General features: G+C 44.8%; 2 protein-coding genes across 2 annotated transcripts; one reads left to right on the top strand and one right to left on the bottom strand.

The window, feature by feature from the left end:
- Positions 1-108,198: 108,198 nt before the first annotated feature.
- Positions 108,199-109,998, top strand: LOC309378459 (ferritin heavy chain A-like; the record flags this gene model as incomplete). Its single annotated transcript, XM_081926567.1, has 4 exons — positions 108,199-108,326; positions 108,928-109,074; positions 109,200-109,325; positions 109,843-109,998. Exons 1-4 carry the CDS (start codon positions 108,225-108,227, stop codon positions 109,996-109,998), a joined length of 531 nt encoding a protein of 176 aa, XP_081782693.1. The 5' UTR covers positions 108,199-108,224.
- A 14,994-nt stretch (positions 109,999-124,992) lies between these two features.
- ADAMTS3 (ADAM metallopeptidase with thrombospondin type 1 motif 3) lies at positions 124,993-264,263 on the bottom strand. Its single transcript, XM_081924812.1, has 23 exons — positions 264,243-264,263; positions 263,311-263,393; positions 257,100-257,127; positions 248,697-249,103; positions 220,372-220,528; positions 187,384-187,583; positions 184,105-184,188; positions 180,359-180,515; positions 179,461-179,566; positions 178,272-178,415; positions 177,274-177,406; positions 173,261-173,374; positions 172,130-172,275; positions 171,073-171,248; positions 169,895-170,028; positions 167,949-168,072; positions 166,093-166,173; positions 158,232-158,395; positions 156,088-156,253; positions 154,849-154,981; positions 153,192-153,399; positions 146,225-146,342; positions 124,993-127,355 (listed from the first exon to the last, which is right to left on the bottom strand). Exons 2-23 carry the CDS (start codon positions 263,377-263,379, stop codon positions 126,781-126,783), a joined length of 3,624 nt encoding a protein of 1,207 aa, XP_081780938.1. The 5' UTR covers positions 263,380-263,393; positions 264,243-264,263; the 3' UTR covers positions 124,993-126,780.
- Positions 264,264-288,358: the final 24,095 nt, after the last annotated feature.

Genomic DNA, 288,358 nt, shown 5'->3' with positions numbered 1-288,358 from the left:
AGTGTTCTCGAAGCTACCAGCATGAGTTTGACCAAACTGCGGGAAGCAATGGAGGACAGGAATGCCTGGCATGCTCTGGTCCATGGAGTCACGAAGAGTCAGACATGACTAAACAACAACAACATTGTTTCTGTAAGCAAAACCCTAGTTCTGGTCTTATTTCCAGGGTGTGTCAATCCTCTATGCTTTTCCTTTTTAAATACATAAACTGGCTCTCTGGGTGACTGAAGAGCTGGTATTTCTGAGCCCTGGACTCTTTTTACAAAGAGAGCCACAGCTTGGTGCAATGGACAGCAAAGCTGTGAAGCCCCAAACTCTTCATAGTTCTCCTCTTCCACAAAGTTTGCACATACTTGATTGCATGCTACAAACACCCCTTTCTTGGCAAAGATTTGCCGCTTGATTTATCTCTCCTGTTCTTCTGTTTGCTCAGAAAGTAATAAGTTAACACTTGGTGGAGAGATTAAGCCATCTGGGTGAATTTGTGAAAAGAACGACTCTGCCATATGGTGAAGGAAAGGTACTGTGTCTTCATTCTTTACTCCCTCCCTTGGTTCAATATGCACAGCTTTGGGGAAGTAAATATCTCCAGTTTGGAAATGTCATCAGAGCTTAGTTTGAGATGATGATTGTTGAGGGTACCCGAGCTGACTAAAGATATGGCAAAGAAGAATGGAGACTGCACCAGTTCATGAGTGTATGGATCAAACCAGCAGATCGTTGACCCTCCAAGTGCCCCTGTTCTCCAGGGTGTGGTGGATGACCCTTGCTCTGAAAAGCATGGTCAAAATTAAAGGGTTCAGGAACTCAGACCAGACCAAATTTCATAAAATCATACACAGGGTTTACTCAAAAAACAAAACTCTACAAGAGAGAAAAACTCCAAATAATTACACAGATTAAAATAGCTCAGAAGGTAAGAAAACAACAAACGCTAACTGATCCAGCTAATCAACATAAATGCTTACACTTCAATCTCAGTTGGCTGAGCAAAGGAACTACTGTAGATGCTGTCAAAAGCCCAAGTAAACACTGACCTAACCTTGGCTGGCTGGAGCTCCCAGCAATCCAGGTTTTATGGGAACTTAGATCATCGGCATTCACCTCTTCCACCCAATTACCTTGCGACACCGGCCTTGAATCCTTAACGGGAGACAGCTGTATGCAAGCTCATTATTTCTGAGGTTCTAACCAAATCCCATAAACCAGTTTTAAAGGGGTGATATCACCACACAGGGATAGTCCTGGATTTACAAAAGCCACCCTCAGTTTCTGATTTGATCCCAGAATGTCCCGCTTTTCCTTAGGACATCCCTATTTTCATCGGAGACACATTGGAAGGTATGGAGTGTTGTGACCCCTGAGCCAAAGAGATAAATAACTATACAACCTTTAGAAGACAGGTAGCCCTGTAGGCAGTTTTTAATGTTGAACATTTTATTATGTTTTTATATATGTGGGAAGCCACCCGAAGTGGCTGGGGCAACCCAGTCAGATAGGTGGGGTATTATTATTATTATTATTATTATTATTATTATTGAATAGGACATCCCTATTTTCATTGGAGAAATGTTGGACGGCATGAGATTGCAAAGGTGCAAAAGTTCAGAATATACACAAAACTGGACAGCAGCAATAAAATTATTTGTTCTGTTCTTCTCCCTGCTCAGCAGGTTATCAGGGGTCAAACATATTGCCCGCGCTGGTGGTCTGAACTGATCACTTTCTTCCACTGTACCTTCCATTTTGGCTCCCTCCAATTCTCATATCCTCCTTCTCTCTATCTGGGCTACCCTCAGCTGCATGGTTAGGCAAAGGGCCCCATGTGACATTTTTCTTGTCCTAGGCCTGTGATGATGTTGCAATGTGTAACCGTGATGGATCACCAGACACCTAAGAGCTCCTGGTTCCATCCCAGCTATCCCTCAATGATACTGCCTTCTGACACTAAGTTACCTGGATATAAAAATTTGACATGACTCTGTTGAACAAAGAAGACGATCTCCCATGATGTAACTCTGTTTCTCCTGAAAATATTGAACCCAAGGAGGAGTCCAACCACTGAATTTGGGCCAACTTGCTCAGGGGCGATACCATTTTAGTTTTGGTCCATGTATCTATATATATATTGGGTTGGATCCAAAGATTCCCTTGTTCCAATGGAATGAATCTTCTTGTGATAGAGCAAGATAACCTTTTGGATTCAGCTCATTGTCTTTCCCAGATCATTTTTTTGCTCAGTTACATAATTCCTGATGTGTCAGTTTTGATGCTTCAGAACCGAGACCAAGCTATTTGGAGCTTCAGAAACCCTGGGAAACACTCAGATAGGGAGAAAGCATACTTATTTTTATTCTAAAAGCCCATTTATGTGCACAGCCATAAATTCATCTGGCATGGAAGCTATTGTCAGTATGTAGCCTCTCACCCTGTAGATTGCGCAAGTTTTATTGTCCATCTTACAAAAAATTCCTTTTCACTGTTCTCTTCAAGGACTCTCTAAAGTGCTCAAAAATGTATCTGCTTCTTGTGAGTTCTAAATTGCTAGTATAAAAAGGAAACTGAATGTATCCTATAATGCCTGAATGTATCCTATAAATTACCGGAATAATAACTATGTAAATGAAAAGAAAGCACCTGTCAATATATCTGTTTTCCTGGTATCTAAGGTAACTGCTCAAAAAATAAGTCAGCTTCGCCAACAAAATAGTGTTCAAAACTATAATAACAACAAACATTATGTACTATCTCTTAACAGGTAGCAAAAGGAAAATTATATTAAATAGAAAACTTATAAAGAAAATAAAAATAAAAACTAAAGAAGTAACAAAGATAAGAAACAAAGAAATAATAAAAAATACAATTTTTTAATCAATAAAGAATATTATCAAAATTATAATAACAACAATAATAACTTTATTCTTTGTACCCCTTCCAAGTTACTTATCGTGAGATGGTTCAATTATATTTTTCATTTTTAATTTCCAGAAATGGATTCTGGAGGGGGGGACCCCTACAGAGAATACTAGAATGCAATGGATTAGCACTACAAGTTTAGAAGTTTAGAAGCTGGTACGTCCTGTTTCACGCCACTGCCACCTGAGCTGCCCATCCTGCTGCCGGGCACAGATTTTGGGCAAGATTTCACTGATTTCTGGCAAGATTTCACCTGTGGCCTTACGCCGGCTAATGGCTTGGCTGGCTGTGTCAGCTGCTTCTTCTCTTTTCTCTTTTCTTCCATTTTTCATTTTCTTTTTAATGTTAACATTGGGAACATAAAAATTATAGCACTCCTGCTTCCAGGTCTATTGGTTTGCATTTAATGTCTTGGTCTCAATGCCTTGATCTTCATGCCACACAAGCTGAGTTCAATTACCTCTTTCCTCATCTCCACAGGAGATTTGTGGAGGGAAAGTAGCTAATGTCACAATGCTTTCGGCTGCACCACCCTACATTCCTCCTATGTTTCATTATGGTTCACACAATTGCAGCAGCAACGGAATGATTTAAATGAAATCAGCTGTGTCCTGTCACAGGCAATCAGATGCAGCAGAAGTAGAAACAACAGAAAGACAGTGCAAAGACTTAAGGTATCACCTTACTAATGGGAATAGAAGTGGAAAACCAAAATACTGGAGTGGGTAAGGATGCAGTAGATCTCAAGAAAATATCCTTATCCTAGGATACCCTAGAGTGGTGCATGCTCTGGTTATCTCCCTCTTGGACTACTGAAATTCACTCTACATGGGGCTACCTTTGAAGATGACTCGGGAACTACAACTATTCCAGAATGCAGCTTCTAGGCTGGTGACTGGGAACAGCCACCGGGACCATATAACACGGGTCTTAAAGAATCTACATTGGCTACCAGTATGTTTCTGAGCACAATTCAAAATGTTGGTGCTCACCTTTAAAGCCCTAAATGGCCTTGGCCCTGTATACCTGAAGGAGTGTCTCCACCACCATCATTCAGCCCAGATACTGAGATCAAGCACAGAGAGCCTTCTGGCAGTTCCCTCACTGCGAGAAGTGAAGTTACAAGGAACCAGGCGGACGGCTTTTTCAGCAGTGGCGCCCACCTTGTGGAATGCCCTCCCATCAGATGTCAAGGAAATAGACAACTATCTGTTTAGAAGACATCTGAAGGCAGCCCTGTTTAGGGAAGTTTTTAATGTTTGATGTTCTGTTGTGTTTTTAATATTCTGTTGGGAGCTGCCCAGAGTGGCTGGGGCAACCCAGTCAGATGGGCCACATACAAATAAAACAACAACAATGACCGCTCCCCGCTTAAAACGGGGGGCACCCTTTGCGTGGACGCGTGCAGCCCCTAGACCTGGAGCGGCTCCAACAGCATAGGCTAGGCTATGCCATCCCTCAGGTGGGATACCTGGAGGTCTCCGCCTACCTCAGTCAGTTGTCCAATCCCACCTGGGGGAAAGAGTTGCCAAGGAGACCAGGCCAGGTAGGGGAGGGATTACCTGCCCACACAAAGGAGGGAGGATTTTACCTGGGAATTCTCACTTGGCTCCAGAGCTTCTCCCACCCTACCCACCCTCAGTCAATGTCTTATGTTGCAGGTTAATTTTCCTCACATGTTTTGCAAGTTAATTTTCTTCACAGGTATGCGGGCGCTGCTACGTTAAGGTCGCTGTTAAAGGGCCGGAAAGGAATTTCCCTGCATTGGCAGGTTTCGCCTTTCCCGTAGCAAAACGTCACAACTTTGGCAGTATCAGGCCTTGGGCGGAATCCTTTTGTCCATCTTCCTCTTTGCGGCGGCGATACCAGGGTTCCCCGTTAAAGGGGTTTCTGAAGGGAGGCTTTGACCGTACGCCGGAAGGTCGTCATTGCTCTCCCCTGCGGCGGCGGCGTTACGGGGGCGGCTATCTCTGCTTGAACATATGTTCTCCAGAGCCGGCCCATCCCCCCCACACACACTGGATAACCCTGATGCTCCCTAGGTCCCCGGCTGGGGACTGGGGAGGGAGAACGCCCAATGCCTGAGCCAAGGTCTACCCACATTTGAAATTTAATAAAGTTGTGGCCAATTTAATCCCATAGCACGTTGTCTTGAGTCGTTATTCCACATGACGGGGGGACCGCGCAGGATCTGGGGACTCCGCCTGTCCACGCAACAACAACTGCTGGATCAGACAAATGGTCTAGCATCCTGAACCTCAATTTTGCAAGATTCCAGCTTCAGTAATTGGCATTTCCCCAGCAGGGCTGTCAACAAGTAATGTCCTGTTGGACCAATACTGAGCTAGTTGAACCAATAGTCTGACTAAGACAGCTGCCTCTATTTCCCCAGTGCTCAGCCAGATACACCTGGGAGCTCCACAAACAGATCATGAAGGCAATAGTCCTTCCACATGTTAGCGAGATAATGATTCACTTTCTGCCAAGTGTTTTGCCAGCTCCCGTTTATATACTTCTACTGCTGCTTTTACCTTTATTAATTATTTCGATTTCTTGCTGTCAGCTGCCCCGAGAATTCACCTTACTAAAAGAAAAAGAAAAAGAAAGACTAACAGGAGGCTACCTGGAAGGGCAGCTGGATCTTTGGGAGACAAGGGAGTCAAATATTTGGGAAAGGAGGGAATTGAGACTCTAGCTGTATTTTCATGCAGCCAACAAAATGAGGTGGAAAACAGAGAAGGGGTAGGTAATGTGGTGGCTCAGAGGAAGAGAGAACTATGCAATCTTGCAGTGCTTCCAACGCCACCCACTTTCGGTTCTGCCACCACCTGCTGTTGGCTACAGCCCCCAATTGACTTTTTCAAGGGTCTCCAGAGGAATAATATTCTTTACAGCTGCTCTACGTGCACAATGTTCTGCAGAACATTTTTTTGCAGGGAGGGCAGAACAGTGGAGACTTCATGATTCATGTCCCAGTTATGAATTAATTGCATACAGGGAATAAGTGTGGGAGAGGGAGAAGCAGTTAGATGTTTCTGTTTTGTAGACTCAGTGACCTTGTTCACATGCACAGACACACCAGCTGTTGTCTCAGTGGCTGACCATGAAAAAAGCAAGCTGGATACTTGATTAGGGTGCTTCGGTTATTGACTCATCCAGGGATTTAATTATGGCACTTGAGAGTCCACTTTACTTTGACAGGTTACATTTCAGAAGACGGCTTTCTTAGTTCCTTCACCTGCGGCTGGGTAAGTGATTGACTTGCTGAGCAGCAATTCATACGGCTGATGATGGTGGCCATTTTGTGTGTGTGTTGAGATTATCAGATCAATGAACTGCAGCTGCCATGGCAATGGAAGTCTGGCATGCAGGCATGCCCTTGGAAGGACTTGATTGTTGTCACTTCACATCACGATGCACTTTAAAACAAATGGATGTTGTACAAAATGGAGACGACTGTAGATTTTAAAGCATTGCTTTTGCAATTGTTACACTTAGACCTGGTATCATCAACTGCCGTTTCCCAAGCAAGTCTGCCCATGTCTTTTAAATGGTGTGGGAATCCCTTGCAGACAACAGCAGTGTTGGAGAGAATCAATCAGGTTGGGTATCCACAGCAGTGATCGCTGCAGATGGTGACAGCAGCCACAAAATTAAAAGACGCCTGCTTCTTGGGAGAAAAGCAATGACAAACCTAGACAGCATCTTAAAAAGAAGAGACATCACCTTGCCAACAAAGCTCTGTATAGTAAAAGCTATGGTTTTCCCAGTAGTGATGTATGGAAGTGAAAGCTGGACCATAAAGAAGGCTGATGGCCAAAGAATTGATGCTTTTGAATTATGGTGCTGAAAGAGACTCTTGAGAGTCCCATGGACCGCAAGAAGATCAAACCTATCCATTCTGAAGGAAATCAGCCCTGAGTGCTCACTGGAAGGATAGATCCTGAAGCTGAGACTCCTATACTTTGGCCACCTCATGAGAAGAGAAGACTCCCTGGAAAAGACCCTGATGTTGGGAAAGATGAAGGGCAGAAGGAGAAGGGGACGACAGAGGATGAGATGGTGGGACAGTGTTCTCGAAGCTACCAGCATGAGTTTGACCAAACTGCGGGAGGCAGTGGAAGACAGGAGTGCCTGGAGTGCTCTGGTCCATGGGGTCACGAAGAGTCGGACACGATTAAACAACTAAACAACAACAACAACAACATCCACAGCAGTGATCAGAGGAAGAATGACCATTGAGAGGAGTGTAGAGAGAATAAACGCCATGGTGCATCTGCAGCAGCACAACCAGACACCTTCATCTGCCCTAGCTTCAACAAAACACATCAAAACCCATACCAGTCTCTACAGCCACAGCAGTTGCTGTAACTCTCCAATGGTTTGACTTTACCCCCAAAGTCACACTCCTCCATTGTCCCCCAAGACAGATGGATTCCAACCGGCCAACCAATTGTTTGCTGCTCTGGGATCCTTGGGGAGGAAGTCTGGGACGTAAATTCAATAAATATTATTATTAATAATAGTGTGTTTCATATGTGGTGGACTTGGAAAATGGTTAAAGAGTATTGGGAAATGATCCATAATGAATTTTTAAAAATATTTAAAAGCACTTTCCCCCCAAAACAGAGTCCTTTCTGTTGGGGATAATTCAGACTGAAATTCCCAGGTGTCAGAAAAGGTTATTTATGTATGCCACTACTGTGGCCCTTGTTTTGTTAGCCCAAAAATGGAAAATGAGAGAGGTCCCAACCAAAGAAGAGCGGCAACTTAAGTTGACATAATATGTGCAGCTTGGAGACTTAACATATAAAATAAGAAAACAAGAAGAACATACGTTTAGAGGAGATTGGAAAACGTTTATTGACTATTTGGGAAACAACTGTGTACAGCTGAAAATGCTGGCAGCGATAAGATAAATTCTACTTTGTAAATAAGTTTTGATGGATGTAACCAGTACTTTTTTCTGGGGGTGTGCAGGGGTACGCATATGCCTAAACATTTTGTGGATCTTTGTACTTTTGTCCATTTACTGTATTTAATATTCCTGATTTGAACTATAAAATAGTGATCTTCTTGAGTCAAAATGAGAGTACCCCTAAACATACATATATATGTATACATATGTATACATATTACACCCAGTGCTATATATATATATATAGCACTGGGTGTAATAATGGAATACCGAATGGTATAGTTTCTGTAAAATATGCAGGGATTTATGATGTGTAAAATGAACCATGGAAAGAGAAGAAGGGGAGTCATTGATATCTTAAGGATGTAGAAATGAGTACTTTAAATAGTAAAACAGAAAATTTATACATATATATAGTGTGGACAGGGACGCGGGTGGCACTGTGGGTTAAACCACAGAGCCTAGGACTTGCCGATCAGAAGGTCAGCTGTTCGAATCCCCGCGATGGGGTGAGCTCCCGTTGCTCAGTCCCTGCTCCTGTCAACATAGCAGTTCGAAAGCATGTCAAAGTGCAAGTAGATAAATAGGTACCGCTCTGGTGGGAATGTAAACGGCATTTCCGTGTGCTGCTCTGGTTCACCAGAAGTGGCTTAGTCATGCTGGCCACATGACCTGGAAGCTGTACGCTGGCTCCCTCGGCCAATAAAGCGAGATTAGCGCCGCTACCCCAGAGTCAGTCACGACTGGACCTAATGGTCAGGGGTCCCTTAACCTTTATACTGTGGACACATATAGGGGTTCCCATGTAAACATGTAATTAAGACACGATGGCTATGTTCCATCTCCACAATGCCTCTGAATGCCAACTGCTGGAATGGCAAGCTGGGAGAGCGCTTTTGCATTCAGATGCTGCTTGCAGACTTCCCACTGGGACATTGGTTGGCCACTGTGAGAACAGGATTCTGGACTAAATGGGCCCCTGGCCTGATCCAGGAGACTCTTCTTATGAGGAAACAATGGGCTCTGCATGCTGCTCCACTGTTCAGCTACCATAAGGAATGGACAAATTAATCCAACTTTGGTTCTTGTCACTTTTGCATGTATTCATTAGGAAGTCTGTTCCATCTCATTACCACATTGATGTGCATTAAATAATAATAATAAGACTAAGAATAACCCACACAGAAATATTATGTAGGGCAAGCAACTTAAGACTGATCCCTGAGGGGCTGCCTTTAAAAACATTTCCTTGTCTGTTTTATGGGGAATGGCCATTTTGAGCAGAGGGGAAGCTGAATTGCTGCAACAGAAATTCAAAATGAGGTCTCAGATGCTCCCAGCAGAGACAGGGACCTTCTCTACATCCACAGCAGGAGCTGCAACCGCCCAACAGCTCGACAGCGCCCCCAAAGGTGCACTCCTTCATTGTCTCCTGCGATAGGCAGATGTCAACCAGTGTACAGTGGTACTTCAGGTTACATACGCTTCAGGTTACATACGCTTCAGGTTACAGACTCAACTAACCCAGAAATAGTGCTTCAGGTTAAGTAAGAACTTTGCTTCAGGATGAGAACAGAAATTGTGCTCTGGTGGTGCGGCAGCAGCAAGAGGCCCCATTAGCTAAAGTGGTGCTTCAGGTTAAGAACAGTTTCAGGTTAAGTACGGACCTCCGGAACGAATTAAGTCCTTAACCTGAGGTACCACTGTATATGGTTTTCCACTCTCCACCTACCATTTATCAACCCAGATCCCTTGATAAGCAGGTATGGCTCAGGCAAGTAAACTTCATGGCTGAGCTGGCATTTGAAGCCAGGTCTCAATGTATAGTTCAACAGAGAATTTGCTGCCACTGGATGTGTTGGTAATTCCATTCCGCCCTTGCTGTAGATATGTGGGATTGTTACATGTCACATGTCTGTTTACATTCCAGCACAGATTGCTGGAGTCCCGTGAGCGGAACATCCGCTCTGTAATGCTTTTGTTCTCTCTCCGAAAAAAATGACAAGGAGAGGCCATGTTTTTCTTTGTCCTGATTTATGTATAATAAATGCGTAGTTTAGTATAGTATCCATGCCTCAAGCCTGATCTGTTGTTGTGTGTTTACTCTGCTGGGTAATGTGTGCTCTTGCATGCACAGCAGCATGAGTCGCGGAAGCACATTACAGGAGGATGACTGATGGATCTCCGAAGCGGCAAGGCTGAGAAGGGAGATGCTCCCAACTGGCTTTCCATCTGACGGTTCTGACAGGATGTAGGGTGGCCAACAACTTGACAAGTCCACGGAGGACTGGCTATGCATATTATCTCTAGGATCAGAGGTAACATGCCCCAGAATACTAGGCACAGGGTATCACAAGGAGGAGAGTGCCGTTGCACCCATGTCCTGCTTGTGGGCTTTCCATAGGCATTTGGTGGGCCACGGTGAGAACAGAGCACTGGTCTGATCCAGAAGGACTCTTCTTATTTGCCGCACCATATTGGGCTCTCAACAAACACTATGGCTCTCAGTTTTCTGTGGGTGGTGATATTGTCAGCACTGCTGATATATTTAATATTTTGACAGTTATGGCTCTATCTTTGTAAACATAGCTTGACTGGATTTTGTACTTTTGTGGTTATAGAGCTTTTATAATTACAGGTTTTATATATACATATTTGTCACTTCTCTTTTGGTTTCAGCGCTTCTCTGTGGTTATCTCACAATACTGTATTGTGACTGTTCCCAGCTCCTAATATGTTGTGAGTGGAATGTTCTTCAAGGACAGCAGCCCGTAAATCACTTAAAATATTATGTTATGTGAAAAGGTCTCTGGGGGGTAATGGAACACTTTATGAAAGCAAGAGAGGATGAGGCTTCTTTATAGATATAAATGGGAAATTGACACTGGAGTAAATATATCGGTGGAAAAATGGATGTGGAAAGAACATTAAAAATCTGTTTAATGTTGGTCTGCAAGAAAATATCAGTGAAATACAGTTTTGTTGGTCTTTGACCCGTCCTATCCCAATTAGGTTTTTAAAAAATCCATACAGCTTTCACTATAATTGTTGTCGGTGATCAAATATGTTAACTGTATGCAGAGCCTGTCTACAAGTAACAGTACATTATGTCTACATGTAACAATATGCATCAGACTGAAATCAGTGATAGAAAAGCAGTATTTTGTACATTGTGTCCTCCACGTATGGATTCCTACAAAGGTATCGAAGAGTGCAGGACCCAAACCAATGATTCAAAGTACAAGAAAGGAATAACTTTTCAATAGCAAGAGCTGTTCAACAGTGGAACACATCAAGTGACTTATCTTCTTCCAGTTCTCAAAGTTCTTCATCTAGCTCAAGGTTGGACACTGAGATCCAGCGCCGAGGGCCTTCTGGCGGTTCCCTCATTGCGAGAAGTGAGGCTACAGGGAACCAGACAGAGGGCCTTCTCGGTAGTGGCGCCCGTCCTGTGGAACGCCCTCCCATCAGATGTCAAAGAGATAAAGAATTACCTGACATTCAGAAAACATCTTAAGGCAGCCCTGTTCAGGGAAGTTTTTAATATGTAATGCTGTACTGTTTTTAACACTGATTGGGAGCCGCCAAGAGTGGCTGGGGAAACTCAGCCAGATGGGCGGGGTATAAATAATAAATTATTATAATATTATTATTATTGTCATCTGAACTAGCCAGCTGTATATCTGAGAATCAATCACAGTCTGCCCATCATTTGTAAAATAATAATAATAATAATAATAATAATAATAATAATAATACCCCACCCATCTGGCTGGGTTTCCCCAGCCACTCTGGGCGGCTGCCAGCTGAATATTAAAAACACAATACAGCACTAAACATTAAAAACTTCCCTAAAGAGGGCTGCCTTCAGATGTCTTTTAAAAGTAAGATAGTTGCTTATTGCCTTGACATCTGAAGGGAGGGTGTTCCACAAGGCAGGCGCCACTACCAAGAAGGCCCTAAGATTTGCCCCCAAATGGCAACTAGACATTCCATTTTGGCAACTGTAACCTTGGTTTTAAGGAGCCATTTGGTGCCTAGCCTAAGATCTGAGTTTCTAACACTGCTACAGCTGGCATACAGGCTAGATGACATACAGCTGGATCCTCCGCAGGAGGCTGACAGCAGCAAAAGGCAAATGTTACAGAGGGCAATGAAGTACAAAACACTGGTGATTTGAAAAACACCGAGACAAAACTACATGCCAAATAAACATGCATGTACATTGAGACTGGAGGCAAGTCTCCCTTCAGTAGAAGTACAGCCTTAGCAAAGAACTCTTAACCTCTGGCTGTGCCTAAACTCAAATCACCCCGGTTTACTATCCCTAGTATTTCAAGACTCCTGTAAAAGTGCCTGGCTTAAAACTGTCTATCAAAAACTTCACTCTTGTGGCCTATCCCCACAACACCTACTCATAATGGGCCCTACTAAAGCAAACAGTCTAATTGGTCAACGACTAAAAGATATCGAGCATCAGAACAAGCTGGCCACTATAAGGAAATTCTGCCCTTGGTATGTTCATTTTCCACCTCTCCATTTTGATTCTCTGGCCCCATATCTGCACAAACCTATTATCCCAAAATACAGACGTGCTTTTACACCTGCAAGACTGGATGTTTTGCCATCTGCGGTACTTGAGGGTTGATTCCAAAAGATCCTGCCTGAGAAACGTCTTTGCCCCTGTGGAGACGGTAGCACCAAAACAGCGGCACACGTCCTCCTGTCCTGTACTCTCTACAAAGACCTGAGGAACAAGATCATCACCCCACTCGTACTAACCATCCCAGGGCGCTCAACCACTGACACAATGTCCTTTCTTCTACCAGAACAAAATGAGCAGATAACAGCAAATGTTGCTAGGTTCATGGCAGGGGCAATCAGAATAAGGGCCACTAACTGACTGCTGATTCAGGACTTTAAATTGTGCTCTTATATCAAATTTCCTTTTCTGTGTATACTGTAATGTTTTACTGTTGCTATGGCCATTGGCTAATGCGAATAAAGTTTTATCTTCTTCTTCAAGACATGCATTTAGATGTATGCGTTAGCCAATCTTCTGCAATAATTAAAAACAGTTTATAACCATTTGAAGTGTCTGGCTAAATTGTTATAATTATTGCACCCCCTGACGGCAAAGAATTGGATGCAAACCTTTGGGAACAACTGGAGGTTGCTGTGGGATCTTTCCTGTACAGTCCTGCCAGTTTCCATTCTGCCTCTCTCTTTTTTCTTCCTTTTGAAACAGCCAGGCAAAATTACGCTAAGATTCAGCACAATGTACACTCATTACTTGGAATGCCTCATCTGTTTTTCCTACCTCGTATGACCTCAAGGCAAGGCTAATGAGAGAAACCAAAGCAGCCGCCGCCTGTGGTGTCTGGAAGCAGCAGGTTACAATAGCGCTCAAGGGGGAGAGGAAGGCTGTTGGAACCACATTTCGGCAGCAGAGCTTAGAGATGTGCATCACATCCCTCTATAGCTTTCTGAACACAACTCGAGCTGATCATTAGTGATGGGTGAATTTGTACTGGCTCAGTTTTGAATGGTTCACTATTTACAAACATTGTTGGTAAGTATTTGGGAATGGGGTCGTTCATCTATGAGCATCCACAGTGCTTGTTCCTGGGTTTGAATTTGATATCCCGCTTTATCACTACCCTAAGGAGTCTCAAAGCAGCTAGCAATCTCCTTTTCCCTTCCTCCGCCACAACAAACACGCTGTGAGGTGAGTGGGGCTGAGAGACTTCAAAGAAGTGTGACTAGCCCAAGGTCACCCAGCAGCTGCATGTGGAGGAGCAGGGAATCGAACCCGGTTCACCAGATTACGAGTTCACCGCTCTTAACCACTACACCACACTGGCTGGTTAAAGGGGTCCTCAGTAGAGATGGGTGACTCAATCACTTTTGGTTCCTCTGTTTCTCATTTTTCCAATCTTCACTTCAGTTCTCCACAGTTCTTCTGCATTTCAGTGGAAATTTGCATTTCATTGTGCTTTCCCCCTAATCCATTCCATGTTGGATGGATTTAGATGAGTAGGAGGGGATATTTTATTTAGTAATTATCCTTCCTCTTTCTCACTTGTGTGAGGATGCAAATATCGATTTCATCTGAGTTAAAAATTATCATCTGTGCACAGCTTATCTTTAGAAGCTATTACGACAAGTTTGCATAACCTTCTTGAATAACTGTGATATCCAAGGATGCTTTATGCAGACTTAGATTAGCTTCTCCCTTTTTATGTTTCCCTCTTAAGAAATAAATCACTCTCAGATCTCAAGTAAACAAGAAAAATGCAAGGTATACTCACTTATCAAAATCCTTGCCAGGATTCAACAGTTACAGTGAAGAAAATCAGACAGGTAATAATCCTTAAATGAGCAAAAACCCGTGGTCCAGTTCAAAATGGAGGAGAGCAAAGAAATGTCTTCCCCCATCGCAGGTAGGAAAAAGGGTGTGTAGTGACAGGAAGAAGTGAGATGAAGTTTCTATTGTTCATGTTTCCACCACAACGGTTTAGAGGATATGACATCATACAGTCCCCTGTCTGTGACTATCTAGCAATCATACTTTTGTGGTTTTGGCTGCAGATCCTCCAACAATTTACGCATGCATTTTTGTGTGCAATTTTGCCTGCTCAACACATTTTTCAAAGCCATCCCCCCCAATATAATGCATTTTTGTATTCTCTTTTCACAAATAGATGCATTCTTGTGTACACTTTACTCTTGCTCCCAGTTGTTGACTGGAGAACTGCACTGCAAGATTCGTAGAATCACTGTGCTTAGGTTCACGTATTGTTTCAGAAAGTGTGAATTAGATAAGTCAGTCATAGAATCTTAGAGCTGGAAGGAACCCAAGAGTCATCTAGTCCTACCCCCCGCAATGCAGGAATCTCGTCTAAAGCATCCATGACAGATGGCCATCCAACCTCTGCTGAAGAGGGCAATCCCTCTTCACAGAGTCAATTCCTCTTCACAGAGAACTCTGGGAATTTTAGCTCTGGGAACTGTATTAACAAACTACAGCTCTCCGAATGCCTTGGGGAAGCCATGACTGTTTAAAGTAGCATCATAGTGCTTTCAATGGTTGGTATGAATATGGGCCTGGTCTAAGACAGCTTCTGGGGAGCTTCTAATAAGTTGCATAAAGACCGATGAAGGGCACATCACAATGATCTTTAAGCAGCCATGCTTTGTTTTTTGCCTATACACATTTATGGAAACAATTGTCGTCCCCTCTTAAGGGCCATCAGCAATGAAGCACACACAGTCAAGATAGTCTCAGCTCAAGGCTATGTCTTGCAACAGTGATTTTATCTTTTACATCTTAACATTAATGGTTTTCTGTAGTGGATGCGACACTATTTATTTCCTGCTATTTATATAACCCTCTGGGCATATTTTAGATCTTTTGTTTTGCTACAGCCCTGTGTATTTATGAGGACAGTTTTTTTCCTCCTCATCTGCTTAAAATAAAAGAGAAGCGAAGGTTGCTTTTTCAGCCTTTTTCGTCTGCGGTACAAAAGTGAAGCTCATCAGGTGTTTTGGAGAAGATCTGTGACATCAAATCTGTAATAATAAATAATAATAATAAATGTTATTTATACCCCGCCCTCCCTGGCCAGAGCTGGGCTCAGGGTGGCTAACACCAATAAAACTTCAGTAAAAACAAAATAAGAAAAACAAAAACAAAAACAAATTAATTTGTCATCCTCTCTGCCCAAAGTTCACTGGCCACCCTGTTGCCAGGGCACATGTGTGCTTATGAATGAATGGGACAGCCATATTTTATGGGGTCAGATTGTAGGCCCAGTTTATTTTATTTAGATATTTAAGAGCATGAAACCCCTTCATGGATCACTGCCTTACCATGGCAAAGGGGCTTGAATAACTCAGAGAAGCTATGAACTATGATGAGCAGGGCCACCCAAGATGGACAGGTCATAGTGGAGAGTTTTGACCAAATGTGATCCACCTGGAGGAGGAACCGGCAAGCGACTCCAGTATCCCTGCCAAGAAAACTCCATGGACAAAGACAACAGGCATACAAAAGTTATGACGCTGGAAGACGAGCCCCTCAGGTCAGAAGGCGTCCAACATGCTACTGAGGAAGAGAGGAGGACAAGTACAGGTAGTTCAGAGCTGATGAAGCAGCTGGGCTAAAGCCGAAAGGTCGCTCAGTTGTGGATATGCCTGGAAGCAAAAGGAAAGTCCAATGCTGTAAAGAAAAATATTGCATAGGGGCAAATAGAAGGGGAAGAAATGGAGGCAGTGAGAGATTTTACTTTCTTGGGCTCCTTGATCACTGCAGATGGTGACAGCAGTCACGAAATTAAAAGATACCTGCTTCTTGGGAGAAAAGCAATGACAAACCTAGACAGCATCTTAAAGAGCAGAGACATCACCTTGCCAACAAAGGCCCGTATAGTAAAAGCTATGGTTTTCCCAGTAGTGAGGTATGGAAGTGAGAGCTGGACCATAAAGGAGGCTGATCGCCAAAGAATTGATGCTTTTGAATTATGGTGCTGGAGTTTGGCCACCTCATGAGAAGAGAAGACTCCCTGGAAAAGACCCTGATGTTGGGAAAGATGGAGGGCACAAGGAGAAGGAGACCACAGAGGAAGAGATGGTTGGATAGTGTTCTCGAAGCTACCAGCATGAATTTGACTAAACTGCGGGAGGCAGTGGAAGACAGAAGTGCCTGGCGTGCTCTGGTCCATGGGGACATGACTAAACGACTAAACAACAACAACAAAGAGCATGAAAAGATCTGGGTGGATCAGGCCAATGGCTCATTTAGTGCAGCATCCTGTTCTCATAGGGACCAACCAGATGCCCATGGAAAGCAAGCAAGCAGGATCTGAACACAAGATCCCTCTCCCCTCCAGTGGTTTCCAGCAACTGGTATTAAGAAGCTTTGCTGCCTCCAGCCATGAAGGCAGAACATAGCCAGTGTAGCTAGTAGCTGTCGATACCTAGATATTTCTTCCCCATCTTTTCCCCATGGTGACGATAATTCAGGAACAGAACAGAATTATAGAAGGTAACACAGCGGAAGAGAGACAGATGGGGATAACCAGATAATGATGGGGGGAATTTCATTATCAGTATTCCTCTTTGTCTGGAAGAGGAACCAGGCTCTCATCCACAGTTTTCCTGGCGGTCTGGCACTCGCTTCCCCATGGGGAGGGCAGATAAAGACACGGGGTGTACAGAGCATACTGGCTGCCGTGACCCCCTAATTCCCTTCCTGGAAGAACAGGTTATACTGTTAATTGGACTTTAATTGGAGTAAACTACAGGCATGTGCCAGAGACGATGAAATAAGAAACTGCAACAACAACTCAGCTACAAGGATGTGAAAGGTTTGGATTGAGAGAAGATTTCATTCAGGAGCCCACAGTTTGCTTACTTAAGGTTTTCCTCTATATTTATGATACGGCAACACACACACCTGGAATGCAAGTTTTATTAAATAATATCTGCACAAGTAAGGATGGAGGAAATTGGAATATAATATGGAATTTAACAAAATTGGAACTGCGTATGTGAGAGAAAGGAACTGAGAGGGAAGGGTGGGGGAGAAATGCTATGTTTTGAAAATATAGAGCAAAATTCTCCCTAACCTCCATTATCCACAAAGGAATGTGTTTGAGATAAGGATAAATGACCTTAAATCAGTGGCAGGGAGGAAAGGAGTCTACCAGCTGTGAGAATAGAAGTTTTTGGATTAGTTATCTGCAGTCTGGATTCAGACCATTCTTCTTAGGCTGGAAAAATGGTGAAGACGGCTTGTTTACTGGAAGCCGATTCACGGGACGAAGCTATGCAGTGACTTTTGGAAACTGTGAGATAACAGCTTCTCCCGAGACATAACAAGAACCATCAACAGTTGCAGGAAGATAGGATACAACGCTATATATGGACGGGAAAACATCATGGGGGAAATTGTCACACAAAGAGTAAAGATTACAGCTAAAGTTCCTCACTTGAAACTTTATAAATTACCTAATATAGCAACATGAATTGAAATCACAGGATTGCAGCTGTTATATAAGGGATTAAAATATTTGAATGGAATAGAATGGAAATTATTAAAATTTTGGAATGTAGAAGAATGTAGAAGAAGAAGTAAAATGTAGAAGAATGAACTTTTCAGTTCTAGCATGCAAGGGGGCCAGTTTAATTAAACTGTATAATTTGACATTTGAAGAACTGGCATTAATAATCATACTAACTGGATAAAATTGGTATTTTTATAATGAGGCTGTTATTGGAATGATATTGGAAAATCAATAAAAAAGAATTATAAAAGGTACACACGGATAAAGCTGTTTAATTTTTTAAAACTCACAGCAGAATATGATTCAAACAATGCCATTTGCTTGTGTGAAGAAACATAGGCAGCTGCCTTTTACTGAATCAAAACAATGGTTCATCTACCTCTATATTGTCAACACTGATTGGAAGCATCTTTCCCAGCTTAATAACACAGTAAGCGTAGGTAATTAAAAGGGGGATTTATTGCAAAAACAAACAGATAGCTTCGGACGGCTCTGGCAAACCCTCTGGCATCATTACTCAAGATTACCCTTCTGATTTATTAAAAATAAATTTAAGGAACCACAGAAAGAGGGGGAAGGAAGTCAAGTTTTGAAATGTTAAAATAATTGTAAAAATAGTGAAATGTATAAAATTAGTGAAATGTATAAAATTAGTGAAATGTATAAACTTGAAAAGTATAAATAAAATTTGAAAAACTGAAAGAAAAGATAAAAGACTAGATCAGGTTAGAACTGCAGCCATAGATGGCTTTGTGATGGGCCATTGACCACTTCATTCACTGTTTTTTGAAGGTGCCACGAGAACCTTTTTTGCTTCTGCAGCAAAAGACAACAGAGTCGGCCCTCTAGAAACTCGTTAACTTTGGAAAAGAACATACGGGGAAGGCAATGGCTTTGTCAATATCAGTTGATGTGTGTATCTACTATTATATAAATTTAAAAACACATCTAAGACTTCTCTTCTTCTCTCTTTGGTGATCACTCATAGCTGAGTAAGATTGTCTTCCATAAACACAGTTTTAACAATGAGTCCATAAGTGACTGTGGAGGCCAATTTTGGATCCACACGTCCTTCCACAGTGGGGACATAGGTTTCTGGGCAGGAGTTGATCATGGTGAGGGTTTGCCTTCCTCTTAGCACGTTTCTCCCTTGCGTCCTGAGTTCAAGTCCTTGACACCTTTGGTAAAGGTTGTTCTCCAACTGGAGTGCTCGCAGGCCAGTGTTTCCCAATTGTTGGTGCTTATACTACATTTTTAAAAATTTGCCTTGAAACAGCCTTTAAACCTCTTTTGTTTTCCACCAGCGTTACACTTTCCATTTTTAAGTTCAGAATAGAGTAGATGCTTTGGAAGATGATAATCAGGCATCCGCACATGACCAGTCCAATGAAGTTGATGTTGAAGAATCATTGCTTCGACAATGATGATCTTTGCTTCTTCCAGTACACTGGTATTAGTGAAACCATTATTAGTGTACCAGTATAAGACTTGTACAATGCCACAGACATCTGTGGGATTCAGGGGTGGGGTGGGCAGAAAATGGACCTAGAAGGACCTAGTCATACAATTTTTAAAAATTGTGATACTATCCTCCCCCGCCCCCCGCCAAACCTCAAATAGTTTCAGCATGAAAGCCATGGAGATGAAAGAAAATCAACCACATCTGTCTGATTTGTTTCATGTAAATGATAACAGAAAAAGGCACTAAAAGCAAGAGGGAAGTGATATTAGAGCAAGAAAATATTATTCCATTATTGAAGCCCTAGAAGGCAACTTGGCTCAGAAAGAGATGCAAATATACGACTGTTAACATTTAGAAAATGATCAACTCCGTTAAAAAGGCATCTATTGTACTTTCAAATAACTATGTTTCTGTACAGGAGATGAGGGAATGAGGTTGCCTTATTCCTCCACATTGGTAATTTAGATTCCCCCATTAGTAAGCTCGATATACTAGAGAAGTAATTGGCTCTTACCTGCAATTTCAAAATGATCTTTTGGAAGCAACCGAAGCTTTTTGTATTTCAGCTAAAATCTGACTGATAGGATATTGAATATGAAACTACGCTGAGGAGTACAGTAGTTACTTTACCCTAGGTCCAGAAACCCTTAAGGCATGAGAATGGAAACTTTCTCAGTGCAAGGGCCACATTCTCTTCTGTGTGACCTTCTGGGGGCCACATGCCAGAGGTGGGTGGAGCCAGAGGCAAAAGTGGGTGGAGGAAAGTTTTTGAATGTTACTGTATTCAAGCTACGGAAAAGTCAGCGGTTTCTTCACATACCCCATATTCCACAACTTGTCATCTGAGTGGACAAGATACATTATCCGCAGTTCCAGGGAACATTCCAGCCCATACCCTCCAACATTTATCTGATGAAAATGGGGACATCTTAAGGAAAAGTGGGGCATTCTGGGATTAAATCAGAAACTGGAACAGCTTCCATAAGTAGGGACAGTTGGTGGGTCTGCCAGCCTGGAGACAAAACATTCAAGGAGAGTGAGGAGCAGGGATAGGGAGATATGGCCTTGGGGAGAGAGTGTGGCTGAGGGTGAGTCTCGAGGGCTGAATAAAACAGCGTGGAGGGCCACATTTGGCCCTCATTTCTGAGATTCTTCAACCTCGTTGTGCATTGTTTTGGGCACCTTTCTCAGCAGAAAAGCAATACTAATGCTAACACTAATACTTCTAATTTACTGCTCTGTCCTAGGTCAGAATAATGTGTGCCACACACTAAGGTCTCTGAAGCAAAATGGTGAACTGGAGCTGGAAGTCAGCAAAGACTCAGATTGACCCTTATGTTTCCCTCCCCTTATGGTTTTTTTTTGGTTTTTGGTGCCAAAACCCGGGAATTTCTATTTTATTTTTTGACTCCCCTTACAGTTTTCATCTATAGGCTACTTTTAAAATGAGGCTGCATTTTAAATTGCATTTTAACCTGTATTTAAAATTGTTTTTTTCCCTATTATGTTTTTATTGTAATTTTACTGGTGTTAGCTGCCCTGAGCCTGGCTCAGGCCGGGGAAGGCGGGGTATAAATAAAATTTATTATTATTATTAATAACACTGAAATGCTGGTATAGTGCCCTCGTTGGCCAGATTCCTCGTGTTTATAGAAGGCCTGGCCGATTCAGAGGGGTTATGATGTTCACAAATCACAGGGGCTAAAGCTGCACACCCTCTGTTCCTTTCAAAGAAAGTCCTGAGGCCTGGGCAAGGACAGCCAGAGAAAGAGAGCAAGTGAGAGAGTGCTTCGCTCTATAGATGGGGCTGACCCAAGGGTGGTTTTTCCCCTGTCCAAAGTGAAGGACACACCCAATTCCAAGTCCAGAAGCTGATCGGATGGGCTGTTGAATCTTACTTCAACCCTGGCCATGGGACAGCATCCCCTAGCAAACCTGAGGCTAGCAGCCTAGCTTAAGGGATGCAGGGCAGTCTGTAGGGTGCCCAAACTCCAACCCCTCACTGCTGTTCCCTGGCTCCCATTCTTTGCTGCCAGAGGTGGCAACCTCACTCTTCCTAATAGTAGGGCTGGTCCTGACTGTACATATATAAAGCCTGTGTCTTTTGTTAGAGAGGACCAGTGGGTCAAACCTGTGCCCATGCCTGATGCTTAGGTGTCAAGGGTCAGGGAATTGTACGTCATCAGGGATGGGATCAGTGGTGCAGCCACTTTCCCTTGAATTGTGTGGACACTCATTTATGCATGCAATACAGGAAAGTTGTCTTATTCTTATTCTAAACCATAGGGTGAGAATTGTTTTGCTACAGGGAAATGGGCCAGTTTCCATAGAATGAAGAATGGCTGCAAACAGCTCTGCATATTAAGTGAGCCAGGCACAGAAATCCAACCGTCTTGAGAGGCTCAACCGTTACAGATGGTTTGTGTGTTTAACATTGCCATGGCGATTGACAAATATCTTGTTGGATCAGCAGGGTATGAAAGCAACAGCCTCTCTCCAGCACTGCTCAGAAATCAACTCTCAGGTCACAGTATATGGAAGGTTTTGCTGACGCTCTTCAGAGGCAAGAATTCTTGCATGACCCTCAATGCCACCGATGATGCTCAATGGCTGAGATTCCACATGCTTAGTATTGCGTTTTTCATTCCTCACACAGGAAGGCAGACAACTGAAAAGCAAAGCTGGACAGGGCTACCTAGCCTTGATTCAGATTGTACACATGGTTCTGTCTTTCAGTTGGCGGGGACCTGAAGCAACTTGGTGCACCCCAGATGTTTTGTGCTACAGCTCTCATCAACCCCAGCATGCATGGTCAAAAGCCTATCACAAAAACACCAGCTGCCAAAAGGGCTCTGAACAAACATATTTTCTGATATCACTGATGATATCTATGCTGCCAGGTGCACAAATCTATGCTGCCAGGTGCCATAAGAAAGCGGCAGAGATAGCACATGATAGTACGCACCCCGGAAATGATCTCTTTCAGCTTCTGCCTTCTGGAAGAAGGTATAGGGTAATAAAGGCCAGGACTAGCCGCCTGAAAAATAGTTTCTACGTTAATGCAATTCTGGTTCTAAACTCAGCATAAGGGGTCTCTGTAGTATAGTGTATTTTAAAATGGGGTTTTAGAGTTTTTAGGGGTTTTTGAATGTTTTATGTAGTTTTTATGTAGTTTTATCTAGTTTTTATGTAGTTTTATCTAGTTTTTATGTAGTTTTATCTAGTTTTTATGTAGTTTTATGTAGTTTTTCAATTTCATTGTTCGGCAAGGGACAATGACAATAAAGATATTGTATCGTATCGATAGTACTGAAACGTGAATAACAAGGAACTGATTTCTCATCTTTTGACAGCAGTGTGGGAATGTTGACGATAGTAGGAAAGGATATATTGGATACGATGCGATACAATACGATACGATACGATATCTTTATTGTCATTGTCCCATACAGAACAATGAAATTGAAAAACTACATAAAACATTGAAAAACCCCTAAAAACTCTGAAACCCCATTTTAAAATACAATATACTATAGAGACTGCTTATGCTGCGTTTAGAACCATAATTGCATTTGCGTAGAAACTGTTTCTCAGGAGGCTAGTCCTGGCTTTTATAACCAGAAGGCAGAAGCTGAAAGAGATCATTTCCGGGGTGCGTACTATCCTGCACTATCTTTGCAGCTTTCTTATGGCACCTGACAGTATAGATTTGATCCACGGTGGGAAGAGTGCACCCAATTATTCTTTCTGCAGTCTTTACAACCCTGGACAGTATTGTTTTTTTCCTGACCGTGCAGCTCCCAAACCACACACACAGACCATAAGTTAATACACTCTTCACAGTGCAATGGTAAAATGCCATCAGCAGGTCCTTTGAGAGATTGTTTTTCCGGAGGATTCTCAGAAAATATAACCTCTGCTGTGCTCTCTTCACCAGGTCTTTGCTGTTTTCTCCCCATGTTAGTGTTATCCTTCCTTCACTCTTGCTAGTAAGTAATGTAGCAGAGCAGATTCCCCTCAATATAGCTGGAAGCTACTTTGCAGATCCCTTTGAATCTCTTACTTAAGATTATTTCCTGATGTCCCCTTTGATCCCTCTTAAAAGAATAAAGACACCAGAATCTTTCTGAGTAAAGTAACAACACGTTTACTCACATTTCAGTTCACGATTTGATCCCTGAAAGGCAGATTTTACTTGGTAGCTGCACAATAAACTGTGAGTTCATCTCAAATGGAGACTGAACTCACGTGCTGCTGGCAGAGAGCCAGCAGACAGCAAAAATTACTTTAAGAAAACAGAATGGCTGCAGGAGAGCAGCATGGCAGCAAGAGAGAGAACAAGACAAGACAAGACTGCAAGTAAACTGCAAGTAATAATAATAATAATTTGTTATTTATACCCCGCCCATCTGGCTGGGTTCCCCCAGCTACTCTGGGCAGCTTCCAACAAAACATTAAAACACAGTAACCTATTAATCATTAAAAGCTTCCCTAAACAAGGCAGCCTTCAGATGTCTTCTAAAAGTTTGGTAGTTATTTTTCTCTTTGACATCTGGTGGGAGGGCGTTCCACAGGGCGGGTGCCACTACCGAGAAGGCCCTCTGCCTGGTTCCCTGTAACTTGGCTTCTCACAGTGAGGGAACCGCCAGAAGGCCCTTGGCGCTGGACCTCAGTGTCCGGGCAGAACGATGGAGATGGAGACACTCCTTCAGGTACATTGGACCGAGGCTGTTTAGGACTTTAAAGGTCAGCACCAACACTTTGAATTGTGCTCGGAAACGTACTGGGAGCCAGTGTAGGCCACTCCCAGTCACCAGTCTAGCTGCCACATTCTGGATTAATTGTAGTTTCTGGGTCACCTTCACAGGTAGCCCCACATAGCATGCATTGCAGTAGTCCAAGCGAGAGATAACCAGAGCATGCACCACTCTGGTGAGACAGTCCGCGGGCAGGTAGGGTCTCAGCCTGCGTACCAGATGGAGCTGATAAACAGCTGCCCTGGACACAGAATTGACCTGTGCCTCCATGGACAGCTGTGAGTCCAGAATGACTCCCAGGCTGCATACCTGTCCTTCAGGGGCACAGTTACCCCATTCAGGAGCAGGGAGTCTTCCACACCTGCCTGCCTCCTGTCCCCCCAAAACAGTACTTCTGTCTTGTCAGGATTCAACCTCAATCTGTTAGCCACCATCCATCCTCCAACCGCCTCCAGACACTCACACAGGACCTTCACCGCCTTCACTGGTTCCGATTTGAAAGAGAGTTAGAGCTGGGTATCATCCGCCTACTGATGAACACTCAGCCAAAACCCCCTGATGATCTCTCCCAGCGGCTGCATGTAGGTGTTGAAAAGCATGGGGGAGAGGACAGAACCCTGAGGTACCCCCACAAGTGAGAGCCCAGGGGTCTGAACACTCACCCCCCACCACCACTTTCTGGTCACGGCCCAGGAGGAAGGAGCGGAACCGCTGTATAACAGTGCCCCCAGCTCACATGCAGGGTGAGGAAGCTCCAGACCAGTGGAACAGGAAGTTACACTGACTGGATGTCCCCCTGCATGTGCCAACTCTAGGAAAATAAGGAATGTTGCACTTGACTGTACCAATGGATTTCATCCCACAAGCAGCCTGAGCCACAAGTACCAGATTTTGGGAGATTTTTTGAGCTCAGTAATCTGGACTTGGCAATTTGTCCTTGAAAAAAAATCTCACATTAGGTATAAAAATCTACTTTTACGAAGAAAGAACTACTCAGAAGGTTCTTTCATCTTTCCTGTATTCTAGTTCATTTGAGAACAAAGGCAATTTTATTATTATCTGTTGTATTCCTCCCTCTTCTTTTCCTCACAAGCATTTAAACACATTCTTCATTTACAACTGAGAGAAATTCAGCTCTGTTTGCATTTTGATGAGAAGCAATCTGATTTGCACTTCTCAAAGGAACACGCAAACTGCAACACAGTCATCCTCCAAAATTTGCAATGCAGTTCTCCAACCTAACGAATACAAAGACCACATAAATATGGAGAATGTAAGCATACACTGGTGAAGATAACGCCTACGAATCCATTTTATTTTAGGGATCATTGCTTGGAAAACTATGCATATTAATCAAAACTGCATACAAGGATGTGTTTATTATGAGAAATTCACACTAAAATTGTGACAGGTTTCATGAAGATATAGATATAGTTATGTACAGGGCACAGGTGGCGCTGTGGTCTAAACCACTGAGTCTCTTGGGCTTGCTGATCGGATGGTCGGCGGTTCGAATCCACGCAATGGTGGTGAGCTCCTGTTGCTCTGTCCCAGCTCCTGCCAACCTAGTACAGTGGTACCTCGGGTTAAGTACTTAATTCGTTCCGGAGGCCTGTACTTAACCTGAAACTGTTCTTAACCTGAAGCACCGCTTTAGTTAATGGGGCCTCCTGCTGCCACCGCGCCACCGCTGCACGATTTCTGTTCTTATCCTGAAGCAAAGTTCTTAACCTGAAGCACTATTTCTGGGTTAGCAGAGTCTGTAACCTGAAGCGTATGTAACCCGAGGTACCACTGTAGTTTGAAAACACACCGGTGCAAGTAGATAAATAGGTACCGCTGTGGCGGGAAGGGAAACAACATTTTTGTGCGCTCTGGTTTCCGTCATGGTGTTCCATTGTGCCAGAAGTGGTTTAATCCTGCTGGCCACATGACCCGGAAGGCTGTCGATGGACAAATGCTGGCTCCCTCGGCCTTAAAAGCAAGATGAGTGCTGCACCCCATAGTTGCCTTTGACTGGACTTAATCGTCCAGGGGTCCTTTACCTTTACCTTCCCTAGATATAGTTACAGTTATAGGTTTGTTGTTGATATAGTTATTGTTATAGGTTTGGCGGGGGTACTGCCCTAGAACCCTAGAAATTAAGAGTGGCAGACTAAATTAATGGACTATGTGAAATGGGAAAACTTACAGGAGTAATAAGAAAGCAAGAGGGAAAAGACTTTATTAAAGAATGGGGAAAATTTGTGGAATATTTGAGAAGTTCTTTTACACATATAAGTTCCTTAGCAGGATTAACTTAAAACCAAGCAGTTAACATTAATATTAAAGGAAAGCTAGGGAGTAATTAACAACTGGAATAATGAGGGAAATGCAGTGTTAGGGATTAAAATATTACAAGAAACCACAAAAAGGGGTGGGGAAAGTCAAAATATGTGTGTTTATTGGGGAAATATCAGATTTGTATGTTTCTAGTTTTTTAAAAAGCTGAGAAATAAAATTTATTTTAAAAAATAGAACCCTAGAAATGAATAAATGGGAGGATTTTGACTATTTGGAGTCCTGAAGATTGCAGGCCAGTGGAAAAATAGAGGCTACGCTTCCTTCCAAGCCAGGGTCCTCACCTTGGATAGAGGCCTTAACATGACCAAAAAAAAAAAAAAAAGGTGCCCATCTAAGAGGAATATTGAGCCTGGGTAGACAGAGGTTGCCAAGGTGACAGGTGTGTAAGAGAGGTGAAAGGAAAAGAGGTGAAGGACAGGTATGATGTAGTGTGGTGTAGTGGTTAAGAGCGGTAGTCGTCTAATCTGGGGAACCGGGTTCGCGTCTCCACTCCTCCACATGCAGCTGCTGGGTGACCTTGGGCCAGTCACACTTCTGTGAAGTCTCTCAGCCCCACTCACCTCACAGAGTGTTTGTTGTGGGGGAGGAAGGGAAAGGAGAATGTTAGCCGCTTTGAGACTCCTGAAGGGGAGTGAAAGGCGGGATATCAAATCCAAACTCTTCTTCTTCTGAAATAAATAAATAAGCAGAAGCCACACTGAGTTCCAAAGTTCCAAACAGGAAGCCTTCTCAGCTTTCCTAGCTGGAGATGTCAGGGATTGACCCCAGCCAAGATGGGCAGGGTCTAAATCATAGCATTATTAAAATTATTATTATTAACCTGGTAGCTTCTGCAGGCAGATCAGGCCCGCTACCACTGACCTATGCCCCCTTGCTTGACTCCTTCTTGAGGTTTAGAGCCTGCAAAAGGGTTTGGGAGACATCTCGGAACACTGATCCAAGTTGGAAGACTAGCCTTCACTAGGGGCCTGAGATACAAATGCAAAACCCTGGGGTTGCCACAATATGCAATGCAATAAATTCCACGTGGCAGTGAGAAAGCGGCAGTTCATTAAATCAGGGTGACATTTCCATCGTTTACATTTTCTAAGTGTGTTAACAAAGCCATCTGGCCCTGCAGGAGGTTTACATGTATCAACATAGGCACACAGGGGGAAGGATCGAAGAAGGAGCTGAGAGAGGAAGGGAAAAGCAAAGCAAGACGGTGACGATGGAGAGGCATGCATTCAAAAACCTGGTGCCTGTACAGGATTTATGCAAAACAAATGGCTGGAACATTTCAACAAGGATGCAGGATGTTCTAGAGAAAATAAACACATACTCATATCAATGGTGCTTCCAGATTCTTGCTATTTTTGGTGGTATTCAATCACATACTGCCCAATTCAGGTTGCGTGGCAAGTTTCCTCCCCCAGATGAAATGAAGACACGGACACATTGTTTTAAGGTTAATGGGCGTGAAAGGCCACAACTTTATTGATTACGGAATTGAAGGTATTGGCCTTAGGCATTGGCTTCTAACGACTACCAGGCATGGTGACCGGGAAGGGTTGAACACAAACCGCGGGAGTCCTGTTGAAGTACGCCAACTAGGATCCCACGGGTGTCACTGCTCGTGGGTGTGCCGGAGGCCCTACCTCTCCAGGCTTCGGACAAGGCCACGCCCCCCCTGGGAGTCCTCTACCGGACTACCCCTTCTCATTGGGGGAAGGTGATGGCGCTCCCTTCCCCCCTCCTTTTTCCTATAATTTTCCCCATGCCAATGCCTAACCGCCAATACCGTGAAAGTTGTGACAATTGCTACGAGGTAGGCGAAAAAACCAAAAGGCAGGAAGTGCGCCAATTTGGAAAAATTCCTACCAGGCCCCTTGCGGCGACCAACCGAAGTCCATAGCAAGGCCAATTCTAGCTAAACCTAAGGGTGGGTGGGATGGGAAAACCGCTCAGCTGCTGGGCGAGGGGAAAAGAGGGCGGTCCCTGGGCGTGCCTGGCCTTAAGTAGCCCCAGGCCGCGCCTCCCCTCGCCCGCCGATTGGCGGGCTGGGTTGCAGGCACGCCCAGGGATTCCCCCAGTTCTCGCGGGGGCGAGGGAAGCCCCCGCGAGTGTGGGAGGGTCCTGCCCGCAACACCCTCTCCTCTGCAGGCTCGGAAAGGGCTTTGCACAATTAAAGGAGATTTGGGTCTCTTGCACAACACAATTGCTTCCCACCTCCACAATTATTCTTGTGATAAGGGAAAGAGATTATTGTGGACTTTAGGAAATGTAAATTCAGCCACTTATTATTGAGGGGAAGTGTGTGGAACAGGTCTCGGTGTTTTGATTTCTGGGAATGGAATTGAGAGATGACCTAACCTGGGGAGAAAACAGCAAAGACCTGACGAAGATAACACAGCAGAGGTTTCTGAGAATCCGCCGGAAAAATAATCTCTCAAAGGACCTGTTGATGGCATTTTACCATTGTACTGTTGAGAGTATATTAACTTATGGTCTTTGTGTGTGGTTTGGGAGCTGCACGGTCAGGAAAAAAACAATACTGTCCAGGGTTGTAAAGACTGTGGAGAGAATAATTGGGTGCACTCTTCCCACCTTGGATCAAATCTATGCTTCCAGGTGCCATAAGAAAGCTGCAGAGATAGTGCAAGACAAAGCGCACCCCGGAAATGATCTCCTTCAGCTTCTGTCATTGTGTTGCCTAGAAAAGATACCTGACTGGTTTCCAGGTATTGTCACCCACAGCTCCAGGATAGTCCGGACATATTCTATCTTAGAAGGCCTCAACTGACTTTTCATAGAATCATAGTTAGACAGTCCCCCCAAGAGTCATCTCGTTCAATTTTTGCAATGCAGGAATCTCAGCTAAAGCATCCATGACAAATGGCCATCCAAGCTCTGAAGACCTTCAAGGAAGGAGAGTCCACCACCCCTCGTGGGAGTTCGTTCCACTGTCAAACAGCTCTTTCTGCCAGAAAGTTATTTTTGATGTTTAGTCAGAATCTAAAGCCATTGGTTTGAGTCCTATCCCCCAGCGCAGGAGAAGGAAAACTTACTCCATTTTCTATGTGACAGCCCTATCTGAAGATAGCTATAATATCTCCTCTCACTTTCCTCTTTTGTATGATAACCATGCCCAGTTCCTTCAACTGTTCATCATAGGGCTTGGTTTGCAGACCCTTGATCATCTTGGTTGGCCTCATCTGCACACGTTGCAGCTTATCAATATCCTTCTTAAATTGTCGCGCCCAGAACTGGACACCGTGTTCCAGGTGTGGTCTGACCAAAGCAGAATAGAGTGGGCCTATTACAGTACTTCCATTGATCAGAACATTATACTTCTGTTGATGCAGCCTAGAATAGCATTATCTTCCTCCTCCTCCTCCTCCTCCTCCTCCTCTTCTTCTTCTTCTTCTTCTTCTTCTTCCTCTTCTTCTTCTTCTTCTTCCTTTGCTGCTGCACCACACTCATGTTAAGCTTGTGGTCCACCAAGACCCCTAGATCCTTTTCACATGTACTGCTAGTAAGCCAGGTGTCCCCCATCTTATATTTGTGCACCTGGTTCTTCGTGCCTAAGTACAGAACCTTACATTTGTCCCTATCAAAATTTATTTTCATAGCTTGGGCCCAGTTCTCCAACCTGTTAAGGCTTTTGATCTGATCTCATTTTCAAGAAGCTCCACGGTGATTATGATATAATGACTCAGGCTCTGAGGCAGAATTAGGCCCTCTTTGTGGCTCGCAAAGTGGTTTAGTAAATTTACATTCAGAAACTCTCAGGATGGGATGGAGAAGAAATCTGAATACATAAAAACATAAAAACCATCATACTGGTTTGTGCCTTGGGGCTCCCTTGCAATAATGCTGGACTTGGCAATATGTTGCCAGCTGAGGCAATTGGATTATTTTTAAGAAGGAGGCATGATGGTTGCCTGAGTAGTTCCAAAAGAGCAAATCAGATCATTGTGCAGTTTTTAAAACCACCACAACTCACAGGGACATATGCAGGGGGAACGATTGAGGAAAATTATAATGCCTCATTTACAGGACATTTTATAAAACTGTCAAAATGCTAACATAAACATAAATGATTAGGGAGAGAGGAGTTGTACACTTGCTTAGAACTGAATTATTTATATATACTTTTAAAAAAATTGTGGGGTTTTTGCTGCACTTGAAGCAACTGGGAAAGTGGAAGCCAGCTTGCGAAATGAAGCAAAACAAACATCGTAATGCAAAGAGCAGAGCAACAGTGGAAGAGAACTGACATGGTGAATATTAAATGGTGCTTGGGAGCCCAAGGATCACTGTTGGGTGAAAACAGTAGATTATCAAGTCGTGCAATGTATATCAAATCAGGTTTTGCTAATGATGCTCTTTTTATTCCAAGCTGCTAGAACATGCAGGGCTATCAACAATGCATATTTTATGCTGTTGTTTTTCTTAACAACCCCAGGATTTTAATCTAAATTAAAGCCTTTAACACGGAGGATGTGTTGCTTTGGAGATGATTTATTTATTTGAAACATTTCTCACCCACGCTTCACTGCAAATTCAGGAGCATTTGTAGGTTTCGATTTAGGAAATTTCTGTTGCAGAACCAAGCAATTCCTGGGGAAGGAGATGGTTTTCTCTGAGGCCATAAGTTACATGGTCATTTATACACTGTCATCGACAGTCGATGAGTGTTTGTCAATGTAAGTTGAGTTGTCTATGTTTTTATGTATTACATGTTTCGTTTTTCTTTTTTTTCTTTTTTCCTTTTTTCTTGGCTGTGTAAGTATGTTTGTGATATGTATGATATGTATGTTAAAAAGCAATAAAAATATTAAAATATATATATATACACTGTCAATAAAGAGGAATTACATCAGCAGAAAAAGATGATGCAGCATTGCATAAAATTAGCATATGCTAAGTTGTGTGTGCCTGTTGTCTTTGTCCATGAAGTTTTCTTGGCAGGGATACTGGAGTGGCTTGCCGGTTCCTGCTCCAGGTGGATCACGTTTGGTCAAAACTCTCCACTAACCTGTCCATCTTGGGTGGCCCTATATGGCATAGTTCATAGCTTCTCTGAGTTATTCAGGCCCCTTCGCCACGGCAATGCAGTGATCCATGAAGGGGATCACTGGACCATAAAGAAGGCTGATTGCCAAAGAATTGATGCTTTTGAATTATGGTGCTGGAGGAGACTCTTGAGAGTTCCATGGACTGCAAGAAGATGAAACCTCTCCATTCTGAAGGAAATCAGCCCTAAGTGCTCACTGGAAGGACAGATCCTGAAGCTCAGGCTCCAATACTTTGGCCACCTCATGAAAAGAGAAGACTCCCTGGGAAAGACCCTGGTGTTGGGAAAGATGGAGGGTACAAAGAGAAGGGAACGACAGAGGACAAGATGGTTGGACAGTAGTCTTGAAGCTACCAGCATGAGTTTGACCAAACTACAGCATGAGTTTGACCAAACTTCCAGGCAGTGGAAGACAGGAGTGCCTGGTGTGCTCTGGTCCATGGGGTCACGAAGAGTCAGAAATGATTAAACGACTAAACAACAACAACAACAACAACAACAAGTTGTGTGTGTGGATGCAAACTGAGAAATAACAACTAGCATTTGAATAGAAGTGTAATATATATCACCATAGTGCCAAATACAGGGACGCGGGTTGCCCTGTGATCTAAACCACTGAGCCTACTGGGCTTGCCGATTGGAAGGTTGGTGGTTCAAATCCCTGCGACGTGGTGAGCTCCCGTTGCTCTGGCTCAGATCCTGCCAACCCAGCAGTTCGAAAGCACGCCAGTGCAAGTAGATAAATAGGTACTGCTGTGGCTGGAAGGTAAACAGTGTTCCCGTCTGCTCAGGCCTATGTCATGGTGTCCATTGCGCCAGAAGCGGTTTAGGGATGCTGGCCACATGACCCGTAAAGCTGTTTGTGGACAAGCACCAGCTCCCTTGGCATGAAAACGAGATGAGCACCACAACCCCATAGTCGCCTTTGACTGGACTTAACCGTCCAGAGGTCCTTTACCTTTACCTTTTACCTCCCTTCTTATGGGTCTTAATCTTCAAAGCAGCCTTGGGCCTTGGGCTGGACAGCCTTTCGAATTGAGGATGGCTTTAAATAGTGATCTGTCCTATTGCAATCCTTCAAATTTATTATTATTATTATTATTATTATTATTATTATTATTATTATTATTACCGTAATTCAATTTATATACAGTCCTTTATCAAAAGATCTTAATGCACAAAGTAACTTAATGCACAAAGAAGGAGCACACAATTGGCACCTATTTATATTTCTTGAATATGCTGGTAGATACTTAAAATGGGCCCTCTGACGCTGGTCTGCTTGGTGCCTTATTATCCTGAGATGGAACAGGAAGAGGCTGGATAGACAGATGAAAGGAGTGGATGGCTGGTGATGTGTGAACAAGAGACCAATTTGCTTTTATGCTTGTTTCAGTTTAACTGCGAAGACAGGCTGCTAGCACATGTGGTAAAAATGAGCTTTGATCCTACTTATGAAATCACATCTGAGTAATCATAGTGAAGGCAGCACTCAATTATTGATTTTGCTGTCTCACAAGCACTCCACCCTCACATAGACAAACAACAACATATCTCAATGGCTACATTCTGTTGAGCGCTGTAAATGCAATTCTTAGTTCAGTGGCAATTGGTTTCATGGTTCTTCAGCAGGCGATGCCTCATTGTCTTCGGAGAGAATGCTGGCACATTTTCATATGAAGAAGATGAATCCTCCATCTGTTTGCCTTCCCTTTTTTTAATTACTGTCAATAAGGCAGGCTTAGCCTCTTGCAATATTGAAGTCTTGGGTTTAGCAACCCATATTTCTGGCTGGATCCATGAGAAGGGCATCAGCTGTGCAGAGAACTTCCAATCCCTGTGTGGGTGGATAGATGCCACTTGTCTCCACGCACTCAGAGATTTTCACTTCTGTGCCCATGGATCGAGCCAGATGTGACTCGCCTGCATGTACACACCTACAAATGCACACTTCATGTCTGAACACAAAGGAATCATTACAAAGGAATATAGCCATCCTCCCATATAATAGCAAAGTTTGGGAGTATGTGCTAATGATTATTTTGCCACTATTTTCAGCACCCATGAAGGAGATGAAATGTCTTCATTCCCAGGGGGTTGCCAGAGAGGAGAAGGAGAAGGGGAGAAGGAGAAGGAGGAGGAGGAGGAGGAGGAGGAGAAGAAGAAGAAGAAGAAGAAGAAGAAACAACTCCAACAACAATAACAACAACAACAGCATCACCACTGCAAAGACAGACAATTTCAGTGACTTTGGCAGTTCTGATCCCAACAGTGAATATGCAAAGTGAGGATTTTTTGGGGGGCAGGGGGAGGGGGCTCTGTACACAAAACATCGCCTCGCTCCAGCACGACAGCATGCATTGCCATTTTCAATCCAAGAAAGAATAATGCATCAGATGTGCTAAATTTGGCTGTTGCACATTGCAGTTCTCTTTAATTGGCTCAGACACCAAACTGGCAAGTCCCGGAAGAAGATAAGCCTTAAAATGAGCATAGTGACTCCACCTGGGATGGAATCACATCTTGCAGTCAGCTAAGATTACGGAATTGAACACCCTGCCAATTATATTTATCATCTGAGTCTGGGACTCCTAAATGAACATGGCATGTCCTTGTCAATGCTGGGTCCAACAGGCCTGGTTTGGCGGAGAAGAGAGTTAAAACATTGTTATGCTACCTCTCGATCTCTTGAAAAAAATATGTTTCAGGAGAGCTCGCTGTCAGTTCTTATCAGGTTTTCAGTCATGCTAGTTCCCATCCTGGCTTACACCTGGGGCTCAGAACAGAACACAATAAAGCTCACTTTATTAAAATATACAACATTGTTTTAAAAATAGACGATAAGTCACCCACAGTGCTACTCTAAGCAAGGATGTTTTAAGGCAATGCCAGAAATTTACATGTACTTTGATGAATAGGAATATCAGAAGGGCACTGGTGAATCAGACCAAACGCCTAAGGAGTCCAGAAATCTGTTCCTCCACAGTGATCAATCAGATGTCTCTGGGAAGTCCACAAGTGTGAGGGCAACAGACCTGTCAAATTGCCATTCTCCAGTTCAAGGTATTCAGGGACAAGCCATAATCCAGGCGACTCCCAACCCCAGAAGCACTTTGGGGATTTGAGAAACTGTCATGGGTACCATTACATTCCCATTTCACAGAAGAAAAATAGGCCCAGCTCAGACACCTCCCCCAAGAAAACTGAGACACAAAATTTCCCTTCAAAAAAGCACACACACACCCCAACAAAAAGCTCTTTTCTTAATGATAGGTAGTTAGCAGATGGGGTCTTAGCAGATGCCATGGGTGTGTGTGTGCATACCTATAGGTACCATGTTGGGGTCTCCAGCCTTTGAGGTTTTATAGGCCATTGCCAAGACCTTGAATTGGGCAAAGTAACTCATTGGCAGCAAGTACGTTCAGCACCAGGGTCTCATGGTCCAATCAGCTGCCCTACTTACCAAACTAGGACCAGCTGTAGCCTCTGGGCAGTCTTCAAGGGCAGCCCCCCACATGTTTAATCAGTATATAAATCCTGTTGAAAAAAACCAACAACCCCAAGTACAGTTGAGCTGAAGCAACCTTTGCTCTTGTCTCCCCATTTCCATTCCAGTTGCTTCTCCACCCATTATTTTGAATGTATTTTGTAGCATGAAAAGAGGATGCAAAAGAATTGTGCTGCATGAGATCTGCCTTGAGTTCTCTCATCTCCTCCTTCAGGTCTTTTAAAACAACATTTCCCCATCTGATAGCTAGCTGTCGTCTTTAAGCTATTTCTCAAAACCACCTCCACAACTCTTTACTCTGAAACAAACAACGTTCCTCCCCCTTCCCTGTCCCCCCCACCTTGTTTGCTTCATGTTCCCAAGGACTGATGGAAACAATTGTCAAAAACATAGGTTCCCCTTGAGGTACTGCTGGAATTCTCATCCACTCCACGGAGTGTGAGGGTTTGTTGCTTACATTTCATGTACTACATCTCAGGGGTGCTCAACACATTTGAAATGTTAATCTAGGAAGTGTGCCCCAAAGGAAGAAGTAGAAAACATGTCTATGTAGATTAAGAACAATAGTCCTTATCCAAGGAAGATTCACTCATTAAGAGTGACCCAATTTCCCCTGTTCCATCTCTTGACTGTTTCTTTCTTATCTTTTCTTTTATACATTTTTATTAATTTTTAACATATCATTTCCAACAGTCATTTAACATACAGTCTTATCTTATACAATATTTTAGACTTCCGTCAACTATCTCTGAAGATTTTCTGTTCTTTATCACTTAATCTGCATTTCTTAATTACTTTTAATTGTCCTTAACTAATAATTCTCTTCATAATCTTCCTTGCAATATTTCACCTAATCCTCTTTACAAAACTTCTTGCAGTCCTACTAGCATAATCTGTGTATTACAATTGCTTTTCAAATAGTTCAAATATTTACTCCAGTCTTCTAAGAATCTCTGGTCCCGCAGGTTTCGAATCCTTCCTGTCAGTTTGTCTAATTCTGCATTGTCCATTAATTTCATTTGCCACTCTTCTTTCATCGGTAATTCTTCTTGTTTCCATTTTTGTGCCAATAATATTCTTGCTGCTATTGTTGCATATAAAAACAATTTACAATCCTGTCTATTAATATCCTCCCCATCTCTTGATTGTTTCATGGGTTTTGTCCATCTTGCATTCCACTCCTTTTGAGCTCCTGCTAAACCAGGATGTTTCTAATATTAATTATGAACTTAGGTAGAGGAGCCCAGCTAGATTTTGCCAAAGCTCCATTTGATCCAGGATCTGAGTGCAACGGCCCTCTCTCCTCACTTGCAATTCCCCTGCATGAATCAACTAAGGAGGGGGTCTATGTACCGTCATGCATCATGTGTGCGAGTGTGTAAGAGAGCGGAATATCCACACCTACCATTGGCATGTGGTCTCCAGATGGCTGGCCAAGGGTGAATATGGTCTCTGCACCCACAATGTTAGCCACTCCTGGGCTGTAAGCACAATCGCATTGAGGCTGTATTTCCATTTTCTCAATATACCTCGCTGTGCATTTACATTGGTAAAGCACCACACACAAAACAAACCTTGATGCATTCATGTGTACAACAAGGAAGGAAAGAAGAGCCTTAATCTAGTTCGTGTCCCTTTTGTGTCCATCCACTGCTTCAAATCCATTTTGTTCTGTTTCTGTGAGGAAATTCTGTGAGGAATTCTGTGAGGAATTCTGAGAGGAATGTGAGTAGATGGCTCCAGTTCTACAATTCTAAGATTCTAAGGGCCCATTTATTTATTTTAAAAAATCATTTTTATTGATTTTCCAATAAAAACAGCCAATCAACATATCCACATCATAAACCAATTAAAAACAATAAACTAAAATAAAAAACCGACCAAATTACAGTCCAAATTGTTAATTATCAATTTTTCCGGGCTCCCCATAGTCTGGACCTCTGAAGAATATCTCCAATATCTTCTTCCTGCCTCTTGTCATTGTTTTCACTATTTATTTATGTTTTGCAGCTACCAGACTGAGGCCACTTTAAATTGCTACCAGCAATTTGTGCAGCAGCACATTATGCATTTCAGGCAATATTTCCATACTGCCTGAAGCACCTTTCTTTTTACATGTTTGCATTGGCCTTGTAAAAACCACCCTGGCTGCCCAATGAGCTTCCACATGCAAACGGCTCATTATGTTGAAGCAGATGCTGTGCTGAATAACACATTGGAATGAGAGCTGGTTCTAAGCTGCAACAATTAAAACATTTTAAACATTCAGCAAATGAATAATTTCTCTCTGGTTCTCTTCTCTTCCCAGGAGTCTCTTTTCCACCACAACCATTAATGTAACTTCTGTCACTCCTTCCCATCTCATGCATCTTCCTCCTCCATAGCAGTGCTGCTGCATCCTCCTACTTCTGGTCTCCCTCAACTTTTTCTCACCAGCAAGCTGCTCGTGATCATTACCCTACAAAAACTTCCCAGTCGGCATTTCAAGACCCACCACCTTGAAAGCTGCAAAGCCTGGAACCATGAGAGATCAGCATCTTTTTCTCCCTTCCCCCCTTGGGGGTAGGAGGCAAGATGTTCAGAGGCTGTTCTCTTATACTCAGCAGTCACATCTGACTTTGTCAAAGGCCAAGACCACCCACCTGAGTGACAATAGCCTTTCCCTGGTCAAGTAGCCATCCTTGTACCTACAGACCACCTCTCCTGGTATGTCCCACAGAGGACCTTACAGTCTTCAAATAAAAACATCTTGGAGATCCCGGGCCACAGGGAGGATAGACTGGCCTCAACCAGAGCCAGGGCTTTTTCAACCATGGCCCCGATCTGTTGGAATGCTCTGTCACAAGAGACTAGGGCCCTGCGGGACTTGACATCTTTCCGCAGGGCCTGCAAGACGCAGCTGTTCCACCAGGCCTTTGGCCAAGGCACAGTCTGACACCCTCTCTCCTTCTGTAATCTTCACAGAACTCTAACCCAATGGTTGCCATTAATTTGATTCTGAATTGATTCTAGAATGTATGTTAATTACAGTGGTACCTCTGGTTAAGAACTTAATTCATTCCGGAGGTATGTTCTTAACCTGAAACTGTTCTTAACCCGAGGTACCACTTTAGCTAATGGGGCCTCCCGCCGCCGCCACACGATTTCTGTACTCATTCTGAAGTAAAGTTCTTAACCTGAGGTATTACTTCCGGGTTAGCAGAGTCTGTAACCTGAAGCGCCTGTAACCCGAGGTACCACTGTAATTGACTGTGCGATTTTTATGTACACTGTGCTATTTTTCCCCATTGTTAGCCGCTTTGGCTGGGGAGGGCGGGATACAATTAAAAAAATTATTATTATTATTATTATTATTATTATTATTATTATTATTATTATTAGCAAAGGCAACATAAACTAATCTGCTATTTGAAGGACAAGATGACCCCACCCCAAGTCCAGGAAGTGAACAGCCTGAGTGCTAAACCTTATTTCAGCACTCGCCGTGGAACTCTGCCAAACCTGAGGACAGCAGCCGAGCTTAGCAGACACGGGGCAGGCTGTGTGATACACAAAGCACCACAATGGAATCATAGAACTGTAGAGCTGGAAGGGATCTATTCCAACCCCCTTGCAATGCAGGAATCTCAGCTAAAGCATCCATGGCAGATGCTTAAAAACCTTCAAAGAAGGAGAGTCCATAACCACCCGAGGGAGACCGTTCCTCTGTTGAGCAGCTCTTACTGTCTTCTCACTGCTGATCCCTGTTGCCCATTCTTGGCTGCCTGGGGCATCTGTCTGTCTAACGATAGGGGCCTGTAGATGTATAAAACATGTGCCTTTTGCTAGAGAGGGCAATGGGGTGAACCTTTGTTGTTGTTGTTGTTCAGTCGTTTAGTCGTGTCCGACTCTTCATGACCCCATGGACCAGAGCACGCCAGGCACTCCTGTCTTCCACTGCCTCCCGCAGTTTGGTCAAGCTCATGCTGGTAGCTTCGAGAACACTGTCCAACCATCTCGTCCTCTGTCGTCCCCTTCTCCTTGTGCCCTCAATCTTTCCTGGTCTTTTCCAGGGAGTCTTCTCTTCTCATGAGGTGGCCAAAGTATTGAAGTCTCAGCTTCAGGATCTGTCCTTCCAGTGAGCACTCAGGGCTGATTTCCTTACGAATGGGGTGAACCTTTATCCATGCCTAATTCCATGCCTAATCAAGGGTACAGCTGACGAGGGGGGGGGGAATTGTGCTTCATCAGAAATGGGGCCAGTGGTGCAGTCCTGCTGTCACTTAAATTGTGTGTTTCCTACTTCATGCATGTAACACAGGAAGCAGGCATTATCCTTATTCTAAGCCATAGTGTAGCTATGGAATTGCTATCTCCCATTATTTGTGCTACCTCACATGGGTACCTGACCAAACCATGGCTTGATTCCAGCTGACTGCTGGTTTTGCACTCAAGAGACTGTGCCTAACATTTCCTAGACACTGCTTTGTTTTTGTTTGCTTTTAATCTCCCTGATATACCTCATATATAATAATTCAGATTTTTCTCCACCCCTCCACCTCTGTTCATATGTTCAGCAATTATGTGCTGCATTTGCCCTTTTGTTCTCTTTGTGTGCACATCAGATTCATCAACCGTTTATCTATTTATTGTCAGAGGAATGGACTGAACGCATGTGGGTGGCTTGTTCTTTTAAAAGGGCAATGTTTATTGGTGTTGAAAAACAGGATGGTCATCTTTGTTATCTGCCAAGGAGGTTTTTGACTCCAGGAAAGTTCTGCAATTTCATGACACATTGCAATGACTAAATCACTCTGGTGACATTCACTGAAATTTAGAATCCATCACAGTTTATGTTCATGCATGGATGAGGCGAAGTTCTGCAGGAAAACTCTAATACCACTTCTTTTTGGAGTTTGGAGACCCTTTCCTGGCTCCCACTGGATGAAGGATTCCAACTTCGGTTTCCGGTACAAACTTTATTATTCAAATCAGTACAGTACATTAGCAAGGCAAGGATCACGACTGCAACCATTCCACAGAAGAACTAAGCAGGCTAAGGTGTTGATCCAACAGTTGATATGCGCCTTAGGGTCCAGGAAAGAAAGGCAGGCACTGCTTCAGCAAGCAAATGGGAAGTACTTCAGATGGGCAGGACATGAGCTTTCTGTTCACACCAGCTCTGGTGTCTCTAGGTGTGTCTAGGGGAGGCAAGAGTGCTGACTTGAAGCCAGGCTGAGAATGAGACACCTCCTTGATGAGTAAAGGTGAAGGCTTTAGTGGCCCAGGAGGCAGCAGAGATGGTGTGTACAGAAGGGTCAGAATCAAGACTGTGGATATGGCAGCCAGCTGGGACCCTCTGCATGCCTGGACTCCTCATCCACAGTTTCATTGCCTGAGTGCTTTTCACGATTCTCAGACCACTGGTGCAGCACACCCCAACATGCTGGGTCCCTCTCTGGAATCACCAGCTGAAAACTTATTGAGCTCCTCTCACTCTCACCCTGTCAGGAGTCCAGTCCACGGCTTGATAACACAGTGAGTGTAGTTAATTAAAAAGGATGCTTTATTGTCAAAACAAACAGATAGCTCCGGATGGCTTAACACAGCCTCCACCATCATCAGTCAAGATGACCCTTCTGAAGACTGCTTCCGGCGTGACCAGAAGCAACTGAACTTTCGCTTCATGCGTCTTTTGTTTTGCTTCCTATCTTGCAGCCCTCTCATTCACCGAGACCTCAGACTGAGTGGGTCAGCTCCTGCCTCTTCCCCATTCTCTGAGAGGCTGTCTCTTAACTCTTTCCCCCCTGTTTGTGCTTCCGGTGAGCTTTGACTGTGTTCTAGCCTAGTCTCAGTCGTTCCCTTATCAACTGACATTCCAAGGGGCGAGGGAGGTGGCACTAGCCAATGCTCATCCTGCATGACAGTTAACCCTCTCTGTTCCTGGCTGCTTTCTGCAGTTGGCTGCAATCCTTCCCTGGGAGCTGGCTCATTCCTGACACTCCCCTTGTCCTGATCTGACTAGCCCCTCCATGGGGTCTCCTTAGGACAGAGGTATCCATCTTGTCTGTGGCGTTTGACTGCTGGACCACCGGCATGAACCTAAAAGAGGGGGGAATGGCTAAAAACTTGAAATCTCAAGCAAGAAAATGCATCAATTTGGGAAGGCGAATAACATAATTGGCAGTGAAAATGCTATTCTCTGGTGATATAAAAGCTTTGTTGTTGTTGTTTTTAAGAAAAGAGAGTTCTGGTTTTGTATAACTGTCCTAAAAGGAAACTCAGCAGCAGTAGGCAAGAGGTGACACTCCCCCCCCCCAGCTTTTGCCATCCTCTTTCAAACTGCTGTGAAAACATATTTATTTATTTATTTATTGTTTCGGCAAGAGTATGGAAAATCAGATAACAGGGCAGTGAATTCTTGCGTTGAAAGGTACTAGGGGAAGAAGATCTAGAGCATTGACAAGAACATCACTGCAGGAACCACTTTCGGAGCTGAATCAAAGCAATTATAGTGAAAGAAGACAAAGTGTACTTTCTTCGATTATGACCTCCCATAACTTCCTCAACGGAAGCTAGCATGTGGCTTTCTGGGATTGATTTTCTGCTGACGGAGGGGAAAGAACAAAAAGTTCCCCTCAGAAGCACTGTGAAAGATGTATGGCTGAGAACAGGAGTGAAGAACCTGAGCCCCAGGGGCTAAAAATGTCCTTCTGTCCTGGCTTCCAGCTTCAGAAACAGTACTTGAATAACATTAAAAGAGAATTGGACCAATTCATAAAGAACAAGGCTTTATGAGAGCCAGTGTGGTGTACTGGTTAAGAGCAGTAGTCTCGTAATCTGGGGAACCGGGTTCGCGTCTCTACTCCTCCACATGCAGCTGCTGGGTGACCTTGGGCCAGTCACACTTCTCTGAAGTTTCTCAGCCCCACTCACCTCACAGAGTGTTTGTTGTGGGGGAGGAAGGGAAAGGAGAATGTTAGCCGCTTTGAGACTCCTTTGGGTAGTCATAAAGCGGGATATCAAATCCAAACTACTACTACTACTACTATTCTTCTTCTTCTTCTTCTTCTTCTTCTTCTTCTTCTTCTTCTTCTTCTTCTTCTTCTTCTTCTTCATGGATACTGTGCTGGGCCCAGGGTTAACCCGAGCCGCGCGGTCCAGGTCTGGTCCCGAATCCAAGGATTCCACGAGGAGTCAGTCCAACAGGGCCAAGGCAGGAAACCGGGCTAGGTCAGGCACAAGGTTTCAGCAGGTTCCAGCAAGCAGCAATGTTACTCCCACAACCTGGGGCGTGATCCGGCAGCCTTTTATCTCTGATGGGGTAATGACCAGTCCTGATCCTCCGGTGACTCACCCCCCTGTCTCGCCTGAAGGCGAGCACTCCTCCTGTGAGTACTCAGGTCTCTCCTCTCAGACCTCAGTCTCTGCAGCTCGGGAGATGTCAGTGGGTTACTAGACCCAGAGGCCGCCTCAGCCTCTCCTGACTCGACTGGTAGTGGAGCAGCTGTAAGTGATTGCCTAGCTGGAGGCAACGAGGTAATCCCCACATCTGGAGCCAGGGCAGGCTCAGGCCCCTGACTCAGCCCAGCTGGTGCTTGTTGCAGGGGAACCTGTGCAGACTGGGGCTCTACAGAATCAGGCTCCAGACTCTATTCACATGCTGCCTGAGGCAGAGGATCTGGTGTGGACTGAGACTCCTCCGGCTCCGAGTCCGAGCCCGAGTCCCAGGCCATCACAGCTACAAGCCACGATGGTTCTGTACTGCTTCCATGGTGGAAACAGCAATGCTTCTGAATACTGTATTTTTTGCTCTATAGGACACACCCAACCATAGGATGCACCTTGTTTTAGAGGGGGAGAACAAGAAAAAAAAAATCTCCCCCTCTCTGCACAGCGTCTTGCTCTCCCGGCTTCAGCAAAAGGAACCCGAAGCCTGCAAAGCGCAGCGCAAGTTCCCACTGCACTCCAAAGTCTTCAGGCGCACCGACCCCTCTCGCTCTCCAGGCTTCAGCGAAAGCAACACGGAGCCAAGGGAGTGAGGAGGGAGCGCTCCCTCTGCGCTTTGGAGGCTTCGCATTGATAGCGCTGAAGCCAAGGAGCCTGCATTTGCTCCATAGGACGCACACACATTTCCCCTTAATTTTTGGAGGGGGGAAAATGCATCCTATAGAGAGAAAAATACAGTACCTGTTGCTGGAAACTACAGGAGGGAAGAATACTCCTGTGTTTGAATCATGCTTGCAGATTTTCCACTGGAATCTGAGCAGTCCCTGTGAGGAAAGGATGCTAGATACACCATTGGCCTTATTCAGCAGGCTGTTCTTATGACTCTTTTCTTTCTTTATTTCATAAGAATTATACAAGACTGAATTGTGAAGAACCTCGAAGTGGTTTTTTAAAAAGTTAAAACAGTAAAATCAAGGGAGGGGTATCACAACTGTACCTTTAAACATGCAAAAGTTAAAATACTAAAACAGATTAGAAGTACCTCCATTTCCTCTTGTCTTGATTGTTGTCATAGGCTTTATTCCACAAGTCATCATGTGGTTTAAACACAAAGCAAATTACAGGCCACACGGTTCAAAATTTCAAAGCAGAGCTCTGAGTTACATGTCTTGCTCATGTTTAGAACCTCAGCAGCCTCTCCTGATTCAGATGGAACTTAGAGATAGGGCTCGATGTCATCCACATATTGGTGACACTTCAGTCCAAAACTCCTGATTACAGCTTGCAGTGGCTTCATATAGATGTTAAACAGCAGGTCACCACAGGAAAGATCTTATGGTGCCTAACCATAACTATCTCCCATAACTATCTTCTGGGAACGGATATATAGTGCTCTCAACCTCCTTGAACCACTTCAGAAAGATACCATGGTCAATGGTATCAAAAGCCACTGAAATGTCAAAATGTCAAAATGTCAAAAAAGCCAGCAGGGCCTCCCTTCCCTGATCTCCCCGCCAACAAATCTCTCTCTCTCTCTCTCTCTCTCTCTCTCTCTCTCTCTCTCTCTCTCTCTCTCTCTCTCTCTCACACACACACACACACACACACACACAAACACAAAATCAATCAATCGATCTAACACACACAAATTAGCATCTTAGTGTGCATTTATACAAATGGAAACATTTTTGTATGCAGTTTTGCATAACATTCACATTTTTGCAGGCAATTTCCCTAATATAATGCATTTCTGCATTCCTTCCACAAATATATGTTGTTTCATGCTACAGTATGTACATTTGCATACGCATAATTTATTTGGACACCCACTTCAAAAAATTGACAAAAGTACAAATTTCAAAGCACAGCTGTGTTTCAGCTCACACATCCACCCCCCCCCCAGGAAGTGCTAATTAGGTTCACATTAAAATGCAAACTGAACAGCCTTTCTGCCTTCTCTCTAGTTGGAGGACAGAAGTGTTAAAAGGCAAATCACTAGCTGATTAGACTGTCGATTGTGTACATCTTTTTTGTATGAATCACCCTCATTACTGCAGGAAAGGAAATGAGACCTTCCCTTTGCTGAGAAAAAAGAGCTGAGAGACAAAAGCTCAACAGCTCAGACATTTCCAGTTAATAGAAGTAGTCCTTAAGTGCTCTGGCAATTGTTGCAGTCCTTTGTTCACCCGTAGTGGTTTAGTCATGTTATGTCAGGAGCTGGACTGAGGAGGAATGGAGGGAGCCACTCCTTGCTCTTTCTGCACCTTCCAGAGAAGAGGAGGACAGTATAGATTTAGAACAGTGGTTTGCAGACGGGCATAGTTCAAAGGCTGCAGAGCGGGAAAGCTGGGAAATAGTGGGGGAGCAGCAGGAAGAAGAACCTGGGGAGAGTAAGATGGCAGACTCAGTGTCTTTGGAGAGCATTCCTGAGCCCCCCCTCTCCCAGATGTAGATGGGCACTGAGAGTGATAGAACAGAAAACTCAGAGGCAGAAAGCTCAGTTCAGCTGGCGTAGGGATGACGCAGAATGAGGGAGACAGAGGGGTTTGGGATTTACTTGGAGCAACGCCATTATTTAATAACAGCATTGCTTTCTCTCTATGTGTGAAAACTGAATAAATTATGTGGTCAGAACTCTTTTTGGTTATCTGCTTTTTGACTGCCACCAGGGGAGGAATTGCAATTCCCTGAAGTCTTGACATGCTGGCCACATGACCTGGAAAACTGTCTGTGGACAAATGCCAGTTCCCTTGGCCAGAAAAGCGAGATGAGCGCCACACCCCATAGTCACCTTTGACTGGACTTAACCGTCCAGGTGATTAAGTGCATAGGGCGGTATCTTCGTCAATAATGACTGGTGTTCAAGGACATCCTTTTCTCTAACTTTCTGAGTGAAGAGATTGGGAACTAGGAAGTGTGGAGACAGCTGCCAGCTAAAGGCAAACTTTAAATTATCTCAGGTCAATCCTACCAGGGAGTCTCATTATACAGTTTTCTGAGGGCTATCTGGAAGAGGTAGTCCATTATTATTACAACAAATGTCTATTATTACAATAAATGGTTAGCTTCATTTGGGAAAAGGGGAACCAGGAAATAACTAGAAGTGTGCATTGTGTTCCTTTGTATTTTCACACAGCATGGGCTAAAGCAGTTGATAAGCAGTGTTTCTCAAGAAATTCTATGAAGCTAACTCCTATTACTGTCCCTAGCCTGAAATAACTTTAAAGAGAGTGAACACTGGTGTAAGGTGTTAAGAGCAGTGGGGACAGTTTGACAGCATTCTTACTGCTATGTTCAGTAAAATTGTGCTTTCTTCCATCCTCTGGTAAATGCTGACATACCAGCTCTGAGAGTGTATTTCTATGGTTCAGTATGAAATGGGGATCAAGCCATTCCTACTGTTAGATAGAATGGCTTTGGATATTATGGAAAAGCAGCAAATTGCTTAATTCAGAACTGCATTTTTACTGCCAGGGAGCAAGAGAGATACTTAGGGGGTTTTCTGCTCCAGGTGCCAAATAATAATAATAATTGGGATTCCTCAGACACTATGCTCCTTGACCTGGATGAGGGTGTGTTGTTATGACTCAAGACAGAAAAATGCCTTGAACCAACCTTTCCAGGGGGCAAACTCACATTTTAAGCGGTTCAACACAAAGTCCCTGGACCTATTTAGCAGGATTTATCCAATCCTGCAGCAGGGACTTCCCTACCTGTCAATTTCATCTACTTCTGTGAAAAAGATTTTTTATATATATAAACACACACAACTCAAAGAGAGGAATGATAGGAAAAAACGTGGACCCAAAGATAATTGAAACAATCCAACAACAATCGCAGATAGAGATAGTCAAAAAAGTCAAATACCTCGGCATCTGGTTAACACCCAAAAACATAGACTTATTCAAAAATAATTATGAGCCGATGTGGAAGGAAATAAAGAAAGATTTAGAGAAATGGGGAGGGCTAAAATTGACACTCTGGGGAAGGATTAATGTAATTAAGATGAATGTCTTATCAAGGTTGATGTTTCTATTCCAGACCATCCCTATAATCAAAGGGAGTCGAATCTTTAAGGAATGGCAAAGGATAGTCTCAAGATTCATATGGCAGGGTAAAAAACCCAGAATTCAGTTCAAATTACTGACAGACGTAAAGGAAAGAGGGGGCTTTGCCCTGCCGGATCTGAAACTGTACTATGAGGCATCATGCCTATGTTGGATAAAAGAATGGGTAAAATTGGTGAATACGGAGCTGCTCGACTTAGAGGGCTTCGATAATAGATTCGGCTGGCACGCGTATTTATGGAAGAACAAAAGGAAAGTACACAAGGGGTTTGCAAATCACATTTTTAGAGGGCCGCTTATCGAAGTTTGGGAAAGATATCAAAATTTGTTAGAGCCGAAAACACCACATTGGCTTTCACCTCTCGAAGTAATGAGTATAAAAACCATTAATATGAGAAGCAATTGGGCAACTTATGATCAGCTACTAACTAAGGTTGAAGGGAAATGGAAGCTAAAACCGTATGAGCAAACAAAGGAATATGTTTACGATTGGCTACATCACCATCAGGTGAATCAGATGTTTAGTAAAGATATCAAAGAAAGAGGTTATGCAGATAAAGACTCAAAATTCCAGACAGAAATAATAAATAATAAAGTGAAAATTATATCTAAGATATATAGGATGTTGTTGGACTGGAATTTAGGCGATGAGGAAGTCAAATCGGTGATGATCCATTGGTCAAGGGATATAGGTCATAGTATACAGTTTGAGGATTGGGAGAAACTTTGGAAGGAGGGGTTAAACTTTACGGCGTGTACTTCGATAAGGGAAAACGTCATGAAGATGTTTTATAGGTGGTACTTGACACCCATGAAATTATCAAAAATGTATAAGGTGGATAATAAGTGCTGGAGATGCAAAGACATAGAGGGCTCCTTCTACCATATGTGGTGGGAGTGCAGAAGGGTGAAACAATTTTGGGAGAAAGTACACACTGAATTGAAGAAGATATTAAAGTACACGTTCATAAAGAAACCAGAAATCTTTCTTCTAGGGATATTAGGACAAGAGATAAAAAAGGAAGATCGCAGATTGGTATACTATGCGGTTACGGCAGCAAGGGTAGTATTAGCCCAGAAGTGGAAACTACGGGAAACCCCAACGGTGGAGGAGTGGAGATCTAAGTTGTCGGATTACGCAGAGTTGGATAGATTAACAGGAAAAGTTAGATACATAAGAGACCAAGTGTTCACCAAAGATTGGGAAAAGTATGTAGATTATCTGGAATGTATTAGCGAAGGGCAAATAACGCTAAAGGGATTTAGAGACGCACTGTGAAAGACTAAGAGTTATTGTGCAAAGCAAATAGGAATTAGGAATCGGTATAATGACAATATAAGTAATGAAACGTGTAATTTTATTTATTGCTTCGAATGATTTATGGACAGGCTGAAGGAAGTCCCGTAAGAGACGACTATGTTATATGGATGATATGGAAATGATAATTGCTGTTTATTATTTTTATTTTTTTTCTTCTGTGTATTTTTTTTTTTTTTTGTATTTGTGTGTTACCTTGTGTTCTTTTTGGAAATAACTAATAAAAAAGAATGAGGAAAAAAAAAACTCAAAGAGAGGAATTGCCCAGATCCTCAAAACTATAATGTACAGGGAAACCACTGTGCCTATCCATCTCAAATTTGCAGAGGCTCAGTACCTTAGGAGGGATAACTGCGCCTGCAAATTTCATCCGAATCTGGCAGAGATAAACATATTAGGGATGCTGCTTTAAAAATAAATTATTGTTTAAGTTGTTTAGCATAGACGTTACACCCACTATCTGCTTTTAATCTGGCAGACTTTATTCACTCTGGGTGGGCTACCATGATTGCCAGTTTCATTCACTGCACCTCTGTCAAAGGAATAATAAAAAAAAGTTATAATTATAATTGTTTCTCAATAGTGAATAGCGGAGAGGGGAAATGAAGAAAACGTGGATGGATGAGTTGAATCTAGCAAACTATGAAGATGATCTGTGTTTCCTTCACTACCACCCTGCCTCTCTATGGTTCCTATTGCAATTTACGGAGTCTGTGATAATATAATATTTCCATTGTATTGTACCCACCTCACAGTGAAAAAGTCTGCCCTTGAAGAAGAACCACTCTAGCTATCATTTTCAAATTTAGCAGACTTCATCCTCACAGAAGGAGTGAGCATACCTGCAAATTCAATCCAGTTTGAGTCGAAAATGAAACAGTTATAGTCTTTTCCATTATTCATTTTTAAATTGAAGTTTAAAGGGGCCCTGCATGAAACTTTCTGGATGTATATGCCTAGACTTTGGGAGGCTTAAGGCACTCTGGTGGAGCTGCTATTCCAGCCCCAGACCAAATCTACAATGTCCAAAATTTAGGAAAGTTACTTTTAGTCAGCATCCCTGTAATCATTTTGTTGGTGTGTGATTTGTGCCCATACTGTACTGTGATGGCCATTGGCTATAAACAATAACATTTGTTGTTCTATCCATTTTAAAATTCCCTAGTGTAGTGAATGGTGAGGAAACAGAGCTTATTTTTTAATTCATCTAATTCAGTCCTGAATAATATGTCAAATTTCAAAAAAGCAATTGTCTTGTTAACTTCATCAGAAGCAATGCAGAGACAAATCTTCTCACAAACAGGAAACAATCCATCTGGGTGGGGTTATTTTCAATGTAGAAATGTCATATGAGAGAATACCCTGATTTCTGGAAGGTTGCATTTTAAAAACGCAAAAGCCATGATCTAGCAAATATCAAAAGCACAGGGTTTGTCTTGCCAAGCAAGGAAATGTAAAAAGATCCCCCACAGCCTTATGTGAGCTAAACCACCCATTGAAAGAAGCCCGAAGGGATTTGGGTTGAAACCCATTGTATGTAGAAGAGGTGTGGTGATTGGGTGTAACATTTCAAAACCTTGGCTACGTAAGTCCCACCATGATCCAGCTCAACCAGATAGAGAAATAGTGATGGCTTCAGTCACCAAAATTGCAAAGTCCTAAGCAACATGGCTCAGTTTGGATACCTAAGATATTGCCTTGCCGCTTATTTACTCAACCATCAACATCAACTTCATTGGACTGTTCCTGTTCTTCGATGCCTGATTATTGTCTTCCAAAGCAACTACTCTTTTCTGAACTTAAAAATGGAAAGAGTAATGCTGGTGGTCAACAAAAGAGGTTTAAATACTCTCTCAAGGCAAATCTATACAAAATGTAGTATAAACACCAAATACTGGGAAACACTGGCCTGCAAGCACTCCAATTAGAGAATAGCCTTTACTAAAGGTGTCATGGACTTTGAAGACGCTTGAACTCAGGATGAAAGGGAGAAATGTGCTAAGAGGAAGGCACATTTGGCAAACCCTCACCGTGATCAACTCCCACCCGGAAACCTATGTCCCCTCTGTGGAAGGACGTGTGGATCCAGAATTGGCCTCCATAGTCACTTACGGACTCCCTGTTAAGACTGTGTTCGTGGAAGATAATCTTACTTGGCTATGAGTGATCACCAAAGATACCCAACCAGTTTTTGTACCCTTCAGGAGAGGACATCCTGCAGATGTCATCTTATCAGGAGGTCCATTCTGTACAATGCAGGAATTGATCCTTTAGTATGGCAACCCATTGATAAGGCATCACTCACTCATCCCTTCTGTGCAGTTCTTTTGATGGTTGCACTGATGCATCAGAATCCCTTTAGACACAATAAAAGGAAACATCCAGACACAGCTTTAACATGCTGTAAACAATTCTCTTCAATAAAAGTCAAATGCTTGTAGGTATCAATAGAATGATGCATTTCAGCTCTGAAACACATATAATTTTGTTTTATGAAATAACAGCTCCCCCCAGGGACATCCTGTCTAGATGAATTCCTTTGGAACTCAACACATACCTTCAAACACATTAGCAAAAGAAAACATGTCAATATGCTCCAGGACACAAACTTTCTCTCTTCTGTTCCTGCATTGATTGATTGATTATATGCAAGCAGTCTGAGAAGTGCACAAGCTCAAAATTCTTCTTGGTGTAGTCACCCAAATTTCCAACTCCCCCTCCCATCCAAAAAAATGTCTTAAAAGGACAGGAATACGGGCTACATGCACTAGGCTTTGCATTCACCTGCACCCTATAGAGTTCTACTTTTAGTTCAGACCAGCAGGGTTCGGAACCTGGGCAGCAGCCCTAGGTGAACCAGGAGCCAGAGATAGGGAATTGAAGAACAAGCCCATAGGGTTTGTGAAGGGTCTTCACTGTGTGAGGAAACCATGAAACAAAGGTTCATATAGTTAAAGCTATGGTTTTCATAGTAGTGATGTATGGAAGTGAGAGCTGGACCATAAAGAAGGCTGATCGCCAAAGAATTGATGCTTTTGAATTATGGTGCTGGAGGAGACTCTTGAGAGTCACATGGACTGCAAGAAGATCAAACCTATCCATTCTGAAGGAAATCAGCCCTGAGTGCTCACTGGAAGGACAGATCGTGAAGCTGAGGCTCCAATACTTTGGCCACCTCATGAGAAGAGAAGACTCCCTGGAAAAGACCCTGATGCTGGGAAAGATGGAGGGCACAAGGAGAAGGGGACAATAGAGGACGAGAAGGTTGGACAGTGTTGTTGAAGCTACCAGCATGAGTTTGACCAAACTGCAGGAGGCAGTAGAAGACAGGAGTGCCTGGCATGCTCTGGTCGATGGGGTCACCAAGAGTCAGACACGACTAAACGACTAAACAACAACAACAACAAAGACCAGGAAGGAGGAGTCAGGAGAACATCAAGTTTTCTTTGTTTATGAACAGCAGCTAGGACTTGATACTTTAGCAAGACTAGTTACAACAGGCTCCCACTCAGCCATGGGCCGAACCACACCCAGAGGGTGGAAAGGAGTTTCTATTGCACAAACACCTCAAGGACCAAAGGACACACCAGGAAGCAAGGTTGAGGGGCAAGTCAGAAGTCAGCAGCAAAGCCTAACCAAGGATGCATAAACTCAACAGATTTAGGAAAGACCTAGGCTAAACTGAAGCAGGAAGCCCTTTATAATCCTTCCTGCCCAGGAGGATTCAACTGTTGAGTGTCCATGGAAGTTCAGTCAAGTTGTTAAGCTCACCACAGGAAATACCTGTGTAGCAGAGATGGCAAATACAAACACATGTACACACACACTATTAACAGTTGCTACAAAAAGTCTTCAATCTCTGAACCCAGAGAGGGTTCTTTGCTTACAGAGTCCTTGCTGAGACAGAGCCCACACAGCACATGCAACATCCAGTTGCTAATGAAGTCCTGCAACTGCCAGAGCTCTCTGAGTCCAGAAGTCTTGCAAATTGTCCAACTTCCGTCAGATGAATGCTTCACAAAGTCTCCTACATTTTCACAGGATCATTCCAACAGTCTCCAACAGATTCGTCTGTACTCCCCAACACTGAATGTTGTAACTTGAGCCTTTATCTACTCAGTGCTACATGCTAAACTTGCCAGGGACTCAGATAAGTCAATCACAAGATGCCTGCAGCTATACTGGAATGGAATAATTTATGCCAACTCATGGTCAATTAACCCTTTTTTCACATTCCTTGACACCAACTAGTCTAGATGGGAAGATTCAGTTTCTTCATTGAGAACTGGTTCACCGCATGAGGCAGTCACACATAGATTCCAAACAAGCTGTGCTGATCTTTTCAACCCTTTCTCTCACCACATCAACCATATATGGAGGGGAAGGGCAAAAATATTTCCTGAGGGGGAAAGTCTACAGTGATTTCTCCCCCATTGTATGTGTGAGATCTGTCTTGCTCTCATGTTGCTGGTGTTCGACTTCTCAAATTTCATTTATTTTAGAAATCTTATACAAAGATTTACAACTCACCGCACATAACTGAAATTCAAAGAAAGAAGTCTGGTTTCTTAAAACGGTAAAGTGAACACAAAGCCTAAAAAGCAGGGGTGAGTGTGTCAGGGACTGGGCAGAGGAGGGGGGGAATGGTGGAGACTGTAAGGAGCTCGTCCTACACTCGAGTAGGACTTTGGCAGAGACACATGCCCAACTGGCATGTTCTCTCCCTCCTGGTTGATCATTCAGGAGTTTCATTAGCTTTCTTCTAAACATCACAGCAACCAATGCCAACAGACATTGGCACGCTTAGGGATCTGCAGTCTTCACAGCTTACGTAACCGAACTCAGTAACTCAGCATTTGCCTAATCTACTTTATTTACATATAAATATGTAAATAAAGTACATATACTTTATTTACATATAAACACCCATGGAGCACTGCAACATGGCTCCCTCTCTCTCTAGCATCAGACAGCAAAGAGAAAAACAAAGGTAAATAGTCCCACTTCATGGAACACAGTAACACAAACATCCTGTCTCCATCACTTCCCACTCTGTGGAGTCAAAACATACATCGTCATGTGATAGACAAAAATCCCATGACTGCAATCATGGAGCAGGAAATCTTACAGAGACTGCCTCCCTATCCTGACCCTTCCAGGGAGGAGGAAGAGGAAGACAGCATAGATTTACAACAGGGGGTTGCAGAAGGTTACAGATCAGAGGTACATGAGGGGAATAGATGGGAAATCATGGGAGAGCCAGAGCAACAGCTGGTTGACACATCATTAGAAAGCATTCCAGACCCACCATCTCTCAGAACCTGGTGAGCCTGAAAGGTAGGAGAGCAAAGACCTACAAGACAGGGGGCACTTAGCAGAACCCGTAGAGGAGGTGATGATGATGGTGATGAATGAGGAAGTGGGAGAGATGGGGGGTGTCACTCAGGACAATGCCATTATCCAAGAGGCTGGGTTCTATAGCCTCTCTCTGTAAAGTCTGAAATAAAAAAGGACTATAATAATCTTTTCCTCATCATTATACTTTCCTGGGCAACCAGCCAGGAGCTGCTGACAGCATCCTGACAGGGGATAATAATAAATCTATAATGAATAAAATACTTTTCAACTGTCACTGAATTTAGTTATTTGATATGAAAATATGTGTGGTCTTCGCCAGTAAGCAAACTTAACATTGTGGAGTTTTAAAGTGTTATCTATTAACAACCATGTCTAAATTCCAGGTAGGTAATTATATTTTGTTTACAACCTCCATAATCAGTAGAGGACAGTGAGAGAAAACCTTAGTGGCCAGATTGCCTGACATTTCTCTATGAGCATCAGTCAAAGCAGTCAGGGGTGTGTGTGTGTGTGTGTGTGTGTGTGTGTGTGTGTGTGTCAGTTTTCTTTTTTCTTTCCCAGGAACAGAGTTTGGTAAATTACAAGGTGGCAAATTAAACATGTCTCGCCTCCCTTTGAAGAAAACCATCAGAAAGAGAGTTTTTAACTGTCGGTTATAGTAGATGATGCTAACCAATGTGGGTGTTACAAAGAACTACTGACATTTCTACCGGTAGCAGCACAAATGGAAATAGCTAAATGTTGGGAATTATGTGAGGATCTGACACTTGACTCATGGTATATACATAAATGGGCTCTTAGCTTAATAGAAAAATGGACACGTAAATTGAATTGGGGGGACGTGGGTGGCACTGTGGGTTAATCACAGAGCCTAGGACTTGCCAATCAGAAGGTTGGCAGTTCGAATCCCTACGATGGGGTGAGCTCCCATTGCTCAGTCCCTGCTCCTGCCAACCTGACAGTTCAAAAGCACGTCAAAGTGCGAGTAGATAAATAGGTATTGCTCCGGCAGGAAGGTAAACGGTGTTTCCATGTGCTGCTCTGGTTCGCCAGAAGCAGCTTAGTCATGCTGGCCACATGGCTGTACACCGTCTCCCTTGGCCAATAAAGTGAGATGAGTGCCGCAGCCCCAGAGTCGGCCACGACTGGACCTAATGGTCAGGGGTCCCTTTACCTTTACCTTTTGAACTGCATTATTGTTCAATGCAGCATTTCATTTCATAAATACGGTACATAGGAATGACCAAACTCAAAGACCACTACAATCACATGGAGATCTTTGGAGAGAATAATAATAATAATAATAATAATAATAATAATAATAATAATAATAATATATTTCTACCCAGCCCATCTGACTGGGTTTCCCCAGCCACTCTGGGTGGCTTCCAGCAGAATATTAAAATACAATGATTCATCAAATGTTAAAAGCTTCCCTAAACAGGGCTGCCTTCAGATGTCTTCTAAATGTCATATAGTTGTTTATTTCTTTGACATCTGATGGGAGGGTGGGTGCCACTACCGAGAAGGCCCTCTGCCTGGTTCCCTATAACTATGCTTTTTGCAGTGAGGGAACCTCCAGAAGGCCCTCAGTGCTAGACCTCAGTGTCCAGGTTGAACGATGGGGGTGGAGATGCTCCTTCAGGTGTGATATAGTTGTTATGTTATGCTATATATCTCAAGGCTCCTTTGGATCTCACTGGGACTGTTTTCTATAGAGATGGAACAACTATCAAGTTGTATTTTGTTAAACTTGTTTGTTGGTTTCTTAAAGGTTTAACAAGAAAATGTATTTATAAATAAAATAAGAACTGCACCCAAATTAACAAAAATAATTTCAATAGGGACAGATGTCAGGTTCTACACTTATGTAGGAAGAACCAGCTGCACAAATTAAGATGGGGGACACTTGGCTTGCCGGTAGTACATGTGAAAAGGATCTAGGGATCTTAGTAGACCACAAACTTAACATGATTCCATAGTGTGATGCAGCAGCAAAAAAAGAAAAGCTGATGCTATTCTAAGTTTCATCAACAGATTAAGGGAAGTCATATTCTGCCTTGATCAGACCACACCTGGAATCCTGTGTCCAGTTCTGGGCACCACAGTTTAAGAATGATCTTGATAAGCTGGAATGTGTGCACGGGAGGGCAACCAAGATGGGTCTTATGAGGAACTGTTGGTGGAGTTGGGTATGTTTAGCCTGGGATAGAGGAGACTGAGAAGAGATACAATCACCATCTTCAAATATCTGGAGGGGTGTCACATGGAATATGGAGCAAGCTGGTCTTCTGCTCTGGAAGAACTTTCTGGCAGTAAAAGCTGTTTTTAAGCACAGGTTAGATGGTCATCTGAGAAGGATGCTTTAGTTGAGATTCCTGCACTGCAGGAGGTTAAACTAGATGACCCTCAAGTTTCCTTCCAACTCTACAATTCTACGATTCTATAAATCAATAAATAAAACCTTTTAGGGTTTTTTTTTAAAAAACCCATCCTCCTCTTCAGCATCCAGCAGCTCCTCAGCCAGCCTCAGTTCCTAAAGTGCCAGTGGGAAGACACCGTAAAGAGCAACCTTGCAACAGTGTTTTCAATATAAGAGCAAGATAAATAAACTTGTGAAAAACTCCAGTAAATTCTTCCTGCCACTGTAGAAGTAGGAGGAAAAACAGAGCCTGCATTCATGAAACTATGTAAAATGGGGGCAGGGTTGCTAATTCCAACAGCTCATGGCTGATGTTTGATGATCATGGACTCTGCTGTTGTTGACTATGGATGCTTGACTATGATTAATTCTGCCTTCTTTTTCTCAGATGACCATACTCTGCTGGAAATTATCTGCACTGGCTAATACATCATTCATGTTTTGCCCTCCCTGGTTACAATGTTAGAGGTGTGAGGTACCACAGCTCTTGTTTTTTCTGTGACCTTTTCTTCTCTTTGGAATAAAAATGTTACCTCTGCTTCTTGTTGCAAAGGCTCTGCGAACTGGGGAACTTTCTGTTCTTTTCGTAACGGTTACTGAGGTTTACAAAAGCTATGCATACATATTGTATTATTAGCTGAGCTACAGAAGGCTAATTTGTTGAAACATATAAGGGCTTCCTAGACTGGATGTGTCCTTCCAAGAAACCCAAAAGTAGAAGATGCACCAAGTGAAAATATAGGCTTTTATTGAAATGCAAATGTGCACATCAATAGCCTCCAAACTAAGGAAGAGGCTGCAAAGAACCACTTCCAAACCAATGTCTCCAGATTACACATGTGATTTCATTTCACCAAAGGATCACAACATTCTTAACAGTTGCAACCCAATGTCACCATCTTGAACCAATCAAAATCATTTAGCTCTTCAGACCAGCTCCTCACCATAATATTGTGTGATCTTTCTTTCTTAAGACTTTGACTAATTTTCTTATTCACCAAAGGTCTCCCAATATCTTCTTTCATCTAACTACAAAACAACTCAGGGTTAATCACAATTGCCATGCCTACCCAATTTTCTCTTCAAGCAAAAAATGGCCACCATAGATTTTAACAGTCTATTCTTTTCAGTGTTCCGGAATGAACATTTGCTATATAGCCTCAAAACGGCTAGTTCTGTACTGTAGAAGGTAGACACTGGCCTTTTCAGTTCAGCTGGGTGATAGACTCAAAAGAAAATGTAATTGTCAAAATGATACAGTTCTGTGAAATTATTTTCTCCATCAGATTCTTCCATGTGCTTTGATTTAAACTCCCTTGACAATTGCATTTCACTTTGGAGTAGTTTCAAATGCATAATGAGAATTGGCTCTTTTTATGCCCTTATGAAAGGATTGGACAAATTCCTGGGGCATAAGGCTATCAATGGCTACTAGCTAGTAATAGCTATGTTCTACCTCTATGATGGGAGGCAGTAATGCTTCTGAATACCAGCTGCTGGAAGTCACAGGAGGGGAGAGGGCTCTTGTGCTTGGGTCCTGCTTGCTGGTTCCCCACATGCATCTGGTTGGCCACTGCGAGAACAAGATTCCAGACTAGCCTATTGGCCTGGTCCAGCAATAACCTTGTATGTTCTTACTATGGCTACCATAATGCCATTGTTAGCATGCCCCAGGTGCTAGCATGACCAAAGAGTTGCATTAGGGATAACTACCTCCCAGTGATTTCTGTTCTCTGACCTTCTACCTTTATTGCAGGCCCCATTTTTAACCCTCAGAGAACCTTTTTGGAGAACTTGAAGTGCATCTTAATCTATTGCAGAAGTTAAGAGCCTGTGGTCCTTTAGATGTTGTTGGGCTCCAGTTCTGAGCATTCTTGACCATTGAGTACTCTGCCTGGGGCTGATGAGAGTCCAACTACATCTGGAGGGTCTCAGGTTCCCCATCCTTGTCCTATCATGCAGAACCAGGACATGGTGGGGCATCTTTACAGTTCCCAGGCACTCCAGCTTTACTATCTTGATTTGGATCTGACAGACCAAGGAAATGTCTGGGCTCATAATTATGCTCATAATTTCTAAGCAAGCACAATCCATGACCTTTTCACAGCATACAATTTCCCTGCTTTGTGGAGGGCGAGCCAACAAGAGTTATCTTAACTTTGATCTTAAGCTGGCAGGTTTTGATGACTGAACACCAGAAGATCCTGGTGAATCAGACCAATGGCCCATCTCGTCCAGCATCTTGTTCTCCCACTGGCTGCCCAGTTGTCTATGGGAAAACCTCAAGCAGGACCAAAGTGGAAGAGCATTCTCCTATGGTTCCTTGAAAGTCATATTCAGAAGCATTACTGCCTTCAACCGTGGAAGCAGAGCAGAGCCATCTTAACTAGTAGCCATCAAATTTCCCTGGTTTGTGAAAAGAAAATGTATTCTAATATTAGGATCTGTTAAACATGAAATGAGTTGTTTTGCAGCTGTTAATTGTTGGATATAATTGGTAGTTATATGTACAGTTACATTCTGCACTCCTACAGAGCACTCCACCCTGCTGTGAAGGATCTGGCAGTCTGAAATGCCATTCATGGCATTAAAGCATGAAGCTGAACAAGGTTTGGTCTAGAAGCTAATAATAATGTCTATTTTAAACTGCTAACTACATGGCATCTTACTTATGAAAGGCAGGGGAATGAAACAAAGACTTTATATCCCATTATGTTTGGTAGGCTAGCATAGGCCAATCTGGTCCAGATTGGAAGGCAGCCCCCAAAACTAAGGAGTCAGGGCCAATAATTGATGGGGGTGTGCCTGACCTCAGGATCACCTCCACCCTAAATTGGTTTAAAAATCCACCCTTCACCCCTGCAATATTCACCCATTTTATCATACTGCTAATTAGAAGTCAGGAACATAACAAATGCTAGGTATGGCGAGGAACTGATACAGTAGCTCCACCATGGTTCGAGTTTATGGAATGACCCTGAAAAAAAATAAGCCCACATAAAAATAATTCTCTGTTTAAATGTGTGTGGATGAATAGATACAGCTTTCTGTGTTCTGAAAAGCTTACTTCTGAGTGAGCCTGCCCAGGATTGCATTATACCATACATTATCCTTTTACCTCTCTACTCTTTTTTGATCAGTGATCTCTCCCTGCCTGGCAGGCTGACTCCTTTAGGTTTCAAACGTCACCTCCCTTTTCTACTTCGATTGTCAGTTTGCTCCTAACCTTCCTGAAATGAGAAGGGCAGTGAGCACACTTGACTTCTGTGATAAGCAGATACCATTGACTTGAAGGAACTGGGCCACTTTATATATATAGGCTGATCGCTGAAGAATTGATGCTTTTGAATTATGGTCCTGGAGGAGACTCTTGAGAGTCCCATGGACTGCAAGAAGATCAAACCTATCCATTCTGAAGGAAATCAGCCCTGAGTGCTCACTGGAAGGACAGATCGTGAAGCTGAGGTTCCAATACTTTGGCAGCTACCAGCATGAGTTTGACCAAACTACGGGAGGCAGTGGAAGACAGGAGTGCCTGGTGTGCTCTGGTCCATGGGGTCATGAAGAGTCAGACATGACTAAACGACTAAACAACAACGTGTGTGTGTGTGTGTGTGTGTGTACATAGCATCTAGATCAAGGGAAGTAATAGTGCCACTGTATTCTGCTCTGGTCAGACCTCACCTGGAGTACTGTGTCCAGTTCTGGGCACCACAGTTCAAGAAGGACACTGACAAACTGGAACATGTCCAGAGGAGGGCAACCAAAATGGTCAAAGGCCTGGAAACGATGCCTTATGAGGAACGGCTAAGGGAGCTGGGCATGTTTAGCCTGGAGAAGAGGAGGTTAAGGGGTGATATGATAGCCATGTTCAAATATATAAAAGGATGTCACATAGAGGAGGGAGAAAGGTTGTTTTCTGCTGCTCCAGAGAAGCAGACACAGAGCAATGGATCCAAACTACAAGAAAGAAGATTCCACCTAAACATTAGGAAGAACTTCCTGACAGTAAGAGCTGTTCGACAGTGGAATTTGCTGCCAAGGAGTGTGGTGGAGTCTCCTTCTTTGGAGGTCTTTAAGCAGAGGCTTGACAGCCATATGTCAGGAGTGCTCTGATGGTGTTTCCTGCTTGGCAGGGGGTTGGACTCGATGGCCCTTGTGGTCTCTTCCAACTTTATGATTCTATGATTCCATGAACATAGTTGGGAATTTCAGAAACTGTTATACCCAACGGAACCCCTCCAATCCAGGTTTAATTAACTCTTTGTCAACACACTTAGCATCATAGAATCATAGAACTGTAGAGTTGGCAGGGATCCAAAGGTCATCTATTCCAATCCCCTGCAATGCAGGAATCTCAACTAAAGCATCCATGACAGATGGCCACCCAAACTCTGCTTAAAAATCTCCAGGGAAGGAGATTGATTCCACTGCCAAAGAACTCTTACCAACAGAAAGTCCCACTTCCACTCTGTCTGCAAACTAACACAAATACCACTAGGATAATAATGCATATACCTCACCTGTCCCCAGACCATGACACATAAACACACACATAAGGAATGGGAAGCAATTCTGTTGAGTTTGTTTCTAAAGGTGAGACTCCATAATTCACACTTTCTGAACAGAAATACAAACCATTCTTCAAAATTTGCTGTGTTGTTCTCCAGCCAAGGAATGTGTACAAAAATGCATCTACTAAGGTAAAGGTTACATATGAGTGCATATATCAGTGAATACCACAAAAAAATGCATCACGTCAAGGAACACTGCGTGCAGAAATGTGTATGTTGGGCAAAACTGCACGCAAAATATTTGTATTATGAGAAATCTGCAGTAAAACATTGATGGATTTTGATGAGGACTTTTCTGGGTTTTTAAAGCAAATTCAAAGGGAAATATGGAGACCACTTAGAAAACTACTGTGGAAAAACCCCAATGTTAGCAATACACATTCAACCAATTTCCATTTTGAACCCTCATTAATATGCAAACATTTTCATTTCCCTGTGGATTATGCTGGTTACACTTAACAGTATCTCCACCAGCATGCCAGAATCTCCATCAGAAGCAACAACAATGACATTCAAAAAGGTCCAAAATTAGACATCACCAAAGTAGACTTGCTCAGCAACTGAGTGCTAAATTATTTGTAGCAATCTCTCTCTACTCCCCTCCTTCTCCACCTCTCATTGTCTTCCCATCTTCATAATTGTTCAGTTGCGCTTTAGTGATATACACGTTCAAAATTGTCAAGCTGAAAGGTTTCCCTTTTGCTGCCAACCCCCTGCTTTGTACTATACTAAATATTTCATTCTGGCCTGGTTCTGTAACTTTCCTGATATCACCATGGCTGATGGGTTTTTTGCAACGATTTGCATTGCAGTTGACAAATTGGGTTTACTGCTCCATTTAGGCAAATTGACAGAGAATGGAGGAGGAAGGGGCGTTCTGCATTGGCAATCAAGGCACAGCCATCATTTGTGCTTCGCAGAAGCATTTTATGATAATGCCCATGTCAACACGTTGGCAATGACAACGACAGAGATTTGAGGGCTCATGTTGGGTTAATGCTTCCTTTAGATAACTGCTGGAGAGAAGCAGTATTTTGCAATGGCAATCCCATAGCAATGGGAACATGGAATCATAGATGAGGAAGTAGTCCTCAGAGGAATCTTCTAGAACTTGGTGGGTGTAGCAAACACAATTCTCTATTTCAGCAGATGTGCCTGGCTTCCCTTGAGACAGGTTCAGATGTTTGCAGGCATCCAAACTGCAGAGGGAAAAAGAAAGGAAGAGAAAGAACAAAGAGGGGGCAGAGAGGCAAGGAAAGCCACCCCATCCTTGCAGAGAGAATATGCAGGTACACCCTGACTTACAAGTGCTGGATCACTGGCTTTTCCATTGACAGATAGAGCCTGCTGTAGAATATAGTAGCCTTTGTCGAAGGCCGACATTGATGCCGAAATCCAGCACCGCCTGAGCTCTGCGATTGCGGCTTTCTCCCGATTGAAGTGCAGAGTGTTTGAGGACCAGGACATTCTCAGGGAAACAAAAATGCTTGCTTACAAAGCTATTGTATTACCAACCTTACTGTATGCTTGTGAAACATGGACCACTTATAAACGCCATTTCCAGCTCCTTGAAAGATTCTATCAATGGTGTCTCCAAAGAATTTTACACATGGGACTTGGGAAGACAGATGAACTAATGCCAGTGTACTGGAAGAAGCAAAGATCACCAGTGTTGAAGCAATGATTCTACAACATCAACCGGGTTGGACTGGTCATGTTGAGTGGATGCCTGATGGTCATCTTCCAAAGAAACTACTGTATTCTGAACTTAAAAATGGAAAGTGTAATGCTGCTGGTCAACAAAAGAGGTTTAAAGACTCTTAAGGCAAATCTAAAAAAATGTTGTATAAACACCGACATTGGGAAACACTGGCCTGCGGGTGCTCCAAATGTAGAACAGCCTTTACCAAAGTTGTCATGGGCTTTGAAGACACTCAAACTCAGGATGAAAGGGAGAAATGCACTAAGAGGAAGGTACACTTGACAAACCCTCAACGGGATCAACTCCTGCCTGGGAACCTATGTCCCCACTGTGAAAGGACGTGTGGATCCAGAATTGGCCTCCACAGTCACTTACAGACTCACTGTTCAAACCGTGTTTATGAAAGACAATCTAACTTGGCTACGAGTGATCGCCAAAGAAGAAAGAAGTATTAGATCCTCATTTCTAGCTCACAATCTTGATGCTTCCTCTTGTTTTGCAGAACATTTTCCACATCATTTTGGTAACTTGGTAACAAATGACCTTTCCTGTTGCTCCGCTTTGATTATTCTCCAGCATCTTGTTCCAAATGCTTGCAAAGTCATCCCAGTTGGACCTTGCTGGTGTTTCTGTTTAGCCTCCCATGGATGTGTTGTCTGGTAATGCGGTTAACTGCCACCCTGACCAGTTGTGAAAGAACACTACTCCTTATTCTAATGTGTCGTTCCCTCACCTTGTTTGTGTTGAATGCTGTAAAGGATGCCACTGAATGACTTTGGTACTTTACTGTTTGTAGAGTATACAGAAGGGATGCCCTAGGATGCCCTTAAGAGATGTAGGAGCTAAGAGGATAGAGGGGGAAAGAGAGAGACTTCCATTATACTATTTGCCACTGTAGATGAAAGAGAAAAGTGTGAGCATGTCTCTGACCATCTGCAGAGACCACACAGACATTAACCTTCTTGAGATGACCTGAAACATCTTTTTGGAAATGACCTCTTTTTCCTTTTTGGAGAAAATGCTTTTCATTCCATGAAGAATGGACCAGGGGCTTCGGGGTGGTGGTGGGAGCTTGTATCTTCTCTTACTTGTACAGGATGTGGAGAAGGAAGGAAACAATGGGAGACTGGTCTCTCCTACTGCTCAGAAGAGAGTCTTATCTGCTTGAAAAATACTGTGGGTACGGGAGAGAGAGAAGAGGGAGGGAGGAAGAGAGAAAGGGGGAAGTGGTAGTAGAGATAGAGGAAAGTGGGTACCAGAAAGAGAGAGAGAGAAGTGGGTCCACTTCTGCAAACCTATCCACTCTGCCCACCAATGATGTTAGGATTCCCGCTCCATATTTGCAGTCATGAGAATGTTGTCTATCACATGACAGTGTATTTTTTCATTCCAGAGAGTGGGAAGTGATGGAGACAGGATGTTTTGGTATTACTGTGTTCCGTAAAGTGGGACTATTGTCCTTTGTCCTTTCTCTCTTTTTGCTGTCTGATGAGAAAGAGGAAGGAGCTAAGTCAGAATGCTCTGAGTGTATTATATGTAAATGAAAGTAGATTAGCCAAAATGCTGCACTATTGAGTTCTGTTACGCAAACTGCAAATACTCTGCGCATCCCTGAATGTGCTGATGCTTTTTGGCACCAGTCGCTGAGATGTTGGGGTTGAAGAAAGCTTTTGAAGCTCCTGCATAGGCGCCGACTCCATGGGGCCTGAGGGGGCCCGAGCCCCCTCAAAAATTCGTTTGGGGGGGCTCCGCCCCCCCAATAATTTAAGAAAATTATTGAGCGAATGTGTGGTCCCTGGAGCCGGAGCACAGCGGCAAAAATCAGGGAAAAATAAGATCGGGCGGTTGGTCGGTCGGGCGAGGGAAGGCAGAAGCATTCTGCCTCAGGGTCTTACTGCCCACCCGCTTCTCTTGCTGCGTTTGCTCAAACTCAACAAAGAGCAGGGAATCCCCTGCCCTCCTGGCAAGCAGAGGGTTAAGGAAAGCATCGACTCCTAATTCTTTCCTAGTCACACTGCGTGCAGGCTCCAGCCCACCACCACCTCAAACATGCAGGTGGGAGAGAGAGAGAGAGAGCTGGCTGGGGGGGGGGGACTTTTGCCTTCCTTTCCTCCCCCCCACCCCGTTATACCCCTCCCCTGCATTCTTAGCCAGCTGCTTCTCTGCACACCCCTCTTGTGCTTCTTGTCCCTTCTGTGTTTTTCCTTCCCTCCCCATTTAAAACGTGGTGACAAAGCACGGATCCACATGGATCCTCAGGATTTTTGCATTGGGTCACCCCAAATTCACCATCAGATCACATTACATGTCCATGGCTACAGTCTGTACCAAAAAAAACACGCACCCACTGTTGCCTGGGGCTGTAATGGTGCAAAAACATGGTTACAAAGCATGGATCCACAGGATCTTTGCACTGGGTCACCCCAAATTCACCATCAGATAACATAGCATGTCCATGGCTACAGCCTGCACCAAAAAAATCACGCACCCACTGTGGCCTGGGGCCACAATGGTGCAAACACGTGGTTACAAAGCACGGATCCACATGGATCCTCAGGATTTTTGCATTGGGTCACCCCAAATTCACCATCAGATCACATAGCATGTCCATGGCTACATCTTTCTTATTATTTCATATTCATCCGGTGCTATACCAGCTGCACTGGCTCCCGGTGGAGTACAGGATAAGGTTTAAGGTGCTGGTTTTAACCTTCAAAGCACTATACGGCCTAGGACCCTCGTACCTACGGGACCGCCTCTCCTGGTATGCCCCACAGAGGAACTTACGGTCTTCAAACAAAAACACCTTGAAGGTCCCAGGCCACAGAGAGGTTAGGCTGGCCTCAACTAGAGCCAGGGCCTTTTCGGCTGCGGCTCCAACCTGGTGGAACGCTCTGTCACAAGAGATAAGGGCCCTGCAGGACTTGACATCTTTCCGTAGGGCCTGCAAGACAGAGCTGTTCCGCCAGGCCTTTGGTTAGGGCGCAGCCTGACTCCCTCCTTTGGCAACCTTTACAAAACTTTATGGCTGCCATCAATCTTGATTTTAATTAATTTTTATAATGTTTTTATAATGTCGCACTATTTTGGTGTTGTTAGCCGCCCTGAGCCCGGCTTCGGCTGGGGAGGGCGGGATATAAATAAAATTTATTATTATTATTATTATTATTATTATTATTATTATTATTATTATTATTATTATCTTGCACCAAAAAAATCACGCACCCACTGTGGCCTGGGGCCACAATGGTGCAAAAACGTGGTTACAAAGCACGGATCCACATGGATCCTCAGGATTTTTGCATTGGGTCACCCCAAATTCACCATCAGATCACATAGCATGTCCATGGCTACATCTTGCACCAAAAAAATCACGCACCCACTGTTGCCTAGGGTCACAATGGTGCAAAAACGTGGTTACAAAGCACGGATCCACATGGATCCTCAGGATTTTTGCATTGGGTCACCCCAAATTCACCATCAGATCACATAGCATGTCCATGGCTACATCTTGCACCAAAAAAATCACGCACCCACTGTTGCCTAGGGTCACAGTGGTGCAAAAACGTGGTTACAAAGCACGGATCCACATGGATCCTCAGGATTTTTGCATTGGGTCACCCCAAATTCACCATCAGATCACATAGCATGTCCATGGCTACATCTTGCACCAAAAAAATCACGCACCCACTGTTGCCTAGGGTCACAGTGGTGCAAAAACGTGGTTACAAAGCACGGATCCACATGGATCCTCAGGATTTTTGCATTGGGCTACTCCAAACTGTCAGATATTAAAAATCTTTATAAAATAGAGAATTAAATACATACAGAATGTTAAATTTTCAGTTTCAAAATATTAGTACTAGTTTAGTACTGTATTTCTATATTACTATAGTACTGTATTAGTTATTTTCAAATACTTAAAATTTTTTAGGGTGTAAGACCCAATTAAAGCCTGTTATTTACATACAGTATTACAGTATTTACATACAGTATTAGGCATACTGTATTAACTTTATTAACTGTATTAAAGCATTAACTTTGAGATATTATTTTTATTTAATGAACCCTCAGCCTTATTCAAAGTAAGCTTAAATTAGCTATTTCACTTATTAATCAAAGCGCTATTACTGTGCGACAGCAATATTTTATGTTTTATTCTTTTAATGATAGTTTAGGATTTATTTAAATATCATTTCAGTCTTTTCAGAGCTATAAATTCACTGCTCTGTAATAGTCTATAAGCATAATTGTTACTGTAAATTAAATTAGCTTTTTACGAAAATACCGTGCGTGTTTATGTTTTGTTTCTTTTTTCAAAGCCAAAAAGTGTTTCAGGCTTGTCGAGTTTCCCGGAGTGTGGAGTTATAGAGAGTCGAGTTTTCGGGGTTCTAATGTTGATCATATGACTCTAAAATACTTTTTAAAAACTTTAAAACTCACTAATTTTCATCTAAAATTTAGAAAACTTCCCGGGGCAGGACCCAGGTATGGGCCCCCCCAATATTTTTTATAAGTCGGCGCCCCTGAGCTCCTGAACGATAGACCAGGAATGGGAGAACATGCCAGCCAGGCATGTGTCTCTTCCAGGGTCCTACACAAGAGTAGGACGCTCCTAACAATCTGACCCCTAACAGATTACCACAGACAAGGGTGGGCATGTGGCCTACCTTATAGAGGACAGTCCTCTATTTATTTATTTAAATATGTTTATAGCCCACCTTTCCTCCCTGAAGATGGTGTACATGATTCTCCCTCTTCACATTTTATCCTTGCAACAACCCTGTGAGGCAGGTCAGGCTGAAAGACAGTAACTGGCCTAAGGCCATGCCCAACATGCTTCATGGTCAAGTAGGGGTGTGTGTGCTGGTCCCGGGGGGAAGGTTACTGCTACCGTAGTCAAGGTTCAGTCCTGAGTCACTAGCCTGGAAATAGTCCACAAGATGAGAGGCGAGGTCTGAAACAGGGAGCCGGGCGGAGACAGGAACACTCGAAGATCAGAAGCAGGAAGCTGGGTGGGGAACAGGAATGTTGGAAGGTCGGAAGCAGGAAGCCGGGCAGGGAACAGGAACACTGGAGGAACAGGACTGGATGCTGGCCGATACAGCTCTTCAATGATGACGTTGCTCCCGCAACCTGGGACCGGGCTGACTGGCCTTTATCTTCTCTGAGGCCAGGGGTGGTCCCGGCCCCCAGGAGCCCTGCCTCCCTTGGCCTTAAGGCGAGCACTCCTCCTGGGAGAAACCAGTTCCCTTCGCCTCTCTGCCCTAAGCCTCTGCAGTTCAGGAGAGGCTGAAGGGTTACTGGGCCCAGGGGGAGACTCACCTGCAGGCACTGAGTCCTCAACCACCTCTGGGGCCAGAATGGATTCACCTGGTGCCTGCTCCTGAGGATCTGACACAGGTGCAGGCTCCTCAGAATCTAGGCCTTGCCCCAGTTCAGCCGGCCCTGGAGGCGGGGACTCCTGTGCCGGCTGGGATTCCTCCGGTTCACTCTCAGAATCGGAATCCCAGGCCATCACAGTGTGTTACCCCAGTCTCCCAGGTTCCAGTCCAACTCTCTAATGATGGCACCACATTTTGAGGGTTCTCCAGTCCAAGTCTGGGTTAGATATAAGGAAGCACAAAAATGGAGACTAAGAGGGAACTTGAAGTTGTGCACCAACAGTGATCAGCACCTGGTCAATGGACTTAGCAAGCACATGGGGCACACAGGACACCTGGTGTCATCTCCACTACTGAACCATGGGACTCTGAGGGTCATCTAGTCCAACCCCCTGCAATGCAGGAACATGCAGCTGTCCCATGCAGGGATCGAACCTTCCACCTTGGCATTATGAGCAACACACTCTAACCAATTTAACTATCTTGAATATATGGCATGGTGTATTGAATTTCTATTTAAATTCCAGAATTTATTTCTAAATTTGCATCTATAAATATAAAATACCTTATGCAGTTTTTATGCAAATTGATTTCTTTTTTACGAACAAAAACAGGAGACCAGACAGTACCATTCCCCTGAGAGGCTGTGGGGGCAAGAAAGGGCGAAGTCTCTGTTATGTCTGGTGCTCATGGAAACTGCCAAGGATTTTCCACTTAAGATCAGAACAGCTGGTCTCAAAAGATGGCCGTTGAAAAGCTTCTAGCTGAAAGCTTCCCTAAAGTGTGCAAGAACCAAATCTTCGCATCTCTCTAATTAAAACAAAAACAAAAACTAAAGCACAACATATCCTTTCCTTCTAAATAATGCACAGCCTTTTAGGTGATGGAAGTTTTCATTTTCAAGCTTCTGCTGTATCAACAATTTCCTTTACTGATTTAAATTTAAAGCGCTGAGCTTAGACTTAGCAAGTGCTGGGTATGACCTGCTGATGATTATACTCTTGTAGTCAAAGCAGCTGAAACATAGCAGAGAGGAATGAAAAGCATCAGCAGAAAATGGGCTAGGTATAAGTCCAGCTTCCTTGACTGTCACTTAAGCTGTATTCATTCCATCTTCCTTAACCCTTTATTTTCATGTCTTATCTTTCACATGGTGTATATTCCACTTGTGGAAACCTAGCAGAATCTAGTGGACGTTTAGTGCTCATTTCCCTGTTAACCATATCGGGGGGGGGGGCACACCTGTTTTCCTCATATAATGAAATTTTGGAAGGTATTTTGGCATACAGAGCAGTGAATCATGGGGGGGACAGAAACACGTACACCCAGCAAGGGTGGGAGAGTCACAAAGTGTACAATGCCAGTTTCCATTGTGTCACACTATGCTTGCTGGTCCAGTAGTGATGTATGGGAGTGATCTATGGGAGTGATGTATGGAAGTGAGAGCTGGACCATAAAGAAGGCTGATCGTCGAATAATTGATGCTTTTGAATTATGGTGCTGAGGAGACTCTTGAGAGTCCCATGGACTGCAAGAAAATCAAACATCTCCATTCTGAGGGAAATCAGCCCTGAGTGCTCACTGGAAGGACAAATCCTAAAGCTGAGGCTCCAATACTTTGGCCACCTCATGAGAAGAGAAGACTCCCTGGAAAAGACCCTGATGTTGGGAAAGATGGAGGGCACAAGGAGAAGGGGACGACAGAGGACGAGATGGTTGGATAGTGTTCTCGAAGCTACCAGCATGAGTCTGACCAAACTATGGGAGGCAGTGGAAGACAGGAGTGCCTGGCGTGCTCTGGTCCATGGGGTCACGAAGAGTAGCACATGACTAAATGACTAAACAACAACATGCTTGCTGGTGTGATTTACTTTTAGCACGACACAGTGGTATATTATTCAAAATGCCACAGTTTTATATTGCCAGGGGCATAGCTAGCTGCTCCGGCACCCAGAGCGGGGAGATCTGTGCATGGGGGGGGGAGTGGTGATCTGCCCAGAGGTGGTGGCGTGGTGAGCTGCCCACAGAGTCTGCCTGGCAGACACAAGCCCCACACTAACGTTTCAGGCAGCACGGATCCCAGAGCCACCGCATCACTGCGAGAAGAGATGTGTGGCTCGGGCACGCTAGCTGCGCCCCACGGTAAGTGACATCCCTTCGGTGTGCCATTTTGTCACCCCCCTCAGGGATGACACACGGGGCAGACCACACCCACCGCACCCCCTTCCTACGCCCCTGTATATTACAGCAGGTACTGCAGGGTAAAAGTACAGTCTCCGCTTGAAAGAACCAAACTTGATCATTTCCCCATCGCAGTCTCATTTACTGTCACATTATTTCAAAACATTCTGATTTGAACCCAGAGTAACCATGGAACTTGTGCTTCGACCAATTTATTATTCAGTGTGTCCCCCACAATCACCTTAGAATCACAAAACCGACAGAAAATGACATTTGTTAAAAAAAATCAGAAGCATTTTTGTTAAGGATTGTAGGACAAGACCTGCCAAGGAAAATAAAGAATTCATTTATGTATGCAACAACAGCAGCAAGAGACTTGATAGCACAAGAATGGAAGATTGAGGAACTCCTGACAAAAGAACAGTGGGAAGGGAAATTGATGAGTTACGCAGAGCTGACTAAATTGACATACAAACTGCGAGATAAGGACAACTGTGACTTTAAAGAAGAATGGGAACTTTTTACAAATTATTTAAAAAGACAACAAAATGAACTGGACTCCTTGGCAGGTTTTGAATAAAGACACAGAAATTTATTGATTGATAACATGGTAGACAGATAATGTAAGGATTTGTATAATTTTATAACATGCAGAGAATAATAAGTGTTGAGAAATCAGAAAGAGGAGCTGAGGGAAGTCTCTGGTGGGGGGGGAAGGTGGGTTTGAGGGGGGGAGGGGAAAATAATGAAAATGATATGTTTTGATAAGCTGTTGTGTGGAAATTGTTAATAAAAATATTTTAAAAATAAATAAATCACAAAACCAACAGAATCCTTGGCATAGCATCCTTCTGTATTGATTATAAACAGTTGGGTGGGAAACCGGTGCACGTCCACGAAGTCTTCTTTTAAAAAAAACAAAGATCACAAAGCAGATGTTGAAATGTGAAGACCTGGAAACATGCACCCGGGAAGAATGGCAGATGAAGTTGATGGACTATATGGAACTGGCGGAAATGACTGGCAGAATCCGAGACCAGGGAGAAGAGTCGGTGGAAGAAGACTGGAAAAAGTTTAAAGACTATTTACAGAAATACTGTAAAATTAATGAATGTTAGAAAAATGTTGGAATGAAGTTATATGGCTTTAGCAGAAATGTTATAAGGAACTAAGTACAAATAGATTATTAATGTATTAAAGGGGAAAAAATAAGGTTAGAATATGTTAAGATAAATTGCAGGACAGAAAACAGAGGAAGATGGAAAGGAATTGCTGAAACAGTTAACTGAAGTGGAATACAAAAAGGGAGGTGTGAGGAGGTCGGTGAAACAAGTGAATGAAAGATAAGATATTGAAATTATTGGATGTGTCTTAAATTGTTTTTGTTTTTGTTAGTTTAATGTCTTAGTGTTCGTGTTATGTAGTGTCTTTGTTTTTGTATTGTACTGTATTGTTTTGTTTAATTCTTTTTCTTTTGTAGTGTTTAAACTGTTAATAAATATTTTTTTTTTTAAAAGAAGAAGACTGGAAACATGAGAAAGCCAGATTGTCTAATTCACCCATTCCTAGGTCAAATCCAGGCATAGGCAGTATAACAGAGCAACTGCCCACCAGGACTGGTAATGGGTAGGGCACTTTTTCTCCTTCCTTTCACTCCTAAGCAACATTCCCAGCCAGATGCAAGTTGTGCACAGGGTCAGCCCCAGGCCAAAGGTGGGTTGATGTGACTCTTACCTTTGCTCCAGAGGCTAGAGCTTCAAGAGGTGGATTGAAGTCTACAGAGGTGTTGCGAGTGGTCTACTTCTTTCTTTGTTTACTTTATTAAATTTATATCTTTCCCTTCCTCCCAAAGGAACCCAGGGAAGCAGCCCTACATAATAAAAACAATATAAAAATCTCTAAAGTATCTTAAGAACAATTCCAATGCAGATGCAAACTGGGAACGCTCTTGATTTCTTGAAGAAGTATGGTCTTCAGTAGGCAACAGTAGAGAAAAGGCAGCGGAAACGACAACCGACAGTCTTATATTCAAGGGAGGGGGGATTCCAAAGGGAAAATGCCACAGTGCTAAAGGTCTGGTTCCTATATTGATCAGGAATGGAGCTCCTGGTGAGATGTCATTTGCAGGAGGTCCTCACCTGCAGAGTCCAGTGATCGATGGGGTATATAAGGGCTGAGATCAACTTTCAGGTATCCTGGTCTCAAGCTGTATGGGGCTTAGTACACCAAAGCCAGCATCTTGAGCTTAGCCCGGCAGCTAATGCAACATGACTTGAATGTAATGAATGACTCAACATGACTTGGATGTTATGCTCCACAGTAGCCAGGAAGCGAGCCGTAGCCTGCTGTGAGGGTTGATCACGCACCATGTCACCTCCAGCACAATCTCATCCATGCTTAATGCTGGTGTCCTGATGTTTATGAAAACAGTGGCAGGAGAGAATAAGGAAATGATTTGCTGCCGGGAAACGTTCCAGAGTTTGGTTTTCTTGCTGTACCTGCCCCTCACCCAAAGGTCACAGGGTGGTCTACAACATATAAACACAACATGTAAAGCAGTTTAAGCAGTGGTTCTCAACCTGTGGGTCCCCAGATGTTGTTGGACTACAACTCCCACCATCCCTGAGCTCTGGCCTTGCTAGCTAGGGGTGATGGGAGTTGTAGTTCAACAACATCTGGGGACCCACAGGTTGAGAAAAGCTGGTTTAAAGCAACTTAAAATCACCAAAAATGCATTATTATGATTTTGCTTAATCTACCTTTCTGATAGCTCTTGGGGTTTAAAGCAGTTTATATATCTGCAAATAAATAAAAATAAATTGAATAAACAGTGACTGGAAGTGGCTTTCCAGGGCTGTAGGCAAGAGACATTCTGAGCCCTACCTGGAAATACCAAGAATCAAAACGGAGTCCTTCTATATAGCCTACCACTGTGCTTTGATCCTTCCTGAAACATTTTCAGCTCCCTGAAACCAGACATGCCCCCACCATTCTCCAATGTACACAAATTGAGCCCTTGTTCAGACATTTCCCCATTGATTTGCATTTATCTCCCTGCTTGACAAAACGGGTGCTCTGCTTGTGTTTTCCTTCACAGAGAGTATATGGATTATCCTTGACGCTGCAAACTCATTTTCAGAGCAAAATGGGGTTTATCTGAAAAAGACAGGAGGTTCCATGTGCAAAGACCAATTTTTCATTTGTAAAAGGCAACAATTGTAGCTGGATTTTTTATTTTGTACCGTGGCCATTTAAACCCTCCCTCCCCCCAAACTTCCTCGAAGCTTTTAATTTTCATTCTGTTGTGTCCTTGGTTTGCTCAAGTAGGCAGAACACTAGCATGAAAGATTCCAATCGCGTTAATGCGTGCCCTTGTGGGTCCCTGCATATTTCTTTCCTTGTTCCCCTGATACGACTGAAGATGTGAAGCAGCTGCTACATTGTGATAAACCTTGCAACTAGATTCACACTACGATCTTATAGCTACTTAGCTGGGAGGGAACAGTTGGAGCACACCGGTCAGATGTCTCGTTTGGAAACTTCATTTGGTACTGGAGTCCTGGTAGGTGGAAAATGTGACCTTTAAAAATGACAACTGATAGTTGACAAATAAAGATAAAGGAACACCTATAGCTGAATTGACTGAGCTATCATTGTTCACAAAACAACCGCAGCCAGCTAGTCAAGAAAGCAGAAACTGTATTTTGGCGAATTAAGCCATTAGCAGCTCAAAAGAATGCACCAAGGTGATTTGGTCTGATTGACTTAATTCAATTGGATGTTTAAAACATAAAAACAAATGTATATAAAATGAGAGGTTGGGTATGCAATGCCTCTCATAGCAACCTGAAAGGTTTGCCAGTGTATACAGTGGTACCTCGGGTTACATACTTTTCAGGTTACAGATGCTTCAGGTTACAGACTCCACTATCCCAGAAATAGTACCTCAGGTTAAGAACTTTGCTTCAGGATGAGAACAGAAATTGTGCTCCGGCGGCGTGGCAGCGGCAGGAGGCCCCATTAGCTAAGGTGGTGCTTCAGGTTAAGAACAGTTTCAGGTTAAGAACGGACCTCCGGAATGAATTAAGTATTTAACCCGAGGTACCACTGTATGTGTTTGTGTGTACACATGCAAGTCAGTGCTTCTAGTAGACATGCTCCAAGACCTCTCCTTCCACAGCCCCACACTGTGCATCAGCCAGAGACAGAAAGTCGATCTCAAAGCCTAGGAGCCACTACCCAGAAAGGCTGTTTCAGTGATGGCAACTGGTTGAACAGATAGCAGGATTAGCAAAAGTTACAAATAAAACAAAACATACAATCAAGGGAATGTTAACTAAAGAAAGTAGAGCTCACATAGCAGCTCCTTGTGGGATTGTGAAATAAATGTGACTATACTTGCCTAGTGTGCATATATTTTTGCTGCCTCTGCCTAGGGGCGCTGTCACAGATATTTTCAAGAGATTGATCTGCAATTTAAGCTGATGTGTTCAATGGACTGACTCAAAGAAGAGAGTGGGAATGTGAGAGTAGAGTAGACAATCCATCGCATGGTTTCTGAAGCACGAACAATCAAAAACTCTGATGGTGCGCATAATCCCTATAATGCTATAGCAAAGCTCTCTCTGAGCTGAACCACTTCAGACTGCAGGTGGGGAATCACATGAAACAATGCTACCCCAAGCCAAAAATGTAAATTTAAATTCCTCGCATATAGAGGTCAAACTTGTCAGGGACAAGGCAAGGTTGGGAAAATGTCTCCCCAAAAGGCTAGTTTTCTATGTGCAACATTGTTGTTGCTTTGTATGGAGGGACATTCAGTTATGTCAGTCTCCACCCACAGAATAAAAGAACGAAACAGCATGCAAAGCATCAACTAGAGCACTGCTGGGTGGTTTAACTTAAATGAGATTCAAAAGGGGCATGTATAAGAAATGGAAGAAGGGAAAAATCGTGAAGGGAGTATGTAACCAACATTTAGAAGGAAAAGGTCAGGCAGGCTAAAGATCATAACAAGATCAGGCTTGTAAGAGAGATTAAAAAAATAACAAAAATGTTGGGTCTTTGTTGTTGTTGCTTTACTATGTTAAAAGCAAGAGGAAGAACAAGAAAACAGTAGTTTCTTTGTACAAAGAAGGAGAAATGCTATTGGGTGAAGAGAGAAGACGGAACTGCTCAACACCTCCTTTGCCTCTGTCTTTATCCAAAAGGAAAACAGTGCCCAACCTGGTGATAATAGAATAAATGATGTCGAGAGGGAATTGTAGCCCAAGAGAGGGAAGGAGGTGGTATGGGAACATCTAGTCACTTTAAATGAATTCAGATATCCAGGGCCACCTGAGGGTACTAAAGGAGCTTGCAGATGTGATCTCAGAACCTCTGTCTATAAACTTTGAGAATTCTTGGAAAAGAGGTGAGGTCCCTGCAGACGTCAGGCAGGCAAATGACCTCATCTACAAAAAGGAAGAAAGACAGGACAGTTTGACATTTATTCCAGGAAAGGTCCTAGAACAGATAATTAAATAATTGGCCTGTGAGCACTTAGAAAAGGATGCTGTGATTACTAAGAGCTGGCATGAGTTTCTCAGAAGCCAGTTATGCGGGACTAATATTATTTCTCTCTCTCTCTTTTTTTAGTAGAGTTGGTGGATCAGGGGAATGCTGTGGATGTAGTGTATCTTAATTTCAGTAAGGTGTATGACAAAGCCCCTCGTGAAACTGGTAAATGATTTTACTGTAGATGGTTGACTGACCAAACCCAAAGAGTGTTCCCCAATGGTTCCTCGTCTTCCTGGAAAAAACCTGACAAGTAGGGTGCTGCAGGATTCTGTCCTGGGTCCAGTGTTGCTCAACATCTTTATAAATGACTTGGATGAAGGAACAGTGGGAATGTTCATCAAATTCGCAAATGACACCAAACTAATACCTTAGTAGGCAGAATCTAGATGAGGTTGGTGACCATGTGATTTCTACATTGCAGGGGATTTGATTAGATGACCCTTTGGGTCCCTTCCAACTCTGCAACTATGATTCTATTAATTAATGCAACACAGACATTGTGTGCTTCTCCTGAGGAAGGTTGGGGGGCAGGGAATAAACATGCTTCCCTCACCTGACTTTTATTGTCATCATCGCTAATGACTTGTTTGCTCAGTGTACTACTCGCCACACTAAAGAGCTCATTAAGGTATATGTTGCCACCATGCATGCTTAGGCTGTGTTTGTACTTTGATGCTTAGATTTATTCTGAATTTTGCAGAGCGCTGCCCCTCCCCCCCAAAAAAAGAACAAGGGGAAACAATGACCTTAGTTCCTTATTTCACTCATGAGCAGGAGGACAATTTGATGATTCCATTGAATATGCAGAGGAGAATGCAGCAATAACAATGAATGATTCTCAATAAATGGTGCCAGGCCATTATGTAAATTAGCCCCTTATTGTTCTTAAATTATCAATCATATTAGTCTTAAGCAGGGAGACTCCCACAGCCACTTGAGAACTTTTCAAGAGGGACAGGGAAAGCAGCTATTCCTTGGGTTCAAAGCTAGCCAGATCGTGATAATCAATGGCCATTGAGACTGGAGAGGACATAGCCTCTTTCCTCATTTACCTTGGCAGGCTCATAATCTCAGCATAAGAACACATATGTGGAGGACACATAACAACTAAATAGACACCTGGATTATAGACTGAAGAGAGCCTCCAATTCTCCGTACCAAAAGGCATTCAATTTAAAGATGCTTCAGTGGTCACCAATTTAGAAAGCTACGCTCTCAATGGTGACATGTTTGAGCTCTGCAAGGACAGAATAGCATATAAGATGTATGTGTGTTCTCTTTATCTCAGGTCAGTGGCTCCCAGGCATTGCTACTGCACTTGGGTCTGAGGGAATAGAGGCACATTATATGGTGACAACAAATACAGGCAAACACTGCCGCCTAAAATGCAATTTTCAGCATCCACTTTATTGTATTTTTATATTTTGCTGTAAGCCGCTCAGAGTGGCTGGGGCAACCCAGTCAGATGGGACACATATAAATAATAAAAATCATTATCTCTGGAGTGGGGAAATCTCTAATGGATTTCTGACAACATGAAAATCATATGGGATCATCAGCATAGAAATGGGAAAATATACTGAAGTCCGGAGCTGAGGGCTTTCTGGCGGTTCCCTCACTGTGAGAAGTGAGGTTACAGGGAACCAGGCAGAGGGCCTTTGCAGTAGTCCTTCTATAGTGGCACCCGCCCTGTGGAACGCCCTCCCATCAGATGTCAAGGAAATAAACAACTATCTGACTTTTAGAAGACACCTGAAGGCAGCCCTGTTTAGGGAAGTTTTTAATGTTTGAAGTTTTATTCTGTTTTGAATGTTCTGTTGAAAGCTGCCCAGAGTGGGCGGGGTAGAATTAATAAAATAATAATAATAATAATAATAATAATAATAATAATAATAATAATATTTGTGGGGCCTGCCTGGTGTTTTTGCATGAGTAGAATGTGTGCTTTTATTTAAAATGCATCTCTGGGTTATTTGTGGGGCATAGGAATTTGTTCCTTCCCTCCCCAAAAAAATATAGTACGGCCCCCCCACAAGTTCTGAGGCACAGTGGACCAGCCCCCTGCTGAAAATGTTTGCTGTCCCCTGCTTTATTATTATTATTATTATTATTATTATTATTATTATTCTGTTGGGAGCCGCTCAGAGTGGCTGGGGAAACCCAATCAGATGGGTGAGGTATGAATGAATGGATCAATAAACACTGATGAGTGCTGCTTGCATGGTAACGAATTAAACCCGAGCTACAGAGGAAGCTGCAGACATGGTCCAGTGTTCAGTAATAGCCTCCCCATTAAGCCAACATGTTCTGCTATGCTTTAGTGTGCTGTCCATTAGGTACCAGATTTGCTAATGATGGTTGTTTGCTAAAAGCCCCACTAGCTAGAGCTCAGTTTTGGGGGGGTTTTTTGTTTGTTTGTTTGCTTGCTTGCTTGCTTGCTTTTGAGGTTGAGGGAGAGCAACTGTGGTGCTCATTATGAACAATTTGCTTGTAATGTGAGCACCTGCTATAGCTGCTGGATGTGCCTGCTCCTCTGAGGTTCTTACAAGCTAGAGATCTTTAATGAAGGATGGCAGTGAATTTGGGTGGTGGGAAAAGCTGCCAAATGTCAGCAGCAATATGCTTCTTAATGCTAGTTGCTGGACTCATAAGCAGGGAGAGAGACCTCACATTCAGCTTCTGCTTGCATGGACTATGTATGATGGGCCTGATCCAGCTGGATTATTATTTTTTAAGCTCCTAATATTTTAATAATAATTTTCTTATTTATACCCTGCCCATCTGACTGAGTTGTTCCAGCAGCTCTGGGTGGCTTCCAACACATAGAAACACAATAAAACACCAAACATTAAAGAACTTCCTGATACAGGGCTGCCTTCAGATGTCTTATAAAAGTTGTACAGTTAGTTATGTCATTGACATCTAATGGGAGGGTGTTCCACAGGGTGGGTGCCACCACTGAGAAGGCCCTCTGCCTGGTTTCCTGTAACTTTACTTCTTGCAGTGAGAGAACCACCAGAAGGCCCTCAGAGGCGGATCTCAGTGTCTGGGCTGAATGATGGGGATGAAGACACGTCTTCAGAAATAAGGGGCTGAGGCCATTTAATACCAACACTTTGAATTGTACTCGGAAATGTATGGGGAACCAGTGAAGATATTTTAGGACCAGTGTTATATGGTCCCGGTGGCTGCTCCCAGTCAGCAGTCTAGCTGCCGCATCCTGTATTAGTTGTTGTTTCCGAGTCACCTTCAAAGGTAGCCCCACATAGAGCGCATTGCAGTAGTTCAAGTGGGAAATAACCAGAGCATGTACCACTTGTGAGACAGGGAGCAGGCAAGTAGGGTCTCAGCCGGTGTACCAGGTGGAGCTGGTAAACAGCTGTGCTAGACACAGAAATGACCTTGATTCTGTATCATTCCTTTCATTCCTTTTTCTATTGAAATGAAAGTTGGACACACATCATGTCCTCTCTAGGGGTTATTGAAGAACGATACGAGAGCCATGCTACCAGCCACACAGCCCCCCGAAAAGGAATGCAATGCTAAAGGGGTGCCAGAATGCACCCAAGAGGTGCCGGAACTCAGTTCTGGTGAGTTCCAGCTGAAAAAAAGCTCTATCACTGCCATCCTAACCATGTCTACTCAGAAGTAAATCCCCTTGCATTTAATGGTGCTTACTTCCAGGTAATTGGGATGTGGGTGGCATTGTGGGTTAAACCACAGAGCCTAGGACTTGCCGATCAGAAGGTCGACGGTTTGAATCCCCGCGACGGGGTGAGCTCCTGTTACTCGGTCCCTCCTCCTGCCAACCTAGCAGTTCGAAAGCACGCCAAAGTGCAAATAGATAAATAGGTACTGCTCTGGCGGGAAGGTAAGCGGCATTTCCGTGCACTGCTCTGGTTCGCCAGAAGCGGCTTAGTCATGTTGGCCACATGACCCGGAAGCTGTACGCCGGCTCCCTCAGCCAATAAAGCGAGATGAGCGCTGCAACCCCAGAGTCGGCCATGACTGGACCTAATGGTCAGGGGTCCCTTTACCTTTACCTTTACTCCCAGGTAAGTGGGGTTAGGTTTGCAGCCTAAATTCTGATCCATACAATAATTTAGATCAGTTCTTCCTGAAATGTGCAAATCTCACATTTCTAAAGCATTCCTCTCAGGTGCCTTTACATATAAGGATGGCTTTCTGTCGCAGCTTGTGAATGGAAAGTAAACAGAGTATGACCTGAATATATGCGGCATTATTTGTGGCTCACTGCTAAGTAAGACTGGTAATAACAGGCAAGCTGAAACTAGTCTGCCATTACTGATCTCCACACTGAGAAGCCCTTGCTCAGCCCCCAGGTAACCCTGGCATATTCTGGGAAAGCACATTTGGAAAACCTGGGTGATTAATTATCACAGTTTGAAATAGTGGTGGCTGTAATTACGATAACAGCAAAATACCCTCATTGCAACAGGCCAGAAAGCAGGGACTGTGTGAAGAGGGAATGGAGATGAAAGAGGGCATCGTTTTCTTTTTTGCCCTGTATTCACCATATGCAACGCTGTTTCTGTTCTGCTGCAGTTCTTCTTCTGCCAGACACTACATGACTGTTCTCACTGTTTGCTGTGGTGAAATTATGTAACGTACCAAAATACTAACCAGTTGCCTAGCATTTATGGACTGAAAGCAGCAAAACCTGATCATATTCAGTGGACTGATTGCCCTTCTCGGGATCTTCCATTCAAAGAGCAGGCTCCTTGCTTCATAAGAGCTATAGCTCAGTGGTAAAGCATCTGCAGAAGATCTTGGGTTCAATCCTGGTTTCCCAAAGCAGGGATGGAAGAAACCCCTGTCTGTAACCCTGGAGAGTCACTGCCAGTCTGTGTAGGCAATACTAAGCTAGATTGAGCAATGGTCTGTGTTCATATAAGGGAACTTCGTATCTTCCAAAGTTATCCCCCAATACAGTCAGTGGCATGGTTGGGATGAGTCACATGGCTTTCAGAGCAGCTCTCAACAGATAACCCCACAGCCTCACATGCCCTTTGACACCCCAAAAAGACTTGCAGTGAACTAGGTCTGGAGTTTGTGTTTGGAGGGGCAGGCAGAAGAGATTGCTTGGAGTATAGAATGTCAAGGTTAAGTGGGAATTGAAGGGAGCATAGAAAGACAGTTGGGCTGGTGGTGAGGATTTGGTCTAGGGCAGTGGTTCCCAGTATACCTGAAGGAGCATCTCCACCCCCATCATTCAGCCCAGACACTGAGGTCCAGCTCCAAGGGCCTTCCGGTAGTTCCCTCACTGCGAGAAGTGAGGTTACAGGGAACCAGGCAGAGGGCCTTCTCGGTAGTGGCACCTGCCCTGTAGAACACCCTCCCACCAGATGTCAAGGAAATAAACAACTATCTGACTTTTAGAAGACATCTGAAAGCAGCCCTGTTCAGGGAAGTTTTAAATGCTTGAATGTTTAAATGTTTTAAATGAATGTTTAAATGTTTTAAATGTACATGCACATGAAAGCTCATACCAATAACAAACTTAGTTGGTCTCTAAGGTGCTACTGGAAGGAATTTTTTAATTTTGTTTTGACGACGGCAGACCAACACGGCTACCTACCTGTAACTGTGACAAGAGTAGTTCTCTTCCTCAAGCCCACAACTCTCCCACCCCTGAATTTCTTCTATTTCTGTACACTGAGAGAGCCATGCCCTCCAGCCAGACCTTGATTGCTGAGGAAACTTCCAGCATGTATTCACAACAGCCTGAGATGATGACAGGCCCTGTCTCAATATATTCTTAACTGGTTGCAGGGTGGTGACAACACTCCAGCTTTAGCCTCCTCCTTTTTTCTTTCAGTTTCAGAAGAAACTAAAAGCCACATCACCTCAGGAAGTGTTGTCAGCAGGCCCTTCAGAGGTACAGAGAGGCCCTGATCACTTCCAGAATTTGAGGCCCCTTAGGCAAAACATCTCTAGCTGTTTTTGGACTACAACTCCCATCATCCCTAGCTAGCAGGACCAATGGTCAGGGATGATGGGAACTGTAGTCGAAAACAGCTGGAGACCCAAGTTCTGGAAACCCTGGTTTATTTCATTAGCTGATCTGCAAGGAGCTGCTCATCACAGTCTATTATTTTGCCCCCAGAACCAATATATTTTTTATTAATATTTGTGGGCATTTGTAACTTTTTAACATGACAAAATCTATATCTGTCAATCAGAGATGTAGTGGTCCCTGGTTGCAGGAGTTTAAAGACCCATGACTCTCTTTCTGCGTGGTCCCAGTTTCTAGAGTCCTAGAGCTGCTCAGTCACCATGAAAGGGGAGATTTTCAGCCACTGAGAAGACATCATTTCACCCTCTGTGTGGATCTGATCTGAGTCAATCTGAGTGAAAGGAAGTGAGTGTCAGCCATGGAGGTTGGGTCCGAGGGTTAGAAGGCACTCAGGAAGCATAGCCGTCAATGTTTTCCTTTTTTTAAGGGAAATTCCCTTATTCCAAATAAGATTCCTCGCAAGAAAAGGGAAAAGTTGACAGCTATGCAGGAAGAACACTCAGGAGCTGTTCTGTATGCTCCAAAGCTAAGCATTTAGGAAGAATGAAAACACAAGGTGCTTTAGTTTCAAGAGAATGATGTGCAAGTTCTGTTGCATTCAGTGGAACTTCATGAAAAAGCCACCCCCTTAAAAAAAGATACTGGAGCACTTCAAATCATTTGCACATTTATGTGTGCAGAAAATCAAAGATGTAGTCAAAAGGCAACACATGGAGATCTGGGTTGATCATTGCAATGCATCCCTAATTGTCATTATTATGCAAATATAGGATTATTGTATAATCTTAGAAGGGGTGTGGCTGTGACTATGATGAAAAGACCTTGCATTTCTGAATTTGCCACTACACTATCACAGTTAATAAAAAGACTATGTCTTTTACCAAATCACATCTCTTGCTTGCTAAAATTTGCCACTCTAAGCTGAGGGACCTTAGAAAGCATTGCTAATAACAAGGCCAGTGGAAGTGATGATATTCCAGCTGAACTATTTAAAATTTTAAAAGATGATGCTGTTAAGGTGCTTCATTCAATATGCCAGCAAATTTGGAAAACTCAGCAGTGGCCAGAGGATTGGAGAAGATCAGTCTACATCCCAATCCCAAAGAAGGGAAGTGCCAAAGAATGCTCCAACTACCGCACAATTGCACTCATTTCACACGCTAGCAAGGTTATGCTTAAAATTCTACAAGGAAGGCTCAAGCAGTATGTGGACCGAGAACTCCCAGAAGTGCAAGCTGGATTTAGAAGAGGCAGAGGAACCAGAGACCAAATTGCAAACATGCGCTGGATTATGGAGAAAGCTAGAGAGTTCCAGAAAGACATCTACTTCTGCTTCATTGACTATGCAAAAGCCTTTGACTGTGTCGACCACAGCAAACTATGGCAAGTTCTTAAAGAAATGGGAGTGCCTGCTCACCTCATCTGTCTCCTGAGAAATCTCTATGTGGAACAAGAAGCTACAGTTAGAACTGGATATGGAACAACTGATTAGTTCAAAATTGGGAAAGGAATACGGCAAGGCTGTATATTGTCCCCCTGCTTATTTAACTTATATGCAGAATTCATCATGCGAAAGGCTGGGCTGGATGATTCCCAAGCCAGAATTAAGATCACCGGAAGAAACATCAACAACCTCAGATATGCAGATGACACAACCTTGATGGCAGAAAGTGAGGAGGAATTAAAGAACCTTTTAATGAGGGTGAAAGAGGAGAGCGCAAAATATGGTCTGAAGCGCAACATCAAAAAAATGAAGATCATGGCCACTGGTGCCATCACCTCCTGGCAAATAGAAGGGGAAGAAATGGAGGCAGTGAAAGATTTTACTTTCTTGGGCTCCATGATCACTGCAGATGGTGACATGAAATTAAAAGCAGTGGCATAGCGTGGGGGGTGCAGGGGGGGCCGGCCGCACCGGGCGCAACATCTGGGGGTTAGGGAAATCCACGGGTTAGGGGGTGCAAATCCATGGGTTAGGGGGCGCAAATCCATGGGTTAGGGGGCGCAAATTACTTGCCTTGCCCCGGGTGCTGATAACCCACACTACGCCACTGATTAAAAGACACCTGCTCCTTGGGAGAAAGGCGATGGCAAACCTAGACAGCATCTTAAAAAGCAGAGACATCACCTTACCAACAAAGGTCCGCATAGTTAAAGCCATGGTTTTCCCAGTAGTGATGTATGGAAGTGAGAGCTGGACCATAAAGAAGGCTGATCGCCGAAGAATTGATGCTTTTGAATTATGGTGCTGGAGGAGACTCTTGAGAGTCCCATGGACTGCAAGAAGATCAAACGTATCCATTCTTAAGGAAATCAGCCCTGAGTACTCACTGGAAGGACAGATCGTGAAGCTGAGGCTCCAATACTTTGGCCACCTCATGAGAAGAGAAGACTCCCTGGAAAAGATCCTGATGTTGGGAAAGATGGAGGGGACGAGGAGAAGGGGACAACAGAGGATGAGATGGTTGGTCAGTGTTCTCGAAGCTACAAACATGAGTTTGACCAAACTGCGGGAGGCAGTGGAAGACAGGAGTGCCTGGCGTGCTCTGGTCCATGGGGTCACGAAGAGTCGGACACGACTAAACGACTAAACAACAACAAAGCTGAGGGATGCACATAAAAACAAGTTGTGAAATGAATTAAATGCCAAAACAATTTGAGGTCCCAGTCCTCCCCACAACCACCACCAATTGTCCCTGGTCATAGGGAAGCACAGCAGCTATGCTCCTCAGAGATTTCACCTTCTGAGTTCTGGCACCACTCCAGGCACATTTGTGAAGTGTTTTGCAATTTAAGCAGGCTTGCACTCCTGCTGGGAATGTATACTGAACTAAAATGTATTTGATACGCTGAATTCTCTGGGAACAAAAGAAACACACTGTGCTTGCAGCCCATAAACACATGAAAATATAGTACAGCGACAGAGAACTGTTGAGCTCTTTCAAATTCAGGAAAGTAGCAATTGCCATCCAAGAGGCAATAATCAATGCCAGATAATATCCACCCTGGGTACTCCTACCACATACAGTAATCTCTTTGTTATGTAGCTGAGTCAGTTGCCATTTGTGATATGTCAGTTTGGAAGGTAATAATGTTAAAGTCTTTTGTCTTTTAGCTCAGATCCCTTCATTTTAAAATAACATTTTCCTCCTTATTCCAGTTATTGCCATATTTAATCTCCCGAAAGGTTTTAATTCACTGGAGTTTTGGGTGTACTAAATGCTTTTTGGTATTGTCCCTTCCACTCCTTTTTTTCTGGGCGTATTCAAAAGTATGCAGTGCCAGCACCACCTTCTCCCCACAGATGTTAAAAGTGTGGCACTTGTTGTATTTGCAGACTCCTGTACACAGCGGAAGGATGAGCAGTACATGCCACATACTTAACTTTACTTTATTTACACTTCAATGCTGAGAGATTACAAACAAGCATCTTGCCTCTGCGAGAGCAGAGAAGCAACTCCTCTCTCCTCGGAAACAATAGAACTCCGAGAGCTCAGTGAAAAACAGGAAACCAGTGTACGTCACATCCAGTCTCCCATTCCCGTGGGAAACCCAACAGTACTCTGACTGTGGAATGCAAAACATTGTCCCGTGACAAGCACTTCGCTGCACAGTGAAGGAAGCAGAAACCAACAGCACTTACTGTAACAACTTCATGGTGCATATTGGCACCCTTTTTACTAAAAAGAAAAGGAAAGGAAAAAAGCACTGGTCCATTCTGTGCCCTGAAATATTAAGCTTCACTTCTGCACACAGTTACCGTGGAGTAAGCTCAACTGAGCATAGGTGGACTTACTTCTGAGTAAGCATGAGGATGTTCAAGAAACTCATCTACAACAACTACAGGCTGTCTTTATATGTACATGTACAAGTGCTTTTGTGAAAGTGCACGTGCTTGTTTTGTACAGTTCAGGCTCTACACTCGTTGCATGTTACCTTTAAATATCTGTACAGTGGTACCTCGGGTTACATACGCTTCAGGTTACATACGCTTCAGGTTACACACTCCACTAAGTCAGAAATAGTGCTTCAGGTTAAGAACTTTGCTTCAGGATAAGAACAGAAATCGGGCTCCGGCGGTGCGGCGACAGCAGGAGGCCCCATTAACTAAAGTGGTGCTTCAGGTTAAGAACAATTTCAGGTTAAGTACGGACCTCCGGAACGAATTAAGTATTTTACCTGAGGTACCACTGTACATTTGTACAGCTCAGATATTGAATTCATAGTCACAGCAACTGCCCCTTTATTCAGTGGCATAGTGTGGGTTGCTGGTGCCCGGGGCAAGGTAAGTGTTGAACGTCCCTGGTGGACTGGGCAGCTGGGGTAGGGGGGGCATGCCAGTGGGGTGTGTGGAGCCCTCATGGAGGGTGAACAGAGTCTCCTTGCAACAGGCTCCTCTCTCACTGCTTCCATCCACCTGCCCATTAGACCAACCCACCTGCCACCACACCTCAGCTGCCAGCCGATTCATGCCTGTCGTGGGGGCACCTGATTGCGCCCACTCAAAAATGTGTGCCGAGGGCCATGGCTCCCTGCCCCCCATGCTATGCCTCTGCATTTATTGAAAGCACCCTGTGAATCCTTACTAAATGTGTGCTTACTAGATGTGCTATTTGTAGCTGTAATGAAGAGAATGTAAATAGGTTTTCACTCCCCACTCTACAGTACTGGTATTGTAGGGTCTTTCCAGATTACTGCTATACTAGCTGGAAAGACCATCCTTTTTAATATTATAAAAAGTGTATCTTGCTGAAAATAAGATATAGAATTCTGCCTCTTCAGAGTGGATCCAGGTGTCATTATAACTATGTCAAAATCTTAGGAAGCTAATATTATTGCCCCTACCCTCCAATAAAGTCTGTATTAGACAGTCTAATAAGCAATGCCATTAAGGGAATGAAAAGGCCAATCAATCAAGTTGATCGGGGAATTAGAAAGTACATTCCAATTTCATTTATAAATCTAAATGTCACAGCAAGAAGTAATTACTAGTTTCTGCCTAGGATGAGATCTGCCAAGCAGCGGAAATGAACACAAGGAACATTGCAAGGCTGGTTGAAAACAGATCATAGTTCTGTTATTACACACACACACACACACACACACACACACTCCTCCTTCCATTCTGGATATATACAAAATGGCAGGTGTTTTCCATTACCCACATTTTATTATTGGCAGTTATGTGGAAGAGAGTTTGTGGCACTGCCCAATTCTATAAACAGCTCCGGCCCCTTGGAAGTTGGTCCGTGTCTGGACAAACAATTCCCACATTTTGTCTCTCTTTTCTTGCCTAAGGTACATTCAGTTGAATGCCCTTTGTGAAAAACGGTCTGTGCACACAGATGCATAACATACTGTCTTCAGGTTATTGCTCCCTCACTCAAATCTTTGGAAGCTGAACATCTGTGTAAGAGACTGGAGACATGTTGCATTTAGATCACATTCAGGTAAATGCAATGGGTTGTATTGACCTAAATTCTACTCAGAGTAGACCCATTGAAATCAATGAACCTACATTTGGGTCAGGCTCTAATCCCAAAAAACAATGTCAGCAACTTGTTGCAAATTAACAGGCTGAAAGGAAAACCCACGCATGTTGAGGAGAAGAAAAGGGTTTGTTGTCTTTATTGGCCAGTAAAGTTGACTCAGAGGAATCAGTTCCAAATTCTGAGCGAGGCTTACAGAGCGGGTGCTCTCTGATACACAGTTCTTAAGGCATGAATATGCATAGGTTTCTGTCCAACCCTAGAATTACACATTCTGCTAACGAGATCCTTATATGGGCAACTCTAATTGCATATGCATTAGAGGCAGAACAAAGACTCTTTCTAAGTATCTAAGTAAGGGACGCGGGTGGCGCTGTGGGGTCTAAACCACAGAGCCTAGGGCTTGCCGATCAGAAGGTCGGCGGTTTGAATCCCTGCGACGGAGTGAGCTCCCGTTGCTCAGTCCCTGCTCCTGCCAACCTAGCAGTTCTAGAGCACGTCAAAGTGCAAGTAGATAAATAGGTACCGCTCCGGCAGGAAGGTAAACGGCGTTTCTGTGTGCTGCTCTGGTTTGCCAGAAGTGGCTTAGTCATGCTGGCCACATGACCCGAAAGGTGTCTGCGGACAAACGCTGGCTCCCTCAGCCTATAGAGTGAGATGAGTGCGCAACCCCAGAGTCGTCCATGACTGGACTTAATGGTCAGGGGTACCTTTACCTTTACCTAAGTATCACCTTGCAGCACGTGAAGAAGAGTGGGGCTCTTATTATTATGCATACACTCTGGCATGTGGTAAACAATATAAGGAGTAAGGTTGTTCCTGGTACCTTAAGGACAGAATCTTTCCTAATATAATGGGGCAACTCTTTGGTGCAACGGAGATTAGCTAGAGGTCTTTGCTTCAGTTTGACAGTGCAATGGTCTCCCTTGGGAGGTGGTGGACTCTCCTTCCTTGGAGGTTTTTAAGCAAACGTTGGATGGCCATCTGTCATGGATGCTTTAGTTGAGATTACTGCCTTGCAGAGGGTTGGACTAGATGACCCTCAGGGTCCCTTCCAACTGTACAATTCTATGATTCCTGTACAAACTGCTGAGTAACTCTGTGGATTAAGGTCCCCTTTTGCCAATATTCATCCTTTTTGCTCATATTTATGCACCCCAAGTCATGACAACTGGGCAGATTGGCTGCCTCCATTTTGCCTGCTGTGGGTCACAGGATTTGGGCAGGATTTTGGCACGAAGAAGGTGGGTGAAGCAAAGCAAACAGCGTTGTTAGTGCCAGCAAAGGAGAGCCTTATAGATTCTACGTCAGGCATTTGTAGTTTCAGAGGCTTGCTCTGCCTTCTTTCCAGTTTTCCCTGTTCACTGGTGATGGAGGGAGTCCAGAGGGGCACATGATATTTGGAACAGTTTCTTGCCAACTCTACTGGAATCAAGGCTTACTGTATTTTTCTGTGCATAAGACGACCCCATATATAAGATGATTCATAATTTTTTTTTTTAACCCAAAATTAAGAAATTGAGTTGTTTCACTTTTTTGTGGTGTGTGGGAGGTCACTTCCGCCAATCGCTCACCCGCCTGCCCGCCATTGCAGATCACTTGCCACAGCCTCTGCCGATTGCACAACTCACTGCAGCTGCCAATTGTCTGCCCACTCGCTGCCACCAACAGCCCACCCGCCCACTTGCTGCAGCCGCCAATCACCTGCCGGCCTTGCCACAGCCACCAATCGCCTTCCCAATTGCTGCAGCCACAGGCAATCACCTGCCTGCCTTGCCACCAATCACCTGTCCAATCACTGCTGCCAATCTCCTGCTTGCTGCTGCCACTAATTGCACCCCCCTGCATTCACTATCTGTGTATAAGAAAACACCCAATTTTTGCCTTTTTTTAAATAGCAAAAAGCATTGTCTTATACACAGAAAAATATGGTACCTATTGTGTAGCTGAGTGTGTGCAGCCTTGTCATAGTGATCCTACCAAATATCCTGGAAGTGTTGCAGGATCTTGCCTTGATCTTGGGCCCAAACAAATGTGGTGGAACAAAGGATGGGTCTTTTAACTTTCTCAACAAACTTTATCGCAGCTGCTGTGAGGTGGCTGCTAATTTGACTAGAGCAGATTGGCTGGGGGAAGGGGTTTAACCCTTCTCTTTTCTTCTTAGCAAACTCAGCCAGCAAACACGTAAATCTGTCAGAAGTATTCACTGTAGATAAATTTCTAAAAAAATATAAAATACCATTAAACACCCCCTACCTTTTACAGCAGGCAATATAAAATGAAATATGCAGCATCTATCGCAGAGTTCAGGGGTCCACTGGAAAGAAAACACATCACCAGGGGGGGGGACTATAAAAATGATTCATCTCAACCACATACATTTAAAAGCTTTTGGTGGAGAAGTGGCAAGCTCCTGGATGTTAACATCAATCATAAAATCATACCAAATTAAACTTACCACTTTTACACGGGCCTCTAAGTGTCCTCAGTTTGTGTGCCATTTCTTCTTATAATGCAAAACTAATGTAACAAATAATTCTCCTTTGCATACCAACCATCTGTATCTGCTCCCACCTTGTCTCTCCAGACTCCTGCAGTGGCTACTTAGTGAGTAAGTGACTGATCAGTTCCCTGCTATAGAGAACAGACTCTTGATCTGCGAAAAGGTTTAGAAGGGCTAATTGCAGGGATGGCATCACTGTGCTTTTCAAAACAGCATTTCAAAACAACTTGATACATGGGCAACCCTCTCCAATGTATCGTTTATCTTGCTGGTAGCCTAGCAAGGAAGTAAAACAGGAAACTAGTATTTTGTACAGTGGTACCGCGGGTTACAGACGCTTCAGGTTACAGACTCCGCTAACCCAGAAATAGTACCTTGGGTTAAGAACTTTGCTTCAGGATTGGGAACAGAAATCATGCTCTGGTGGCACGGCAGCAGCGGGAGGCCCCATAAGCTACAGTGGTACCTCAGGTTAAGAACAGTTTCAGGTTAAGAACGGACCTCCGGAACAAATTAAGTTCTTAACCCGAGGTACCACTGTACATCCATTTAGGAAGGAGTATAACATAATTGGCAGTGAAAATGCTATTCTCTGGTGATATAAAAGCTTTGTTGTCGTTTTTAAGAAGAGAAAGAAAGAACAGTGGCAAGAAAACTGATGAGCTATGCGGAGTTGGGTAAATTGACATATAAACTGTGTGAAAAGGACAGTCGTGACTTCAAGGAAGAATGGGAACTTATCTAAAAAGACAACAAAATGACTTGGACTCCTTGGCAGGTTTTGAATAAAGATCCACAAATTTATTAGCCAAACACATAACAGATAAGGCAAGGATATGTACAATTTTATAACATGCAGAGAACAACATGTGCAAAGAAATCAGAGAGGGGAGCTGAGGGAAGTCCTTGGAGGTATGTTGAAAGTGTTTAATAAGAATTATTTTTTTTAAAAAAAGAACAGTTTCAGGTTAAGAACGGACCTCCGGAATGAATTAAGTTCTTAACCAGAGTTACCACTGTATTATGACAATGGTGATTTTCTGTTCTGTCCTTCCTTCCAAAGGAGCCCAGGGCAGCAAAGTAACAAAACCATACAATTAAAAACAAAGTTTTAAAAAAGCATATTGAAGACTCTATTAACTCCCACCTGGACTACCATAATGTGCTCTACATTGGGTTGCCTTTGAAGATGGTCTGGGGGCTATACCTAATGCAGGGCTGGCCCTATAATGAGGCAGAGTGAGACAGGCGGCAGACGTAGGGAGGGGACAGAGGGCCCTCACTGTACCCCCTATGCTAGCCTGCTGCCCTCAAGTGCAGTGGAAGACAGTGTGCCATCAGCAGTATTGGAGTAAGATTCAACTACTGATCCAGTTGGCTTCTGTTAGGCGCCATCTTGTCCTTTGCCTCAGGCAGCAACATGTACTGAGATGGCTGTCATACCCTCCAACATTTCTCTGATGGAAATAGAGATTTCCCAGTCTATAATGAGAATTTTAGTATTTATACCCCACAAATCTTACTGGGTTGCCCCAGACACTCTGGGCAGCTTCCAACATATATAAAAACATAATAAAACATTTTTAAAAACCTTCCCTATCCAAGATTGTCTTCAGACAGCTCAGGGGATCACATAACTCCATACCCTCCAACATTTCTCTGATGAAAATAGGGACATTCTAAGGAAAAGCGGGACGTTCCTGGATCAAATCAGAAACCGGGATGGCTTCTGTAAAAATAGGGGATGGTTCCCTGGAAAATAGGGACACTTGGAATGTCTGTAGTAATAACCCCCATTTTACATTGAGTGTTTGGGGGGGGGGAGTGTGCCTGGCTTAAGCATCCATCTCGGAGCTGAACAAAGTGGGGTGCAGTAGCTCTCAGCTTCTAGATTCCTACATAGTACTGAAATCTATAAAGGCAACTTGCCCAAGGTAAGAGTAAGGCCGCCGTCGCAGAATCCACTTTTACAGTGGAGGAGTACATCAATGTACCCAGGTGGCTGCTTGCCAGCAGAACAAAACGGCGGTATAATGAATGATGCTCTTGACACCTGAGGACTTCAAGGACTAGCAATGTTTTGAAAATTGATGTTTAGCCACCAACAAATCCTGTACATGACAAATTAATGCTAACAGCAATTGGAGAGGTATTAGTTTTATGGCAGTGTTGACTGCTCACTGACTGATTCACTTGGACCAAAAATAATATTGTGGAGAGTATGTATTGGGAAAGGAAACCAGGGGTTTCAGCTCCACTTATGCATTATTATTATTATTATTATTATTATTATTATTATTATTATTATTATTGTTTGGTGTTGTTGTTGTTGTTTTACCTTTTCTGCTAATGATTTCTAGAGAGCTATGAAAAAAACATGTCTTGGCAAGCACAGACAGTATAGAAACTCAGGAGAGAAAAGCTTTTCTCCCTCTCCTAATACTAGAACCTGTGAATGTCCAAGGAAAATGAATATTTGGAGACTGAGGTCAGGCAAAAGGAAGCAAATGTAAATAGTTAGGGGACCCCTCCGAGCCAAGGAGGCAAATAACTATATAACCAAGGGCATAGACAAGGGGGTTAAGGGGGCAGCTGCCTCCCCAAAATCAAGTAAATAAATAAATAAAAATACTTAACTAACTATCCAATTGTGTCACAGATAACTCAATTCTGCCCCCCCATGCCTGCCCACCCCCTAAAATAAATCCTGGCTACTCCCGTGTATACAACCTTAAGAAGACATCTGGACACCATGAGTACAGGTTGGTGGGAAAGGTGGGGAGATGCAGCAGGGGCCTTCTTAAATCCATATAACCCAGCTGCACTATACATTTAAAGCAGTATAACTATAAACAGTTCCCCTTAAAGAAACCTGAAAGCTGTAGTCTATTAAGGTTGCTGAAAGTTATTAGGAAACCTCTATCCCCCTCACAGAGGTGTTAAACCACTCTGAATCTTGTATCTCTCCAAGGCGAATATGATACTCCTGCTACTTGGGCTTCCGAAACAGCAGTCAAGCTACAGACCAGTTACACTAGCAGACTCTTACAATGTTGGAGGGTATCATAGGATGTCCCTATTTTCACACCAGAGAAATGGTGGAGGGTATGGAGTTATGTGATCCCTGAGCCAAGGAGATAAATAAATATACAACCTTTAGAAGACATCTGAAGGCAGCCCTGTATAGGGAAGGTTTTTTTTTTTAAAAAAAAGTTTAATCTTTTATTACATTTTTATATATGTTGGAAGTCACCCAGAGTGGCTGGGGTAAGCCAGTCAGATGGGTGGGGTATTTTTTTTATTATTATTATTATTATTATTATTATTATTATTATTATTATTATTATATTTTATTATTTGTACCCCGCCCATCTGGCGGGGCTTCCCCAGCCACTCTGGGCGGCTTCCAACAAAAATTCAAAAATACATTAAAATGTCACACATTAAAAACTTCCCTAAACAAGGCTGCCTACAGATGTCTTCTAAAAGTCTGGTACTTGTTTTTCTCTTTGACATCTGGTGGGAGGGCATTCCACAGGGCAGGTGCCACTACCAAGAAGGCCCTCTGCCTGGTTCCCTGTAACTTGGCTTCTCACAATGAGGGAACTGCCAGAAGGCCCTCAGTTATTATTATTATTGACTAGTAAAAGGTAAAGGTACCCCTGCCCATATGGGCCAGTCATGTCCAACTCTAGGGTTGCACGCTCATCTCACTCAAGAGGCCGGGAGCCGGCGCCGTCCGAAGACACTTCCAGGTCACGTGGCAGCGTGACAAAGCTGCAGCTGGCGAGCCAGCACCAGTGCCGCACACGGAAACGCTGTTTACCTTCCCACTATAAAGCAGTACCAATTTATCTACTTGTACTTGGGGGTGCTTTCAAACTGCTAGGTGGGCAGGAGCTGGGACCGAACGATCAGCAGGTCCAAGGCATTGAGGTTTTACCCACAGCGCCAAAGGATGACTAGAACATCCTTATTTTCATCGGAGAAATGTTGAGGGGCATGTTACTATGCATGTGCATGGAAGAGGGTCTCAAATTAGGGCTCCTTGCACATTGGTATCTCAGCTCCTGTGCCAGCAGTACTGTAGTACCTCTTCAGGCTGGAGGAATCTTCTCCCTGTAGCTTCCAGAAAGTCAATCTCAGATTACAGCAGGGCTTTGAGGAAGATAACAGTTCAGAGACGGACAAACAGCAGAGTTATGAGGTGTTAGGAGGGGAGGAGGGGAGGCAGAGCAGCTAGCTGATATGTCGCTGGACAGCATAACCAACCCTCCTTCTCCCAAAACGCAGCGTTCATTACAAGAACAAAGGACACAGAGGCAGTAAATTGTAAGTAAGAACTTTCTTGTTTCCTCCCTGCTTCGTGGTGCCATTGGGAGAGGGAGAGTATTCCACACACCTGACATACGCTCAGTGCCACACTTTTGGAACACCTGGCGAATACCCTAACAAGGGGGGGGGGAGTTATTGGCCTCTAGAAGCCAGAGGCGGAGCTAGCTGATCCAGCACCTGGAGGCGGGGCTAGCTGCCCACAGGGATGGGGCTAGCCACCCGCAGTGAGTGGCAAGTGGCCCAGGGGGATGCCGCCCGTGGCGAGAGTCCCAGGGGGGCAGTGCACCAATGTCACCCCCGAGGGATGACACCCGGGGCATATGCCCCCACCTCACCCCCTTCCTCCGCCACTGCTAGAACAATGCTGCTTCTACAGTGGCCTCTCAACAAATAGGAAGTGCTGCTGGTCTCCTCCCATCCCCAGGGAGGAAATGGTGGGGGCTGACCTCTGGGGTCTGCTGTGCTCTGTACCCATTTGGCACTGTTCCCCTCTCCCCATCCATGACGCCCTTTGAGTGCAACGCAACTTTAACTGCCACGTAATGTTGATTTGATTTCTCTCCCCCCCCATTCCTGATGTAGATAATAAATAATAATAAAAAAAATTTATTTATATCCCGCCCTCCCCAGCCAAAGCCAGGCTCAGAGCGGCTAACAACAGTAAAATGATACAACATTCTAAAACCATTTCATTATAAAATCAGTTCAAATCAGATTAATGGCAACCATTGGGCTGGAGTTCTGTGAGGATTGCCAAAGGAGGGGGTCAGGCTGTGCCTTGGCCAAAGGCCTGGTGGAACAGCTCTGTCTTGCAGGCCCTGTGGAAAGATGTCAAGTCCCGCAGGGCCCTAGTCTCTTGTGATCTTTCCTCACCCATTTTTTCCCTCCCCATGGGCGGGGGTAGACATTTTGTTGTTTGCCTCAGGCGGCAAAATGTCTTGGGCTGGCCCTACCATTAGGCTTACTGGCTGGGGCAGATGGGAGCTGCTCCGACAATTCATTTTGCATTCAGGAGCTTTGTAGAAACTGATTGTGTTTTGTTGAACACAAATCCCCTGAGTGATATTCATGGGCATATGATTGCTTCATGCAACGATTACAAAAATAAAAAATCTCTATAATTGAGGGAATTGAAAACAGACCTAGCGGTTTTCAGAAAATTATAACTGCCTCATTTTGAATCAGATCTATCATGGAAAACGCCAAAACAAAAAATAAAGAAGAATGGATTATAAATTGCCTTTATTGCTTTACAGCTTAATAGGGCTGCTTTGTTCCTTGCAAAGCACTGCCACTTACATTGTAGAGCAGGCATGATGCAGCATTAAAGAATGCTTAGTTCATCAATCATCCAGCTTTTAAGCAATTAACTGAGGGATTAGGCGATTGTATTCAAATCAATGCACATATAACCAAAGCCTTAATATAGATGTTGAGTGTGCCCTTAACAGATCGCCTCATTCTTTAAAATTTGCACTTCCCATGTAATCAACCCAAATTTTAGATGAGGGGTTGCCAAATGGCACCCTCCAGATATATGGTATTCATCATTCCTAACCATTGGCCTTTATGTCTAAGCCTGATGGAGATCCTATTTCAAGGTATCTGGAGGGTACCATGTTCTTTCAGATGATAAACCTACCGATTAAAACTTGAAGTCTCAGTTAAATTTAATCATTCTTTTTAAAAAAATAGTTTTCTTGTCCTCAAAAGGTGAGCACAGGTAGCCATGAATATCTGTCTGTCTGTCTGTCTGTCTGTCTGTCTGTCTGTCTATGTCAAATATGGAATACATTAGGTAAAGGTAAAGGGACCCCTGACCATTAGGTCCAGTCATGACCGACTCTGGGGTTGCAGCGCTCATCTCGCTTTATTGGCCGAGGAGCCGGCGTACAACTTCTGGGTCATGTGGCCAGCATGACTAAGCCGCTTCTGGCAAACTAGAGTGGCACACGGAAACGCCGTTTATCTTCCCACCGGAACGGTAACTATTTATCTACTTGCACTTTGACGTGCTTTCGAACTGCTACATTGGCAGGAGCAGGGACCGAGCAACGGGAGCTCACCCCGTCGCAGGGATTTGAACCACTGACCTTCTGATCAGCAAGTCCTAGGCTCTGTGGTTTAACCCGCAGTGCCACCTGCGTCCATTTTCTGTCAAAAGCCCATCTGCCTACTCAATTTTGGCTGGTTCCCTATGCTTTCAGTGTTCACTGTACTTACTTCACTGTAAGACTCCTGTACATGAGTTTCAAACAAAGTTGCACAGCATTGTGGATTTCATAGAACCGAAGTATCATATTTTGCCAGTTTTCTTTCCTCTTGTTGGAAGTACAATAGCAGGGATCGTTAAGTGTGCGACATAATAGTGTTGTAGGCTTGCAGTGGCTACAACGTAATTAAGACTCGAGTGTCAGAATGTGATCAAGACCTGTGTGCATTAAGATGTGTGCTTTTTAATCCTCTGGAATTAGCATGTGTGAAAGGCCAATTAAGCTAGGCAAACTTTCTACGCTGTGTATTAGATTCCCTCAGAACCAGCATTGTTGGAAACTAATTAGACTAGTTTCCTTGGTGGGGCTAATGAGCTATTAGCAAAGCAATGAATCATAGGAAACTCTGTGTGAGGCAACAGTGGGGTGGGGCCCCCTTCACTCCACAGATAAAAGAATGTGGGATAGATGCTGGGAGGAGTATGTTATGTGACAAGTGGAGAGCAGGAGGCAGAGAAAAATGACAGGTGTCTGTTTGTGTTTATGGGGGAAGCCTCTTGGGGTACAAATGTTGTGTACTCCTTCATTGTAGGCTCAGATGATAGATAATAGATAGATGGATAGATAGATAGATGATAGATAGATGATAGATAGATGATAGATAGATAGATAGATAGATAGATAGATAGATAGATAGATGATAGATAGATAGATAGATAGATAGATAGATAGATAGATAGATAGACGCAAAGTTGTTGAAGTTTTTACCTTTTTTTCTTTTTAGGAAAATCACAAAAATATATAAATCAGCACTTCTGATATGGACTGCCTGGGTTTCCCCGGACATTTTAGCTGCTTTGTGAAAATTGCGCCCAGATGCCATTTTCGACGGACGAATCCCATCTATGTCCAGGAAATTCCGGACGTATGGCAACCATATATCATAAAGACACCGCAGTCTCTGCTGTGCCTCATTTTCCAAAAAGGAAACATGGACCCTGGGTCAAGTGTGCCTGAAACTCCCTGGAATCTCGAGGAAGATGGTTGTGTTTTGACAGCTGAGGGAGTTGGGTGGAAAAGTAGTTCTGAATGAATTTTCCTCATTTGTAGGCCTGAGAGACAAAAAACAGACAAGCCTCTCTGTTTTTATTCTCCTCAAGTTAAACCTTACTGTTGTTCAGCTTTTACCTCAGTAAAGCATTGCAACTTTCTGTTCTCTCTGGATTCCATTTGCTTCATTCTAGTCACTTGGCTCATGTGTTTCCCTTGCAATAATGAGGCATTTTGACCAGCTGGGATTACAATATTAAAGAAGTCTTGCAAATGCATAGATAAAGTATGGGGCTTGCTCCCACAGGATGGCCACCAACCTAGATGGTGTTAAAAGACGGTTAGATATATTAACGGAGCGGGCTATCGATGGCTGCTAGCCAGGATGGGATGTGGGTGACTCTGTGGTCTAAACCACTGAGCCCCTTGGGGTTGCCTCTCAGAAGGTCGGTGGTTCGAATCCCCATGATGGAGTGAACTCCCGTTGCTCTTTTCCAGCTTCTGCCAATCTAGCAGTTTGAAATCACACCAGTGGAAGTAGATAAATAGGTACCACTGTGATGGGAAGGTAAACGGCATTTCCGTGCGCACTGGCTTCTGTCACGGTGTCCCTGTTAGCATTTCACTCCTCCATTGCTGGATGTGTGATTGTTACATCACATGTCTGTGTTTACTTTCTAGGCTTGGAAAGCCTGAGAACGGAAGTTAACCTTATCTTTTCTGCTTGTTGTGTTTTTGTACTTTTCACTTTCTGTTCTCTCTTGGAGCTGAAGGGAGAGTACGTCATGATTACTTTGTCCTGTATATAAAGGTAAAGTTAAAGGGACCCCTGACCATTAGGTCCAGTTGTGGCCGACTCTGGGGTTACGGTGCTCATGTGGCTTTATTGGCCAAAGGAGCTGATGTACAGCTTCTGGGTCATGTGGCCAGCGTTACCAAGCCGCTTCTGGTGAACCAGAGCAGCGCACGGAAACACTGTTTACCTTCCCGCCGGAGCAGTACCTATTTATCCACTTGCACTTTGGGGCGTGCTTTCGAACTGCTAGGTTGGCAGGAGCTGGGACCGAGCAACGGGAGCTTACCCCGTCACAGGGATTCGAACCACCGACCTTCTGATCGGCAAGTCCTAGACTCTGTGGTTTAACCCACAGCACCACCCGTGTCCCATGGCGGGTGTCCTGTATATAATACTTAATAAAAGCTTAGAATGAGCACACCAATCTCCGCTTTGTTTCTGCTGATCTCTGCTGAGTGTGCGTTCACATAGGCATCTGCTATGTGTTGCTGGAGCATGCCGGGACTGATTTATGGATGTCCTGGAGCTGCGCAACACCAGGAAGATGCCCAGAGAGGTTTGTCTCATCCTGGGGGCTGCGTGGACCCCCCAGTGTATTCAGACAGTCCCGTTGTGCCAGAAGCGGTTTAGTGATGCTGGCCACATGACCCGGGAAGCTGTTTGTGGACAAACGTCAGCTTCCTCGGCTTGAAAATGAGAGGAGCACCGCAACCCCATAGTCCCCCATTTGACTGGACTTAACCATCCAGGGATCCTTTACCTTTACCTTTTTTACCTGCTCTGCTTCCACAGTGAGAGGAAGCAATGTTTCTGAATACCAGCTGCTGGAAACCAGAGGAGAAGACAGTGCTCTGAGAACAGGATGTGGTACTCAAAGGGCCATTGGCCTGATCCTGCAGGTTCTTTTTATGCACTTATGTGTAAGTGTGTGGTTTGCGAGGGTGAATCTTTCCCAGTGCGGAAGGGTTAATATATAGTTAGAGTGCAGGGGCTGTAATAATATGCTCGAGTGATTTGCAAGCACATCCATCAAACACAATGATTCTGAAAGGGCTGTCAGAAGTTTGGATCAGTAGAGCTCATTAAGAGCATGCTGATTTGGATTGGAAGGAGTGGGGCCTGTAAGTGACTAGCTGTGAAGCTTGGGAAAACTGGGCCGACCTTGTGAATCCATCACAAGCATCAAGCTTGCCTCTGCATTCCTGCAAACTCATTCCTGTTTCTATGTCAGGAAATGAACAGCCTGCTATGGAGACACCAAATCTTCAGGATTCTCTCCCCCCCCCCCAAATTTTTCATATTCATTTTATAACACAAATAAAGAACACAAACAAACAGTACAAACAAATTCTTGTCATATCCTTATTTTTCGAAACATTGTTAAGCGGGCTTCCCCAGGTCCTACCTATCTGATTTTCATTTTACTTCATCTTTAGCAATTTACTTATATCATAGTTTCTAACCATCTTTTTTTATCACACTTAAAATAACTTCACATTTTATCACTTACAAATAATACTATTTTTAAAATACATCTTCTACTTCTAACCCTACAGCCTATATCCACTTCCAAAGCTATTCAAAGATTTAAACAGTATCATAGTTTTTCAAATATTCCTTAAACTTCTTCCAGTCTATATCTTCAGGATTCTCAAAGAGAATGGACCTTGTACGAACGAAAGATTAGTACTCCTCTCATCAGGAAAGGAGGACCGTGACATGAAGAGCTGTAGGAGTGCAACCAAGTGTAGTACCTTACCCCTGTGATTGAGGGGGCTGGCATGACGTAAGCATACATGTGTCAGCTGACGTCACCCACACATGCTCTGGGATGTGCTGACGTGTCGTGCGCACATCCTGCGGCTTGGGCACATATTAGCATGCCCTGCATGCATGGTCGACATGGAATTTTGAGGGGGCCGGCCCCTCTCCTTGAAAATGCTTGGGGGTCCTAGGCCCCCTGTCCCCCCCGATGTTGCCCCTAAGTGAAACCATCTCTGGGTTAATGCATCTTATTAATTTCCTTTCAAGAAGCTAACATCAAAGTAACATTTACAGCAAATTTTTTTTAAGTCAATAAATAAATAAATTAACAGAGGGCCCTCTCGGTCGTGGCACCCGCCCTGTGGAACACCCTCCCATCAGACGTCAAGGAAATAAACAAGTATCTGACTTTTAGAAGACTTCTGAAGGCAACCCTGTTTAGGGAAGTTTTTAATGTTTGATGTTTCATTGTTCTTTTAATATTCTGTTGGGAGCCACCCAGAGTGGCTGGGGAAACCCAGCCAAATCTGCAGGGTATAAATAAATTATTATTATTATTATTATTATTATTATTATTATTATTATTAGTTAATAAAATAACCAGTTAATACTACTAGGGCAGGCATAGGCAAACTCGGCCCTCCAGATGTTTTGGGACTACAACTCCCATCATCCCTATCTAACAGGACCAGTGGTCAGGGAAGATGGGAGATGTAGTCCCAAAACATCTGGAGGACCGAATTTGCCTATGCTTGTACTAGGGGCTGCCGCCACTGCTCATCTTCCATCATCTCATGTAAAGAGGAATATTGCCTCTGACAGAGGAAGTAGAACATAGCCATTTCGGCTAGTAGCCATTGATCCTACCCTCCATTCATTTGTGCAATTATTTTAAAAGCCATCCAGGTTTGTGACCAGAAGGTTAATTCACAGGATCTCTACTTCCCCTCCTCACAGCTGGGAGAATGCCTCCTTAATGACCATTCATACAGAGACATGTGTATTTTGATTTTGGAGCTGCCTCGCATCAAGCAGTAACAAGCAACCTGCCTCTCACTTCCAGCTGAGCCTTTTTGCACATTAGCTTTGCTCGGCACACTCCCCCCTTGGGTAGCAGGCGATTAGTGCTGCAACAATTTTTTTCCTCCACGCCTGCCTCTCAGTTTGCAGGGGCTCCAAGCAGTCAAATTGGTTTGAGCCATTGCAGGTGCAAATGCAAACACTGATTGCCTCCCTCTAAGGGGAAAGGAGCCAGAGTGTGTCCCAAATTAAGCGGCAGGAACCAGTGCAGCCAGGGACTGGTAGGACCAGAAGAGAAGCAGGTGCATCACAGGGCATGTTAACAATAAAAATCAGTGGCAAAATGCCCTTTTTGAATGCATGTTTCTTTTTATTTAAAGCACTACACTGAGTTTGTGAGCTGATTGCTCCCACTCACTCCTATTTGCTGATTGCCTTCATGCTTTTATATCTCTTTTTCAGATGTATTCCAGGGCACACGAGTCAATAGTAGGAAGGGCAATCTGTAAAGGTATTGAACTCATGCCCAGGGGCTGAATCATAGCTGTCAACTTTTCCCTTTTTCTTGCGAGGAATCATATTTGGAATAAGGGAAATTCCCTTTAAAAAAGGAAAACATTGATAGCTTTGGGCTGAATGTGGCCCTCCAGGCTTTTCTGTCTGGCCCCCAAGGCTCTCCCTGAACCCCACCCTTCACTAGACCTGCTTCAGTCCCTCCTTGTTTTTTTTGTTTTTTTAATTCTATTTTATTAAGTCTCAATGTTTTTAACATAAACAGTCAAGACACAAATATTATAAAGGTAATGCTTATGCCTTTGCACTGTCCTCAGCCCTTCCCACAAGCCCTGCTGTGGCCTAAGGAGGAGGGAATTGTGCTGATATAATATCAGATGCATTAAGGTACCCCTGCCTGTACAGGCCAGTCGTGTCCGACTCTAGGGTTGTGCGCCCATCTCACTTAAGAGGCCGGGGCCAGCGCTGTCCGGAGACACTTCCGGATCACATGGCCAGCGTGACAAAGCTGCTCTGGTGAGCCGGCACCAGCGCAGCACACGGAAACGCCCTTTACCTTCCCGCTATAAAGCGGTACCTATTTATCTGCTTGCACTTAAGGGTGCTTTCGAACTGCTTGGTGGGCAGGAGCTGGGACCGAAAGACGGGAGCTCACCCCACCGCGGGGATTCGAACCGCCGGCCATGCGATCAGCAAGCCCTAGGCACTGAGGTTTTACCCACAGCGCCACCCGTGTCCCTTATCAGATGCATTGCAGTAGGCAAAATTGCACACAAAAATGTGCAATTATAGACACAGAAAAATAGACACAAAAATGTGTCTATTACTATAAAAGCAGGAAAAAAATGAGAATTAATTTTCATGAGGACTACCCTCCTCTGGTGGTTCCCTCACTGCAAGAAGTGAGGTTACAGGGCACCAGGCAGAGGGTCTTCTTGGTAGTGGCGCCCTCGCTGTGGAACACCCTCCCACCAGATGCCAAGGACATAAAGAATTACACAACTTTTAGAAGACATCTGAAGGCAGCACTCTATGGGAAGGTTTTTTATGTTTGACATTTTACTGTTTCTGCATGTGCTGTAAGTCGCCCAGAGTGGCTGGAGAAACCCAGCCAGATGCGGGGGATAGAAATAATAAAATGATTATGATTAAACAAAATGTTAACTGAAGTGGCAACCTGGCGAGCTGATACCAAGAGGAACTAAAATGGATGGATTTGACCATTCCTACTTGTACCTGCCTGAGAAGCAAATGGATGTGCTATTTATTCTGCCAGAACATCATGAGAACATTAATATCTATTCTACAATCCATTTTCTTCTCCCCCACTTAGCCGATCCCTTCAATTAGGGACACTGCTGGAAATTTAATTAAAATCTCTTTGAGGTGAGAGGGGGTGTCTTTTTCATTTTCCTACCAAGATGCACTAATGAGCACGTCAAGATGTTGCCTCCTAGAGATTAGTTCTACTGCCCCTCTTCCTTTTGCTTTACTAAGAAGGGGAAATAGATATTGATACAGAAGTGTTTAGCCACAGACTGCTTAATGAGCAAAGGAGCCATGGTTAATTGTTGTGCAGATGTCTGTGGTGTCAAGTGTGCCATGAATCCCCACAGCAATGATAAAGGTAATGAAATGTGGATTGGAACGAAATGCAAGCGGTCTTTCTTTGAAAAAACAACAACCACAAAACACCTCATAGGGTGAAATTCAATATACCATAACTTTAAGTGTGAGTGAGTGAAATGAGGCCTTCTTGTGCAACAGGGTTTTGCTCTTCGCCTGCATGCCACACAGTTTCCCCCTTGAACAAGAGGAGGTCATTCCCCCCAGAGCATGGCCAGAATCATAAAATGATGGGCACCAGCAGAGTTGTGTATTTATATCCCAGCTTGCTGGCTTCCTGGGCGCATCACTTGGGCCATTTTGGGAGCTTATAATGTAGCAGGGGAACGACAGTGAGCAATAAAAGCACACTGTGAAACAGTTGGCTGAGCCAGCGGAGTGAAATACGTCGACAGAGGCAGAGAGCATACTGTATTTGTCTTCGGTCAAAACGTTTCCGTTAATCCGATTAGCAATATTTCACAGGATTATCTCTCTTCTCCGCCCCACCACTCTCCCCACACAGCCCCACTGTGCCCTGACCTTTACATTAAGCCAGAGCAATCGGATATCGGAAGCATCTGCAAGATCTCTTGCTGCAGCGACAGTGACTAGGACTGGTCGCGTGGGAGACAGACAAATAACATCTGACAAAGTGATAATTCAATCCGTTGCAGGTAAAAGGAGAGCAGCAAAGGAAATCAACTTCCTTTTCCCTCTGAGGCAAAGAGATGTAAAGCAGGGCCCCTTGGGTAAAATGAAAGAAGAAAGGGAAGCCGTGGGTGGAATGTTATAGACGCAAATGCTTTTTCTGACAATATGCTCCCCATATTATTATGATTTGTAGAAGTCAATTGGCCCATAACCTGCTAGACATGGGCCCAACATCGGGTTGTTGTTATTTTTTTTTTTAAAAAACTATCCCTTTTTGAGGTGCTCTCCAGGGAAAAAGGATGAGCTTAAAGCAGTATTCCTTCAGCTGCTGTACATTTGCCTGATCAACAAGTTGGAACCTCCTAACAGAGGGTCCATGTTGTGCTCGGCCCTAGAACTCTTCCCCAACCGGCTTGTGGGCAGGGCTTGACCCGCTCCAAGCCGGTGGTGCCACAGTTATGCCACTGGCCTTTAGGCAATCAGCAGCGTGGCAAGGTTGGGGGTTGGGGGTATTTATTTGGCAGCGTGACGTAGGGACCTCCTTTTGCTTCACGCTGCTGAGCACCCACCCACCTGTTATACTGTATTGTTTTAATTATACTTTATTGTTTTAATTAGTGTTTTTATAGTTGTTTTGATTTTGAGTGGAGTGCCCTACCTGGGTGGATGGAGCAGCCAAGTAATTTCGTTGTCCCCGAGAGGGGGCAATGACAATAAAGATATTATTATTATTAATTAGGTTGTGTTTGGCCTTGCTTTGGACTTGAGTTGGTCACCTGTTTTGGAATGGGGGCCGGGTAGGATTTTTTTCCAATATGGCAGATTGGCTGTGGCCACTTGGTTTCTGCCTACCTCTTAGCAAGCATCACAACTTTGTAAGGTTTGGTGGTTAGGCATTGGTTTAGGGGAATGTGGGGAGGGTAGGTGCGGCCATCACCAGCCCCTCCAATTAATAGGGTATTCTGTTAAAGGAATCCGGGGGTCTGGATCTCATCTGAAGGGGCTAGGGCCATGCCAGGACCCCTGGGAACCCCAGGGGTGAACACCAGTCAATATACACTGATGGAGCTCCCCCTGCTGGTTGTTTACCCTTCCAGGCTTCCTGCAGGGTGGGGCAGGAGCCAGTTATAGTTTTGATACCTGTTTGGAAGTGGGGTTCTGGGCATCATGCACCTCCCCCAGTCAGATGGGTATTTGGGGTATTCCCAGCAATTCTTTACATTTGCAAACGTGTCCCTGGACCCAAAAACGTTGGATAGCCCCGAACTGTGCGATGATGTCTTTCTCCACCTTCACATCATTATGTAAAGCACTTTGAAGCCTTTGGCACATGGGTAGGCAAACTAAAGCCCTGGGGCCGGATCCGGCCCAATGGCCTTCTCAATCCGGCCCGCAGACGATCCAGGAATCAGCATGTTTTTACATGAGTAGAATGTGTCCTTTTATTTAAAATGCATCTCTGGGTTATTTGTGGGGCATAGGAATTTGTTCATTTTTTCCCCTTCACAATGTCTGAGGGACAGTGGACTGGCCCCCTGCTGAAAAAGTTTGCTGACCCCTGCTTTGGCACATCTAGAAGTCTGAAAGTTGCAGTTGTGCTTAAGTAGCTGACAGCAATTTCTACAAGCAACAGAAACGCATTAAAAGTGCATCTGAGCATAGGGAGACTATCTCCTCCTCTCCCTCCCCGCACCCACCCCCTTCCAGCATTTTTAATTTATGAGGTTCCCCAACAATAAATTCCAATTTCAGTTTGAAAGGCTGCATGTAATGTAAAGATACCGAACAATATTGCTTTGGGATGGTGCAACACAATTACTCTTCCTTCCTTTTCGTTATTCTTTTTCTAAACTATTGATTTTACTGTACTTTCTTTGACTGTGTTGGTTTGTAATCATTATATTTTTAAAAATTCAATAATTTAACTGTCTACCAACAACAAAGTTCTTTGACCACTTTGTTTTCTAGCTGGGCTCCTATGTCTTTAAGAAAACAGCTGGTGCAAGTTCCCCCATCAACACACCCACATAGCTGGAAAGATTTCCACTTGCATAATTTCTGCTAATGCAACATCTGATGAAGTCACAGGTGAAAATTTCTGGAAGGCGATTCTGGCCATTACAGGAGTGCCAACTTGGCCCCCTGACCGTGGGTGCCTGGGGCTGTTGGTGCCATACAGCATGCAAGACCCTGGCACTGAAATTTGGGGGTACTCAGCCTCATAATGGGGAATTTTGTGGGTGCTTGGGCACACAGGGCCCCAGGGAGTTGGCACCTACGCTGGCCAATGTGAAGTTCAGTGAACATTGTGGAATTGCTATGCCCTATTGACAATCGTATGCTCAATCTCTTTCAGTACAATCTATATCTATATATCTGCTCAGAAGTAAATTCCAGTTTTTCAGTGGGTTTACTCTCAGGTATAGCAGTGCTCTGACACTAATGCAGGCATCCCCAAACTCGGCCCTCCAGATGTTTTGGGACTACAGCTCCCATCATCACTAGGTAACAGGACAAGTGGTCTGGGATGATGGGAATTGTAATCCCAAAACATCTGAAGGGCCGAGTTTGGGGATTCCTGAACTAACAATTTTGAATCCCAGTTGCTCCAGTTCACAGGAGGGAGAGTGCTCTTGCACTTGAATCCTGCTTGTGAGTTTCCCACAGGCATTTGACTGGTCACTGGCCTGATCCATCACACTCTTTGCATGTTCTCATGCTCTTACAGTTTTATTAATGATACTTCTATCTCACTGTTCCTCTACAGAGGTATATACATTCAGATTTCCACACTTTATACTCACATTAACCCCGTGAGGTAGGTTCACCTGAGACATTTTCTCCTAAATGCACCCATTGATCAGAATAGCATAGTGTGGAAGGAGAAGCCAGACGGGACCAACATAGGAGTAACCCATCCCTGGCATCAGATTTTGGGTACCAATAAAGGGCATCATTATTTTTACCACAATGCAGGCTTTCTGGAAAGGCCAGTGATGTGCAGGATGTCATAAGCTAGTGCTGTGTCATAAGAACGTAACAAGAGTCCTGTTGGATCAGGCCCATGACCCATCTAGTCCTGTTCTCACAGTGGGCAGCCAGATGCCTTTTGGAAACCCATAAGCAAGACCCCATCACAAAACCATCACCCCAAGCAACTGGTATACGGAAGCATTACTGCTTCCATCCATAGAGGCACAGCATAGCCATGGTGGCTAGTAGCCGTTGATGGCTTTGTCCTCCATGTCTTTCTTTATTCCTCTTTTAAAGCCTTCCAAGTTGGTAGTCATCATTGCCTTCCATAGTTTAACTGCATGAAGAAAGACTTCGTTTTATCTGTCCTGGATCTTCCAACATTCCTTTTCATTGGATGTTCATAAGTTCTAGAGTTATCTCTGGTGCTTCAGTGAGAGATACAGAAATCTTGCTTGAACTTTCCGAGCACAATTCAAAGTGTTGGTGTTGACTTTTAAAGCCCTAAACAGCCTCGGCCCTGTATACCTGAAGGAGTAATTTCCACCTCCACCGTCCAGCCTGAACACTGAGGTCCAGCTCCAAGGGCCATCTGGCATGTCCCTCATTGTGAGATGTGAAGCTACAGGGACCCAGGCAGAGGGCCTTCTCGGTAGTGGCGCCCACCCTGTGGAATGCCCTCCTGTTAGATGTGAAACAGATAAAAAACTATATGACTTTTAGAGGACATCTGAAGGGAGTCCAGTTAGGGAAGTTTTTAATGTTGACGTTTTACTGTGTTTTTAATATTTTGTGGGGAGCTGCCCAGAGTTCCTGGGGCGACCCAGTCAGATGGAGGGCATATAAATAATAAAATTGCTTTTGTTGTTGTTGTTGTTGCTGCTGCTGCTCTTCAAGTGCATGTTGAAACATTAAGAGGAAAACACAAGCCTGTCTATGTGTGCCTGTCTATCTGTCGCCTGACAATCCACTACCTCTGTGTGGGGGTGGGGGGGGGGAAATGCAAAACCCTAAAAGGGAGCTGCACCAATCCTTGCATGGTGGTGTCACTTGTAGAGAATGGCTCTTTCATGGCTCATGTTCAATGGTAATCCACATAGGTGATGAGTTGGTTTCCCCCTATCCTGTTCCTTTATTGATCTCTGGTTTTGGCAAGGATGCATAGCTGTCAACTTTTCCCTTTTCTTGCGAGGAATCTTATTTGGAATAAGGGAATTTCCCTTAAAAAAAGGGAAATGTTGACAGCTATGCAAGGATGGGGAACCTTTGACCCTCCAGATGTTGTTGAACTCCAGCCTCCATCCGCCTAAGCTAGTGTGGCCAATAGACAGGGGAGGTGGGAGCAGAAGTCCCACAACATCAGAAGGGTGACAGATTCCTCATCCCTGCTTAAGGGGAAATGTAATAATGCATGGGCTGCATGAATAAATTCCTATGTCCAAACCCCAGCATCTCCTGAATGGGCTAAGAAAAACTCCTGTTGTCCTCCAGATGTTGTTGGACTCCAGGGAACACCTGGTGGGTGCCATGATAGCTACCCATGCTTTTGTCCCACTACACCACACTGGCCCTCAAGACAGTACATTACTTTACTTTATGTATCTCTTATTGAATCTGAGGCTATGATGAATAATTGTAAAATTTGCACACCCCCACAGTTCGATTTTCTATATGCTCATCTTTCACTTGTGCAGGGGAATGAAGAAGGTGACAGATTTGCTTTTCTGCATGAATTCACTCCCACCTTTGCACATCTCTTCAAAGTTCATAGTGTAGTCCTATGCATGCCTACTCAGAAGCAAGTCCCATTGAGTTCAATGGAATTGTTCCTGTGTAGGCATGCCCTAGGATTGTGCTGTGAGTCTTTGCTCTTCCCTACACATTCGTGCTTCTTCCTTAAACTCCTGCAGCTGTGATGGAAACAACCCACAAAGTAGTGCAAAAAAACTAATTAAGTACCCCCCCTCTCTCTCTTAAAAAAAAAAGGGCAGAAAATGGTCAAATAAAACTTGATTACTAGGTGGAGACCAAATTGTCATCAGCTGCTAGCTTTGTCCCATTCTCCTGAGTCATTCTCCCACCCCCAGAGCCAACTGGCATTTCTATTGGATGATTCTGCTGCTAATCACAAACAAGTTACCTGCCCCAAATGGTATAAAAACCACTAGGGCTGCACGTTTTTCTACACCAACAGCAGTGTAGGGCTTGTAGTGTTGTTTGGTCTCAGTTGATTTTGCTAGGATACAGAGATGTCTTCTCAGGTGTGCCAGAACTTCCATGCTGACTGTGAAGCTACCTTGAACCAGCTGGTGAATCTGGAGTTGAATGCTAGCTATGTTTATCTGTCTATGGTAAGTGACTTTTGGCTATCTAATGGGAAGAACCTGGTTGCAACTTGTTTGTGTAATTTTAGATTTAGGTATGTTTGTTAAGCTTCAAGTCTCATGTAGCTTATTGGGTTGTTTTTCTAAGTAAGTGTGCAATAGGTGGGAGAATGTGCCTCTGATAAACTGTAATAGTTACAGGGTTTGGAAGACCCTTGATGCCTTACCATGTCTTTCAACTACAGACCTGTTAGAACCCTTAGTGAAATAACCATGCTGAATTGTTATTAGCATTCTGCACTGTAAGAATGTGGTTATTATGGTAACTAGGAAGCTTTTCCAGTACACTGGAGGGGGTTTTAGTTTGCTTTTACTACCTCTGCGTGGAGGGTGCTTGTGGAGAAGCTCAGGTCTGGGGGCTGAAGGTGGTCAACCAACTCTCCATCTGTACTACTGCCACAGTAGGTCATCTATTCAAGTAGTATCTTTTCAGATGTTGTGTCAATGCAAAGTGGAGAACAGTGAGTCCAAACTACATGGACACATCTGGGGTGGGATGGGATATGCTTGCATATTGGCGACATGTCCTCATTTGACTATGACCTTTATTTTTTTCTTCCCCTTCCAGTCCTACCACTTTGACCGGGATGATGTTGCCTTGTGTCACATGGCCAAGTTCCTGAAGAAGCAGTCTGAAGAAAAGTGGGAGCATGCAAACAAGTTCCTGAAATACCAGAACAAGAGAGGGGGGTGCATCTTGCTGAAGGACCTCAAGGTAAGTGAACATGGAAGATCTTTAGCTGGGCTTCATTTGGGAGGAGTTGTGATTTGATGGTGCTGTTTGCATGTAGCAAGACACAGGCTGGTGTTCTGAGTCTCTGTATCTGATTTTTGGCATAGAAACCAGAGAAGGATGAGTGGGGCAACAGCCTGGATGCCCTACAGTCTGCCCTGCAGCTGGAGAAAAGGATGAACCAGGCCTTGCTGGACCTGCACAAGCTGGCAACAGAGAAGGGAGACCCTCATGTAAGTTCTCAATAATGCTACATTCTCCAGCAGCCTTCCTCGTGCTTCATAGGATTAGGAGGGTTAGTTAGCTCTGAGCTACCTTTAAAAATGTCCATCCCACATGCAAGGTTTGTTTCCTTCCAAAAAACCAGTACCAATGCCTAGTATATCTTTAACTTCTCTGTGGCATTCAAAAACTGGAAGGGTGTAGCCTTGTTGTAGCCCTTTTATGATTTGACACAATTGGTGGCTGTTGCTTTTGGTTTAGCTTATCTAGAGAAGGTTAAATCTACATGCCTTATTCTCCTCGTGACCCAGTTCTTAAACAAGATGCATACAAAAGTTTTAAACCATGGGTAGGAAATCTGTGACCCTCCAGATGTGGTTGGATTGCAGCTATCACAAACTCTAATCACGGTTCAGGCAGGCTGGTTTGATCTGAAATCCAACATCTGGAGGGTGGCAGATTATCTTTGTCCATAGCTTGCGGTGAATAATATGTGCAGTTGACCAGTGCTTGTCTTTCACCTTTCAGCTGTGTGACTTCCTGGAGTCTGAATTCCTGGAGGAAGAGGTGAAGGTCATCAAGCAGCTGGGAGACCACCTCACAAACCTGAGGCGCCTGGGACTGCCCCAGAATGGCACAGGGGAGTACCTGTTTGACAAGCTCACTTTGAAGAGCAGCAGCTGAATCCTCTCATCACTTTAGAAAAAAAGAAAATTTTGTAGTCAACTTGTGTAGTGTAATGTTCAAGAATAAAATAAATTATTGGCATGAATCTGTAGTCGTGTGGTTTTCTGGTTAGGGATAAGAACTTTTGTTGGAGGCTCTTTGGCAAAATGGAGTGGGACAACCCAAATGCACTCAGGCCAGGGTGTGGTCTGAAGGTACACAAGTCCACTACTACTTTGAAGTAAAGCGGGTCTGGGTCTGGTACTTGGATAGGCAGCTACTTCAGAACAGCATATGATGCCTTGGTTTCTAGGATGGAAAAGAGGTTGGATATAAATGTGACGAAATTACACTTACTGCCCTGTAGCCTTCTTGAAGATTTTATGGGTGGCCTAAAATGCATATGAACCATAGACATTTGGTTGGTCAGAGAACTGGGGGCTGGACTAGATGGGCCCTTGGGTCTGGTTCAGCAGGTCTCTCAAGTTCTTAAGCCACCTTGAGATTGGAAACTTTGATAGTGGTTGCATAAGATACTGAGAAATTTCATGTTGCAGCCAGCACACTTCAGTTCTCTTGTTTGCCTGAAGCAGTCTCCCCAATCAATCAGTGTTGCATTGTTTTAGAAAACTAATGAATTTGCAGAATAAACCCAGTTGGTACTTATGGAATGCTTTCTCCTCTACCCAAGAGTACTTGCTCTCCACAAGAATATTCCCTTCGGAAGGCTAAATATTTAAATGCAGAAATACAAAAAGAAAATGGCACACATTCCCCATGCATCCTTTTACTGACAAGCTCATCCCTTCAAGTTAAAAACAACTTGGCCCATGAGCAAAATGTTCTAGAAGGAGTTCAAAGCTCCCTTTGAAGCTTTGCTGTGGCATTCAAAGTTTTCTTTTTAACTCGGCCCTCCAATTATTGTTGCCAGTTGGTCACTTCTGTCCTTCCTGGGTGCCTATGAATGGTAGTTTCCACCTGACTTTGAGAGCGAGAAAATAAAGTTGGACAGAATGATGTTTCTCCAGTTAACAATTTCCCACTGCAATATGGAGCAATTGATTGCTTGTGGGAAATGCTGATAGGCCATCACGTTCCACACTGCATTAGCAAGAACATCTGTAAATAGGAACTAGGTGGATTGATTTCCATGCCAGCAGGGCTAATCACCTCCAAAGTGCAGTTCCTTTTCCTGATGTGGAAGGAAACTATATAATAGGAAGGGGCCTTACACCAAGTCAGATCATTGCTCTACCAAGCTCAGTGTTGTATACACCAACCGGCAGCGTCTCTCCAGGGTTTCAGGCACGAGGTGTCTCCCAGCCCTGCCAGGAGATGTTGCCGGCTGAACCTAGGACCTTCTGCATGCAAAACAGGATCTCTACCACTGAGCTTGTTTCCAGTTCTTTCGCCCAGTTGCTGCAGAAGGTGCTTGGGATCCATGGAAGAACATACGCTTGACATGGAGAAGACTGGTGGTGGAGGTGGGGCAATGGAGACTGGTCCATGAGGACAATTGGAGCGCTGCTTCATCAATCTCAGTCGGCTCACAGCCAGCTCCCACCCACCTGCCTCCGCCCTCATGTATTCCAACAGCTTGTTTGAAGGATTCCTTTAGTGTAGCCTGATGGCAGGCAACTCCCCACTTATACAGGGGTTATGTTTCAGGCACTGGGCGTTTAGCATTGTGGACCTCATACAGTGGTCCTTCCCTGTTGAAATTCAGGTGGTTGACGATCATTCAATTTTGCCAGGCACTATTAGGAAGTTTTCTCTTCTGCAATAAATTTCATCCATGATATGCTTCTTTTGCCATCCTGACATACACCATGGAAAACCTGGGTGATATAGAAAGCTGAAATAAATAATTGTTCAGTCTCTGACATGTCCACACACTCCATCATTTCTCCAATGAAAATAGGGATACCCTATTCAATTTATTATTATTATTTAATTATATTATTATTTAATTATATTTATTAAGTATAATTATATTTATTATTGTACTAATAATTATTAATTAAATTAATTAATAATACCCCGCCCATCTGTCTGGGTTGGCCCAGCCACTCTAGGCGGCTTGCAACATATAAAAAAACCAGAATACAACATAAAGAATAATTTAAAAATCCCTATATAGAGCTGCCTTCGGATGTCTTCTAAAGGCTGTATATTTACTTATCTCCTTGGCTTGGATGCCGCATATCTCCATACCCTCCAACATTTCTCCAATGAAAATAGGGATGTCCTAAGGAAAGATGGGCCATTCCGAGATCAAATCAGCAACTGGGATGTCTTCTGTAAATCCAGGACCATCTCAAGAAAATGGGGGTACATGGGGGGGTCTGCATGTCCAGGAAGGGCTAGGAGATAACCTTGTCTGAAGCCCTGGAGAACTGCTGCCTGTCAGTGTAGACAATACTGAGTTGGAAGGACCAGAGGTCCGACACAGAATTCCGATATCTCTGTGGCAACAAAATGCACATCCGTTAAGTGAAACTGCCTTATTTTGGGCCAGATCATTTGCACTCCATCTGCTTTGTATGCAGAAAACCTCAGGTTTTGTCCCTAGCATCTCCTGGTGGGTCTGGGAATGTCTCCTCCTAGAACCCTGGAGAACCCTGGACAATTGCTCTCTTGAACTAAGTGCCTTAGAAAATGGAGCTGTGAGGGTGCAGGTTGATGGTGCTTGAGGAAAAGACTCCAGGAGAGACCACCAGATACCCACAGGCATGCTAGTCTTAGGGATGCAGGTGGTGCTGTGGTTTCAACCATTGAGCCTCTTGGGCTTGCCTATCAGAAGGTCGGCAGTTCTAATCCCCACGACGGGGTGAGCTCCCGTTGCTCTGTCCCAGCTCCTGCCAACCTAGCAGTTCAAAAGCACACCAGTGCAAGTAGACAAATAGGTACCACTGTGGCAGGAAGGTAAATGGCATTTCCATACGCTCTGGCTTCTGTCATGGTGTTCCATTGTGCCATAAGTGGTTTAGTCCTGCTGGCTTGTCCTGTCTGTGGTTTGTCCTGTCTGTGGACAAACGCCGGCTCCCTTGGCCAGAAAGTGAGTGCCACAACCCCATAGTCGCCTTTGACTGGACAGCTGAGGCTCCAATACTTTGGCCACATCATGAGAAGAGAAGACTCCCTGGAAAAGACCCTGATGCTGGGAAAGATGCAGGGCACAAGGAGAAGGGGACGACAGAGGACGAGGTGATGGGACAGTGCTCTCGAAGCTATCATCATGAGTTTGACGAAACTGTGGGAGGCAGTGGAAGACAGGAGTGCCTGGCGTGTTCTGGTCCTTGGGGTCACGAAGAGTCGGACACGACTAAATGACTAAACAACAACAACAAACCGTCCAGGGGTCCTTTACCTTTTACCATTACCTAGTCTTCGTAAGGTCCTTGTAGCAGTGGACCTTTGATTCATCTCTTGATTAGCTTAAGGATAGGCTGAGATATCAAATAGCTGGACCAGCCAACAAAATGCTCCTTTAAAATTTATGAGCCCAACACAAAAGCCCCCCCCCCCCCAAACCTAGTCCCCTGAAAGATGTAGGGAAGCTCTGCATGCCTGATTTGAGTCAGATCTATATAACTTGCCTCAGGACATCTGGAATCAATTCCATCTCCAGCTTTCAGCAAATATTGGAGAAAGTCTCTTTGCCTAGATACTCGGTGCTCCTGATTTTTGCCTACAGCAGATACGTTTTCTAAGTTTAATTCTGCTTATTACCAAAGACATTTAGATGGAGACTTGGCGCAGTTTTAGAGAGACATCTAGACCTTGCCCTTCCTTCTTCTATCCATTCCTTGGAGTATTCCCCACTTTCACTCTTATATAAGAAAATGTTTTAGAATTAAAACAACCATGCTGGAGAAGAATTTTTTAAAAATAATATTAACTTTTTAATAGGACAACCGTTTTGAGTACAGTGGTACCTCTGGTTATGGACTTAATTCGTTCCGGAGGTCTGTTCTTAAGCTGAAACTGTTCTTATCCTGAGGCGCTCTTTCACTGATGGCGCTTTCAGCTGTGTGCGCCTCTGCGCAGAAATTCTGCTTGCAACCTGGGGCAAAGTTCACAACCAGGAGCAACTACTTCCAAGTTAGCGGAGCTCGTAACCCAAAGCGTGCGTAACTAGAAGCGTCCATAACCAGAGGTACCACTGTACAGGGAATTTAAAAAAATGATTTCAGATAAGTTCAATCCAAGAGTAGGGCTGTCAAAGAATTCAGACATAAAACAGGAACAGCAGCAGAAGTTGCTGTCATTCACTTATTCACTTATAAATTATTATTATTATTATTATTATTACTACTACTACTATTATTATTGGAAGTTTTTAATGTTTGATGTTTTATTGTGTTTTAAATATTCTGTTGGGAGCCACCCAGAGTGTCTGGGGAAACCCAGTCTGATGGGCGGGGTATAAATAGTTGTTGTTGTTGTTTGTCTGGACATCAGTCCAGAAAATTTGATCGGTATTTGCTGTTGATGCTTTTAGCCCACAAATTATATCTAATTGATTGTGGTAAATTGATTATGGTTTTCTTCTTCCCCATTTGCATTGTGTTTCTTTTGCATTGTCGTGAAGGGGGGGGAATAACAACAGTGTACTTAATGTGCATAATCAATTTCACAAGTTATATCATTTTGCCAGTGGGGACAGCAGGGGTTGGACTAGATGACCGCTGGGGTCCCTTGCAACGAGTCTATGAATAATGTAGCTTTTGCTAGAAGAGGAAGTGCAGTTGAATGAAAGCAGTGCCACATGTGACAAATACAGGGCAGAACAGCCCTTTCTCACAGTGTGTGAGCATACCAGCCAGTCAACACACCTGGCTCTGACTGTTGGGCCAGGCTGGGAAATCATATCCAATGGGGATGTCATTTAGGGTGTGCCATTTTAAGGAGCGAAACTTGATATTTGCAAATTTCTTCAGTGAGCAGTCTTAAATAATATATTTTTGAGTGTGAGGAATTCTAATCTGCCATTTTTGTGTGTGTGATTGGATAACATTTAGCTGGGCAAGTCTGCATTTGATGAAGAAGCAAATAAACTGCTTTCAGGAAACCAAAGACTTTTAATTTTCTCTTCTGAAAATGTCAGATAATGCTAAACAACAACAACACCAACAACAACTAATATTAAGATATAATATAATTGCAAGTACGTTTTTTAACAATTTAATGATTTCTTAACGATTTCTGTGCAATTTTGCAGACCTTTTACTTACCGAGCAAAACCAAATTATATTCATTTAACAAAAATATATTTTGAATTCCCAAGTCATGTTACACCTTTTTAGCACTCCTCATTTTTGGAACTGGAAAGTTGAAAACATGCCCTAATAACACAGCACCTTGGGAACGGCCATGCCTCAGTTGCAAAGCATTTCCTTTGAATGCAGAAGGATCAATCCCTGCTATGTCTAGGTAGCACGGAAACCGACCCCTGTCTGATACCCTGGAGAGCTACTGCCACTCAGTGTAGACCAAGGTTTCCCAAACTTGGGTCTCCAGCTGTTTTTTGGACTACAGTTCCCATCATCCCTGACCACTGGTCCTGCTAGCTAGAGACGATGGGAGTTATAGTCTGTACAGTCATCACACTGCTGCCTCATGCTCAGTGTGTGATCAATCACAATCCCAAGTTCTTCTGTGCTGTGCCAGGGCACAAATGTGTTCAATTTGTCTTTCTTCAGCTGAATTGTGGGTGTACAGGCAGAGAGAAAACAAGGCAATTATTTCCTTTAGAATTATTTCTGGTCCAAAACCAGCAGCTATGCCTAATTAGAAACTGGCTTGTATTTCAGACTGCAGGTGAGCCCAGTTGTCTTCCATCTCCAGGTTCTTGGCTCCGAAAACTATATATTTAAATAAGTGCTTTGTCAAATATCTCTTTTCTATCTCTCCTGCCCCCTCCACAAATCATTCTCCACCATTTAGTGAGAAGCAAATTTGGAGCCCAAAATGGGCCATATGGAGAGGGCAGAAATATATGAGATTCTCTAAGGCGAGAATCAACCCTCAATTTACATTACTTTCAAGATGGTTGAGAGGTTTTAGCTAGTACCTTTTTGTATGACCATAAAGGAGACCAATAGATTCTAAATATTATTTCCTGTTGTATTTGTCTTAATTTAAGATCCATTGATACCTCCGGTATCAAGGCTAAAATACTTTCCCACTGTCTGGGTAGCATTGGAGAGGCCTCTCTGAAACATATGCTTGTACAGTGTTCTGTGCTTAACTAAATTCTGGGAGAAAGTGCTGGTCTGCATAACTATGACTGCAGAAAAAGTTAAATCTTTCAGCAGAGAATATTCTTTTTAACTATATACCTATTGTATAGAAACTAACAATGGGGTGACATAAATGGATTCTATGTTCCACTGCCAAACAGCTCTTCCTGTCGGAAAGTTCTTCCTGATGTTTGGTCAGAATTTCCTTTCTTGTCAGTTGAAGCCATTGGTTTGGCTCCTAGCTTCTGGAGCGGGAGAAAACGATCAGATCAGAGCATTCCAATAACTGTTTTACGATTCCTGGGCAGATCAGAACCCATAATTTCCTGTATTATACCCAACATTTTTGACCAAAATTGCCTGCAGCTCCAGGTCCTTTTATACCTCAAGCAGTACAGAGCTTTGACTATAATTTATGTGGCATTAGATACTATTGAAATATAACTTTGAAATAGTTTTCTTTTAGATCTGCCTTTAGTAATACCACTAAAATGTTTTTGAACATCTAGCCCCAGTCTTCTTCTATGATTGATTTAAGTTCAGAAGGTCTCATTCCCATTTTGTCCTGAATAGGAGAGAATTGTGTGTGTGTGTATATATATGTGTGTGTGTGTGTGTGTGTGTGCGCGCGCAATTACTTTTCCTTTATCTGATTTTTCATAAAAACTTCTCAAAAGACTTAGTAAGATGTGGAGTTCCATGTTAAACAGCAATTGTTCAACTTAAAGAAAAAGATGTTTAATTTCCATTGTTCAATTGAAAAAAATAAATAAATGATGTGCTTGATTTTTTACTTCTTTGGCACCTTCATAGGATATATTGTGACTTTCCTCATACTATCTTCCCCAACTGAGTCCTTTCCAGATATCCTTGTTGATAGTCTGTCGTCTTTGCATTGTTATACTGCCATTTATTTTTTATTATTTATTTTAAGGTTTAAGCTAAAGGGGATAAAGTTGAAGTTAGCTTTGGAGAACAATTACTCCGAATCTTTAGTATTGATTTAGTGGAGGAAAGTAGATAATTTACAAGCTTCTTTGGTTTGAACCAAAGTCATTCCCATAATTGAGACTTGTACAATTCTGTTTCTCAGTTGAGTATATGACATGCAACCATTACATAAAATGAAAGCATAAAAATAAAACAACAATAAACACTCAGATAAAGGTTTCTGAACCTATTAACAAAATTGTGTCAAATTGTATATACCACAATTATTACAGATATGAAATGACGCACATAGTCTAATGTGTATTGCTTAGATTGGTGACAATGAGCAAAATGTATTTTGTAACAATAGCAGTTAGAATTTATAGACATTTATAAGAAGGGGAGAGGAACAGGATGATGGGGAAACAATTAAAATACATTTCATGCATGCCAGACGATGTTGTAAATTGTGGATACTGTTCTGCCATATGCCTCGTTATTTGTGTGATCAGTAAAGTCACACCGACTACATTAAAATTGTTGTCTTCTTTTTGGCCTGTGGCTGCTTTTAAAGACTTGTACAATACTTTTTTTCTGCTGATAGCACTTGATTATGGTTCTTTCCAAATGATTCTAACGTCGCTGCTATTTTTGAGGCCTTATAAGATCTCTTTATGTTAGGAACTCCCACTCCATAAAGCATATTTTCTGATATAGATTTTTGTTAGCTGTTCTGCTCTGACCATTTTTCTTCTTATCGTTTTCTACAACTGAGGAAATTTAACAGACAGAAATGTTGACATCAGAAATAATATGCTTGGGGGCCACTGTTTCCCCCTCATCTATGATAGCTGGAGTTTCCTCCACTTTTACAGAACTAAGCTCTTAATAATCATTTAAGATAGTGTTCTTTTATTGTTTGTAGGTTGGGATGATTCCACAAGCCCAGATAGCTTATAGATGTGCTTTATTATCGTGACCCTTACACATTTCTGTATCTGTTGTTTATTCTGGTTGATCATGAAACATTTCAATTTTGTGTCCCAGGACTGTTTGAAAACCCTTTGCCAGTGGCCGTGTCCTGTTCCTTTAGACCTTCAGAAATCCAAGGTTTAAGGAGCAGAGCAGGCTACTTCAAAGCACAGAGCTGGGAGGGATAAGTCGTTTTCATTGCATGGAAACAGCTTCCTCCTCTTTGAACAAAGTATGCTCTCTCTGCACATTAGTCTTGGCTCCAGGAGCAGAACAACTGGGAGCCCAATTTAAGCTTACAGTTCTTCCTTTGAAGCCCTGTTCTTACCTGCCCTGCACCTGTGAGTGTGAATTACTGTTAGGACCCTAATTAGTGAGGCCAATGTCACGTAAACAGGAATACAAGAACTAGTTAAAGGGGAAATGTATGGGCCCTATATTCTATATTATGCACTGCAATTGGATGAAAGGTAGTGAAGTACTGGAGTGGCAGAAGGTGGTTGAGTAGAGGATAAACAATTAAGACAATATATATTTGCCTATACAGTGGTACCTCTGGATGCGAACGGGATCCGTTCCCGAGCCCTATTTGCATCCAGAAGCGAATGCAACTCATGTCCGCATGTCTGCACATGCGTGGGTTGCTATTCGCCGCTTCTTCGCATGCGCATGACGTCATTTTGACCGTCTGCACATGCGCAAGCAGTGAAACCCGGAAGTAACGCACTCCATTACTTCTGGGTCACCACATTGCGCAACCCAAAAAAACTTATCCCAAAGTTACTTCAACCCGAGGTGTATGTGTACAGTGGTACCTTGGGTTACAGACGCTTCAGGTTACAGACGCTTCAGGTTACAGACTCCACTAACCCAGAAATAGTACCTCGGGTTAAGAACTTTGCTTCAGGATGAGAACAGAAATCGTGTAGTGGCGGCGTGTCAGCAGCAGGAGGCCCCATTAGCTAAAGTGGAACCTCAGGGTAAGAACAGTTTCAGGTTAAGAACGGACCTCCAGAACGAATTAAGTTCTTAACCTGAGGTACCACTGTATAGTATGTGCCCTGATGAAAATGTTCTTGCAGACTCTTTGAACTCTGCCTGGTAATGCATTACTGAATGAAGTCTGAATAACTGGAAATTTGGTGTGAGCCTCTGTAATTGAGAAATTCCACCCCTGCACCTGACATATATGGTGTGTGCAGCTTTCCCCAAACTGCCTTGTTGGCTGAATGGGGAGGCCTGGGGAGCCAAGTTTGGCCTTTGGGTCAGAGGTTTATCACCTTGTCCTAGAAAAACTTACCCTCCAACATTTCTGTTGGGGTATGAATAGTTTGCAGCAGTCTTACTGCTACCATTTTGTTCAGAGTATATCTCTCTCTCATTTTTAAAATAATAATGTTTATCTTTCCAGGTCCAGTATGTTTGCATCTTAGCGCTCATTTAACTCACACAATTTCAACAGGCTGGTTGAAATCCCACAAGTTAAGTGCGTACAAGGCAGAGAGCTTAAAAACTCTTTCCGCACTGGGAAAACTCAGCACAAAAAGAGCTTTTAAGCTATCTGCCTTGCTTGGGACTCAAGGGCTCAGCTCTGCAAGGCTAGGTGTGTTTTCACAAAGGAGCGCTTTGAGTATACATGCTTTTGCATATACATCATCCCTGGAATGTAACTCCTATGCAAGATGTGGTTGTGCTTTAAAACAGGATAAACAAAATTGTCTGGAGTCCCCCCCCCCACGCAGAATAGTTGCAGAGGAAAACTACAGAAATGATATGCTCCATCTTCAGTTAAATGTTAAATGAATGTATCTATCCACAGTCTGCCGCAAATTGTAGGAGTTCTGAATCCATGCTCTTTCACGGTAGCATTCCAAAGAAAAACACAGCATCTCATTTGAAAGACACCTGTCTTTGTATTGGTTCTGTGTCCCTGCATCCTGTCAGTTCATTTGTCCATCAGAGCAATGTCCCATATTTGCACCAACCGCATATTGAATTATGTGTGTATTCAGAGTCCTCCAATTCTTCATCATGGTAAGTCGAGTTGCAGTCATTAAATGTGTTATGAGTTATTTAGCAGTATTATCCTCAACAGGGTACTTCTTTACAGCCCATTCAAAGGTACCAAGCCTTTTCAGGAGTCAGTCTGCCACTAACATGGACAATATCTGCACCTGCACCATTTTTCAATTAATCATCTCCATCCACATTCTACCGCATCTAGCACAAGTGCCGCCTCCCTTTTGAAATGCACATTTAGAACTGGATTGGAGCAACTTGCATTTAAAGCATGGGTAGGCAAACTAAGGCCCAGGGGTCGGATCCAGCCCAAACGCCTTCTCAATCTGGCCCACGGACGATCCAGGAATCAGCATGTTTTTACATGAGCAGAATGTGTCCTTTTATTTAAAAGGCATCTCTGGGTTATTTGTGGGGCCTGCCTGGTGTTTTTACATGAGTAGAATGTGTGCTTTTATTTAAAATGCATCTCTGGGTTATTTGTGGGGCATAGGAATTCGTTCAATTTTCCCCCCTTCAAAATATAGTCTGGCCCCCCACAGGGTCTGAGGGATAGTGGACCAGCCCCCTGCTGAAAAAGTTTGCTAACTCCTGATTAAAGTATAAGGAGGAGATTTGCAGGAGAATATCAATTCAAGGAGATTGTACCAGAGATGGTCTTAGCCAAGCTTGCAGTTCAGATGCTAAGCTGGACAACTGGCGTGCCAAATACTGTCCAGTTACATTTATAACTATCTTTTCACTGCTCTCAATCAACAAGGCAGATGGCATTTGTGAGTTGTTTTTCCCTTGCGTCTTCTCCAGTTCACATGCAGCTTAATCAATCAAAATATCTGATTACAGACCATGCAGCCAACAGCACCTCAAAATCACAAGCCAAGCTGCCTGTCCTGTCATTTTTGCAATAGCATATAATAGGACTGCCACTCAGGCTCCCAGACTAATGTTGTCTGCTTTCTTTGTCTGCTTGTTTCGGCTTGGTATACCATTCCATTAGACGTGATTTCAGGCTCAGAGGATTCTGGGAAGAATCCAGTTGGAACATCAAAAGCTACCTGACAGTGAGGCTCAATGATTCGCCTAGTTCCAGTATTCAAAATGACAAACTGATGTGGAAATGGAGTGGGTGGAACTGACGATTGGAAAAATGACAAAACGGAGAGAAACCGATTTGTCCATCTACCTGCATGGCAATACACCTGGGAGCAAGGAAGCTTCCAGAAGCGGATTTGTGTGGGAGTGCTTCTGCGCAGTTGTAGGAGGGAGGTGGTGGCACGGCTACGGGATGGTGGATGCTGATAATTAATAAGGAAGGAACTTGAGGAGGTTGGCTGTAGAATCATGCCAACATGCGTGTTTGGGTGGGATTTCTGTGCAAGAAGCATCTCTGCTCATTTTGATGTACGAAATGCATGATCACTTTCTTCCTCTTTGAAATTCATGTGTGTCTGGAATGCCAGTTGCACTAGACCAGCAACATTGCTAGTAAGGATTCCTACATTAAAATGTGGCATTTGGGAACATCCTGGTGGATAACACGGTTTTTGAGGCATCAGTCAAAATTGTTCTGTGAGTGAAATCTACAAATATTGTAGAGGAGATTCCACAACTTCCATGTTTAATTCATCTCTGTTCTGTGGGTTGTATCTACTGAAGTTGGCCCATTAGTTTTTCTGACACCACAAGCAGCAACTGAGTGGATCAGGGTGGGGGAAATTAGTCTACTGTTGTTTTGTGTTACTGGACTTTACAGTCCAGGAGGAGGAGAAGGGATACCAGTATATAGTACAAGGACTTCTGCCTGTTCGATGGGACTTCCAACCTATGTTCTCCTCTCCCTATGTGCTCTCCATGTGGCCCTAGATCTGTTCTGGGGTTTTCCCCAACCCTCAGGAGCAGATATGGTACCCATGTTCCATGAAAACTTTCCTGTACATATAGGAAGATGGGTAAGTTACCACCTGTGAGTCTGACAGCCCTTAATTGGTTTGAGTTGTGTGTGTTTTAACTGGCATGGTTTTACTTCTAAATAAGTCAATGTAAAAAGTCCCCCCCCCCCCGCCAAGGTAAAAGAAAAGACTGCCTTTGAAAACAAAATCAGCAACCACACTGATATCAGGCATCTGACAGACAGCCACGGACGGGGTGTGCTATTGCATTCCTACAGCTGCTAAAATGATAAAGAAAGTCTAAAATAATTCTAAAGCACCTTGAGAAAGAGGCAAACAAAAATAACTGGAGGCCTCTTTTACCGGGAAAGAAACATTTCAAGAAATTGAAAGGGTATATTTGAACACAGAGCTAAAAGAAATGCATTGGAAGGACATGCTACAAACCTTCAAATAGATTCAGATATGACATTTCAAAAGCAAAATGCAAAATGTTGGTGGGATGGACCCTCTCTGTCCTTGTTCGGTAATTTAAATAGGAAAGAGCTCAGCTGACACACGTCTACATTTTTTAAGGTATGTCCTCTGCAGCAGGGCCCTTACGTGCATATAAACATGCTTAGACTGCAACTGCCCTTTGCAGCCATGTGTGAAATTCAATTTGAAACACTTTACACCAGAGGAAACGGTGCTGCCACCTTAAGCGCAAGTTTTCAGGACATGAAACACTGGCACAGAAAACCACCACAACCAACTTTTAATAAATAGCTTTACTTTTCATTCCTATATACAAGTACCTTACAGCGAAACCCTGCACACACACGCACACACACAAAGAGAGAGAGAAGTTGCCTGACAAGTTTGATAGTGACCCAAATGGCTGGCAATTTGTCCCAGTTGGATGCATATATGGTGGGGCAGCTGGTCAATGCACTCTCTCAGCTTGAAGTCGATGAAAAAGTTAAGTGCTTTTCCAGCGCTTGCCACTCCTACACCACGTTCCTGTCCTAGTTTGGAGTCGCTCTTTGGCTTTGACGAACAGGCAATTTAGCAGATTTTTATTTTTTTTTAAGTAAACTTAAGTCACCTTCTTTTCAGGGACATTACCATACTTTTACTGCACACCAGGGGAGTGATCTAAGCAAGACCTTCTCACGCACAAGCCCTATTGAAAAGAAAGGTAGTCAGGCAAGCATGGGTCCATCTGCTCAAGTACTCTATACTTTGACCAACAGCAGTGCCCCACGGTCTCTTGTAAGGGTATTTCTCAACTCTGGTCCTGGAGATGCCAAGAACCAAACTTGGGGCTGCGTGCACACAGATCGTTTTTCTTACTCAGTGATTAAATTTGTATCCCTTCATTTCCCCCCTGGAATTCAAGGTAGCATACACAGGGTCCCCAGGCAATTTCTTTTGGAAGGACCGACCAGACTACTAAGCTTGGATCCTAGAACAATAGGCAGGTAGGATCGTAGAATGCAACAACTGATTGGCCTGCAGGAGAAGACCAATCAGGCTCCAGGAGGAAGTTAATCAGCCAATCAGACGGGATTCATTGTGTAATGTATATAAAGGCCTGAGGTTTGGGGAAAATTCAATCACTGTTTTACAAGCTGCAATAAAGAGCATGAAACCACTGCAGGACTCTGAGTCTATTTCAGGGAGAGCATCTGCTTCACCCATAGAAAGCCCCAGCTTCATTTCCGGATATCTCCAAGTTGGGTTGGGAGAGAAACCTGCCTGAAACCCAAGGGAGATCCTGCCAACCAGGGCATATAATAATGAGCAAGTTGAACTAATGGTTTGACTTGAGATAAGGCAGATTCCTATGTCCCTGTGCTCAGCTTCAGGTAGGAGGCTATTATCATGTCTCCAGGCAGGAGCCATGTGCTCCGTCAGTAAATCCTTACATCCTCCTTCTCTCATAGCAATGGACCCCCAAATTCTAGCATTCATTTCATCGAGGATGTGCCCATGATTATCTTCACCTTTTCCACCAATTTCTTCTCAGGTTCCATTTAAATTTGCAGCTTTGGTGATGTCCCTGTGATGGACCTTGTCTAGACAAGGCAGTGCCAATGCCTCTTGTGACCAACCGCACTGTAAATTGTGGTCATTTGCAATCTCAGTTGCACCATCTAATGTTGGGATTGGTGTGCACAGCCCATGTGCAAGTGATGCTGCATTGGGGTACAGGCAAAGGAAGAAGGCACTGTGAGTCCAGGCCTCAGTAAACTCCCTTAAGTATAGGCTGGGGTGTTAGGTTGCATGTTTGTTTCCTACCCACCAGAGGCATGGATAATTGCTTTCCCTTTCCTTGCCAGGACAGTTCAGCTACCCCACATACCTAAAGTGGTGTGAATAAATCAACTTAGAACATGCACTTTTTGCTGCCTTTCATCTCTCCAAGCCATGGGTTGCATGACTGAGATGATCACCCCAAAGCCCTTGGAAGGATATAAAGGTGGGAGATTATCTTTCTCTGTAATCCTGCTTGCTGGGGGTCCAAAAGGCTGAGGGCAGACCTTTCAGGCCACTGCCAGCCTCTTGGCAGCTTTGCCTCCAGACCAGTTGTTATGTACTGAGCTGAATCTTAGAACAATAGGATCCAGAATGCAACAGTCTGATTGGTCCGCAGGAGCCACCCAATCCAGCTCCAGGTGGAAGTGAATCAGCGACCTGATTGGCCTGCAGGAGCAGCCAATCAGGCTCCTGGATGAAGTGAATCAGCATCCTGATTGGCCTGCAGAAGCAGCCAACCAGGCTTCTGGAGGAAGTGAATCCACAACCTGATTGGCCTACAGGAGCAGCCCGGAATTAGCCAATCACGCGGGGCCCATTGTGTAAATAATGTATATATAGCTAGACGTTTTGGGGAAAATTTCATTCATTGCTACTACGAGCTGAATAAAGAGCATGAAATTCACACTCGACTCCGAGTATATTTTTACCAGGTCTTCAGACTTAACCTCTCCTCCCAACACACTTTCCCTCAGTTGATACTGTGCCCACATCAGAATGTTGGGAGATACTCTAGAGTAAGTCCGAGGCAGCACAAGGAAATCATGCTGGGAAATGGAGATCTAGAAAGCCTTTGCGCATGTCCAAAGCCATTTGGCGACCTGGATTGGTGTGCAGCACTGTTTGTATCCAGGTCTTCGGATCCCAGCAAAAAACAAACATGTTCATGGCTTGTAAATAAGGCAGAACTGAACGGCAGGCACCTAAACATGATCCTGAAATGCAAAGTCCATAAACAAATGGCTGAATTAACACAAAACTCTGAAAAAATAACACTGTTTTTCCTCCCTCTCTATCCATTATATGCACTATGACCTGGTTTGCACATTGTGCTAAAACAAAGCATAGCTTAGCATGAACACATGAGAGAGCAGGCTCCAGGAGAGGAGACTGTGGCTGCTTTGATCCTTCCTGTTTGCTGTGCTCTTGTTTTGTGGGACCTGAACCCAGGTGTTGCAATTGAAGGGTTAATTCTGTTGCCACTGTTAAAGCCACCTAGCCTAGAGGCGGGGTAGAAGTGTTGCTTAGCAACCAGGCAGCAAGACATGATGGTTCCAAAGGCAGCATGTGCCCTGATTGGCTGTGTAACTCTGAAGGAGTTTTCCCTCTGTATGTTTGACTGAATGTCTCCTGACTATGTATAAACTTTTCTGTTTGTTCCCCCTCAAGTTATACATTGAGGTTGATTCCAGTGTCCTCACAGTTTTCTGAGGATTCTTCCTCTTTGTGTACTCTGCCTGTATTATTTAACTGACTTGGCTAACAGGCTTGTGGGTCTGCTCTCTCCAGGTTAACCACAAGTTAAAAGCAAACTATGGCCTGTGTGTGTGTGTTTTTATGCCTCATGGTTTGTACGGGAGAGCTAAGCAAAGGGCCTGGCTTCAGATGACATACTAGGCCAGGGATGGGGAACCTGTGGCCCTCCAGATGTTCTTGGACTTCAACTCCCATCATCCTCAGCCAGCATGGCCCACAGGCAGGGATGATGGGTGTTGTATTCCAGTAACCTCTGGAGCCTCACAGGACCCTATGCTAAGCTAACTAATGGCTAAGTAGCTGGGGAAGAACAACACAGCTGAATCGCCCTCTGGGAGCCTGCATCTTCATGTGGCCATGCTCAGCCATGCTTTGGGCTCAGCATGATGTGCCAACCAAGCCTATGTACATGACAAAGGTGAACCATACTCTAGCATTTGCTTATAGAGATAAATTAGCAATACAATTCATATGGAGGTCAAATGTTCCACAGTAAAAAATACGCTGTAGACGTGTAAACTTTGGTGCCTCTGCTTGGTTGCCCCCTCCCGCCCCTCAAAAGCAACATTTAATTTCTTTCCTTCCTTTATTTTTAATCAATCATACTTTCCACCCTCAAAAGCAGCCGACGTGCAACGTTAGGGGGTCTGGGTGGCAGAGAATGGCCAACCCACTCAGCTACTTGCTTCTTCTTTTTACATCGGTGTGATTTTTGGTGCTTCCCTTCAAAGTTTTTGGGGTGGCCAGATGTTGGGAGGAGGAGGAGGAAGAAGAGGAGGAACTGATTGAAGGGTGGATGCCACTGGAAAGTGAGCCAGCACTTTTCCCCCTCTACCTCCTTTTCTGCGGTTGACTTGTTGAAAGTTTTGTGTCGGAAGGGTTTGCATGCATCACCGTACTCCAAACAAAGCAAGGAGACACATTCTCCACTTCAGGTATCTCCCACCCCCCTTTTTTATTTCTAAGTTTCATCTTTCCACAGTGGAAGGCCTCGGAGGTTGCCGTCTGTCCGCTTGCTTCTCATTTTTCTTTGAGGGTCTATTTGGAGACAGGACGCCAGCTGAACTGCTGTTCTGGGTCACAGCTGGACCGATATCTAACAAGGCTGAGGATGTGTGGGTCGCAAGGTGCCCACTCATGGTTGGCAGTTGTAACGGTGTCGCAACTGGCCCGGAAGTCTTGTTCCTCGCTTGGCTTTGAACTCTCCTCTGAGGTGGGCTGGCAACCCTGGCCCTTCCGTAGGCATTGGGGATCAGGGCATGCCTCTCTTCTTCTGCCAAGGACATCCTGCCCAAAGAACCGCGCCTCTCAGAGCGAGGAGGGACTGAAGACGTCGGAGAAGCCAAAGTCTTGGGGAGGTTGCCAGGGCCGGTCATCACTCCCTCTTCGGTCTCGGCAGCTTCGCTAAGGTAAGGTGGTGGGAGGGTGCTGCTACGTTTGCTGCAAGATTCACAGCAGAGCTTCTTGTAGCCCGGGATGGAGCAGTACCGGGAGAGCACTTCCATTTGGCAGAAGATAGATTTGTCTCCTAGGCATGGTTCATCTGAAAGACAGAACCCAACAAGAGTCAAGAAAATAAGGACACCAGAAGAGCCTGCTGGAGTCCATTCATTCATTCATTCATTCATTCATTCATTCATTCATTCTCTCTCTCTTATTGTTTTTCACAAAATGCATATTTTAATTTGAGTTTAGGTACACTTCAGCAGAAAACCGTCTTGCAAAATTCGGAAAAGTCTAAAAAACTGAAATATACCTGCATTCTGATTTATTAGCCTAGGAATTGCAAATTGGGTTTGTTTGCTTTAAAATGCAAAATCCTTGAGTAACCTTAACACCAGGCTCCTTGGAAGAACTGTGTCCTTGTGTATCTAATTTCCTTATGCCAATAACAATTTCTTCCACATCCACATTTGCATATACATTCGATTCCAAGGGTTCTGCATATACGCAAAAACGTATATACCCAAACCCTTGGAACTGTCCCTGCGCAAACATCCTGGGGCTTCTATGATCTCACAGGAACAACCTTTTAAGCTCTCTACCTTGCACATAAACACCCAATTCAGATTTAATCTCAAGAAGGGAGAGCAACGTCTTCTCAAACTCATTTAAAAGAAGAAGATGAGTTTGGATTTGATATCCCGCCTTTCACTCCCCTTCAGGAGTCTCAAAGCGGCTAACATTCTCCTTTCCCTTCCTCCCCCACAACAAATACTCTGTGAGGTGAGTGGGGCTGAGAGACTTCAACGAAGTATGACTGGCCCAAGGTCACCCAGCAGCTGCATGTGGAGGAGCGGAGACGTGAACCCAGTTCACCAGATTACGTGACTACTGCTCTTAACCACTACACCACACTGGCTCTCTCATGGAATGCCCATGGAGTTGTGTGGCTACTTCAGCGCTTTCTATACCTCTCATTGCATCCTACTTCCCTCTGATATTCCTCTGCTTGCCTGCATGCAAATAATAATAATAATTGTCAGGGTTTCTGGGAGAGAGGAGGAGATGACAGAGGAGACGGAGAGCGAGTGGGAGGAGGGGCAGAAGGATGAGGAAGAAGATGACGGAATTCTGAGGGAATCCACGAGTCTGAGCAGCGAGTCAGAGGATTCTCAAAAGGGGGTTACCTTAATCAAGCAAAAGGGAGGAGAAGGGAGAAGCGGAGAGGAGCCCAGTGGAAGACAGACGCAGCAAGAGGCGTCTCAGCCGGAGCGGAGTAAAGGGGGTGGAGTCGTCAGCCTCTCGGAGGGAGCAGGATTAGGAGAGAACAGAGAAAGGGGGTTGGAGCAAGGTGTTCAGCCGGAAAGGGTGGAGAGCGGAACAAGGGGTGGTGTAGCGGTCGAAAGAAAGGTCAGCAGCAACGTACGCGCGCCAAGTTCAAACGTAGAGGCGCGCGGAAGTGGAGAGAGCTCAGGGGAGGAGCCCGGCCCTAAAGCCAGAAGGAGGGGGGAAGAGGCGGCAGAGGATTCAGCCTCAGGCGAGTCACGGAGAGAGGGAACCCAGGGGGGCAGGAAGACCCTGCGGAAAAGAAAGGAGAGGAAGAGGTGGTCTAGAGCCAGGCTATTAAGTTGGTGTGGAAGAGGGGAGGAGTCAGAGGGGACTTCAGCGGTCTAACGTGACAGACGTACGGCCACGATGCTGAACTGTACGAGAAGCAGAAATCTTCAATAAACTTTTCCTGTAAATAAACTGCAACGGAGTGAGGTCTCTTGTGAGCTGGGACCCGTCCTGGGTGGCCGTGACAGTAAGTCCCCTCTCAAAAAGCAAAAAAATTTTTTTGCGAAGCTCACGAACGGGAGCAGCCATGAGCGCTGAGGAGCAGCTGGTTGCACTGCGGGATCAGGTTACCGCTCTCACATCGGCAGTCATTGCTTCGCAGAAGAAGAATGACGACTTGGAGAAGACGTGCCAGGATTTGCAGGCAAGGTGGGAACACGCGGACAGGGCGGGGGCCCCAGGTTCCAGAGCGGAGGGCATTGCGCTTGGACGGAGGGGGGGTGCCCTGGTTCCGCATTTTAATGGCAACTTGCAAGACTATCCCAATTTCAGAGCGGACGTCGTATATGCACTGCATTTACTCCGTCACGATTTTAAAGATGAGGAGGAGAAAGTGGGGTTCATTGTTTCGCACCTGCATGGGGAGGCCAGGGCTTGGCTACGCAATCTGTGGCGCGAAGATGGACCGGCCCGTCGCAATTCAACTGCGTTCATCAAAGCGATGGATTCTTGTTTTCAATCCTCTGTGGATGTGGACATTGCGCGCCGTCAAATGCACGGGCTGAGGCAGGGGAAAGCGACTGTGCGCCAATACCACTCTAAATTTTTTGCATTGCTCACCGCCTTAGATTGGCCAAAGGACAGTAAGCCGGTCAGAGATCTTTTTTGGGAGGGATTGAGCCCCCCCATCAAGGATGAGATCGCTAGGGGGGACAGACCCCAGACCCTAGAAGACGTGGTGCAACGGGCTTTAGCTATTGGAATTCGACATGAGGGACGTCCGTGGCACGAGGAGGACGGGCCCCAAGCGCGTGCGCAAGCGAGGACTCTCCCTTTTGTGCACAGGGATTTCAGCCGTGCGCACCCCTCGCCAATGGGGAAGGACAGCGAGGAGCCAATGGAGATTGGTGGTGCTAGGGCTCAGAAGCCATCCCAGAGCCCTGTCCCTGGTGCAGCCAAAGCGAAGCCTCCTAGAGGAACCAGGAAGTGTTACATCTGTGACAGTGCGCACCATATGGCGAAAGAGTGCCCCCAGAGGCTCCAGAAGCACACTGCAGCACTGGCAACTGTAACAGCAGAGGTGCAACCAGGGGAGCAGCTTCAGGGAAACGACAGTGCCTGGCTGGAAGCAGAGCTACTGGGGCTCAGCCAGGCGGATCTGTAGACAAGCCCCCAGCATCACTGCAGAGCGTGGACCCTTTGCCTCCCAGACCGGCAGTTCTGCTCACAGCAACACTCCAGTTGCCTGATGGGAGACTCCTCGAGGTTCCAATAACGATCGATTCGGGAAGCAACGCCGACTTCGTGGGACTGCAGTTCGTTAAGCAGCACAACATGGCGCTCCTGCCTGCAACGACGCCTCTAACCGTAGTCACGGTAGACGGCAGGAAGTTGCTGGGGGGGCAAGTGGTGCAGCAAACCCCTCCCATGATGATGCAGATTGGCAACCATCGAGAACTTATTAGTTTCAATGTCACCCACTTATCGGACACACCCATCGTGTTAGGCATGAGTTGGCTGGAGAGGCACAGTCCCGCGGTTGCGTGGTACCAGCGGCAGATCACCTTTTGTTCATCGTATTGTGCTCAGCATTGCTTTCAGACCGATCAGGGAGGAGAAGCCGAGCAGCAGTTGCATCTGGGTATGGTGCAAACAGTGCCTCACAAGTACCAGGACTTCTTGGAGGTTTTCTGTGAGAAGGAAGCTGACAAGTTGCCGCCTCACAGACCTTACGACTGCGCGATTGATTTAGTGCCAGGGGCGCAACTGCCTGCTGCCAAGCTGTACTCCATGTCGGAAGACGAGATGCAAGAGCTTCGGGAGTTCATAGACCATAACCTCAAGCGAGGTTTCATCCAGGAATCTAAAGCAGCGGGTGGCAGCCCTGTGTTCTTTGTGAAGAAGAAAAACACGCCCCAAAAAAGGCTTATAGTGGATTACAGGTTCATAAACAGCTTGACTAAGCCCAAAGCTTTCCCCATGCCCAAGATTGACGACCTTTTAGCGACCGTCAGGAGGGGCAAGATTTTCACCAAGCTGGACCTACGTGGAGCTTACAATCTCATCCGCATCCGGAAAGGAGATGAGTGGAAGACCGCCATGTTCACCCCTCTGGGCACATACGAATACAGAGTCATGCCTTTCGGTCTCCAAAATGGCAGCCACGTTTTTCAAGCATTTATGCACCACGTGCTAGCAGGTCTCCTCTACAAGAAGTGTGTCTGCTTTCTCGACGATATCCTGATTTTCTCGGAATCGCCGGAGGATCACGATAAGGACGTGAGGGAGGTCCTGCAGAGGCTGAAGGACCACAGGCTGTACGCCAAGTTGGAAAAATGCCAGTTTGATGTCAGAGAGGTTGATTTCCTTGGCTACAAGTTGTCCGACGAGGGACTGGCCATGGACAGGGCTAAGGTTCAAGCGCTGTTGGACTGGAAAAGCCCTCGAAATCGGAAAGAGGTCCAGAGGTTCATCGGCTTTGCCAATTTTTACCGCAAGTTTATTAAAGGTTTTGCGAACGCGACGGCGGCTATCACTGACACCCTCAGTTCCAAGAAGAAGAAGTTCGTCTGGACCGAACAAGCGGAGCGGTCCTTCCGGACGCTTAAAGGTCTTTTCGCCTCCGAAGAGCAGCTGCTCCACGTGAATCCCGGCAGACCCATGCGGGTAGAGACCGATGCGTCAGACAGAGCGGTTGGGGCCGTTCTTTTGCAAGAGGATTCACAAGGCAACTGGAGACCGGGTGCGTTCTACTCCCGGAAGCTCAGCAAGACGGAGCGCAATTATACCATCTGGGACAGGGAGTTGTTGGCCATTCATGCAGCTTTCAAAGCGTGGCGACACTTCTTAATAGGAGCCAAGCACACGGTGCAAGTCCGCACGGATCACAAGAACTTAGAGTATTGGCGGACGGCTAAGTTACAGACCCAGCGACACATGCGCTGGGCGGAGTTCTTTGCGGATTTCGACTTCAAAATAGAATACATCCCAGGAGACTCCAATGTTATTGCAGACGCGCTGTCCCGAAAGCCGCAATACTTGGAGGAAGCAGCTCCAATCGCAGCAAAGCACATTTTCGCACCGCAGGCGTGGACGTGCGCTACCATCGCAGTCGACCTGGACGCGGTGCGACGCGCGTTGCAAAGGGATCAGTTTGCACAGTCCAAGATGGAGGAGCTACGCGGAGGGTCGCGAGACAACGATGAGTTCCAATTGCAAGATGGACTTTTGACTCGTAAGGGTGCCCTTTACGTGCCCACCGACGATCTTCGAGCCAAGGTTCTGCAACAATTGCATGACGCCCCTAGTGCAGGCCATTTCGGCAAAGAGAAGACGATGGAGTTGGTGGCTAGAGACTTTTGGTGGCCCCAGATGAGAGGAGAGGTGGCGGACTACGTCGCCAGGTGTGATATCTGCCAGAGGTCCAAACCAGTGCACCAGAAGCAGGCGGGATTGCTAGAACCGCTGGAGACACCGCAGCAACCGTGGGAGAGGGTAGCGTTGGACTTTGTTACGGACCTGCCCAGCTCCAGAGGTAAGACGGCGGTGTTAGTGGTGGTGGACTTGTTCACCAAGATGGCGCATTTCATCCCTTGTGCCAAGGTGGCGACGGCAGAACAGACCGCAAAGCTCTTCATCGATCACGTCTTCAAAGTGCATGGACTTCCGCAGTCCGTCTTGTCCGACAGGGGGCGCCAGTTTGTTTCCACTTTCTGGCGAAAGCTTCTGGGCATCTTGCACGTCAAAATCAACCTGACATCGGCGAGACATCCACAAACCAACGGTCAAGCGGAGAGGGTCAACGCGATCATGCAGCAGTACCTGCGGTGCTACGCCAACCAGCGACCTGCGGCGTGGGTGGACTATCTGCCGATGGCTGAATTCGCCTACAACAACACGAAACACGCATCCACCGGGGTGACGCCTTTCTTCGCGAACAATGGCCGTCATCCCAGAACCTTCCCGAGATTTGCGGCACCAGGAGGGGGGGGCCTCAAGATGCCGACCAGTTTGCAGCGGAGTTGCAAGAGGTGCACGAGGAGCTGCGGAGACATTTGGAGCTGGCAAAACAGGCGTATAAGGTGCAGGCCGATAAGCACAGGAGGGCGGGAGAGGACATCCAGATTGGGGACTGGGTGTGGTTAGCAGCCCACGCGATGCCGGCCAGGTCATTGGCCAAGAAGAAGTTAGGACACAGGCAGCTAGGGCCATATCAAGTTGAGGCTAGGATCAATCCGGTGGCTTTTCGTCTAGCCCTTCCGGAGGGTTCCAGGGTGCACCCGGTCTTTCATAGGTCGGTGCTCACTCCCTACAAAACCCCACACAGGTTTCAAGAGTCAGGAGCACTCCCAGAGCCACGTAGGAGGGCGCCTGAGGGGGGGGAATCGCCAAGACCAGAACCTCTTAACGAGGTCACAGAGATACTGGACTCGAGATGGGGGGAGGAGGGAGTTGAATATTTTCTAGCCAGGGAAGGCACTCCGGCCTCTGCCAATAGCTGGGTGCCGGGTTACGCGTTGGACGAACCCCTGTTGAAGGAGGAGTTCCATGCACTTTTTCCGCACAAGCCCATGCCCGAGGAGTATTTTGATGATTGGCTTTTCACGCCCACTTTGTCAGACAGCACGTTCGAGGGTTTCTCCTCACCCGAGGGCCATACGCCCGAAACAAGCCCGACCAGGGATCCGAGACTGGGGGGGGAGGAGACAGGCCCTTGTTGGTGGGTGGATCAGCCAAGGGAGGCATGGAGTCAGAGATGGATGGTAGGTCCTTGGCAGGCAGCGCCAGGAGAAGCAGTGATGGAGGAAGAGACTGTGAGGTCTGTGGGTGGGGAACCCGAGTTCGAACACACATATACGGAGATGACAGAGGAGAACGTTGAAGTGGACAACTTGTATCCTGAACCGACCCCGGAAGAACCACGTTTTCCTCAACCTGCACCCGGCGAGCGGGAGGGGGGAAGGGGGGGCTTCGAGGGGGGGATGGATGTCAGGGTTTCTGGGAGAGAGGAGGAGATGACAGAGGAGACGGAGAGCGAGTGGGAGGAGGGGCAGAAGGATGAGGAAGAAGATGACGGAATTCTGAGGGAATCCACGAGTCTGAGCAGCGAGTCAGAGGATTCTCAAAAGGGGGTTACCTTAATCAAGCAAAAGGGAGGAGAAGGGAGAAGCGGAGAGGAGCCCAGTGGAAGACAGACGCAGCAAGAGGCGTCTCAGCCGGAGCGGAGTAAAGGGGGTGGAGTCGTCAGCCTCTCGGAGGGAGCAGGATTAGGAGAGAACAGAGAAAGGGGGTTGGAGCAAGGTGTTCAGCCGGAAAGGGTGGAGAGCGGAACAAGGGGTGGTGTAGCGGTCGAAAGAAAGGTCAGCAGCAACGTACGCGCGCCAAGTTCAAACGTAGAGGCGCGCGGAAGTGGAGAGAGCTCAGGGGAGGAGCCCGGCCCTAAAGCCAGAAGGAGGGGGGAAGAGGCGGCAGAGGATTCAGCCTCAGGCGAGTCACGGAGAGAGGGAACCCAGGGGGGCAGGAAGACCCTGCGGAAAAGAAAGGAGAGGAAGAGGTGGTCTAGAGCCAGGCTATTAAGTTGGTGTGGAAGAGGGGAGGAGTCAGAGGGGACTTCAGCGGTCTAACGTGACAGACGTACGGCCACGATGCTGAACTGTACGAGAAGCAGAAATCTTCAATAAACTTTTCCTGTAAATAAACTGCAACGGAGTGAGGTCTCTTGTGAGCTGGGACCCGTCCTGGGTGGCCGTGACAATAATAATAATAATAATAATAATAATAATAATAATAATAATTTATTATTTATACCCCACACTTTTGGCTGGGTTTCACCAGCCACTCTAGGCTGCTTCCAACACAATATTAAAATACAGTAGTGCATCAAACATTAAAAGCTTCCCTAAACAGAGCTGCCTTCAGATGTCATCTAAAAGTCTGGTAGTTGTTATTCTCTTTGACATCTGGTGGGAGGGTGTTCCACAGGGTGGGTACCACTACCGATAAGGCCCTCTGCCTGGTTCCCTGTAACTTGGCTTCTCGCAGTGAGGGAACTGCCAGAAGGCCCTTGGCGCTTACCGTTGAATCAAAGAATTATAGAGTTGGAAGCGACCCCGAGGATCATCTAGTCCAGTGTCTCCCAAACCTGGGTCTCCAGCTGCTTTTGGACTACAGTTCCCATCATCCCTAACCATTGGTCCTGCTAGCTAGGGATGATGGGAATTGTAGTCCAAAAGCAGCTGAAGACCCAAGTTTGGGAAACACCGATCTAGTCCAACCCCCTGCAATGCAGGAATATGCATCCATCTCATACAAGGATCAGACTTTTGACCTGGGCATCATCAGCACCATGCTTTCACCAACCGAGCTATCCACCTGCTCCCTTGATGCCTCTATACTCTGTGTCTTGGCTGCTGAACCTCAGCTTTGAAAACTGCTCAAGGCTGATTTCTCCCTTCCCACTACGACCGACGACGGAGCAGAGGAAGAGAAGAGCCATAGGCACATCAACAAAGGGATTGCCAAAATGTGGAACCAGAAGTGCACAAAATTGCTTGTGTGCTGTTTCTGGGGAACAGAATCCAGATGTATTAGGAAAGTGGGTTTCAGCAGCAGGTGATAGATGAGAATCAGTGGTGCTATCAGGGCAGGACTTTGGGACAGAAGACCAGAGACCCATTCAGCAGAATGAGCAGGAGAACCGCTGAATGCAGCCAGTACCACATTTGAAGTAGTGAAATAAAGACTGTGCACAGTTGGGTGAGAGGACCAATAAATCTGGAGTCTAAAATTACCTAAAGGTTCTTATTCCTCTCCTGGCAGCCTGCTGGTAGCTCTTTCAGAAAGCTGATTTTACCCCTTACTTAACAACAGGTGTTTTTTTTTTTTTTTTTGTTTAATCAAGTGCTCTAAGCATCCACCATGGGAGCCCTAGTTCTTGAAGCATCTACAGTAGGTGAGATTAGAGGTGCATTTAAAAATAAATAAATCCCACCTGAATACACGCTTGTTTGCTAGGAAAAAAACCATTTACAATTATGTCTGCTGCTGTTGTGCTCAGAGACCTGTTTCATATTTGAGGATTATCCTGTTCTGCAGACACTTTCATGTTTATCTCAAATGCCCAGGTCTATCTTGCTTTAAGAGCTGTCCCCTCTCTTCTTGCTAGAACCTTATACTCACTAACCTGGGAGTAAATTCCACTGAACTCAGTATGGCTTATTAAGTATAAGTGATTTAATTCACACAGAAATGGAAAAAAAGTGTATTAAGGAAGGTTTAAAATGGAAAATAGCTAAATCTGGAAATTAGCAAATACCCTTAGCTGTCTCTCATTTATTTGATGAGGATGTTCTAATTAGAGAAAGTTGAATATGTCAATTTTTGTTTTCCTCCACTTCTCATTTTTCCACACTTACAATTAAGCTCTCCACATTTCTGCACAGGTTTGCAATTTAAAAAATCTCATTGGGAAAATCTGCCAGTATTTCAGTGCAATTTCTTCTTTGTATGCAATTTTGTCTAATACACGCATTTCTGTGATGCAAGTTCACCTGCTAAAGTGCATTTTCATATGCTATTTTCACCAAATTTTATGCACACTTTACTCTAGTACCTGCATTTTTAGGCACAACATTTAGTCATATAACTGTATTGCAAAATTTGTAGAAATGTGAAGTTTGAAGGAGTTTGCTGTGTTTTACTTTGCATACCCTTTCAGAAAATGTTAGGTAGGCTCACCCTCAAATGAGTACAGAATCAAAATTCTCTCTCTCCCCCCCCCCCCCCATCATTAGCAGATGTCATGGGCTGGTTGGATAGAGAAATGGTGAAGGGCACCAGTTGGGGAACCCCCAAGGGAAGAAGGCTCAGAGCCCAAGGATTGGTGGTGGGATGACAATGAGTGGTCTTAGGGAGAAGAAGGAGCAGACTGGGAAATGGAAGTGTCAGGAGCTGAAGAACTAACAGGGTTTGCTTAGTGAGAAGGGAGAGTCAGTGGCAGAGGGCAGTCCAGAATGAGAGGCAGGAGAGGAGGGGAACCAAGAAGCAGAGATAAGCCAGGCTGCTGAAGAAGTCAGGGAGTCTCCGTCTCCTGCTGCCACCAGCTGTCTTTCCTCCTGGTCTCTCAGAACCAGAAGAGGTATGAAGAGGGCACAGCAAAAACAGACAAGGTGAAGAAGTCTCAGATTGCTGGGGAAGAGGAGGAGGGAGGAAGAGACTTAGGGAGAGGTGGGAAGGATGGGACCTTCAGTCCTCGCAACTGCCTCATTGGGGCAAGACCTACTGGGAAGAGTTCCCACACTCACCAGAAGAAGAAGAAGAAGAAGAAGAAGAAGAGGAGGAGGAGTTTGGATTTGATATCCCACTTTATCACTACCCGAAGGAGTCTCAAAGCGGCTAACATTCTCCTTTCTCTTCCTCCCCCACAACAAACACTCTCTGAGGTGAGTGGGGCTGAGAGACTTCAGAGAAGTGTGACTGGCCCAAGGTCACCCAGCAGCTGCATGTGGAGGAGTGGAGACGTGAACCCGGTTCACCAGATTACAAGTCTACCGCTCTTAACCACTACACCACACTAGGCCTGCTTCAGCTGTTTTGCTTCCTTGAATAAAGAGTTAACTTCGCTGACACCTTGAGAGTTATTCCTGACCTGTTCCTGACTCCCGCCTTGGCAGTGTATCATTTTGCCATTTCCTGGAAAGCAGGTGGATGTCTTCCCATAAATATAGTCTTTAAAAACTTTGCTCCTGGGGCTTTAAAGACATGACACGTCTTAACACTGCCATTCTCTGCTGTTTTACTCCATTGTTTTATTACAGCTATATGCTTTCATTGTTTTATTGATTTTACGTGGAGCATCCTTACACTGAAGGGTGGAATGTCAATATATAAAAGCAAGCCAATGGTAAATAAGGTAAGAAATGGCCGAAAACCATAACAGATATCATAATTAATTTTAACAAGCAATTATTTAATGGTTGAGTAATTAAAAATAACAATGTAGTTGCCTACAGCTTTACAAATCAGAAATTTTTCAGGGCCACCAATCTAAGATGAAGAGTTCAAATTCATGTTCAGCCACCAACTCATGGGTTGATCTTAGGCCAGTCACTCACTCTTTGCCTAACCTACCTCTCAGGATTGCTGTGAAGCTACAATGAGCTTCACATTCTCCCCCTCCACCCAGTTCTAATGCTTTGTTGCATTTCCAAACATTTTATTGCTTTTCTTTGCAAGAGTGGTGCACGCTCTGGTTATCTCCCGCTTGGACTACTGCAATGTGCTCTACGTGGGGCTACCTTTGAAGGTGACCCGGAAACTACAACTAATCCAGAATGAGGCAGCTAGACTGGTGACTGGGAGCGGTGGCCGAGACCACATAACACTGGTCTTGAAAGACCTACATTGGCTCCCAGTATGTTTCTGAGCACAATTCAAATTGTTGGTGCTGACCTTTAAAGCCCTAAATGGCCTCGGTCCAGTATACCTGAAGAAGCGTCTCCACCCCCTTGTTCTACCCGGACACTGAGGTCCAGTGCCGAGGGCCTTCTGGCGGTTCCCTCACTGCGAGAAGCCAAGTTACAGGGAACCAGGCAGAGGGCCTTCTTGGTAGTGGCACCCGCCCTGTGGAATGCCCTCCCACCAGATGTCAAAGAGAACAATAACTACCAGACTTTTGACATCTGAAGGCAGCCCTATTTAGGGAAGCTTTTAATGTTTGATGTATTACAGTATTTTAATATATATATATATTTTTGGAAGCCGCCCAGAGCAGCTGGGGAAGCCCAGCCAGATGGGCGGGGTATAAATAATAAATTATTATTATTATAAGTTGTATCCATGGAATCATAGAGCTGGAAGGGACCATAAGGGTCATCTAGTCCAACCCCCTGCAATGCAGGAATCTTTTTGCCCAACGTGGGGTTTGAACCAACAACCCTGAGATTCAGAATCTCAAGTTCTACCGAGCTATCCCGTCTGAGTGTTTCAGCACAAATATATTTATAGATAAAACATATTTGTGTGTATTTGCATTTCTTCTTTTAAAAATTGCAGCAAATAATAATAATAATAATAATAATAATAATAATAATAATAATAAATACCTTTATTGTCAATGTACAACCTGTGTACAATGAAATTAACTGAGCCTCCCCCCCCCCAACAAACACTCACTCTCATTCCATTCTGTGTGCTTGTCTCACGACACACCAACCCCAAAAGTCAGTTGCACTATATTATTTTCCGTTCAGCAGCCTAACAGCCCACAGATAGAAACTGTTTTTTAGCCTGTTGGTACGACTGATTATACTTCTATATCTCCTGCCCGAGGGTAGAAGATTAAAGAGGTGCAACACTTAGAGTTGTTTTATACAGGCAATGACTGATTTATGCACATATGATTGGCAGGGCCGTAGGTAGGTGATCTTGCGCCCCTATCAGAATCGTCCAGATTGCGCCTCCTAGCCATGGAAAAGGAATGTGGCACAGAAAAAAAAATAGTGGAAAACAGGGCCCCACATATCATATAAGGACCCTTTGTTTAAAACCTTTTCTTATGAGGCAATAGTCATTTTTTTTATTTATAAACATATTTATGGACATATTTTAAAGCTGATTTTGTGTGTCTCCCTTGTTTGCATCCCTGGCGGGGGCCTTCCTCACCACTCCCTGGCTACGGCCCTGATGACTGGCACATGACTGTGCATGGGCGCACAGGTGAACTTAAAATGTCCCTAAACTGGCAGAATGGAGGCAGGGTGGGAATGTAACCTCTGTGCAAAATGAAGATTGCCTGTATATTAAGTATAGAAAAAGTATTCAATAAATAAATCAGTAATTTACAGGTCTGCATACCTGGGAGTAAGCCTCATTGAACTCAGTTGGATGCACTTTTGAGTAGACAGTATTTGATGGCATAAGGTCCGTATAGTTAATGCTATGGTTTTCCCAGTAGTGATGTATGGAAGTGAGAGCTGGACCAGAAAGAAGGCTGATCACCGAAGAATCGGTGCTTTTGAATTATGGTGCTGGAGGAGACTCTTGAGAGTCCCATGGACAGCAGGAAGATCAAACCTCTCCATTCTGAAGGAAATCAGCCCTGAGTGCTCACTGGAAGGACAGGTCCTGAAGCTGAGGCTCCAAGACTTTGGCCACCTCATGAGAAGAGAAGACTCCCTGGAAAAGACCCTGATGCTGGGAAAGATGGAGGGCACAAGGAGAAGGGGACAATAGAGGACGAGAAGGTTGGACAGTGTTGTTGAAGCTACCAGCATGAGTTTGACCAAACTGCAGGAGGCAGTAGAAGACAGGAGTGCCTGGCATGCTCTGGTCGATGGGGTCACCAAGAGTCAGACACGACTAAACGACTAAACAACAACAACAACAAAGACCAGGAAGGAGGAGTCAGGAGAACATCAAGTTTTCTTTGTTTATGAACAAGCTGAGGCTCCAAGACTTTGGCCACCTCATGAGAAGAGAAGACTCCCTGGAAAAGACCCTGATGCTGGGAAAGATGGAGGGCACGAGGAGAAGGGGACAACAGAGGACGAGATGGTTGGACAGTGTTCTCAAAGCTACCAGCATGAGTTTGACCATCTGCGGAAGGCAGTGGAAGACAGGAGTGCCTGGCATGCTCTGGTCCATGGGGTCATGGCATGCTCTGGTCCATGGGGACACGACTAAATGACTAAACAACAACATTTGATGGCATGGTTAACTTACCTGCGAGAATTGGGCTCTTTCATAAGCCTACCTGCTTATAAGACATTTTATAATTACTTCCCAAATTGTGTGTGTGTCAGAGGCACTGAAACTTGAATTGCAGAACATTTGGCATACGAAAAAGCGTTACGGAATTATAAACACAAAGATGTACAGAATGGATAGTTACTGTCTTTATCTAGTTCGAAGTCTGCCTTTTTATAGGAAACAACAAATATTCACTCTTGGTCCTGCGTTTCTATTTATACTGCAGTTTTACAGAACAGCTGTATGCACTGCAACCTTTTCCGACAAGTGCAATTCATCTTTATATTGTGATCTCAGCCGCCCACAGCTGACTAACATACGGATGCAAACTTTCGCCCCTCCCAAAACGGTGCCAAGGTTGCATTTGCTAAAAAAAGTTACTGAAAAGTTTTCAATGCATAAATTAGCTTATCTTTTTTCACACTGCATGCAAGAGTTCCCAGTGTGGACACCGGTTGTAACTGTGACTTAGACACTCTGCCTAAGCTATATACCTGATGGTGTTTCATGCATGAGGCAAAACGCCTGGATGGTCCCATCCTCACCCTCAATTTGTCCCTGGGCAAAATCCTGGGGCAAATGAGACAGGAGTTGGGAAGTTCTGCAAAGACTAGGGGTGTTCATCCATTAGTATTTATCTGCTTCTAGAGCTTCAGGAAGTTGCCTGATCTGTTTCAGAGGCACTCTGTGTTTTTCCAGTGTGTCTCCTTATTTGAGATGGACTTAGATCTATTAAAAGTGAAGCCCGCTTTCACCTTCCCATTCAACAATACAATGGTACCTCGGGTTACATACACTTCAGGTTACATATACTTCAGGTTAGAGACTCCACTAACCCAGAAATATTACCTCGGGTTAAAAACTTTGCTTCAGGATGAGAACAGAAATCGTGCTTCAGCGGCCTGGCAGCAGCAGGAGGCCCCATTAGCTAAAGTGGTGCTTCAGGTTAAGAACAGCTTCAGGTTAAGAACAGACCTCCGAAATGAATTAAGTATGTAACCTGAGGTACCACTGTATCGGAAATCTAAAAACAGATAGAACTATTTTCTCTTTTCACAGAAGCAAATAAAACTTGCAGGCATAAGAGTCTATCCCAAGTGGATTAAGCCTGCCAAATTGTAGGCAGATTTACCCAGGGGTGTTCATGCAGAAGACCTTTACTTTTTTACTTTTCTATTTTTTCTGATGGAACTGGATATACTTTGCAGGAATACTCACCTCTTCAAAGGAGACCGAGCCTGCTAAGTTTCAGAAGAATAGCTGCAGTGGGTCACTCACAAGGGTAAACTTTTATATCGGAGGGAGGGAAAATCGTAATTCTAGTAGGTGGGGTGGGAAATGGAGCATGGGACCCCAAGAAAGATGGGAGTGGTGAAAGTGTTACCATCCAGTAAGGATCATGATTCCTAGGGGTCATGGGGAGGGGACTTCTGCTTGTATTTTGGGGGACACAGCTTCTTTTCCCTGGGAGAGATCTATCCATTAGCTTACATTGGAGAAGGGGTGTAGGAGGAAGAAAAAGTGTGGCTCTCCCCAGGAGAGATTGAGGTGAGAGAATTATCAGCCTTCTGGTAAGGATGCTATTACCCAAAGGCTCATAACTGCATTTTTAGCCTGTTTGAAGCCCTTCACATGCATGAAACCACGTGAAACCATGGAATTACCCACTCAAATCTTATGATAACAACCATTTCTGCTACACACAAGAACAGATTGCCGTGCTCCATAAACACAAAACAGCTATAGGAATTTCATCAGAAGTGCAACAAATCCGAGGCTGAAAACTTCTAAGATGATATCTAAACTACAGCAGCTACTACCACTGAAGCACAAATCTTTGCACTGGGTTTCCAATATGCGGAGGGGCACCCAGTGGCGTAGCGTGGGTTGTCAGCACCCGGGGCAAGGCAAGTAATTTGTGCCCCCTAACCCGTGGATTGCGCCCCCTAACCCGTGGATTTGCGCCCCCTAACCCTAACCCCCAGATGTTGCGCCTGGTGCGGCCGGCCCCCCCTGCACCTCCATGCTACGCCACTGGGGGCACCAGAGATGTGTTGTTCTTGTTTTGCCAAATGTCATCCTTATGTTATAGCTGCTGAACACTTTGTCACTTTGGCCTGATCTGCAACTTGCAACAGAATGAGGTGGTTGTAGAAAAACCCTAAAGCGAAAGAGGAGGGAGGCTGTACCACTTCTGACCGTGATTGAGAAATGCCATTTTTTAAAACTGTTCCTACTTGTAAAAAAACTTATCACCTCAGAGAAGCTTTTAGTTGTCTGGTGCAGCAAATGCAATTCTAAACTGCAAAGGTACCTTGGTACTTGAACGGCTTGGCTCCCAAAGAAATCGGCTCCCGAAGGCCGCAAAACCGGAAGTGTTCTGGTTTGCGATCGTTTTTTGGAACGTTCCACGGCTTCTGATTGAGTGCAGGAAGTTGCTGCAGCCAATCGGAAGCCATGCCTTGGTTCTTGAACAGTTTTGGGAATCGAATGGACTCCTGGAACCAATTAAGTTCGAAAACCAAGGTCCCACTGTATTCACAAAGGTCCCCAAAGTCACCCCATGTTTATTACCTGTTCAATAAACTATCACATGCATTTCATGGTGGGGCAGATCGATCCAAGTATAGCAGTGCAAAGTTTTGTTTCATTTTCTAAAAAAAGTCTACTTTTGAGCACATCAGTACCAACTCTGAGTTGCGTACTCACAGGTTCCTGGGGGTTGGTTTTTTGGGGACTTTTAGATGGACTACACATAATCTAGGCATCCATTTCTTATTCACCAGGTTCCCACGGTAGAAAACCTTCTCCTTCTTACATTTGGTCATGAGCCTCATTGTAGCTGAGGAAGGAAGAGGCAAGAGTGGTCTCGCAAAACTGTCCATGACACCTTGGGATGGACCTGGAAATAATCCTGTGGTGTTGTACTGCCTGCCCCTTCTTTACTCTGAGCCAAAAATGAATATGGCTCCCTTATAATATTGTATTGGAAGCACTGTTCTTTCCGACAGGGCTTGAGATATAAGGCGAAATGCCATTTTATACCAATGAAAACCTCCATGTGTTTCCACCCTCAGCTAACAGATACATCTTTGCTTCCCTCTAGTGTCTCTAGTGAATACAACAGGCATCAGACTTTGTAAAGTTTCATGTGAAAGCTGCTGTAGTTTAAGAGCTGGTAATTTCTCTGTTGAATTGTTGCAACTCACTCTATGTAGGACTGGCTTTGAGAGTGGTTCGGAAGCTGCAGTTGGAAGCTCACCTCCCAAATGCAACGCTGGTGTTGATTGCTCTGACTGCCAAAATTCTACTGAGCTAAATTTAAAGTGCTTGTTTTGATTGCCGTTAGGCTTCAATGCTGCAACATTTTCTCCTTTTCTCTATTGTAAGGCCAATGGGAAAGAGGTTGGAGAAAATAAAATTAGCATTGCGGGAATACAGTGTTAGAAATTAGACAGGCGCCAGGCACATTTTGCAACAGGTCCAATTACAACCATGCGGAGATCTCTGCATGCCAGGCTGGAGAATGGCGAAAGCAAAATGTCACTTAGAGAAGGATCTGAAATATTTTCCTCAAAGCTTGTGTTTGTTTTATTCTGGATTGCTTTATTTGCCATTTTAATGTGCTCTAAGGGAATTTTCTAAAGCGAATCAGCCCTGAGTGCTCACTGGAAGGACGGGTCCTGAAGCTGAGGCTCCAATACTTTGGCCACCTCATGAGAAGAAAAGACTCCCTGGAAAAGACCCTGATGTTTGGAAAGATGGAAGGCACAAGGAGAAGGGGATGACAGAGGACGAGATGGTTGGACAGTGTTCTTGAAGCTACCAACATGAATCTGACCAAACTGCGGGAGGCAGTGGAAGACAGAAGTGCCTGGTGTGCTCTGGTCCATGGGGTCATGAAGAGTCAGACATGACTAAATGACTAAACAACAACAACAATGTGCTGTAAACTGCTTTGGGATTTGTTCTTTAAAATATATAGTGGTATAGAAATGAAATGAATAATACTAGTATACTAGTATAAAGTCCTAAGAAGCTTGGGAAATAGATACCTGAAAGACTGCCTGCTCTCTTATTCATCTGCCCAGACTTTAATATCACCAGGGGATATCCTTCTCACCACGCCATGGTTCTCTGAGCTAAGATATATGGCAACTTGTGAGAGGACCTTATCAATAGTGGTACCCTTCTGAAATGCCCTCCTCAACCCAGGAACATGCAAAACCAACACTAATGGAGTTTGATGCCTGGTGGACCATTTGGTATAGCATCCTTTCTCACAGCAGCCAAACAGAAGCTCTGGTGCAAGCCTCCAAGCAGGACCAGAGAGCAACAGCACTTTCCCTTCAGGTACCAAGGAATTGGCATTCAGAAGCATACAGCCTCTGACGGTGGAGTGCCAGCATCTCATTCATTTATTCATTTTTACAAGAAGAGCACTGTGCACCAGGCTTTTAGAGCAGCAGAATTTTCTGCTAACCAGGTATTTCATGTTGCTTCTATCTCTTTCTGTTACATCACATGCCACTCGCAGGGTGTGCAAATTCATCCGGACTGGGATGCATGCATTCATCGTTACCTATCGTGGAAGAACGGTTGTTAAAATTATTGGACTCAGCTGATATGCCGAAGCTGATGTGTTTAATCAGAGGAAACAATCTTTGTCAATATTTACTAAAGATCAGAAACTTTTCGCGTGAAAAATAAACTTATGATATCTGGGTTTGAGGATTGAAGAAAATAATTGGTTTATAGAAAGTAGAGTTGTTGGGGTGGATGTCTTGAATTATTTTTTACGTATAGCCGACAGACGAAGAATTGGAAGTTCTCTTTTTTCTTTATTTCTCAGTCTACTTTCTTTTTCTCCTTTTGGTTCATGTTTTTATTTAGATTAGTTTTTTTATCTTTCATAAAAATATATTGGATGTTTGATATTAACCTTGGTATATTTTATTTCAAACTTTAATAAAAAAATTTGGGGTAAAAAAGGCCTGGGAAGCAAGCAATTCAGGGTTGTTGTTGTTGTTGTTGTTTTAACCCTTCCCTGCCACTGTTTTCCCAGTGAGAATACCTCCCCTAACAAGCTGGCTATATGCTCTGTGTTCCAAATCAGGGATAGTGGACAGAATGACCTCTGGATGTTGTCAGACTTCAGTCCCCATCAGGCTGAGCCATCCTAGCCAGTGTCCATCAGTGATGGGACTTGTAGTCCAACAACATCTGGCAGGCCCCCACCAATAACTTTAGTTCTAAATTAATGGGAAACCCACCTGTGGAATTTTCATAGCATGGTACACAGAAATGGGAAGATCTGTTCTGCATCAAACCGGAGCAACTCTCAGAGCATTCCCCTTGCTTTGCACCAAATTCCAGATGTTGCCAGAATTCCAGAACCTGGAACGATCCAATCCTGACACAGTTAGAGGACAACCTTTTGCTTACCATTGCAGGGGGCGAGCTTGCAAACCCTCACGGATTCTGGCTTCTCTCCATTGCATTGGTCGCCAGCGCGGCATAAGACTTGCCTGGACTCTGTTCCTTCACCGCAGGTCACAGAACACTATATGGATAAAAAGCAACAAGGCACTATGGATAAGAGAAACCATGGAGACTTCTGCACACATATCCTTAACCAAATGAGGAAGGGAGTTGTACAGGTGGCTGCATTGCTGCTGCTGGAGCTGGAAGGATGAAACTCTCTTTGAAAATGCCAAAATCCGACCAGATTTGGGACTGCCCCTTTCTGCCTTTCCCAATAAACGACACATTGCCTGGTTGAACAGCTACCTCCAGCTGCTCCACAGGTAAAGCCAGATTGTAGCACTGATGCAATGCTGTCTCTTTGCTACCTTGTCCTGGTTAAACCAAAACCATTTGCCAAAATATGGACATGCATGACATTGCAAGCCGACCTTTAAAGGAAGGAGAAGCATGCTTCATGAGTGCTCTGTTAACTCAGCATTACCCATCAACCATTCATTTGCTAGTAACCTCAACCTTCCCAATTCTCCTTCTACTCTGTGGTTAGCCAGTGTTTAATTGGAAACTACAATTTCTGGCCTATGCTATGCTGCAAAACAGCCATGCACGTTGATGGGCTCTAAAACCAATTACCCCTGAGCCAAAATCTGCCCCTCAGTTTCTCAAAAGCTTTCTTCCTCTGCAAAAGAAGCTCCCGTTTTACTGCCTCATTCTCAGGACACTTGAGATTTTGTTTAGAATTTTGGTGAGCATGGAGTTTAGAGTTTAGCCTGTTGTTGCAAGGCAGCTGAGGTTTTCTTTCAAGGAAACATTTCCCCCCAAATATTCTGCAGCCTCCCTGGCTGTCTGTGCTTCCTGATTTGAAAAAAACCCTGTGGATGGAGGTACCTATGATGCCCTCCCCTGGGCTTTGATTGAAAGCATCTGGGAAGGCTGAGATGATTTGAAGAAAGGAAAGAAGGAAGGAAAGATACTTGTGAACATCTCTCAACCATCTTGAAAGTAAGACTAATGTGACAAAAGCCCTGGACTCCACTGATGAGAATGCCACTGATTTTTTCCGCCCTTCTGTTAATTTTCAAATGCAATTTCTTTTCCCGTTAACTGGTGGGCAATGGTAAAAGAAACCCACACAGGATAGATGTTTCAAACAGCACTAAAATCTTGAAGGTAAGACTAATGTGACAAAAGCCCTGGACTCTACTGATGAGAATGTCACTGAATTTTCCTGCCCTTCTGTTAATTTTCAAATGCAATTTCTTTTCCTGTTAACTGGTGGGCAATGGTAAAAGAAACCCGCACAGGATAGATGTTTGGCACAGGACTAAAATCCATAGCGGGTAAAAACAGCAGCAGTAAACACTACAGTTCTGCTTTGCTTGCATCCAGAAGCAGGTATCCATTCTCACAATTATTAAAATGTGATCTAGGTAGCACTAAGAGAACATCCTTGAAGTTTAGAGGCTTGCTCATAATTTATTTAAAATATTTTCTCCTGCCTTTCCTTGCCACACAATAGTGTTGTAAGGGGTACTTTTCCCTTTCTTTTGAAAAAAAGAATGATATATAGCCATACAAACAACACTCATCATCTAGGAAATGAAATCAAACAACAGACCTTGAAATTAGCACACGTTAATTGGGTGCATGTCCAGATTTTGTTTGAGTCCGAAAATATGACAAAGTGATGGATGATTCTAGTTTATTATATACAGTATTTTAGCAAGAGGCAGCCCTGTATCAACTGTGCCTTTGGTTGAAGCATGCTCACATTTTCAATGCCAACAAGTTTCAAACTGCTTAACCACCATTGTTGCAAGACCAGAAGCCCTTGGAGGTTTTAGACGTGAAGGTTGTTAGAAGTTCCTGCTAGTACAATGGCTTTTATCCATGATGGCTAAATGAAACTTTTCTGTTGAGAGGCATATTTTTCTTTCTTTCATTTATCTCAATTTAAAGGGGATTCTCTGCTTGTGGGCATCCCACTGTGGCACCTGGTTGATTACCCTGAGAAACAGGATGTTGGACTTAGTTGGGTCTTTGGTCTGATTCAAGATGACTCATGAGTTTGTGTGTAATTAGACAAATATAATTCCCTCTATTTCCAGTGTTCAAGTTGTGAGTGGGTGGGGGTTGTTAGAATTCCTGCTCCATGATTGCAGTCATGGGATTTTTGTCTTTCACATGACGCTATGTTTTGACTCCACAAAGTGGGAAGTGACGGAGACAGGATGTTTGTGTTACTGTATTCCGTGAAGTGGGACTATTGTCCTTTGTTCATTCTCTTTGCTGTTTGATGCTTGAGATAGAGGGAGCCATGTTGCAGTGCTCTGTGTATGTTTATGTTAGTGCTTTCAGAACTCACAGGGTTAAAGAGTTCTGTGTGACGTCCCTCAATTCCTGTCGCGTGACTCAGAAAGCGGGAGGAGTTTTTTCTCACTGTTCCGTCTCTGTTCCCGAGGGAGACGGTGGCCATGGCTGCTAGCAGCCCAGGAGAATCCGAGAAATGCTGAGCTGTAAATATTCTGCTGCAATAAAGGACTGATAAATAAATAAGCACACTAACGCTTCGTGTGTTTGGATGGTTTTGAAGCAACAGTTGTTCCGCTGTGTTTTTACTCTGCAAACTTGCGGCTGCCGGAGGAGGACCTGAGCAGAGGTCGCGACGGAAGAGTGCCGGACAGCCATAGAAGGAGTTGCGCTTAATTGGGGCCGTAAATCAATTAAGCCTAATTATTCTCAGAGGTTATGGACCTAATTACCGCTTGTAAAACTGTTGCTGGAATGCTTTGAAGTCAGCTGGGTCAGCTGGAGAACGCTACCGAAAGCGGAGGTCTGCGTTCTGAGTTTTGCCTGATGCTGCATTCTGAGGCAGAGGAGCTGACGCTGAGAAGCAGCTGAGAGCTAAAAGCAGCTGGAATCGTTACTCCAAGCAAGGGAGAGCCGGAGGAGCTGGTACTGAGCACTGAGCACTGAGTGAGTACAGCTTAATGGGCACCTTGGGAGAACGGGAGAGGATGGCGCAGTTCCAGAAGCATGGTTTTGAGCTTAAGCTACCATGTGAAAAGCTGACGCGCGAAGGCTGGTGGACGTGGAGCCTCCACGTAGAACTGTTATTGGTCGGAGAAAGCCTTTGGGAGGCAGTCCAGCCACTACAGAAAGCGGCTGGAGCAGCTACAGAGCTGAGTGAAGCTGAAGAGTGTGTGCTAGCTTTCCTGGCAGTGAATGTAAGTGATGCGCTGAAGCCTATTGTCCTAGATGCTGAGAGGCCTGAGGTTGCTTGGCTGGCACTCCATGAGGCTTGTGAAGCGGGAGTGGGAAGCAAGGGCCAAGATGTGGCTGCATCAGAAGGGGAGAGGCAAGATGGCGCTGGGCACATTCTTGAGAGCCAACACACAGCTGAGGGAAGCTGTGGGCCCCCAGAGGGGGACGAAGGGACAATTGCTGGCAGCTGTACGAATGCTGCACCGTGCCTGTGTGAGGAGCCAGGCCAGAGGCCGAGCGTTGGGAGCCCTTTACCCACCAGAGGGGGTGCAGGAAAACGTCCTGGGAGCCCTGAGAGCAGTGGGGGGGCAGTGAGCGGTGAAAGCTCAGAAACGGCTTGTTTTCCAAAGGCACCCAAAGGTTGTTTTCGTCGTGCGCAGAGGTCTGGGAAGCTGCGGAGAGCTAGACGCTTCAAGGCCGGCCACCTGCGAAAAGTCAAGATAAGCCCCAAAGAGTTGCGTGGGAAAGCAGAGGCCAGTCCGGTCTCCAAGGCAACAGAGGAAGTTGCTTCTACTGAAGCTGACAAGGTCCTGAACAAGGGGGAGTTGGTTGACATGGCAACCAGAGAAAACTGCTGCAGACGCCCAGTGGGAGGGGGCAGCGAGACTTTTGTTGCTATGGCAATGTTTGAGGACAGCTCTGAGAGAGACACTGAACTAAGCTTTGTAATCGACTCTGCAGCTAACCGCAACATGGTTCCAGAGACCCCTGCAGTCGAGATGTGGAATTGCACGGCAGTTTCAAAGGGACAAACTGTTAAGTTCGCGAATGGACAGAGATCGAAAATCACTAAGTTCGCTAATGCCTATCTTTCTGTTTTGCAGGAGGCGGTGGATTTTTGTATTGTTCCAGGGGTGCATCACTGTTTGTTATCTGTGCCTTATTTGTTAAGTAAGGGGTTCAAAGTTTGTTTTGAAAATGATGTTTGCACAATCTCCAGAGGGGGGAGGTTACTGGCCAAGGTTAAGAAGGGGCAGAATGATCTTTTCATTCTTAAGACGTCTCTTGGGGGTGAGGGGAAGGTTGAGAAAGCACAGGCGTTGCGTGCTACAGTTCCCAACCAGCGTACTACAGTTCCCGCTCATGCCACATGTGCATGCGCATGGCATCAGAGAACGATTCACAATCCTTTAGAGGATTTGCAGGTGTTACCTGAGGTTGTTGCAGGTTGCAAAATTAAAGTTTGTGGAAGTGCCATTAATTGTGACACTTGCAAGCAGGCAAAGGTGAGAGGGTGCAGTTACCCAAAAGTGGAACGGGTTGCCACCAAACCTTTTGAGCTGGTACACATAGATCTGTTCCATCCTGTCAAGGAACAGAGTCTAGGGGGGGCCAGGTATCTGCTGACTTTTCTGGATGATTTTTCTCAGAATTCCTGGAGTCATGGTCTCAGATCCAAGGAGGATGCAGCACAGCTGATCAGGAGCTGGATTGAGGGAGTAGAACTAAGGTTCTCCACCAGAGTGCAAGCGATCATCAGTGACAGAAATGCTAAGTACACTGGTTCTGCTTTGCAGAAGTTCTTTCACGAGAAAGGGATACGTCACACAGTTACTTCACCCAATCAGAGGGGGGTGGCAGAGCTGAGGAGTGGAGCTCTGGTTCAGGCAGCACAGGTGATGCTTGCAGAGTCTGAGTTACCTCCTAAGTTTTGGCTGGAGGCGGCTAAAGCCGTGTGCTTCACCTGGAATAGGACCTACAATTCGCTGGTAGGTGACACTCCGTTTTCTCTGTTGAATGGCCGCAAACCCCAGATTCACTTTCTGCGCAGGTTTGGTTCATCTGCGATTATCCCTGTGCCTGAGGCTTTGCGAGGGCCAGATGGAGCCAAGTTCCAGAAAATGATCTTCTGTGGGTATGAGCCAGAAGCCCGTGCATTGCTTACCCGTCAGGTGATCAGAGTAAGGTGCTGATCAGTAAACACGCTGAGTTCTGTGAGGAGGATGTAAAGTCAAAGACTCCTGTCAGGCGTGATGTTCTTTCAGAATGTCTCTCTGATCCAGAAGACAGTTCTGATGAGGAGGAAAGAGAGGCTGAGGCTGCTGATGACGACCAGGTCACTGACCAGGGTCAGGAGCAGGATGTGGCATCTCCACAAGTTGTTAAGAGAGTGCCCAAAAGTGAGCCTGGTTCTCCTGTGAGCGTAATGGAGAGGATTCGAAGACGCTTTAAGTCAGAGGGGGAATCCCATGATGCAGAGGACACACCTGCTGATCAAAGTGAGTCAGAGGGAACACCTGAGTTTGTGCCTAGGAGGTCCAGTCGCACAACTAAAGGTATCCCACCAGAGAGGTACCAGGCCACAGGTGCGTGGGTAAGTTTCGCACAGTGCGAATCTGAGAGTTGTGAGGTAATTCCACAAATGCCCAACAGGTACGCCAAGGGAGGGCGCAAGGCATTGGGGATGGGATTGATCTCACAGAAGTCTGGAGAGGTAAACACCCAAGTCACCTCAGGAATGGAGGGAAGAGGGGGTGTTAGTGCTTTCAGAACTCACAGGGTTAAAGAGTTCTGTGTGACGTCCCTCAATTCCTGTCGCGTGACTCAGAAAGAGGGAGGAGTTTTTTCTCACTGTTCCGTCTCTGTTCCCGAGGGAGACGGTGGCCATGGCTGCTAGCAGCCCAGGAGAATCCGAGAAATGCTGAGCTGTAAATATTCTGCTGCAATAAAGGACTGATAAATAAATAAGCACACTAACGCTTCGTGTGTTTGGATGGTTTTGAAGCAACAGTTGTTCCGCTGTGTTTTTACTCTGCAAACTTGCGGCTGCCGGAGGAGGACCTGAGCAGAGGTCGCGACGGAAGAGTGCCGGACAGCCATAGAAGGAGTTGCGCTTAATTGGGGCCGTTAATCAATTAAGCCTAATTATTCTCAGAGTTTATATATAAATAAAGTAGATTAGCCAAAATGCTGAGTTGCTGAGGTCTGTCATGTGAACTGCGCAAACTCTGCATATCCCTAAGTGCGCCAGTGTCGGTTAGCATTGGTCACTGTGATGTTCAGGCTGAAGAAAGCTGTTGAAGCTCCCAAACGAAAGACCAGGAGAGAGAGAACATGCCAGTCGGGCCTGCGTCTCTGCCAGGGTCCTACTCGAGTTAGGCTGAACTCCTGACAGGGGTTACTGGTTTGTTTTTGGATTTATCAGCCATTTTGTGTTTTTTATCTTGTATTTTTATGTTGTGAACTGCCTTGAGATCTATGGATGATACAAAATTAATTAAGAAAAAATCATTATTTGGGGGAAGAAATCACCCACAACCCACACAAAAGAGTGATGTATCACCAGGATATTTTTTGGGGGGGGGGGTCATGAGGCTTCTAACTTAACCTCCTAGGGAAATCTCTCGCCGGGGGGGGGGGTCCCTGCCCCAAAGAACAGCCCAGCGATGGCAAAGCAAGATCAATGGACTGAATTTCATGGGAATGGAAAACTGAGGGGGAAGGAAGAAAATGGCTGTGGAATGGCTGGGATCTTGAACCGATACACTCCATGCTACAACATTTTGTTGGAGGGCCTGCTGGTCAATAACCTCTCTCCATTATTGCAAAATGAAGTATACTGTAGGTGTCCTGGGCTTTTTAACCCAGAGGTGGGTTTTTTTGTTTTTGGCTACCTGCGCCCATAATGGTTGATGAAACATAGAAGAAGACCCGGTTTGCTTACTGGACTCCAGGGCCAGGTTTTCCACTGAGCAGGGCACGGTGTCCTGTTGCATGGCCGACGGCTCTCAGGGCGATCCCCACTACAGTACTTGAAATGGACGGAGCGATTTGCACCATCGTGGAGAGGCTGGATGCAGCGCACGGTTCGGATCTGATAACCAGAGGTCCCACAGGTTTTGGTGCAATGCTCCCATTCTTCTGATACCCAGCTGAGATGGGGCAGAGAGAAGAGCATTAAATAGGAATACACTAACTAGTGCAAAACACTAACTCTACCCAGGATTGATCTGCACACGGCACAAATATTATTGCCGTTGGCTTTCACTGTTGTAAGGAAACTAGGAAATCTAGCTTGCATCACCTGTAAAGATCTTCAGGCAACAACTTTAGACTTGGCTCTTTTAGAAAACCTTCTTGCGAAAATGATTGGTCATGATTAGAACATTTTTGTCAGGTGTCCATCAATAGAATGGACCATCTCGGAAGATGGTACACCTTCCTTCAAGGGGGGGGGGCGTTAAACAGAGGTCAGATGGCCACCTGTCAAGGATGCTATAGTTGTGATTCCTTTATTGCAGGGACTTGGACTAGGCAACTCTTGGGTACCTTCCAACTCTACGATTCCATGACCCATATACTGTATTTTTCGCCCTATAGGACGCACCATCCCATAAGGCGCACCTAGGGTTTTTTTTGGGGGGGGGAATAAAGGGGAAAAAATATTTCCTCCCCAGGTGCGGGGCTGGGGTGGGGGAAGCCCGAGCTTCCCCCGACCCCAGCCCCCAGAACAGGCAACTCTCCGCAAGCAGCGGGAGCCCAGCGCAGGGCTCTTGCGCCTTGCGGAGAGGTGCGCGAAGTCTGGGCGCGTTGGGCTCAGCGCGCCCAGCCTTCCTCATGCAGGCAACTCTCTGCAAGCAGCGGGAGCCCAGTGCAGGGCTCCCGCGCCTTGCGGAGAGGTGCACGAAGTCTGGAGAGAAAGAGGGGTAGGTGCGCACCGACGCCTCTCGCTCTCCAGGCTTCAGCGAAAGCCTGCATTCGCCCCATAGGATGCACACACATTTCCCCTTCATTTTTGGAGGGGAAAAAGTACGTCCTATGGGGCGAAAAATATGGTATGTATTTTTGTTTCTTTAATGTATTGTGCTCTTTTTTTAATTTCTTAAGTTGTTTCAGTTTCAATTGAGCTTCTGGACACTGAATGGATATGTTTTTGTATGAGTTTGCTGCATAGAAATCTAATAATGATAGTAGTTGATGTGTATATAACTGGATCCTACTCAGAGTAGACTCCTTGGAATTAATGAACATGGCTCTCTTAGGCCCAGTAATTTCAACAGGTCTACTCTGAGCAGGATTTAACAGGCAGGATGACAAGTTCTTTCTGTCACATAGATAAAGGCAGCAAAGTGTAATCTCCGATTCCAAAACAAAGCCTTCAAGACAGCTGGATTATAGCTTTGGGGTTAGCACTTGATGTATTTCCCGTTGTCGGTAATATGCTGCCTTGGTAAGTTGTGGGAAATCAACTAGCAGGACCTGTCACTGAATCTGGCTGCCTGTTGTTTCACTGAGGAGAGACTCTATGCCCACTTGGATAAAGCTTTTTTGATCCCACACTGCTGCTGCCAATACATCACTGAAAAGGAGCAGATGCTTACAATGGCTGTGTACATTCCTGAAGGTTGCACATCCTACGAATGGGCTTGGGTTTTTTGCTGGCTTCACAGAAGCTGCGGTGTACCATTTTGCTATCACTCTTCCTGCGGCACCCATACTTAGTGTCTTGGAAACCTGGGGATGGAAACCAAACAACAATTCAGGAAAGGGGGTGAACCCCACATGTACAATGCAAACACAATCAGCTTTCCAGAGTCATTCAAAGTGCAGAATTTGGTGCAGTTTTTAATTTATTACAGAAGATCACTGCGCTTTGCAACTACTTTGGACTGAATCCAACAGTGGAACCATTTCCCTCCCTCTCTCCCCCTTGTGAACATCCCAACTCTTTTTTAAAAAATTATTTAATCATTTTTTCAATACAAACAGCAGCCACACAAAAAACATATAACAAAAACCACAATAACACTAATAACACATTTTAACAATTCAGATTTGAGTACTAATATACTGTTATATACTAATATATAACAACACCTTTTTATCAATATTTCCTCTCCTCCCCCTACTTCCCACCACTTTCCGCCTTATTGCTTAAGTATTCCTTCCAAATTTCTTCAAATTTATCCATTCTTGATTTGCGTCAATATGCAATTCGTTCGTAAGTAACTAGTCTGTCCATATTGTCAATCCATGTGCTCAATGGGATCATTTTGCAGCTCTTTTTTGGATGGTTGGAAGAAAGTCCCAGAGTAGATTTGATGTGGGTGTGGACACACAGAGGGAGCAGAAGGAAGGGAGATTCCATTGTGAAAATTGTTCTGCTCACTCAGTGGTTCTGTCAAATACAACTCTTTATGAGCACAACGGCGGAGCAAAGCGATCAGGCATCTGGGGTGGCACGCATGCTCTGCACCCAGGGGTGGGGCCAGCTGCCCACAGGGCAGGATTCTCTGGCAGGACGCTCCACTGGACCTCCAAGAAGTCTACCTACCTTCTCCCACTCAGCCACCCTACAGCTGATGGGGAGGCAACAGGTGGACTGTTTGGGGCAGCGTGGAGCCTATTGGTGCTCAAGCCACCGTATCACTCCTAGGAGAGACGCTGCAGGCCCCGTGCCGCCCAGCATTTTGTCACACCCCCCAGTGGTGACACCCAGGGTGGCCCGCCCCCACCACACACCCTTTCCTCCACCCCTGCATGTGTGGGCACTAAAAAGACACACACAGTTCTCCAATATATTCTTCTACTCCCTCGCACCAGACAATACTATGACTTGCCTCCTCCACAAGGCTTGGAACATTGGGACCAACTCTTCAAAGCCCACTCAAACGTATCCAGGTCCTCTTGAAGTACATTGTTGCTGTTGACGTTGGGGACCGAATCCTCGTGGATTATGTATTTGTAAGTTAGGCTCGACTGTGTGACGTTGTCCCGAGGAATGATCTGTAAAAAAGTTGAGCAAATGGGACATAATGTCAGTAGTTGGAAACATGGGCACTTCTTTCCTTTAGGAATTTTCTTTTCTTTTCAGAGATACAGTATTTGCTGTAGCTTAGCAGGTGATAAAAAATAAATAAATACCTAACTCAAAAGTTGATGGTTGCCCTGCTATTGTGGCTGGTAGTGTTGAGGGCAGCCTTCCCCAACCTGATGCCCTCCTGATATTAGTGGACTACAGCCTCCATCATCCATGGTCACGGTTGTGCTGGCTGAGGCTGATGGGATATGTGTTATGAGTTTTGAGGAGATGTCTTGTTCGGGATGGTCAGATCAGACTGAGAAGTGGGAGCAGCATGAGGAGTTGGAGGCTGACGACTCTGGGGAGGCACCCAGTGGCCTGGAACAAGGTGTGTTAGGATCTTGTGAGATATCTGAGCTGCCTGGTGATGGTGGGGACTCAGCCAATGAGCAGCATGATCTTGGAGAGGGACCTAGTGGGCTGTCACTCTTTCGTTCCATGCCAGTCCAGCCCACAACCCTGGCACCAGCACCTGAGCTGCAGGAGCCACCCCACAGGTTTCATCACCCATCGCTGGCCTGAACAGACAGCTCAGGCCCAGCCACCAGAAGCTGTTCCCATTCTCTTGTGAAGTCCAAAGATGCTCCATATTTGCCACACTAAAGCCCTTTCCACTTCACTCTTTTCTAATCGGAGTTAGAGGGCAATGCCAACTGTTGGATGGACTTCTTAGCTATCCTAGCCATGCCTTGCACCTGTGGTGACTTTGACCTCTCCTTTGCCTATGCACTGATTTGATCTTTAACATTTCTGGTAGGAACCACAATCTGCATAGAAGTCTGATGGGAGTCAGGATAAAATGTACCATGTGGAGGTCACTAGACTGAGTTCCAGGCTGGTTCCAGGCTGATGGGGCAGCCAGACCATTGAAAACATCCAGCTACAATCCAGGAGGGGAAAGTCACAAATAAGGGTGGTCACAGAGCCTATGTAAATATCACACCCATAACTTCAAAGAAGGCACCTATAACCTATGTCTTCCCTACTGAGCATTCAGAAGTTTTCCTGCAGACAGGCAATGGTGGCTAGAAGAAACTGCAGAGCTTCTGACTGCTTCTCTTCATGCACTGTTAAGGAAATATAATCTTTACTGTACTAATTCTAACTGCTCCCTTCCTTTTCAGTCTTTAGAGATTATTAGCCATTTTCAGATCCCCCATAAAAGTGAATGGAGAAGACAGAGCTTCATTTTACACAGAGTAGATCGGAACCCTAATCAAAGATTGAAGCAATACCGGATTTACATATAAGCTAAACAAGCTATAGCTTAGGGCCCCACTCTGTTGCCCCCCCAAAAAAAAATTAAAGGAAAAAAAACCTGGAGGTACCTTTCCAAAATATAAGTTACAAACAAATAAAATGGCTTTAGATACCTATTAGGTCCATAAATTACCATATAGCATATATTTCAGCACAAAAAACAGCGACAATTTGTTGTTGACAAAGGACAGCTGGACATAGAAAGGGCCGCATTACCTCCAGTAGCTTAGGGCCTCATCAAACCTAAACATAGCTGTCAACGTTTCCCTTTTTTAAAGGGAAATTCCCTTATTCCAAATAGGATTCCTCACAAGAAAAGGGAAAAGTTGACAGCTATGAACCTAAATCCGACCCTGGATTGAAGTGTAGAGCACAAGGTGACTCAGAAATAGACTGGAATATATGAAGGGCACAGAGACAGATACAAGGTGCATCTTAGGTTCCATTCATGTTCACCCCAATTGTGTATGACTGATGGGTTGCCTCTAGTTTTGAAACTCACAATTTGGGCAGAACTACTCTGTCACAACCACGTGGCTATGTCCTTGTTGGTGTTGTGAGTAGATCTCCCAAGTTGATACTGCCTGGCCTGGAACAGGCCCTGTTGGTCACACCAGAAACAGAAAAAGAATCATGACCTACCAACACAACAATAGCATCATACAATGGCCCATCCGTCTGAAGGGTTTCTATGTCATCTTCTATGTGGTATTCCCACTCTAAGCCGAGATCAATGAAGGAACGAGAGCCAGATCCCTCTCCTTTGCCATTCAAAATATAGTGACCCGTTGCCTGGTTCTTAACAGCTGGAAGGAATAAAAGCAGAAGTGGTGGCTGATTAATCATTGCAATTAAATTGGGTGGGTAGCCATGTCTTCCTTAAAGACAATACAAAAGGCACTTGGACCTTCATTTTGCATTGTTTTGATGCCATGAAATTTAGGTTCTTGTTTAGTGATCCCAATAGGGCAGTGATGTGTTCTATTTTACAGAATGCAATTTATTTGATGACATTCTCTGTTTAAAGGGCTGCCCATTGCCAATCCATTTAAAGAACCTTAAGAAGGGAGATCAGGGACCTTGAAGTTGCCAAGCCAGTTTGACTAGGGTCACCTGTCAAGTCTTCCCCACTATGCATTTTTATTTCAATTATATTAAATACAATAAATGAAATTTAGCCTTTACACAGTTTGTGCAAATCTGTGCTCTCTTTCCTCTTCCTCCTTTTGGTGACACAGTTCATCTTTTCATTGGCAATGAATAAGTGGCCACCCAAGACCCAGAGCTTCTCAGCTTTGTCTCCCATTATCTAGTGCTTCTTTTTAGCTTTAGTTCACTCCCCACTGAGTTCCAGGCACAATATGAAAGTAGAGGTAGCCTCTGCATAGATGGTTTCTCTAGAACTAATTTGGAAGAACAAAGCAGATTTTTAAAAAATAGCAAGGGCAGGTTGGAGAAAATGAAAGAAAGCACATGCAACGAGAGGCTGGGGGAGGGGGCTGGCTTTAGAGTTATTTGAAGATAATCCAGAGATCTAATAAAAAGTGGTGTTCACTGATATTAACTAATACCGTATTGGCCCGAATATAAGCCATACATTTTTTTTCTTCTAAATTCCAACTGTGAAAAGTTAAAGTGTTGCTTATATTTGGAGCCGCACACCAGTGCTGGCTTGGGGAGTGGGGTGCTGAGTTCTGGCCGCCCCTCCCCACCCCCGTTCAGGGTGGTAGTGCTGGGTGGTGGGCCGCACCCGCAAACAAGCCTTGAATTTCATTTGTGGGTGCGGCTTATAGTCGGGTCAATACGGTATTACTACATGGCACCAATGGTGGCTAGCCTTTTTAAGAGCACAAGAGAAGCCTGCTGGTTTAGGCCAGTGGTCCATCAAGTCTTGCAACCTGTTCTCACAATGGCCAATCAGATACCTGCAGGAAACCTGCAAGGAAGACGAAAGCACAAGAGTACTCTGCCCTCCTGTAGTTTTCAGTAGCTTACTGCCTTCAGTCAGGCACACAGAGCACAGCCATCATGGCTGGTAGCTATTGATAAGCCATTTGTCTCATACTCTTTGAAAGCCATCCATGTTGGTAGCCATCACAAGAAGTGTTTGGATTTGATATCTGAAGGAGTCTCAAAGCAGCTAACGTTCTCCTTTCCCTTCCTCCCCCACAACAAACACTCTGTGAGGTGAGTGAGGCTGAGAGACTTCAGAGAAGTGTGACTAGCCCAAGGTCACCCAGCAGCTGCATGTGGAGGAGCAGGGAAGCGAACCCGGTCCCCCAGATTACGAGTCCACCGCTCTTAACCACTATACCACACTGGCTCTCTTGTGGGGGTGAGTCCCATGGTTCAACATACTTTTCAGGCTGAGGGCCAAATGTCAAGGGTAAAACCAAAGTGCGTCTTACTCTTTTTCACATTTAATCGTAAATGTTAGACAGAATTAATACTTATTCCCCCTCTTTTGCCCGTTTGAAAAAACAATTTCACCATTAATTTCCACCCCTTTCCCCATTAAGCCATTAAAAACTAATTTCACTATTAATTCCCCTATTCCCCCCGTCACTCCACACTAAATTCATTTCATTATTACTCCTTGTTCATTTCATTCCACTATTAATATTCACCCCATTACTCCTTAATAACTTAATTTCATTATTAATTTCCACTCCCTGCCCCCATGACTCCCAGTTAAATTTGTTTCATTATTATTTTCAAGTGCATTCCCCCCTTAACCCCCCTTTCATTTCACAAATTTAAACCCCATTGCCCAAGTTCCCCATTAATTTGATTAATGTTCCTTACTGCATTTACAAGTTCTAATGTTTATTATGATTAACCATTATGATCATAGCTCAGTTGGCAGAGCATGAGACTCTTAATATCAGGGTTGTGGGTTTTGCCCTACATAGGGCAAAAATGGTTGGACTAGATGACCCTCAGGGTCCCTTCCAACTCTGCAATTCTCTTATTCTATGTTTTTCTAAAGAGCTATTACATTGCTTGCCCTCTTTCTTCTGCCCCTGTCAGCACTCAGATGTGAAAGAATAGCCCAACCTGGTGATAAAATACTGTAATGAATATTGGAGGAAGGGAGCTGCAGTCTGAGATAGGGAAAGAGGTGGTAATGAAACACCTAGATCCTTTAAATGAGGTGAAATTATTGCCATCTTCAAATATATTAAGGGCTGTCAGATGTAGGAAGCTAGTTTTACGCTGCTCCAATGGGCACGACCCAAACCAATGGATTCAATTTACAAGAAAGGAGATGCTGAAGAAATATTAGGAAGGACTTTCTGACAGTAAGAGCTGTTTGACAGTGGAATGGACCGCCTTGAAAGGTGGTAGACTCTCCTTCCTTGGTGGCTTCTAAGCAGAGGTTATGTGGCCATCTGTCACGGATGCTTTAGTTGAGATTACTGCATTGCAGAGGGTTAGACTGTATGAGCCTCGCAGTTCCTTCCAACTCTACAATTCCATGATCGGGAGCATTCTGTAGCTTTTGGAGATCAGATCAGATCTCTTTGGCAGTGAAGCTACAGGAAAGAAAGATGCAGATTGCTGAGTGGAGGGTGGGACCCACTGTTAGAATTCCTGCTCCATGCTTGCAGTCATGGGATTGTTGTCTTTCACATGGCGGTTGTATGTTTTGACTCCACAGAGTGGGATGTGATGGAAACACGATGTTTGTGTTACTGTGTTCCATGAAGTGGGACTATTGTCCTTTGTTATTTTTCTCTTTGCTGTCTGATGCTAGAGAGAGAGTGAGCCATGTTGCAGTACTCCGTGTGTGTTTACAGTGGTGCACCGCAAGACGAACGCCTCGCAAGATGGAAAACCCGCTAGACGAAAGGGTTTTCCATTTTGGAGGCACTTCGCAAAACGAATTTCCCTATGGGCTTGCTTCGCAAGATGAAAATGTCTTGCAAGTTCCTGCGGTTTTCCCCCCTTCCCCCCCTTTTCCTAAGCCGCTAAGCTGCTTATCAGCTGATCCGCTGATAAGCTGCTTAACAGCTGATTGCTAAAAGCCACTAAACCACTAATAGCGCTAATCCGCTAAACTGTCAATGGGCTTGCTTTGCAAGACGAAAAAACCGCTATACGAAGAGCCTCACGGAACGGATTAATTTCGTCTTGCTAGGCACCACTGTATATGTAAATAAAGTAGATTAGCCAAAATGTTGAGTTGCTGAGGTCTGTTATGCAAACTGCGAAGACTCTGCGGATCCCTAAGTGTGCCGGTATCAGTTGGCATCGGTCACTGTGATGTTCGGGCTGAAGAAAGCTTTTGAAGCTCCTGAACGAATGACCAGGAGGGAGGGAACATGCCAGTCGGGCATGTGTCTCTGCCAGGGTCCTACTTGAGTGTAGGCTGAGCTCCTGACACCCACCAGCTTCAGTCTCGATTCCACCAAGCTCACCTCCTGCCTTCTTACTTGAAACCAGACCATCGGGTGACCCTGGCTGACAGCTTCATCCTCCTTAACCTCATGACGCCCTTGCAGAACTTATCGGGGAAGAGGCTGGAGACAACACTAGATTTAGTTGCTTCTGCCCATCACTGGCTCTCTGGCTCCCCGCTGTCCTCCCTATCAGTACCAACTGGTACCAGCCACCACTGCTGATGCAGAAATGCTTTCAATGTGCATGAGGTGGTGGAACGACTCTGGGGGCACTTTCCAGCAGTTTGGGGGCACACACAGCAATATTTGAAGCAATTATTTTGTAGCAATGTAACTGGGGAAAGCGGCCCATTGGGAAACAGGCTGATAAAAATAATAAAATCTGCTGCTGCAAAAATATAAATATAAATGGAGGTGTCCTCAGGGACTATGGTCAACCTTTGAGGAGAGGCTTATTCAGATTGAGTGCATCAGAAGTGTTTAAGTGCTTCATATTCATTATTGCAGTATTCATTACAACAAGCTTTATGACAGGCCAGGATAACTTCCATTCCCATATTGCAAATGTGCAGATTAAGGCTGAAAGAATAGTAGCTTTGTTTGCCCCCTAGGGATTTGAACCAGAGACTTCCAGGCTCACAGCTCACCATTATACAAGCCTATGTAAATTTATTCAGCAGTCCCACTGAATTAAATGCCACTGCTTTGCAAACTTGCATACGATTGTGATCTATGCCAGATCCCTAGAATGGAACACCCTATTTCCTGCTGCTCATTTGGATCAACCAGTTGATTGTCCACCTCTGCAGACTTGATCAAGTCAAGGGTAACCAAACCAGGAGAGATACATCACATCCACAAAAAGGTAAAGGTAAAGGACCCCTGACAGTTAAGTCCAGTCACAAACGACTCTGGGATTGTGGCGCTCATCTTGCTTTACTGGCCAAGGGAGCTGATGTTTGTCCACAGACAGTTTTTGTAGGTCATGTGGCCAGCATGACTGAGCCGCTTCTGGCAAAACTAGAGCAGCACATGGAAACATCATTTATCTTCCCACCGGAGCAGTACCTATTTATCTACTTGCACTTTGACGCGCTTTCGAACTGCTAGGTTGTCAGGAGCTTGGACTGAGGAACAGGAGCTCATCCCGTCACAGGGATTCAAACTGCCGACCTTCCAATCAGCAAGCCCTAGGCTCAGTGGTTTAGATCACAGTGCTACCCGCATCCCTATCACATCCATTCCAAACATACAATTAGGACACATTTAAGCTATATACCTTCACTAAAAATAATAATAATCCTGGGTTCTATTTGTGAAGGATTCTGGGAACTGTAGCTCTGTGAGGTATAAGCTACAGTTTCCAGGGGTTTTTTTTTGGGGGGGGGGTGAATGCATGTTCTTTAAATGAATAGTGTGCATCTCTGGGGGCTTAATGGGTTCTGGAAAGGGGCTGGCATGAAGTCTTTCTACCACCCTGTCACCCCTACTTCCTGAGGGATCAGCTTTCCTGGCCCCTCAGTTTTCTTACAGCTTCGTGACTTCTGCATGACAAATTGATATAGCTCCTCATTCATCTCCAATTCTGTTGAATAATGATATTATAAAATGGCTAAGCTATTTATTTTGTCGTCTCTTCCTTACATGCTTTCAAGATGAGGCCCACCACTTAGTTTAATCGCCTCCCATCTGTGGATCCTTTGATTGCTCATCCTCCTAAAATATGCCATTACAGTGAATATCAGCAAATCAACAGTGGACTGAGAGAGAACATCAGCTTTAAAAGAGCTCATATAATGACTATCTGCGCCAAAGGAGCATCTTATTGATTTCTCAAGGACCAGCTATTATTTCTTTGAGGGGTTTAGGTTTCAGACGGCCGGCAAATCATCTGAAATTATTGGACTTGGAAAAAGGAACTGATTCCTCCTGACTGATATTTTTAAATACATGGCACCGTTCTGAGACACAAATGTTGGGAAGGTGAATGATGTGCTTTGCTAAAGCTCAAAAGAACTAGCTGCAACTGCACAATATTACCGACGCCTCAGAATGTAAACTTTTGAATGGAAACATGGGGGGTGGGAGATGGTGGCATGACTCTGTTGGACAAATACCACCTTAAGTGATATAATTCTGCAAAGCTAAATTATGTCTGCATACTCAATACATCAGACAGAAATGGATTTGAAAAAGCACAATTTAAAATAATAACAAGAACACCCACAATAAAATTGGTAGCAAATGAAGCACCACCTTGTAAATGCATAGCCATGTATTAAGAGAGACCAAACTACTTTGGGTAGCAGTTCCTCCAGTCTTTCATTTGCTTAAAAACCTCTAAGGAAGAAGAGTCCACAACCTCCTGAGGGAGATTTTTCCACTGTCAAACAGCTCTTACTGTCAGAAAGCTCTTCCTGATGTTTAGTCAGAATCTCTTTTCTATCATAGTTAGTGACCTATGTGAAGCAGAAATTGACAGGGCAGGACAAGCTCAACCAAATGTTTTTAAGCTTCAGTTTTTGGCCAGATTCACTTGCCTCCTCAAAGGAAGTACCTTGGCATGACCTACATAGCAGGAAAGCTGGGTTCATGACGGAATATAAACTCAGCAGGGAGCTGCATCCATTTCTAGCTCTCTGATTCAGGTTACTAAACATCTTTGCCTCGTTCACACATTACATCTTAGGTGTACACCCAGACAGACGGGATGCAGCTACTGTGATAAAGCAAAGGAGGTCTGGGTCTGTTCAGCGCATGGAGGTTGAAAGATTCAGGACAGACTGGAAAGAAGTGCTTCTAAACACTTTGCATCATTAAACTATGGATGTTTGCTCCCACAAGAAGTGGTGATGACTACCAACTTGGATGGTTATAAAACAGGACCAGACAATGGCTACTAGCCTTAACAGGGTTGTTCAACACCCACTGTTGAAGACAGTAGGCCTAAGAACACCAGTAGCTGGAAAACACAAATGAGGAGAACACCCAGGTCCTTCTTGTGAGCTTCCCATGGGTTATTGTCAGGGATTGGTCTGAAGACGAGGACTGGGGAATATGTTCTATGGAAGACCAGCTTCTCTCTGATGGAGAGCTGGAGGGGGAAGAGCTGCCCCCCCCCATCCACAGTGTGTTCAGAAGCAGAGAGAGAGAAGCTGAACAGTTTAGGGAGGAGTTACCCACTTTTGAGATAATGACAAGAGGACCAGAAGGGAGGGGGCAGCGACTTGAGATGTCACTTGGGAGTGTGGGGGACCCCTCACCACCACCACAGACTCAGAGGTCCAAACGTATCAGAGAGCAAAGGAGTCAGAGGGAGGGAGGAACTTCTCGCTGGCGCCCAAAATGCTGCGGAAGTTGGGAGGAGGATTTAGAGTAGCCAACTGCTCTCCAGTTGTCTAAATTACCCACACACTGCCCTCCACATTGTAGCCAGTGTGGTGTAATGGTTAAGAGCAGTAGTCTCGTAATCTGGTGAACCGGGTTCGCGTTTCTGCTCCTTCACATGCAGCTGCTAGGTGAGCTTGGGCTAGTCACACTTCTCTGAAGTCTCTCAGCCTCACTCACCTCACAGAGTGTTTGTTGTGGGGGAAGAAGGGAAAGGATAATGTTAGCTGCTTTGAGACTCCTTAGGGTAGTGATAAAGTGGGATATCAAATCCAAACTCCTCTTCTCCTCCTCCTCCTCCTTGCAGAGAGCTGTGTATTTGTGCTCGTAACATGATGCTGCAATAATGATGCTATAAATCTCTCAACCGCTTGTTAATTCTTATCTGTGAAGTTACCGAAGGGAGATGAGTACTCTCCATGCCTGACAATTATTGTGAGAACAGGATTCTGGATCCAGCAGGTATCATCTTATGTTCTTAACTCTTCCCTATGCTGAATTGAGTTCCACGGGTTATAAAAGTGATAATGAAACACAATGTCACAATGTCAAGTGACTTGCTCCACAACCTGAACTACAGGAGGTACCACTCAGACTCCCCAAGTGGCCAGAGTAACATCCACAATGGTCCTCCTGGGCATCTTCTGGAAAGTGGGGTTAGGTCTATTAGAGTTGTTGGCAGCATGGTCAAACCTAAGCAGAGAAGCACTTACCAAGAATGTGAGGGGTAGCCTCGTCTTCTTGGACAGACACATGTCTAGCACCTGGAGGGATGTCAAACATCTTAAGGTAGCCTTTGGCATGTGCAGCAAGGCATTGGGAGGAGGCATAAGAGAAATAAAAGGAGAGAGAGAAAAATAATTGCTAGGGTTAGTAGGTTGCAAGAAGAGGTTGGCCCCATTTGCAGAAGAGGTGCATCCACAAACCCATGAACAGTCAACTTAAGGACCAGTAGGTTTGCAATATTGGCGATTAGGCAGCCTTGCATTTCCCATATTTTCATCAAAGAGGAGGGGAAAGGCAATCTTATTGCAAGCCACTTACTTCATTTTGTTCTCTGGTGAACCAAAGCAATCTGGGTAATTTAGACAAAGCATTTTTGTTTCCTATGTTTTGTGGAATGAAAATAGAAGGACGCAGGGATCATTCACCCCTGTTATCATCTGTCAGTTAGATCCTTTCCAGAATGATAAATACATATTGTTAAGAATTCATTTCTTCCCCAGTGGCTGAGATCAGGCCAGTGGGCCATTTTGTGGAAGCACAGAAGCTGCTACCGCAAGCCAAATTCATCACCCTAAGAATTTCAGCTTACTGTTTGACATACTTCAGTGAATATAGTTCATGGTCAAAATATTGTCAGCTTTCAAGAAGCTCCCATTGGAAGCATAAAATGGTTTGCCTGAGTTTGCTTTTCCTGTAAGTGACTGGTCAGCAATTAGAAGTAATACAAGAAGAAAAAATGGTTCTGCGGTGGCTATGGATGCCCAAATTTCTGCAAAGAGTCAAAACTTACCCAGAATATTTTTAGATTCTCTGTTTTCAGAAACAGAAACATCACGAGCTCCTTTAGGCAAAGTGAACGCGCCTCTTGTCTTCCCTTAAACAGAATGTCTTTTGTTAGTAATTTAGGGCATGGAAGTCTTGAGTTTTCATTGACTGAGTCTTCATAGGAGCGCTTTTTTAAAATCAATCAAGCATGAATAAGTTCTGTTTGAAAGATTTGTACACACATTGCAGCAGTTCTCTTTTACTTTAAAACATCAAGTCAATGAAAATTAAGACTGTGAAAAATCAATTGGATACTTGCAGATTTCATTTTCCAGAACCTTGAGTTCATTTTGGCACCTCTTGCTTAATTGTTTCCCTGTTGGAAGAGGTTGATTAGATTTTTTTCTTGCAATGCCAAACATAAATGGAATCTAATGATAAATAATTGTGAAACATGATTGTGGAATGGAAATTAATGCTTCAAACACTGCCCAAAGGACAAAGATCATCCTCAAACACCAGCTAACAGGATTTTCTGCATTTGCTAGCTTTGCAAATGCTTCAACTGGTGTCCTGAACTTACAGCAAAACGTCTTGGATATACAGTATTCAAAATAAATAAATAAAAATAATTGAAGCATGACATGCTGTTGTGCTGTGGATCATTCAAAAGCTCAGTTTAAAGGTCTGCAAATCAGTTTGAAATTTCCATTTCCAGTTGACTTCAAATGGTTGCACGAAATGACTCCAAATAGTTGTGCGGACTGGAATCAGTTTAACACTGATGCTGGACTTCAATAGCTTCCGTCTGCATGGCCAATAGTCAGGTAGGATGGTAGCTAAGAGTCCAACAACATCTAAAGGGTTACAGGCTGGCTGCCCTGCTGTGACCTGTATTAAACCAATTCCAGTCCACACGAATATTTGAAGTCAGTTCATGTGAACATTTGCAATCATGGTCAAAGCACTTCATGTTGAGATTTAGGCTTTCAGCACCTTTTCTCCTCTGCAGAGGTGAGGGGCAGCAAAGGAAACTAATGGTAATATGGAAGAGTAATGGAGGTAGAGGTATCCCTACCAGGTTTCTTAGGGATTCTAGTGAAGGTCCCTTTGATCGTCCGGCAGTGAGAGTTATCTCCCCCGCATACTCCACACTTGTCTTCAGCTTTGTTGGACCCGATTTCCTTGTCGCAGCCCACTTTCTGCAAAAAAAGACGGTCACCGTATCATCAGAGCAGAGAATCAGAGGAAGCACTGTTTGGAAATGAACAGAATCCAATGCAAAGGTCAAATTTGCAACTCCTAATATTTTCCCCCCAATGACAGTGCAGGTGTTATGTATGCTCCACAACAGCAGGTTTTGATACCAAGCATCTAATACAGTTTCTGGCAGATCTTTGCATTTATCAGCCAAAAAGAAGAGGAAGTGAGGAGCAAGTCTCTGGTTCAGTGGTTGGGAACCTTCAGCCATGAAGTCTAATTAGGCCCACCCTTTGGCCCATGAGGCTATTTCAATCAAGACCTGCTGACCTGCTTTGCAGGTTTGATGGGCAAAAATGTGGCTGGGCTAAAAAGGGGTTTGCAGGCCCAAGACACTTTGCACTGGGCTTTCAAAGCACCAACTAATGGCTTTGCAAGCACCAGCAGAGGATGTCATTGTGGTGTCAGGTGATTGAAAGGTGAGGGGCTCCACCCACCTATCAAACCTGCCCATGAGGGGTGGGGAGATAAGGATTCAGACCCCCAACTGCATTCAGTTCTTCATGCCTGCTCTAGTTTATATGGCCGAGTAAACTTCAGGGACTCAAAAGCAATTTTGGCAGTTCAGGAGTTACTCTGCACAACTTACTGCGTCCATTCATGACTTGCAGAAGCCAGGCAAATTCTGGCCTTACAGAATATACTTATGCAGATTGTGGAATTCCACATTTCCTGGCAAAGAAATTTTGGAATCTGTGCAGAATTTTGAAGTCATTTTCTTCAATGGGTTGCATCTCAGGCATAACCATTGGAAGTTTTCAGCAGAGAAGCTGGCAAAATTCTTCCAGCTCAGGGCCTCAGTGAGTTTCAGGTACTTGGTAATGCTTGCTTCAAAGGAGAATTGAGCATCAGAAGCTCCCATGTTCTTCTCCAGATCAGATTAAAATCCTAGCTGGAGAAGATTTCCTGCCTATCCCTCTTTGAAAAGCACCTCACCAAAGTTGGGTGGCTGTGGATCAAAATCTACCTGCCTGGGGTCAGCTCTTCAAAGCACTTCTGTTGCTTCTCCCCTGCTTTGCTAAGGGGCTGCTTTGCAGAGCTACCCCCAGAAATATGAGAGGAGCTGAGCTTTAGACCCTCATCCCCAGAAATGTCAGGGGCAACTCTTCAATGCAAAGCTGTAACAAAGAAATGCACAGGGAGGAAAACATTGCTGGCAACTGAACATGAGACCTTCCCTCATAAAAGAATTTGGTCCTCACCCTCTCCAATTAAAAGTCACACCATGTTTATGTGACAACAGCCGCACAGATGTTACTAGCCCAGAGATGGAAAGAAGAAAGAGTCCCTGTCAGAGAAGAATGGCAAACTAAGCTGATGGACTACACTGAAATGGCAAAGCTGACTGGAAAGCTCAGGAACCAAGAGGACAAAAACATTTTTAAAGAATGGAAAAAAAAATATAATTTATTTAGGAGACCACGGTAAGCAGATGAGAACATTAGCAGGATTTTAATCTCACTTGTAACGTAACAAACACTATGGATAATGTGGATGGATACAAAATATAGATTACGAAATAATATGCAGTTGAAAATGTTGACAATAGGGCCCATGGAGGGGATGGGGGGGAGAGTCTCGAGATTCAGAGAAATCTCTTTGTATGGATATGTATTTGGTATTATATTTGTAAAATCAAATTAAAACTATTTAAAAAAGAATAAGTCACACCATGTATATTTGACTGAACACATCTTGCAAGGTCTTTTGTTAACAGCTCCAGCTAAAAAGAGCAACTGGGATGGTCTGGAAGACCTCACTCACCACACATTCCCCACGCACACAGATGCTGAAGGGGTCTTTGTATGAACAGCGAGTCCCATCATGGGTGAGTTGTTTCATGTAGGCAACATCTCCCGTCTCTCTGGATTGGCAGTAGAGTTGGCATCTTTTGGTAGCTACGCAGGGTAGAAATGTGGACAAAATATGTGCCCAAACCCATGAACAATTGTTGGATTACACAAGCAGCACAGACCACATTCACATCAATCCTTCAAACCACTTTAAACCATCACGGCTTTCCTCAAAGAATTATGGGAGATGCAGTTTGTCGATGGTGTTGAGAGTTGTTAGGAGACCCTTGTTCTCCTCCCAGAGCTACAATTCCCAGGGTGGTTTAACATCAATCCCTCTGGCCCTGATTCAGTTTGGGACCCAAAATCATGCCCAGGTCAGATCAAGGCCCAATCAGGATTACTGAAATGAGCCCTGGACCGAACCAGAAGGCACCTAATATAAATACTATTACAGTAATACCTTGGAAGTCCAACGGGATCTGTTCCAGAAGTCTGTTTGACTTCCAAAACATTCAAAAACCAAAGCACGGCTTCCAATTGGCTGCAGGAAGCTCCTGAAGCCAACCGGAAGCCGCAGAAGCCCCTTTGGATGCTTGGCTTCCAAAAGAACATTTGAAAACTGGAACACTCAATTCTGGGTTTCGATCATTCGGGACCCAAAACGTTCGAGAACTAGGCTGTTTGAAAACCAAGATAAGACTGTATTGAAAAGCCCTAATATAAATACAATAAATGACTAAAGCTACCTCTATCATCTCCCTATTCTCAGCTTCCTGAGCATGCTTAGTTGTCAGAGAAGCTATGAAGGCTCACTATGAAAGCCTCTTTTAGGCCAGGCTCATCAGTAATCAAAGGAGATCAATCTGTGCTACATGAGAGACTCTGTCGAGTTGATAGAATAAAGATCTAACAAGATTTCTTCCCTAGTTATATTTAACCAGTCACTGCGTTTTGTAATAGTTCTGGTTATTAGAGCTCGGAGAAGAATTTATTATTGAGAAGTAGCTTTTTGATGGCTTCCCTACTGGAGGGCAAAGAGTTGGTGGAGGGGAATGAGAAATGCCCATCAGCTATTTGTTTTTCTTTCCCAACTCCTTTGCAGCGTTTGAAACAGCTCTTTGCAGAAGGGGACCGGCCATCACTTACCATCAGGATGTTCATAAGGCAGCCAGTGGTGTTTACTGCTCTGGTACTCAAAATGTGAGTTGCGTTGTTGACACTGCTGGGCTCGGAAGTCTTCGTGATGCTTTGGGCATTCCTCCATGTTGCACAGCTGGTACTCAAAGTTGACGCCGGCACAGTCCTGACCCCCGTTAAGAGGCCTTAATGGGGAGAAACAAGGCCCAATTAGAATGCTTGAAGGTACCTTTTATCATATGTGGTGGACTTGTAAGGTGAGAAAAGCTTTCTGGGAGATGATATATAATGAAATGGGGGGAAATGTTTAAAATAACTTTTGTGAAGAAACCAGAAGCTTTCTTATTAGGAATTTCAGGTACTAACATTCCAAAGGAGCAGAAAAGACTTTTCATTTATAGAGCAACAGCCACCCAGATGTTATTAGCCCATAGATGGAAAGAAGACAAAGTCCCTACCAGAGAGTAATGGCAAACCAAGCTGATGAATTGTGCTGAAATGGCAAAACTGACTGGAAAACTCAGAAACCAAGAGGACAAAAACTTTATAAAAGAATGGGAAATTTTTTATACGTTATTTAGGAGACTGCTGTAAGCAGATAGAAACATTGGTATGATTTTGAATTCACTTGTAGTATAACAATTGCCATGGATAATATGGATTGATATAAAAGTTAGAGTATGGAAGAATATGCAGTTCTAAATGTTCAAAATGGGACCCTCTGGAGACAGTGGGGGAAAGCCCCGAGATTCGGAGGAATCTCTGTATATGGATATATATTTGGATTTTTATAACTTTGTATTTGTGAAACCAAATAACAATGATTTCAAAAAGAGAGAGAAAAGAATGTTTGAGGGTGGGACTAAGCTGGATCGGCTCCCAGACCCCCACTCTCTCCCCTTCCAGTCCACAAACCCCATCAATCCATCTCTACACTTGTCTGACTTTTGACCCAGGCAGTCCTGAGTTGTTTTTCTTTTGAGCTACTGGCTATAGTGTTTCCCAGAGGGCACCCTCCTTATATCCACCCCAAGATGTTGTCGCAGGAGAAGCGCCGCCGACTCACGCAGGATTGTTGCACAGTCTCGTTCTGAAGCGAACGCCGGTTCCGCATGTCCGAGAGCAGGAGCCAAATTTCGTCCAGGCTCCCCAGCTGCCATCTTGCTTCAGCTGGTTGGTGTTTTTCCACATGCAGTGACCTTTGTAGCACCACTAAGGGTAAAATGAGAAATGAGACACACACAAAAATTAGACCCTCTGGAGTCCCCTGATCTATTAACCTGAACTTCTTATTTTAATTGTTAATATCAGAAGAGCATTGCTGGATCAGGCCAGCAACCCATCTAGTCCAGAATTCTGACAGTGGCCAGACAGATGTCTATGAGAAACCTGTGAGCAGGAACCGAGTACAAGAGGACTTTCCCCTCCTGTGGTCTCCAGCAACTGATATTCAGAAACATTGCTGTTTCCAACAGAGGAGACAGAGCATGGCCATTGTGGTTTGCAAGTTATCCCAAGTCCTCTCCTTCATGATTTTGTCTAATCCTCTATATTTTAATGTATCAATGAAATTGCTTCACTATATATTTTAATTATGTGTGGGTTTCCCCCCTGTTAGTATAATTGAGTTTGTACTTAATTAATAATTAATTAACAGTCAATTAATTACCCCAGCCCATGCCTTCATGGTAGGATCTCTATTGGTGGTCTCCCATGGTTCAGATGCATGTACCTTCATTACTGGGGGCCTAATTCTGTTAAAAACCCACACATACAGTAGTTGAAATCAAACAGGTCTGCTCCTATTGGTGAAGATCTTTTTTTTTTCTTCCCAGCAAGCATTTTAAGAAAGCTTTTCTGATTTGGTGGTTAGTTGTAACAGATTTTATCCTTTGTAACTGTTCGGTAATCTCACTGTAAGCCACTGAAATAATAATAATAATAATAATAATAATAATAATAATAATAATAATAATAATAATAATTTATTATTTATACCCTGCCCATCTGGCTGGGTTTCCCCAGCCACTCTGGGCGGCTTCCAACAGAATATTAAAATACAATAGTCTATTAAACATTAAAAGCTTCCCTAAACAGCTGCTGTGGCGTATAAGGAGTTGGAAATAAATAAAATCACCTCTGCATCTCTCTGCCTTGAAATGTATTGGGACATGTAAACTTGAAGATACATACTCACTTTACTGGGTGCACATTCCGTTCCGTCCAGAGGGGGGCCCTTCTTTGTCTTGCAGAAGTAGGGGTTGTCCGGATGGCTGCACCACAACTGTTTACACGGGTCAAAAGTTCGGAACTAGAAAAAGGGAGACACCTGAATAAGTTTTTGATCTCACAGAATTATAGTATTGTAGAGTTGTAAGGGCCCCAAGGGTGATCTTGTTCAACCCCCTGCAATGCAGGAGCCACAACTAAAGTACAGTGGTACCTCGGGTTAAATACCTCGTTCTGGAGGTCCGTTCTTAACCTGAAACTGATCTTAACCTGAAGCACCACTTTAGCTAATGGGGCCTCCCGCTTCCGCCGTGCTGCCACCGTGCAATTTCTGTTCTCATCCTGAAGCAAAGTTCTTAACCTGAAGCACTATTTCTGGACTCTGTTCTGAAACCATATGCCATCAGTGCTCCCAGCTATGTACGTGACACCACAGATTTTCTGAGGAAAATACAATCTTTAAATAATCTTCCCAACAATACTATACTAGCTACTATGGATGTGGAATCTCTGTATACCAACATCCCACACAACGATGGTTTACAAGCTATAAGGAACACCATTTCAGATAAAACCACAGCGGACTTTGCCACCAAACTCTGCCAATTTGTCCTTACCCACAACAACTTCAAATTCGGTGATGACCTGTTCCTTCAGATCAGCGGCACAGCTATGGGCACCCGCATGGCCCCACAGTATGCCAACATCTTCATGGCAGATTTAGAACAACGTTTCCTAAACTCCTACCCACTCAAACCTCTCTTGTACCTGTGATACATTGATGATATTTTTATCATCTGGACACATGGTCAACAGACCCTGGACACCTTCCACCAGAAATTCAATGATTTTCACCCCACAATCAACCTAACAATGAATCAATCTATGCAAGAAATACATTTTTTGGACACTACTATAAAAATACAGGATGGGCGCATAGACACCACCTTATACCGTAAACCAACTGACCGACAAACATATCTACATGCCTCTAGCTACCATCCCAAACATACCAAACAGTCCATTGTATATAGCCAGGCACTACGTTACAGCCGCATCTGTTCCAATTCTACAGACAGAGACTCTCACCTAAGAGATTTACAGCAAACCTTTTTAGAACTAAAATACCCAGCAGATGAAGTTAGACAACAGATCAGCAGAGCCAGACTGATACCCAGAGAGAACTTGCTGCAAGACAGACCCAAAAAAGAAAATAACAGAACACCTCTAGTCATCACATACAGCTCCCAAGTTAAAACAGTACAACGCATCATCAGAGATCTACAACCTCTCCTGGACAATGACAGTTCTCTTTCTCAAGCTCTGGGAGGAAGACCTTTCATTTCCTACAGACAGCCACCCAATCTTAAGCAACTCCTAACCCACAATAATACTACAACCAGACCTAACACGGACACTGGCACCAGAGCCTGCAATAAACCCAGATGCCAACTTTGCTGCCGCATACACACGGACAACACCATTACTGGCCCCAACAACATCACACATACCATCTCGGGACTATTTAATTGCTCATCGTCTAACATTGTGTATGCCATCAAATGCCAACAGTGTCCTTCAGCTCTCTATATTGGACAAACAGGCCAGACCTTACGCCAAAGAATAAACGGACATAAATCGGACATCAGGAATCACAAGACAGAGAAACCAGTAGGAGAACACTTCAATCTCCCAGGACATTCTATACAAGATCTCAAAGTAGCTGTTTTACTACAAAGGAATTTCAGAAATAGACTGGAAAGAGAAGCTGCTGAATTGCAACTTATCACCAAACTTAAAACCATGGAGAGTCCTGGTCTGAACAAAGACCTTGGATTCTTATCTCATTATACATGACAAAGCCATTTTTCACCTTCTCACCCCTTGCTTTTTCCTGTAAGACCTATTGCAGTCGTTAAGAGTCGTCAACAGGCTCATCACAGCTATCTGCCAATCACCCATTCCCACCACCCTTCTGAGTAATACCCCTCCCCACCTTCTCACTATATAGAAGGGTCTGGAAACTTCTGTTTCAGTGTATCTGAAGAAGTGTGCATGCACACGAAAGCTCATACCAAGAACTAACTTAGTTGGTCTTTAAGGTGCTACTGGAAAGAATTTTTTTTGTTTTCACTATTTCTGGGTTAGCGGAGTCTGTAACCTGAAGCGTATGTCACCTGAAGCGTATGTAACCTGAGGTACCACTGTATTAACCTAGTGAATGAACGCACAACCTCTATTTAAAAACAGAGGAGAGCCCACCACCCGGGGGGGGGGGGTAGTCTGTTCCGCTCTCAAGCAGCACCTAATGTCAGAAAGTTCTTCCTAATTTTTAGTCGGAATCTCTTTTCTTGTAATTCGAGTCAATTGGTTTCGGTGCTGCCCTCTGGAGCTGCAGAAAGCAAGCTTGCTCCATCTTCCATTTGACAGCCCTTCAGAAATGTAAGATGACTATCATATCACTTCTCTTTTTTATTTTTTATTGGAATTTTATTTACAACATAACATAACCCCCACCCCCAAATACACAAGTCCTCCCTCATTAAACGTGAACATAACATACAGTGAGTGTAACATACAACAATACAAACAACCAAATAAAAGACTTCCTTCATCCTGTACCTGGCCTCCTTATTTACTTCTTATAAACTGTTTCCTTTATGAATAATTATTAAGATTTTTCTTATTATAACTTAAATATCCACAAAGTCTTCTGCAGACATTAATCGAGGTATGTATTTTAGGGCACTGTTTTGTGAAGTATTCTCTACATTTCCCCCATGCTTTTTGAAACTCTTGTCTAGTGTGATCTCTAATTGCCTCTCTTAATCTAGCCAGTTCAATATACTCTAACAGTTTTTCTTGCCATTCCTTTTTTTGTTGGCACAGTTTCTTTTTTCCAGTTTTTAGCAATTTTCTGTGGCATAGAGAAATATTTTCTGATCTGATTTGCTGTACCTGTGTCCATTATCCCTAGTAGAAAAGCTCCTGTATTTTTCACAAAGTTATTCTTAAACATTTTTTTTTAAGCTCGTCATATACTGTGTTCCTCCAGATATTTGAAGATGGCTCATATCACTTCTCAGTCTTCTCTTCTTCAGGCTAAACCCACCTAACTTCCTCTTAAGATTTGGTTTTCCAAACCCTGTATCATCCTGGTTGCCCTGCTCTGGGCACATTCCAGCTTATCGATGGTTTGCCCCATTCTCTCCTTTGGGAGGAAAGATGAGATCTAACTGGCAGAAATGACCGGCAGAATCCGAGACCAGGGAAAAGAGACGGCGGAAGAAGATTGGAAGAAATTTAAGGACTATCTTAAGAAACATTGTAAGATTATTGAATGTTAGAACGATGTTGATTTAGAAATTAAGGGGTTTCTAGCTGTAATGATTATGTAATTAAGAAAAGAAAGATTAAAAATTAAACAGAAATTAGGGGAAGGATTTGCTGAATTGGCTTGATTAGAGATTGGAATACAGAGAGGGGAGGTATGAGGAGGTCGGGAAAGTAAGTTATATGACTATAAGGGATCGAAATTATACTTGTTATTTGTTTTGTATGTATGTTTATTTTATTGTTATCTTTGTTTTCTTTTTCCTTTTTTTCTTCTTTTTGTTTCTATGTTTTATAATTTCCTGAAAACTTTAATAAATATTCTTTAAAAAAAAGAAAGGAAAGATGAGATCTAGATTGAATAAATACATGAAGAATCATGACCGACTTGGGCTTACCTTTCATGATACATAATATAATGAAATATAACAACATAGAAAGCTTCCTTACACCGAGTCAGACCATTGGTCCATCCAATTCAATATTGTCTTCACTGACTTACAAAGACACTCAAGTGTTTCAGACAGGTTTCCCAATCTACATGGATGCCATTGGGGATTGAACTGAGTTCTGCATGCAAAACTGGGATCTTTCAATACTTCAATGGTTTGGTCCGGTTTTACTTTCTAGAATTTGCTATGGACATACCGCTGTGCACATTTTGTAGCCCACTCCAAAATCAAAACGGCACTGTTCATCCATGGAATAATTGATCCCCGGCAGGTCAGGAAGTTTGGGCCAGTCGTGTTCAAAGGGATCATCAAGGAGGCAGTCGTAGGAGCTATTGCAGAAATAAAGGAGAAAAGAGTCATCTGCTGGATATGCATAAGCCAGCCACAGCTTATAACAGAGGGCCTTTTCGGTGGTGGCACCCGCCCTGTGGAATGCCCTCCCATCAGATGTCAAGGAAATAAACAACTATCTGACTTTTAGAAGATATCTGAAAGCAGCCCTGTTTAGGGAAGTTTTTAATGTTTGATGTTTTATTGAGTTTTTAATGTTCTGTTGGGAGCCACCCAGAGTGGCTGGGGTATAAATATATTACTATTTTTATTATTATTAAATTAATATTTACTCCTGCTGAGTTTAAGTAAGGAGGGCATTCCTTATCCACAGCCCATCTTTCGATCTGTTTACAGCATCAAGTAAGAGATAACAGAGATTCTTTCTGCCTATGAACACATGGTGACCAACACCAGAGGGCGCTGCAGGGCCGATAAACTTTTCAGCAAACATATTCAGTTTAAATGCACTGGGATTACAGAATTTAAGTTTATCAATGCTGGCAACAGCAGTTGCCCTGCATTGGTGATTCTTGCCCTGCAAAGAGTAAACATTCTCCCGTTTGCCTCATTGTGTTTGGGATCTCTCAGGCTGGTAGGCCCTTCAGATTGTTTGCTGTCTCCCAATTTCTATTTCCAGTCAGCCACTATGAAGGAAGAGAGGACCAGGGTTGTTCTACTTGGTCCTGCTGCTGACCTGCCTTTTGCAACCCATTGTTTCCTCCTGATTCAGTTCTTAAAGCTTCCAAGCCGGATCTGAGACTTTGCCTGGACACTAGCCAAACTTTGGCTTTCCTCGTGTGCGCTCCCTAGTCTTGCTCTAGGTATTTAGTGCCTGTTCATACAGCATATGTTGGTCCTTACTGTATGTATCTTTTGACTTCTTGGCCACTGCATCGGGACCAGTGGTATCGATGGAAGGCTGCTTGCACCAGGGGAGCCATGACACTCCCCATTGCTGTCTCATCCCCACACCGGTTCCCTTGTCCGTCATGCTCCATTCCCAACCTGAAATCAGAGACCAGCATGATGGAATTAATTGGGGCCAAGAGTGGAGGAGGATGAAACCATCTTACACATACAAAGCAACTTAGATCAGCTTCTCTTTTACTCTGATAAATTTTACCAGGCTGGTCTAGGTAGCTCAGGGATGGAGAGCCCTGTGGCTTTCCAGATTCTGTAGGACAAATATTCCCATCTTCCTTGACCATTGGTTATGCTGAGTCTGGCTGATGGGAGCCGGCGCTCAACAATATCTGTGGGACTACACATCTCAACCCTTCCCAAGCTCCTTGAATCCCAGGTTTACTAGAAGGGAACGCATGACAGCCATTGCAGTCTGAATTTCACAGACCCAGACCCATCATTGCAAATGAAAACCAGGGTCTGTGTTGTGCTGCTTTGCGTAGACAGACATTTGGAAGGCTCGTCTAGGATCCTTATCCCTGAACACTGGTGGGTGGTTCATTAGGGTTCAAGAAGCATTGTCCTACCAGCCTCAGTCTGTCCCAGCTGCTAACCCTCAGGGGTGAGGAACATTTTTGGCCCCACAGATCATTTATTTTTATCCCCCCCCCTTCTTCCCAAGAGGATTAACTTTGACAGGTGGATTTCTGGATGTCATTGTGACATCAGATGACTGATAGGTGGGCATCCTGGCCGGTGGAAGGTTCTGCTTCACCATCACATTCTCTGCAAGGAACATGATGGTGAGGCAGCGCCCAGAAGGAATAGAACCCTCCCATCAATGATGCCAGCTGATGGACAGTTTGGTGTGGTTGGAGGGAAATGGCCTTACTGGCCAACTTGGACACCCTGGTGGGCCAAGATTGGCCAGTAGACCAGAGATTCCCTAGCATAAGGACATAAGAAGGACCCTATTGGATTTCATCTAGTCCTGCATCTTTCTTCTCCTAGTGGCCAACCAGATTTCCATGGGAAGCCCACAACGAGGACCCGAGTGCTCCTTGCACTTGTGATTCCCAACAACTAGAAATCAGAGGCATCCCGCCTCCAACTTACAGGCATTCGGAAGCATACTACTGAGACTTACACATGGCCAGTTTCATGGGCGACCACAAAAGCTGAAGAAAATCCATCTTCATGGTTAAGAGTGCAGCTTCTGACAGGATGGCACATGCCTGTTACTGGAGCATAGCCTGTTGAAAATGTGAAAGACTTGGATTTTAAAAACAAATCAAAGCACGGTTTGTTAGCCCTCCGTGGCTATAGCTGTATCACGAAGACTTAACCTACTGACAGAACAAAATTGTCAACGGTGCAGAAGGAGACATTTCTTTACAGTTCTGTGCAAAAGAAAAAGAGAGATTTCCAGTTGTGTCATATGAAAATAGCTAGCTGCCTTATAATGTGAATATGAAGCTTAGAATTGTGGCAGTGACTCTCCATGGTTTCTAGCAGGGATCATGCCCAGCCCTACGCAGAGATTGAACCTAGGACCTTCAGCATGCAAAGCCTTCCCCAAACCCTTTATTTACCTTGCTATTGCACACTTTCTTCCCTTACTCCATCTCCTTCTGAGTAGGAAGGAACCTTAAAGAAAAAATGGCTACTAGAAACCAGGGTGTGTGATTGCCATTCACCATCAGAGTAACATGAAGCCAGGAGGGATTCAGGAAACCTTTACAACCCATTCCTAGCTTCTAAATACGTTCTTTTAATAACTGTTAGAAGTTCTCTAGTTTTATTTCATAAACCTAGTGGAGTAATAATAATAATAATTGGGAGAGAAATTGCTGAACACATTCCCCAGCAGGGATAGATTGAGTTACTAAACTTTGACCAACTCTGAATGAAGAGAAAAGAAATGACTTGTGAATTCTGGCTGGATTCCACTTGCCCGAATCAAGTACAGTAAGTAGAATCTTTCAAACAGCCAACACAGCAAAATACTTGTTCATAAAAAGAAGAAAAAGTCTTGGTTGCGCTACCTTGCATTCCGGCTGGTCCAAAATCTTGCCTGGTTAGGAATATGGCATGATCGTGGTGCTCTGAGTGGCTGGAGTCTGCTTTCTGTTGCTGATATGCCCAGCGGCAAACGTTCTCCAGGCTCCGGGATGGATTTCCTCGTTCAATAAGGCTGATGGACTGAGCAAGAATGTGATATATGTTAGATGGGTCTGATCACAAGTACAGAGATTGCTGCTGGCGAGGCCAGGCGCCAGCACTCAGCACGGCAGAGCAAATGATGTAGCTCTGGAGAGCCCCTGCAGTGGTGATATTCTGGACCCCTTGTCATTTCATTCTATTCTAGAAAAAAATAAGATGGCAGCAACTGCAGATGGTAGCTCAGTTTGCAAGAGTGTGGTGCTGATAATGCCAAGGTTGCAGGTTTGATCCCCGTATGGGACAGCTGCATATTCAGGTTGGACTAGATGATCCATACAACTCGATGTTTCTATGAATATATGAATCTATTCTATGATTCAATGCTTCACCTGGCACATGGCCTCATGGTGAGGTGCTGCAGGTGGTTGCCCCACCCCACTACTCCATAGTACAGGTGTGGGGAACTTCAGGGACTCAATCTGGGCCTCTATGCCTCTCTGTTTGGCCCTTGGATCTCTCCCCAGGACACACCCCTTATCACACTCCCCACTGACCCCAAGTGTTTTTGCCTTGATGGAGCATGTCCTTGAACTCTGATAACGCTTTTTGCTCCCCTGGATGGAGGTTGGAGAGCAGTGTATGAAGAAACTAGGCTACTGTTGCCTCACAAGCTGAGGAGACCTGGAGAAATCATCATCATCATCATCATCATCATCATCATCATCATATTTATACCCCGCCCATCAGGCTGGGTTTCCCCAGATACTCTGTGCAGCTTTCAGCACATCTAAAACCAGAAGACAACAAACATTAAAAACTACCTGAAACAGGGCTGCCTTCAGATGCTTTCTAAAAGCTATGTAGTTCTTTATCTCCTTGATATCTGATGGGAGGGTGTTTTACAGGGAGGGCACCAATACTGAGAAGGCCCTCTGCCTGGTTCCCTGTAACTTCACATCTCGCAGTGAGGAAACCGCCAGAAGGCCCTTGGAGGTGGACCTCAGTGTCCGGGCTGAACAATGAGGGTGGAGGCAGTCCTTCAGGTATACTGAAGGTATACACAGATGCCCTTTTCAGTGGCAGCCCTGTCAGGTCAGAACATCTGCCCTCAGTTGCATAAATGAAAGACGGAACTCTGTGTATAGTTAAAATAAAATAAAATAAAATACTACTGATAGTGTTTTGGATCTTCTGCTATATACACTCTATTTTTTCTGGCTCAAGGAAGTCAGATCTGCTTGTTGTAGCTGCATATTAGAAACTTTGCAGAAGACATTATCTCCGATGTTTATAATCTTCATCTTGGTAATGAATTGGAGGCTATCCTTTTCTCTGTGAGAGAAGCCACGTGCAGAACAAATGCTCAATGAGTGAGACAGTCTCAGAACCAGGACAATTGTGGGTGCACAGCTGGGCTTTGCTTACATTCCCAACTGCTGGGGGAGAAGAGGCAACCCTCTTGGAAAATAAATCTGAGGCCAATGACATGCACAGAGCTGCCAGCATTTCTGCCAGGGGTGCTTGAAGCAGCAGTGTTGTGCACTCAGATGAAAAGGCAATAAATATTTATTAGTGCTCCGGGTTACTGATGAAGTGGTCCTTCCACCCACCCAAGAAGAATATTTATTAGCACTTAAGGATATTAATGAAGCAGTCCTTTCACCCACCCAAGAAGCATTATACTGTCCAACTAAGTGATAGAATAATGATATATACAAATGACTGCTGTGTGTAGCCGTTTATATCTATAGAACCAAGCCTGCTTTTTCTTTGTCTTTTTGGAGAAAGAGGAGGAGAACCCTGGCAGCCAAACTACATATTATGCAGAAGCGGTGGCAAAATTATGAACTTCAGTGTTGAGGAGTGTATGTTTGAGAGAGAGACCAGTCCCTCTAATATCAAACCAAAGTGGTGAGTGCCAACAGAATTGTAGCCAAAATAAAGCTGAGAAACTGGAATGAAGTGTCAGTATCCTAGAAGGATTCCTAAGGTTCGCAAAAGTACAATCTAGATGATCTAGATATCAATATTGATATAGATGAGATGATCTACAGAGCCAAGCCATACCTCTAACTCATGAGTAAGCAAACTAAGGCCCGGGGGCCACATCCGGCCCAATCACCTTCTAAATCTGGCCCACAGATGGTCCAGGAATCAGCATGTTTTTACCTGAGTAGAATGTGTGCTTTTATTTAAAATGCATCTCTGGGTTATTTGTGGGGCCTGACTGGTGTTTTCACATGAGTAGAATGTGTGGTTTTATTTAAAATGCACCTCTGGGTTATTTGTGGGGCATAGGAATTTGTTCATCCCCCCCACCAAATACAGTCCGGCCCCCCACAAGGTCTGAGGGACAGTGGACTGCCCCCTGCTGAAAAAGTTTGCTGACCCCTGAGTCTAACCTGTCTCCCCAGGCCACAGTCTTCACTTATCCTGCTCCACACCCTCTTTGAATGTATTTGCCTACATGGAATGTGCTTTTGACTTCTGCTAATGCCTCTCAGCTCCCCAGATGGAGGGGAATACCTGTAGAAAGTAGCCTTCATTACATAGGTAGAATTCACCTTTGCTGCCCCACCCACTTTTGCCCCTGGCCCCACCCATCACTGACTCAGGGCCCCTGGAAGAGAATGCATCCTTAAGGCTGAAAAGGTTTCCCCACCCATGTCTTAAAGGATGATAATTTGAAGGTATTGCTGGGTTTTCAGAAGCTGACTGCCACTAGATGGCAAAAGAGACTTGGTCTGCTCAGTTTACTCTCCTGCCAAAATCCTCCTAAAGAGAAGTGACAGGATGCAGGCCAGGGCTGTGATTTTGTGGGGTGCAAGATGGGGCGGGGATCTGAATCAAAAACCGAGTGGAGAATTCAGATTCTGGAGACTCTCAGCTTTCAACTTTAAAATCAAGTTTCCAGTCCTCGTGGTTGAATTTTTTTATTTGTAAAAGTGTTTGCAGAATGCCAACTGAAGTCTCAGGAGCCAAAAGAGGTGGTTTGGTGGAATTTCTAGTGACCTGGTACATGCAAGGAGGTTTCAATGTTAAGCTACTTTAGCAGTCCAAATGACTACTGAAGTTAAAAAATTGCAAAGCAATTGTCGGGTAAATCATGCAGAGTAAAAGGAATTGCAAGGAAGTGCTTTATTTGCATCATTCCAGTATTTGCAAATTTCAGCTGCTTCTGTGAACAAGATTTGGACTTCATTGAGTGCAGAACTTTTCCTTAAAAACATAAAAAAGAAGCCCCACGGAATAGCCCCCAGAGTCCACTTGTTCAACCAAAACAGAAAAATGCAAGGCAAAGGATAATAATGAAAAGACCTCCTGTTAGATTCTAGAGTGTTGCTCCATTTGCTTTCTTCTTCCAGGCTCAGAATTAAAGCAAACATGATAAGGACACAGACCTTGCTTATCACCTGAGGATTAAGGCAGGATTTGAACCAGCCCTCAGAGGTGGCTGTTGCTGCAGCAGCAACTCTCTCCCCTCATTACTCTTCTTGATACACACACAACAAAGAATCCACACACATGTGATGTCTTCCTTCAGGAACACACATAGTAACATCTCACCTTCCAAAAGCAATTTGGATGAGAATGGAGACAGACGGGACCATTCACTTGGTTTGCTTACCTTGGTGTAGCCCAACATCATCATGCGAACCAGAACAACGTTTATGTGGACCCCCAGGGATTCATCCTGGTAAATTTCATTCACCTAAAAGAGAGAGGCAGCGAAGGTGAAATCTGAAGAGTCACAAATCCAAAGTTTGATTCAGTCGACAATTAAAAGGACAACCCGATTTCGACTTTCCAAAACAGTGCGTGATGGAACAGTGGGATTTTGCAACTGTGTCAAAGGGAGGATAAATGCATCAAGCTGCTGCATGTTGCTTCTTAAAAATCTGCACTCCAAATGAGTATTCCTTCTCCTTAGTTTATATCAGTGGTTCCCAAAGTGCTTCATTCTGGGGGGATGACCTAGGCGGGCACTAAGATGCAAAGGGGGCGGCAAGAGATGCTGAAGTGAAAGTAACTTTTCAGGCATTGGAAAGCTGACATCACTGGATCAAGTTCATCTATTTTGTTAAATTAATTAAACTAAATAGTTTTAATTGGATTTTGAATCAATGTGCAATTACCATATTGGCCCGAATATAAGGCACACTTTTTTTCCCAAATTCCAACCGTGAAAAGTTAAAGCTTGGCTTAAATTTGCGACCTTACAAAAATTGACTTTTACGATATCGCTGTTGGGTTTTCTTCTACATTGGCCGTTTACAGGTGTGAGCCTTTGCAGAATTTTAAGGCAGCAGCTTATATTCAGGTATTGTCTTTTTTTATCCCCCCCCCTTGAATTTTAAAGGTGTGGCTTATTTGCGAGTGCGGCTTATATTCAGGCCAATACGGTAATTGCTACTGCAATTAATATTTTATTATCTTATTATCTTCCTTAGTGGGTCATGCAGAATGCTATTCTGAATAAATGCCTTTTGTAGTGTATGGGGGATGAGCTTATAGAACCAAGGGGGCGGAAGGTCAAAAAAATTCAGGAATCATTGGTTTATATGAACTTTTCATGATCCCTTGTCCTTCCCACTAGCATCACATGTTCTGAGTTTTCCTTGTGCCTTTGCATAGTGCGTGGGATTACACCAAAATATTTCAGGTATCTGGAAGAACCAAGACCCCTGCTGTCTCCTGTGTCCCATTAATAGGGTTTTGGGGAGGGAAATTCAATTTAGTTCACATTCAGTCCACTAATTCACACTTTCTGTAAAAACATGGGGCTAGATTCAGCTTTACAAGCAACTTTACTTTCCCTAGATTTCTTGGAGGCTATCCATTTCTCTCAGGCTCACAGATTGCCAAAGCCTTTTAAATGCTTCAGCTGAGCGTGGTTTTGAAAGGCTCATGAAAAATTGACACAGGTCATCCTCTCAAAGATGCAGACACATTGATCTCCCTCCTTCGCTTACAAAGCACTTTTCGTGGGTTGTGAGGTCAGGGGAAGGGGAATAGAGGCATAAATGAGGCTGGCTGTTGGCAAGAAAGAAAGATCTATGCCCTAAGGGACCTATGGCACCAAAGCATTTATACAGGGCTGGCTCTATCATTAGGCAAAGTGAGGCAATTGCCTCTTGCACCACATGCTTGTGGCTGAAACCCTCCTGGTGTTGCTCCAAAGCACCCTGGCCTTTTTCCTCTGCATGCTAATGCCCTGCCCTTGTCTCCCAAAACTAGCCTGCTGCCTCAGGTGCAGTGCAGAATGCCAGTCCAAACTGCTTCTGTACATGAAATGAGGAGGAAGTCGCATTTTTTTGCCTCAGGCAGCAAAATGGATTGTGCAGGATCTGCAATTTTGGATCACAGATTTATTTTTTGCTAGGTTTTTTCTTTCTTTTTCTTTTGTGCATGTTATAGTTAATATGATGTTTATTTAAGGTGCAGTCAGATATGGGGAATATTGTGCTAGTTTTCCTGCTTATAATGCTAGCGGGTCTGTTCTGTTTTCTGATGTATTATGGCAGTGTGCCATTTTGAGGGATGTATTGGCTATGTCATGCTAAATTTCATTCACGCTAGTGGGCATGATGCAAAATGACAAATGATGTCTTTGGACAAGAGAAACCAGTAGGAGAACACTTCAGCCTCCCAGAACATTCAATACAAGATTTCGAAGCAGCTGTCTTATTACAAAAGAATTTCAGAAATAGACTTGAAAGAGAAGTTGCTGAATTACAACTTATTATCAAACTGAAAACTATATTGGATTTCTTGTCTCAAACACATGCTAAAGCTATTTTTGGTCATCTGCATACTATCCCTTGCTTTTTCCTGTAGGACTAATTGCAGTCGTTAACAGTCATCAACAGGTTTACCATACCCATTGAGCCAATCACCCATCTCCCACTACCCTTCTGAGAAATACCCCACCCCACCCTCTCATTATATATAAGGGTCTGGTGACTTTTGTTTCAGTGTATCTGAAGAAGATGCACATGAAAGCTTATACCAGAACAAACTTAGTCGTTCTATAAGGTGCTACTGGACAATTTTTTATTATTTTTATTTCTTCTTTGGACAACATCACTATTCCACAACCTTCTGCAGGTTCAGGATACACCCATGAAAATGTCAGGAAAGAACTGTATGATAGTATACTACCCCAAATGTTGACACTTTACTTCTGTTGTTTTCCTGGATTAAGGAGTTTTCTTTTCTTGAAGCAATTAACATGGACATGAGTGCTAAACCTCCACTATATTCCGCTAGATTTCCAGAAGTGGTTTTAAGGTCACGTGAAAGCTCAAATATAGTGCCTAAATTAACAGTCAGGCAAATACTGGGGGAAAGGAATAAACCATCCTGTGAATGCACCCTTAGTAAAGGTAAAGGACCCCTGGACGGTTAAGTCCAGTCAAAGGCGACTAGGAAGTTGTGGCAGTCAGCTTGCTTTCAGGCTGAGGGAGCCAGCGTTTGTCCACAGACAGCTTTCCGAGTCATGTGGCCAGCATGACCAAGCCGCTGCTGGCGCAATGGAACATCGTGATGGAAACCAGAGTGCACAGAAATGCCATTTACCTTCCCGCTACAGCGGTACCTATTTATCTACTTGCACTGGCATGCTTTCGAACTGCTAGGTTGGCAGGAGCTGGGACAGAGCAATGGGAGCTCACCCCATCGCGGGGATTCGAACCACCAACCTTCTGATCGGCAAGCCCAAGAGGCTCAGTGGTTTAGACCACAGCGCCACCCGCACCTTGGTACCTTGACTTCATCCCCCTCCCCACCTCTATGCTTCAGAATACATCTGCAAAATGCCCTACCAGTTGAGGAGAGAGGGAGTTAGTCCTGAGTACTGGATGAAAAAACATGCTTCCCAGAACAACTACAGAGGGAGAGAACTCACTATATTCATCAGGGTGAGGAGGTAGTTCTGAACGTGTTCTTTGCCATGGAATCGGACCACGGAATCATCCACTCCCAGAAGCACCTCGATGTTGTAGTGATTGTCACCGGCATTCCGGCGCTGCCTCAGCGTCTCGTTCAGCCGCTGCTCTACGCTTGCATACATAGAGTCGAGACTGGGACGCCCCCCAAGGCCAGATTCTAAGGGGAAATAAAAGCACAGTTTCCATTGTTAGAATTCATTTCCTACTTTGCCTAGAATTTCCCAGGGGATTTCAAGTGCCCCTTGACATCCTTTAGTTACAGAAGCCGTACCATAAATTACAGATAGACCCCGACCATCTTTCCTGCAAGCTCAGCTAGGAAATAATGTTGGAAACTCATATTACGTTGCTGAGTGCCTTCCAGTGGAAGGACCATAGCTCAGTGGTAGAGAATCTGTTTTTGAATCCCAAGAATCTGCAGGTAGGTCTGTGAATGCCCCAAGCATGAAACGGTAGAGAGCTGCTGCCAGTCAGTATAGGTGGATCATTTCAAGAAACATAATATTGTCCTGTGCTGTTTTGGCCTCTACAACAGTGTTCCAACCTGAGCTCTTGTGGCCACTGTTTTCTCTGCTTGCATGGATGCAGTGGCGTAGCGTGGGGGGTGCAGGGGGGCCGGCCGCACCGGGCGCAACATCTGGGGGGGACGCGCTAATCTAGTGGAAGAGACTCGAGTGCTAAAATCCACGGGTTAGGAGGCGCAAATTACTTGCCTTGCCCCGGGTGCTGACAACCCACGCTACGCCACTGCCTGGATGTCACTGTGGTTGCAGGACGGGCACCTCTATAGGGTCTCTATTAAGCTCTGAATGTGTTCTGCAGCTTCCAGGGCACTGGGAACCATGGGAAATGTTCTTTCCTATGATTCCCAGCATCACAGAACGATTCCAAGCAGCATCCATGGATGCTTCAATCACCTAAGGCCTAACAAGCTATCATTGTAGACTTCACCTCCATTTTTTTTGGGGGGGGGAGTAATGGGGGAGTACAGGGGTGCCAACTTGAATAAAATATTAGGCGGCCCAGGTAAGTCCCGCCCCACATAACTGATCACATGATTCAGCACACACCATTTGAATGGCAATTCCTGTCAACTTGGCGAGGCACCCTCAAATATTGTATTGCGGGAGCGAAGGGACCTTGGCTCCTACGGGGGAGTAACCCACCCTAGTCACTAAAAAAATAATAATGCCAAGATTGTCCATTCCCAGAATTAGTCACTTGTGAATTGGATGGCCATTTTATTTTTCAGGGAATCAATATTCACGGCTGATTCTACATTCCCTTTTAAAATAATAAACCCACTACATGTGCTGTAGTGGTTAGAGTATTCGGCTAGGACCTTGGAGACCAGGGTTCAAATCCCCACTCAGCCAAATGAAGTTCACCGGGTGAAATTGAGGCAGCCAAGGACTCTCAGCCAAACCTACCTCACAGAGTTGTTGTGAGGATTAAAAGGGGGAAGAAGCACGAATGCCACCTTGAGCATGTTTGAGGAAAAGGTGGGTTGTGTGTGCAGAAAATTAATAATAACTAGTAGAGGGAATTTAACCAAAGTTCTGAAACTTGCACAACTCCTTCCAGTGAGCAGCTGCAGTGTCCTGCTCAATAGTGGAGAATATTCTCTCTCTCTCTCTCTCTCTCTCTCTCTCTCTCTCTCTCTCTCTCTCTCTCTCTCCTAAAATTCATCTCAGTAGCTCAACAACACATAAGTAACCCTCCTTCCTTCCCCACATCAAACAGTGAGACTTCCCTCGCACTGTGAGCCCTTGCGGGTGAGAAACCCAGCCTAGCAAACAAGCTCTACAATTTGACCTCCGCTTCTTTGCAGGGCTGAAGAATGCAAAGGCTGTGATAGCACACAAGTGGGAAATTCATACCCCTGGCTCCCATTTCTAAAAATTGCTCCTCCTGGCAAGGGTGGGTGGTTTTCTTTCGGGTTTTCTTTTTTTCTTTTTTGGAGCGCCACGTCCAATGGAAATATACAGTCATGTCATCATATCATTATGCCCGTTGCATGAATGGAATAGTCTGAATCGGCAGGTCAGCAGAGGGGGGGAAAGGGCCGTCTGCTCCACACAGGGCCCATGGGCTTGGCTGTCATTTCCCTCTTTAAATAAGTGGTTTTGTGGTCAGGAGTAAGTGGAGAATCTTCCTTTCTGTGTGTGAAAGGGGCAAGGAGAAACACTTTCTTTCCCCAAATATCCAGCTTGTTCCTGGACTGTGGATTTGCAGGTTAAAAAGCATCCTCGTTGCCTGATTTTTTCCTGCATGAAATAGTCAGGATCTTAATTTACACCCCCCGCAAATGGACAGGTACAGCCTGTCTGCTTACAGGAGGGGGGGAGAGGTTTAACCTGTGGCAAAAGAACCAAGCAGTTCCATAGCAAGGCTCATCAGACTTTATGCACAGTTAAACAATGGAGGCAGAGATGGCCAACAACCTGTTGTTGTTTAGTCATGTCCGACTCTTCGTGATCCCATGGACCAGAGCACGTCAGGCACTCCTGTCTTCCACTGCCTCCTGCAGTTTGGTCAAACTCATGCTAGTAGCTTCAAGAACACTGTCTAACCATCTTGTCCTCTGTTGTCCCCTTCTCCTTGTGCCCTCCATCTTTCCCAACATCAGGGTCTTCTCTTCTCATGAGGTGGCCAAAGTCTTGGAGCCTCAGTTTCAGGATCTGTCCCTCCAGTGAGCACTCAGGGCTGATTTCCTTCAGAATGGATCGGTTTGCTCTTCTTACAGTCCATGGGACTCTCAAGAGTCTCCTCCAGCACCAGAATTCAAAAGCATCAATTCTTTGGCGATCTGCCTTCCTTATGGTCCAGCTCTCACTTCCATACATCACTACTGGGAAAACCATAGCTCTAGATGCTTTTAAAAGACGGTTGTTTTTCATGAGCCATCCTCAAGTAGCAAGTTCTGCCTGCCAGCCACCCACAGAACAATTGGCAAATCAGATGCAATATTCTCTGGGATAAAGAGAATGCAAATACCCGGCAGAAGGTAGGATCCTCTCTTCCCAATCAGCTTGCTAACCTGCAACCTTCTGCCCGCCAAGCAGATGCTCTGCCACGGAGCAACTGCCAAAAGCTATTTTTTAAAGTTTCCGTTACCTGTAGCAAATCTGTTTGAAGCAGACATGCTAATCTCATGTAATCTCATTCTGAAATTAGCCGGGTCATTCTCATCTATGTGTCTCTTGGAGCCTGGCTTCCTTGGCTTTACACTGGTGTGGCACGTAACACCACTGCCAGCCACCTTTTTTTCTACGAAGAAACTGTGCTGATTTAAAGATGATCATTAAGAGGTCACTCACTCACCTTCAAAAATCCAGTTCCTTTACTGGGGTGGCATCACACCCACCCACCCACCAGCTTTTAACCTTTTTGATGTTCAGTTATAGTAAGCGAATAAAGGAACCTTGTTTAAAACAAGGCTAGGGCAGCCTATGACCCTCCAGATTTTGTTTATTCATTCATTTGCTGCTTTAAACTGCATGTTCAAAAGACAATGGATTTCAGACGGATATACACAGGAATTTAAAATCTGCAAAAAAACAGGAGAGGCTGGAGGAGGAGGTTTATTGGTTTGGGTGGGTGTGTTTGTATTTTGTCTTTTTATTTTGTGTTTTTTATGTTGTGAGCCACCCTGAAATCTATGGATGAAGCATACAAACTTAATAAATCATCATAATTAAATAACTGTACAATGAAATGGGAGGGGGGGACTATTCAGTCCACTGAAAGCACCACAGTTTTAAATGTCGGGGCAAATAAACAAGGGCTTAACCTATTGTTGGGCTCCATCTCCCATCAGCCCCCCACCAGCATGGCCAATGGTCAGGGATGATGGGAGTTGTAGTCTGAAAGACAAAGCAGAAAACAATACGTCCAGAGACCCACAGATTCCCCATTCCTGATTTAAAGGGAAAACTGAATTCAATACAAACATGTCCACACTTGGCACACGTTCCCTTAAAACTGAATTATGGCCATGTATCAAAGTACTGAATTAAAGCCTGTAATGTATATAAGAAAAATAAGTGCAGAGGGTATATGTTTTGGACTTCTGAGGCTAAGCACTGTCATGTATTCGATATTTACAAGACTTCCTTGTAGACCTAAAACCTGCAAGTTGCTGTAACATCAGTAGCCGACAGTGTGATGGGATCAATACACTCATCTGATCACCCAACAGCCGAGTCGAAGCTGCTTACCTAGGAGGTGATAGAGAGGCTGGTGGAGTGCAAATGCACCATAAGCACCAGATTGCCTCTGCCATTGCATCTGCACCGCACTGACCTCTCCGATGCGTCACCTCCCAGTATGCAGCAGAGACTCGGCTCTCAGGAAGTCAGGCAAGAGCCACCACTCTTTCACTAAGAATCCATGGAGGTCACATTGATGATTTGATACCTCTCTTTGTTGAAGAAGCAGAGGCTTGACAACCATATGTCAGGAGTGCTCTGATGGTGTTTCCTGCTTGGCAGGGGGTTGGACTCGATGGCCCTTGTGGTCTCTTCCAACTCTATGATTCTATGATTCTTAACTGTGCAATGTGATGGCTCTCTAGCACTCTACCAACCAAATGGCATCTACATTTAAGGTCCCATCTCATAGAGGAACGCTAATTTTCCTGCTAATTTTCCTTCTGGAAACTGGTAGAAAAATAGCTTTGACGTAATGGATCTTGATTAACATCCTTTTGTGCATGGGAACACAAAAGGGCAAAGACAAATCTCTTGCTCATCTCTAAGCAGAGTAAAAAGTGCATGGGAACTCATGGCTAAAGGTTTTAGATGGGGGTGGGTTACCTATAGACCTCCACTATCCCTCACCAATGGTTAGCTGGCTGGGTCTGATATGAACTGGGAGTCTCCCAGCATCTGGAGGGCCACAGGTTAAGCACCCCTGTTAGATCATGCTCCCAGGTTCAGTAAAAGCTATTTTTAGTTATAAACTATTTTTTTTAAAAAAAATCTGACCAATGCATGCTTGCTCAGGATATGTATTAATTGCAAAATGTAAAGCTTGACTGAAATCCACCTTCCTTCTCAGGGATTGAAACCAATCGTTTAAATAAACCTACCCTGCCTTTTCCTCGGTTGAACAAGGATTGTCCTGTTAGCTAATAGGCCTAGAAAATGAAGGATTTCAACAAACAGTGCACTCTTCAGTTCATTCCCTGCTATACACACACCTACATACACCCTGTAGTTATTAACCTAACCCGCTTTGAATCCTTGGATTTAAGCCAATGCAGTTCCACTTAGGTCAGTGGGGCAAGACCATCTTAGGCAGAAGCATTTCAGCTTAACTAGTTTGTGAATCAAACTGATGACCTAATGAGGTTAGTGGAGGACTAACAAGCTCAGTGGGGTCTGCAGGTTATCAGCACTTGCAGACTGTAGGCCAAGGGCCATAGCTTAGTGCTACAGCACCTGCCTTGCAGACAGAAGGTCCCAGGTTCGATCCCTGGTGTCTTCAGGTAGGGCTATAATCATAGAATTGTAGAGCTGGAAGGGACCCTGAGGGTCATCTAGTTCAATGCAGGAATCTCAGCTAAAGCATCCATGGCAGATCACCACCCACCCTCTGCTTAGAAACCTCCAATGAAGGAGAGTAAACCACTTTCCAATGGAGTCCATTCAACTGTCAAGCAATTCTTACTGTCAGAAAGTTCTATCTGATTTTCAGTCGGAATCTCCCTTCTTGTAACTTGAAGCCACTGGTTCAGGTCCTACCCTCCAGAGCAAGAGAAAACAAGCTTGCTCCATCTTCCATGTGACAGCCCTTGAGATATTTGAAGATGGTTATTATATCTCCTCTCAGTCTCTTCCCAAGACTAAACATACCCAGCTCCTTCAACCGTTCCTCATAAGGCTTGGTTTCCAGACCCTTGGTCATCTTGGTCACCCTCCTCTGCACACATTCCAGCTTGTCAATATCCTACTTAAATTGTGGTGCTCAGAACTGGACACAGTATTCCAGATGTGCTCTGACTTGCTAGCTGACCCTGCCTCCTTCTTGTTCTCCAGTTACAACTTGCTGTGTGGTCCTGACTTCTCAATGACTCGCAACTCCTGGGTCTCAGCTCCTGCCTCACCTCAGACATTTGCCTGTTGTCCATCCTTGTCAGTGGTTTTCCTGAAAGGGGCAGGTGATTTGGAGGAATAAAGAGTCAACTGTTGAGCATAAAGAACACCATGGATAGGGGAAAAATTCAATTCATTTCACATTTAAAGGAGAATCTACATAATTTTCTTTTTCTGAAATAATGCACAAACTGAAAGGTAGGAGTCCTTCAAAATGCACATATTGCTGAATTTTTGCAATAAAGTTATCCAGCCAAATCACGTATACAAAAATGCACATTTTTTGTAAAGTGTGCATTTGTGAATATAAGTTGCAAAAATACTTTCTGGTAGGGAAAAGTGCTTTGCAAAAGGGTGTACACTGCGAGAATTTGCTTACAGAAATGTGTAGATGAGAATAAATTATTCAGGTCACCAGTGTCCCTTTGGATATAGATAATTATTTTGAGACACAGATTGAAAATAACCTTTGGCCTGTGTGTGCCTTGAATGGACATCATAGCTTGCCACAGAGAGCTGTTTTATGTTAAAACTGTATTTTGCAGGCCTCAGAATAAGAAATAAATGAGCTCTCTCATAAAAAAGGAGGTGCATACATTTGTATGCCAAGAGCGAATGGAGCCAAACAGTACTGTAAATCTGTTTACTAAAAAGAACTTTCTTCCACAAGTAACTTAAAGGAGGGGGAGATCAAACACTGCTTTCCATATAACACAAACATGGAAGCAGCTGAAAGGACGAAATGTTAAAACCCATACAAACGCACACATTGCAGTCTAAACAGCATGGCGGAGAAAATGTAAGCCCACCATAGTTTTTAAGAAATGAAGTTAAAGGGGATTCTATCAAAAAAATAATGGGGGGGGGAACACATACAAAAGTGAGTTTCTGGTTTCCATATATTTGTCACACTCTCACGTGACCAAGAAATAGCGTAAGGGCAGAGCTATATAGATTTCAGGGCTGAAAGCAGGGAGCTTCTCAGGGGCTTCCCTTCAGTTCCATAGGACAAAGTATGAGATATAAGGAAAGCTATGTTGTCTGTCTGAGGCACGACAAGATCCCAACAGCACCACTTCCATTTACCAGACTGCTAACTGAATCTTAAATCCACACAGGCAATTGGGTACTACCCTCCAACATGCCACAGGGCAGCATGGTAGGCCATGAAAGCAGGAGGGACATTTTAGTGATTCTTTGTCAACCAGTGGGAAGCACCATTTCATCCAAAAATGCCCCTTGAAAGAGTATAGCGTCATTCTGGTGTATTTCTGGCCCAAACAAATATGGCACCCACCAGCCAAATGGAGGCTGGAGGATCACTGTGGAATCTTGTTCTAGCTGAAATTAATTCCACGCTCAGAATGCAAAAGGCAGGTTTAGCCCCCTCTTTGACTTTAGACCTTCTCACACCACTTTACCCATTAGAATAATAGTAGAATCAATGAATTGTAGAGTTAGTCCAACACCCTGCAATATAAGAATCTCGGCTAAAGCATCCATTGCAGATGGCCATCCAACCTCTGTCTAAAATCCTCCAAGGAACTAGAGTCCACCACCTCCTGAGGGAGGCCGTTCTACTGTCAAACAGCTCTTACTGTCAGAAAGTGCTTCCTGGTGTTTAGTCAAAATCTCCCTTCTTGTAACTTGAAGCCCTTGGTTTGAGTCCCCCTCCCCCCAGAGCAGGAGAAAACAGGCTTGTTCCCTCTTCCACGTGACACCTTTTGAGATATCTGAAGTTGGCTATCGTATCTTCTCCCAGTCTCTTCTTTTCCAGTCTAAACATATCCAGCTCCTTCAACCACTCCTCATCAGGCTTGGCCTTGATTATCTCGGTTGCCCTCCTCTGCACACATTTGACAAATGTTGAACTGGTCCTGGCTCTCTGTACTCACGTTTTATGGTGGGTGTATTGTGCAACACCTCCTGGACACAAGAATAGTGCTTCGGTGGGAGATTTATCCCACCATGCTTCACTAACAATAGCACATTATTGGTGCACAGAGGGGCTGTTAGGCTGGGCATGGTGCGTGCTCAAATTTGCTGGGGCATTTTTTGAGTGGGCAGGAGCCAACTTGAGCTTCCAGCTGGAAATGTTGGATTTGGATCCAATGAAATAATTGCTTTCATTGCAGCGATTTCCACAAGTGCAATGGAACTTCTCCCTCCATGCAACCCTCTGGAGATATATAGTTGGAAGCAACCCTCTACTAAAACGCTTGTGAATGCATCCCAGTGTTATTGCTGCAGCACATTGAATAAAAACCATTCTCTCAATGACCTTCAAGCAATCCCCCTCCATCTCCAGCACACGCCTGCTCACTGTAAACCTACTGGAAAGGGTGTGGAATGTGGGTAATGGCAGCAGCAAATGCTAAGACCCAAGCTGTTTTTAGAAAGAAGTGAGGGACGCAGAATATTTGCCAGTTCCATGCTAAAGAATGCTTATGAGATCATTCCTCAAACTGCTTTTTCTTCCACACACCTGACATATTGGTTCGGCCTTTACGTTTGCTGGAAGCTCCGTTCGCATTTTTGTATTTTATGGCTCTTAAAGGAGAACAGCTGGTACCATCGATAGCTTGCTGCAGAAGTGCATGAAAGATTCATAATGCAATGTGTTCCATCAAGTGAAACATACACACTTATGCCTACGCCATATGACTCTGATGTCCCTGCCTAATTATTCTGAAGAGCCACGAGATACTGTTTAAATGTGGCATCCAACTAAATTATACTTGGAGCAGAGCCACAGAAATTAATGGAGCTAAGCTAGTCGTGTCCATTATTTTTAATGCATCTACTTTAAGTAGAACTAACACTGGGCATAGCTCCATCAAACGAGGAATACTAAAAAGGGGCTTCATCCCTGTGACAAACACTGCCAACATGGATGCTGCAGTTTTTACCTGCCACAATAAGGACCAGATGCTTCCCATTTCTTCTAAGCAAAGGAAATGATTTTCAAGACACGGGGCCTACTCGGGATGCTACTTAAAAAGGATGGGAGCTGATCTCAAGGGCAGTTACAGCCTCCTGGATTCCCAGACTCCAGGGCTTCCAAGCCCTTTCAGTCATCTTGTTGCAGCAATCCTCCTAAATTGAAATAAATGTGGTATTGTCTTTCCATCCTGGCAGCTGGAGACTTCCGATTGCTGCTCTTGGTTCTCAGGAGCTTGGCAAGTGGTAGGTTTTCTTGCAATTGACCAGACACTGTTTCTGTCTCATGGCAGAAATTTCTGGATCTGAACAACAGCATGAATTGTGGATGAATATGCCCTGTGACTTTGGTTAAATGATCTCGTTCATTCCCCCTCTGCCCTTCAAGTGAGATCTGCAAGGAACCGGGGGTCCTGTAAGTGAAAAGATGGGTGATGGCAAACAAGCTTCAAGAAAAGAAACTTGACTGGCATTATTAATCTTATCCACCATTTCTGAAATGCTCTCCCTGTAAAGTCTGAATGAAACTAGAATACTCTCCAACATTTCTCTAATGAAAATAGGGGTGTTCTATTGCATCCTCACCATCTTCCTCCTCCTCCTCCTCCTCATAATTTTAATATTTATACACTGCCCATCAGATTGGTTTGCCCCAGCCACTCTGGGTGGCTTCCAACATATATAAAAACCTAATAAAACATTAAACATTTTTAAACTTCCCTATACAGGGCTGCCTTCACATGGCTCCATACCCTCCAAGATTTCTCCAGTTAAAAAAGGGACATCCTAAGGAAAAGTAGGACATTCCAGGATCAAATCAGAAACTGGGATGGCTTTTGTAAATGCGGGACTGTCCCTGGAGGGTCTGAACTTGTGATTGGTAGTCTCTCTCTCTCTCTCTCTCTCTCTCTCTCTCTCTCTCTCTCTCTCTCACACACACACACACACACACACACACACACACAGAGAGAGAGAGAGAGAGAGAGAGAGAGAGAGAGAGAGAGAGAGATCATATTCAAGCAAGTCAATCAATATAGATAGAGCAGATGCTTGGCATATTGCAGATGAGCCACTAATGCACTATGAATGAATTGGCTTACTCAACAGTTCTTTATCTGATGAACGTTTTTCTCTCCCTAGAATAAAACTTGGATTGCATTAACCTTTTCTCCAACCTTAACACCGTTTTAATGTCATTGCTTTAACGGCATGGTCCAGTAAATTGTAAAGCTTTTATCAGCTTAGCTGAAGCAAAATGGGATTTGCTATTCTTCAGAGTAAGTAAGCTGGAGTGCCTCGCCTTTTGCAAAAAAAAAAAGGAGGGGGGATTGTGTCAACTGCCTTTAACTGCTGAACTTTTTCCGTAGAAGAAATTTAGTGGTACCCCAACCATTCCCAATGCAGAGGCCATTTAGCCTTTCCCAACCAAATCCTGGGTTTCATACTTATGTGAAACGTTCTCCAACATTGTAGCTACCAGGCTCTTTCCACTTCCTTGCTAGCAGGGATACTGTCCTTCAGAGGGACTCAAAGTGCCTCCACAAAGCAGCAGCCCAAGAAGAAACTTGCCCACATTTCTGTGGGGAGGATAGGCAGGGAGTGTGCCTGCTTGGCCATTGCTGGGCACTCAAGAGGACCCCGGGCAATCATTGTCCAAAGAAGCTGCTCCCTTGACCCCAACTAACAGAAAGAACAGGGGACAGAGAGAGAGAATATGCCAGTGTGATCAACTGTGTTTGACCAAACATGAGGGAGGATGTCTTGGAGGGTGTGATGCACAGGCAAGAGGCAGGAGAAGCATTTTAGAGAATGAAAAGTTGGGAAGGAGCAGCTGGAGTTAAGATAGCACAAGGTATGGATCTCTCTCTGCAGCAGCACCTAGGCTAAGGAACTCCCCGCCTAAAGCAGCCTGCTGGGTGGGGTGGAACTGCCAGTAGATGGGGCTCTATTTCTTACCGGGAAGTGGGCAAGCACACCAGCAAGAGCACCAGATTAGCTCCACCAGGGTGTTTGCACCTTGCTGACCTCCCCACTGCCTAGATTTCCCAGTGAGTGAGTGACCCACCTGCTGGGAAGCTAGTTTGGTAACTCTTCCCTACCCAACAAGCCGCATCTGGTCCCAGCCCATCAGTATTACAGTGGTACCTTGGGTTACAGACACTTCAGGTTACAAACTCCCCTAATCCAGAAATAGTACCTCGGGTTAAGAACTTTGCTTCAGGATGAGAACAGAAATCGTGCTCCGGTGGCATGGCGGCAGCAGGAGGCCCCATTTGCTAAAATGGTCTTCAGGTTAAGAACAGTTTCAGGTTAAGAATGGACCTCCAGAATGAATTAAGTTCTTAACCTGAGGTACCACTGTATGCCGGTGCCTCCACATGAAACAGAAGCAAAAGTAGACAGCAAGGTGACATAAAACTCTGCCTCGGTACCTTTTTATTGAAGTTAAAGGGCATGACAGGGGGCAAGGCAGAGACTTTCAAGGGCCAGATTGAGGGGCCTGGAGGGCCGCACTCAGCCCTGTGGCTTGAGGTTATGCAACCCTGCTTTAAAGGTTTCAGAACCTCCCCACTTCAATTTCTGTAGAAAAACTGTGATGATGCCTTTGCCAATGCTCTCGACCACTATTGAGCAATAGACAAAGGAAGTATCCCACAAATCTTTCCAGAGTGCGATGATAACTTTCATAAGTCAAGAAGAGGATGTAACTTTAAATTTCACATTGCCTAATTTCCCCCCAACCCATATAACAGTACGCACAATGTTTCTTTGGGGTGAAAAGGGTGTTTTGAAGAAAAACCCCATTCTGTTCTTCCCATGGAGAAAGGATCATAACCTTCTGTTTAATGCATCTTGGGGTTCTGGTACTTCTTTAAAAGGAGCCCTTTGGCAATTCCTATAGCAGAAGAAATGTTTCTAAAATATTCAAAAGTCCATTAGCATGCACACAAAAATCATGCCCTTAACATGACATCTCCAAACTGATTTCTGAAATTACGACAAGGAAAGTACATTAAGGAGTTCTCGGTCTCTCTCTCCTTCTGTGGTTTGTTCAAGGAAGACTGTCAAGACAATTTATTAAAACAAGTTTTTAAAAATATGGGTTTTCATAAATAATTTTGAAATGAAAGGCAGGTGAGTTTGAGCGAAATCAACTTTGTACACTTAGCTCCAATATTAGCCAAACTTTGGAGAGGAATACACATATGAAAGCGAGAGCTGGACCATAAAGAAGGCTGATCGCCGAAGAATTGATGCTTTCTGAATTATGGTGCTGGAGGAGACTCTTGAGAGTCCCATGGACTGCAAGAAGATCAAACCTATCCATTCTGAAGGAAATCAGCCCTGAGTGCTCACTGGAGGGACAGATCCTGAAGCTGAGGCTCCAATACTTTGGCCACCTCATGAGAAGAGAAGACCCTGGAAAAGACCCTGATGTTGGGAAAGATGGAGTGCACAAGGAGAAGGACAGAGGACGAGATGGTTGGACAGTGTTCTCGAAGCTACCAACAAGAAAAATTACAATCAACCAAAAAGAATCAAAGACTACTACAATTTACAAAGGATAAATTAACTTCTCACAACATAACTTCCATTGTGACTTACAGTCACCCCGTCAAGGGTCCTGGTTTCCTTTTGTGTGACTCACTTTTCATTATCTCTTCAAACTTTCCCCAAATTTTATTTTAGTAAAGTTTTCTATGTTCTTATAGGGGTCAGTCTAAGCCTGCTAGAGGATTCACATTTTTACAATGCTCTTCAAGATATTTTCTGCAAATGTCCCACTCTCTAACAAAAGTTTGTTCTGTATTGTCTCTAATTCTTCCTCTCATTCTTGCTAATTCTGTATATTCCAATAGTTTTGCCAGCCAATCCAATTTAGTTGGGGTGGTTTCTCCTTTCCATTTTTTTTTCTGTTAGAATTCTTGCTGCAACTGTTGCATACATAAAGACCTTCCTCATATTTTTAGGAATATCTGTACCAGTACCAGTAGAAAGGCTTTGGGCTTTTTTTTTTTTACAAAGGATAATTTAAACATCTTTTTGAGTTCATTATATATAATATATATAACATATAGAGATGTAGAGAGGCGAAGGGTACAATGATTCATATGTGGTGGAATTGCAGGAAAATAAAGAAATTTTGGGATATATTATATAATGAACTGTATCCTCCTCATTTACAGATGGAAGACCAATGATTTAAGACAATGTGTCAGTTGTTTTTAAGAATGATTTCCCTGTGTGTGTTTCCTAGCTGGCATACAACCTAGGGCTAAGTAACCATCCTGTCAGTGCATGAATTTATGCTGGCAAAAAGGGACTTCTCCCCATCCTCTGCCCAAGCGCCCCCTAAATATTTCCTGGGAGTTACCCCACTCCGCTGGGGCAGATTTGAGGAGGGCATGGGGAGAAAAAGGGGAGAGTACTGTTGCTCAAGCATAAATCTTTGTACTGACAGGACGGTTACTTAGTACTACATTGAATGCAAGATTGTGTCAGTTAGATAAAAAATGCAGAAGGGGGAGAAAGGAGTAATCACTAGAACAGATGAGCCTGCAAATGAACAAAATGTGCTCTTTAGCACAAATTAATTCTCTGTCAGGCTGCATTTTTGTAAAAAGCAGATTGCCACAAAGATGATGCCTCCTGTTCATTTTATTGCTTATTGTATTTATTACATTTTCTGGGCAGAGGAGTGTGCTCTGAAGTCAAACTGGAATGCCAGAGTAAATCTGGAGTTAGAAATTAATAATGTTAAAAAAGCAACCTTGTTTTCTTTCTTTAAACACACTCTCCATAGCAACTGGGAGAAATGCCTTTTCATCTCATCCCCTCAATTAAGGAATTGGTTTTTAATTAACAGAGCAGCTTTCTGGAATCATAAAGCCATATTGTGGGAGTGCGAGAATGTTCAGAGGTGCGTAGCAGTGTTCATCGTGGCTGAACACAGGGCGGTCATTACTCAGATTGCATCTTGTCAGCACTGATGGAAAACTCACACTCACAAAAACCCGTGAACCTGTGGATGAATAATGCAGTGCACTGCATCGGTCTAATCATTATTTGATTATTGTGTGTGTGTGTGTGTTTCTTTTCCATTTTCCTTTGCACATGCAAAGTATGAAATCAAACCGCATTGGCCAAAGGCACAGCACTTTGCAAGCACCAATAATCGGTTGGTTGGCAGTGCCTGTGAACCCTGATTTCAACCCAGCTGCATCTTTACTTGTCCACACCTAACATAAGGTGTAAGGAAGGTAGGTATGGCTGGAATGAAATCATGGCTGTGTGTGTCCATGTATTGTTTCGGGAACTGAAAATTAGGTGGAGTGCAGACTCTCCAAGTGCCCCTACTTTCCAAGGACAGTCCGGGATTGACAGAAACCATCCTAGTTTCTGATTTGATCTTGGGATGCCCCGCTTTTCCTAAGGACATCCCTATTTTCATCGGAGAAATGTTGGAGGCTACGGAGTTATGCGACCCCCAAGAGAGCTGAAGGCAGTCCTGTATAGGGAAGTTTTAAAAAAATGTTTATTATACTTTTATCTATGTCTAAAGCTGCCCAGAGTGGCTGGCGTAACACAGTCAGATGGGTGGGGTATATTAATAATAATAATTAATAATAATAATAATAATAATATAGGATGTCCCCATTTTCATTGGAGAAATATTAGAGGATATGGAAGTGGGAGAGGCAGGAACATGTGTTGGCTTGCGCACACTGCAATAATGTTTTCTGAATATCAGTTGCTGGAAACCAAAGGAGGAGAGAGAACTCCCCTGCTCATGCGTTTCTCACAGACATCGAAGTGGCTATTATGAGAACAAGATGCCAGACTAGATGGGTCATTGGCCTGCTCCAGCAGTCTCTTCTTATGTTCTTAAAGTGTTCCCTACAAAGCCACTTCTGCCCTGCAGAAGAGGTCGGGTTGCGGGCTTCATGGCCCCACCACACGTGCAGAGGCTGGAGTCCAGCACCCGTGCAATTGGGGGAATCCCCGGCCACGTCACCCCCAGGCCAGCCAATCGGCTGGCTCTGGGGGTGTGGCCTGCCCTATTTAATGCAGGCGCAGCCAGGGATTTTCCTCTTTTGCCGCCTACCAGCCGTTCCTGTTCCCCACGCTCCCGCCCTATAAGGTTTTTGTTCCTTGACGTAGCGATGGACCTTGGTTTGTCGCCGTTGAGGGTTCTGGTAGGAATTTTTCCACTTGGCAAATTGGCACCAGCCACTAGGTTTTCACCTACTTCGTAGCAAATTGTCACAACTTTCTGGATATTGGAGGTTAGGCATTGGTATTGTTCTGTAGGTGGAAGAGCGGAGTGCCATCACCTGCCCTGCATATTGAAGGGTGGTCCGATAAAGGATTCCGGGGGGCGTGGCCCTGTCCGAAGCCTAGGGAGGTGAGGGCCTAAGGCACGCCCCCTATTGGCGACCCCGGGGGAGTTCCTAGTTGATGTGCATCAGCAGGACTCCCCCTACTGGTGGTTAACCCTTCCGGGACTTCAAGCGGACGGGCTGAAGCCGGATATAGTCGATTAGGACCAATGCCTAAGCCAATACCGCTCATCACCTCTAACCAATAAAGTTGTGGCCTTATTTAGCCCATTAACCTTAATAATTGTGTCATGTGTCTTTATTTCCACTGGGGGGGATTTTTTTTATTTCGTATGATTGTTATCTGTTTGCTTTTCTTGATTGCTTTCCTTTTTGCATCTGCATTTTCTGCTTCAACATGCTCTGGATGACTTTTGCAATGAGGAGTGAGTAACGTCTAAGTCATCTCTCTTGATATATACACACACAAACATACGCGCACACACTCACACACACGCACAAGGATTCCAGATGCCTTTTGTGGTAACAGTTTTCCAGAATGCTGGACGCACTTCGCATTTGAAACAAACAACCAAACATAAACAATGCATTTTAATTTGTCCACAGTGCTTGACAAGAAGCAAAAAGAGCTTTCTCCGTTTTCAGCTCCCTCCCGTGACTTCTCTTTGTCTAATGGAACCCATTCCAGCATTTTCAATCAGTTTATTAGGAGTTTCCCTGGGAATTTCAACTATTGTTTCTTGGAGCAATTGCTGGCCTCCTTCAATTGGATTCTTCCCCTCTTCTGTTCCCTATTAAAAAGCCATTTTTAACTAAGAGTAAATAACACATCTCCCACTTTGTTATTACACCATGTCAGCATCCTGGAATTAGTAGAGTTCTGGAGAAAGAGAGAAAGTGGGGCAAAGCGTGTGTGTGTCTCGCTCGTGGTAGCTTGCTAAGGGAATTTTTTATTCCTTTGTTTGTTGCTTTTAAATCCCACCTTTTCCTCTCAAGAAGCTCAATGTGGTATCCATGGTTTCCCCCCTCCTTATTTTATCCCAACAACAACCCTGTGAGGTAGGCTAGGCTGGGAGGCAGCAACTGGCCCAAGGGGTTTTTATGAGGTTATTTTTTAGTGAATCATAGACTCATAGTATTGGAGAGTTGGAAGAGACCCCAAGGATCATTGAGTCCAAGCCCCCTGCAATGCAGGAATCTCAGCTAAAGCATGCATGACCGATGACCAGCCAACCCCCAAGGAAGATGAGCCCACAACCTTCTGAAGGACTTTGTTCCACTGTCAAATAGCTCTTACTGTCAGAAAATCCTTTCTGATGGATGTTCAATTGGCATCTCCTTTCTTGTAACTTGAAGCCATTGGTTCAAATCCTCCCTTCCAGAGCAGGAGATAACAAGACTGCTCCATCTCCCATGTGGCAGCCCTTGAGATATTTGAAGATGGCTATCATATCGCCTCTCAGTCTCCTCTTGTCCAAGCTAAACATACATGACTCCCACAACTGTTCCTCGTAAGGCTTGTTTTCCAGACCCTTGATCATCTTGGTTGCCCTCCCTGCACATGTTCCAGCTTGTCAACATCCTTCTTAAATTTTGGTACCCAAAACTGGACACAGTCCTCCAGGTGTGGCTTGACCAAGGCAGAATAGAGCGGTATTATTACTTCCCTTGATTTGGACACTATTGATGCAGCCTAGAATAGCAGTCACATTTTTTTGCTGCTGCATCACACTGTTGGCTCATGTGAAGCTTCTGGTCTACTACATCCTTTTCACGCGGAGTTCTGGCAAGCCAGGTTAAAATAAAAATTGCAGCTAGGTAGCAGAGGACCCAGCATCACAGCAAAGAAAATATAATGCAAATGGAGGTGCAGAGAACTACCCAAATTACATAGCATTTGGGGACTGAAAATGGCAGCAGCAAATGCCAATTGTGTTTGCTGGACTGAATTCTGTTCTGGACGTGGGATGAATAAGCCTGCACCTGCAAGTTCTGCTCCTGTTTCTATCTTCTATTTTTGTTGAAATTCTCCAGCACTCTTAGTTGAAATATACTAAGGGGTGAAGGACAGCAAAATGTCTACAGCTGATTTCTAAGGCCTTTGCACTGCATTATGTTCCACATACCCTACCAAAGGGGGATTCTCACCACCCCGGCGATTGCTTTTTATTCATTCCTAAGAACAGGAAGCTGAAATGCCACAAGTGCGGGAAATTGATTTCTTGCTGACCTTAGTCAACGAAACTGTTTCACCGAGGGCTCGTCATGCCCATAATCCCTGCGACATGGAAGCGATCCAATCTGCGACATACTTGGAAGCTGCTCAAAATCAGCTGCAAAATAAACCAGCTGAACTTTTGCTGTGTCAACCTTCCCAGTGGGGAAAGGGCACAGGATCACTCGGTGCTGCGGGGAAGGAAACAGCTCAAAACTCTGCAAGTGAGCATCACACTACTTTCAGTAATTATTAACCTAAATTCAACAGAGTTATCAAGGAAGTTGGGAAACCAACAAGCTTTGACTCCCATGATGAATGAAACAGCACAGAGCTTGGGTCTCTTCCAACTCTACAATTCTGACTCTATATGATTGTAATAACTGACTGATGGTAGCAAGTATTTATATATATATATATATACACACAGGGACGCAGGTGGCGCTGTGGGTAAAACCTCAGTGCCTAGGACTTGCCGATAGCATGGTCAGCGGTTCGAATCCCCGCGGCGGGGTGCGCTCCCGTCGTTCGGTCCCAGCGCATGCCAACCTAGCAGTTCCAAAGTACCTCCGGGTATAAGTAGATAAATAGGGACCGCTTACCAGCGGGAAGGTAAATGGCGTTCCGTGTGCTGCGCTGGCTCGCTAGATGCAGCTTGTCACGCTGGCCACATGACCCAGAAGTGTCTGCGGACAGCGCTGGCTCCTGGCCTATAGAGTGAGATGAGCGCACAACCCTAGAGTCTGGCAAGACTGACCCGTACGGGCAGGGGTACCTTTACCTTTACCTTTATACACACACACACACACACACACACACAGGTGTAACCTCGGGTTATGAATTCAATTTATTCCAGATGTCCGTTCTTAACCTCAAAGCATTCTTAACCTGGAGCCTCCCGCTGCCGCTGCACTGTTCTCATCCTGGGGCAAAGTTGTCAACTTGAGGTGGTACTTCCAGGTTAGCGGAGTTTGTAACCTGGAGCGTTTGTAACCTGACGTACCACTGTACACTCTTTCTGCAGCACCCCTGTGGGGGCTCAGGAACCCATTATGTCACCCCTTGCCTGCCGAGCTGGCAGCTGCTCACCCTTTTCCAAACACCCTTCCTTGTGGGGTGTTCCCTCAGCCTCCTTTCCTCTCTCCACTCCTTGGGAGCCCTCCGGACAGCTGCTGCTGCTGTCCCTGGTCTCTGAGTTGTCTCCTCCCCACAGCCCCAAAGAGAGTTGTAGCCAGGGCTGCATTTGCGTGGCGAGTTCCCGCCTCCCCCCAGTGGAAATAAAGACACATGATACAATTATTTAGGTTAATGGGCTAAAAATGGCCACAACTTTTTTGGCTACAGGTGATGAGCGATATTGGCTTAGGCTTTGGTCCTAACCGACTATCCGGCTTCAGCCTGTTTGCTTGAAGTCCAGGAAGGGTTAACCACCAGTAGGGGGAGTCCTGCTGATGCACATCAACTAGGAACTCCCCTGGGGTCACCGATAGGGGGCGTGCCTTAGGCCCTCACCTCCATAGGCTTTGGACAGGGCCATGCCTCCCGGAATCCTTTAACCAGACTACCCTTTGATGTGTGGGGCAGGTGATGGCACCATGTCCCCTCTTCCATTTACATAATAATACCCCTACCAATGCCTAACCGCCAATGCCAAGGAAGTTGTGACGAAGTAGGCGAAAAACCAAGTGGCTGGTGCCAATTTGCCAAGTGGAAAAAATCCCTACCAGGCCCCTTAATGGCGACCAACTGAAGTCCATAGCAAGGTCAAAGGAAAAACCTAAGGGGTGGGAGGGTGGGAAACCCAATGAGCTGAGGCGGCAAAATAGGGAGATCCCCGGCACATGCCAGAGTAATATAGTGCAAGCAAGTTCGGAAGTGGCTTTGCCTGCAGAGCTCTTAGCCAGGGCTGCTTCAATGAACAGCTATGCAAGCCTTTGGGAGGCAGAGATGTCAGAGGGCGTCAGAGGAGGGAGGGAAGGAAAGAGGGGCAGAGGCCAGTGTTGCCCACAGCACCCCTGATCATCATTCAAGGCACCTCAGGGTGCCATGGCACCCTGGTTGAAAACCACTGCTCTGGGGGAAAGCCATGAGTGTTCAAAAGTGCTTTAAATGTATGGTGTGAATGTGGCCACTGCTTACCCCTCTGAGAAAAGCAAGACAAATCAACACCACTATAAACAAAAGGAGACTGATATCTTTTATCTCTGGAAAGACGCAATGAGCACTTCCTCTTCCAAGCAAGATTGCATCACTAAGCTTTCTGGATGCTTTCTCAGGAGAAGTAGCGCATACACAAACATGTGCATGCTCACATACTTGAAATATTTGAAAATTAGGCAATGAAAAATCCTTGATAGCAAGCGTTCTTTCAGCAGAGAGAAAGAGAGAGACAGAGAGAGGTGGGTCACGGTCTGAGATCTGGCTGATGCACTCTGGTAGAATTTACGCACATCGACAAGCTTTTGACAGCATGCACAGCAGAACTGGAGTCCTCTGGGAACCATTCCCCCAATGCACATCATGTTCTCACATGAGTCATTTCCGGGAGATTTCGCAGGGCCTTTGATTACCGGGTGCTGTGATATCACACTTGAGAGGAACATCTCCCCTGCACATGGGCATACGGGCAGGGGGTCGCGATGATGGGGACCTCTGACGAAATAATTCCCGGAGACAGCTGACTTCGATTGTGGACTAGGCAGGAAATCAATTCCCACAGAGGAATACATGCAGGAAAGATTACAGGGAAAGGAAGTATCTTCATGGCTTCCACCCAAAGGATATGTGAGTAGGAGATGAAAAGTGAGATGCTCAAATAGGAACTGAAAAGCTGCCTTATATTGAGTCAGACCTATTGCTCCATATCATTCAGGATTGTCAGGGTTTCACAAAGGAAGTATTTTCCAGATTCTAATTCGTATTCCTCCATAGTGTCTCCACATTGGACACTGGAACACTGAACACTGGAAACTGTCTTAAACTGGGCCAAACCATTGGTCCATCTTGCTCCATATTGCCTCTGTAAGATTTCAGACAGGGTTCTGATCCAGCCCTCCCTGGAGATCATAGAATCATAGAGTTGGAAGAGACCACAAGGGCCATCGAGTCCAACCCCCTGCCAAGCAGGAAACACCATCAGAGCACTCCTGACATATGGTTGCCAAGCCTCTGCTTAAAGACCTCCAAAGAAGGAGACTCCACCACACTCCTTGACAGCAAATTCCACTGTCGAACAGCTCTTACTGTCAGGAAGTTCTTCCTAATGTTTAGGTGGAATCTTCTTTCTTGTAGTTTGGATCCATTGCTCCGTGTCCGCTTCTCTGGAGCAGCAGAAAACAACCTTTCTCCCTCCTCTATGTGACATCCTTTTATATATTTGAACATGGCTATCATATCACCCCTTAACCTCCTCTTCTCCAGGCTAAACATGCCCAGCTCCCTTAGCCATTCCTCATAAGGCATTGTTTCCAGGCCTTTGACCATTTTGGTTCCCCTCCTCTGGACACGTTCCAGTTTGTCAGTGTCCTTCTTGAACTGTGGTGCCCAGAACTGGACACAGTACTCCAGGTGAGGTCTGACCAGAGTAGAATACAGTGGCACTATTACTTCCCTTGATCTAGATGCTATACTCCTATTGATGCAGCCCAGAATTGCATTGGCTTTTTTAGCTGCCGCGTCACACTGTTGGCTCATGTCAAGTTTGTGGTCAACCAAGACTCCTAGATCCTTTTCACATGTACTGCTCTCAAGCCAGGTGTCACCCATCTTGTATTTGTGCCTCTCATTTTTTTTGCCCAAGTGCAATACTTTACATTTCTCCCTGTTAAAATTCATCTTGTTTGTTTTGGACCAGTTCTCTAATCTGTCAAGGTCGTTTTGAAGTGTGATCCTGTCCTCTGGGGTGTTAGCCTCCCCTCCCCAGATGCTGGGGACTGAACCTGGGATCTTCCACATGAAAAGAAGATGCTCTAAAACTGAGCAGCATCCAGTGGTAGGAACACCCCGTATGCATTTGGGGAGCTGCAAGGTCACACAGTGTATTCCCATTCCACATTGACAAAACATACCTACTGCAGGGTGCACACTTTGTGAAAATGAGACCCTGTTGCATAGAGCTTAATCCACACGAAAGGGGATCCTGATTAGCTCAATATCCCTCTCATGAGGAGGAGCTCTATCTGCATACATGCCATAGCTCAGGGATAGAGCACCTGCTTTGCATGCAAGAGGTCCCAGGTTCAATCCCCACCATGGTCAGGAAGTAGTGGGAGAGATGCCTCCTTCCTGAAACCCTGGAGAGCTGCTGCCAGTTAGTGTTTACAATACTGAGCTAGATGAACCACTGGTTAGATGTGGTATATAAGCCTAGGTGGTGCAATGGTTCAGTGTATCTGGCTGCTGACCAGAAAGTTGGTGCTTCAAGCTCACCCATGGATAGCTGTCCACAAGGGGTTGGACAAGATGACCCTCACTGTCCCTTCCAACTCTACAGTTCTATGATTCTATGATATCAGTATGCACAGAAAGCAGCTTGAGGTGTCTGTCAAATGCAGGGGAGGCAGGACTAGTGGGTGTGTAAGTAGGTGGGGCTACCTTGCATGAGACTCTTAATCTCAGGGTTGTGGGTTCGATCCCTCAGTGGGCAAAAAGATTCCTGCATTGCAAAGGGGTTGGGCTAGATGACCCCTGGGGTCCCTTCCAACTCTACGATTCTATGAGTTCATGGCTGCAAGGCACCCTTAATTCCTGGATTTAGTAAGTGTTAGAATTTAACGTTTGGAGAATTAAACTGGAAATCTTAACCAGTGGCGTAGCGTGGGTTGTCAGCACCTGGGGCAAGGCAAGTAATTTGCGCCCCCTAACCCTAACCCCCAGATGTTGCGCCCGGTGCAGCTGGCACCCCCTGCACCCCCCACGCTACGCCACTGATTTTAACTCTTAACAGACTCTTAACAGCTGGATTCAGCTATCTGAGAGATAGGCCATTAACAGAGAACAAAGACATGGAGATGGGCCATCAATACAGCAGAGACTCTGCCATCCAGCAGATGGGTGAAGCCAGTGGTGTAGTGTGGGTTGCCAGAACCCAGGGCCGCATCCGTGTCACCCAGGAGAACCACTTCCTGGTTCACACGGAGAAGCTGTTTTCAATGGAACCTGGTAATGGAAGCACACAGCTGTATTGAGGCAGCACCAGGTGTTGAAATTTTGCACCCCTAACAGTGTTGCGCCCAGAGCAACTGGCCCTGTGCCCTGCCCCTCATGCTACGCCACTGGAGCCTCGCCCATGAGCTCTGAGATTTTTTTTAGTCAGAAGACAGTGCCAGAGTTTTTGTTAGGAGGAAGTTTTGGGGTTTCAGTTTGTTGTGGCATGATTGAGGGAGAACGGTGTCAGTTTGTTCAACGCAGCAAGCTGCTGAGAGACGCTAAAGCACAAAGTGAGGTTCCTGTTTGAATCGCAGGCTGTAGCAATGGGAGAAATGGGACCCTCTTGAAATGTGATTCTGGGAGCCCCTCCATCAAAGGCTTAGGTTGTATATGTGTGAAAATAAACCATATATCATAAAGACACCATAGTCTCTGCTGCACCCCATTTCCAAAGCAAACATGAACACAGGATAAATGCCTGGACCCCCAGAATCTCGCACCACTCAGAGACTGGGGTGGTTCTGTAACAATACAGGCTTGAATAAGAATGGAATATCACAAGAAAGGCTTTTGAAAAGGTTGCAGCCAGCTATTCTCCTCTCCTTATTCCAATCTAGTGACTCAAAGAAGCACAGAATTTCTTAAACCCTTCTGTAGCTATAAGAAGAAGAAATGCAAACCTCAGCTGAAATTAAATGATTACTATTATTATTTTTAAATCCCGCACTTTGACAAAGTTCCAGTCCTTGCAGGGAAGGGAAATATGCAGTCAACTGCTTTAGTGATCCTGTCATCTTCACTGGCGACACAAAGCCTGCTTTTGGATGCCTTCTGCTGTATGCAAATATTTGCATGTGGAAAAATTAAAGTGAGAAACCGCAAAATACTACCCAGCTTGTGGAAACGAAGCCTCTTCTTTCTGGCACCAGATTAGCTTTTGCCCACAAATCACTCTGCCTTGGTAAGAGCAAAGTCCCAAATATTCCAGTGATCTGAGGATGGGTGTGTGTGTGTGTGTGTGTGTGTGTGTTGAATTATACACTACAGTTGAATTATACACTACAGTTGAATTATACACTACAGTTGAATTATACACTACAGTTGAATTATTTAGGTTTCTGATTTTTTAATACAGATACATGTCAGTTTCGCATGTGTTCATACTTCTGTGCCACCCCACTTAAGTGTTATTCTCTGAAATACTTTAAAAAACCATCCCTTCAAAAAAATCATTCTTCAATGGGTATTTGGTCACATAACCGAATAAGTTCAAATATGTATCTTAGTGTACGCATTTCTAAAAAAAATATTCTTGCCCTAAAATGCACATTTTTTATTGTGCAATTTTGGTACTTTTTTGAGCTGAAAACTACCACAACATTCAGAGAATTGCAAAAACAGAAGGCTAAATTACACTGGGACCAATGAAATTCCATCATCCTGGAGGGTTGGCCCTTTAAGTACCATAGTTCTCAAAAAAGGGGGTACAGCCTAGGAAGAGCAGACCAGAGACAGAGGCTCAAAAGACCTCAGTCTACCTGTAGTCCTTGCCTTGTAGGTGCCTCTGCAACACCAGAACAGGGCAGTCCCCCTTGGACCTCTCTCCATCCTAATCCCACATGTGTTTGGGTGAATGAGTGTTTCGCAAAAGCAGCAGGCAAAGGCAGAATGTCACACAATTGTACTGTGTTCCTCTTCCAAAACCCTAACAATTTTCTTTTTTAAAAAGTGGAGTACTAACTTTGCATCCTTAATTGCTGAAGCTAAATGGATGCTGAAGGAAATCGAGAGCACAGCCTGGCTATGTTGGCTGAAACCACCCCATTCCTCGCATTGCACTTTCTAGGCAAATACTTTCCACGACTTCCAAGAACAAGGTAGCCCAGTGTGACCTTTGAGAGACTCTCTGCTCTGATTTAAGGCAGGCACTTCCTTCCTGGACCCCGGTTTTGTTTGCCGGTAGGTTTGTGTGTCCAGGTTCAACAGACCTGGAAAATCTCTTTGCAAAGCAGAATGCCTCGATGTGCCCGCAGGAGAGAGCAGGAGAGTCGTACACATTCTCAGCAATTCTCCTCTCACAGAGAACTTGGCCTGCCACAGATATGCTCCCTGCTTATGACTCACTACCCCTGTTTGTTTGGAACACTTCCCTATTTATTTATGAAACAGGGCTGCCCAGTACTTTTGGCTCTGGCTCCCGGCCTGCAGGGAAGGAAATTTCCCTCGAGGACTCTTGTTCCCTTACGTGCGGCGTCAGGCAGACATGCGGAGAGGCCGTTTTGCTTGAGGCGCTGTGTTCTCCTCTGTTCTCCCTTGCCAGGATGAACTTGCCTGGCTTTCTAGCCCTGGTCTGAGCCCAGGAGACCCTTCCAGTGAAAGCTACTGTGTGCTTACAGTGGTACCAACATTCCCTCTTCCTCTTTATCTGGAGGGCTTACAGTCTTTTTTAAAATGTTTTTTATGTTTTTATGTATGTTGAAAACTGCCCAGTGTGGCTGGGGCAATCCAATTAGATGGGCGGTGTATTGGTGGTGGTGGTGATGATGATGATGGAATAACAGGTAAAGGGACCCCTGACCATTAGGTCCAGTCATGGCCGACTCTGGGGTTGCAGCACTCATCTAGCTTTACTGGCCGAGGGAGCCGGCGTGCAGCTTCTGGGTCATGTGGCCAGCATGACTAAGCCGCTTCTGGCGAACCAGAGCAGCACACGGAAATGCCGTTTACCTCCCCATCAGAGCGGTACCTATTTATCTACTTGCACTTTTGATGTGCTTTTGAACTGCTAGGTTGGCAGGAGCTGGGACTGAGCAACGGGAGCTCACCCCGTCGTGGGGATTCGAACCACTGACCTTCTGATCGGCAAGTCCTAGGCTCTGTGGTTTAACCCACAGCGCCACCCGCATCCCACGTTATGTATTTTTAAAAAGCACTATTGTATATCTATATTTTCCATTTTGTCTTTACATGCAGATACGGTTTAAGCCTTGAAATTAAATTATTTGTCAGCATAACTTTTGTGAAAATTATTTATATACTTACTTATTTATAAGACTTCAGTTATCCCCAGGGTAAAAAAAGGGGGGCACATTATCCACCTGGCCCGGGCCTCTGCCTGGCTCTGCAAAGCCCTGGGGAAGACACCCGGGGTGGACCACATCCACGGCACCCCCCTTCCTCCACCAGTAGAAGGAGGAGACTTGGCCTGGCGAGACACAATTAGTTGCCCCCAGCAACACAGAGACACACCTCTCTCTATAGCAATGTGCAAGGAGCTCTATGTTGGTGGTAGTGGTGGGGGGCTCCAGTGATATGCACACTAGAGCTGGGAGGGGAGGCAGTGGCTGCTGGAATGGTGCCCCCAGCCGTCCTGCAGGGCCCTCCCAGCCTACTGCAAGGTCCACTTGGAAACCTCTCCTTAGCAGGCACTGGAGAGATGACTAGGGAGAACAGCCAGCACTCGCCTCGCCAAGGCCGTGTCTGCTCACTGGATGAAGGGATGCTCCTGCTCCTGCTGCTGCTGCTGCTGTTTCCTCCAGAAAACAAAACCACTGCAGTCAGTTGAATCATGCACTCTTATTGTTTTGAGAAACATGATATCGGTTGAGGCTGTTAGGGGGCTTTTTTCTTTACAAATCATTTAAAATATATATATATATATTTAAATATTTTTAGCAAGGTTTTCCTGGACATTTAAAATCATATTTAAATATCTCTTCCCCCAAGGTTTTTCCTGGACATTTTGCCAATTCGGCAAAAATCCGCCCGGATGCCGTTTTGTCAGTCCGATTCCCGGACATGTCTGGGAAAACCCTATATAGCAGCCCTGTATTCCGCCCTTCATCCAAAGATCTCAGGGCCAGCTCTGTCCATAGCTGTCAACTTTCAGATTTGAAAATAAGGGATCAGTAGCCTCGAAAATAAGGGATCAGCAGCCTCACCTGTGTACGGGATATCTAACAATCTGGGATAGCAGCGGGAAGCAGCAGGAAACGGCGCTGGAATAAGGGAATTTCCCGCAAAAAAAAGGGAAGGTTGACAGCTATGGCTCTGTCTGGCACCATCATTATTCATTTCTCAACTAAACACATTTTTGACTAGTCTTTTTGAGGGGGCTGGCCTGAGGTAGGCAGCTGTAAATGGCTTGGGAGCTGATCTGCTATGGTGTTGAGCTGCCTTGTCCATTTCTGTTTGATGTTTGAAGTGGCTTTCGGTGGAGATTTCATTGCTGTAGTAATCCACAGCTTTGCATAGTAAGCAGAGGGCTGTTCTGCTCCACTCTGGTGCTGAGCTGAGAGGAAAAAGACTTCAGCAGAGCCATGGATCAAAAGAAGAGTGGGTTGGTGGGGTTTCAAGTCATTGTGTGTGTGTGTGTGTGTTTTACTGCCTGTCTATTTTCTCTCTCTCTCTCTCTCTCTCTCTCTCTCTCTCTCTCTCTCTCTCTCTTTCTTTCTTTCTCGGCATGTCTCTCTCTCTCTGTGTGTGTGTGTGTGTGAGAGAGAGAGAGAGAGAGAGAGAGAGCGTGAGAGAGAGAGAGAAACAGAGAGAGAAAATGTATATCTGTTTGCTTTTGTCTCTCTGTTTCTTTCTCTCTTTCTCTCTCTTTATCTGCAAGTAAACTCTGGCTATGCCCACTTTTGCTTTGGCCACACCCATCCCTAGCAAGTGGCCCCTGGAGGCTTGGGTAACAGCAAATGTGGCCCTCGGGCCCTCCAAAAGTAAATAGTGCCATGTCTAATCAAAAACAAACAAGCCTGCATTAATTGAGCACACAACAATCCATATAGCTGCTTTTCCTTGCAAAATGTAAAGCAGGATTTCCCAAACTCGGGTCTCCAGCTGGTTTTGGACTACAATTCCCATCATCCCTTGTTAGCAGGACCAGTGGTCAGGGATGATGGGAACTGGAGGCCCAAGTTTGGGAAACTCTGATGTAAAGGATCCACATGACTCAGAGCTATCTGAAGCAATCAGTATTGCTGTAGCACTGAGAGTGGTATTCTCCACTAGTCCTACTGAGAGTAGACCCACTGAAGTTACCTGAAAAGAATAAGCTAGATTCATTAGTTTTAATGGGGCTTGGCTGAAGAGGACTTAAGTGAATGCCACATCCCAAGTCCACCCTGGTTACAATCTCCACCCCTCCCCAACTCCACCTTAATCAGCATTAAAATTCCGAAGTGTGCTCAATCTGTTCTCGGCACTGATAAGAATGAGATGGGAAGCTCACATCTGCTGGATGTAATCAACCTTCAGGTCTGTAAATGGATTGGCAAGATGCCTCCCACACACTCTCCCTCAGGTGACTTGGCTTCCTTAATTACAATGCCCGTTGCTGCAACCCAGAGCTAAGCCAAATCACACAGCACTCCACCTTTATAAATAACTATCTTCTTAGACTGGATTTGTCCTCCAGACTCCTCAAGAGCACAATGTAAGTTAAGTGTCTAATGACCAGGAGGGAGGGAGGAAAGAGAAGTTTCAGTCCTAAGAGCCATGGAAGTGTCTTTGATTTGTAAAAGCCCTGTGGTCATGGGCAGGTGGCTCTGAGAACTGTACATGTATTCAATTGCCCTAAAGCAAAAGAGCTTTACTGTTACTCAAAGCAGACCCTCCAAGTGTCCCAATTTTCCAGGGACAGTCTCAGATTTACAGATACCATCCCGGTTTCTGATTTGATCCCAGAATATCCCACTTTTCCTTAGGGCATCCCTATTTTCATTGGAGAAATGTTAGAGAGTATGGTAGCAAGTCCCTATTGTCATTGGAGGATATGGAGTTATGCGACCCCCCCCCCCCCGAGCCAAATAGATAAGTAAGAAGACATCTGAAGGCAGTCCTGTATAGGGAAAGTTTTCTTAAAATGTTTTATTATGTTTTTATATATGTTTGAAGCTGCCGAGAGTGACTAGGGCAACCCAGTCAGATGGGTGGGGTATGGTGATGATGATGATTGAATAAGACATCCCTATTGTCATTGGAGAAATGTTGGCACGTATGTCAAAGCAGAGTTGCTGGCTCCTAAGTGGAAAAACGAGTCCCTTCTGCCTTAGGAACATAAGAAGAACCTTGTTGGATCAAGTCAAAGGTCCACCAAGTCTTGCATCCTGTTCTTACAGTGACCAACCGGATGCCTTATGGCAGCCTTTCTCAACTTGTGGGTCCCCAGATGTTGTTGAACTACAACTCCCATCACCCCTAGCTAGCAAGGCCAGAGCTCAGTGATGATGGGAGTTGTGGTCCAACAACATCTGGGGACCCACAGGTTGAGAACTACTGCCTTATGGGAAGACCAAAGGCAGGACTGCGACAACACTCTACCCATGAAATTCCTGGTATCCAGGAAAATGGTTTTCCTCTGAAGGAAAAGGATAGGCATTGTGTCTAATAGCCTTACCCTCCATGAATTCGTCTAATCCTCTTTTAAAGCCATCAAAAGTGGATGCTCATACTTCAATGAAGGCCAGGAGAAGGCCTCATGCGGTTAACTTCTCCCACTGGGGTAGGAGAGTCCCTTTCAGAAAAGTGCTGAAGAAATATTTAATTGAAAGAAAAAGGTGCACACCGTGCTTGGCTATTTTGCAACAATAAAATAAGCTCCAAGCACCACATCCACCAAAATTCCAAATAAGTGCTAAGGTGCCCTGAAAATGAGCCACATCATAGAAATATTTCTATTAATACATTAATAATAATAATAATAATAATAATAATAATAATAATAATTCAGTATCCAACACATCTATATAATGGAGCCACATTAGTAAGCTAGGGAGTAATTAAATATAGAAGAGAATCATTTGTTATATTCTTTACATCCATTGAAATGCACTCTTGAGAGCTTCCAACCATCTTTGAGAGAATTCATTGTTTGTTTACGAACCACTTGGCTTCTCAAGCATCTATATAATTTTTGAAAAGAGGGAGGGGGAAAAGATATTGCTGAATAGTCTGGACAATAATTGTTTTAAGGTGGGTCAACTGCATTCCACTTGCCTGCAGACATATCCCGACAAAACAATTACTCCAAAAGAGTGATGTGCTCAGACAGTAAATAATGTTAAAACCTCAGTTTTATCCCCTAGTTTATCTGTAAGTGGAAATGGAAATAAAATATAGGGCATTAAGAAAAGTCGGTGAGAGAAAGAAGCTGAATGGGTCTCTGTGCTTGCACAGAGTACTTCAGGTGTTGCCGAACTTCTTCAGCCTGTGGGCACATTTTTGAAATTTGAGTGGGTGCCATAGGCACCAACTGCTCTCCACACTTCACCCAGCTTCCCAGATAAAGCCACTGGCCTCGCACATTTAGGTCTGGTGCGGCCAAGGCTCTTCCTCTTTCCCACGCCGTAGCTAGCCAGATTTTTTCCCTTCCCTCCCACCCGTTAGGTTAGGCTCTATGACGATGCTATGGGCTTCGGCTGGTCGCCGTCAAGGGGCCTGGTAGGAATTTTTCCATTTGGCAGATTGGCCCAGCCACTTGGTTTTCACCTACCTCGTAGCTACCCGTCACAACTTCCTCGGCATTGGCGGTTAGGCATTGGTAGGGGTACCTTCCCCCAAAACAAAGGGTAGTCCAGTAAAGGATTCTGGGTGGCGTGGCCTTGTCCTAAGCCTATGGAGGTGTGGGCCCACGGCACGCCCCCGAGCGGTAATTCCAGGGAGAGCTCCTAGTTGATGTGCCTCAGCAGGACTCCCCCTACTGAAAACCCTTACCAGTTTTCAAGCAAGCGGGCTGAAGCCGGTTAATTGTTAGGACCAATGCCTAAGCCAATACCACTCAATTCTTGTAATCAATAAAGTTGTGGCCTAGTCTGACCCAATAACTCGAATTCTTGTGTCTCGTGTCTTTATTTCTGAGGGGGGAGGTGGGAACTCATCACACAAGCCCTTTTCCCAAGAGACTGTATATGCTCACATTTTGCTTTCTCATGGGATCTGGGTAAAAGCATTAATCAGATCTTTGAAAACTGCATGGAGGTAAAAGAGGACATGAGAAGGAGCATCACTTTCTCAACTTCCTCCTTTTGTGTACGTTTCATGGGAAGGAAGGTAAGTGCCCTCAACACCTCCAGTGTTGGGCAGGTAAGAGATGTTACGGGCACCAGGGAAAGATTTCACATCCACAGGCATCACAGTGGTGACCACATTGGTAATCTCTGGGGCACACATATGAGATCCATCTTTTGCTCTTTCTCACGCCCTTCATCCTACACACTGGATTCTCATGGGACAATTAACCATAGTCAAGCCAGGCCCAGGGTCCCCCTTGGTAGAATGAGTAGTACGGCCCCCAAACTCAGCATGGTTGGCTTGCCTCAATTTTTAGTAAGCGAGTTAAGAAGGGGGCATAACACCATTTGAAGTAAGCAAGATATTACCATCCTAAGACGTCCCCCACCTAAGAACATTAAGTCCAGAGTCTAAAATTACATAACTGCACTGCTGATTGGCCATGAACTACAAGTCCGTGTAATCATAGACCACTGACTCAATTAATTTCACAGTTCAGCTTTAAAAAACAACAGCTATTTCCTGAGGTCTTAAGGGGAAATTCCCTGTGGTTCAGTGCATAGCTGGTATCACATTATCTATCCCCATCACCACTATATATATATAAAAATCCCAACCAACAGCAGCAGCCAAGTTAGAACCTTCTAGATGCTGCTGAACTCACATCAGCCCCAGCCAGCATGGCCAATGGTCAGAGATGATGGGAGTTGTAGTCCACTGACTTCTAGAGAGCACACAGCTTCCATTATCCTCAGTGTTGTTGGACACAACTCCCACCACCTGTGTCTACCACATAGTCTACCACTGCAAAAGAACATCACAAGAAGCCCCAAAGCAGGGTTTGAAGGTGACAGCTCTTCTCCACAGAAGGCCACCAGCAACTGGTATTCCGCAACACACTATTGCTTAAACATGGAAGCTCCATTTAGCAGATGAAGCTATCATCCTTGAGTTTAACACATCATTTCCTTTCTCGTTAAATGTCAGTATCGTAGGCCAACACTGAATTTGTCCAAAGTTTTCAGTGCACACAATTTTTTCAGCATCACCTTCGACAGTCGTATGCAACTCAATCCTACTTGAACCAAACAAGTAGTTTGTATCACTGTGTGAATCCAGTCCTAAAAGAGTATTTTAGGTTTTTAATCAAATCAATGCTAAGTATCTGCAATAAAGAATCCAATCAACAACAACCAAATTAAAATCCACACCGCTATTGCTGCTGATCTTCTACAATGTTGTTTTTATTAAATTTCCACAGTTAATATAAGAAACCCTCAAATTTTGACCTACTTATTGAAAGCTATCCACCTGTCTCCCTGCAAAAAGATAAAACAAAGAAATGTTCGTGGTGACAGTGGCCATGTACAGACATAACACTAAACCTTGATGTTAGGAATGAGCCTAGCCCAAACTGTTTGTGTCCAGGGCAGCTGTTTACCAGCTCCATCTGGTACGTAGGCTGAGACTCTGCCTGCTTCTGCACTGTCTCGCCAGAGTGGTGCATGCTCTGGTTATCTTCCGCTTGGACTACTGCAATGCATGGGGCTACCTTTGAAGGTGACACAGAAGCTACAATTAATCCTACAATTAATCCAGAATGTGGCTGCTAGACTGGTGACTGGGAGTGGCCACCAGGAACATGAAACACCAGTCCTAAAAGATCTACATTGGTTCCCAGTATGTTTCCAAGCACAATTCACAATGCTACATTGGTTCCCAGTATGTTTCCAAGCACAATTCACAATGCTGTTCATAAGATTGTGTTTCCACATTTGATTAAGCAGAAGTTGTGGCATTGCCCAAACTCTGATAAACTGTGGTTAATCTGAATTATGGTTTGTCTGAAATAAGTCAATTTCACACAGCTGGCTTGCTTCAACAAAATATACCTAAGATTAGCCACAGTTCTGAGTTCTGATACAATCCTAAACTATAGTTAATATAGGAAATGTCAGTTTCACACAATGGTTTAGGAAGCTGGCTTGCTTCAACACAATATACTTAAGATTAGCCACAATTTAAAGTTCTGATGGAATGCTAAACTATGGTTAATCAAAACTGGAAAACAAAAGCTTCTAACATCCTTCGGGGATGGAGAGTGGAAGCATGTGAGGCAACGGGGATGCTAGCCTTTTGTCATCAGCCCCAATGCAGTCAGCGAGTTCAAGTAAGCATAGACATAAGAAATACCTTCACTGAGGATGTCAGGGAGTATGTCTCCTGGATCTTGTGCAATGGCCGACCTCCTATAGACCATGTGACTCCTCCCTCTCTCTTCATCCATTTGTTTCCCTTTCTCCAATGGCTCAATGAAATATTCATCTTCACCCACTTTGATCATTCCAGCCTAGGCAGAAAGAGGAAAAGAAGTAAGAAGACACCAATATGTGAAGGATCCATCTTCCAGATTTGTCATGATAATTGTCGTTGGGATCATTCAATTGTCAACCACCGAATGCAGTGCAGTCATACCTCTTGTTACGTTCGGTTCAGGTTACGTGTTTTCAGGTTGTGTCCTGTGGCAACCCGGAAGTACCGGAAAGGGTTACTTCAGGGTTTCGCCTCGCATGCATGCGCAGATGCGCAAAATGACATTACGCGCATGCACAGAAGCGGCAAATCGTGACCCATGCATATGCAGATGCGGGTTGCATTCCTTTCAGGTTGTGAACGGGGCTCCAGAATGGATCCCGTTCACAACCAGAGGTACCACTGTACAAAACAAGGGTGGAAGACCTAATCTTATGCTTGGATGAGAGGTACAGAAATCCTGTTGGAATTGCTCTGCAGAGGAGTGTGGAAATGTTAAGGGACAAACACAAGTTGGAGTGTGTGCATCTACAAATTGGCAATCAACTGTCTCCCTGTAATGGGTTCAGATGCAGCAGGACTCCAGTTGGAGTCAGACTATTCCTGAACTACTGGGTCTGGGCAATTGGGGAGCAGGCATAGCTCAGTGACAGAACATCTGCCTTGCATGTAGAAAGTCTCAGGTTCAATCCCCGGCATTTCCAGGTAGGGTTGAGACAGAAATCCTGAAATCCTGTAGGGGCAAAATGGAACTAGATGGACCAGTGGTTTGGCCCAGTTTAAGGCAGTGACGCTGCGGGTGGCGCTGTGGGTTAAACCACAGAGCCTAGGACTTGCTGATCAGAAGGTCGGCGGTTCGAATCCCCGCAACGGGGTGAGCTCCTGTTGCTCGGTCCCTGCTCCTGCCAACCTAGCAGTTCGAAAGCACATCAAAAGTGCAATAAGATAAATAGGTACCACTCCAGCGGGAAGGTAAACGGCGTTTCCGTGTGCTGCTCTGGTTCGCCAGAAGTGGCTTAGTCATGCTGGCCACATGACCTGGAAGCTGTACGCTGGCTCCCTTGGCCAATAAAGTGAGATGAGCGCCACAATCCCAGAGTTGGCCACGACTGGACCTAATGGTCAGGGGCCCCTTTACCTTTACCTTTAAGGCAGTTTCCAATGTCCAGTGTTCGGGTGCCCAATGTACTAATTGCTATGGGGGAATATGAATTTGAATCTGGATCTTCTCACTCCTGATCCATCATGAAAACCACACTGTCTTGAACCATCGGGGGGGGGGGGAGCAGCAGCAGCAGCTCCATGGCAGAGGAGAGCTAATAAATTAAACAGCAATGAGAATTTGCAGAATCATGTGGGATCTATTCCCTAGTTGGAATGCTTAGGACCAGTGTTTAAAAGTTATTCAACACAACTTCAAAGTTGTGGTTACTTAGAACGCCTCTGCCCCGAAGCCATTCAGATGTTGGCCGTGGTGAGAGAAGGCAGTGGGGGAAGGGGCAGTAAAAGGGGAAGCACATCCTACCCAGGTAAAAACCACTCAAGGAAAGCAGGGCCACTAGAGGGTTTGGCTGGGTAAGAGAAGTGGCCTGGGAGATTCCTGAGAGCCATATAGAGAGGCTTGGAGGGCCATATTCAATTCCCCAGCCCTAGTCTATAGGATTGGAGGAATAGCTCCTCAACTACTTGGTTGCTGGAAGGGAGAACATGTAAGCTTTTGGGGCTGAAGAGACTTTGCCTTTGGCTGTATTACTGTTATCTATTTACCGTAGAGTAAGTGCAAGTAGATAAATAGGTACCACTCCAGTGGGAAGGTAAATAGTGTTTCCGTGCGCTGCTCTGGTTTCACCAGAAGCGGCTTAGTCATGCTGGCCACATGACCCGGAAAAAATGTCTGCATACAAACGTCGGCTCCCTCTGCCAGTAAAGTGAGATGAGCGCCGCAACCCCAGAGTCGTTCATGACTGGATTTAACTGTCAGAGGTCCTTTACCTTTTTAAAAGCCTCATTGAATTCAATGGGACTTACTTTTGAGTAGACATGCTGTCTATCCACCCCCACTTTGTACTCCTTTCCAGGGCCGGATTTAGGTTTGATGAGGCCCTAAGCTAAAGGGGCCCTTTAAATGTGATATTTTAGGGAACAGGCTAACAGGCAGGGCCCCTTACTTACATCAGAGGAGCCTACACAACACAAAACACTGTTGCTGTATGTAGCTTTAATTTTATTTGTTTTTTATCTTATATTTTGGAAATCTACATCCAGGGTTTTTTTCCCTTTAATTTTTTAGGGGGCCCTAAGGTATAGCTTGTTTAGCTTATACGTAAATCCGGCACTGCTCCTTTCAAGGAAAGAAGTCAGGGGTTGGAATATTTCATATAATTACCTGTTTTGATCATTCTTGCTCCTTGAAAAGTTGTGTGTGGTTTTTTTAAGGCTAATATGCAGCACCATCAAAACACGCAAGACATTCTTAAGGCAGAAATCAGCTGGCAGTGGTTCTCGAGGATCACTGGCACAGATATTTCCCAAATCTGCTACTGAAGATCCTTTTCATTGGGATATGGCAGAACTGAAGTGCAATGCAGAGCATCCACTCTGCCTCTGAATGGCCCCTTTCCTCAACAATAACCATTGGGCTATTTAAGTTCAAATAAGTCCATTTCAGGATCACACCCTCATTTTCCCCTTTCCGTATGGCCAAGAAACATTATTAGGTTGGCAACCTAGCAGCCTCCTGGCAAGTGAATGGATTGCTTTCTTGCTATTTGAAATGGAGGGGGGGTGCGGACAGAGAGAGTTTGTGCCTACAGTTGCTATGCTCATGACGTAAGATTCTATCTTGGCACTCCCACGTTTGTTTAAATATCCCATTTTCAATGCTTTCAGCTTGGAAGTATTCAAAGGAAAGAAAACAAAAGAAAGGAGGCCCAAAACAGCCTTTTCCCCCAGCAGGTTCCTCTTCCATTTTTCTGTTTTACAGCGAAAGATGGGTTGGGTGGTAAGATAGATGATGACATTATTCATGAAAGGTTAACGGGGGGGGGGGGGGATATTTTCAAAAACAAGTTGTTGGTGTTGGGTAAATAGAGAAGTGATGGGTAATTTTTCGTTTCTATCAGTTCCTCATTTTTCCAGTATTGAGTTCAGTTCTCCATATACAGTCATAAAGGTAAAGGTAAAGGTACCCCTGCCCGTACGGGCCAGTCTTGACAGACTCTAGGGTTGTGCGCCCATCTCACTTAAGAGGCCGGGGGCCAGCGCTGTCTGAAGACACTTCCGGGTCACGTGGCCAGCGTGACAAAGCTGCATCTGGCAAGCCAGCGCAGCACACGGAAACGCCGTTTACCTTCCCGCCAGTAAGCGGTCCCTATTTATCTACTTGCACCCGGGGGTGCTTTCGAACTGCTAGGTTGGCAGGCGCTGGGACCGAGCAATGGGAGCGCACCCCGCCACGGGGATTCGAACCGCCGACCTTTCGATCGGCAAGCCCTAGGCGCTGAGGCTTTTACCCACAGCGCCACCCGCGTCCCAGTCATACCTTAGGTTATAGCCGTTTGAGGTTGCGTTTTTGGGGGGTTGCGGACCACTGAAACCTGGAAGTACTAGAAGGGGTTACTTCCGGGTTTCAGCAGTTGTGCACGCGCAGAAGTGCTAAATCGCACTTTGCACATGTGCAGAAGCGCCAAATCTCAACCCGCACATGCGCAGATGCAGGTTGCGAACGCTGCAGGTTGCGAACGTGCATCCCGTACAGATCCCGTTCGCAACCCGAGCGTCCACTGCATCCTCATTTGTTTGTATGAATGTTTCGGAAGGCGGACAAGATGTTAAAGGGTCTAGAAGCCAAGCTTCATGAGGAATGGTTTAGAGAACTGAGTATGTTTAGCCTGGATAGGACTGGATAAGACTTAGCCTGGATGAGACTCAGAGGAGATATGATAGCTATCTCCAAATATCTAAAGGCCTGTCACATGGCAGATAGAGAAAGCTTGTTTTCTCCTACTCTGGAGGGGAGGACCTGATCCAATGCATTCAAAGGAGACTCCAACTAAACATTAGGAAGAACTTTCTGATGGTAAGAATGGGCTCCCTCAGAAGGTGGTGGAGTCTCTTTCATTGGGAGTTTTTAATCAAAGGTTGGATGGCCCTCCCTATCATGCATGATTTAGTTGAGATCCCTGCATTGCAGGGGGTGACCCTCAGGGTATCTTCCAACTCTACATTTCTACGCTTCTATGATTTCATGACCGATATCTATCTGCTTGTCTATCTATCATCTATCCATCTATCTCTCATGTATCCATCCCAGGTGAAAATTCACTAGCAGGTGAATTTCTCCTAATATGCACATTTTTTTTTTGGTATGCAATTTTGCATCATAGACACCTTATTGCACAGCTGTGTCCTCTATTATAATGCATTTCTGCAAATTACTATCACTAATATACAGTATGCATTTATATGCAGGCTTTCCTCCAGCATAAACATCTTTGCACATATTACTGGGCTTGATATGTATGCAATTTTGCCTAATATAAACTTTTGTTTGTTCGTTTTTGCAAAGGAAAATACAATGCATCTTTGTTAGTTTATAGTCACTAATATATGCATCTATAAGGCACACTTTACCCCAGTGTATGCATTTATGCTATATGGCTGGAGGACTGCTTTGCAAAATTCAGACAGTGTGAATTGCAAAAGATGACTGTGCTTCAGTTCACATATTGTTTCACGAAGTGCAAATGAGGTAAGTCCACATTTAAATGAAAACTTAATTGAATTTCTCTGCCATTCCTAACCATATGGCATTTCTGGATGCACAGTTCAACACTTGGTTTTTATTGCTTTGCAGTTCTACTCTCTTAAGGTCAAAAGGTGCACAGGAATTCAGGTGTGGTGTTACCAGCACCAGGCAACACAGTAATACAATCTCCCTCCTGACTGGATAAGCAATCACTTACTCTACTCAGTTTAGCGGGGGGGGGGGGAGAATTGGCTTCCTTCCTAATTGCCTCTTCACTGTGAAGTCAGTCAGGGCCTACTCCTGTTTCAACATAATAATCAATGGGTAGAGTTGCCTCTAGGCAGGATCCCTCCCTCTGCAGTGCTTTCTCGCCTTCTAAAATGTCCCCTGCCCAGATTTTCAGTGACCTGATGCTCTCAAACTTTGTCCTTATCTTACCCCACTAATGCTGCAATCCTGAACACACTTTGTAGGGAATAGGTCTCATCAAGCTCAACATGAATTATTGCTGCATGAACGTGCATTGGAATGTTCTGTTAAGTGCCACTGAATTTGGCAATATTTCCTTCAGAGTAAATATGCCGAGGGCTGTGCATATATTGAGATACTAGGGAGAAATTCTTTGAACCAACAAAAAAAACCTGCCTTATGGTGAAACCCATACCCACTTCATTCCAGACGCGCACGCTCTCTCTCTCTCTCTCTCTCTCTCTCTCTCTCTCTCTCTCTCTCTCTCTGTGTGTGTGTGTGTATTTGTGTGTGTGGATTGAGCAAAGGCATTAATCTCCGTTGTCTCTGCAATCCAAGCCACCTTTGTACTGGACTGCAGTGGTGCCATATTTCAAACAGTAAAAACCAGGACACCCAAAAGTTGCTGAGCTTCTTTTAAGAAGACACCTAAATTGTTGGGGGTTTCCTCCCCAAAAAATGCCCCCCCAAAGCCACGGGTTTTTGACTACCACCTGTAGAACTGATGCCAAGCTCACTCTACCAATGCAGGCCTCTTTCTTTTGAAGGTCTGCTTGGACTTTTGGAAGATCAGAGCCGATAGCGAGCCCCTTTGAAATATATTACCCAAACCAGAGTTATCCTTTGAAATTTTCCCTTCTCTGAATTTTGTGAGACAGTGCTCAAATGAATGCGTACAAAAATGAATATGTTGGGGAAAACGTTTGCATTAAAATTGCAGCTTTTCCTTAAAAATAACACAGAAAAATACATCATATTGAGAAATATTGCTTGCAAAAAATGTACATATTAAAACTGCACATGGAAATGTCTTTGTCATGAGAACTTCAATGCTGGTAAATTTTCTGTAGAAACGTGGAGAACTGAATTTAAGGCTGGAAACTTGAGAATCTGAAACTGACAGAGTCATCCATTCCCTACCTGGCATGCAAGGCGGGTTGGGGATGAGGGCAGTTTTGTTAACAAGCAGAAATCCAGTAAGACACGAAGTCAAATGTCCAGCTGTGCTCACCTCTCGGATACATCTGGGTGTGAGTTTCAAGGGAGGGAGAACTGCTATGGCCACAGCAGCCAAGAAGCTTGCGGTTACCTGGAAAAGACTCGCTGGTATTTCAAGTTCCAAATATATCCAACACCCAGGGTGTACCGGTTTCTGAAACCCTGAGACTGAATGGGGAATCTGCTGTCGTGCTCTACATGCTTCTATTTGCATTTGGATGCTCACATTCCTTAACACAAACAGAAATAGCAGGCATCCAAAACCAAACACTCATCCCGGTATTAAAAGCCCTAACAATCAAGTGCCACATTCAAGAGGCTGTACTTCACCACAGAGCAGTATGGGAGAGAATTTCGGGCTGGTTTGCATTTTCATGTGAAATGACCTAATTTGCAGTTCCTGGTATAATACGTGGTGTGCAGCTGTCCTTGGACATTCGTGCTTCTCCAAAGTCTGTGATACAGTTCTCCAACCAAAGAAAAGGTGCATGTTAGGACAAAATGAGAATAAAATGAATCTATTGGTGAAAAGAAGAGCAATACTGGGGAGAACTGCTTGCAAAAAATAGTGGATATTTGGCAAATTTGCCCACACATGGGAGACATGCACTCTGGTGAATTTTCAGGTTGATGATTTTTAAAACAATTGGATGTGCAAGTGGGTCAAAGTGCACTATTCCTATTCCTCATCTGTCCAGCAGCTTTCAGACAGGCCAGAATAAATGGGGCTCAGTCACTGATCTTGAGGTCAATTCTGCGAAATTCTCTCTTGGCTGAGATTAGAAACCTGTTGAATTTCGGGTGCTCAGATTCATAAAATCTGAAGGAAGGGACCACAAGGGTCATCTAGTCCAACCTCCTGCAATGGAGGAATTTTTCCCCCAGTGTGTGGGTCAAACCCATAACCCTTAGATTAAGAGTCTCATGCTCTATGGACTGAGCCATCCGGCTCGATGAAGACCTTTCTAGTCCAGCAGGCAATTTTAAGGAAGCGCTTTGCTTTCGTTATTAATTTCAGTTGATCTTATCCAATGTGTGTGTATAAAAATAAATGGGTATACCACTTCAAAGCTTTAGTGATTAAGATGCATATTAATAGCTTAAGAGAAATAAACAAACAAAAGGGCCGGGGATTTGTTGCTGATCTTGTTCTCAATGAAGAGAGGAAGAATGAACATTTTCCTGGGGTTTGGCCACCCCTTGGGCTCTTTTGTTTGAAGCCATAGCAAAGTCTGGAAGACGCTACGTGGCTAATCTACGGTTAAGCCAGCCTTTTCTGCTGCAGGAGTGGATGGGACTCTGCCTTGATCCATGCTAATGAAATTAAACAGCCTTCTCCACTAAGCCCCATGGCACTGAGGAGCTATTAATTAAGAACAACCATCTGTTGCTTTGTTCCAATGCTAGGCTGAGGAGAGGAGGCGGAGGAGGCTAATTATTTGATTATATGTGCTGACTCCACAAATGCGCTATTTAGATAGAGATGCAGTGTCACGGGGCATTTTCTGGATCGGCGCTGTAGGCCCCAGAGGGAAAATTCAAAAGCATGAATACCATATTGGCCCAAATATTAGCCACACTTTCCCCCAAAAAATTCCAACTGTGAAAAAGTGCATCTTATATTCAGAGCCTATCCAGATCAAACCTATCCATTCTTAAGGAAATCAGCCCTGAGTGCTCACTGGGAGGACAGATCGTGAAGCTGGGGCTCCAATACTTTGGCCACCTCATGAGAAGAGAAGACTCCCTGGAAAAGACCCTGATGTTGGGAAAGATGGAGGGCACAAGGAAAAGGGGACAACAGAGGACAAGATGGTTGGACAGTGTTCTCGAAGCGACCAACATGAGTTTGACCAAACTGCGGGAGGCAGTGGAAGGCAGGAGTGCCTGGCGTGCTCTGGTCCATGGAGTCACGAAGAGTCGGACACGACTAAACAACAACATATTCGGAGCCGAGCACCGGCACTGGCTTGGAGAGTGGGGTGCCAAGCACCAGCCACCCGCCATTCAGGGTGGTAGTGATGGGAGGTGGGCCACACCTGCAAATAAGCCTTGAATTTTAAAGGTGTGGCTTATGTGCGGGTGAGGCGTATAGTCAGGCCAATATGGTGTGTTAACACTGTAGCTTACGCTGATACCTGTGAGAAAGTTAGCTCAACTTTTGTTCAATGTCCCAATGTGGCATTCGCACACCAAGCCATAGAGGTTAGCCAGGGCCACATCCCGCCAGGCCTCCTCTGCTCCTCAAGATTGAGATGGCTGAGCCCTGTCTCAGTGATCTTGGGGAGTCTGTAGAGGCCTCGGCCCCAGAGAGTTGTTCCGACTGCTAGGGAAGAACAAATACATGAATTTTGGCTTCACTTTCCCCCTCATTTTTCCAATCTTAAATTCAGTTCTCCACATTTCAAAATCACTTCATTTTTATTAATTTTTTTTTAAAAAATGCACTTGGTGGGGGCCGGGCACTAAATCCTCACACAAATCCATAAGCATTTTTGTGTGATTTTCCATCCTCCATCAATTTATTTGTATGCCGCTTTTCCATAGAAAACCATGATCAAGGCAGCTCACAACATGAAAAAAATACATAATGACAGAGATAACGAGTGTAGCCATAATCAAGAAATAAAACATCAAAAAGTACACAAGCAAATGAAACAATTTCTACATATATCGTAATAAGATCTAAAATGAAGATACAAAAATTAACAGCATTAACAGCAACAACCCCACCCCCCGCCACCCTCAAACAAACCCTGCTAAACAACATCCCAGCGCATGAGTGTGTTTAGCAGCTTCAGCTTTTGTAGCTGGAGTCAGTCAAGGCCCTGCCCTCTCTGGAAAAAGGTCTGCAACGCTGGAAGCCAAGGTACAGATTTGTGGGGTACTAATGTCAATAAATGTCTATGCTTGTCCTCAAACGGTAGCATATACATAGCACTTCCTGCTCCAACTATTTCTCCTAATATATACAGTGGTACATCTGGATGCAAACGGGATCCATTCCAGAGCCCCGTTCGCATCCTGAAGAGAAAGTAACACGCGACTGCGCAACTGCATGTGCGTGTGTCACGTTTCGCTGCTTCTGCGCATGCACTGACATCATTTTGTGGAGCGCAACCCAAAAATATTCATCCTGAAGCTATTTCAACCCGAGGTGTGACTGTATATATTTGTGTACGCAATAAATATGTGTATGTCTATAGATTTGCTCCATGTGCACAGTTTTCCTTTGTTTCGGTTCCTGTGTTTCAGAAAGTGCAAAATTAAGCAGGATCCTCTTTAAATATGATCTGGATCCGGTTTCTCCTCCATCCCTAAAGTGCCCCTCCCCCAAAGGTATTACCACCTTACAGCTTTCACAGTTTTACGGGCATTCTGTTCTGAAAGAAATCCTGCAGCTTCCCACAGAATCTTTTCTATTCCAGCTGCCATTCTCATTATTCAAATGGGCACATTTGCAAGGGCATCACACACACACACACACACACAACACACTGCTTTGGACAATTGCAAGCGGCTGATGGGAGCTGTGCTTTGCCATTCGCGAAATAGAAGCGCCACTGAAATAAGGATCAAGAGTTCTGTGTTTCATCTGTCTAATAGCCGAGCGCCAGCCAAGCAGACAGTCTCCGCTTGCCAAGACAAACACAGGAGACCTGGCTGGAGGGAGGTGCACATGCGTTGTGGGGGAGAGGAGAGGGGGTGCAGTTTGTGGAGACAACCCTCCAGTCTTTAACTTCTTAAAGAGTTGACATAAAACGTGCTTTTATAGCTACGATGTTGCCATGTCTTTAAAAAACACATCTCCAGGCACCGAAGAGACACAGCCACCTTTCACCCTCTCTGTTAGTTTAAGGTGTGTTGGGTTCGATGACTGTGCAAAACTTGCGTCACGAAATACCTGCCACATGCTTTTTTAAGTCCGGGGATGAAAAACGTTCAGAACCGCACACCGAACACTGGCCAATTTACTGGGAAAGCGGGGGGAATGAAAGCTAAGAGGAGCCAATGATGCCCACATCGCTTTCCCCTTTGGCTGCTCCCGCCCGACATCCAAACACATCTGCAGTAAAAGTTATTATGGATTTCCTACTTCCATAGCTATGGGGATAAGGTGTCCGTGGAACTTGGGGTTCGTGATTTTCAGTGGGATCCATACTTCTGAAACCGCAACTCGGTGGTAGACACTTGCCTTAATGGCAGAAGGTTCTGTTTTCAATCCCTGGCAGCTCAAAGGCTGGAAAAGGCACCCTGTCTGGAACCCTAGAGAACCACTGCCAGTCCGTTTGGACAATTCCAAGCTAGATGGACCGAGAGTCTGACTCAGCATAAATCAGTTCCCTGGGCTCCTATGTTCTTTCAAGAGCTGGAAGTTTCTCCACATAACAAATTAGAGAATCACAAAGGGGGATTTTTACTGTGTTTAGAAATTGTTTCATCATCAGCTTCAGAAAAGTGAGTTGCGTATTTTCGTAACGGTTCTCTTTCTTGCATGCAAGGTTGTCGACCCTGTGGGAGGAAGGTGTGGAAAAGGCAAATTCCACGCTAGGGATCATTAGGAAAGGAATTGCAAGCAAAGCTGCCAGTATCATTGTGCCATTATACAGATCTACAGTGAGACCACATTTGAAATATTGTGTACAGATATGGTCACCTCACAGTTTCCTGTGTCACTATGCCATTTTCTTATGGTCACTATGGTTTTGAGATGGTCACTATGGAAGTGAGAGATGGACCATAAAGAAAGCTGATCGCCAAAGAATTGATGCTTTTGAATTATGGTGCTGGAGGAGACTCTTGAGAGTCCCATGGACTGCAAGAAGATCAAACCAATCCATTCTAAAGGAAATCAGCCCTGAGTGCTCACTGGAAGTTCAGATCCTGAAGCTGAGGCTCCAATATTTTGGCCACCTCATGAGAAGACTCCCTGGAAAAGACCCTGATGCTGGGAAACATTGAGGGCACAAGGAGAAGGGGATGGCAGAGGAGAAGATGGTTGGGCAGTCTTCTTGAAGCTACTAATATGAGTTTGGCCAAACTGCAGGAGGCAGTGGAAGACAGGAGTGCCTGGTGTGGTGTAGTGGTTAAGAGCGGTAGACTCCTAATCTGGGGAACCGGGTTCGCGTCTCCGCTCCTCCACATGCAGCTGCTGGGTGACCTTGGGTCAGTCACACTTCTTTGAAGTCTCTCAGCCCCACTCACCTCACAGAGTGTTTGTTGTGGGGGAGGAAGGGAAAGGAGAATGTTAGCCGCTTTGAGACTCCTTAAAGCGAGTGAAAGGCGGGATATCAAATCCAAACTCCTCCTCCTCCTCCTCTTCTTCTTCTTCTTCTTCTTCTTCTTCTTCTTCTTCTTCTTCTTGTTCTTCTTCTCTGGTTCATGGGGTCACGAAGAGTCGGACACGACTAAATGACTAAACAACAAAAATGGTCACCTTGCATCGAAATGGATATGGAAGAGTTGGCAAAAGTTTAGAAAAGGACAATGAGCATAAGGTTGAAGTGTTAAGTGTCAGGAACATGGCCCCCCAGAGCGCAGCGGAAGAGTCAGCCTCAGAAAATGAGCTAAGCGAGCAAGGAGCCAACTCTGAAGCTGAGACCTGTTTGTCAGAGTTTAGAGAGGACAGCCCGACCCCCCTCCTTCCCAGGGAGAAGCTGTTAGCTCCCAAGGAGAGGATGAGTTGGGAGTTTGCCGAGTGTTGCCAGGCAACTAGCAGATAAGCCAGTGTCTTAGGCTGTGTCTTCTGGGAGTGGTGAGGAAACGGGCCAGCCGTTCATTCCCCGTACTAGGAGACTGGAGAAGCTCAGAGAACAATGGAAGGGAAGGAGAAGAAAGGCAGGATTTTGGCGTTCTTTCTGTTGGAGGAGGGATGATGAGTCAGACTGAGCAACTACTGTTAATGAGAGCACGTGGAAGCCATGCTCTGGATTTGTTTTTTCTTCTTGTTGTAAATAAACTTGTATAAAACTGACAGAGAGTCGTTGCAGCTTATCAGGCTGCTTGCCTGCCAGAGATAGTTATATAAGGGACTTCTTAGTTCAATAAGAGGCAAGTAAGAGGAAACCTTATAATAATATATAATAATAAAAATAATTTATTATTTCCCCAGCCACTCTGGGCGGCTTCCAACAAAGTATTAAAATTAAACATTAAAAGCTTCCCTAAAGAGGGCTGCCTTCAGATGTCTTCTAAAAGTCTGGTAGTTGTTCTTCTCTTTGACATCTGGTGGGAGGGCGTTCCACAGGGCAGGTGCCACCATTGAGAAGGCCCTCTGCCTGGTTCCCTGTAACTTGGCTTCTCACAGTGAAGGAACCGCCAGAAGGCCCTCGGCACTGGACCTCAGTATCCGGGCAGAACGATGGAGGTGGAGATGCTCCTTCAGGTATATTGGACCGAGGCCATTTAGGGTTTTAAAGGTCAGCATCAACATTTTGAATTGTGCTCAGAAATGTACTGGGAGCCAATTTTATAGTGCTTTATAAAATTATGCATGGAAAAAGAGAAAGTGGATAGAGAAAGGGTTTTTTTTTCTTCTCTCATAACACTAGAACACATGGGCATCAATAAAGCTGAATGTTGGAAGAACAGATGAAATAAAGTACTTTTTCATGCAGCTCATAGTCAAATGATGGAGGCAGTGATGGTCACCAACCTAGACGGCTTTCAACTCTTGGAGGAGAGGTTTATCAATGGCTTGGCAATCCCACACCATGAAGGAGAAGAGAACTTGTCCTTCTAGTCCTGGAGAAACAGGAGATTGCTTCTCCTTCTTGGGGCAACATCAGCACCAAACACTGGATTGGACTGGTCTTGCCTGCAATTCCTAAGTACTGCAGGCTATTTCAGTATGCTGCAAGCAGTGACCTCAGTCACAGAGGATTCAAGAAGCAGATGCCACCTTTTGGCAACAAAAGCAAAAATCCAGAAGGAAAATTACTTGTCAATCTGCCCAGTACTGTGTTGTTTCTAGGTTTCTCTCTTTTTTTGCAAAAAAAAAAGGGGGGGGAGTATCGCCAAGGACAGAAGGTGCGATTCAACAACAGTTCCAAAACACATAACTAAAGAACATCTAATGACCGCCCACTTTGCGTTTGTTAAATTAATCACCCGCCACACTCTCCAACCCAACATCTCTTTGCAGTTCAACTTTACAGTGGTACCTTGGGGTAAGAACTTAATTTGTTCTGCAGGTCCGTTCTTAACCTGAAACTGTTCTTAATCTGAGGTACCACTTTAACTAATGGGGCCTCCCGCTGCCACTGCACTGCCACCACACGATTTCTGTTCTCATCCTGAAGCAAAGTTCTTAACCCGAGGTACTATTTCTGGGTTAATGGAGTCTGTAACCTGAAGTGTCTGAACCTGAGGTACCACTGTATTGTGATCTCCCTGCCACCCCTCAAAAAAGTGGGGCCTATCTTCATGAGGGGACGCAGGTGGCGCTGTGGGTTAAACCACAGAGCCTAGGACTTGCCAATCAGAAGGTCAGCAGTTCGAATCCCTGCGATGGGGTGAGCTCCCGTTGCTCGGTCCCTGCTCCTGCCAACCTAGCAGTTCGAAAGCACGTCAAAGTGCAAGTAGATAAATAGGTACCGCTCCAGCGGGAAGGTAAACGACATTTCCGTGTGCTGCTCTGATTCGCCAGAAGTGGCTTAGTCATGCTGGCCACATGACCCGGAAGCTGTCTGCAGACAAACACTGGCTCCCTTGGCCAACAAAGCGAGATGAGCGCTGCAACCCCAGAGTCGATCACGACTGGACCTAATGGTCAGGGGTCCTTTACCTTACCTTCATGAGGTGCTCAGCAAAGGCTGGGCAATACAAGAACCACTTGGACAGATTCCCTCTCCCACCCACCTTCGTACATGGTAAAGTTCTGGTGCACAGAGAGCATCAGACATCGAGCACAGGCTGTGCAGGTCTGGTCAAAAGAAGAGCCAGAAAAGTCTTGCCTTAGCTCAATGGTAGAGCATCCAGCTCTCATGCAGAAGCTCCCAAGTTCAATTCCTAACATATCCAGGCAAGACTGTAAAGAACTCCTGCATGGAATTCCGGAGAGCCACTGCCTGCCAGTGCAGACAATATAAATCTGGGTTTGACTCTGTATGTGGCAGTTTCCTGTGGACACTGAGGGCCTTCTGGCGGTTCCCTCACTGCGAGAAGCCAAGTTACAGGGAACCAGGCAGAGGGCCTTCTCGGTAGTGGCACCTGCCCTGTGGAAGATGTCAAAGAGAAAAACAACTACCAGGCTTTTAGAAGACATCTGAAGGCAGCCCTGTTTAGGGAAGCTTTTAATGTTTAATAGGTTATTGTATTTTAAAATTCTGTTGGAAGCCACCCAGAGTGGCTGGGGAAACCCAGCCAGATGGGCGGGGTATTATTAATAATAATAATAATAATAATAATAATAATAATAATAATAATAATTCTTTTACTCTGCTAAATTGTTGAACTTGCTAACACAAGTTGGAAACAATATATCCAACAATATATCCTCTCCTGCATCCCTGAACATTCCCACAGGATGGAACCCAATGGATCATCTAGTCCATTCCCCTGCAATGCAGAGAATCTTTCATCCAGCTCAGTATTGCCTATATTGAATGGAAGTGTCTCTCCAAGGTTTCAGGCAGGGGACAATCCCAGTCCTACCTGGAGATGCTAAGGACCTTCTGCACAGAAGACAGATGCTACACCATTGATCTATGGCCCTTCCCTCAAGGGCTTTCATGAAACAATATAAGGAGAAGAAAATGTGAAGAAACATGGTTATGCATACTAAAATTTCAGTTACAGCTGGGAAAGGCTAAGATGATAGCCTAGAGCAGGTGAATTCATAACACCCTCCAGACATTGCTGGATTACAACTCCCATCATCCCTGACCAGTGATCGTAGGTACCTGGGACTGCTGGGAATTGAAGTCCAAGAGCATTTGGAGGGCCACAGGTTCCCACCCTCAATTTAGGATTAGATAGATACAGTGCTGGATTTATGGAGAAGCTAAACAAGCTATAGCTTAGGGCCCCACTCTCTTGGGTCCCCCAAAAAAATTTAAAGGAAAAAAACCCTGGATCTACATTTCCAAAATATAAGATAAAAAACAAATCAAATCAAACCTACATACAGCAACAGTGTTTTGTGTTGTGTAGGCTTCTATGATGTAAGTAATGGGTCCTACCTGCTAGCCAGCTCCCTAAAATATCACTGGTTTGCTCATTTCTATATATAGGGTGCCTACATTCTGAATGGACTGATTGAATGGCAACATGTGCAAATGGCTTTAGATACCTATTAGGTCCATAAATTACCATATAGCATATATTCAACACAAAAAACGGTGACAATTTCTGGTTATTCACAAAGGACAGCTAGACTTATAAAGAGCTCCATTACCTAAAGTAGCTTAGGGCCTCATCAATAATTCCGGCCCTGGATATTTGATAGATAGATAGATGATAGATGATAGATAGATAGATAGATGATAGATAGATAGATAGATAGATAGATAGATAGATAGATGATAGATAGATAGATAGATAGATAGATAGATAGATAGATAGATGATAGATAGATAGATAGATAGATGATAGATAGATAGATAGATAGATAGATAGATAGATAGATAGATGATAGATGATAGATATAGATGATAGATAGATAGATAGATAGATAGATAGATAGATAGATAGATAGATATAGATAGATAGATAGATAGATAGATAGATAGATAGATAGATAGATAGACAGACAGACCTGCTTACCCCAATGTCTCTGGAGCCAGAAATGATGGTGTGTCATCACACATCATCATTTCCCAAAAGCAATTTAGGTTTCAATTTGTGGTGTGCAAGACAGCCAACAGCAGTAGCAGCAGTTGAGCTGCTGGCTTGCTGATTCATTAAGAACCAAAAAGGTCACCATCTCGCTTGGAACCTCCTTCCTTGAGCATCTGGTTTACTGGAAGTTTAGAGGGTGTGCAGGGAATGAGGACACTGGACTGGACACTGCAGGAAATACTGGACTGTCCTGTATGATGGAGGACACCAGGCCAGTCTTAGTTTCTTGCCCTTCCTCTGATTGCAAAATGTATCGGAAGCCAGTTGCTGTTTTCACCCTCTCTAGAAGTGTAATCCAGCTGCTTCAACTTGGCTCAAGGGCTGCCGGTGACGTTCCAAGCCATTCAACTTGGTGTGTGTCAAATCAGTTTTTCCTATGACCAAACAAGTCCTGGAAGGACAGGAAGAGGGAAATACACCCCCCACCCCACCCCCGTTTTGGAAAATCTATTATTTTTGAAGGTTGACTGGGGTCGGGTGAATCACACTTCTCCCCACCCCCAAATTATAAAAAAGAGAGATGAACTGTATAACAGGAGAGAAAAAAATATGAATGCAAAGTTTTATTCTGCGCAATAGTACACAGCGGAAAGAAGGGGACTCTGATTTCATAGCACATTCCACCCAGTTGCAATGTATTTACTAACAGCAAGCTCAATTTTCACTGGGTTTGGCAAAATGGCACAGAAGGAACCCCAAGCTTTGCAGAAGTACGAAAATTATTTAGTTGAGGGGTGGGGAGTAAATGCAAGTAATCTAGCAAGGACTGAGCATGCTCAGAGGACACAGAGTGCTCATTGATCAGTGATCTATCTAGCTAATGTCTACTTTGTGGCTGGTGACCACCCAGAGGTTGATGGTCCACAACTCTCACCATTCCTGGTCAACGGTCAATGATTGAGAATGGTGGAAGTTGGAGTCCTAGAGCAGCGGTTCTCAACCTGTGGGTCCCCAGATGTTGTTGGACTACAACTCCCATCATCCCTGAGCTCTGGCCTTGCTAGGTAGGGATGATGGGAGTTGTAGTCCAACAACATCTGGGGACCTACAGGTTGAGAACCTCTGTCCTAGAGCATCACAGCCTACTAAACTGATGGTGAAGAATAGATGTTTCCTTAATGCAGGGATGGTGCACCTGTCTCCCTCCAGAGGTGTAGGAGGGTGTCTAGAGTTGAGCCTCCAGAACAAAGGGGAAAAACACATGTGCTGCTCTACCTACTTTTGCCGCTGGTCACACCAACCAAACATGTGCCCCCCAAAAGTTTACCCAGATGGGAATGTAGCCTTTGACCTCTAAAAGGTACCCTAAAGATAAAGGGACCCCTGACCATTAGGTCCAGTCGTGGCCGACTCTGGGGTTGCGGCACTCATCTTGCTTTATTGGCCGAGGGAGCCGGCGTACAGCTTCTGGGTCATGTGGCCAGCATGACTAAGCCGCTTCTGGCGAACCAGAGCAGCACACAGAAACGCCGTTTATCTTCCCGCCGGAGCGGTACCTATTTATCTACTTGCACTTTGACATGTTTTCGAACTGCTAGGTTGCCAGGAGCAGGGACCGAGGAACGGGAGCTCACCCCGTCGCAGGGATTCGAACCACCGACCTTCTGATCGGCAAGTCCTAGGCTCTGTGGTTTAACCCACAGCGCCACACGCATCCCTAAAAGATACCCTACCTCTGCCTTAAAACATTAACATATATAAGTCCATTTGATTAACCATCTTCAAATATCTCAAGGGCTGTCACATGGAAAAGGGGACACACTTATTTTCTCCTGCTCTGGAGTGTAGGACTCAAACCAATGGCTTCAAGTTACAAGAAAGGAAATTCCAACAAAACATCAGGAAGAACTTTCTGAAGGTAAGAGCTGTTCGATGGTTGGACAGTCTCCCTTGGGAGGTTGTGGACTCTCCTTCATTGGAGGGTTTTACACAGAGGGTCAGGGATGCTTTAGCTGAGATTCCTGCATTGCAAATGGTTGGAGTAGATGATGTTCAGGGTCTGACTAGATGATGTTCAGGGTCCCTTCCAACTCTACAGTTCTATGGTTCTATGATAGCGTGCTTCTCTCCAGCACAGACTATAAGCTCTGGGATTCACCGTGGAAAAGGCAAGTCTTCCGCAATTTCTTAAGGGAACGTTTGGAGGGAGGGGGGAGAGAGAGAGAGAGAGAGAGAGAGAGAGAGAGAGAGAGAGAGAGAGAGAGGTTTTGAAGAAGAAGGGGGAAAGGGAGGTGATTTTGGCATGCAGAACCAAGGATCTGTTTCAAGCGTAGGAAGAATCAGGCATGGCAACAAAGCGAAGAAAGGCCAGAGAGGGCCAAGAACAAGAGACTGCACCAAAATCAAGGAGAACTCTCCTTCTCAGCTGAAAAAGGAAGCAGGTTTGTGCCCAGAGAGAACAGTTTACATGGGACAGAAAAACCACAATGCCTCCAAGCTGAACGGAAGGAGGAATTGGAGGTGCAGCAGGGAGAGATGTTTAGTCTGATCTGTGAACTTCTTGTGGCAGGCAAGTTCCTGGTTGAAACCCAATCCAATGGATTAAATGCAGTGAAAAAATGTTTCAGTTTATTTACTTGTTTATAAGATTTCTTGCCTATATTTCTGCTTAGGGTCCTAGGTTTGGTAACAGTGGCATAATATACAGTTATGAAAATGGAGATAACCATTACAATGGGAGATGGACAGGACTGGAAAAGAGAAGACTGATAGCGATCTTCAAGTGTCTAAAGGGCTGTCACAGGGAAGATGGAGCAAGTTTCTTTTTTCCTGCTCCGGAGGATAGGACTCAAACCAATGGATTCAAGTTACAAGAAAGAAGATTCTGACTAAACATCACAAAAACTTTCTGACAGTAAGAAGTGTTCGACAGTGCAACGGTCTCCCTTGGGAGGTGGTGGACTCTCCTTCCTTGGAGATTTTAAAGCAGAGTTTGGATGGCCATCTGTCATGGATGCTTTATCTGAGATTCCTGCATTGCAGGGGGGTTGGACCAGTTGATCCTTGGGATCCCTTCTAACGCTAAGATTCTATGACTGCCCTCCAATGGAATAAAACAGTATTAATTTGGCGAAAGAGGTGAGTAAAACAAAGCACTTTAACAGTCAAAGACGCTGGACGCATCTCTTTGGGGAGGGAGTTCCACAATGTAGGGGCTGTCAGGAGCTCAGCCTACTCTCGAGTAGGCCCCTGGCAAAGACACATGCCTGACTGGCATGTTCTCTCCCTCCTGGTCTTTCATTTGGGAGCTTCAAAAGCTTTCTTTAGCCTGAACATCACAGCGACCGATGCCAACCGACACTGGCACACTTAGGGATCCGCAGAGTTTGCTCAGTTGCGTAACAGACCTCAGCAAATCAGCATTTTGGCTAATCTACTTTATTTACACATAAACACACACAGAGCGCTGCAACATGGCTCCCTTTCTCTCTAGCATCAGACAGCAAAGAGAAAAAGAACAAAGGACAATAGTCCCACTTCACGGAACACAGTAACACAAAAATCCTGTCTCTGTCACTTCCCACTCTGTGGAGTCAAAACATACACCGTCATGTGAAAGACAACAATCCCATGACTGCAATCATGGAGCAGGAATTCTAACAGGGGCTTTCACAGAGAAATGCCTCTGCTTCCATCGACCACCATCCCCTGCACATCTGAGAGTAGCCTAACTATGAAGGTCCCTCTGCCAATGTTAACACCAGCAGTCACTAGTTCCAATAGAAACTAGTAGGACAGAAGACCAACAATGGGTGGAGCCAAGGTCAATGACAAGACTAGCCTAGTAATTTTAAGTTTGCCCTCATCTTCCTCCTGCTGAATTGTATAGGAGCAACGCCTGAGACCAAGGAGGAAGAAACTGACTGCTAGACCCTGGAGTGCTTGTAAGTAAGAAGGCTGGAGCAGGCTGGCTGAGGGCTGGCTGATGTTTTTGGTCCCAGTGGGCCATTCACTCTAATAGAGCCGTCTCCACTGCTTAGAAACCCAAGAAGGGAAAGTGATGGTCTTTCAGATATTTGGGGTCGATTCACATATCAACTTGGGCAAAGGATAGTTGAAAAGAGATCCACTTTTTGTTTTTCCCAGTTCATTTTCAAGGCGGTTGGATGCAAGCCTAATTTTCTGGAATGGGGTGAAAAAAAGAAAAATGAAACACCCCAGGAGATTTCTCAGTGAGGGAGGGGAAGGGCTCTAGCAGATATACATGTTTAGAAGGATATTTCATGTATCCCTACTGCATGTACACCCCTTCTGCATCAGGAGTCATGCATGTTCGCACTAGATGCAGAAGGAAAGCCAAAAAGAGAGCACCTCAGCAAAGCAGACTTGGATGAAAGGCCCAAGACCCCAAAAGTGAAGGATGGGCAAATATATCCATTTTTGTTTCTCTCCATTTTTCATTTTTCCAGACTTAGCTCCAGTTCTCCACATCAGCTTTCAGAATGAATTTTCTCCCAACAAACACATTTTGGGGATGCAATTTTGCCTAGTGTGCACATTTTTTGCAAAGCGGTTCTACACCCAGCACAGAAACCAAGTGGGCTAAAAGAGGAGGGAACCAGCAATGAAATTTAGCAGGCTCCAGAAGATGTCTTTCCTGACATCTCTTTTCCTCTTCTGCTTGTCCCCACCGAGTTAGCTTCACGGGGGGAGGGGGGCAGACTAGTAACTTTTAATTATAGCCAGCATTATTCACTTAGGAAGCAAAATGACCAGTCAGCACACTTAGTCTAATTAATTTGAAAGGAACTGTAACACTGCACTGCAGACTCTCCAAAAGTGCCACCAGAAAGCAATTTATTATCAAACAACAAGGCTGAGGAAACCTCATGCAGAGAGTGGGTGAAAGAAGATCTCCAAGCTTCTCTTTCTCTAGCCAGGCCACATGCAGGGCCGTCTTTACCCGAGGGTGCAAGGGGTGTAGGGCACCCGGGCGCCGAATTCTGGAGGGCGCCAGGCACCCGCCGATGAAGCCACCTAAGCTCTTAACTGTCTACCTGTTATGAAATAATAAATAATAATAAAAATAATAAATAATTTTGATCAAGCTAGAAAAACTACTACTACTACTACTACTACTACTACTACTAATAATAATAATAATTTATTTATACCCCACCCATCTGGCTGGATTTCCCCAGCCACTCTGGGCGGCTTCCAACAGAACACCAAAATACAATAACCTATTAAATATTAAAAGCTTCCCTAAACAGGGCTGCCTTCAGATGTTTTCTAAAAGTCTGGTAGTTGTTGTTCTCTTTGACATCTGGTGGGAGGGCGTTCTACAGGGCGGGTGCCACTACCAAGAAGGCCCTCTGTCTGGTTCCCTGTAACTTGGCTTCTCGCAGTGAGGGAACCACCAGAAGGCCCTCACCACTGGACCTCAGTGTCCGGGCAGAACGATGGAGGTGGAGACGCTCCTTCGGGTATACTGGGCCAAGGCCATTTAGGGCTTTAAAGGTCAGCACCAATAATTTGAATTGTGCTCAGAAACGGACTGGGAACCAGTGTAGGTATTTCAAGACCGGTGTTATACCTAGGTATTACCGAAATGTATACCTACTGTTTCACTAAAGGACTTTGCACTCATTTACCAAAGAGTAAGCGGCGGTGCTTGTCATTCACAACAGCAGCACTTGTCAGACTTGGGGCCGCTGGGCAGATCTTTGCACCCTGGCAGTGCATATGCTAAAGATTCCACTGGCCACACGCCAGCATTGGCACTTGCTTTGTACTAAAAGTGGTTTTAGAATCATAGCTTTTGAAGGGACCATGGGGTCATCTAGTCCAACCCCCTGCAACAAAGGGATCTTTCGCCCAACATGGAGCTTGAAACCACAACCCTGAGATTGAGAATCTCATGCCCTACCCACTAAGCCAGTCATAGACAAACTTGGCCCTCCAGATGTTTGGGGACTACAACTCCCATCATCCCTAGCTAACAGGACCAGTGGTCAGGGATGATGGGAATTGTAGTCTCAAAGCATCTGGAGGGTCGAGTTTGCCTAAGCCTGCACTAAGCTATCCTCTTGCCCAGCTGGAATGTGTCCTTGAACTGCAAACAGGCCTTTTGTTTCCTTGGCTGGGGGAGAGGGAGAAAGGTGTGTGAGCGCATGTAGATTGCACAAAATTACACTTGTCCCCACCCGCTTTTGCCTCTGGCCACACCCACCATTGGCATGTGGCCCTCAGAAGCCTGCCCAGACAGGAGAGTGGCCCTCAGGTTGGAAAACATTCCCCAGTGAGCTGAAACTGAACAGGAAAAAGTGAGCATAAACTTCGAAATACAGTGGTGAGCTAAGCTGTCTCAGCAAACACTTTGAGCCAAAAACTAGAGGGAGAAGAAGACTAACAAGACATTCGTTTCAAAAAGATGGATTCTAGTAACAATAAACTATTCATCAAGATGCTTCTGGGGAGCTGAGTGGATTCTGAATCGATGCTGGAATGACCACAGGATTCAATTAACATATTGATTCGTTGGCTCTTTATCGGATCAATATTGGGCCACCAGCTAGCAGACGTCAGCCAAAAGATAGGAAGGAGAGTCTTCGTCTAAAGCCAGTTCATGCTCTAGGTAATAACTGAGTTCTAGCAGAACACAACACACACACAAAGACAAATCTGGGATTCAGAGCAACTTAATGCCAGGAAAGCTGTTATCACTGGGACACTGTTGGCATGTCTTCTGCATTTTTCTTTTTTATAAAATGGACCCATGAGAGACTGCCTTTCTTTCTCTCTCTCTCTCTAGCAGAAACAATATCCTGACCAACTGCCCCTGTATAGATCTGTAGGATCACTTAGATCTGCCTTTCTCAACCTTGGGTCCTGAGATGTTGTTGAACTACATCTCCCATCACCCCTAGCTAGCAAGGCCAGAGCTCAGGGATGATGGGAGTTGCAGTCCAACAACATCTGGGGACCCACAGGTTGAGAACCACTGACTTAGATCATCCAGGGAAATTCTGCTCAGGGCCCCATGCCTTACAGAATATCATACAGTGGTGACCTGAGAAGGGCCATTTTCTGCTGTTGCCCATTCCCTCTGCCACACCTAAAGCAGCAGCTATCAGTTGCTCCAGTCATCTTGCAAAGACGTATCGTGGCTCCCAGCCTTCCCCTGACCTATGAGATTGGACCTTTGTTTATGTGGCTGAAACCCATGAATCTCTGTTTCATTTGCTTCCCCATGCTTTTATGCTGCTGTTTAATTGGTATGTTTTCTGTTTGCTTTAATGTATATTGCCATTATAACGCACATGACGTATGCCGCTTTGAGGTTTTCGAACTGCGAAGTGGTTTTGAAATGCTTTTAATGAAACAAATCCCTGATCTTTCTGCAATTGGGGGCACTGGGCAGTTTTTTTGGATCCCGGCGCCACATATGCTAAAGACAGCACTGAAAACAACAATAAATAACAGTTTAACTATGAAGCTTGCTCTCATAGGAGGTAGCGAGGGCTCCCAACTTGGCTGGCTTTTAAAGAGGATTAGAAATAGTCCTGTTCCCCTAGATGGCAGTGGCTACAAGACATAAAGACCATGTTTTGCCTGTGCTGTCAGGGGCAATATGCCTCTGAATACCAGTTGCTTAGAGTTACAAATGTTGAGAGTCACTGTCTTGCAGTGGCATCGTGTGGGTTGTCAGCATCTGGGGCAAGGCAAGTAATTTGTGCCCCCTAACCCCTAACCTGCCGCCGCTGCCAGCTTCTTCTTGCTGCTGCCTGGTCTGGTCTGGTGTGGTTCTCTCCTGCGCTCAGCGCTGCACTGGGCGGCCACTGCACTGTCCCTCCCCCAGATAGTCCCTCGCTCTCTCTCTGCACCGCACGCCTGGCACCCACCCCCTCCACAGTGGGCGGCAACCCGGCGGCTCGGATCGGATTCGCACAGCCAGCACTGCAGTGAGAGAGAGTGAATGAGCCAGGTAGGGGCAGAGAGCTGTGAGTGTGAGCGTGAGCCCCCCCAGATGTTGCGCCCGGTGCAGCCGGCCCCCCTGCACCCCCATGCTACGCCACTGCTGTCTTGCACCCAAGATTGGGGGCAACACGAGGCGTGCTCTCGTGACATGATGCAGACCATGCGGGATGTTGCATCATCGAGAGGAGGCCGTGCGCAGAGCCTGGTGTGGTGTGGCTTCTTCTCTCATGCTCAGGAGGAGCGAACCATTGAACCTAAGCATGCTCAGCCTCCTCCGCTCCTCAACATAGAAGGTGCTAAAGACCCCTCTGCCCCTAGGAGTTGGCACGCCTGGTGAGAGTGCTGTCGCTCCTGGGTTTTTGCTGATGGGCTTTCAAGAAACATATGGATGACCATTCTAGGAATAGGACACTGATCTAGGAGGGCTCTTCTTAAGTTCTTTTCCAGCACACAAATTGCTATGCTCCCAATCTGCAGTTTGCGCATTGCTGAGCAACAAATGTCATGAATGGCCCTTGATTGGGCTCCAAACTATAAGAGATGAAAAAGCATGCAGAATTAACATGTTTTGATCATCTGCGGTTTCATTATTTCAGATGGTTCCACTAATTGCATATTTTTCTGGTGCCTTTATTGTTCCTCTCACTGTCTTGTCATTTGACCCTCATTTTCTCTCACCTCAGCTGCCCTCTGTTTTGCGTCCGCTTTAAAGACAGGACTGACTTTCTACATTACGAGATTCCCAAATGCTTAGACCCTGCCAAGGGTCCATCTCTCGTTCCAAGATATTGCTCAAGCAGAGCAACCCATGTACATCCCCAGCAACAATGTCCGTGTTTGGTTTTGAAGGGACTTGCACAAATCAGCTTTGCAAATTGAGCTTGCAAAGCATTTTCCTGGTTGCAACACACAGTCAGGGATATCGCAGGCGAGCCATGGCTCAGTATTGCTGTCCAGCAATGCACACCTATGGAAAAAAAGTATATGGCCTCTAAGGATTCAATCCAGGTGGCCATTATAACCAAGGCTGACCTGAAAAGTAAAGGAATTATGTAGCTACCTTGCTCATTGTCCATAGTTGCCATTCTAAAAATGCAAAATCAGAGAGAGAGAGAGAATATTGAAAGTGAAGGTCTGGGAGGTCTCCAGGTTCCCTGATAGTATCAGCATCTACCTCCCCATCAGCTAATTCTCAGGTATTTTGAAACTTATCCCTAGGGACGAGGGAGGAATTGCACTCATTCTGAAACTAATGCACTCATTCTGAAACTAAACATGCACTGGAACAAAGCAGTCCTTCAGAATTTGCATTCAAACACTGATGAATTTTCATGAGGTTGTTTTTTAAATAAATAAATAAACACCAGTTTATTGGGCATGATATTCAGCTTTGCAATAGGTACCGCAGGACTGAGAAAGGGCATTCCAATATTAATATTATTATTAATAATAATAATAATTTATTTATACCCCGCCCTCCCCAGCCAAGGCCGGGCTCAGAGCGGCTTACAAGCAATAATAAAAACAAGATGAATGATTACAACTTAAAAACAATAATAAAATACAACATTAAAATAATGGAACATTAAAATATTAAAATGTAGCCTCATCGCAGGAGGAGAAGGAAAAGAAAGGGAAAAAAAGAGAGGGAGGGAATCAAATTGGCTCCAAGCCAAAGGCCAGGCAGAACAACTCTGTCTTACAGGCCCTGTGGAAAGAAATCAGATCCTGCAGGGCCCTGGTCTCATGAGGCAGAGCGTTCCACCAGACCGGAGCCAGAGTTGAAAAGGCCCTGGCTCTGGTTGAAGCCAATCTAACTTCCTTAGGGCCTGGGACCACTAGGGTGTTGTTATTTATGGACCTCGAGGCTCTCCGTGGGGCATACCAGGAGAGGCGGTCCCGTAGGTACGAGGGTCCTAGGCCGTGAAGGGCTTTAAAGGTCAAAAGCAGCAACTTAAATCTGACCCTGTACTCCACCGGGAGCCAGTGCAGCTTGAAAAGCACTGGGTGAATATGCTCCCATGGCAGAGACCCCGTGAGGAGCCTCGCTGCTGCATTCTGCACCCGCTGGAGTTTCTGGGACAGCTTCAAGGGCAGCCCCGCATAGAGCGAATTACAGTAGTCAAGCCTGGAGATGACCGTCGCATGGATCACTGTGGCCAGGTCGGGGCGGGAAAGGTAAGGGACCAGATATTGAACACCAAATGTTAACAAAAAAACACATTGACCCTCAACTTCAATGACAAATATTATTATTGCTTTAAAATGAAGAACAACAATAATGCAAATGCATTACTGTTTCATAAGTACTAGCAAGGACAAGACTGGCAAATTTGGATGCAATGAAACCTCATGGAACCATTCAGACTAACTGAACACTTTAATATCATTATCTGTCTTTTGTGACAGCTTTTCCAGGACGGCTGTGTGCTGGATTCACCGGAGGCCCGAATACTGAGCTGAAATGGACTATTTGGACTGAGCCAGGCATCATTCGAATTAAGTTTAAACATCCTTTTTTCACAAAGGAGCTGCGATCCACACAGTGCAGGATTGGATCCTTCTGCTTAAGAGCTGTTGGACTTGAGAATCAACTCCAGTATGGAGCCAACCTTTTCAAAAACCCAGTGGTTTAACTCTATGGTAGAATAGGGTTTTAAAAACCTTTAGCCTTGCCCTCTTTCTTCAGGGATGGATCCAGTGCAAGGTGAAAGTCCCCTGGGTGACACTGAGTGAATTGACCCAATTCACATATCAGGGGTCCATGCACAGCTCTGCTTTCCTGATATGGGCCACCATAACCACTCACATGGTCTCCTGCTTATTTATTTATTTATTTATTTACACACACACACACACACACACACACACACACACCAATGATCTCAAGAATTTTTTCCACCCCATTTCATTCTCACAATAAGCCTGTGACATAAGCTACACTGAAAAATAGTCACTGGCTCAAAGTTGGTGCAAAGTGAGGATTTGAACTTCCATCTCTCCAGCCCTAACCAAACACTCTAACCACTACACCAGTTCCCCTACACTACCAGAATCTCTTCCAGGAGATCCAACAGATTCCAGTGCTAAATCAACCAAGAGGGAAGCTGTCATCTTGACGTGAACTGAGATTTTGAATCAAAGCTACATCCATCTCCCTTGGTGCACTGCAAAGGACACAGAATGCTGCAGACAAATTTAATTGTCTTATCCCATAATGAAGCACGACTGCTGAAGGTGAGTAGGCGTCATCCCTTGAGTTTTGTTTGCATGGCAGACCAAACGTAAAAGTGATACGTGAGTGACTCTGAACTCTTTAGATACAGTGGTGGAGAACCTGTGGACCTCTACTACAAATCCCATCCTTGCTGCTGGTTGTGGCTTATGGGAGTTGGAGCCCAAAAACATCTGAGGAGAGGGGGGGTTCAGGTTCACCCCCCCCCCCGCTTTGGAAGAAGGGCAGAGAAGAGGGGAGGGGTCCTTGACCTCTAGCGTCACCAGTGAAAAGGATCCTGGGTAGTGAGAGAAGGAAATACATTTTCCCCAAAACACTGAAGAACAACTGTCACGTTGACTGAAGCAAGGAAGCTTCGTGTATTCAAATGCAAACAGCTAAACATGAAAAGAGTTCCAACACAGAAAAACATTCCCCCATCACATTTGGAAAATATTCCAAATTTATATATTTATTTCTTGCCCGTCCTTCACCCTAAGGTCCCAGTGCAGTATTTCTCAAACGTGGGTCCCCAGGTGTTGTTGGACTACAATTCCCATCATCCCTAGCTAGCAGGAAGAGTGGTCAGTGATGATGGAAGCTGTGGTCCAACAACATCAAAATGCAATATTAAAAGTAATTTAGAACAACTTAACAACCATAGAAATAAGGTGGGGTCTAAAAAGCAAACATCACAAATGTTAAAAACCAAGGTAAAGAAGTGTGTCTTCAGCATTTGCCAGAAGCTGTAAATTTAAGGTGCTGGGTGCATCTCTGTGGGGAGGGAGTTCCACAGCTTAGGGGCCACCACAGAGAAGGCTCTCCCAGGGGATGCCACCCCCTGAGTCTCTGAGGGTGGGGGGAACTACCAAGAGGCCCCCCCCCTGCTGATATCAGCACCTGAGAAGATCTGTGGGGAAGGAAGCATCCTTTAAGCTATTATGAGTTACTGATGATGTTTGTGACAGAAACAACCACAAATATTGACACTATCAGTAACCAAAAAGAATATCTTACCAGACCATCGCAGTTGCTAATAGCAACTGAAGCGCTTGGGATATCCACAAGATCTCCAACGTAAGCACAGTTGGTCGATAATGATTCTTTTTTCCATATTCTTTCGGTGACAGTCCCACTCTGACCCAGGCTAACGCCATCTGTTCCGTTTCTTGTTTCCACAGAGTCTTCGTACCACTCCACCACCGCCCCAGGAGCTATTAGATGAGTGTTAGGCCTCAGTCTAAGATGGAACTCCCTTCCAAATGCAGATACATTGAAATATAGTTGCTTGGGGCTTGCCGATACATCTCTCACGGCTCTTCTTGAACGGCTTGCGGAAACTCTATGGGAAATGTAACTTCCGTCTGCTCTGGTGCTGATCGGGGTTGCTAAGACATACTGTTTTAGCTTGTGTTCAGATGTTTCTGTTAAAAGAAAAAAGAAAAAAGCCAGCATTTATATCAATGTCAAATGGAGCAGACACAGCCATAAATATTTCCCTTCATAGCATCAGAAGAAGAACACTTTTGGATCAGTTCAAAGACTTTGAATCATAGAATCATTGAATTGTAGACTTGGAAGGTACCCCATGGGTTATCTAGTCCAACCCCCTGCAATAATAATAATAATAAATAATAATAATAATAATAATAATTTATTTATACCCTGCCCATCTGGCTAAGTCTCCCCAGCCACTCTGGGCAGCTCCCAATCGAGAGTTAAAAACAATACAGCATTAAATATTAAAAACTTCCCTAAACAGGGCTGCCTTCAGATGTCTTTTAAAGATAAGATAGCTGCTTATTTCCTTCACATCTGAAGGGAGGGCGTTCCACAGGGCGGGTGCCACTACCGAGAAGACCCTCTGCCTGGTTCCCTGTAACCTCACTTCTCACAATGAGGGAACCGCCAGAAGGCCCTCGGAGCTGGATCTCAGTGTATGGGCTGAACGATGGCGGTGGAGACGCTCCTTTAGGTATACAGGACAGGACCGATGATGATGCAGGAATCTCAGCTAAAAGCAACCATGACATCTAGTCCATCATCCTTTACCCACTACAGCCAATTCACTACCTATAGAAAAACCTCAATCAAGCACAAAGTGAAGCTATGGGACTCATTTCCACAGCAGGCAGCAACGGCCATCAACCTAAATGCTGGGAAACTCAAAAGTGTGTGTTCTTGTATTCCGCTTGCTGGTTTCCCCATGGTGTCTGGGTGGCCACTTTGAGAAGGAGTGCCAAATTTTGCTGTTGCACAGGGTGCTGCTAAAATTTGAGACCCCCAGGTCCGCCACTGCCACAAACACAATACTTTTCAAATGACACAGTTAGCACAAACAAGAGTGATCTGATGTGCCAGCAGTGAATGCATTAAAAACACACACACAAAACTCACTGGATGAGTAGTAACAGAGTGAGTCCCCTGTACAGACATTTCCCTTTAGGGTGATGATTAGGTTCAGCCTTTCAGCTACAGTTCAAAAACAAGGGTGTTTTTTTAAGTCCTGTAACCATCTCCCCACATTTCAGCATGCGGGAGGAAGGGAAGAAAGTGAACTCTTCAAGGAGCAGAACCAACTACGTATGAACAGGTGAGAATAAAAAGGAGAGAAGGAGACACCAGCAGGACTGTCTGCAGTCAGCAGAGAGCTTCCCAAGATGCATAAACACAGAAATGGAAGGCTGTTGCCCCTGAGGAGATTTCACCCCTCCCATATCCAAGAATCTCCTGATGAGTCTGCTGATTCTCCAGAGAGGAGGGGCAGTGTTCTGCTCTCTACTTATTCTGCTCTAGCACCACATCAAAGAGTCAGTCAGTCAGTGTGTCGGAGAGAGAGAGAGACTGAGTGTTAGAGATCGTGTGTATAGATAAGGTTGCTGCTAAGAGCAGCTGCAGACACTCAGTGCAGTTCAGCATTCATTTTCATTTAGACCTCATTTAGCTCTGTATATAGTTGTATAATCGTTGTAGAGAGAATAAAGAAGATATTCTACAGAGCTGCTCTCTGAGTTGTTTATACTCTGCTAGACACTGCTGTACTCTGCTGTGCGACGACTGTCTTCTTGAGGAAGTGAATCCGGTGCTCACAACTCTAAGCTGTGAGTCCACAGCACTTTGACCTGTTCCTGTCCAGAAGGTGGTCTCTGGAAGTGCTACCCAGCTCGCCTAGCCCAGTCGGGGCTGAAGTAGATGAGTCCAGTTAGTGGCACTGGCTCAAGGGCGATGCTGACAGCCCCCACCCCCTTTAAGTAGTCAAAGGCAATTAAAATTAAATGTGTCATGCTTAAACTCTGAAGACATCCAGGCTTCTCAGCTGGCTTCCTTTGTCCCTTTTCCAGAGTCTACAGTCTATGGAAATGCAATTCCACCCATTGGTGGTGGAAAACAATATCCCCCCCCCCCTCTTCATTCTCTCCCACACATCAGTTCCAGCACATCCTCTTTAGCTAATTAGGAGCTCTGCTAATAGCCAATAATAGTAAAAAGGGGGAAGAAGAAGATAAGAGTGAAAATGCTTACGCACAAGTTTTTAAACTTGGAAGCAGCCATTGATTCCAGTGGAAGAGCCAAATAAGTTCTCCAGAGTGCAGCATAAGGGATTTTTAAAATTGTCCTGATTTTGTTTCTCAGACTCCTCATTTCTGCTACAGTTGCAAAATGGTTACGTTGTAAGGTTTTGCTCAAGAAAGCACATCATATTCTCATAAGGAAGCATTCCAAAACATATAATTAAGCAAAAGGAAGGCATTTTTTAAGTGTTACAACTTTCTAGCAGAATTCCCAGAGGGAGCAAAAAAAAAAAAAGTCAAGAAATCAGGTCTGCTGGACCACCCAGTTAACTTGCATGTGTGATCTCATTCACGTTATTAGAGCTCATTGCGACCCATGGTCTCTCATAACATGAGAACTTGTGGTCATCAATAAAGCTGGATGCTGAAAGATTTGGGACAGATAAAATGAAGCACCTCTACAGTCGTTGCAGAGTTAGACTGTGGAACTCCCTCCCACAGGATAGCCACCAACTAAGATGGCTACAAAAGAGGATTGGACAAATTCATAGAGAAGAGAGAGTTATTGGAGGATTCTAGCCATGATGGCAAGAAGAAGAAGAAGAAGAAGAAGAAGAAGAAGAAGAAGAAGAAGAAGAAGAAGAAGAAGAAGAAGAAGAAGAAGAAGAAGAAGAAGTTGTTTTATTTATGCTCCACCCTCCCCAGCCAAGACCGGGCTCAGGGCAGCTAACGTCAGGTATAAAAACAATTGATTAAAATACAACATAAAAACAAGATTAAAATACAACATTAAAACGCAGCCTCAATTCAGTAGAAAAAATTTTGGGGGATGAAAATGTCAAATCTTCACGAAGGCCAACTATCCAGACAGGTCCTACGTGGGCCAGAAAAAAACCAGGGAAGTTCCCAAATAGGAGTTCCATCACAGAAAGAGAAAGGAAAAAGGAAAGAGGGGAAGGGGATCAAGTTGATTCCAAGTCAAAGACCAGGCGGAACAACTTACAGGCCCTGTGGAAAGAAATCAGATCCCGCAGGGCTCTGGTCTCATGAGACAGAGTGTTCCACCAGGCCGAAGCCAGTGTTGCAAAGACCCTGGCTCTGGTTAAGGCTAATCTGACTTCCTTAGGGCCCTGGACCTCTAGGCTGTCACTATTTATGGACCTTAAGATCCTCCACAGGGCACACCAGGAGAGGCGGTCCCATAGGTATGAGGGTCCTAGGCCGTGAAGGGCTTTAAAGGTCAGAACCAGCACCTATGGCTATGCTCCACCTCCACAGCTGGAGCCAGCAACGTTGCTGGAAACTGCAAGAAAGGGAAAGGATCTTGTCCTTGGGTCCTGCTTGCAGGTTCCCCCCAGGGATCCGGGTGGTCACTGTGAGAACAGGATGTTGGATGAGAGGGGCCATTGGCCGGATCCATCAGGCTCTTCTTCAGTTCTTGTTCCACCACTTTGGCTGCCAACTTGGCGCCAACTTGAATGAAACATTGGAGGGCAAGGAAGCTCTGCCCTGCACAATTGATCATACAATGTGGTGCACAGACACATAAGGCTATCCTTTTCTTGGCAGTAAGTCCCAATAAAATAAGCAGGATGTACTCCTAATGTAAGGGACGCAGGTGGTGCTGTGATCTAAACCACAGAGCCTAGGACTTGCCGATCAGAAGGTCAGTGGTTCAAATCCCCACAACGGGGTGAGCTTCCGTTGCTCGGTCCATGCTCCTGCCCACCTAGCAGTTCGAAAGCACATCAAAGTGCAAGTAGATAAATAGGTACCGCTCCGTCAGGAAGGTAAAAGTTGTTTCCGTGCACTGCTCTGGTTCTCCAGAAGTGGCTTAGTCATGCTGGCCACATGACCTGGAAGCTGTACACCGGCTCCCTTGGCCAATAAAGCGAGATGAGCGTGCAACCCCAAAGTCGTCTGCGACTGGACTTAATGGTCAGGCGTACCTTTACCTTTTTACTCCTAATGTAAACATGCTAAACTTGTAATGGCATTTTTTTTTATTCCCAATTACTTTTTCTTTCTTTCATTTTTTCATATATATATATATATATATATATATATATATATATATATATGAAATTCTCTTAATAAAATATTAATTTAAAAAATGTAAGCATGTTTAGATTGGACGAGAGAGAGAGAGGGAGAGGGAGAGAAATCTATGAAATCTAATAGCCCAATAGTCCTGGAAGTACATTTCCCTGTTCAGCCAGAGATGACAACTCCCAAGGGGCCACTTAAAATTTCCCCGTTGATTCAGAACTTAAAAGGGTCTCATTTATCACCCCAGTGTGTCTGGTTCGGCCTACAGGGAGCCATCAAGGAAGCTTCGCAAGGCCCCTCCTAAAGGCAGCTGGCTAATGTCATCCCGCGAAGTTCGAAAGCCAAGATCTTGTCAGAAACTCGTCAGTGTTATCAGAATTCTATCACCTCCCGGCTCCACATGCCAGGCGGAATGAGAAAGCCGAGAGGGCTGAGCCAAAAGGGCTTTGCAACACAAACTACCCTGCACACATCCAAGATTGTTTCTTCCCTAGCCGCAAGAGCTAAAAATACGTGGAGTTTTTTTATTGTTAGCAATATGTCATGAGAATTGCTCTTTGCTTTAAATTATATATGAGCATGAAAGATGCCGCTCCATAATTCAGCCTATATATATATATATGATTCTTCAGTTTGGATGCCTAGAAGTCTACTTTTGCCATGCAAATCCCTCCCTCCCAGATGGCGAGGTGCCATAATCACATTCGCTGGATGACTGTAGGCCAGTGGTGGCTGGTATTGCTAGGGCGAGAAGCATAGAGACCAACAGGAAGATAAGCCAGATACAAGGCCAGTCAGAGATACTCCCTGACTGTGGATAAGAAGGCAGAGAAGTGAGGACTGAGTGAGGGCGGACTGAGGTCGATGCGGTAGCGCCCCAATCACCCTAATGGTGCAGCTGCTGTAAGCTCCTTGGGGCAGGAGACTATGGCCCTGCTTGTGTATTGCCGAGCATATCGGTGCTTCAAAAAAACCACAACCATTCAGCAGTAAGAGTGTCACATTGATGGAGCATGTGTAGACAGGTGCATTGCAAAGCGGAGCACACACATTAAGCAGTGGCATGCGGTCAGTAGACCAAGGGGACCAGTCTAGTCCTCTAAATGTTCCCCTGGTGTCTCTTTCCCAAAGCCCAGGAAGCTTCTGTCCGGCTTAGAGAGGCACGATGTTCATGCACGCAACATCAGGACATCAATACATCTTGTGTGTGACATCACACACACCCTACCCCATTGCCCTCGCAATCTGGTGCCTCTGGCCCTAATTTCGCCTCTACAAAATATTTCACCGCATGCCACTCACATTAAGCCACAGACTATGGGTGCTTTCAGGAAAAGGGAAAAATATATATATGCCTATTTGTTTACAGGGACTTGTTGTGGGTGATTAGCAATGGAGGAGAAAATTGGTTCAGTTAGAATGTGAATGAGAATCTACTGAATTTACACTTTCCTCCCAAATTTGCACTTCTCTGAATTTTGTAGCTCGCCAGTCATATAACATGCACAAAATTGTCTACATTGTGGAAAAGAATGAATAAAGATGCAAATACTGACAAAGGAAATGCGTTATATTGGGAACATCGCTTTTAAAAATGTGTATTTCAAATGAAATTGCATGCAAAAATGTGTATGCTAGGAGAAATTTGTGCAAATGCGGAGAAATGCCACAGGACCATAAAGGAAAAAAAAAACATGGCAATTTCCATTCCTGTTTGCATCAGAATTATTTAACACCCCTATCCATGGCATATAACCTCTGAATATGACAGCCCAAATTTAGCTGTCGTGACTTGCAGCCAAGGAAGGACTACGTTTTGTTTAGTTCCCTTTTAAGGCAGCTGGATTGTGTTTCTGTCAATTGTCCATTCTTGTTGTAGGACCATAACGCTTCAGAAAACTGGTCCTTTTTGCTCCGAGGCCACCTAAGAATACGAGGAGCTGAGCTGTCAAACTGGAGAAGAGCTCAGAGCGAAAGGTCACAGAAAGAGATCGCAAAAGCTTTGAAGCAGCCTTTTGAAGTGTTCGGGATGTGAGCTTTCACCTGCTAGAAGAGCCACCGAACAGGTTTAAACCTCCATATTAAGGGGTCAAAGGCACCAGAGATTTAGTTTTCAAGGACTGGCTGACTTGGCAACTCATCTCGCCCCCCCCCCCACTGCCCCAAGACGATACGGTTTCCAGTTGGCAAGCGCTGAATGAATACGAATCTGAAAAATCCACAGACATTTCAGGAGCATTTTCTTCCCTGCTACGGGGAAAACAAGATGCCAGATTCACACATGGAGGGAAATTAAGAAACGGTTACGAGAGCCTCTGTTACAAGCCCATAGGCATTTCGTTAGCTCGTCTGCCCACACACAGCTCTGCAATAGTGTTGACAGCTGCCAAGGCTGGAAGTGAGAGCCTCCAGCTCTGAGCACAGCTGCCTTATGTCAGGAGCCACCAGAGCTTCATGTTTTGAGCGTTTCCCTAGACGGAGAAGGACCCCAAGGCACTGGGCTCAGTCCGCCTGCCCATAATTACATAAGAGCATCAGAAGAGATTGCTGGATCAGGCCAAAGGCTGACCAGCCCAGCATTCAGGTTTAAATACAGGTACCTGTCTATTATTATTATTATTATTATTATTATTATTATTATTATTATTATTATTATTATCATACCCCACCCATTTATCAGGGTTGCCTCAGTCACTCTGGGGCACACATAAAAACATAATAAAACCTCAAACATTAGCAACTTCCTGATACAGGGCTTCTAAAAGATGTCTTCTGAAAGTTGTATAGTTATTTATCTCCTTGACATCAGCTGGGAGGGCGTTCCACAGGCTGGATGCCACTGCCAAAAAGGCCCTCTGTCTGGTTCCCTGTAACCTCACTTCTCACAGTGAGGGAACTGCCAGAAGGCCCTCAGAGGTGGACCTCAGTGTCCAGGCTGAGCTATGGGGGTGGAGAATTTGTAAAGGTTTCATTGTGATAAGATGGCCAATCATTTCCCGTATATGTATAATATTCCACAATCAGTTCTGTCACCTTTTTTTAAAAGAGATTGATAATTTTGGCATCTCTAAAGTCCCTTGGGATTTCTTCTCTTTCCCAGATTTTTTCAATGAGCTTGTGAAGTTGTTGTGTAAGTTCAATTCCGCCCGCTTTGAAGATTTTGGCAGTTATCCCATCAGGTCCACTGGCTTTGTTGTTTTTCGTTTGGTTAATAGCTGTACACAACATCCTTTATCAAAGGTGTCGTGGACTTTGAAGACACTCGAACTCAGGACGCAAGGGAGAAACGTGCTAGGAGGAAGGCACGCTTGGCAAATCCACACCGTGATCAACTCCCACCCGGAAACCAATGTCCCCTCTGTGGAAGGACGTGTGGATCCAGAACTGAACTCCACAGTCACTTACGGACTCATTGTTAAAACCGTGTTTATGGAAGACAATCTTACTCGACCACGAGTGATTGCCAAAGAAGACGAGGAAGAAGATGTATAACATTTCCCCCCCTGATTTTCTCACCTGCCTTCCATCCATCCATTGTACACTGACACAGTTCCAACATGTATCACTATTACTTGCCAACTGGAGTGAATATCAACTACATGGCAATTTATTTATTTTATATATTAAGAAAATGGTCTCACAGGGTGCTAAAGCCATATTAGTGGTAAATAGTTCTATCTTGTGTTTAATATTTTGTGTTGGTGTTTGAATATTTTGTTGGAAGCTGTCCAGAGTGACTAAGGAAACTCGGTCAGATGGATGGCATATAAATAATAAAGTAGTAGCAATAGTAGTTAGTAGTAGTAGTAGTAGTATTTTATATACAAACCACAAATAAGATACAGCTGAATGGTCTTACCTGTTTGAATAACGTCTTCTTTAGCAGCCTGGAAAAATAAACAACAATTTGTTTTATTCATTAACTATACTCACACGTAGATCAACTTTTGGCACTCAGGCACTCCAAGTGGTGTACATATAAAACAATTATTGAACCAATATTAAATGACAGAAGAGTGGCAAAACAGCGAAACCAAATCAATAGTCCAACAATTAAATCACCAGCAGGGTATAGTGTGGTTAGACTATTGGACCAGAGTTCAAACCCCCACAACTCAGCCAAGAGGCTCACTGGGGCCAATCACCGCCTCTCAGGATAAAATGAGGAAAGGGGAGGACCAGGTACACAACCTTGGTCTCCTTGGAGGAAAGGCAGGAGATAAATCTAATACATAAACAGAACTTCAAAAAAGGAGTTCCATAATCAGGATCTTGAAGGGGCTGTCACAGAAAAGACCCTGTTGCGTGCGAGAGCACCAGTCTATCTATTTCGATGGTGGGAACCTCAAAAGAACCTCAGAGTAGGCTGCAATGGAAGCAGCCCTTCAGATGTCCTAGCCCCAAGCCACTTAGGGATGGAAACGTGTTCCTCTCTAGCTGTTGCTGGACTTCAACTTCCATTAGCCCCCAGCCAGCACAGCCAATGAGACAGGGAAGATGGGAGTTGTAGTTCAACAAGATCTGGAGGCACACACATCCCATACCTCTGCTTTAATAGGCAAGAAGAAGCACTTTGAATTGGACCAGGAAACTTTTTTTGTGGGTGAGTGGGTGGGAGGATGCGAATGCTACTTTGCTTCTGATCATGATGAAGATAGACAGTGTATTTTTCTGGGAAAGTAACAAAGCAAGTGCACCCAGATCCTGGAATAAGTAAGGACCATCTAGCTCAGCGTTATGATTCCAGCAGGGTCCAAGCAAATCTCACCAAGCAGAGAGAAGAAGAAAAGAGGTGATAGAATCACAGAATTGTAGAGTTAGAAGGGAACATGAGGGGCCATCTAGTCCAACCCCCTGAAATTCACGAATCTTTTGCCTGACGTGGGACTCGAACCCACAACCCTGAGATTAAAAGTCTCCTGCTCTCCTGACTGAGCTACTCATGGCCTGTTTTCACCCCTAGCCAGTGGAGGTTGCTCTCACCGGCATCAGTCTGTCCTCAGCTAGCCCTCACCTGTCTCAGTCCAGGGGACGGCCATCAGCTTCCTCTTCCTCAGTCTCAGTTTTGCACCCATGGAACTCACCAAAGAGAATGGTGGGAACCAGATCAGAATTAGGTGGCTCTACCCATCGCTGGCTCTTGCTCCACCAACCACTGGTTTTGGCGCCATCTACTGTTGGCCCCCTGGACTTCTGCCCTAAAGGTAAAGGTAAAGGTACCCCTGCCCGTACGGGCCAGTCTTGACAGACTCTGGGGTTGTGCGCCCATCTCACTTAAGAGGCCAGGGGCCAGCGCTGTCCGGAGACACTTCCGGGTCACGTGGCCAGCGTGACAAAGCTGCATCTGGCGAGCCAGAGCCGCACACGGAAACACCGTTTACCGTCCCGCTGGTAAGCGGTGTTATGGTTCAGAATTTATCTGGTTAAATTCCCCTGGTGTGTGTCACCTGCTAACGTCAGCTTACAGCTGGGCGGAGACAGAAGCTTTTAGAAGCTAAGAAGGAGGAGTTTTTCCCTGTACTTTCACTTCCCTCTGTGTATCTGTGAGGGAGACATGGCTGAAAGAAGCCCTGGACTTTGTTTGCTGTAATGTTTTAATAAAGAGCTGTAAATAGACGAACCTGTCTGTGTGTGCTTACAAGAAGCAAGACTGCTTTACACGCTGTGCTTCAACTCTGCTAAGCCGTGACTGATACGAGAGACAGCAGGAGTTATTGCGCAGCTCGAGAGGAAGTGTGCCGGACCCGTTGTAAACCGCTGTAGGTGATTGATGCGGATCGTAAAGCTGTCTGACGTTGCGGCTCTATCGATAAGGCAAGATCGATAGATATCCGAACAAGCGGTCCCTATTTATCTACTTGCACCCGGAGGTGCTTTCGAACTGCTAGGTTGGCAGGCGCTGGGACCGAGCAGCGGGAGCGCACCCCGCCGCAGGGATTCGAACCGCCGACCTTTCGACCTTTCGATCGGCAAGTCCTAGGCGCTGAGGCTTTAACCCACAGCGCCACCTGCGTCCCGACTTCTGCCCTACCAGTTCCCAATCACCAGTGTCCCTATTCAGAAGGTATACTATTTTTGTCCACTGAGGATCCATGCTTCAGAGCAGTTGCTATGTTTGCAAAGGACAAACTAGTTGGTCTAGCCAGCTTATCCTACACTGTTCTACCTCCTCCTGCCTTCCGCAACGCCCCCCATTGCCCCACATCCAGGAACGGTGCTGCCCTTAAGTGAATAAACAGCTGTCCCCCAATCCACTAATAAGACTCCATAAATAATAAGTTTCGCATAAACAGCTTGAGCTAATAAACCCAGATTTCTGAATGGGCCATTCTGTAATGCTGCAGTGCTGCGCCAAAAAATTAGAGTCTGCTGGCTGAAGAAATACTTTAAGAGCTAATTAAACCCACGATTCCTGAGGGATGGAGGGTGTAGGGGAAACAAGCAAACATGAATCCTGACAACTCTCCAGGGACACAAAGCCAAAGAAACCAAGACAAGTGGCAGTCTCTCTCTCTCTTTTTTCTGCCCTAGAACTGAGCTAGCAGAGAAAGGAAGTACAGTTAGATCTCTGAGCGAACAGGTTTTGCAGGTGCGGAGAGTGCTTCAGAAAGCCTGCAAAACCTATTTGATCGAAGGTGACGGCAAAGGGAGGGAGGGAAATGAGTTCCTGGGAAGCGATGACTTTATTATCATAGCAAATCTGAAGGTCTGTGCATCTCATACCTATTTGCATTCACAGCAACCTACATGCAGTGGAAGAAACCCAAGTTCAGGAAAGAATGTGGGACCACAAAGAAAATTAACAGCAAACAGCAAAAGTACAGTCTGGGGCAGCGCCTACATCTCGCCCCCAGGATTGTGGGTGCCTGCCGCCATAACATGGACTTGCAATATCACACATCAGCACATAGTGTGTGCGATGTCACACGTGATGTGGAACGCCGTGTTGCGTTTTCGGAGAGGAGGTTCCCTTCCAGCTCTACATTTCTATGATTCTGCGATCTGGTTGGTGACTGTGAGAATAGGATGCTGAACTAGACAGACCTTGGAACTGATATAACAGGGCTGTTCTGATGTTCTTAAGTATCAGCTGTAACTGAAAAGAGCCTGTGAGAAGGATTCTCGGATGAGTGGGAAGAGGAGCCCTTTGACTCGAATGAGCTTTCTTCAATTAAAAAATAAATAAATTAAAACCATTCCATGAAAGATGGGAAGAGGAAATGAAGAGTCAGGTTGCAAAGGTTCATCCATGCTTCCCAAGCACACAGAAGAGGAATGTGTTGAATGTGTTTTACAATGGAACCAACCTGGGCTGCCCAGGAGCATCTCACCTTTGAGTGAAGGTGCTCTCTGACCTCTGGTGGCTGCTCTAGTAAGCTAAGGATCATAGAATCATAGAATCATAGAGTTGGAGGAGACCACAAGGGCCATCGAGTCCAACCCCCTGCCAAGCAGGAAACACCATCAGAGCACTCCTGACATATGGTTGTCAAGCCTCTGCTTAAAGACCTCCAAAGAAGGAGACTCCACCACACTCCTTGGCAGCAAATTCCACTGTTGAACAGCTCTTACTGTCAGGAAGTTCTTCCTAATGTTTAGGTGGAATCTTCTTTCTTGTAGTTTGGATCCATTGCTCCGTGTCCGCTTCTCTGGAGCAGCAGAAAACAACCTTTCTCCCTCCTCTATGTGACATCCTTTTATATATTTGAACATGGCTATCATATCACCCCTTAACCTCCTCTTCTCCAGGCTAAACATGCCCAGCTCCCTTAGCCGTTCCTCATAAGGCATCGTTTCCTGGCCTTTGACCATTTTGGTTGCCCTCCTCTGGACACGTTCCAGTTTGTCAGTGTCCTTCTTGAACTGTGGTGCCCAGAACTGGGCACAGTACTCCAGGTGAGGTCTGACCAGAGCAGAATACAGTGGCACTATTACTTCCCTTGATCTAGATGCTATACTCCTAGTGATGCAGCCCAGAATTGCATTGGCTTTTTTAGCTGCCGCCTCACACTGTTGGCTCATGTCAAGTTTGTGGTCAACCAAGACTCCTAGATCCTTTTCACATGTACTGCTCTCAAGCCAGGTGTCACCCATCTCCCAAGAAATGATGACTCTTTTGGACCATTTCCCTCACGGGGAAAACAAATCCTATGCCAGCCTTGAGGCAGGTGGGATGACCTGTTTGCTCAGGTCTGTATATCTCTGTCCATGGGCAATGTCTCCGTTTGTTTGTTTTTAAAATTATTTTTATTAGCAATCTCAAAATTATCATACCATATAATCACACACATTATTCCCCCCCTTCCATCCCCCCAAAGACATCCCTCCGCTCCTCTCTCTGATTTCTCAGCACGTATTATTCTCTGCATGTTATAAAATTTTAGATATACTTACATTATCTATCTAACATGTTATCAGCCAATAAATTTGTGCATGTTTATTCAGAACCTGCCAAGGAGTCCAGTTCATTTTGTTGTCTTTTTAAATAATTTGGGGGGAAAAGCTCCCATTCTTTCTTAAAGCCACAGTTGTCCTTATTCCGCAATTTATATGTCAGTTTAGCCAACTCTGCATTACTCATCAGTTTTTCTTGCCACTGTTATTTCATTGGGATTTCCTCATTCTTCCATGGCAATGTCTCCAAGTTTTGTTAAACTGGGGCGAGGAATCAATTATTTTATTATTTGTGCAAACACTGGAGTGCATCTCCACTGTGTCATGAGTACTGAAGTTCCATTGGCTTCAGTGGGTCTACCCAGAGTAAGAGTACTGCACATCGAGATCCAACCTAGTGTGTGAACATTAGAAAAAAAGATAAGCAATGCCTTACAGTCTCATGGATTTCAGTTGGGCTACTCTAAGCGCAACTAACATTGCACGCCAAACCATGACTGCTCAGACATAAGTCCTATTGAATTCAATGGGGATGACTCTCAGGTATGTGAGCTTAGGATCCCTGCCTAAATTGGGTCCCAGACCTTTGGTAATCTGCTATTTATTTATTTGAATGAACTGTATATGCCACTTGATTGCAAAAAGGAAAACAAAAAAACCTCTAAGCAGTTAGAAAATTGCCAGTGAAAGAGTGTTAAAAACAGGTATTAAAACATCCAGAAATATAATTAAAACCAACAATAGACTAAAAAGGCTTGCGTTTTAATCTCAGCTTCCACGTGTTTGTCTAAGCAAAAGCGTTTTAAACAGGAGCTGAAAAGAGTACAGAGAGGGGTTCTGCCTGCTGTCAATAGGCAGGGAGTTCCGAAGGACAGGTGCTGCCACGCTAAAAGATCTTCAGCCTTGGTCTCTACTTGACGGATCCCAAAGGCATCATAACTCCCTAACAGAGGAAAAGTATTCAATGGTGGGGTGGTCTCTTGCGCAAGCCACAGTGAAGAGAACGGGAACCACGGAGGGGCTCCTGTAAGAGAAGCCCCCCCACCTGCGGAATTGCACACGGAATGAACGCTTTCACACGCACACGCTCGCTCCAGAGAGACGAATAAGAACATCCCCATCATCAACCGCTGACTCCATTCCCCAGGCTAGAGGACAGCAGTTAATCTGCACAGCAGCCTCTTCACCTTGGGCTGTTGAGGAAGAGCTGCTAAGAATCTTGCAATTTAATACTCACAAGCCAATCCGTTACACACACACACACTCACACACACGGAAAAGAAAAGAGAGAGAAAGCCGTGTTAGCAGAAGAGAAAGTTGGAAACAAACAAAGTTCTTCTATTACGCTACAAATTAGAACCTTAAGGCAATTCTGGGCTGCTTTGCCAAGCAGTAATTCCATGCAGGAGCCAGGGATATCATCACACAATCAAAACGTTTTTCTTTTTCTTTTCTTTTTTTAAAGGGGGGTGGGGTGGGGGAAGGTGGCTGAAGAAAGTGGGTTTATAAAAAGCCACCAGGAAGAACGGAGTTTGGAAAGGAACAAGAAAGGCTTCCCACCATCACCTTCAATCAATCAAGTAATAAATAAATGATAGTAATTAGTAGTAGATGGAGGTGGTGATGGAAGGGATGTGCGTTGTTCCGCAGGCTTCTCGGGATATTCATGGACTTACTTGTTCGTCAGCTGAAATCTTCAACTGCACCAGAGCCGCTGCTGTGAAGCACAATGACAGGAGAATCATCCCGAAGTGAGTTTCTCGAATGGAAAAAAAAAAAGGATGGATGCTGGATGATGGATATAGGACAGCCTATATATGCACTTTTAAAAAATAAAATAAAATAAATAAATGTAAGTAAAATGTTGCGGGGTGGGGTAGGGTGCGGAATGAAAAACTGCACTTCTGAATGGAAAAAAAAACCGGGCAATTTTAATGTATTTATTTCAAGGAGCCGGAGGGAGAATTCCCTGATGGTCCTCTTTGGCGCTTTGCACAGCCCGCAGCGCGCGCGCTCCCGTCCCGGCTGGCAGCCTGCGCTCTCTTGCAAAGCAGCTCCTTCGCCGCGCAGGAGGAGGAGAGGCAGAGCCGTGGCGAGGGGCGGAGAAAGACAAGGAGGGCGGAGGAGGCGGGGGAGAAGGGTGGGCGACTCCTGCCTGAAGGCACGGACCAGCCCTCTTTGAAGATCCCCTTCCTTCCTTCCCCTCTCCCGCTGCGAGGGGTCTCTTCCTAGGCGGCGAGAGCGCACAGCCTCCTCTTTCGCCAGCTCCTCTCATTGTAACCTGCTGGGCGCGCTAATAAAGCCACCGCTCGGGAGTCCGCCCCTCTTGGCCACGCTCCACCTCTCCAGCCAGAGACATCCAGGAGTCCCTTCGACGCTCTGGCGAGGCGGGAAGCGCCTTTGGCTGCGCTCCGACGTGAGCGCAGGCACCGGGGCTTCGGAGCAGGGGCGCACAGCTGAGCTGCGCCGGGCGCAAGCTGGCGGGAAGAGCGCGGGCCGGCCGGTGCCTCAGAGCGCACGACGCGGGAGTCGAGGAGACCCGTGCAGATGGAGGGAGACTCTTTATACCAAGTTTCACCTCTGGAGCACCTCGCTCAGCATTGCTTACCTTGACTGGCAGCTGCCCTCCGGGTTTCAGCCAGGGGGCATTCTCCGGCAGCTGTGCCTGGAGATAGCAGTGATTGAGCTTCTGCTATCTGCAAAAGCTGACGGTTCAACGCTGAGGGTGAAACCTGGGTCTGAAACCTTAGAGAATCTCTGCCAGTTAGTTTAGAGGTGGATAGATCAGTGCTTGCAGTATGTCAGTTGCTTGTGTTTCTTCACACAAGGTTTTTAGGTTGCTGGATCAGGCCAGTGTCCCTTCTAGTCCAGCATCCTGTTCTCACAGTGGCCTCCCAGATGCCTGCGAGAAACCCTCAAGCAGAACCTGAGTGCAAGAGCCCTCTTCCCTCCTGTGATTCCATCATTGACTCCCAGTATGTTTCCGAGCACAATTCAAAGTGTTGGTGCTGACCTTTAAAGCCCTAAACGGCCTTGGTCCAGTATACCTGAAGGAGAGTCTCCACCCCCATCATTCAGCCCAGACACTGAGGTCCAGCTCTGAGGGCCTTCTGGTGGTTCCCCCCCTGCAGGAAGTGAGGTTACAGGGAACCATGCAGAGGGCCTTCTCCGTAGTGGCGCCTGCCCTCCCTTCAGATGTGAAGGAAATAAGCAGCTACCTTATCTTTAAAAGACATCTGAAGGCAGCCCTGTTTAGGGAAGTTTTCAATATTTAATGCTGTATTGTTTTTAACACTTGATTGGGAGCCACCCAGAGTGGCTGGGGAAACTCGGCCAGATGGGCGGGGTATAAATAAAGTATTATCATCATCATCATCATCATCATCATCATCATCATCATCATCATTATCAACTGGACTTGTAGACATTAGCAAATGCAGACTTGCACAGACTTGCAGACACAGATGTTAACCTCTGCTCTCTTGTACAGAATGGTGGTGGGGTTATTTTCACCAGGTCACATTTCCTGCAAATAAGACCATAAGGAGAGCCCGCTGGATCAGGCCACTGGCCCACCTAGTTCAGTATCCTGTTCTCACAGTGGCCAACCAGATGCCTCTGGGAAACTGCTAGCAAGATCGGAACACGAAACCATTCTTGCCCGTCCTCCGTGGTTTCCAGCAATTAGTATTCAGAAGCATTGTTGTCTCTGCCAGTGGAGATATCTGTCCCAAATCTCCCGACATTCAGCTTCATTGAATTTCAGTGGTATGAGAGAGGAAGGAAAACTTTACCCACTTCCTCTACGCCATGTAACATTTTATAAGTGATGTCAGTCACCTCTCACCTTTCTCTAAGCTAAAAAGTCCCAAATGCTGCAGAGTCCCCATTCACTCCAATATTCACTCTCTCTGCCCTAACCTTATCAGTTTCCCTGGAGACCAGATAGTGAGAGAAAGGTAAAGGTTGGTGGGGCAGAGAAATGGCAATACAGCAGAATGGACTTGCATCCCGGCACAAGACAGTATGAGAGGCATCAGATGGAAGTGTTTTCTTCTGGATAGCTGGTGTGGTTGGATTTGGAGCTGAATCAGAATAACTTATGAATGACGGAAATGCACATTAATAGAAAAGGGGGCATTTCTGGTTTTGGCTTCGCTCTTTGATAAGTCTCGGAGAGCGCTGCAGCTTGCAAATGGGTCTCAAAACATTTAAGAGGCTTCCACAGACACATGGCATTTGACAGGCCTCTAAAAATGCAGCTCCCGCTCTTGAGTGGGCATGAAATTGCCACCCACTGTTTCCCTTGGGAAAGAAGACTCAGGTGGTATCATCCTGGGGAGGAGCTGTGACTGGTCCACCTCTCAGTGTGGACCAATTTTTGAAGAAGAGGGGAGCAGGTTTTTAAGCAACCCCCAATCTTCTGAGTCCTTCTCCCCTCTCTATGCTGCATGGGCCTTGACTAGCTGCCCATTTGAGAGGTGAGTAGAATTTTTTTTGGGGGGAGCCCCTAAGTGGCCTTGGAACTCCTCTTTTTCATGTATTTTGAATTGTCAGGACATTTGTGGCTACAGTGGCATTGGGTTTCGTTGGGTTTCATTAGCTATTAGTCTGGGAAGGAATAGCAAGTCAATAGACAGAGGAAAGAACTGAGTAAAGGGCACTGGGATCACTGGGGTTCCCATTATGCATGGCATGAACACTGGGTTGAATGATGAGCTGGTGGGGCCACTGTTCACTTGCCAACTTACATACACGAGGTTGGAGGATGGATGGCGGCTAACAGATTGACGTAAGTACTAAACAAGACATAAGTACTGTTTCTGGGGGATAGGGGGCGGGTGGGTGTGGAGGACTCCCTGGTCCTGAATCGGGTAAGTGTGCCCCTGAAGGACCAGGTGCGCAGCCCGGGAGTCATTTTGGACTCACAGCTGTCCATGGAGCCACAGGTCAATTCTGTGTCAGGGCAGGTGTCTACCAGCTCCATCTGCTACACAGGCTGAGACCCTACCTACCCGCGGACTGTCTCGCCAGAGTGGTGCATGTTCTAGTAATTTCCCACTTGGACTACTGCAATGTGCTGTATGTGGGGCTACCTTTGAAGGTGACCTGGAAACTACAATAATCCAGAATGCTGCAGCTAGACTAGTGACTGGGAGCGGCTGCTGAGACCACATAACACCGGTCTTGAAAAACCTACATTGGCTCCCAGTACGTTTCCAAGCACAATTCAAAGTGTTGGTGCTGATCTTTAAAGCCCTAAACGGCCTCGGCCCAGTATACCCGAAGGAGCATCTCCACCCCCATCGTTCAGCCCGGACACTTAGGTCCAGTGCCGAGGGCCTTCTGGCAGTTCCCTCATTGTGAGAAGTGAGGTTACAGGGAACCAGGCAGAGGGCCTTCTTGGTGGTGGCGCCCACCCTGTGGAACACTGTCCCATTAGATGTAAAGGAAATAAACAACTATCTGACTTTTAGAAGACATCTGAAAGCAGCCCTGTTTAGGGAAGTTGTTAATGTTTGATCTTTTATCGTGTTTTTAGTATTCTGTTGGGAGCCGCCCATAGTGGCTGGGGAAACCATCAGATGGGTGGGGTATAAATGATTAATAATAAAAACAATAATTGGAGCAAGGAGAAAGGATTCCTCCTAATCCTTTTCTGTGGAGCCAAGAAGTAGAGAGTAACAAGGTTCCTGCTGTTTTAGGGAGCTTTCCTGCCCAGAGAATATTATGGTTTAACTAGTTTTACTTTGGTTTGCAGATCCTTTAGGCTGCTATATTTAATAAATATAACCTTTTCCCCCTTCACAATTCTTCATCTCGAGTCTTCTTTGTACACCCTTTTCTGTGAAACTCTGGGCAAAGTTTGCTTCATGCTGGTTTATAACTGCAGTGGGCACTCCAGCACAGAATGAACCAAGGCTGGGTGGAATATTGGGCAGTCAAAGTTCCCTTTTCACACACTTGAATCAGCCTCTGATTGGGGAGGAGGGTTGCAGGTCTCCAGGAATGCAAGTCTGAACACGGCAGAATTCACGCAGAAGGCATTTTCCCTTTGTTTAACAGTCCTCAGATTGGAGGAAGAAGAAGCATATCTCAGAAAAATAGGAAGCTAGCATATACCCTCATCAGATCATCCAGTCCAATATTATAAACATTGGCTGGTAGCAGATCTTCAGGTTTTTAGTTAGGAGGAGTCTTTCCTATCTGGAAATACCTGGGACTTTTGACACATCCTGCATGTTTTTTATCACCGAGCTACAGCCCTTCAGCCCCAGGGCAGATATAAACATTTCAGAATACAACCTATATTTTGTGTGTGTGTGCACAGACAGGTCTGCATGCTATCTAACTGTTTTTCTTATTTTAAATATTTATTACCAGCTCTTCATTGCAACAGGAATCCCAGAGCCGGTCATAAAATTTCAGACCAACCAAATATCCCAAGCATCACCACCACAACTCATTTCTATAGCACTTTCTGTTTTGTCAAGGGCATTATACAATCTGTGCATCATACATCTTTGCAACAAGCCTCTGAGGGAAGCCATTCGTATGCCCATTTTACATGCCAGCAAACTGATCCTAAAGTCACTTTTATAGGTGACATGGTCTGATAATGTGCCAAATTAGGCATGCTTCAGCCTATTGGAGGGACGCGGGTTGCGCTGTGGGTTAATCCACAGAGTCTAGGGCTTGCTGATCAGAAGGTCAGCGGTTCGAATCCCTGTGATGGGGTGAGCTCCCGTCGCTCAGTCCCTGCTCCTGCCAACCTAGCAGTTCAAAAGCATGTCAAAGTGCAAGTAGATAAATAGGTACCGATCCGGCAGGAAGGTAAACGGCATTTCCACGTGCTGCTCTGGTTCGCCAGAAGCAGCTTAGTCATGCTGGCCACATGACTAAGCTGTACGCCAGCTCCCTCGGCCAGTAAAGCGAGATGAGCGCTGCAACCCCAGAGTCATCCACGACTGGACCTATTGGTCAGGGGTCCCTTTACCCTTTACCTTTAAGCCTATTGGAATCTATTAAGGTCAGGGATGGACTTTGGTCATACAGTGCCCTGAGCAAGGACCAAATCTGGTGCCCTCCCCCTCCTCTTGCCTTCCATTCTGTGCATGCTTTCAAGTGTGCTACATCATACAGTGGTGCTCCGCAAGACGAATGCCTCGCAAAACGAAAAACACGCAAGACGAAAGGGTTTTTCGGTTTTTCCGTCGCTTCGCAAGACGAATTTCCCTATGGGCTTGCTTCGCAAGATGAAAACATCTTGCGAGTTTGTTCGCTTTTTTCCTAAAGCCACTTGAAGAGGCGCAGTTGCGACGGAACGTGCTTCGCAAAACGAAAAACATCGCAAGACGAAAAGACTCGCGGAACGAATTATTTTCATCCTGCAAGGCACCACTGTAGTTTTGCACCCCCTTGACTTGGTGCCCTATGCAGGAGAACTGCCTGCACTACCCAAAATTAAGGCTCCATTAACTGTGCCTAGGAGTTGGAGAATGTCACATGGACAAGGAAGAATTGCTGAGATTCCTGCATTGCAGAGGGTTGGACCAGATGACCCTCGGGGTCCCTTCCAACTCTACAATTCTATTATTCTAATTAAATGAGGCATGAGGGGTTCACAATCCACATTAAGCTAAGGTATGGATTGGCCCACATATGGGCTTCAAATAATTATCTTTGCAAACATGCTCCGAACTCTATTTGAGGAAAGCAGTTTCTGGGCATTTTGCACAGAAAATACAGCATGCAGGAAAAAGTTTAACTGAACACACATTTTCACACACACATGCATACATGCAGCAGCTCAATTCCAGACCCCAGGTTTTTGGGGTGGGGTGGGGAAGGGGGCATGCATTTACAGTTCATGATCACAAATAATCTCCTTCTAGGATGGACATTCTTAATGAAACAACATCTTTTCCATACTTTAGAAACCGTGGAGAATATTGTATTACACGAGCCAAAGTTAATTGCTTTAAAAGACGCCCTCAATTCCACAAGAGCATGAAATGGGAGAAATTCGGTGGCTTTATTATTTCAGAGTGCCGGAGAGTAGAATTTATGGCAGAGATTTAACAGCAAGACCCATGAAAGTGAAGTTCTGAGTCCAACATAGAATGCAGTCAGGAGAGGGAGAAGACTGTAAAATACTTATTTCACTCCAGCTATGCAAAAGTCAATGTAGAGCAAATGAGCTGAAGTGCAGCTAGCTACAGTAGTTATGAAATCGTTCAGATTTCTATGACATTGGTGACCTTAAAAATATGCTGTTAAAATAAATGCCCAGAATATTAATGCAGTTGCTAAAAGTTTTCATGGGACATACTTGCTGTGTGTGCCCCACTTTGGAATTCTGAAAAGTTCTAGTTTCTCATGTGCACCTCAGCAAAGCACAGAGATCCTGGCTCTGTGATTTGTCATTTCAATGAGTTAGCCCAGTTGCGAAGAAACATGAAAATCTTCTCATCAAGACGCTGACTTATTTATTCACGGCGTGCCATACAGTAATATGGTGACTGGTGACTGGCAGCAGCCACCAAGACCACATAACACTGGTCTTGAAAGACCTACATTGGCTCCCAGTACGTTTCCGAGCACAATTCAAAGTGTTGGTGCTGACCTTTAAAGCCCTAAATGGCCTTGGCCATATCTGAAGGAGCATCTCCACCCCCTTCGTTCTGCCCGGACACTGAGGTCCGGCGCTGAGGGCCTTCTGGCAATTCCCTCACTGCGAGAAGCCAAGTTACAGGGAACCAGGCAGAGGGACTTCTCGGTAGTGGCACCCACCCTGTTGTCAAAGAGAACAACAACTACCAGACTTTTAGAAGACATCTGAAGGCAGCCCTGTTTAGGGAATCTTTTAATGTTTGATGCATTACTGTATTTTAATATTTTGTTGGAAGCCGCCCAGAGTGGCTGGGGAAGACCAGTCAGATGGGCAAGGTATATTATTATTATTATTATTATTATTATTATTATTATTATTATTATATCGGTACACCAGCTCCTGTGGGCCAAGCACTTTTTGTCCCCCTCAATATTTGGGGGGTCAGGGCTGAGGGCCCCAGTGTCCCAAAAGTGTGGAGGAGAAGCCATTGAAGCCATATGACCGCCATGTTCTGCTCTGCTCCTGGCTCCTCCCAGTGTCCTGGTGTCACACGAACGACGTTTGCCCCCCCCCCCCCATCGCCCTTGCAAACTGGTCCTCTGAGTCATATCCGCAATGCCAGACACCTACCAAAGAATCTTGGGAAATGACATTTGGTGCAAATGCCCAGATTTGCCATTCTAGGAACGCCAAGCATCTCTTAACAGAACTACAGTCCCCCAAGGAGAGAGAACAAAGATCAGACCCCAAATCTGTGGTGCAGATATGCCCATAATCTCATATTTGTTTTTCAGCCACAATCCTACCTGCATTTTCTATGGCTCTTTTACTACACAGCAGCCCAGCCAGCCTCTCCATGTATCTAGGCAGCCAACCAAACAGAGAATGAAGGCGAAAGAGCCAAAAAACCCTTCCCCGAGCAATTAAAAAGTACAATAGGAATGGGTGGAAAAATGCTGGTTCAGAATCAACAGTAAGCAGCCAATTTGGCCCGCTGTACAGTAGGAAATGCCTTTTTCAGAAGAAGTGGGATAGAACGCTACCTTCCGTGTGGTTGCCCTGGAATGTGTAATTCCTGTTGGGATTTCATCCGAAAAGGCCTACTCACACAAGTGAACTTGCACCTCTCTCTCTCCCTCTCCCCGCCCATTTCCTTGATTTCATTATGAAAGGTTGTGGCGTATGTGTAAAAATAACCCGCCTCCGCTTGCCAAGATCCTCCAATTTTGTAAGCATTTTTAACGCAGAGTCAGAGCAGAAGCCCAGGAGATAGTGCTATTCCCGTAAACTGCTAATGGATCAAAGGGCGTTTTAAAAAGAGACAGCTGAAATGTGCAGGCTGCTTAAAAGTCTTCTGTTATGAGATGATGTACATATGTTTGACCAGGGGAGAGGTAAGCATACTAGGGAGAGCTATTTTTGCACCGAATACATTATGCATTGTGGGCTCGCATCCAGCAAATATTTATGCAAGCACTTAATGGCTAGGATAAGCGCACTCGCAAGAAGGGCCACTCGATGCGAAACAATGCATGAGCAAAACACAGCTCTCATTCCAGATCGACACTTCTCCGAATTTTGGGGTGCTGTTCTCCCACCCAAAAATGTGCACTAAAGAACGTTCTGACGGCAAGAGCTGTTGAACGGTGGAACAGACTACCTCGGAAAGGGGTGAATGCTCATTCATTGGAGGTTTTTAAACAGAGGTTGGACGGACGTCTATCAAGGAATCTTTCGCAGTGATTCCTGCATTGCAAAGGGTTGGAAAAGATTAGCCTTAGGGACCCTACCAATTCTGCAAATCTATGTTTCTATGTAATGCACGCATTGAGGACAAGTGTGTGTGTGTGTGTGTGTAGATGTATATGTAAACATAACACACACACACACACACACAAACCATTTGCACAATTGCTGCAAAAATGTGCATCAAAACCTAAAACAAAAATGTACATTTTAGGGGAAATACGAGCTAAAATTTTCATGGGGATTTTTTTTTTAATGGAAACTGATATGGAAATGGGACTAACAGGCCCATAGGGCTGGGAAAATGAGAAAGTGAGAACAAGCAAAACTGACAGATTTATTCACCCCTACAAGCAAGCATAATGAGAAAATAAGAATATAAGAAGTCTGCTGCATCAGGCCAATGGCCCGTGTAGTCTAGCTTCCTGTTCTCACAGAGGAACAATGCACAACAACAATGCACAACAACCCTGTGAGGTAGATTAGGCTGAGAGGCAGTGACTGGCTCAAGGTCAATAGGTGAACTTCATTAACTGAGTGGGGATTTGAACCCAGGTCTCCCAGGTCCTAGTCTGACACTCTAAGCACTATGCCACTCTTGCATTTGAGGTTTTGTTCTTAAGAGAGAGGAAAATGTTGCAAATTGATGAAGATGTGTCTCCACCCCCACCATTCAGCCCGGACACTGAGATCCAGTGCCAAGGTCCTTCTGGCAGTTTCCACACTGTGAGAAGTAAAGCTACAGGGAACCAGGCAGAGGGCCTTCTCAGTAGTGGCACCCACCCTGTGGAATGCTCTCCCATCAGATGTTAAAGAGATGAGTAATTACAGTGGTACCTCAGGTTACATACGCTTCAAGTTACAGACTCCGCTAACCCAGAAATGGTACCTCAGGTTAAGAACTTTGCTTCAGGATGAGAACAGAAATTGTGCAGTAGCACCGCAGCGGTAGCAGGAGGCCCCATTAGCTAAAGTGGTGCTTCAGGTTAAGAACAGTTTCAGGTTACGAACGGACCTCCGGAACCAATTAAGTACTTAACCCAAGGTACCACTGTATATAACATTTAGGAAACATCTGAAGGCAGCCCTGTAAAGGGAAGCTTTTTAAGATTTACTTTTTTATTATGTTTTTATATGTGGTGGAAGCCGCCCAGAGTGGCTGGGAAGGTGGTGGACCACCTTTGGTGGTGGACACAACATGCTCCTTCTGGGGTAGTGCGTCCATTTTTCATCCCCACCCTGCACTCAACTCTCACCTGTGGCTCCTAGATGCTGTTGGCATGTGACAGCAGCCATACCTCAGGAAATAGCTTCAACTGGCCACCTAAACCAGGTGAGGGTAGCTGATGGGTTTCAAACCCTCAGTGAGTTAGGGACTTCCTGTGCATGCAAAGCAGATTGATCAGACGAGACCAACAGTCAAGAAGGTCGTTTTTGCATGTGGCATAGAAGAAAATGATAGGCAGGTGAAATTCATTGCACCCAGGAAGGTAGCCCATCTAGAAGGAAAACGCTTGGTCTAAACTTCTCCTCCCTTGCAGGACATCTTCAGGAGAAGAAAAGGCTAAGGAGCAAACCCTACACAAATGCAGAGCAGACTCCCTAAGCCAGTAGCCTGGCATAATGTAAATCTTATTCTGGCATCTCCTGCAGGCAAGCTAGTACCAAACACATTCCTCTGCTTTCCTTTGACCACATCAGCAAGGCTGAGAGGTGGGGGTGTTATCATCTGGGTAGCCCAGGACCTCCATACACACTGCCCAGGCTTGCACCCTTTGGAAGTCACTTAGATCCTGTTAACTCAGTGGTTTGACTTCACCCTTGGAGATGCACTCTATTGTCTCTCGAGACAGAGGGATGCCAACAAATTCAGAGATGGCTCTGTTGGATGCTGTACAGTTTAATGCTAAAAGAAGAAAGAAAAACCCACCGCATTCATCTTTGATTAAAGAAGCTGGCTATAGCAATTGTATCAGCAGTTAGGGTACTTCTTGAGCAATCTCACCATTCTGACGGCTTGCTCAGAATCGTGCGGAAAAAATGCCCATTCATTCCAAGGGAAATTGTTCAGCTCCAGATTTAGGAAGGGATCAAGGTTTAGTGAATTATCGTTGCTTGCCTGTGGCCCGCATTTCGTTCAAGAGAGAAGTAAGAACACCTGTCCACTTCCCAAAATCAATACACCTATCCCCTCTCTTAATTCAGAACAGCTGCTAAACAAATAAATACACCGCACACATGCAGAACAGAGACCCAAGTTCCTGTCGAAATAATAGCCTTCCTGACAAAAGATTAGAGCAGTGCATTTAAAGACTCAGAACATGCATTTCTCATGCCATGTTTGACGTTGCAACTGGGGGAGTAATAATAAATGTTGCGCACACACACACACACACACCAATCTGCCCTGGAAACCCACCTTTGGCCAAGACAAGAATGCCCTGAATTAGTTCAGGGGTGGAGCTAATGTTTAATTAGGTTTAAAAAAGAGATCACAAAACCCTAATTAATTATATGGTCAGGAGGGGCACAAGGGAAGGAAATTGGGGAGGGGGGTTCGATTCTGCAGGGTGCTGTTTTGCAAACAGCTTCTGTGCAGAGAAGGTGCACATGCGAATGAGAAGCCTGCGCCCTGCAAGATTGGTGCTTCTGCGCAACAGCTGTTGCTCAGGGACTTGGATCCTGTGGAGCACTGCTTCACAAAGGAGCACCCCACATGTCATAGGATCGATGTCCCTGCTCAACAGCTGTGGCACAGAGGTGACAATCCTACAGGAGCTGGGTATCCACAGGAAGGAGAGTCAGGTGGTGCTGGAGTGGAAGGACATCAGGTTGGAAAGAATTGTCCATAACTGAAAGCACTCACACACCTGTTCTCTCAGGAAGCTACAGCCAGCTGTCAGGTGGGTCTAGGCCTTTTTGTGGGTTTTCCTGCCTGATGCCCCACCCTCTGGCAGCTCAGGATCACTCTGGTCCACCTACCCCATGGAGATCTGGGGCTGTCTCAGCCCAACTCAAATCAACACCCAGATGTCCTTGAATTGGCTCAGTTTGGTTTGGAGCTCAGCCAAATCTGGTGCACATCGTTCCTAATACCCACATTTATTAAAAGCGAGATTTGTAACAAAATGTTACAGTATAAGCTACATCTATTCAGCTATGCCCTCTCCCCCCCCACACACACACACTATGGTTTTCCCTTTCTGCAATCTCTCCCAATGAATATCTATAGTTAATAAAATGTGTTGGAAGGCTCACAGTTTAATCAATTCCAAGTAGCATATTGTGGATTAAGATTTCTCAGCCACTTTGGAGTTCTGTAGGTAACTCACTTGGACCATCTTGGTAGGCCTCGAAAGGTAGGTCAGAAATAATATGGCTGAAGAACCGTGTTGTCCTAGTACAGGATGAACCAGAATGGTTAGAACAGACCAGTGAAGCACCACCATTTACATGTCCAAAGAGTGGGCTCTGTTGCCATGGAGATAAATAGGTGGGCCTTTTCTCATTTCACTCATCTGCATGTCACATCATCCTAGGATGGAGAATAATCAGCTAAGGTAGGCTATATGTGTGTCGTTTTTGGCTGATGCTGGAAGCTGGAGAGATAGAGGCATGTCTTGCTCGGTGCTCGACCCAAAGCTGTGACTTGAGACTGTGTTGGAATCATAATGGGGAACCAAAATGCACTGGAGTGTTAATGCACAAGATGCTCAGGTTGTATATACAGTGGAACCTTGGTTGCCGAACGGCTTAGTTGTTGAACAAATTGGCTCCCAAATGCCGCAAACCCGGAAGTAGGTGTTCTGGTTTGTGAACGTTTTTCAGAAGCCGAACGTCCAACGCAGCTTTTGCTTGAGTGCAGGAAGCTCCTGCAGCCAATTGGAAGCCGTGCCTTGGTTTTTGAACAGTCACAGGAGTGGAACGGATTCCTGCAATGGATTAAGTTCGAGAGCCAAGATGAGTGGCAAGGAAAATTGATGGATTATGCAGAAGTGGCAAAATTGTTGTACAAATTGCATGACAAGGACAACTGTGACTTCAAAGAGGAATGGGAACCTTTTACAAATTACTTTAAAAAACACACAAAATGAACTGGACTCCTTGGCAGGTTTTGAATAAACATACACAAATTTATTGTTGTTAAAATAATAGTAGATAGATAGATAGATAGATAGATAGATAGATAGATAGATAGATATTTGGAGGAAAAATGGGGGGAAATATAATGAAGATGAATTGTTATGTGTAAACATTCAATAAAAAAATTATAAATTCAATTAAGAATATATTTTAAAAGTTTGAGAGCCAAGGTACCAATGTATGCGTAAATAAAACCATATATCCTAAAGACACTGCAGTCTCTGCTGACCTTCATTCCAAGGAACCTGGATAGCTTGGCTGGTTAGAGCGTAGTTCTGATAATGCCAAGGTTGCAGGATAGATTCCTGTACTGGAAAGCTGCATATTCCTGCATTGCAGGGGGTTGGACTAGATGATCCTCAGGGTCCCTTCCGACTCTACAATTCCATATTCTATTATTCTAACCATGGGTGATCACTGGGACCCCTGGAGTCTCTCACCGCTCAGAGATTGGGGTGCAACAATATATGTGAAACAGCACAGGTTACAGGGAAGAAAGAAGGGCAAAAACCTAGGATGGGGACAAGGCCATGGATAGCTTCGAAAGCAAGGACAAATATGTTGGCAGGCTGCTCTTTCATCCAGCCTTTGGCATGACTTTGACTTTGCATAGCTCTTTGCAACTTTCTTCCATAAATGAGGCTGTGCCCATCAAGCCATGTTACCCTTTTTTGGGTTGCTCTCGTAAAAATTCCCCTGTCCGTTGACCAGAGATGCATGGCATCCTGTTCTCCGGGCTCTCTAAATACTCGCAGACGTTTATGAGCAAATAGCTATATCGCATCGTGGTCGTCATCGTGCAAGCTGACATACCTGGACAAGAAGGGCATTCGTCTGCAGGGGAAAGCAACACGAATCCAGCATTGCAAGCCTTAGCTCCATGGACCTCATCTCAATAAACCTTAAAGACCGCGAGCAAAGTTCAAATATAGCAAAACACCTGCTTTAACACAGGAGTGCAGAACTTTGAGGCCGAATGTGGCTCTCTGTCTGGTCCCCATGAGACAACGCCCGTGTGCCTGAACCACACCCCTTACTCTGTGCCCTCCTTGAGAGCTTTTGCCTGGCTGGAGTATGTCAATGCCTCTTACTTTCCCGGACGGAAGGTGAAGATGTGTGTGTATGTGTCAAAACTTGTGTGTTTTAGTCTGGATGGCATGTCAAACTGGTCTGCCCACTTTTGCCTAGGTCCCCAACTCACAACACAGCATGTGACCTCTGAAATGCACCTCTCATGGAATGAAGTTTTCAGGCTGAGAATGATTCCTTCTCCAGGCTCGAATTGGACCTTCCGGGTTAATCGAAGCTGAAATACGTCATAAAGGACTGTTTGCCTTTCCTCCAAGATAATCCAGATCGATTCCAAGAAAGCACAATATTTATTGACGAAATTAGTTTTGCCTTTATCTGCTGAGTTTTGCAAGTTCTGCAGCAATCGGTATCTAGCAAGCGGAATTCATTTTGTACAATTTCTGTTGACCTATTCCAGGGGTCAGCAAACCTTTTCAGCAGGGGGCCGGTCCACTGTCCCTCAGATCTTGTGGGGGGCCGGACTATATTTTGGAAAATAAATAATGAATGGATTCCTATGCCCTGCAAATAACCCAGAGATGCATTTTAAATAAAAGGACACATTCTACTCATGTAAAAACACGCTGATTCCCGGACTGTCTGCAGGCTGGATTTAGAAGGCGATTGGGCCAGATCTGGCCCCCGGGCCTTAGTTTGTCAACCCATGACCTATTCAAACCCCTCCCCTCAAAAAACTATTATGCAACAGTATATATCAAGATCATTATGCAGCTACAAATACTTTATAATGTTTTGGGTGGATGTTGGTGGATTACATTATTAGCCTTTATGTGAGATGGGTGTGCTACTCAAAGTGAGCCAAAGGCAAAAAAGGGGGGGGGGTGAAGAAACAAATTTCAGTTCTCAATACGCTTGGTGAACAGGAAATTCATATTTGAGTGTCTACTGGGAAAGGGGTTGAAATAGAGGAAGCTGACTGCAATGATGTATCATGGATGATAGCATGACTGGCAGACTAGAACTCTGAGCAAGAGCATTCTGTCCTGCAACATTTTGTTGCAGCTCCCAGTGATCATACAGGAGTAGGGTTGCCATATTTCTAAAAGTGGAAATCCGGACACAGTATCCCGGGTACATCTGGGAAATTCCAGACATAAGGCAACCATATACAGGAGCTCGCTGCAACATTTGGTTTTGGGCTCCCCAACCAGTACACATCCAGTACATGCCCAGGGAAGCAAATGAGACTTCCAAAAGCATCTTTGCAAAGCTTTGCTGGTGGTCTCTTTAAGATCATAGAATCAGAGAGCTGGAAGGGGTTCCTAGGGGTCATCTAATCTAACCCCCTGCAATGCAGGAATCTCAACCACCAAATTAGAACCCATACTGGCCCCTGCTTAGCTTTGCAAGTGGGCTAGCGGCTTTATTGCTGCACCACTGATATCTCCCCAGCTCAGATGTTAAGTACTTCCATTGTAGCTTTCATTCCTATTATTTTGCTGTTTCAGCAGAGCCTAAAGTAGAAATTCAATGTGTGTGCTAATCCAGGGAGCATGCTGAGACAGCATGGAATGCTATCCTTGAGCAGGCAGGGGAGACAGAGAATCTCCAATACCACAGAGATATTGGTCTGAATGCCTAAGCCTCCTCTAGGCAATTTCAGTGTGACTCAAACCTTTCCATTGACTGGTAAGCACACACGCTAGAGGTGGCTTGAGTAGATTACATAGTGCTTGGGGAGACCAAAACAGTGCTCTTTCCACAGTGTCACGTACAAATCTCAGAGAAATGCAAGGAAACAAGAAAAGAAGACAGCATTTCCAAGCTGGCCAGGATTTCTCCATACGCCAGGAGCTTGCTTTGCACAAAATCTCCCCCAGTACTGTCTGATTTCAGCAGCCCTGTGGCATCAAGCTTCCTGTAAAGACATTGGCGATAGCTCAGTCAGTACAGCATAGGTCACAGAATCATCAAGTTGGAAGGGACCATGAGGGTCCAACCCCCTGCAATGCAGGAATATGCAGCTGTCCCATACAGGGATTGAATCTGAAACCTTGCTGTTATCAGCGCCATGCTCTAAGACTATTAATCTCAGGGTTGTGGGTTTGAATCCCACATTGGGCAAATGATTCTTGCAAGGTATGTCATCATCATCATTATTATTAAGAAGATCAAATCTATCCATTCTTAAAGAAATCAGCCCTGAGTGCTCACTGGAAGGACAAATCCTGAAGCTGAGGCTCCAATACTTTGGCCACCTCATGAGAAGAGAAGACTTCCTGGAAAATACTCTGGTGTTGGGAAAGATGGAGGGCACAAGGAGAAGGGGATGACAGAGGATGAGATGGTTGGACAGTGTTCTTGAAGCCACCAGCATGAGTTTGACCAAACTGCGGGAGGCAGTGGAAGACAGGAATGCTTGGCGTGCTCTGGTCCATGGGGTCACGAAGAGTTGGACACAACTAAATGACTAAGCAACTAAACAACAACAACAAAATGCTTCACTTTAGATGATACAGGACAACTCCTTTGCTGTGTTCTTCCCATGTGTCTTCTCTAGAGTGACTCTAGGAACCAATTCTCCCTAGGAAAGTTGGAAGGGGAAATAAATAAATCCCAAGACTGGAGGGTTTTGCAATTTAAAACAAAACCAGAAAATATTTCAAAAGTCATGATCCAATCTCCCCCACCCCCTACTTTTTGGCCAAAAAGGACTTAAAGTAAGGTTACCAGATTTTTTTCAATGAATCCAGGGACACTTTTCAACTTCTTACTAAACAGATAGATTTTGTCAGGGGACTGATTTGTAAATCTGGGGACTTTTCCCTGGGTTTCTCTGGTAACCTTAACTTAAAGGTTTTCAATGTGCTCTGCAACCACAACATCAAGGGAGATGGAGGAGGGAGAGAGAAAGAGAGATTATCTCACCTTTACGTCACCAGACCCAATGATCTATATACAGGAGAGTTGTGCCTATATTATCCCTTCTGTCTTTTGCAAAGGAGGTTTTATTCCTCTAAGCAGATGCCCTCACATGCGTTCGCCACAGACGAGACAGAGACATGAATTCGCCACTCGGACACTGTTTACATTGGCCCTCACATCCCACCCACCCCAATGAAACCAGCTCCACAGGAAAGTCTAATATTTGAACTTTTCACTCTTATTTCATTTTATTAGACAGCAGTGAAAAGTTGGCTTGTGAGCAAGGTCTGAGGTCTCTGTTTTTTATACCCTGAAAATATTGCCAGAAGTTTCTCCTCTCCTCCCGCCCCCTTCCTTTCTTTCAGGGCTGAGGCTTTGCTTGAGGTGGATAATTAGTATTTTATTGAAGGCAAAATAGCAAACAGAGGCTGGAAACTGAAGGGGCTTTTGGAGAGGGGTGTGCGAGTTGTGAACCAAGGACCACCCAGAATGATTCCATCATATATTTCTGAAGACCCTTCCCTTCCGTTCAAATGTATGTGTGCTTGCGCGCGCCTGTGAGTTCAGCATGACTCAAAACCAGACGCTGGGATTATTCCCAGCAGTATTTCAGCGAGAGAAGCTGGGATGGGAACCTGCTTTCTTTAGCTGCTTTCACACCTCATCAAAGAGGCACCAGGGCTGACGAATCTGCCAATACTGACACTTCGGATATTAGACGGATTGCATTGAGACTGTTGTGCCACCTTACTATTCCTGATTTAAATCAGCTGGGCTTAAAAAAGAAGAAGGGAAAAAACCACGGCACTGCTATCTGGGCCCTTTTCACACATTATGAAGATCAAAGTTGGCCACTAGAAGCACATTCACATACCTTCCAACATTTCGCCAATGAAAATAGGGATGTCCTATTCCATCATCATCATCAATATCCCACCCATCTGACTGGGTTCCCCCAGCCACTCTGGGTGGCTTCCAACATGTATAAAAACATAATGAAACATTATTATTTTTTAAAACAAAACCCTCTCCTATACAGGACTGCCTTCAGATGCCTTCTAAAGATGGTATAGTGACTTATGGGGTCACATAACTCCATACCCTCCAACATTCCTCCTATGAAAATAGGGACATCCAAAGCAGGGCCAGATTTGGGTTTGATGAGGCCCTAATTTACTGAAGGTAATGGGGCCCTTTATATGTCCAGCTGTCCTTTGTCAACAACAAATTGTTGCTGTTTTTATATGGTAATCAATGGACCTACAGTGGTACTTTGGGTTACAGACGCTTCAGGTTACAGACGCTTCAGGTTACAGACGCCGCTAACCCAGAAATATTACCTTGGGGTAAGAACTTTGCTTCAGGATGAGAACAGAAATTGTGCTCCGGCGGCGTGGCAGAGGCAGGAGACCCCATTAGCTAAAGTGGTGCTTCAGGTTAAGAACAGTTTCAGATTAAGAACAGACCTCCAGAACGAATTAAGTTCTTAACCCGAGGTACCACTGTACTAGGTATCTAAAGCCATTTGCAGACAACAAATAGGAGCTTACACAACACAAAACACTGTTGCTGTATGTATGTAGGTTTTATTTTATTTGTTTTTTATTTTGGAAATGTACATCCAGTTGTTTTTCCTTTAAATTTTTTTGGGGGTGCCCAAGAGAGTGGGGCCCTAAGCTATAGATTGTTTAGCTTATACGTAAATCTGGCATTGATCCTAAGGAAAAGCAGAATGTTCCGGGATCGAATCAGAAACCAGGACAGCTTCTGTAACTCCAGGACCATCCCTGGATAATAGGGGCACTTGGAGGGTCTGTGTTTGGGCAGAGAGGTGTTGCACATAAAGGGTGAGGGATGAATCAGAAGAATGGACACAGAACCTGCATTGTGAACATATGATGCAGTTTCTGGCATGGGCCAATCCTGCACACACACTGCTAATCATGGAGGAGCAGTCAGGAGCCAGGAGCCGGGGCCAAGCCCCATTGCTAATTGCCCATGTCCTTGCATGCCCTGGCTTGAATCATCTGCGCTGTGCACTGAGTGGGCATCAAGACCTTCATAAAACGTGGACAGGTGTTTCCTTTCTTGGATGCTAATGCAAAGCTCAGCAGTCGCTTTCTGAACCAACAGATGTTTGATTTTTTTTTCCAATTAAAAAAAAACACCTTCCCGTCTCCCTCCATGTGGCTTTCCACATTTCAGAAAAGCACGTGGTTTGAAGAAAATGTAATATTCCAGGCTGAACGATGTGATGGCAAGTCTAAACCTCCCCTGTCCATGGAAAGAGCCCCCTGCTGGAAACAGCAGGGTATTGCAGTTGCAGAAGCAACAGCGTTTTTAATTTTTGCAATTCTTTATTCCATTTCTGTCCCACCTTTTCTCCAAGAAGCTCAAGGTGGCACACGTGGTTCTCCCCCTCCTTATTTAATCCCCACAGCAACCCTGAGAGGTAGGTTAGGCTGAGGGGCAGTGACTGGACCAAAGGTCATTTGGTGAGCTTCGTGGCAGAGTGTAGATTTGAACCCTGGTCCCCAGGGTGCCAGTCTGGCACTCAAACCACTACACCACATAACTAGCAATAGGCCTTTAGAAGCAGGAAACGATTGCTTAAGGGACCATTGATGGCTGGTGGATGCAAGCTATTGCACACGCTTCACTTCCCATGAGAAAGAAGTCTTGCTCTGTTCTGTCACTATAGTCAGATACCAGCTGCTGGAAATTGCAGGAAGGGAGAGAGCTCTTGGTCTGAGGTCTTGAGCTCTTGGTCTTGAGGTCTTGCAGGCATCTTGATGGGCCACTGACGTGATCCAGGAGACTATTTTTTGTTCATAAGTCTAACTTCTGCAACTTCTGGGCAAGACTGAGTGTGGTGTGTGAAAATTTAGGATTGCATTATCTTCCGCAACTACAGTCGTACCTCGGAAGTCGAACAGAATCCGTTCTGGAGGTCAGTTAGACTTCCAAAACATTTGGAAACCAAGGCACGGCTTCTGATGTTCCTGCAGCCAATCAGAAGCCATGGAACCCACATCAGACGTTCGGTTCCAAAGAACTTTCGCAAACCAGAACACTCACTTCTGGGTTTGCAGCGTTCAAGAGCCAAAACGTTTGACTAGCAAGGCGTTCGACTTCTGAGGTACGACTGTAATGTAAATTCCATAGTCACTGCTATAGCTGCAGCTCAAGCATGTGACAGTCACTGGTCATGCAGCAACAGGTAACATGCAGGAAGTGCAGAACAGATTTAACTTCCTTCCGCAGGGCCTGTAAGACAGAGCTATTCCGCCTGCCTTTCAATTTGAACTTAGCCTGATCTTTTATTCCCCTTCCTTCCCTCCCCCTCCCCTTTTTATCAAGATTACCCACTCTGGGTTCCCACAGCTAATTCTCCCCTGGTCTCCTCACTGGTCCAGCAGGCTCTTCTTATGTTAACCCCGGAAATATACTGCCAGCCACTCTTGGGAAAACTGAGCTAAACGCATTAAAACTCTGGTTCAGTATAAGGCGACTTTTTTGCCTGCTTAACAGGTCTTCGAAGAAAGCTGTCCGCTGTAAAGCAGGACATAGGGCTATTCTAAACTGCACTGTGGAAACACAACAGTGCCAGTATTATTGCAGAATGATACAGTTGTTGCTGTTATTATTATTATTGCAGATCCTGGTAAGAATCAGACAAGGGAGTAACTCAGACAAGGGAGTAACTAGGAGACCCAATTCTTGCTCTGTCTGGCATTGCTGCGCTACAGCAAGAGCTGTCCAGCGTTCATCGCAGACTCCAGCACCTGACTTAGTTATGCGATTGCTTAAACATTGGAGAATGCTACTCCTTTATGTAATGCCATTCCCTGCTGGCGTAACAGGGCAGAGGGGCGCTTTTATTTATTTATTTATTCAGTCGCCTGGCATGGGACTCCTCCGTGGCTTCAGTCCACATGCTGGGCATTCCGCATGGAGGGTATTTGACTTCTGGCACAAGCGGAGGGTCTGCCTCCAATAGCTATTCTGCAATGTGCCACCGCTCGGACAGGTCCACATTTTCTAGGGAAGGGCTTTTTGTTTGCTTCCTATTCTGGAGGTGTCCTCTTGATCTTCGGAAAGGTCGCCCAAAGGCCAATGTCTTTGAAGGGCACCATGATCTTCAAAAGGTGTTGCGTAATCCGGGTCAACCCAGAATGGGAATGGGGACAGACAGGGGGGAGGAAAGGAAAAGGGGGGGCTTTAGGACAGTGGATCAGGTGAATGACCCATGAGGTCCAGCACCCTGTTGCCACAGTGGCCAAGCAGAAGCCTGTGGGAAACCTTCAAGCACAACCCAAGCACAAGAGCTCTCTCCTTTCCTGTGGTTTCCAGCAACTGGCATTGCTGCCTTCAGAGCACATATGGGCTCCTCATAACAGAGGGTCCTGGTTGCGTGAGGGACCCAAGAACTCATCTGACAGGGTTAAAATGAGTGGGGGGGAGCAGGAAGTCCTGGCCATTCCCCTGGGATCACGCCAGGTGGTTTTAGCCAATAGCCAGTAGTTGGCGTGATCCCAGGGGCTTTAAAAACGGCAGCATGATGCAAGCAGGGGCGCTTGCTTCGCACTGCTGAACACCCGCCCACCCTCCCTAGTTTAGGTAGAGTCGCTTGGCCTTGCTTTGGTTTGGGTCACCTGTTTTGGAACAGGGGCTGGGTAGGAATTTTTTTCCATTTGGCAGATTGGCATTAGCCATTTGGCTTTCGCCTACCCCTTAGGAAATCGCCACAACTTGTAAGGTGGCGGTTAGGCATTGGCTCAGTTGGATTGTGGGGAGGGGAGGTGCCGCCATCACCTGCCCCTCCAGGAACTGGGTATTCTGTTAAAGGAATCTGGGGGTCCTGGATCTCGTCCGAAGTCCTCTTGAGAGGCTAGGGTCATGCCAGGACCACAGGAACCACGGGATGAGCTTAGGTTGGTTCTCATCAACCTAGCTTCCTCGTTTGGTGTACCCCATTGGACGATCACCCTGAGAGGTGGAGTCAGTCATAGTGGGGAGTCAATGCCTAAGCCAATACCGCTCATGTGATTGTATTTCAATAAAGTTGTGGCCAAAATTTGCCCAAAAACTTAAACCAAAATAAGTGTCCGTGGGTAATTATTTTGGGGTGGGTCTTGGGGCCTCGAGGTGCAACCACCATGGCTAGCAGCCATCATTTGCCCTCTCCTCCATTATTTTCTCCTATCCTCTCTAAAGCCATCTACAGCTGGTGGGCATCACTTCTTCCTGTGAAAGGGAGTTCCAAAGCTTAACTATGCACTGCATGGAGAAGCAGCTACTACAGTGGCCCGTGCTTTTGTAGCCCCAAAATGGAAAACGAGAGAGGTCCCAACCGAAGAAGAATGGCAACCCAAGTGGACAGAATATGCACAACTCGGAAAGGTAAATGGCATTTCCGTGAACTGCTCTGGTTCGCCAGAAGTGGCTTAGTCATGCTGGCCACATGACCTGGAAGCTGTACGCCGGCTCCTTTGGCCAATAAAGTGAGATGAGTGCCGCAACCCCAGAGTTGGCCACGACTGCACCTAATGGTGAGGGGTCCCTTTACCTTTACTTTTACCTTTACGCAGGGATTTATGATATGTAAAATGAACCATGGAAAGAGAAGAAGGGAAGTCATTGATATCTTAAGGATCTTAAGGGTTCTCATGCTGGGTATAGCCAATGGTATGATCCCATCTCTCACAAAACTTTCCCTTCCTCTTGGTAAGAAGGAATGCTTCTAGGCCATTGAGATTGTGCCCATGATACTATCAACTCTTTATTTTATTATTTTATTTATTATATTTCAATATCATTCTTCATCCAATGATCACAGGGTGCTTTGCAAACCTTCCATTTCCCCACAATTTGTCTATGCAGGAAGGATGGTCTATGCAAAATTGTGCAGTATATTTAAGACCTCAGCTTATGGAAGGTCCTGGCATTGGGGCCTCTCCTGAACAGAGAACATGAATTAGAGCATATCCACCACACAACCATGGCTGTGCATGGCAGAGGAAGTGATGGGCAAGTTGTCTTTCAAGGAAGCTCTTCCACTATTAATGACCTCCTTGTTGAGGAGCTCCTGATAAGCATCAAAGAACCCATGAGTTGTCAGTTGGCATCCATGTGTCTCAAGAGACAATGGAGTGTGCCTCCAGGGGTGGAGTCAAACGGCTGTGTTAGCAGCACTGAAGTGACCTCCTTGGGGCACAAGCCTGGGCAGGGTGGATGGAGGTCCTGGGCTACTCAGAAAACAACACCCTCTCTCGGCTTCACTGATGTGGTCCAAAGGAAAGCAGAGCATTACATTGGGCATCAGATGGGCTGCAGGAGTTTCCAGGAGGAGGCATAAAAGGTGCCATCCAACCACCTTAGGGACCTCACTTTGCATTTGTGCAGGGTTTACGCCTTAGCCATTTCTTCTCCTAGAAATATCTTTCAAGGCAGCAGAGGTTTAGGATCAGAGCTTTCCTTCTCCTAGATGGGCTACCTTCCCAGGTTGATGGGCCCCATCTGCCCCTCACTTCCCCTACAGCTCATGCAGAAATTGCCTTCTAGACCATTGGTTCCACAATTGGTCTTGTCTGCCCATTCTGTCAGGGCCTGTCTTCACTTGCAGGGGGAGTCAAAGTATATATTGAGAGAAAACAGGTTTAGCAGTAAAGGTAAAGGGCCCCTGGATGGTTAAGTCCAGTCAAAGGCAACACTGGGATTGTAGCGCTCATCTCGCTGTCAGGCTGAGGAAGCTGGCGCTTGTCCACAGACAGCTTTCTGAGTCATGTGGCCAGCATGGCTAAACCACTTCTGGTGCAATGGGAATACCGTGACAGAAACCAGAGCACACAGAAATGCCATTTACCTTCCTGCCACAGTGGTACCTATTTATCTACTTGCACTGGTGTGCTTTCGAACTGCTAGGTAGGCAGGAGCAGGGACCAAGCAACGGGAGCTCACCTTGTTGTCTGGTTTTCAACCGCCAACCTTCTGATCAGCAAGCCCAAGAGGCTCAGTGGTTTAGACCACAGTGCTACCTGCATCCCTTTTAGCAGTGAATCATTTGGGAGAAAACATGTTGAAATACATATTTAATACATATGGATTTAAATGGGATTTCCCTCTTCTGATTAATGTAGAAAGGGGAGGAGTGGAAATGGAATAGACAAAGGCTGCAGTCCTAGCTTCACTGACCTGGGAGTAAACCTCCTTGAATTCAACTGGGCTTCCTTCTGAGTAGGACTGCAGCCTGAGATAGACCATTCCTAACCATATGTTACTATGTTCCATGCATTCTTATGAGAGCACCGGTTTTACAGGAATGTAATGTTGCAGTAGAAGGGACGCGGGTGGCACTGTGGGTCAAACCTCAGTGCCTAGGACTTGCTGGTGGTAAGGTCGGCGGTTCAAATCCCCATGGCGGGGTGAGCTCCCGTCGTTCGGTCCCAGCTCCTGCCCACCTAGCAGTTTGAAAGCACCCCTAAGTGCAAGTAGATAAATAGGTACCGCTTTATAGTGGGAAGGTAAATGGCATTTCCGTGTGCGGCACTGGTGCTGGCTCTCCAGTTGCAGCTTCGTCATGCTGGCCATGTGACCCGGAAGTGTCTTCGGACAGCGCCGGATCCCGGCCTCTTGAGCGAGATGAGTGCGCAACCCTAGAGTTGGTCACGACTGGCCCGTATGGGCAGGGGTACCTTTAACTTTTAATGCTGCAGTGCAAAATTGTCATTGATAATATTGCTGACTGTCAGCTCTTTGCCACTGTCCAGATCTTTGCCCTGTAAGGAACTGCTCCTCTTTCTGAATTCTGGATGGGAAACGGAGGACTAACCTCACAAGGTGAAACCTCAGCTACTTTAGGATTTCACAGCTGGCAAAGAATGGAGAAGTCAGCAAAAAGAAAAAGAAAGAAAAAGAAAAGAGTTTTTCAAATACTTCTAACCATTACCAGACCCTGTCTGCTTTTCCAGTCAAAAAATTCTCAAGCGAGACATGCTTGGGCAGGAGACTGAGCAAGAGGAGGAGAAAACTTCCAAACGCATCACTTCTCTTTTATAGTGATTTGAACCATGGTGGGTTAATGGAACCTTCATCTGTGGATGCAGTCTACCTGCAAATGCCTGTTGCTGGGGATAGGCAACAGGGATGGGTGATCAACATCCACAGTCAACATCCACAGGCTTCCGCATAGCTAACTGTGTTTATAAATTGCATTTCTAGCCCACCTGTTCTCTAAGGAGCTCAAGGTGGTCACCTGGTTCTCT

Source organism: Podarcis melisellensis (genome assembly GCF_964234715.1).
Source record: "Podarcis melisellensis genome assembly, chromosome: 9".
NCBI lineage: Eukaryota > Metazoa > Chordata > Lepidosauria > Squamata > Lacertidae > Podarcis > Podarcis melisellensis.
Note: the sequence above shows the minus strand (reverse complement) of the source record. Positions and strands in the feature narration are given on the sequence as shown.

Coding starts and splice junctions, on each gene's coding strand:
- ADAMTS3 (XM_081924812.1), bottom strand. CDS start 263,379: ATGATTCTCCTGTCATTGTGCTTCACAGCAGCGGCTCTGGTGCAGTTG. Junction 180,516..184,104: donor TGATGTTGGGCTACACCAAG/GTAAGCAAACCA, acceptor ATTCTTGCTCAG/TCCATCAGCCTTATTGAACG. Junction 153,400..154,848: donor CAGGAATGTACACAGCCATT/GTAAGCATCTGC, acceptor GCCCCATCTCAG/CTGGGTATCAGAAGAATGGG.